General features: G+C 45.4%; 1 protein-coding gene across 1 annotated transcript; it reads left to right on the forward strand.

Annotated features, from left to right (window-relative positions):
- The first annotated feature begins 11,708 nt into the window (after positions 1-11,708).
- Positions 11,709-236,367, forward strand: DCHS2 (dachsous cadherin-related 2). Its single transcript, XM_074993969.1, has 20 exons — positions 11,709-13,526; positions 81,923-82,114; positions 101,936-102,167; positions 134,204-134,440; positions 135,836-136,852; positions 138,263-138,450; positions 139,885-139,984; positions 142,402-142,559; positions 143,914-144,754; positions 154,278-154,517; positions 163,357-163,491; positions 163,745-163,954; positions 187,210-188,067; positions 200,593-200,703; positions 203,260-203,471; positions 205,005-205,156; positions 209,253-209,383; positions 216,493-216,779; positions 219,862-220,000; positions 233,245-236,367. The coding sequence occupies exons 1-20, from the start codon at positions 11,709-11,711 to the stop codon at positions 235,845-235,847; spliced, it is 9,861 nt and encodes a 3,286-aa protein (XP_074850070.1). The 3' UTR covers positions 235,848-236,367.
- The last annotated feature ends 51,991 nt before the right edge of the window (positions 236,368-288,358 follow it).

Consider the following 288,358-nt stretch of genomic DNA (forward strand, 5'->3'; position numbering starts at 1 on the left):
GCCCTCTCCTGCTCCCCAAGGGATGTTGCCTTGGGGGGTTGTCTGGTGGGGAGCAGTAGCAGTGGTTGGCTTTTCTGCGCTCCCTGCAGTGGCAGGAGCTGCAGGAAAGCAGAGTGAACTTAGCAGGTGCACTCACTCCGCTTCCCCACGGCTCCTGCAGAGAATGCAGGGGGCTGGAGTGCTGGTACTACCCCACACCAGATGTCCCTCCCCTGGTATCCCTCAAGGTTGTATCCCTTGGGGATTGCATGTCATCCGGGGAAGAGAGTGGAGCAGTGGCAGGATTTGAGGAATGGACTTGGACATGCCCCCCCAGCCTGCCAGTACTCCCAGGTGCAATTGCTCCAGGCGCTGGTTGCCAGAGGGTCAGGAGTTTGAGAGGCTCTAGAGCCTGGCAAGCTCCAAGCAGCAGAGGAGTGAAGTGTAATCGACCTTTTTGTCAGTTTGACTGCTATTCACTGAACAGCAACCATAAAACTGAGAAAAATATCAACTTTACTTTTCAAGTCACGAGCATCACATTTTGGTATCAATTAGTGTTTCTGAAAGGCTATATTTGGAGATCTCTGCTTTGCCAAGACATTTTAGGTAAATTTGCTTTTGTTCCAATTCTAAATGAAAGCAAATATGAGAACACTGAAAACCTCTGGCAAAGCAAAATCCTCCTATTTTGTTGAAAGCTATTCAAAAACCAGAGGTTTAGTACCTTGCTCTGCAACAGACTTTCTGCTGATCATGGACAAATCACTTAACTTCTGTATACCCATTCTCTTTCTGTAAAATGGTGATAAATCTCCCCCAGTTTCACGTGGGTGTTGTGAGGATAAATTCAAGCAGGTGCTCAAACATGTCAGTGACAGACATTATTAAAAAAAAAACTTTTTCTCACAAATTAGTTAGAAGAAACTGAAAGAGGTTGAAGTATATTTGGAAAGATGAAATATTCAAATTCCATAGCAATATTTACACATATGGACTAAATGAAAACCAGATAAGTTTAGGTCAGCTCATGCTTCCAGGGGTCACACATGGCTCAAATTCGTACATTAAATCTATTGATTAGCATGTTCACAATACAAAACTGACTATCCAAAAACTCTTAGATACCCATTACATCAGTTTTATATAGGGCCCTACCAAATTCACATTACATTTTGGTCAATTTCATTACTTCAGGTCTTTAAATGTGAAATGTTGTTTTAATTGTAGGGGTCCTGACTCAGAAAGGGATTGGTGGGGAGGCTGCAAGGTTATTGTGTGTGGCTGAGTGTGGGGGTGGTTGCAGAACTGTTTCCCTTACTTTCACCTAGCCATGAAAGCAGGACAGCTAGAGAACGGTGGCTGCTGGCCAGGTTACGAGTTCCAAAGGCAGAGCTTGCTACCTACAGCAGTGCAGAAGTAAGCATGGCATGGCATAGAACTGCTACCCTTACTTGCAGAGCTGGGGTCTCCATGAGTAGCTGCCACTTTCTGGACACTCAACGTTGAAGACAGCAGTGAAGAAGTATAAGGATGGCATGGTATGGTATTGCCACCATTCTGCTGTACTGCTGACAGGTTGCTGCCTTCAGAGCAGGGTGCTTGGCTAACAGTAAATGCTCTCTGACCATTCAGCTTTGGAGGCCATGCAAAAGTAAAGGGTGGCAATACCATGACACCCCCCCAGAACTCTCTTTTGGGACAGGACTTCCAATTTGAGAACTCTGGTCCCTCTCTGTGAAGCTTGCATAATATAGGGTAACACACATAAAAGATCAGAGTTTCACAGTGGGAGACTAGATTCCATGATCCATCACACATTTCTCACATCCATGAATTCTATTGGGCACTAGTTATACAGAAAAGTTAAATAGTAGCTTACTCTGACTGTCAAAAAAATGAACCCCTGTACAAAACATGTAACACATGCATCCCCTCTTTCCATTTATGGGGGATTGCGTCCCATCAAACCTGACCCTCCATGGCGACCCACAGACACACACACCTTAGCATGCCCTGAAAGCGAACAGAGCAGTGTTGCTGCACGTTGGAGAGCTGGAGAGCCAGTTTATTTTTATTTTTTGTCTTCAAAAAGCTGTTTGAGTAAAATGGATAGACCTTTCGGAAACATAACAGTGATGGTATCATTTAGTGCATGGCAATCTAAGCTTACATGGTCAAGTTACTTGTGAAATTTTTGCCTTGAAAAAAAAAACATGCATAGACTTAGCAACTCCAAGTGACTTGCTTTCGATTCTTTTTTCAAAAATAGTGGAAGGCCTTAATTCACATATGGATTACTGCATATTTTAGTTGTAAAAGCAAAGTCTCTTTTGATTTATAGCTACTTTAAATAATTACTTAGCTTAAAATAGCAATGGAAGGAGCTGCCACAGTGGCTCAGCACATTGATACATTTTTGTATGTCAATCTTCTACTTTCAGTGCGATAAGCTTGAGACCCCAGTACAGACTTAAACTGAGGAAGTGATAGCAGCAAGTTTCCAGATCACAAACATATTGGCTGTGTCTACACTAGAATTCCTCTTTTGAAAGAGGCATGCAAATGATGGAAATCAAAAAATGCAAATGATGCACAGATTTACATATCTGGAAGCTCCTTTGCATATCCTTCTTCTGAAAGAGCTTCTTTGAAAAGAAGAAAAGCTGTGCAGACACGGCTCTTGTGAAAGTAAGCCTCATCTTTGAACGAACCCTTCTTTCTTAAAAAAGAAAAAAAAAAAGGAAAGAGGGTTCTTTCAAAAGAGCTGCATCTACACGACTTTTCTTGTTTTGAAAGAATATGTAAATGAAGTACCAGCCATGTAAATCTGTGCCTCATTTGCATTTTCAATTTCCCTCCTGTGCATGCCTCTTTTGAAAGAGAAATGCTAATATAGCTGTAACCCTTGTGTGAGCTGTTCTTTGGTGATGAGGTCAGTTACCCCAAGAAATTGGATTTTCCCATATTTTGAAGCCAGTATTTAAAGATTGACAGCTCTGCAGTAGAGTGTTTGGGAGCCCCTAACTTGTTTTTAGCGGCAGACAGACTTTGAGCTGTGAGGCCAGCAGACTGAGAGACCTTGAAGCCCAGACTGGAGCTGGGTCGCTGTAGCCAGACAAAGTCTCCCCCTTACAAGCCAGCTTGCTCGCTGCCCCCCCGCCCCACTGAGAAGCACACAGGGCACGAAAAACAGCTGCTGAGAGCACAGTCTTTGATGCCCCTCATTGAGGCCCAGATGTGCTAGCTCATCGTGACCCTGAGAAACAGAAAGTACAGATAAAAGGCTAACAGGCCAAACTGTCAACAAGAGACGGGGGGAACCTCAGGAAATCACTCCAGCTGACATTGATGGATATGATGACCACACAGCCATCCCAGAAGAGGAAGTCTCCGCCCCCGCAAAAAGAATGTCCTGTACTCCTAAATTGCTTATCTCCTGTCTTACAAGTGCAAATTAAGTAAGAATTGCCCTTGTAACAAACTGGCATCACAAAAGACAGACCAGTACGATCTGGCACCTTAGATAAGAAAGAGAATACGTAACCTAAAAGGGGCATAAAGGTGGGCCCAGCAGAACTCTAACTTTGAGTGCATTTCCACCAACTACCTGCTGGTCAGGTCAGGTGATTGCCTCCCGAGGTCCGCAGCTGGGGACACCCAACCTCGTATTCGTCTTTCCGCGGAACTGAGTGACCGATCCGGCTTGGCTACACTGGTATTGAGAGACGCAGAGAGGGTAAGATATACCCATGCAAGGTCTCCTTCCTTTTGCGCACAGCTAAAGAATTAGAGCTCTGTAACTAGATGTCATTGTATCAAGATATCATTGTTTTAGATGGTAACAGATATCTTTATACTGGATTGTAACGTAACCTGTTAACACCTGTACTTTGCTAGCACATAAGAAGTAGACAATAGCCTTTTGTAACCACGCGCTTATAACTGTAGCTTAATAAACTTGTAACCAGTTAAGATCTAAGCCTGACTGCTGTTACCCTTTTTGTCACTGCAACACAGCTGGCACAATAAAAAGAACTTTAACCATTTGGTTACCACAGCCTGGCCATAGGTGAGAGTGCTAGGAGCTCCCTGCTCTAACAGTAAAAAATTGGGTTGTTTAGGACCCAGGGGAATACCTCACTGCACATTACCCGGCCACCGGCTAACAGTCGCTGGGGGTTGCTTGGCTCACAGGCTTGGCCAGGAATGGGTCAGCTCCAACAGCCTTGGACCATGAAAGCTTTAGGGCCCCCCGTCTAGAGCAGTCCACAAGACAAGGTTGTCCTGGCATTGAAGATTGTGACAGAGACCCTGAGAGGTCTGTTAATTGAGGAGCCTAACAGAACACAGAGCCTGCGAGACTCTGACATGATTCCTACCACATAGCAACTGAAGGTCAATTTAAATTTTCAATTTGGTGTTCCCAAAATGAAATTTCCAGGTATCTCTAGTATGCTCAAATTTCAATAATTTTGTTTTCTCTTCCATGTGGAACGAAAGCAAACTGGAAAACATCAACATTTCTTTTAAACCAAACTTCCCAGTTCTGGAAAGTTCTGCATTCAAATAGAAACAATCAGTTAGTTTTTGTCTGCTCTCACTAAAACACTGCTTTATGTAGCATGCCTAAAACAGAGTTATTTAGAAGTATACCACTGTACCTCAGGTTCTACTGTCCTATGGATATGTACGGCTCTCTTTGGTCTTGAAGTTACCTAACTGATTTCAGAAAAGGCATAAGGATGAAGAAAGCTTATCAACTTTTGGGCAAGATTCAGTCATAAGCAATATTCAGAATTCCTTTAGAAATCAATAGGAGTTGCATATGTTTCAGATGGCAGAATTTTGCCCTAGTCTGTTTTTTATCCTGTACCTTCTCACCTCTCCTCTCTCTCATGCATACACAGAAATACAACAGAGTTCTAACATATCGAGATGAGTCAAAACAACTTGCACAATCTGTTATTTAGCATAACAGTCTAGGTAGTCATGTATGATCAATCTTAATGGAGAAAAGGATGAGTAAGGCTGTGCTACTAGGACTAACTCAGAAGAGCTAGTTTCTTAACAGACTTTTTGGTGTCCAAGTCAAACTTCATCAGAGCCACTGTACTTTGATTCCCACAACTATAGCTAGGTGGCACAAGAGAACTTTGTGTAAGACAGAAATTATGCAGTCTAAACTTATTTTGTGGTCATTGTTTGATGACAAAATAAACATAATATATAAAACAGTGAACTTATCTGAGAAAAATCTAAAAGGCGTTGTTTTAAACCACCATTAATGTAATGAGTATAATAATCCAGGAGGGAGAATAGGAAATAATTCTCAAATGTCTGTCTGTGATAAAGTGATAAAAGGAACCTAAGAATTATGTTAGTGGTTTTGAACATGGTACAGTCTCTGCCTTTTATGCGGTACATATCAGAGTGCTATACTGTAGTAGCAAAAGCTATAGTTAAAGTTGAAAAGGGAATACTGTTAACTAGGCTAAATTATTATGTAATACTCAACATGATCAAGAGGCTCACCATATGAATGATCATACTCAGAAATGACTTCAATGGGACCATTTGTAGGGTAAGAACATATTCAGTGTAAGTAAGGTTAATAGAATCTGGCTCTAAATATATCTGAGCACCACTCAATTCTTTTAACACTTTCTTCTGTTTTAGTTTTCCAGAAGCATATTTTACAAAAAGAAATCAGACAGTATGTTTATGAATTAGAAACAAACATCCTGATGTTCTTTGGAGAGGAAGGAACATATTGTGCAGAACTATGAACATAGATTGAAAATACTTGAGTGATGTATTCTCTTTAATTGTGGTTGGGCTTTTACTTCCTTTAGTTAATCAAGGAGTTAGGAGGACACTAATAATTGTAACAAAGACAGCTAGGACAAACAAAGTTAAGTGAAAAAAAAAAAAAAAAAACAGGAGTCTGGCTTTACCATAAAGACTAACAATTTTATTATGGCACAAGCTTTCGTGAGTTGCAACTGTCTTTATTAGAAATCTTTCCCTTCATGCATCTGAAAGTGAGCGGTACATAATAAAATTGTTAGTGTTTAAGGGGGATGGATAGGTCAGTGATTTGAGCATTGGCCTGCTAAACCCAGGGTTGTGAGCCCAGCCCTTGAGGGGGCCATTTAGAGATCTGGGGCAAATAAAAAGGTGGGGCTGGTACTTGATGACCTCCTGAGGTCCCTTGCAGCTATATAAGATATGTAAGGGCCCACAAGACTCACCACTATTTTTGCTGAAAAGGACTACCTCTGAAAGTTGAGTGAGTCAGCTGACAGCAGTAATTCACATAATAGTGGGAGAAACTGTAGAACAAAAAGAGCATTAGTCTACAGAAAACATATAAAACTGCGGGAGTGCTTCCACACATGCTGCCCGAGTTCAATACTGCACATTCACTGGCAGGACAGAGTTACAAACCTGAAAGTCCTGGACAGAGCAGGAACCATGAGCATCGAAGCCATGATTCTGAAAGCCCAGCTTCACCGGACAGGGCACATCCTATGAATGGAAGAGTCAAGAATCCCTGAGCAACTCCTCTACGGTGAACTCTCCCAGGGGAAAAGGAATCAAGGTAGGCCTCGCAAGAGGTATAAAGACTGCATGAAGGCTCATGCTGGTTTAAAACCAGATCAGCTAGAGCAGCATGCAAAAGACCGAACAGGCTGGCATGCTCTCATACAACACGCATATGACAACTTTGAAGAGCAGCAATGCGTACACCTCATTGATGCTCATGAGAGGAAGCAAGCAACAGCAGCAGCCGCACCAACAGAGGCAGCACAACTCCCTTGCCCGCACTGTGAACACCCACGCTGTTCAAAGCTTGGACTCCTCAGCCACATGCAAGTCCACAGCCGATGAGCCTGTGCGAGCTCAAGACGTCATTGTCAGACACAACGGACTACCTGCAAGTTAGTGAGAAATCAGCAACAGTGACTAAATATATCATGTAAGGTTTTAAAACTTTCTACTAATGGTGCCGGTGGGGGAGGGGAATAAGTGATCACGAACATGGAAAAAAACAGTGAGGAAGTAAGAGCCTAAGTGGGGATGGAAAGCATCAGAAGAAGAAGAGACAGAGGAAGGCAAGGACAAGGGAAGAGACACTGGCCAAAGAAGGGGAGAACTACTTTGAGGAAAAAAACTGCACACAGAGCACATAGGACATTTCTGCTGTAATTAGCATAAATAATTATGGAAACAATGCTGCTACAGGAAAATTTGCTATCATCCTGCTGGATTTTGTTTCTCGCATAGGCAAGTTTACTGGATACGTACAGTGAGGAAACACCCAGTTTGCTGCAAACTCCATGGACACTTACACATGCATCAGTACTGACAGCTACAGAAGTCGGCAGAAATTAGCTAGAAGTGCTTAATAGATCCAAATATTATATACACATATACAGTCATTCAATGTGTTTCCTCACCCAAATGCTGTGCATTCAGGTACTTCCACACACATTGTACCTCAGTACAGACTAGCCCCATGTCAGCACTGACTGTGCTTGAAAAACAGCAGGTTTTGTTTAAACCTTCCTCAACAACTGCCTTGCTGGAACATGATTCATATGTTTCCTTAGTAACTGCATGGACTGAATAGGACATGGCATCTCTTTTTTTCACCCCGAATGTGCTGTGATTCAATAGGATCCAGGCATTTTCGTATTGAACATCTGTGACTTGGGAAAGAGCCATGTGTTTTCTCAATGAATATTAGTGGAACTGGCAAGCCTTTGAATGTTTCCTTCTTGCTTCCATGCCTGGAATTATCACTATATATACACACTGAGATATATCAATGTGTTTTGCTGCATCCAGCAAGATGAATTGCTTTTACTCAACTCCACCTTCTCTCTAGAAAAGACACATGCCATGTTATAAAAATATGGAGACAGGAGTAAATTCACAAATATTTTGTTATCCCCTTATTAGATAATCCCTCCTGGATATTTATCTATACAGAGAGAGAAAGTCAGAAATGAAATATCTACCACAGCTGGATATGTGGAACTGTAACAACACAGGAAAAAAATAATGCTTCCCTAAAGCTGCTATTTTAAATGATGTTACAGCAACACTAGCCATTCCTAAGGGTATTGCCATCCCAGAAGTGATATTTAGGAATGGTGTAAAACAATGGTAGTTCTTACCATGCTTGAAAAAGGGACAAGCAGCAAAAGAAGTCATTTTGCAGGCCTAGCAAACATAACTGTATTCTTTTATATCATATAACTTATCTACAATATATCCTCCTGCCACTTTCTTTTACTCACCCTGTTCCTGTTTATCTCAAATTTTCCTCTTCTGAAATGCCAGAAATGGTGAGATTCACCACAAAGAAGTACTAATATGAAGATACAGATGCTTGGAAATGTTTAAGCATAGTCCTTAGATTTCACAGAATAATAGCTACCACAGTACTTAGTATGTATAAGGTGCTGTTACGTTCTCTGTATAGTAAAATGAAACATTCATTAATTGATCCTCATGAGATGCCCAGTTAGGTAAACACATGAAGAATGCAGAAACTCACAGGGTGCAATTCTGGCCCCACTGAAACAAAGGGAAATCTTGCTAGTGACTTGAATAGAGCTAGAACTCTACCCAAAGACAGTTTATATTATTTTCTCAAATGTATTAGGTATAGGATTAAAATTCAGTTTCTGGCTGCTAACCCTATGCTTAGTCTAGACTTCACTGCTATAAAACCCCAAATCCCAGGGTTTCAGAGTAAATCACTTCTCCAATATTATATTCCTGAAATAAAGATGTAGAACTTTCTGGGGACTAACATGGCTCATTTTAACCAGGAAAATGAGAAGCTATTTTAGCAATAATCAATGCTGACAATTATTTTGTGACATAAAGCAATCAAAATAGCTATTTCCAAGACCAGCAGGACTTTAAAAGTTGTGGCAAAAGATAATGTGACAGGAAAAAAAAAAAAAGACTCTGCTGGATATTAAGTTTCACTTAACTTGGAAGTTATTTCTGGTAAATGCTTCCCTGCAGTGCTTTTCACTATTTACTGAGCTAAAAATGGTGGGACAAAGACCTAGCATTCACTTAATGGAAAATCTGGACCAGAATATTCAAGAGAACAAAAACTTGCTGAATGTAATAAAACATGTCTATTCTTGCAGATTTTTGCTTAATTTAAATTCTCTCTCCTGATGAAACATACTTCTGCATTTAAAAGCAGCCTGTGCTTTATCTATTACTTTCACTTGAAATGTCTTTCTCCCTCGCACTCCAAAACTCAATCTTTGCAAAAAAAAATCTCATTTGAGTTTGCTTTAGATCACTGAAGCATGACAAAATATTATAAAACTACACAACAGCAGGGCTGATCATAGCAGGATTCACAAAAATGTAGTGTTTTATGTGTATGACTAGAAAACCAAGGAAATATATCACTCTTCTAAAATGCCTGTCCCTTGGGCTTTTAAGGTGTCACTATAACTTCTTACCTAGGGAATGCATTTTCCTTTCATGTAGCTTGCTCTGATTTTTGGTGAATATATTATTACACCACATCTACCTCAATATGCAATTGCCAAACCTTTGTGTGGCTTCCTCTTCTAGGAATTTCATAAATAAATTAGTACAATTATGTTTACATGAATCACTTAAAAGGACGCTAAAATCCTAGCTATAGGGACTATAGCTGCAATTTTATCTAGCTAAGGCCGTTGTACAATTATTTAGTAAAATATGCAAAGTGCTTTGGTTTTCATTTGGCTGAAAGGCTCTATAAAAATGCTAGCTCATAATTTTTAATCAAACGGCATAGTCTAGAGAAGCATTTCTCAAACATGGCCACAACCAACCATTAGGGACTTTTCTTGCAGCCACATCCACCTGGGATATTACTGGGTGGTGGGGGGTTGGAGGCTAAGCAGTGGCCCCTTCCCTGTACTGGTGCTCTGGGAAGCACAGCCTTGGCGTTGGTTGCTGGGGCCACCAACAGGAGTTGGGCCTTTGACCCTTCTGTCCAGCCCTTTTCCAGGAGACACCTGGGGCCTAATGCTAGAGAAGCAGGCAGCTGGTGAATAACCTACCTTCCTGGGGCTGGTGAGACTCAGGCTTTTGGCTTCAGCCCTCGGATGGTGGAGTGGCAGACTCTTGCCATGGGGCTTCAGTTGCCAGCCTTGAGCTCTGAGTGTGTGGCACTGGGCCCCAGACTTCAACCATGCAGATTTGGGCTGTCCCCCAACTACAGGGCATCTAGCTACAGGACCCAGCTGCCTCCCTTGACTATCCCCAACCTTTTGCTCCATCCTGGGCTTAAAATGTCCTCCGATTTCCTGTGGCTGAGTAAGTCTGATCTGAAAAATGATATGGTTTGTTTGTTAACATCACTTTTCACTAGAGACTTATTAGATAGCAATAAATTGCAGTGATATGGATATGCATGTCTGAATATTTTCACATAATTGTTTTTTTGTAAAGTTAATAAAATACTTTATGGAAAAATGTGGGACCAGCCACCACCAAGAGTTGTTGATCACATTCTGAGGCCACCAAATAATGTGTCCTGAGAACCCCTGGTCTAGAGTGTTACAGTCTGCAAGCAACTTCATTGCATTGTCATTATTAAGGCACGAAACAGGAACTTCTCACAGATAGAATGCAGAAAACTGACACTGAACTATTAAAGTGGTGGGAAACAAGCTTCCTGCAGAGCTACCAGGTCAGGGCACAAGTGGAAGAGCTGACTTTCTTTCCCCCTAAATTTCAAGTACAGGTACTGTTGTGACATTGATGAAAATGAGAGCCCAAAGTCAGCTCTTCCACATGTGCCCTGATCTGGTAGCTCTGCAAAAAGCTTGTTTCCCATCACTTTATTTAATAGTTGCACAAAGAAAATGAGTGTGGTTTCACATAGCTGAGTGTATTTACTAATTGTATCCTTCATATTAACTTCACAAGCCCTTCTTTTAGCATAATTTGTCTAACCAATTATCAGTGATTATTCCCATTATCTGATCTACAAAATTACTCAGTCTAAACATGGATGAACCCGCTATTTCTTTCATGGATTCCAAATCACTACTTCAGGTGGATCACTTGCTCTAGGGCCTGCCTGTCTCCTCTGACGCTAGATTCAGGTTAGTGGGATCTGCTTGGCCTGCTATTTTTCCTAGCATTTTGCTTTCCAGCCACAGTAGAAAGGGACACCTCCCTGCTGCAGTGCTTGCTCCAGTATCCGTAGGAGCAAAGTCTGAGAGCAGAGTCACATGGGGGAGGTTGGGAGGGGGTGTATTCGCAGCTCTCCTACTCTTGAGACGTTGTGGATAGTAAACAGAGCACGAGTCTCTGCAGCTGCAGCTGCACCAGCCGGGGAGCTGGCCTCTCCCGCCTTCCCCGCACCAAGTTTGGCGGGGGCGGGGTGTATGGTTTAGAGGTTTTCCTACTGCTCTGGCCAAAGGAATAATGCACCTGACTCCGGCGGTCGGACCAGCGGGGCGGGGCACGGATCTGAAAGGCACAAAGGAGGCCAGAGCGAAGAGGCAGCAGCCAGCGGGGAGGAGGCGGCGGCGGCTCTGAGCGCCCAGGCTGCGGCAGTGCGTACGCGGCGAGGCGATCCCCACGCGCGGCTGAGCCGCAGGACTGCGAGCCCCGCGGGATGCCGCACTAGGAGGAGCTGCGGCGGCGATCCCCGTGGGGCTGCGAGGAGGTGGCTGCGGAGCATGGGGCAGTGGCCGGGCTGCCCGGGGGCGAACAGCGGGCGGGAGCCGGGGAGCCGGAGCCTGGGGGCGGCCGGGGCGCTGGCGCTCCTGCTGCCGCTGTGGCTGTGCGCGGCGGGGGGCTGCTCAGCCCAGCTGTACAACCTGAGCCTGACGGTGGCTGAGGGGCTCCCGGCAGATACGCTGGTGGGGGACATCCGGGCGGGGCTGCCCGCGGGCGAGGGGGATCCGGGCGGTTTCTTCCTCTCGGAGGGCAGCGGCGAGTCGGCGTTGCTGGCGGATTTCCACGTGCAGCCCGAGACCGGCCTCATCCGCACCGCGCGGCCGCTGGACCGGGAGCGGCGGGCGCGCTACAGCTTCGCGGCGGCCACGCTGCGCGGGGCTGTGGTGCAGGTGGAGATCGCGGTGAGCGACGTGAACGACCATCCGCCGCGCTTTCCGCGGGACTCGTTGCGCATCGACGTGTCCGAGCTCAGCCCGCCCGGCACCGCCTTCCGCCTGCCGGCCGCCCGGGACCCCGACGCCGGCCGCTTCGGCACGCAGGGCTACACGCTGTTGGCCGCGGGGCCGGAGGAGGCCGAGCCGCTCTTCGAGCTGCGCTACGGCTCCCCCACCGAACCGCCCGACCTGGTGCTGCTGCGGCGGCTGGACCGCGAGCGGGCGGACTCGCACCCGCTGGTGCTGGAGGCCTGGGACGGGGGCAGCCCGCGGCGGAGCGGCCGCCTGCGGCTGGAGGTCCGCGTACTGGACGAGAACGACAACGCGCCCGCCTTCAGCCAGCGCGAGTACCGCGCGCGGGTGCGGGAGGACGCGCCGCCGGGCACGGCCGTCTGTCGCCTGCTGGCCACCGACCCCGACCTGGGCGCCAACGGCGAGGTGCGCTACCGCATCGACCGCCGCCAGAGCGACGCCGCCGCCTACTTCGCGGTGGAGGAGCGCAGCGGCCTGCTGCGCGTCAACCGCCCGCTGGACCGCGAGGCGCGCGCCCGCCACCGCCTGGTGGTGCAGGCGCGCGACGGCGGCGCCGAGCCCGAGGTGGGCAGCGCGCTGGTCTCCATCGCCGTGGTGGACGTCAACGACAACCGCCCGGCCATCCGCCTGCTCTACCTCACCGAGGCCGGCGGCGCCCGCCTCTCGGAGGCCGCACGTCCCGGCGACTACGTGGCCCGCATCTCCGTCTCTGACCCGGACGAGGCCGAGGTGGGCCCCAGCCTGAGCCTCCAAGGCGGGGACGGCGCCTTCGCTCTGCGGCCGGGCGGCGCCGCCGGCCTCTACTTCCTGTGCCTGGAGGCGCCGCTGGACCGCGAGCGCCGCGATCTGTACGAGCTGCGCCTGTCGGCCACCGACGGCGGCTCCCCGCCGCTCTCCGCCCACGAGACGCTGCTGCTGCGCGTCACCGACATCAACGACCAGGCGCCCGCCTTCGCGCAGCCCCGCTACCGCGCCGCCGTCTCCGAGGCCGCCGCCCCCGGCACGGCCGTGCTGCGCCTCAGCGCCTCGGACGCCGACGAGCCCGGCTCGCCCAACGCGCAGGTGCGCTACGCGCTGGAGGCGGCTGCGGGGCAGCCCGCGGGGCCCGAGCTCTTCCGCATCGACCCGCGGAGCGGCCTGGTCAGCACGCGCCGCCGCCTGGACCGCGAGCGCGAGGCGGCGCTGGAGCTGCGGGTGGTGGCGCGGGACTTGGGCGAGCCGCCGCTCTCCGCCTCCTGCCTGCTCAGCGTCCGCGTGGAGGACGCCAACGATAACGAGCCGCGCTTCGAGCGGCAGCTGTACAACGCCAGCCTGGCCGAGCACACGGCGCCTGGGCGCTGTCCGCTGCAGGTAAGCGGCCGATCCCGCCCCGCCCCGCCGCGCCCCGCCGCGCCGCGCCGCGCCGCTCCTCCAGCACGTGCTGCCGAGGCGCTTGGCTTCCGTCTCCCGCTGTAGCAGCCTGTCCCCGTCGTCTGGCCCGCAGCCCCCTGGGTGGGAGGGATGGGAGGTGCCGAAAGCCGCCTTGGCAGAGGCTAGAGCCTGCGCATGGGCGGCTGTGTCCTGGCTCGCGCTCGCCGGCTGGGATGCAAGTTGTCTGCGCAGAGCCCTGCCGATCTGAAGCGAGCAGCCTTATAGCTGCAGGTTGCGCAGCTGCGGGCGGCTCAGTTTTGCGGATTCGGATACAAATCTTGGGTCTAGAGACCTGCAAATCTACAGCTGTGGGCGGGTATCTGGAGCCCTGGCTCACCTGTGCAAATGCCGGTACAAGTTTTGTTTCTGTGCATTGGACTAACTGATGTATAAAACATCACTTCTTGTAATCACTAGGCCCACTCCTGAAGACTATCTGAACTCCTATACTATCAACTGTAGTCACTTCTAAATTGCAGTACGTTCCCCCTCCCCCCACTTCTTGCTTCAAAGCCCTGCAGGTACACTTACTGCAAGGCATAACAATTCTCTTTCTAAAACAACAAGAAGTCCTGTGGCACTCTGTCGACCAACAGATAAGCTTTAGTGGGCTGAAGCAGGTCTTTGGCCATGAAAGCTTATGCTCCAAAATATCTGTTAGTCTATAAGGTGCTGCGGGACTTCTTGTTGTTTTTGAAGATACAGACTAACACAGCTACCTCTTTCATAATTCTCTCATTGCTTAGTTGTAAGAAGGAAGCCAAAGCAATAGTTTTTGCAAAGCTTGTCACATTTTCAGACATTGTGGGCTGTATTGGAGATTTTGGGGGGAATCAAAGAAAGTCACACACCCCTTTCAAAACCCTTCCTATTTCTCTCCAGAAAACTCCTATAGATTATTAAGCAGAAAACACAGAAAAGGGACATCTGCAGCATGATACACTCCCTTTGCCAAGTACGCTCATCCCTTCTTAATGAGTACTTAAGAGTATTCACTTAGCCGAGGAACACGTATACTTACCTTTGTTCACTAGACAAGCGAACTACTATGCTAATATGAGACTTTCCCCCTTCTTGCGGCTCCAACCTGCCACAGCCTGACCCCCTCCTTGCTGGCTCCATGGACCCAACCAGCTGTAGCCTGAACCTGCTGGCCTGCAGCTCCCCTGGTCCCCTAACACTCCCCCCACAAGCAAGTACGTTAAGGACTTAGTTACTGCTGGTGCAGCCTGAAGGAGTCATCGGTACCTCCAGCTGTGCACATCAAAGTGGATCCTGTGCGTGGCGGGGCGGCTGTGTGCTGCGAAGCAGCTCCTGCCGTGCGGTGGGGTGCCTGCAGCCATGCAGTCAGACACCTCCAGCCACACTCCGCAGCTACCCCCACACCCTCCAGCTCAGCCCGCCCGACCTGCTCTGAACACTCCCCTGGCTCTCAGCATGCCCTGGCCTTGCCCAGCCCACTCCCAACACTCCCCCAGCCTGCAGCTCCCTGTGCACCCCTCGGCCCAGTTCCTGAACCCCCTGGCCTTCCACACACCCCCCCCACAGGTACCACTAGTGCAGCCCGGAGGAAAGAGGAGCCACCACTAGGTTTTAACCTTATCTCCTGCTCATGGCCCCAAACTGCCCCCAGCCTTTAACCTTCTCCAACACCACCCCTCCCCACCCAAGATTCACTTACCTTTCAAAAGCAGCGCCACATGTTGCCATTCCCTCCCTGAGTTAGGAACACTAGGAACAAATCAGAAACTTTAACGTGTATTTAATGGTAATTTAGTGTCCCTCTTACGAGTTTTTGCCTACGAGCAGGAAGTTGGGAACCAATTGTGTTCATAGCGAGTTATGAGTGTACTACAGAAAATATGCTGTGGAGTTGGAAAGGTGTGCCTAGCCATGTGTATATGGAGTGTCTTTTATCATCAGTCCTGCATTGATTCCCTAGCAGAGTTAACGCTGACGATCAGTATTAACTTCACTGTGTCTGCTTTTCCCCTGTTCCCCCCTCTCCCAGAGCAGAGAGGTTTCTGGAGGAAAGCAATATCTCTAGAGATTCAAGACAGCTCAATTCTATTGAAATTAGTCTAGTGTGGAGCCAAGGAAGGGCATAAGGATCTCTTGAGGTTGTACAGAAGACTGTGGGTGTTGGTGTGTGCGCAGTACCCTTTAACTGTTCCATATGAGTGAGGCATGGTCCTCAGCAGAATGTTAGTTTTTGTGCTCCTCATGGTTTCTCTGTGGAAAAAACTTTTCTGTCTCAGATTGTTCTAAACATCCCACAGACCCAGGGGGTACTTATTGGTCTTTCTCCTCAATAGTATCCTCTGTGTTTTGTATTACGCTTTGTCACATATGGTATAGTAGAGCAGAACCAGTTCTTAGCACATTCATGGCTTCAGCATGCTTTGTGTAGATCTGGTTCTGCTGCTACGAGGTGAACAAACTGAAAGGGACTAGGGGGACAAGTTGTTTGTGCACAGATCTATGCAGAGTTGATTTTGTCTGTCAAGCAAGCTCTTCAGAGTGGTTGCTTTAGAAATTAACATTATACTTGTTTTATAAGTCTCCCTACTCAAGATTGACTTCCTTGGAGGTCTTTTGGTGAGGTAGTTGTATTATGGAGAATACTGTAACATACAGTTATCTAGTTTTCCAATTATCAGAGGGGTAGCCATGTTAGTCTGGATCTGTAGCAGCAACGAAGGGTCCTGTGGCACCTTATAGACTAACAGAAAAGTTTAGAGCATGAGCTTTCGTGAGTTAACTCACTTCTTCAGATGCTGGTCCTGGAAATCTGCAAGGCCAGGTATAAATAGGCCAGAGCAAGGCTGGGGATAACGAGGTTAGCTCAGTCAGGCAGGCTGAGTTGTATTGTCATCAGTAGATCTGGAGGTGTGAACTCCAAGAGAGGGGAAGCTGCTTTTGTATTTAGCCAGCCATTCACAGTCTTTGTTTAATCCTGAGCTGAGGGTATTGAATTTGCAGATGAATTGTAGCTCAGCATTTTCTCTTTGGAGTCTGTTCTTGAAATTTCTTTGCTGCAGGATAGCTACTTTTAAATCTGCTACTGTGTGTCCTGGGAGATTGAAGTGCTCTCCTATGGGTTTTTGTATATTGCCATTTCTGATGTCTGATTTGTGTGCATTTATTCTTTTATGTAGAGACTGTCCAGTTTGTCCGATGTATATGGCAGAGGGGCATTGCTGGCACATGATGGCATAAATTACATTGGTAGATGTGCAGCTGAATGAGCCCACGATGGTGTGGCTGATCCGGTTAGGTCCTGTAATGATGTTGCTGGTGTGTATATGTGGGCAGAGCTGGCAACGAAGTTTGTTGCATGGATGGGTCCCTGAGATAGAGTGACTGTGGTGCGGTGTATAGTTGCTTGTTAGGATTTGTTTTAGGTTGGCAGGTTGTCTGTGAGCAATGATAGGTCTGCCTCCCAAGGCCTGTGAAAGTGTGGGATCATTGTCCAGGATGGGTTGTAGATCCCTGATGTTTTCCAATGTGGATGCAGTAAAACAGATTCAAACGTCAAGGCCTGACCCTGAAAATGTTTATGCAGGTGAATAATGCTCTCATGGTTTTGGGTGGGCTGCTGGACAACAGCAAACCTAAACCCTCAAAAAATCTACAATAAACTGCTTATGGGGAGCTTAATCTTAACTGGGGCTATAGCAGGTAAAGAAAGTGGGGAGGAAGGCTCACAGTGTGTAAACTTTTCATGAGCTTCATCTATTTAGCCAGGGCTTAGTCATACCATATTTCTGCTAGTGGAATCCTTTTGCACCAAAGCACTGTGGTTTTTTTCCTAGTGTTTGGTCTCTTTACCATGAAGATGTGCTTTCAATTAAATCCTAGTTGCAGCATATGGATCACAGTTTTTCATGTGTGCTTTTTCTCTGCAAAGTCATGAAGTATTTAGTTTCCAGTCTTTGTGGCGTTAATTGTGTTCATTTTAATATGAATTACAATCTTTGCAAAACAAAAAAAACAAAAAGAACAAACTCTAAGGGAATGTATTTGTCTTCAGTAGTGCCCACAGTGTGGTAAGCACCACAATTAATTGGTGCATTTTGTTTTATAGATGGTAAATGCTTTGAATAGCAAGGACAATTGGTTGTCATTCAACATGTGATTGACTGGAAGCTATATTTATCCTTTGGTGCTCTTCATTTCACCTCTTCTGTAGTCATGCTGTTTGGTGTCTAATCTTCTGTGATACCACCAAATCATTTTTACATCACCTGCACCATTCTGAGCTTCTATTCTATGATAAAATTTCAGTTAAATGTTGTGGTTATTATGGTGGATTGTTTGAAGTGGCCTTATAAAGATTTAATTTGTATCTCTTGGCACTTAAAACCTTTCAAATTGGGGCTAGATAATAAACACAGAACGCCTATGAGCTGATTCTAATAGTAGTTATTACTGAATGATGGATTCTGGAACTTTGCTGTAGGGAAAGAAACAGATAGCATGCCTCTGAGGGAACTGAAATGAAGGGAAAGAGGAATATTTAGCATTGTAATTTGAGCACAAAAGTTTATCTGATAATGAAAAGAATCAGGTCACTGAACCTTTACCATGGTGATTACTGTAATATATTTTTAAAAAAGGTATTTTACTTGTGTGTCAAACAGTTACTCCTCCAAAAGAGAGGCAGAGAGGGATTTAGCAAGGCTGTTACTTTCAGACTATCCATGTGACCACTGTTTTTGGGAGTTTTGACATATTAAAATTGATGTGCTTAAAATACAGTTAGCGTTTTAAATGGTTAGCTTATTTGAAATTTTAAGAGTGTTGCAATCAGCTCTTTATGGAAAATAGTAACCTTTTAAAACCAAAATTTTTCTTGCACTCACATGCTCTCCTGGTTACAGGTCATATGATATGTTCCCTGCTGGCTTCATGCTTTGAGAAGCTAAAGAGACAAGCTGGCAAAACAATTTGAGGAGTTTATATGCTGGTAGTGAAGAAATAGTGAGACAGTTTGCCACATTAGGTTGTGAGCAGTAATATCAGTGAGGATTGCAGCCAGCAGTCCATGGTGCTGAAGGCAAGAATTTTTTTTTTTAAGTTGATGTGGCCTCAATCTACAGTGGGAACTGTTTATTATCAACATAGAAGATTGGTTTAGCTGTGCGGGTACATATAAACTAGAGAGTTTTGTAGACAAAACTGGGGTTTTGTCAACAAACTCGGGAGCATCTACACAAAAAAGGTGGTTTGTCTAGAGAAAATGTCGACAAAAAAGTCATGTAGATGCTAGGGGGAACCCTTTTGTCAACAGAGTGGGTCAAAGGATTGATCCGCTTTTATGTGTAGACATGATCTGTCAACAGAAGTTCTGTCCGAGCATCTCTTCTGACAGTAACTTCTGTAGACAGAGGCTTGTAGTGTAGACATAATCTGTGTGTTTGTTTCCATTTCCAAAGAAGTGTGGAGAACAAAAGTAATATAATATACATACACTATTTTTTTAAAAAGGCAATTTAAATGTATTAGTGGAGAATGTGGAATTTCCATCACATTTCACATAGTACTCACTGATGGAGGACTAAACCTGTTAGTTAGAGTTACACAAAAAGGTAAGGGTGGTCCACAACATCAAGATGCAGGAGAAATGCCTAAGTGGAATTCAGACAATTTCAGCTGCTAGAAATAGGGGAGGTGCTGGGATTTCTGTGTGAGATAGGTAAAGTATAGAAGTCTCTTACTTTCTCCACACTAAACTGATGACTGGCAATGAAAAACTCTGTTTCAGATCTTTCCAGTAATCACTCTACTTTGCTATAAATCTAGTCAGTCAGTAAATGCCGGACGTTTTCTTCAGTTGTGTTCCAGATGACAAGACGTGGTCAGGAGTTATTGCCAGACAAGAAATTTTACTTCTATGTTGATTGCTATTTGGGTTTACTTCATTTCTAGTTTTTTCCTGTTAGAAATGATGTCTTATAGGCTGGTTGTTTGGATGCTACTGGATCACTCTGCACATAATCTGTATTTGCCTAATTTCAACTGGCTTTACAAATATCCATAGCTTGATTGAACCAGCATTTAACAGCAGCCTGCCCCTCCCCTGTAGAAACAATGTGTGCTTTCATTGCCTAAGACCATGGGAAAATGTCAATGCCTGTGCTTTAAGTGCAATCTCAGCAGCAATGAGAAATCTGAAATTATCATACAAATTCATTTTATACAGACAGGTTGTTTTGCAAATTCAGCTAATTTAGTAGTTACTTCATTTCTTTGTTTGACATGGCTTCTGACACAATGTTGTGTTCAGCAAACACTCAGGTAGGCTAAGTAGATGAAAGTCAGCTAGTAACTGAGTAAACGCAAAGATCAATGTGATCTATCCTCATAGTATCCATGCTACTCAATGAGAGACAAGATATTTTCTGGCAAATAAACTGAATTTATATGCAGAAGCTCAGATAAGAAGTTAGTAATTCAAAGAAGCTGACACCATAATGACTGAATCACTGAGAAAAACTAGCAGTTTGGAATAATTTAGAATCGCCACGTGATATCTACATAAACAAATAGGAAGAATCTTAGGGTGTGGGCAAGGGCAGCCAAATGGAGTTGTATTGAAGCAGTTGTCAAACTGTGGGTTGAGACCCCAAAGTGGATTACTTGGCCAGGACTGGTTGAGACTTGCTGGGGCTAAAGCTGAAACCTGAGCCCGAATCCTAGGCCAAAGCTGTAACCAGAGGCATTCAATCTGGGTTGTGTAACTCAGGTTACATGCCCCCTACCTGGGGCTGAAGCTTTTATGGGTTGAAGTTAGAGGCTCTGGCTATGTATGGTTCCCTGCAACTTCCCTCTTCCTGGGCTGAAGAGGATCTCATAGAAGTGCCTGTATACCTCTAAGTAGTGGTGAGGATTCTTCCCTGTCCATGCTTATGTTTCACTCCAGAGCCAACTTGGTTACTTAGGCTGTAGGTTGGATTTGTCCTGTAATGATTTTTGTTGAATAGCTTTAGACTGTATGCTGTTACACAATTATGCCATAAATACTCAATGTATGGGTAATTTACAAAGTACTCTGTTACAGTTCTGTGGGCTTCAGTATCATCACTCATGACAAACTGGCTCTTTTCTAAGCTGTTCTGTTGATCGAAGTATAGTGCATGGGGGGGTGACTTGAAATGTTATCTGTAAATTTTCTTGCTAATGTAGGTTTAAATCAGTCTCAACTTTATTTTGAATTGTTTTTAAATGATTGTGAATGCTTGTGGTGTTTTAGAGAGGTAAGTGTCGGGATTTGTCTCCTTCATACGCAACAGGCTGAAACCAAGCCTGTACATTTTAATTTAATTTAATTCTGTGTAAGTACTCTTCTGCATATTTGACATTAGGATCCATTTTGGGTGCATTAAGAACATAATATATTTTGTATCCCAAAATGTACATGGTAACTGTTGCTTGAATTATTTTGATGGAAAACTTTTTTCCTGACAGGATATTGCAAAGAGAATTTTTGAACATGCAGCAAGATCACTGATCAGAGCCTGACAAAAAATTTGTTGGGGCAAACTCTTCAAGGGAGAGTGAGTGTATGTTCTTTGAATGTTTACAGGGCTATATAAATGTTTTAGTTGTAGTGTGAAAATATATAATTTAACTATTGTGTTAGAGTTAATAATTAATATCAATAAGTGCTCTGAAAATGCAACAGTCTATGCAAATATTTGTATTTATTATTTTGATGTAGTAACAGTGGCTTCAAATAGGCAATGGTGTAGTTGTCAGAGACAGGTTTGAAATATCTGATCTTCTGGGAGTTTATAGGTCAATTAAATGGTACCTATTGTCCTCTGAAGTAGAGTAGTTGCTCACTATGAATTTTACTGTGCGCCATGCTGTCTGGAGTAGCTCATGACTCAAAGTGCCTGTCTCAAGGCAGACTGTCAAAACAGGGCAGACACCCCAAACAAGTGTTGTGTTTTTCTATAATTAGATTCCACCAAGCCAGTGACAAATGTGCAGTCTTGGATCACTATACCATTCTTAACCTAGAGTCACAGACAGTCCCCTTAGATGCTCCAGTCTAGCTTGCCCCACAGACCACATGGTTACTTACACCCAAAAAAAATCACATCACATTTAAGTTGCTTCCAGTTGCAAGAGTTCAGTCATTTACTCCAGATCAATTGGTGCAGTATGTCTTATAGCAAAGAGAATACTGGTGGCCAATTCTGTAGTAAACTATTACCTGACAAACAGAAGTGAGAATTATTGAGAGGTTAAAGCTGGGAAAATCACAGTTTGTGATTCCAAATAGTGTTTCGTCCCAGTTTTCCAAAAATCTTTTTATGGTATCCAGATTGTGTCTGGGAATCTGTGCCTTGCATTTGCTGCAATTCTCTGTAAGAATCCAAACAGTCCTTACAGATTCAAGGAAAAACTTTGAATCTACTTATCACTTCTTCTCACAGATATTGCGGAGGGCAATGCTGTTAAGCAATGAGTGTGCACTTGGGGAAACTGAGGCACGTCACCAAATTTAAATTTTTCTTGATTTTTTTGCCCCCGAGACACCTAACCACACCCTTAGAGATGCTGGTAAAGTGTCTCACTGGATTTTACCCCGCAACCCAGCGCGGTGTACACGGTGGTCGCTCACAATGGGGTTTACAGGGTTGCGGTAGGGTCCGCAGAAAAATGGTGCTGAACACTGTCTGTCCTGAAAGAACGAATGAGTCCCTTTAAAGGTGCAACCACAAGAGGAATTTATTAAGGGGAGAGGAATTACACATGAGGATAAACCTAAATTGACAGATTATAGGTTTTCCCTTTCCTCTACTAGTTTTTTAGCACAGAGTTTGTCTATTTATAACACCAGCCCTTGAATTATGTAAAGCTGCAATGAGCAGCACCCTTAAAATGTCCCACTACTTACAGCGAATCCCAGGAATCCCATGACGTCTTTGCTGAGTGCTGCAAGGGGAAAGTAGTTAAAGCACAATATTACACAATCCTCTTTTATAGAGGTGCAAGTTAACAGCAAAGAATAAGAAACAACCTGCTGCAGGGAGTTATTCCCTCACAGACAGGGGGGAGAGACACGAAGCTCTCAACCCTAATTCCAGAATCACCTCTTACGATGATCTGGGCGCTCAACCTCCCTCTCGAACAGGGGGGAGCAGATGGAATGGGACCACCTCCTACGACAGTTCCCGAGGTTTGGGGTCACCTCTTACGATGACTCCCCAGATTGGACTGCCAGTTAAACAGCTAGCCCAAGGTAAGAAACACCTTTCACAGTAGTTTCCAAATACAATATCCGTCCCTATTATGGGCCAGTCAAATTAATCCTTGCCTCTTACTGGCAAAGTAAATTATGCTTTTAGAAAACTCTGAGGGTTGAAGATATCTCAGTCTGGCTATAAGTAGTGCCCCCTGTGCTTTACATGGGCTAGTAGAAACAACGGGTTACACAGTTTGGATTGTGTTAGCAGAACTGGGGCAGTCCCAGCCTACCACCTATAATGCGTTGCTGCTATTGGTTAGCACATCCAGCAGCAAGCAAAGATACAACAACACGTGTAAAATACACACATTAACCGGGTCATTACAAGTACATTTAATTGTTACCTCTCCTTCCTTAGCTCTGTTTCCAGGCGCTGGGCCTGCAATCGCTTCTTTCAGGAGCTAGGAAAGTATGGCTGCACAGGTGCGTTTTTACAGCGCCACGCTAGGCCTGACAGGAAAGAGGATTAAAGAAAAGAACTAGGAGGAAAGGAACCAACTTGGGGTACAAAAACCTCCTGTAACAAATTTGCAAATAAGCAAGCAAATTTGTAGTGATTTCAGAACGGCCTTAGTTCTCCCCACCGGCCACGGCAATGGTCGAGGAGGAGAAGGGCAGGACCGCTCCTGCGGTTTGTCCCTGTCACAGGGTGCATGCTCGTTAGGCGGCGTCACCTGCCAGAACAAACCCTCCAGGAAAAACTGGAGCCTTCAAAGTGGTGGCAATCAGGAGCTCTTGTTTGTCCCTCGATGACTATGGGTGCAAAGTCCAAGTTCCTGAAGGTGTCCTCTTTGGGTCTTCGACATCCCTCGGCGGCTAGGGTACGATGACTGACACAAAGCTTGTCACCTTCTTTTCTTCTTTCTTCTTCAGCTCTTTAGTGATTTTCAGCTCAGTCCAGGTCCAGTCCCCAGAAGGAGTGAGAGCAAGGGCCTCAAGCTCCTAACTTTATAGGGCCTGTGAGGACCTGTTTGAAGTCCATGTTGCATTTTGGTTGCCATAGCAACCGAGGAAAGCTATATGTTACATATTTAGTAGGTATCCAAAACTAACCAACTGACTATTAGGATTTCAAACTGTAACTTATACATATTAACTGTCCCTCATAAATATTTACACCAATTGTCATTTTCTAACTGTCGTTGTTTACTTCATTCTAGACACTTCTATATGGTGTTTCTCAAAGGGGAATTTTTACAGTAGATTTTTGTAGAGTACTCCTATGGGCCTGATAGAGAATAAAGTCATGAATTAAACAACATAGATGTTAAAATGCTCAGTTCCTAAGGCTTTTGGTTAAGATGTGGGGAGAAACACACAGACACCACAGCCTATGGCCAGTGACATATCAAGCACCTCAGGTGAGTCTATTTCAACAACAGAAAACAAGCTGACATGGTCACTAATTAAGTGATTGAGAGTGAGGAATATACTGATCATCAGACACAATTACCACTTTCTTTGAATTGGTAGTTTTCTGTTCAGAGTTCTTCATTTACATTTCCCAAGGCTTCTTTCTCATTGTTGGATTACTTAGTTTAGGCCTGTACACAGGAATTTTCTTGTAAATAAGGAGTACCCCTCCCACAGCGCTCCGTGCCTTCCAGCTGGCCCTAACCTCTGCCCCTCTCCAGCCACTACCAGTCTGACCCTTCCTTGGCCAAATGTCCTCCCGTTCCACCCTCACTCAGACTGAACCACTCCGTAAGACCCCCAACATCCCACACTCCTGGACCAAGGAGTCCTGAAGATTTTCCTACCCTCTGCTCAGCCTGGGAAGGGGAGAATTACCTGGGACAGGGGCCAGGTGACAGAGGCAGCAGCAGCCTCAGGGAACATGGAGCTTTGCTCTGGCCTTCTGAATCCTGCTTCTCCACAAGTGGGTGGGGGGCCTCCACCTGCCCAGCAGGGCTCAGCAGGCCCGGAGGCAACATCAGAGCACCCCATGGTGAGTGTTGGAGGTGGGGTAGAGGCCATGGGGAGGCAAATGCACCTCTCCAAAGGGCCGCCCTGCCCCTTCCCCACTCTGCCCACCCTGTTTCCTGGTAAACCTTCGCCAGGCTGGTCGGGGAGGTGCTAGGAATCAGGGTGAGGGTAGTGTGTGGAAGGGGCAGGGTGTCCCATTGTGGAGGTACATTTGCACCCATTTCATCCTCACTTTATATGGACCTGTAGTTACAAAGGTATACACAGTTTGTGTTCTCTACTGCATTATAATGGGATATAGACATGAGTAATATCACACTAGTTTTCCTGAAGTTTAATCACCAAATATACCCATGGGCGATGCATGGGGCAGGGTGCACCTGGGGCTGCACTCCCCCTCTGCATTCCAGAGCCAAAATCGTGTTGACAGCAGTGCCTTTAAATGGATCAGAGTGCCTGAACTTGTTCCCCTGAAGGATCAGACTGTAGTTTATAGTGTAGCTGTACGTTGCAAAAACATGCAGTATAAAAGGAAATGCAAGTGTTTTTATATGAAAGATGTAACGAGTAATATATAAAAATAGCTTGCATCATAGAATCATAGGACGGGAAGGGATCATCAGAGGTTATCATGTCAAGTCCCCTGTACTCCTAGCAGGATCAAGAGCTATCTAGACCAGGGGTAGGGAACCTTTGGAGCATGGTCCATATCCAGCCCCCTGGTTAATTTCATCTGGCCCATGGCAAGTCTCTGTACCATAGGCTAGAAGCCCTGACCCTCAGCACTCTCCAGCTGGGCTGGACCTGCAAGAGCACCAGCTTGCAGCAATCCAGGGAACTCTTCATGCTGCACTTGCCAGGTGGTGCTGCCCATTGGCTCGGGACCACAGAGCTGACTTTCCCTACTCCCGAGGGCTATAAGATCATGCTGGCTGCTTCCAAATCCATGCTGAAGGTAAGCATCCTAGCACCCGCCTCCTTGTGCCCCCCAGCCCCATCACTCATTGCTGAGTCCCCTCCTGCACCCAAACTCCCTCCCAGACCCTGCATCCTTACCCCCAACCCAGCCCTCAGCCACTGTGTGGTAATTTGTTCTTTTTTTTTGCATATTAAACATAAATAGATGATGAAGTAATAGAGATGCTCTTTCTGATATAAAATGTACCTCTTTCTAGCAGCCATTATTATAAAGGGAAGATTTCTGAAAGACTTGCGTTTTAATATTTTATTTACTTGTTTTTTTTCCCCCAAAATAAGGGGGTTTAGAACTTGTGAAAGGTGCCAGATTGCTGGTTTCAGTGCTGTAAGGAGCTAATTTTGTGTGGTGTTGTTCACAGGGCGTTTGGAGGTGGTGCTGTTGGCAGCGTATCTGTGTAGTGCTGTGTGTACATGATCAGGGTGTGTAAATGGTGCTGTGAGCAGGGGTAGGGAGGGTGGGGTGGGTGGTGCTGTTTGTAGAAGTATGTTATGTGGTGGCAATGAGTTTGGGAACGGGGTGTGTAGGTGGCATTGTGTGCAGGGACAGGGAGTGTGGGTGGTGCTGTGCACTGGGGCAGGGTAAGGTTTCCATATATAGAAATATATGCTGTTGGCTGGGGATGACTGTGGGCACTCTGCTAATCGGTTAAGTGGTACCTAAGTATTGTCCCTTCTGACCTTCGTTTCTACACCCAGCACCCTTCCTACGGCCATGGTGCTGCTCTGCCTGACCCTCTATTTTTTTTCCATTCATGGGTGGAATATATTTTGTCATATGTGGATGCACACCACGAATTGCATAGGCACTCGTTTTAATCAGCTGGGTGGTATCTGAGGCGGTGTCTACTCTACAAGATAAAATTGAATTTCAAGGCGGTAGCTTAATATTAAAACATGGCAGTCTTCACACATAATACTGTTAACTCAATTTATTGAGCCATATTACAGGACAGGCATAGAGTCAAATTTGAGTTTAAAATCTCAAATCAAGGCTAGTGTGGAAGCGCCATGTCCTTAATTCAAATTTGTTAGCCTCCAGAAGCGTCCAGCGTGTATCCCACAAAGCTACGCGGTGACCCTCCAAGTATGGCCGCTTCATTGTGCACTGCTGTCAGGTGTGCAGGAAGAAGGGCAAAGTAAGCCTGCAAAGTTTAGATTGAATTTGAATTGAAATTTGAATTGAAATTTAGTAGCCCAGCCCTGCAAATATAAAGGGCGTACATTGTGGAAAAAATCTCTGTCTGTCACATTGCACCTCATTGGTAGCCATTGCACTGCATCAGTAGCAATTTTTGGTAGCCCTGTATTGCAATCGAGAGCGCTCATGGGAATGATCTGACTAGCATTTCCCAGGCTTGCAAGAGAGCCCCAGCTTGGACCCACCAGGAGATTCTGGATCTCATTGCCATCTGGGGAGACCAATTGGTGGCGAGGAGACTCCAGGTGGCCAAGAGAAACTCAGTCTGTGATCAGATGGCGTGCAAGATGACCACCCAGGTTACTCCTAGGACTCTATGCAATGCTATGAAAAGGTTAAAGAACTCCGGCAGGCCTATAAAAAGTCCAGGAAGCCAACCAGCAGTCAGGGATGGCTCCACAGACCTGCTGCTATTATCAACAGATGCACATGTTTATGGGGAGCAACCTCACCATCAAGCCTGGACTGAATTATGACACTTGTGAGGCCCTGGTATGGCGTTTGGGATGAGCCCAGAGGAGCAGGGTGGCCCACAGGAAGAGGGCAATGCAGAGGAAGAAAGGAGCAACGAGTAGGGGACAGAAAAACGTTCTGCCAGACAACCCGGAGCTCTTCAGCATCGACCTGGAACGGTTCCCCTCCATGCCAGGCCCTGCACACTAGTCCCTGAGCCCCCTGAAGCAAGCGGTTTAGGTGAGTATTTATTCTGCATGCTAGAAGTGGGTAGGTACAGCTTTGTGAGCTGTGGTTCTGTGCCCCTCAGAACAGCATGTTAATGTTACTTGGGATGGAGTCCTTCTCCTTTTTGGAAATCTCCTCAAAGGCCTCATCCAGGCACTTTTTGCTGGAGTCCAGGGCTCTTGTGTAGGGTTTAATCAGGCAGGGAAGCAGAGGGTAAGCAGAGTTGCCCAGTATAACAATGGGCATCTCCACATCGCCAATCTTGATTTTCCAATCGGGGGAAAAATCCCATCCAGGAGTTTTTGGTACAGTCCCAAATTTTGGAATATGCGTGCATCACGAACCTACCCTGACCAGCCAACGTTGATGTCAGTGAAATGACCTTTGTGATCTACCAACCCCTGCATCACTCTGGAGAAGTACCTCTTTGGATTAATATACTCAGAGGCCAGGTGGGCTGGGGCCTTGATGGGGATGTGTGTATGCCATCTATTGCCCCACCCCAGTTAGGAAAGCTCTGGGCAGCAAAGCCATCCACTATGGCCTGTACATCTCCCAGGGTCACAGTCTTCCTGTGGAGATGCTGACATTGCATGGGCCACCTCCATCACCACGGACCCACTGTAGATCTGCTCACCCCAAACTGACTTGTCACTGACTGGCAGCTGTTGGGCATTACAGACTTCCACAGTGATTGCCACTCACTTCTGAACCATTAAAGCAGGCCTCATTTTGTGTTGCTGCGCTTCAGAGCAGGTGCCAGCACATCACATAGTTCCATAAAGGTGGACTAGTGCATATGAAGGTTCTGCACCTACTGCTGGTCATCCCAGTACTCCAAAATGATGTGCTCCCCCCCAGGGTGTGCTGTTTTAACAAGTCCAAACCACCGCTCCACTGTCAGCAATGCAGTCAGGGCAGCCAGCAGCTCTGAGTTCTTGGACCACAGTTGGGAGATTTGCTCTTCCAAACCATCCTCCTAGCACCCCATATTTATAAGTGTTTGGCCCAGGGGTTGCTACTCCCTGAGATCAATAGTAATAATGAATTTGTAAGTATATATGATAGTACTAAGTTAACAGCAATAAAAGGTCTTTAAGAGACACCAAACAATAAACTTTTAATAATAAGAGTAATACTATGCCTAATACTTAACAATAACAACAATAATCCACAATAATATCAGTAACTGTGAATAGAAACAAAGAGAGAGTCAATATTGGAAGGATACAGCAGCTGGAGCGGCCTTTCTTTTGTAGCCTCGGCTCACAGCTGCTTAGTTGATGAGTTGTCCAGTCCGGTAAAGAAGTCTCTTTGGAGCAAGGGCCGGCACTGGCCTGGTTGGCCCCTGCTGGGGAGTGGTGTCAGGTGATGTGGTATACCGCCGTCACTGCTGGGCTTCGCCGCGATGTTATGGGTGCAAGCGGCAGGTGACACCTGGTGCAACGATCTAGGTCCCCTCAGTGCCGCTTGTCTGTCTGGTGGCATGCTTTGCCTCAGGATGATGCGAAGTGATTTTTCAGCTGCTTCACCCTGAGGGGCTACCAAAAAGGACTGGTCCAAGTCATAAGACAAGGCCTTCCCAAAGGGCCCCGTCTGTGGTGAGCAGCCTTCTTTTATATACTCAACTCATCAATTATTCATGAGTCTGGGGGCTGGGTGCAGGCCTGACAGAGAACTACCCCTGACAGGTGCGGAGACTTTGGATTTTTCTGGAAGTCTTTTCCTGCCGAAAGTTACCCCCTCAGATTAAATGGACGGCTATGTATTGATTTTAAGTTAAAATCACTTTCTGAAGAAATTTCTGAGGTAAAACTTTGTGCTTTGTTGCTGTATCAAGCATGACCTGTCACCAAGGAGACCTTGCAATACACCAGAGGCTGGGGGCGTCTCGAAACCCTGCCCGGGGCTTCTCTGACAGGATTTCTTGACAAGTGTCTGCTTCCACAGACAAAATTTATGCCAGAATTCACTAGCTCTTAAGATTTCTGTTGTATATGAATGAAGCCAGTTGGTAGAGATCAGGACAGTCTTAAACCTATGTGCTGGGAATCAGAGTCTGTACTGTGATCTCTGTTTTAAGCATGCAACTGTTAATAATGCAAGTTCTCCTTCCACAAGACAAACATGCATACCAAATTCAGGCCTGAAATATGTTTCCTGCATTGACCTTTTGAGGCTCTTACAGGGTGTTTTTTTCTCTCCCTCCTATGGAGAGAATTGGATTGTTATACTTGTGTCTGTTCCACTTCCGCTGACTGTACCTACATCTGCTGCTCGGAAAGTGGGTGAGAGGAAGGGCAGTTTTTGAACTAAAGTCTGACTAAACATGCTTGAAACAACTTGTGTATGCTTTATTTTTTAACTATAATCAACAAACATATGGTTTAGGATAGTGCTTTTTTTTTCTAGTATCCTGCGTTTCTATGCATACAGGAGATTCCCCGTGTGCTTGGCCCAGGAAAGTTGGTTTTGCCCCATCAGCTGCCCTGAGACCAACATGACGGCACTCCCCGAGTATATCAGGTCTATAAAGGCAGTGGTCTCTGTGCCATTCGTCATGACAGTTCATGTGTACCTATGGGGGCCATCGCTATGCCTACCAGATTTATCAGGCTGTAGCAGCCCCACTGACCCCCGAGGTCACACTACATTGGCTCCTCCCTACTGGGGCATTGTGCTGCTGTATGACCTATCTCTCCACATGCATAGCACCAATACCCCTGGTGGGAGTCCCTCTATCCTTCGGACTGTTGGGTCTTAGCCCCGACCTTCCCTCCCCTGCTCCCTAAGTCACTTCATTGCCTCAGGCTGCTCTTCCATTTCCTTTCTCCCATGCCAAGCCCTGCCTGAGGGCTCAGGGATGGGGCCCTTGGAACTGGGCTACCCTTGCAATGGGGTTGTGAGAGACCCTTAGCCATTAACTGTTTCTCTACTAGAGCCGCAGTGTTGTCATATGAAGTGGGGCCATTCTGGCTGGCCCCCCCTTGTAGGTCAGGTGACAGCCCTCTCATATGCCAGTCAAGGACAATCACTTCTTCAGTCTTCTCTGGGTCATGGAAGTCAGGCTGCAGCCATTTCCAGGCTAGATGGATCAGGTCGAGTAGTTGGGTCCCTGGTACTCTGCTCTCCCTCTACCTCCACTCTTTGAACTTTTGGGCTAAGATGGTGGCTGTTACTCCAGACCTGGCAAGGATCTTGGCCTTCAGCTGAGGGTATTCGGTGGCAGCCTCTTTGGGCATGCTAAAATAGGCCTTCTCTGCCTCCCCAGATGGGAATGGGGCGAGGATGCTGGGTCAATGGGCTTGCGGCCAGCCATCCGGAATGGCTGACCTCTCAAAGGTTGGGAGGTATGCCTGTACATCATCTTCCTCTGTCATCTTCTGGAGGTAACTGCTTGCCATCAGGAACATGTCCCCTTTTGATCCTGGCCCTGGGCAGCCAGAGCCTGCAACTGCATTATTACTCCAGCAGGGTGGCTCTGTCTTGGGCAGTCTGGCTTATCAGCAGCTTGTTAGTTTCTTGGTGGACTCTGGTAGCCTCCTGCTGCAGTGCAGTGCCCTGGATGAGCACTTTTACTACATCCTCCGTTTTGTCTTCCCTCCTTCTCACAGAGGTGGCTTAATCTGAACTAGGTGGGTCCTTTGTGAGGGGTCTCACAGCAGGGGAAGATCCCACCCCTGGCACCACTTGTAGCAGGGTCAGTGTAACTCCTGGGCTCCAGTCGTCTTCAGGCCATGGTCCTACAGCATGGAGCCCTGTTGCCCCTGCTGGGTATCTGGGCTTTGGTTCCAAGTTCCACAATGCAGCAGGTAAGAGCGAGCACCTGGCTCGAACAGGCTCAGTCCTCAGTCCCCACAGCTTTTGGCTGAGCTCTCAAGTTACCTGTGGGAGCAGCTTCCCACCTCTGCTGTCTCTAGGGATGAATATTTGACATCTGAACCACTCTCTTTACTCCGTTTTTGCTTGCTTGAATCTCCAAGCTCCTTACTTACCTTCTACACTCTGTCCCCTGTCCTTGCTGGGGAAGGGTTTTTAAAGGCAGCCTTAAGTGGGACCTGTAGACCCTAATGAACATAGGGCAGCTTCCTCCCCAGCTGCTCCCAAGCAGCCTGATTGCCAGGGGTGTGTTGAGCTGCTTTCCCGCTTGTGAGTTGCTCCCTTGGTCTCACCTGTCACAGTTCTAATAAAGCTAATAAAACTCTACAACTTATATATCACATGGTTCATGCCTGAAATTCAGGTTTTCTTACTCAAACTATAGTATGCTAAGTACTTTTTAGAGTGAAAATAGTGTAATTCTTGTTACAGGGAGATGCAGAAATGAGTTTCTTACATTTTTTTGAAAATGTTCATCTTTAAAGTGTTGCAGAATTATTTTTCTTGGCACAGGTTTCTAAAGGGGACATCCATGTACCTAAGCTTGACTTTGACAGAAAATTAATTTTAATATCTAATATTTTCTGTGTGAGTTTTATGTACGGTCTTCACAGGAAGAAGGGCTTTGATTTAAGAACTTCTGAAATGTTTAACTTTTCTCCTTAAAGAATATTCAGTTGTCAACAAATGGAGGAAAACAAACTCTTTGGGACACGGACTCTCTTCTTTCTCGATGTTTGTACAATATCTAGCACAGTGTCATCCTGATCTGTGATTGGGTTTTTTTAAATGCTTAAAAAAATTGAAAAACTTTTTTTATCTCAAGAGCATGCTTCTGGACATGGCACTTAGATTTAAAACTGCAGGACTGCTTGGAAGGGAACTGGAAAAGTGTCAGCCCTTATATGCCAAGTTGTCACTTGCTCAGTTTTACTAGGGTTGCTGGTTTTGACAGGGTGGCTCCAGTATTGTCTGTGTAGTGGATTAAATCAATGTTGGTTCATGCTTATGATGACCAAGAAACGGAATATAATTTGATTTTATATTCTTGTTTCTCATACATGTGGTCTTCTAAAGCACATTGAGTTTGCACAGGATAGATTATGTTCTTAAATGCACTGGTGTGACTGAAATAACTTAATTGAGACGCTCATACTAACTTAGCCAAAATTTCCATTGGTTTGGATTACATTGGACATGGTCATATTAAAAAAAACAACAATCCTTTCGGCACGTGTAAGAAAATAGGTAGAATATAACAACTGTGTTAATTGGTAGATAAATGTGAATACACATACATAAAAACCGTAACACATTTCATCATATTTAAAGAGGTGGATGAGCTTGAGACCCAGCAGCCAATGGTGCTGTGCCCCGCATCCCCCACTTAGGAAATTTCACACCCCCCACTTTGTACACCCCTGATCTAGCTCATTCATGAAGCAATACACTCATCCCTCACTGTACGAGCACAATTGCTTCCCAAATTTCTGCTCGTAGGCGAAAACTCATGAGGGTGACACTAAATTCTGATTAAAATACATGTAAAAGTCTCCAGTTCATTCCAAGAGGTTGTACCTTGACATAAACCAGTTGAGTTTAGGTACTTTTCTGATGTATTTGAATAGTTTGGCATCAGAAACAGGATGTAGAGTATGTATGTAGAGAACAGATTCCCAGCCTATGGGTTGGGGTCCAAACCTGGATCCCGTTAGATTTGTTGAAGGTCACCAGCTGGGCAGTTCACAGCTGCAGGTGGCTGTTAAAGAAGCCATTTGCAGTTTTTTAGCACCTCTGCTTCAGGCAGATATCTATCAATAGAGAGAGCTGCCATCTCCAGCATCTATTTCTCAGTAGGGATAGCAATTATCTTATGCCTAGGTGCTGAAACCTTAACACTTGAGTTAATTACTGAGAGTAGGAGGGCTGGGGGAGCCGCCTAGCCTAGCAGCCTTGGTGAATAAGCTGCAGGGGGCAGGAGGAGGAGTGTCCAAGGCTGGGGCTGTTTAAAGATGCAGTGGTCTAAGACTGGGGGAAGTTTGGGGCTGCTGGAGTGTTATAAGACTGGGGGCAGTATGGGGCTGCCGGGAGAGTCTAAGGCTGGGGCTGCTGTGGGGGGTGTAGGGAGAAAATTCCTCAGGCAGGCCATGATTTGTGCTAGAGACTTCCTATTTGATTTTTAAAGTCTGGAGTTGGTCTATAAAATAGAAACCCAGCTAGCATGAGTGGAAAAATAACTCGCTGGGCCCCCTTCTCCCTTATCTCCCTCACAATACTCAGAGAAGGGCAGGAAGGGCCTTGAGGCCTGAAGGGAGGAATAGCTACTTCAGCAACCACATTCCAAGAAAAGGCCCTGCATGTGGAAACCAAATGAGTGCTGTATGCTGTTAATGACTTCTAATGATTTGTGCTTTAAATCTTCTAGATAACCCACACAGGCAGTTTGGGGCTGCTGGTGAGTGTAAACCTGGAGCAGTGTGGGGCTGCAAGTGGGGTCTAAGGCTGAGGGCAGTTTGGGGCTGCTGAGGAGCTCTAAGGCTGGGGACAATTTGGGACCTTGGGGATGGGGTGTTAAAACCTGGCGGAGGGTGAGGTGTGTGGGGCGGGTGGGAAGGACTAATACAGTAAACCCTGGAGTTAACCAGGGGTTGTTCCTGCAACCTCTGTGTAACTTGAATTTTCCTACAAGGGAAGGGGAGCCAGGAACCACCAGAGCTGGTCAGTTTCCTGGCTCCTAGAGTGGCGGGAGCTGGGAACCAGGGGCAGGCTGGTTCCAGTCTCCCCATGGCTTGTGGAACCTGGAAACTGATCAGCTCATGGCTGGTCAGTTTCACGTTCCTGCGGCTGTAGGGGAGGGAACCAGGCTAAGAGCCTTCTCCCTCTCTTCCTCCAGCTGCAGGGCTGTCAGATAGCTGCGTGTCTGAGGGAAGGGAGGGAGAAGGCTCCAGCCACGGGGCTGCAGATCTCCCCACCCGCCCCCAGCCAGGGACCCCAAGGCTGGAGCGCAGCCAGCCGTGGGGCTGAGGGTCTTCCCGCCCCCTGGCCAGGGACCTGGTGGCTAGCTCATATAAGCGGGGGAAGTTCACTCGTTTAGTGAACAAAGGTGGGTATGCGTGTCCCTTGTTTCAGTGAGTACTCATAAGTAAAGTACTCGTTAAACGAGGGATGAGTGTATCATAAGGCACTGAAGGTGAATGGGGCCTCTGAAGGCGGTTCTGAAAATACCACACTCAGGTCTACAGCGTGTGTATGTGCATGTGTGCGTAGGAGCATTCATAAGTACAGAGAACAAAAGGGCCAATAGAAATGTGATACAAATGTGACCTACTTTTCCGAAGTGTGGAAACGCTTTCTTATTAATGTCATATGTGAAACAGCATGCTGGTTCCGTCATTAGCAATTTTTGTATAATTGAATCTGAAAACCAAATCATCTAAAGTAAATACTTTGGTGGCTTGTGATTAATCTTGGTTTTACATTGATATAATTTGAAAAGTAGTTTAGAGGAAAATGTTCTTGCTAGCTTAGGAAAAAACTCCAAAATCTTTATGCAAAAATATACGCGGTCATTGTTTTTGTTTGTTGCCCTTTGTTACCATTAAAGGAGAACTCCATTTTTTCCTATAGCAATATTTTTTGTTTGTTCCAGTTGTCTTTGATGTCTTTAGCAATAGTTTTGGCAGCATGATAGTCTCATAATGATTTTACGTTGCTGATAGCTTACTTTGAACATTCTTTTATTTTAAAAATAAAAAATAAAATATTTTGCATTTGCTTTCATAATTAAAAAGTAAAGATTTAAACTTGTGGTATTAACTAATGATTTTTTTCCCTCAAATGGAGTTTTAAAAAATTAAGGCATTTCAAACACAGCAGTAGAAAAGATTGAGGACGTTTTAAGTTGGAAAAAAGTCCTTGAAGTACTTTTTGCAGTATCTTTTATCTTTTTTTGTATTCTAATAATTTTTCTGACCCAGAGACTTTGCTGACTAGTTTGTGTGTGACGACATTGCATTTATGGGATTGCTGTTATGATGTGCAAGTAACACAGCCTCAGAAATTATTTCATTAGAATGCTGTATTTGAATCCTAAAAAAGTAAAAAGGTCTTTGCATGTACTGTGAAATTATTTATTTTTGTAGGTCTGATCTTATTGATAGTCAAAACATGTCATTTGTTGCTTTGTGATCTTGAATATGTATAGTATTTTTAACTCCTCAGAATGCACGCCATGTTTTATGCCTATAGCCATATGTTAATACAGGCTACATCTCCTTGGTCTGACATGGTCAGGACCCGTATGGACCCAAACAAAATAATTTGTCAGACCAGGGAAGATTCTGTGCCACTGGCCCCCAAGCTTCTCTCTTCCCTCCCTGCTCCCCCCCACTGGGCTGCTTCCCTGCCTGCTGCTGGGCCAGGGCCTTGACCTCCACTGCTTCCAGGTTGCTGCTCTGACCCCTCCCGCCCCCAAGGCTGCCCAGGGACATTGCCTGTGGCCCTCCAGGGCTACCAGAGGAAGCTGGCTCTAGCCCTGCATAGCTGACGGGGGATACCAGTCCCAGCCCTGTGTGGCTGTCCTCTCATGGGGTTGCTGGGGAGATGTGGACTCCCCGACGGCTGTCTCGCCCACATGTGGAGCTGTAGAGGACACCAGGTGCAGCCCCCTGCAGTACTGCAGAAGACGTGGGGTGCACTCTCCTGCTGGAAAAGGGATGTTGTCAGACCAGAGAGTGCTGGTTTTACGAGTTCCAACCTGTAATGAGTGTGTTTTTCTAGAGTGGAAGGAAATTAGAAATAACTGCTGTGATTGACAAGTGCAATGATCCAAGCCTGAGTTAAGCTAGGATTCGGGGTTCAAGCCCTGCTTCATTCCAGTATAGATGGAATGCCAGTGGACACCTATGAAAATTTTCTTCAAAAAATTGTCAGACCAAACAAAATCCTCCAGACCCCATAAAACAAAAACCAGCAACATACAGAGCAAAAACAAAATGAAGTAATTAAATCAGTTATCACAGCAGTGAAGAAGTAGCATTGCATCTGGTTTTAATAACAGAAAATATATACCATCAGTGTATGATATCAAAAAAGTGTCAGATGCTTGTGGCACACCTGTGAGTTGTTCAGGGTATACCAGTGTTCTACAGAATGTAGTTTAAGAAACAGTGCTCTACACAGTCAAGCTTTCCAACCTGAAATCCTATGTTGAGGCTCAGGGTTCAATAATTCCTAACTGTCGATTACAAAAGAGTATAGATGTTGAAACCCTAGTTTAAAAAACTCACTATCTGCTCACTCAAATTTCACTCACCCTGAGCTTACATTGAAGTGTAGATGTACACTCAGGCTCAGATCATCCACCCACAGGACATCCAGGATCCGTGGGTCGGAGCCAGAGATTAGTGTGATTTGTGTTTTGATAAATTGGGGTTAGGTTTAAGGCTGTGTTTGAACCTGTGTTACGTTACAATGTTAATGGTCTCATGAAGTGCCTTTAAGAGTCGCGTGGTGCTAGGGTCACGCTGAGGATCGTTGATATAGAAGCTTTGCAGTCTGTCTTTTATCGAAATCTATGTAGCTGCTAAAAAGTACATTAAAATGTTGCTAGAGGATGGAAGAACTTGGTGCTGGAGGAAAAAAAGGCAACAAAAAGCCTACCGCTGACTTTTAGTATAAAAGTTCCATCACTATTAAAGTCTTATCTTCTTAGCTTAGAGATCTGCTATTGGTCTTTCTCTTGTTTTACAGGCGTGCATGTGAAGCTGTCCCTATATTTTATATAGTGTCCTGGCTTATGTGTATCTTTTTGTTGTAGTAGATGGAATTAAGTATTCTTAACTGTGTGTCATGAAACCAAGAGACTTGTTTTGTCTTACATAGGCTGCATGTGCACTATAGCAATCCTTCAAAAAAAAAAAAAAAAGGTGTTCTAGAAGCTCTGTTCCAGAAAACCTTCCTTTGAAAGATCATAACCACTCATAAAAAGCCGATTGAAAGAGCAATCCACTTTTGAAAGAGAGCAGCCACGCAGCTCCAGCTGCTCTTTAGAAAGAATGGGGCTTGAAATGCCACAGATGGTGTGGCATCCCCAGCAGGCCCTTCCGGGAGCTCCAGCTATGTGCTCCCTTAAAGGGCCCTTCCAAAACACCCGTTCCCTGCACATGCTGCCAACGCATGCCTCAGTGCACAAAGCACAGCAGAGCCCATCAGTGGTCCTGAAGCTCTTAGCTCTTGGCTGTGGACTGACAGGAGACTCAGACCCACATGCTCGCCCTGGCTGGGCCACTGGCCACTATCGTTGGAGCTGCCCCTCTACTCCCTCTGGTGGCTGGGACCTGGCGCTGGGGCCCCCGACCCACCATGGCCCTGGTCGCGCCCTCCACTGGGCCATCTGGCACCACTGGAGCTACCTAGCTGGTCCTAGCAAGTGGGATGATGTGCAGTGGCTGCAGAAGATCCGCAGGTGGAAGGAAATGTTCCTGGAGCCCCTTAGCTGGCTTGCCCCAGCTCTCCAATGCTAGGATGTACATGTGCAGCCTGCCCTGACCCTGGAGAAGTGTGTGGCAATTGCCATTAGGAAGCTGGCTACCTCAGACAGCTACTGTTCCATGGGGAACTAGGTTGGGGTGGGCAAGTTGATTTTCAGGGTTGTCCTTCTCTAGGTAAGGCACACTTGGCTCACAGGTCTGGCAAGATGAGGTGGGAGGGAGCTGCTGTCCAAGGGCACCCTTAGGGGCTGGGTGTGGGTGTGCAAGCAGGCAGGCTGAGGAGGCGTAGTCCTGGGAGACTGTGCTGCCCAATCTTCACACAGGCCTGCTGCCTGAGGGGTGGCCCACTGGGAGGGATTTGGGGGGGGTGGGAGGGAACCAAAATTCCGCAGGGGGAGCTTATGCTCAGGGACATCACCATGCCACTGTGCGTGGTGCAGGACACAGCATACCTCCAGAAGCCCTGTCCCATGAAACTGTACACAGGCCACGCAGACCCTACCTAGTCCATGCCCGCTACCCTGTTAAGTGTGCTGACAGCTGCACAAAGGTACAGTTAAGGTGCCTCCCCGCATGCCTAGATGTCGGGGTGGACAGCATCCCCAAGTTGGTGGGCTGTGCTGTGCCCACCATAACCCTGTGGAAACCAGAATCGTGGTACAACCAGCCCTCCGTGATCCCTGACTGTCAGGCCCCCTGCGAAGAGCCGTGGATCCAGGAGGCCCTCCAGGAGGGTTTCGTTCACAAGTCCCAGTGGTCCTCCTTCAGACAACCCTGAAGGCTTCTCCAGCCTGCTGTCCCTGAGTGTACCCCTCATGACCATTTCCACCCACCCACTCCTCCCACCACCTCACCAATAACAAGGGACATGGGGATGTTGGAAAAAATAAACCATGTTATCAAACAAACAAATCCAAACTTTAGCAACAAGAAAAATAACATCTGAACTATTTACAGATGAGAACTATGTACATGGGGGGGTTCTGAGACAGTGAGTAGGGACACCTGAACTTGGAGTGGGGGCCTGGGACGCAGTGAGGGGACTAAGACCCCTGGTGGCCAGAGGAGCCCCTCCTGCCCCATGTCCAGGGTCCACTTCAGGGCTGGGAGGGGGCCAGGAGCATGGGGAGGTAGGGGTGTGGGGTGGGCTCAGGAGGCTTGAGGTTGGCAGAGGTGGCTTGGTGGTGCCCAATGTGTCCAGGAGCCAAGATCCTGTAAAGTAGTGGGGGGTGGTCAGCAGGAGCGGAGCAATGAGGTCAGCAGGAAGAGTTGCTGGGAAGCTGGGCCAGCTGCACCTGAGAGACCTGTAGGGGTCCCACCAGCTTGGCCCAGGCCTCCCACTGCCATATGATTTTCGTGTAAGAGATAGGGAGCTGTGATTTTTGGAGAAGAAATACTTGAATTCTGTGTATGAAGATACTGAATGTTACTGTGCGCAGTATGATGATAAACTCTTAGATGTCTGTGTGTTCCAGTTCAATCAGCTCTATTTTTATGATAGAGAGTGACGTTTAAAGGAATTCTTTAGTCTGTGCAGAAATCTTGTAAACCAGAAAAAATGAAATGTACAAAATAGAGAAGGCAGGTAGAGATAGACAGCCACAAACAAAACACCAGCGTTAGCCTGAGACAAGAGTATTATCTAGGTCTTTGACTTCTCTGGTCAAGTCTGAGAATGCTAATTTTGATATGAGGCTTTTACTAGTTTTTGTGAGTACCAATCAACCTTATCTGGTATGAATGCCAAATTGAGAGGGCGGGAGGGCAAGAACAAGAACTAATAATACAGTGTGGAAAATAAATGCATCAAAAATAACTCGAGAAGGTATCAGATATAGCTTTTAAAATAAAAACCAACCTAGAACAATTAACTCCATTGTAATCAGAGTTAGTGAAGGAAATGTGTTGTGTTTTGGAATTCCTTAAAAAATCAAAAATAAGCATTGTGCCCAAATGTGGGACTTCAGGAGCCTGTGGGAGGTGATGGCCACTATCCTTCTTTGAAATAAAACATAGTCTCATAGAACTGGAAGGGACCTTCAGAGGTCATCGAGTCCAGTCCCCTGCACTCACAGCAGGACCAACTACTGTCCCTAACAGATTTTTTAAAATCTGTTTGCCCCAGATCCCTAAATGGCCCCTCAAAGATTGAATTCACAATCCTAGGCTTAACAGTTCAATGCTCAACCCACTGAGTGATTCCTCTTCCCCCTACCCCCGAGGGAGGGGAAAGGTGGACTCCTGCTATTTAGTAATTTTACATGAAGTCACACCCCAATATGTTGTGATTCCCTATAATATGCTAAATGGGAGAAAGAAAGGAAAAAGCTCTTTGTTCAAGCTGAACGATTGTTTCCGAAGGAGAGGGTTAAAATAGAATTCTACAAACTGCCAAAGAGTAACAGGTGATCAGCTTCCAGAACAAAAAATTCAGTTTTATCCTTACGTGAGTAATGTAACACAGGCAAAATGGAGGGAAGAGTTAGCTGGAAAACATGTTGTAAAGGATCTGCATATTTAATAAGTTGAGACCATATGCATTCGGCATCAGAAACAGGCTTCTAAAACTTGAGCTAAAGGAAAATCTTCTTTTTAGCTGTGAGGTAGCAGACTGTTTAGTTGTGGTGGCCACTCATTAGGGAGAGTCGTGATCACATTAATTAGGCTACATGCTTGCTGAATTAAGCAAGCTCATGCAGAGAGCATGGGGTCCACAAGACTCTTGGTGCTCTTTTGTAACAAACACTGACCACCTACAGACACTGTGGATGGTAAAAGGGATTGAACATAGGAACTCCTTCAGTGTCAAAGACGTTGTTTGGCTACTTGAGCTCAGAATAAACTGCTTAAGCTGTGAAGAGTAAAAGGCTGTTTTAGCTGGGGATGGGGATGGAGGGAAAGAGCTACAAGAATAAGATACGATCACACAGCATGAGGCCAGTTTGCTACACTTTTGCCTGCCATTGTGTGGCAGGACAAATTTAAGAACAAATCCTGTCATCATGCCAGATCCTAAGCTATAAATCAGCCTAGCTGTACTGTAGTGAAGTCAAAATACGCTTAGGACACTCTTTCTCCTTTATGTATGTGCTTTTCATTAACACGCACAGAATAGACTTGTGAGTTAAGTTAGACACGAGAACTCCTTCTGCTCTTGAAGAGAAACAAATACGGGATTTAACCAAAAATTGGAAATGTGGTTTTATGCACTAATTATTTGGATACTGTTGTCTGAAACCGGAACTTTAGCAACAAATTTTCATGAGTATAATTTATCCCACATGTTTGCTGGAATAATGCATATAAGCCTTCTGAAATGGGTAATCACTTTGGAGCTGTCTGCCGATTGTGCGTAGGTTTTACTAGAATTTTAGCTAACTCAGATTTAAATATTGTATAACAGTCTAGTCCTCAGGGAAATCGTGTAAACATCTTATATCTTCAGACAAATTTAGTATTTCATTTATCTACATATGGTTCATTGGTAATATGGGTAATCCTTGTTTAGTAAGCAAGCCAAAATAATTCTATAAATTACAAACATAAACAATATATACATTTCCTAAGTTTCAAGTGCTTGATTTTGTGTTGTTAATTTTTAATGTAGGCGTTTTCAAGTAATTTCCTAATTTAAAGAACAACTAAACTGACAAACGACAGAAATGCAGTCAAATACAATTATATTGATTCTAATTTGGGTCATTAGCAGGGTTCATAACTTTAGATCCACAGTGCAGACTCCTACTACTTCAATTAATGAAGTAACTGACAACAGCACTGGGCTCTTATCTCACAGCCCAGGATCCTACCCCTCATTACTGTTCCTATCTAGCACTCAGAGATTGGTGGCTGGCTTTCCTCACCACACATTTCTCTCTTCCCCACACAAAGAAAGGAGGGTGAGAGTTGAGAGCCTGGGATTCTCAACACGATCTTTGACCTCAGGCAAACCCTCCATTTCCTGAGATGTTAGCAGCCGGGGAATGCTCTCATTTGCCCCCTCTAGCCCTTCCTGGTCTGCCTTAAATCTTTGTGTTTGGGGCTAGGGACCACAGTCACATATCTGGCTGTCCCCTCCTCCAGTATGTTCTTCCACCTTTCCAGGTCATCTCCTTGCTGTTCAGCTTGTAGCAAAGTGCAGCTGCATTTTAGCCAAGAGTGGTGGCAGCAGTTGGCTCGGACGCTGGGGACTGCCTGGACAGCTGGGCTCACCGGGAATGAGCATGCTGTGATTTGCGAGCTGGGGTCTGACATGGAGTCAAAGTGGATTACTCCGTTGGAGGTTGAATCAGGAGCAGCTTCCCTAGCAGAGTTGCAACCAGCTGCTTCCTGGTCCTTGGTGCCCTAACTGGTGACTGCCCCCTGTGCCTTGAGCAGCCCTGCCAGCCCAATACCTAACCACTGCCATCCTCTATGCAAGGAACTGGGGCAGGTCCCCAACTCTGCTGCTTTGGCGAGCAGCCTAGCTTGACTATGTCTGTAGCAGTCTCTTCCAGAGTTACGGTCTGTAGATGTTCATTTCTTGGCTGGTGCCACAGTGCCTGGACTGCCAGGAGCAACAATTGCAAGGAAAGTCCTCATAAGTCTTTGCAGGCCTGGTTTCCAACAAACTCCAGCATATCCGGAACAGACAGAAATTTTTGGAGAATATTGCTGCCAATTTTAATGAAATCTTTGCTGAGTATATTCAATCTGAGATCTTTAGCGGGTTTATACATTAGTGAAATTTGTGTGTATTTTCGCAGGAATGGCAACAGTTGCATCCATGTTACACAGGTGGTCATCATGCCAAATTTGTACTCACAGAACCTCATCTACTCCTGAAATAAACTTCCTAGCTTCTGACTGAGTTACTGAAGTGCTCAAATAATGTTTTTAAAGACTTCAAGTTATGGCAAATTCACGATTTGCCCTAATTTAGAAATGTAAGAGAGCCATGCTGCAGAGGAAAGTAAAAAAAAAAACAAAACAACCATAGTCTTTTCCACTGTTCCCTGTGAGCTGCCCAGTAGAGAGTCAGGTGCTATCCAACTAGTTACCAGAGCACCCACAGACAAAAGCATGTGTTTTTATGGTGCACATTTGCACATCTTGATGTATATAACAAAATTTATTGTGTCTTTGGATGGAAACAATTAGAGGGAACACTGGTCTGTGCTAATCTGACACAGGGAAATACAACCCCAAATACAGTGATCAGTTAGAACAGGATTGGTCCATGAACCAAACGTGATTGAACAGGGTTAGCTGCTGGTGGGCCACCAGTGCTTTATTTACTTGTCTGTAGATATGTCTGCATTCAGTTCCCGGCCACCTGTGGGAGCTGCAGGAAGCGGCACCAACTGGGACATCATTTCCTGCAGCTCCCATTGACTGGGAGTGGCGATCTGCAACTAGTGAGAGTGGCAAGCTGCTGCACCTGTGTACTCGCAGGTAAATAATGTGCTGGTGTCTTGTTAGGGTCTAACCCTGGTGAACTGCAGCTGGCTGGTGGAACAGTTGGTGCACGTTACTTGTGACCAGGGAGGTTGCAAACAGGAGGGAGTTTAGAGAGGGGAGGTTAGACGGTGTCGTTTCTTTCTGACATATTACTTATATTGCAAGCCTTTAAATAAAAACCCCATTTATATTCAGATTATTCTATAGAGAAAATGCAGGCAGAAGCCCAGCAGCAGAGTGGGGGCTATCCTGTTTATTGCATAGAGTGTAACATGTATGATTACCTGCCCTGTGGGTGGCTGGTGTATGTGTGTGCTCTCCGCAAGCAGCTCCTGACCCTCAGAGACTGAGTTTGGGCTTTGGAGGCCAGGGTGGCTGAACTAGAGGAGCTCAGGGAGGCAGAGAGGCTTTCCAGGACACTGTAGTACTGTCCCACCTCCAGTCTGAGAGCCCCAGTGCTCTTAAAGAGGATGAAAGGCTCAGGGGAAGAGAGCAGCCATTGGAAGCTCAGGCAAACCATCCCATAGTTGGAACCCTCCTTCCAAAGGATGTTACAGTATCCTCTCGCACTGAGGATACCTCTCGGGGGGTGGGCTGGGGGGGAGTGCCAGTTGTTAGGAAAAGGCAGGTGCTAGTAATGGGTGATTCAGTTGTTAGAAACATAGATAGCTGGGTATGTGATGACCGGGAGAACCGTATGGTGACTTGCCTTCCTGGTGTGAAGATTGCGGATCTCTCGAGGCATCTAGATAGACTAATGCATAGTGCTGAGGAGGAGCCGGTGTTCATGGTACATGTTGGTACCAACAGCATAGGAAAGGGTAGAAGAGATGTCCTGGAGGCCAAATTTAGGTTGCTAGGAAAGAGACTGAAATCCAGGACCTCTAAGGTGGCAGTCTCAGAAATGCTTCCTGTTCCACACGCAGGGCCAGGTAGGCAAGCAGAACTTCAGAGTCTCAATGCGTGGATGAGACGATGGTGTAGGGAGGAGGGGTTTAGATTTCTTAGGAACTGGGGACACTTTTGGGAGAGGGGAAGCCTCTACAGGAAGGATGGGCTCCACCTAAATCAAAGGGGATCCAGACTGCTGGCACTAAACATTAAAAAGGTCATAGAGCAGTTTTTAAACTAAGAGATGGGAGAAAGCCGATTGGTGCAGAGGAGCATGTGAATTGGACAGAAACTCTCTCTTAGAGGAGAATCCATTGATAGAAATACTCTAGGCTTTAGTAAAAAAGAGAGGGGAGATATCAAACAATGGGCTAGATCTGACAAGCAATCATGTATAAAAGAATCTAATACATCTGGGATGGGCAGACAAAGAGGCAAATCTTTAAAATGCTTCTAAACAAATGCTAGAAGTCTGACTAATAAGATGGGTGAACTAGAGTACCTTGTATTAAAGGAGGAAATTGATATAATAGGCATCACGGAAACCTGGTGGAATGAACACAAAGTATGGGGCACAATCATACCAGGATATAAGATATATCGGAAGGATAGAATGGGCCGTGTGGGTGGCAGAGTGGCATTGTATGTGACAGATAATGTAGAATCAAGTGAAATAAGAATTTAAATGAATCAAAATGTTCCCTAGAATCCCTATGGATAGTAATTCCAAGCTCTACTAAGAATATAGCAGTAGGGATATATTATTGACCTCCTGATCAGGACAGTGATAGGGATGTTGAAATGCTAAGGGAGATTAGAGAAGCTGCCAAAATAAACCATTCAATAATAATGGAGGATTTCAGTTATCCCCATATTGACTTGTTACATGTCACTTCAGGATTAGATGCAGAAATAAGATTTCTCGATGCCGTTAATGACTGCTTCTTGGAGCAGCTGATACGGGAACCCACAAAGGGAGGGGCAATTCTCGCTTCAGTACTGAGTGGAGTGCAGGATCTGCTCCATGAAGTCACTATTACAGGACCGCTTGGGAACAGGGATCGTAATGTAATAACATTTAATATTCCTGTGGTGGGAAGACCATCTCAGCAGTCTAACACTCCGGCATTTAATTTGAAAAGGGGGAATTCCGCAAAAATGAGGTTAGTTAAACAGAAATTAAAAGCCGCAGTGACTAGAACAAAAACCCTACAAGATGCATGGAAGCTTCTCAAAGACACTATAATAGAGGCCCAACTTAAATGTATACGCCAAATTAAAAAATATACTAAGAGACCGAAAAAAGAGCCACCATGAGTTACCACCCATGTAAACCAAGCAGTGAGGGATAAAAAGGCATCTTTCAAAAAGTGGAAGGCAAATCCTAGTGAGGTAAATAGCAAGGACCATACACACTACCAAATTAAGTGTAAAACTGTAATAAGGAAAGCCAAAAAAGATTTTGAGGAACAGCTAACCAAAAGCTCAAAAAGTAGTAACAAAATGTTTTTTAAACACATTAGAAGCGGGAAGCCTGCTAAAAAACCAGTGGGTCCCCTAAACTATACAAATACAAAAGGAGCAATCAAGGATGATAAAGCCATTGCAGAGAGACTAAATTATTTCTTTGCTTCAGTTTTTACGGCTGAGGATATTGGAGAGATTCCCAAACCTGCACCGTTTTTTGTGGGAAATGAAACTGAGGAACTATCCTGGATTGAAGTGTCATTAGAGGAGGTTTTGGAACAAATAGATAAACTTAATGTTAACAAGTCACCGGGACTGGATGGCATTCATCCAAGGGTTCTGAAAAAACTCAAATGTGAAATTGCAGAACTATTAACACTGGTTTGTAACCTGTACTTTCGATCAGCTTCCCTACCTAATATGACACCAATATTTAAAAAGGGCTCTAGAGGTGACGCTGGCAATTACAGACCAGTACGTTTAATGTCAGTTCCGGGCAAATTAGTTAAAACAATCGTAAAGAATAAAATTGTCAGGTATGTAGAAGAACGTAATTTGATGGGCAAAAGTCAGCATGGTTTCTGCAGAGGGAAATTGTGTCTTAATAATCTATTAGAGTTCTTTGAAGGGGTTAACAAACATGCAGATGGGAGACCAGTGAATATAGTATACTTAGATTTCCAGAAAGCGTTTGACATGGTACCTCATCAAAGGGTCTTATGTAAATTAAGTTGTCATGGGATAAGAGGGAAGGTACTTTCATGAACTGAGAACTGGTTAAAAGACAGGAAACAAAGGGTTGGCATAAATGGTAAATTTTCTGAATGGAGAGGGGTGACTAGTGGTGTCTCCCAAGGGTCAGTCCTAGGACCAATCCTGTTCAATTTATTCAGAAATGATCTGGAGAAAGGGGTGAGCCGTGAGGTGGCAAAGTTTACATATGACACTAAACTGTTCAAGATAGTTAAGACAAAGGCAGACTGTGAAGAATTTCAAAAAGATCTCATCAAACTGAGTGACTGGGCAACAAAATGGCAAATGAAATTTAATGTGGATAAGTGTAAGGTAATATACATTGGAAAAAATAACCCCAACTATACTTACAATATATTGGGGGCTAATTTAGCTATAACTGCTCAGGAAGAGATCTTGAGGTTGTCGTGGGTAGTTCCTTGAAAACATCCACGCAGTGTGCAGAGGTGGTCAAAAAGGCAAACAGGATGTTAGGTATTATTGAAAAAGGGATAGAAAATAAGACAAGGAGTATCTTACTGCCCCTATATAAATCTATGGTATACCCACATCTTGAATACTGTGTACAGATGTGGTCTTCTCACCTAAAAAAAGATATCCTGGCACTAGAAAAGGTTCAGAAAAGGCAACTAAAATGATTAGAGGCTTGGAGCAGGTACCATATGAGGAAAGGCCAAAAAAATTGGGATTTTTCAGTTTAGAAAAGAGGAGACTGAGGGGGGACATGATAGCAGTATATAAAATTATGACAGGTGTGGAGAGTGTGAATAAGAAGAAGTTATTTACTTGTGCCCATAATACAAGAACTAGAGGACATCAAATTAAATTAGTGGGTAGCAGGTTTAAAACTAATAGAACAAAGTTCTTCTTCACTCAGCGCATAGTTACCTGTGGAACTCCTTGCCAGAGGAGACTGTGAAGGCTAGGACTGTAACAGAATTTAAGAAAGGGCTAGATAAATTCATGGAGGTTAGGTCCATAGAAGGCTATTAGCCAAGGGTAGGAATGGTATCCCTGGCCTCTGATTGTCAGAAGCTGGAGAATGGATGGCCGGAGACAAATCTCTTGATCATTGTCTTCAGTTTTCCCCCCCTCTCCCTCAGGGGCAGCCAGCACTGGCCGCTGTTGGCAGATAGGCTACTGGGCTGGATGGACCTTTGGTCTGACCTAGTATGGCCATTACGTTCTTACGTTTGAGAAAATATCAGAGTGATATTTGTTCATGCACAATGTGAGGGACAGCTGTTTGTGGTACTGGGGCTAAGTCTCTCACACAAAAAAAGCTATGCTAGATGATGTTTGGTGGCCTTTGCTTACAGAAGCTTAGAAGAGATGATCTGGTGAGTCTTTCTGGCTTGAAACTGACTGACTAAAATTCTTTGTCATGCTCTGATTATTCAGCCTTGGCATTTCACCTCTGTGAAGATGTGCATTTGGGATCCCAGGGGTTCCTGCTGAGGTCACTCAATTAGGATGAACTGTAAAGAATGAATAGTTACAGAGAGGTAGACATGCTAGTTTTGTCAGAAATGAGGCAGTCACGCCCACAAAGCTGGTGGCTGTTCCAATAATTGGATTTGATAAGATACCAAGCCAACATAAAGCTGTTTTTATAATACCTTACTGCTTATCCAGAAGCAGCTCAGCCTCAGGCCTCCAGCCAGACACCCAAGTCTAATGTGAAGAGGATCACTGAAGATCTTGTTCATTGTGTAAGAAAGTGCTAGCAGTTTCAAACGATTGGACAGATTACCCCCCAGACTGAGTAGTTTACATCTTGAATATTTGGATGCATGCTTACAGCCCATTCTTGTTAATTTAACTAAAATGTATTTAGAAGAGAGTGTATTCGTTAAATATTAGTAGATATACAAGTATCAGAGAGCTAGCTGTGTTAGTCTGTATCTGCAAGAGCAACAAGAAGTCCTGTGGCACCTTATTGACTGACAGGTATTTTGGAGCATAAGATTTCATGGGTAAAGACCTGCTTCGTCAGATGTAAGAAAGTGGGTCTTTACTGAAGAAAGCTTATGCTCCAAAATGTCTGTTAATCTATAATGTGCCACAGGACTTCTTCTTGTTCTGGTATATATACAGACATGAGTAAAGTTCTGAGACCAGATTCATAGTGGAAATGGCTTTCAGAGGGGTAGACGTGTGACTGTTTCAGCAAACCTGCAAGGAGTCTAGTGGCACTATAGACATGAACAAATTTATTAGGCTGTTAGGACATAAGCTTTCATGAGATACAGCTCACTTGCTGAGATTGTGAAGAGGAAGCAAAACAGCAGAAATGTAGCAGTTTATAGACTAACAAAAATGATTTATTTGGTGACGAGCTTTCGTGGGACACTCACTTCATCAGATGAATGTCATTTCCAATACAGATTGTATTTATTGAAGTTGGTGAGATTGATCAGATGAAGTGGGTCTGTCCCACGAAAGCTCATCACCAAATAAATCATTTTGTTAGTCTTTCGAGTGCCACGTTTCTGCTGCTTTTTTTTTTTGCAGTACAGACTAACATGGCTACCTCTCAGTTACTAGGAAACAAAAACAGAAAATGAAGGGATAAAGAGACGGGAGTGTGAAGTCAGTGTTTATTAAATCAAAATGGAAGTGGTTCATCTCCAACAGTGATAAGAAGCTGGCAGAATTTGAATGGGAAAATACCCATTGTAATGTGAGTACCATTGCAGTTATCTATTTACACCTTGGTTCATGGTGTCATATTTGCATATGAACTCTAGTTCAGCAATTTCGTGTTGCGGTCTGTTTTTGAAGTATTTTGCCAGAGAATGGCAACTCAGCAACAAAAGTTATGTTCCTCACTGTGGTCTTCCTTCTGAACTGCAAATTCTACATTTTGAATTTGGATATGATAAGCTTATCATAAGGGTGTTTTCCAACATTCCATGTGGTATCTTTCCAATAATTCCTGGTCTTTGCTCGGTTTGAGGAGGAAGAGGTACATTTCTGGCTGCATATCCAATGCAAGAGACATCTTTCCGTTCCAGGGAAGAGTTTACTTATGGATTGTTGCCTGTTTGCCTGGTTGTGCTTCAGAAAGAATATTGTTATGGTTGGTATTTCTTTTGTTATTCACAGCCCTGTTACCTGTGCTGGCTTCATTCCCTCATCAGCATCCTTAGTGTACTGGAAGGAGCTTGACTTGATGGTTTTACATTGCGTTATTTCAACATTAAGTTTGTGGCAGTGAGTGACCTGGGGAAGAGAGAGACACTGAAGTTGTGGAAATGGAATGAATGTGTGAAAATCTTCAGGAGCTTTTTCTTCTCCCTGTGAATTATGGCAACACTTTCCAGGCACTTGCTTTAAAATAAGTAGTCACTTCAGAATCGAACTGCCATGCCAAGATATCAACAATCCTAAAGGGTACAGCCTCTATCCTACTTACTGTAATGGAACATAACACTTAGTAAATTAATTCTGTAGCACAGTTCATTTTTGCATAAGAGAATATTACTGTATTCATTCTTGTTCCCTAGACATTTCACCTGTTCTGTATTAACATGCCTCAGGCCTTCATTTTCCATTAGGGTTATTGGATTACAGATCGCCATTTCATGTGTCATTCCTTTATTTCGCTAATTTATTATGTATAATAGAAAAGTGGAGAGTTCAGAAACCATGATATCCAGAAGCCCAAAACTGTATGCTGAAATTAAATGACATGAGTGACATTTGGAGGCATATTGAGTGTCTAATTAATCATAAATCTACGCGTTCTATTATGTTTCTGTGGGAGGAGTACTGTATAATGTATGCTTCTACTAGGGAGCTTTCAGTTAATGTTTGTGAGGTGCTTTGAGAATGGAAAGTATCACCTACTTATTTAAATAATAGTTAAAGAATAAAACTGATTGTCTCATATTCAAATATGCATTGATGTACATGCATACTCCAGCAGGTACTCTATGTAGATATATTCATATGCCAGCCAGCATCATTAAGGAATGTGCCTAAAGCCGTAAATGGGGCAAGTGGAAGAGGTCACTGTTAGTGCTGAGGTTAAAATTCAGGAGTTCTGGCTCACATTACAAGAGTTCATCTGCCTGTCTTTCACACTCTTTAGTACAGTTAACCCTCGAAATGCATGATTTTGAGTTGCGCTTAATTCGCATTAACTTGACTTAGGTACAACTCAAACTCCTACTCCCCCTGGCCTCAATTCAAACTGTACACAGCTCTGGTTCACCACGCCCGCATCTCGGTTCACCACCCCTTGAGTGGCTTTGATTCACCCCCACGACCCTTGTTCAGAACCCCTCCCCCCCCCGTGCATGGTTCTGACTCAGCTCCACCCCCCCGTACCTCCCCCCCTACAGCCCTAACCCACCTCAGGCTTAACCCTCTCCAACTGCCTCCCCCAACTCCAGGAACTACCGTTCAAAGAAAGCTGCGGGTGCTACTGCTGCTTCCCTGGCTGCTGAATGTGCTTTCCGCTGGGGAAAAAGCTGCCCCCCAGACTTTCGTGAAATTCGAGTTATGTGAGGGTATATGGGAGTGCAGCCCTCACATAACTCAAGGAACTATTGTGTTTCACTTTACATTTCACACTATTTTCATTTGTTCAACATGTGATACGCTTCCAATTTGCAAATTACAGAAGTGAAATTCCTTGAATTTCTTAATGATTTCTTCCTGAACTGCACCATATATTATAAGGCATTCTGTCTCTTTCAAAAGCAACTCATATGATAGCATATTGTCTGAGGGGTAGCCATGTTAGGCTATGGCTATGCTAGCCTGGAACATGCTTGAAATAAACCTCTCAAGGGTCACACTTGATCCCTCTACTCCTCGTGAGATACGAGGAGTAAGGGAGGTCGACGGGAGAAACTTTCCCATTGATCTTCGTTAGGATGGATAAGTAAGCTGAGCTAGAATTGCGTATCTGTAGACAGCTTAGTTTGCCTAGTGTAAACTTAGCCTTTGGCTATATCTACACTATGAGATAATATCAATTTTAAGTCATTTAGCCTGATTTTTTCCAAGTGCCTGTCTTCACTGTAAATTCCATTAGCTTCATTTATGGTGCACTAAAATCGACATAATATCGATATAATATCTTAGTAACATGTTGGGTGTAGCATTCAGTTCAAATTTAAAATTCCGAGTGATGGGTAATGAGGAAGCACCATGTCTTTTAAATCGAATTCATTAGCTTTCAGACATGTCCTCTTTGTACCCCGCAATGCCTCACAGTTCTCTGCTCTGGCCTCTTTCATCTCCACTGCTTTCAGGTGCAGAGGGATTAGGCAACAGGAAGACTATTTCAGTTTGGCTCCTGGAAGCCCATGGCTGTAGAGTCATGAGAGGCTGAAAAATCTTTCTTTTTGTTTGCCAGTAGCATGGCTGTGGGGTCTGTGGTTCTGTGTATATCTCTGCTAGCAGCCTTTTTTTTTTCTGCGCTGCCTGATGCCACTCCCTGCATCCTGCACCATGTGGCAGCTAAGCTGCGGGTGAGGGTCATGCTCTTCTGATAGGACGAGAAACTTCTTTTCAGCCATTTACATGTTGTCCCATCCCCCACATCCTGTCCCTTCCTTCTCCGAGAGGGGCCACCCATTCTGGAACTTTCCCTTGCACGCATCCTGTGGCAGCTAGTCTGTAGGTGGGGGTTGTGCTTGGATGAGAAACTTCTTTTCAGCCACTTACATTTTGTCCTGACCCCACCACATCCTATCTCCTTTCCCTCCCCCTGGAGGTAACGCGCAGTCTGGAACTGCCCTACACCCAGATGCATCACGTGGCTTGACCCCAAACCAATAAAAAAATGTGCTGCACAAGATGCCAGCCAACTTGCGCACGGTGAGGGTCCTGTAGCCGGCCAGAGGAAGTCGCTCTGGTCAGTTGTGATTTTTGGGCAACAGAAGAAAATACTTTCTTACTAGCATGGATGTCCTCTCAGAGGAAATTTTTGAATGGGCTTTAGCCAAAGGCCAAGGGGCTGGCTATAGTCAGGGGTCTTTTAGCCACCCTGAGTGGTAACCGTTTCAGTGATTCACTGAAGTTTCAGTGTAGCACCCATGTTTACTTCAACATTTTCTTTTAAAGGTCTTCCTTTTTTCAGGAGGTCTCCGTCCAGATGCAGGTCCAAACCTAGATCCAAGCCTAGGCACACTGTTAATAGGGGCAGGTGGTGGCTTTCCCTGGGTGGTCACGATTTTTGGGGCTGGCTGTAGCCAGGGGGTCTTTTAGCCATCCCGAACTGGCACTGTGCCTACTTAAACAAATTCTTTTTCTGAGGGTCATCTTTCCCAAGAGGTCTAAATCCAGATCCAGTCCTGCAAAGATCCAGTGTTTTTAATCCTGTTTTCAAAAACCTGTTGGGTGGGAAACCCAAAATCTTTTTTCTAAGTGTAACCCTTCTATTAATGCCAGATGCCTGCCAGAAGGGCTGGGTTCAACTCCTGTGGGGTTTTCCTGTCATGGATACAACCAACCGGCTCGAGCCCCCACCCAGTGGCCTGGGACAATTTCACCCCTGTGCTGGGTGCCTGTAAGGCGGTTCTCCCCCCCTCACAAGCACAGAGTCTGAGATAGAAATAGCTTGTTTAATGACCATAACCTACCCCAAGGTTACAGTGACAGATGCAGTATATCTAAGCAAAGAAGAGACAAACCCCTTTACCAGGATACCATCCCCATATGCAGTAGAACCAAGTCTCTTGCTGGGGCTCTTGGCCCTTTACCCCACACATAGTTACAGGCTGTACCTTCTGCGGTGCAGTCCCGAACCCAGAGCCCACAGATACATCACCAGGGCAGTACTAGCTGTCCACTTGTCTGCAGCCTCTCCTTGCTGCGACTGGCCGGTAGCCGTCATCCGCCGCCGCTCCTACTGGCCGGTAGCCGTCGTCCGCCATTCCTCCTGCCGGCCGCCCGCCGTCGTCCGCCGCCACTCCTACCGGCCACCCGCCATTGTCCGCCGTTTCTCCTACCGGCCGCCCACCGTCGTCCGCCGCTCCTCCTCCCAGCCGCCGTTGTCCGCCACTTCTCCTACTGGCTGCCCACCGGTCCGCCACCGCTCCTACTGGCCACCTGCCATCCGCCGCTGCTCCCAACCCCACTGCTTGGGATCGCCCTGAGGCAGAACCCTGTGATTTCAGCTCTTGATATCTCTAGTGGGGGGTTTCACAAACACCCTAGTATCTAGCTCTATCTTTCAACAGGTGGGGACAGTTAGTCAAGCCAGTCTTATAGCTATATGGCCAAAGCACAGGCAGGGCCAAGGCACTCAGCAAGCTGGCTCAATGAATACCCCTCCCCTCCTCCTTTACAATGCTTGAAACCAGGGAGCCCTGTGTAATCAATGTCTTATGCAGCTATGGCAACTACCCTGTCCCCCACAACAACCCAGAGCATGGGTGAGGTCGCACAACTCCTACACTAAGTGTCAGCTTAAATTGTGATTTTACAACTACATGTTTACAATAGACCAAATCTCATGGCTTACTTGCTACCCATTAGGCTTTGCCTGAAAGGTATCACACATGCGCACCTTTTGCATTCTCATGCAGATGACCTCTGGGAGACTCATTCCTCCCAGCCTCAGTATCACACATGCAGCCCTTTGCATTCTCATGCACATGACCTCAGGGAGACACATTCCTCTCAGCCTTCAGCAGCACTGCGTTCCTGCTGCCACACTCCCTACATCAGCATTCCTAAGCACTTTAGTACCCCTCCCTTGCCCTCAATTATAGAAAAACACTTCTCTTATGTGGGCAAGCCAGAACCTGTCTGGAAAAAGGGGCATTTGTTTCTCGTGGCAAGGGAAAGGGGAATGAAATGTGGGAAGATGTCATCATATACCCACATCTACTTGGAGGGCATTTTTTGTTTTTCCTGCTGCACCAGTGAAAATAGCCAGAATGCTATGGGGCTCAGGGAATTGTGGGCTAGGTTCCCACAATACCGTGCTGCAACAGTCCACTTTGGCAACTTGTTAGTGGCAGCAGTAAGTTGATTTTGTGGGGAGCCTGTGGGAAGGTGAGGATGCTCAAAATCAAGCTGATAAAACTCAGCATTAAGAAATCAATTTTAATACCTTTGATTTGAGCTCATAGTACAGAAGCATTAGTCTGTAGCTTCACAAATAACATGCAGTCATGTAGCACTATACAGACTAACAAATTCATTAGGTTATGAGCTTTCATGGGCAAGATCCACTTCATCTTGCCCCCAAAAGCTCATAACCTTATAAATGTATTTGTCTCTAAGGGGCTACGTGACTGCTTGTTATTTGTAGTAGCATATAGTGTCACTCTTTTTTTGTTCCACACAAAACTGTCTATGTTGTAAACTATAAGTACGATATGCCAATAGAAGACTGGAACAAGCAATAACATTCCCAAATGAATTGAAAAGTTTCATTTACATGCAATTTCTTCTATTTTCCATATAAAAACATTGGATTTTAATATTCATTAGCTCAATATTTCTAGGTTAGAATATTCAATAGGTTAAACTAAAAACTGAAGTGATGACTTAATTTCTTTAAAAAAGAGAGTGCTCTAATGAAAAGTATGCTTTTAATAATGCAGCTGGCTTTGGTAGCTGCTTGGAAAAAAGCTTTTATGATTTTTGTCAGCAGCATTTGCAGTTTCATGCTTGCAAGTCAGGATCACTTATAGTATGTTATGACAAATGCAGAACATTAATCATGATATGATGTATTTTGGTATATTGCAAGGCTTTTCCTGTTCTAATTAAGTCCCCCAAAGCTTTTATTTTTTTGTAACACTTCCCCAAAAGCACTCATGCACTATCTCTTGCTCTCAATTTCAAACAAGAGGGTGGTGCAGATTCAGTTTACCATTTTAACTTAAAGAAACATTAAATTCAAGACCCTAGTATTTGGCATAATGGATGGTTTGAATACAAGAGGCAGACCCCACAGAGAATGGGTAGATGATGTAGTAGATTGGTGCGGAGCTAGTCTACAGAAACTAAGCCACTCTGCACTGGATAGGGAAAGATGGAAGGAAAGAGTGAGAGAGGCATCAGACACCAATGGGCGCTGAGCCCACGGTTATTGCTGATGATGATTATTGCATTTAACTTTCATGCTTTTCCTGTAGTGCCTTTCCTGTCATTGCTGATTGCTACAATAATTGTGGAAAAATGTGTTAAAATACTTACACAGTTTTTTTCTTCTTCCTCATCAGCTATCCACTTTGTGCACCCAAAACATCATTGACTTTATTGGAAATGGTTGGAGAACATCTGCTGATATAGCTATCATTTGTAGTGGACATAGATGTTCTGTGCCAACAGGACAGTTCTTTCCTGTTGGCATAGAACATCTTTATTAAAAAGCAACATAGAGGTAGCTGTGTTAGTCTGTATTCTAAACAAAACAAAACAAAACAGCAGTTGTGTAGCACTTTAAAAACTAACAGAATGATTTATTAGGTGATGAGCTTTTGTGGGACACACACAATTCCAGTCTATTCATGTGAGGAATAAGGAATTTTTGAAGTGTAGAGCTTATTTCACAGTGCCAACATCTTTACAGCCAGTCTGCTTTTTGAAAGCAGCAGTTTTGAAGCACGACTGGCCACTATTATTCTAATGTGGCACTGAATATGCATGTAAGTGCCTTGTTAGGCTGTTCCAAAGTGCCTCATTCACATGCCCCTTTCAAAAGGACGGGGCACATGTAGACATGGCCCCACTGTGTGGACGGTGGCAAAAATCAATTTTAGATGAGTTGATTCTACCTATGCAATTCTCATAGCTGAATGTACATATCTAAAATAGATTTTACCTCCTAGTGTAGACCTGGCTTCAGGGTGTCACTAACACATACGAATCTGGAATTTGCATTCTTAGGCTATGTCTACACTAGAGCAGTCTGTCAACAGCTGTTTCTGTCGGAAGATATCTTCCGATAAAACTTCTGTCAACAGATTGCGGCCAGACTGCCAGGTGGATCGAAAGAGCGACGCTTTGTTGACAGAGTGGCCAGACTGAACTCGCTCGTATAGACATAGCCAAAGAATTGCTGGTCAACTCTCTGTTGTTTGCATTGCAGCAGTTATATGGACAGAAAGACCAATGTAGCAGTTCAAAACACTGAAAAGCCAAGTGATTGAGACTGAAATGTATACAAAATCAGAAGTATTTGGAAGAGTCCAATAGTGCATCAGGTTCGATATTCTGTCTCTGGCAGCTGCCAGTGTCAGATGCTTTTGAAAAAGGTATCCACCAACACACTGGATCAATAGAACAATGAGAAGTCCTGTGACACCTTCTAAACCAACTGACTTATAGGAGTGTAAGCTTTCGTGGGCAAAGACCCACTTCATCAGAAAACTTATGCTCTAATAAATCAGTTAGTTTACAGGATGTCACAGGATTTCTCATTGTTTAGGGGAAACATACTGACACAGCTACCCCTCTGATATTAGCTGACCAATCGTATAAGTTGGGGAGAACTTCCTTACAAATTTCAGCAAAAGACCAGTACATAAGCTCAAGTATAAAGATTGTGACCTCTTTTAATTGTATCTTAGTTTAATGCATCATAGTATAAATGTCACTTCTGTTTATGTAGATGCTTACATAAACAGCAAGCATTACGAGCAAGCCCATTGACTTCAGCAGGCTGTTCATGGAGTGCAGTAGTCCCTCAGGATACACAAGGGTTGCATTCCATGCAACTCTCACGTATCCCAAATTTTGATTAAGGTCGGGGGGGGGGTGCTTGGGCAGTGGGTTGGGGCCAAGGGGTTAAGCGTGGGGTGGGTTAGGGCTGCAGAGGGGGCAGGAGGGTGAAGTTGAGCTGGGGTGTGCGGTGGGTTGGAGCCAGATCTGCGGAGGTTGGAGCCAAGTCTGTGGGGGTGGTGGTTAGGGTTTGAAAAACCAGTGAGGAGATTTATTTTATCTCACAGTAGCTGTCAGATTTTTCAGGTGTCTGTATTTCTGGAAACAGTCAGGACCAGCTGTTCAGGCTGACTATTATCTCGCAGATGCAATTACTCAGCAGTTGCACAAGTACAAATTTTCCAGTCACATAATTTATAATGTTAGAAAAAGCAAGGTCAGCATTTTATTACAAAATTGAATTTGCTGTCTTCTGAATCTCAGCAGCTGTAGTGTGTGCAAATACCTTCATCTGATGAGCTCTGAAACAAACAGGTCAGGTTCTGCAGTGAAAAAGAAACCATCCACCCTCTTTTGTTGGGGAGCAGGATACTGTGCCTTCACTGTGCAATAAGGGCTTCAAGGACAATGAGAAATATAACAGCTGCTCTTCAGTTTCTAGGAATAGGTTTCACTTGCCTCTTTGAAGCTTGCATTCAGTTGCCGTGGATACCAAGTTGTTTGATCACATGACAAAATTATCTTGTTTTCTTCTCTAGTCTCGGTGTTTTTTTTCTGCACTATACTTGTGTGTTGACTTAGGTGGCTGTTGCTGCTCAACACAGCCTTTGCAGAAGTAGTAACTGCGGCTCTTACAAAGGAGCTGTTTGTACAAGCAGTTTTGATACCTAATCTATGTGACAAAAGTGAATGTGGAATTTTTGAAAAAATAGAGGCAGAATTTGAAACAAGAAACAATAAAGAGTATTTTTTGTTCCTCTGACATTATAAACATGGCAGATGCCATTCTAGTAATGATGGAGTTCTGCATGCATTATCTGTTTGGACAAAAGCAGTCAGTGTTGGCAAATTCTGGGGGTAGTGTTACTGACCTGTTTCTTCTCTGGATTAACAAGTGTTTATGTAATTTGACAGGCAGAGCTTTGGTGCCACTTTCCTGTTCAGACCATTGTGTTATAGGCCTGGTACTACCAGATGATATACACAAAGAAGCTATTAAAGAGTAAAATGAGCCACTATTGTGTAACATTAATGTTTAGAGAAGAGCATATTAAATCTAATTTACAGGACTAGTCAGTGTGCCAGTTTTTATGTGGTGATTTAGGAAAAGAATCTCTCTTTTTCCTAAGCAGGTTGAAAATCAGAATATATTTCTATGACAAATGTTTTTGGGGTTTTATTTTTTTGCTTAGCTAGTGAAAATCGTGACATTAAGAAGATGCATTTATTGCTTTTCTGTATATTAAAGTAATAATCTTAAAATATTGTACCCCCTAAAATATGTAAGGTATTTCAAAACTCTTCCTGCAGTTACACTTGTGTAGTTCTATTAAATCTATGGGATTGCTTGAGCAAAACACTCATGACCTAAACAAATTTTAGTTTTTAAGATTAAGGTGCCACAGGACTGCTTGTTGTTCGTGAAGTTACAGACTAACATGGCTACCCCTCTGAGACTTGAGATTATATAGTTTAATTATGGGAGTTTTCCCATGTAATTTATCAGCTCTTGTCCTTCCACTCAGGAATACTCTACTTCCTCTGAGCCCCCTCCCCATCCTTTGGTGCTAAATTGCAGTGATTTTTCATCTTTCTCTGGCTTCCTCTAGAACATGTCACTGCTGCAGAAAGTGCCTGTGAGGGAGGGGTTGACTGTAGTAGTGCATGTAGGCCATATAGCCCAGTGGTTCCCAAAATTTTCGCCATCATGCCCCCTTTTGATTTTTGAGAAACCCTCACGCCCTCCCCACCTCTTCTTTACCATCATCCAACCCTCTTTTTTCAGGATTGATAGTAAGTACCAAAATCTCAACTGACAGTTGTAAAAAGAAAGTAAGTCCTGTAATAATCTTTAGGAGTTTGAGAGAAGGATCTTGCACTCTCTGAATGTTAAAGATGAGGCTCTTACACAGTGCTTCTTTTCATAGTTTCTCATTGCCTAAGTGTACTCACAGGTATGTTTCACTCTCCCTTCTTTCAGGAGGAAATGGAGTTTTCTGAGTGCAAGTTGTTGGATTTTCTTCAGGTTTTTGCTGTTATTGTTGAAAGAGTAGCTCTGGGAAATAAATTTTACATTTTGTTTTGTTAACGCTGAGGTTTGTGATCCTCTATGTTGGGAAGTGTTGCAGGCACTTTAGAGGATAGGATGAGAATTCAAAATAACCTGGATTATTTAGAGAATTGGTTTGAAATCAAGTTGAAAGCAATAAATTGAAATACAAAATACTAAATCTAGGAAGGGAAAATCAAATGTGCAATCACAAGTTGGGGAATAACTAGCTTAGGCTACGTCTACACTAGCCCCAAACTTCGAAATGGCCACGCAAATGGCCATTTCGAAGTTTACTAATGAAGCGCTGAAATGCATATTCAGCGCTTCATTAGCATGCGGGCGGCTGCGGCACTTCGAAATTGACGCGCCTCGCCGCCGCGCATCTCGTCCTGACGGGGCTCCTTTTCGAAAGGACCCCGCCTACTTCGAAGTCCCCTGATTCGGGAATAAGGAGACTTCGAAGTAGGCGGGGTCCTTTCGAAAAGGAGCCCTGTCGGGATGAGACGCACGGCGGCGAGGCGCGTCAATTTCGAAGTGCCACGGCCGCCTGCATGCTAATGAAGCGCTGAATATGCATGTCAGTGCTTCATTAGTAAACTTCGAAATGGCCATTTGCGTGGCCATTTTGAAGTTTGGGCTAGTGTAGACACGGCCTTAGTGTCAGTACTGCTGAATAGGATAGGAGCCTGATAACAGGGACCTGATAGTAGCCTTCAAATTTGTTAAGGACTGAAGGTAAAACAAGTAGTAATGGTTTAATTGTAGCAAGGCAGGTTTAGGTTAGATATTTCGAAAACCTTCCAAACTGTAAGGGTACTTAAATTCTGGAATAGATTTCTACACAAAGATGTGGAATCCCTATCATTTGTGGTTTTTAAGAACAGATTATACAAATACCTCTGAGGGATGGTCTGCACTGACTTGGTCCTGCCTCAGCGATTTTGGCTGTGCTTGATACTTACTGGGGATCTTTCCAGCACTACATTTATGTGATTCTACCGTGACCTCTTGGGGGAGGCAGGAAAACTCCAGATTAATGGTCAAGTATTGAAGCAGTGCAGTCTCTTGTATGCACAATTTGAGATTGAGAGTTTGCGTTCTAGGGAAGTTTCTTAGTTAATTGGAACATCCCAACAGGGGGGCTTTGAAGACAAGGAGTAAAATCTGGAATTTGATATGTTGTTCAGTGGAGAGCCAGAGGAGAGATTGGAATTTCCATCCCTAGAGTCTTTTAAATCCAGCTTGACAAAGTCCTAGCTAGGATGGTTTAGTTGGGATAGATCCTGCTTCAGACAGGGGGCTGGACTCAATGATCTCCTGAGGTCTCTTTTAGCCATAGGATTCTCTGATTCTTTGTTATGGCATAGGTGGAGAGTGTGCAGGAGGAATCTCCTTGAAATGATTTGAAGAGGGAACAGCACAACTTAAAAATTATTAAAAACTAGGTGTGTCTCTCTTCATCCATCTATATATTCTGTGGTGATTACTGAGTTGTGACACTAAGCTCCACTGAATATTATCACCATCTGCTCCTTTGTATCCCATTGGAGGTCTTAGTTACTAGTGTGTATATATGTGTACGCATTTTTGATATTCAGAAGAACAAAGGACCACGGGGCATGGATACTGAATTATCCTCTTGCCTCTAGAATTGTTCTTTTCACATTCATTGTGGAGGCACATTAACAGAAACTTGTGTGAAAGATAAAGACAGGACTTTGTTTTCATTGTGATCCAGTTGGTACCGTGTATGGGAACAAAATTTATTCTGAGAAAATATCTGCTTTAGAGGTTTGCCATAAAAATTAATAAAGCCTCATTGCATTTGTGTATATTAAAAGATTTAGGTATGGTTGTTCATATGATATAGACTGGCCATACAAAAAATGACTGTCAGGTGACTTTTAAAGTATGACCAGAACTGTGTAATTGAGAACATCTTAACTCAGTAGACATAAAATAATTAATAGCTATTTTACTCAAGAATTAAGTCCTGAGAAAGAAGGAAAGTAGATATACTTACCTGTGCCCCATCCAAAGTAAATAAAGACCAAGACTTCAACGGTAGCTGGGACTTACGGATTTCTGATGCTAACAGTAAAAAAAAAAAAAAAGGCTTATATCAAGTATACACTAGCTTAACGTTAATTCACCATTTGTAATTTTACATCTAAATTTTAGCTTTATTTACGGGTTTAAGCATGTTAATATGAGACAGCTGCTAAAGCTTTGTGTGGAGACAGTCCACATGATGAACCTTCTTTCATGTGATTAGCAGGATTTACTGCTATTCATGCTTTAAACTGCTGTAATGAAATGCTGTTTTGACACAGAACATGGGTCTGACAAACTGATACTTAATTAGAATTCATCCAGAAGAATCAGTGTTCTTGTTTCAGTTCCACTATCTCACGATTCAGAACTGTAATTGATTAACATCTAACATCTATCAGAGATGGCTTTTCCTTTCCAGACTCCCTCCCTCAGAAGGAGATAGTTTTTGAATATGAGCAACATAGCATATGGATGAAATCAAGGAGTATTAGTCTTTGTAAGGGCAAAAAGTGTTCATTTTATTTAATGTACCTGCTTCAGTCCCAGGTACTGGATGAATTCACACTGCTAACTTCACATTTTATCACTTACATTATTGTTAGGTCCTAATCATATTTTCTATATTACGTGCAGTATGAATGTCAAAAAAGGCATTAAAGCTGCTTTGCCTTTAGATTGTTAAAGCTCATTATCACCGTGCACTAATTTCCCTGTCTGCGTCTAGTATACAATAAAACCCCGAATTACATGTAGGTTGCATTCCTGGGCAACCACGCGTAAGTCAAATTTCACACAAGTTGAGGTCTGCACAGGGATGGTGACAGGGGAGGGGCCAACAGCTAACCCAGGGAGTGGGGCGCCTGCTGTCTTCAGGTCCCCCCAGGACAGGGCCATGAGTGTCCTAGGGGCTTGTCAGCCGTGGCGAAGACGGTGGTAGCTCTGTGTGCCTGCTGGCTGGTGCAGCGATGCTGCTTGTGGCACTCACCCTGCTGCCGGATTGATTGGTCCCCACAGCTTGGGGGAGATGGGAAACTGACTAGCTCTGCTGCACGGGTCAGTTTCCTGGCTCCTGCCAGTGCTGGGGAGCGAGGAACCAGGCAGCAGCTGGGCCATTCCATTTTAGGCTCCCAGCAGCTGCGCCTGCTGGTTCTGGACTCCCCTCGGCTTATGGGAGCTGGGAAACTGACCAGTGCTGCTGCACCTGGCTCCAGGCTCCTCGCAGCTCATGGGAGCCAGGAGACAGGCACAGCCAGGACTGGGGGGTGAAAGTGGCAGGGTGAGTGCCGCGAGCAGTGCTGCCACACTGGGTGGGGGGCTTATGGAGCCGTCACCATCTTTGCTGCCTCTGCCAAGCACCTGAAGTTTTCAGATGGGCAGCAGTGAGCAGGGGGAGGGGGATGTGGGGGAGCAGCAGGGCCTGGCAGAAGGGGTGGCTGAGGTGCTCTGTGGGCGGTGGGTGTGCAGCAGGGCAGTAATTGTTGATTTCAACTAGTGTTATTCCAAGGAATGCACAAGTTGAAATCATGTAAGTTGGGGGTCTACTGTACTATAAAACTGTAGCATTCTTTGCTAAGTGAGAAGGCTATTAGCAAGTTACATATGCTGCCATAGCATATGCCTCATGTTTCCTATTAAGGTGCAAAGTACATTTTATATTTACTACAGTAAATAAGGAATCTTAAAAGGCCATTTATTTCTTGTACATTTTAACTGGGGAGCTCTTCTGTATGCTGGGGATTGAACTTGCTTCTATTAGGTTTATAAGCAGCACTGAACATGTGTAAAGGGAGAGAGAATGAGTTTTTATATGAAGTGCTACATTTCTCCTGTTTTTTTTTTATAAATATCCTAGTTATCACTGATCATCTTACCAAATTAAGATACTGTTAGTGATCAGACGGAGCTTCAGACAGAATGATAGAGAGGAACATCTGAAAAGAATGCTATGAAATAGTTTTCTCTTCATGCTGGCTTAGAGAGAAGATTTTTCTTTTGTTTGGAAATCCTCTATCTTGAACAGGTGTTGGCAGTGGGGTTAGATTCAAATTGTATTTGAGCACAGACTTATTCAACTCAGATCTTTCTCCGAGGTTTGCATTTGATATTAGTGAACACTGCATATCTTGGGGAATTGACTGCGATATAGATTTTCCTTGACGTCATGATCAGACTATTAAAAGACTGAATCCTACATACTGCAGGGTAGTGGAAATTCATAGCAGTGTTATGACAAATTCTGTTGTTTAAGTCAAGGCTGTTCTATTGTTTTTTCTGTCTGGGGGGCCATTTTATACCATTTTGATAGTGGATTGTTATATCTTTCTTGACCTCTCCCTCAGCATTGCTTGTTTCAGATCCTTTCTCATTGTATTACTCTTCAGTTGGGTTTCATATTTACTTCAGACAGTTGCCATACGTTTTCTTTCTTTTCAATTCCCTCTTTGGTTTTGGTTTTTGTCCCTCCTTCTTTTTTCTATGCATTGTGTACATCTAAATATATTGATGTGATCGTACATTTAAAAAATGCTATCTTGAACTTCTTTCTGGGTCTGTCCATGTTCCCCTGGTATCAAACTGTGGAACTGCCTTCAGTAATCATGACTGTTGGGAAATGCATGAGTATTGTCACATAGCGATGGTTCTGGCCTCCTACTCTATTTAAGGGAGCCATTCCCCTAAATCCACCTTTCCTTTACCACCAGTGCAGAAAGCAAATGGGACTTGATGTGTCCCTTCAAACTAGCTCCTTCTCTTGCTTTTTTCTTCAAAATAGTTCTTTTAATCCTAACCAGTAAACCACAAGCTCTTCCTAGGCACTGCACTTTGGCCACTTCGCAAAACATTTGTTGTGAGTATATAACAATAGTTGCAAAAACAGTCTATTCATATGGTCATATTTTAATCAGAAAAAACGTTACTGGTGGACTATATCAGCAGGTCATTCCATGGCCCATACTTTGCAAACTCAGTCTTCCGTAAGTGGGGCTTTCCTCAGCTAAACCTATTCATCAAGGCTGTGACCACACTAGCTCCTTCCTTTTGGAAGAGCATGGTAAGGAGGGATTTGGGAAGATGCTAATGAAGAGCTGACATGACTATGCAGTACCTCATTAGCATAATGGCAGTCAAGCGTGATTCAGAAATGCTGTTTTTGAAACACGTTGCCCGTGTAGCCACAAGCCTTTCAAAAGGACCCCTCTGATTTCGAAACCCCCTTCTTCCCAAAACCAAATGGGAAGAAGGGGCTTTTGAAATTGGGGGGGTGTCCTTTCAAAAGGCCCCTGTCTACACTGGTGGCGTACGTTTCAAAAATGGCACTTTCGAATAGCATGTAACCACCATTATGCTAATGAGGTGCTGCATATTCACAGCAGCGCCTCATTAGCATCTGCTGAAATCCCTTATTACTATGCCCCTTCCGAAAGGAGGGAGCTAGTGTGGCCACAATCCATATGTTGCATCAGGAAATGCCAGCAGTTTTGCTTCTTCCTGAATCACGAGTCAGGTTCTATGACAGACATTACTCCTCCCAAGGGAAGCCATCTCTTATATGTGCGTCCACCTATCCCTCTCATTCACAGGATGCTTCTTAAGATATGGATGGAACAATCCTTCTTCCTCGAGTGTCCCCGTGGGTGCTCCACGTTAGGTGTCAGGCTCGCCCCGGTGCCGCAGATTGGATCTTTCCAGCAGTTTCTGCCAGACCGCGCATGTGCCGGCGCGTGCCGCTCCCCTGCACGCTCCCGGCCACATGCGCGATCTGGTCCCCGCCACTTCCTTCTTAACCGCCATCGGCTGCAGATGGAATCTGCTCAGGCTGCGGCCAGAGTCAGCGTATTTAGAGTTTTTTTCAGAGTTTTAGAGTTTCTTTTCAGAGTTCTTAGTTAAATTGTTTGTTTCTTTATTGCATATATATATATATATATATATCTGTATGTATATATAAAAGTAGGAAGTCTTAGAAACGAGAGGAGGAGCGGAGGCACCCCGGGGATGTGAAGGCCAGTAGGCTTCCTGCTGCGGCAGGTTGGAGTCCGTGAGAGGGGAACAGGCACAGAGAAGGTGCTAAGTACCCTATTAACAGCTCAAAGACTCACCACAATGTCCTCTTCAGGATTCAAGAAGTGTGAGTCCTGCTGCGAAGCTATGCCGGCCTCTGATGGGCACAGTCAATGTATCAGATGCCTGGGGGAATCACACGTCATCCAGAAATGCTCCTTCTGTGCAAAGCTCATGGCCAGAGCCAGAAAGGACAGAGAAATGCGGCTGAAAATGCTGCTGTTTGATAAGGCCCTCCAGCCAGACGTGCCGGAGAGGCCTCAACCGGAGGGACCCACAGGGCTCCATAAAAGGAAGGCGGTGTCTCTCACCCCCTCAGTGCAAAAACGGAGGAAGCTCTCTCCAGCCCGATCCCTGCCGGCGGTCACAGCAAGCGGGACAGGCGTAGCTCATAGCCCCCAGCCTCACTCACAAGCGAGCGGCAGCGCGGCAGCGCACGTGGCACAGGCTGAGCCTCTGATTACTAAACAGCTGGCCCGCGCATTCAGAGCGGCGGCCAGGCAAGCGCCGGAACCGGCAGCACCGCCGCAAGCGGCACAGACCCCGGCGGCACCAACGGTGCAGGGCCAACAAGCACGTAGCCTGCAGGCACCGGAGGAGACCACCTGCGCGACACCGACAGCGGGGCCGAGATCCCCGGCACGGGGAGGGGCAGAGCCAGCCCCGCAGGGGAGAGGAAAGGCAGCAGCGAAAACCTGGCACCGCAGCCCTTCTCTGGACAGGGCTGCAGGGCTGCTCTCAACAAGTCCTCCCCTTGTGCTGCGTACACCAACCAGGAGACATGGGTCTCCCCCAGCCTACCCAGAGCCTCCTTCCCCGTTCCTCCAACCAGCCTCACCATGGCTCAGGCCACCCTCGCCTTTTCTGGGATTTGACCCTCTGGAGTACTACCATAAACCAGTTTCACCATTGTCTCAATCGTCCAGATGATCTCGCTCCCCCAGACATCGGGGGTATAACCTCGAGAGTGGTCCAGGTCTCCATCCCAGGAACCATGCCCGTGCTGCCATGGTCGTTCTTATCACGCTGGGCATAGACACCACAGGCACACACCCAGGGGCAGGTCCCCCTCAACCGCCCAGTACCCCCGCGGGCACTCACGGACGGGGACGGAAACACAGCTGTCTCAAGGGGAGCTGATTCTGGAACCCCGAGATTTTCCCTCGCAAGCCTCTAGTGAGAGGGTGTACCACCGGCAGCAGGTCCCTGAGAGTTCAAGGGAGATCTACCCTAGTGGTTCCTCCTTGTCCTCTCCCGACGAGGCTACGGCCCCCGGGGATGTTGCCCCCCCGATGACCTCAAACAGTTTCAGGAGCTGTTTAAAAGGTGGCTTTCACGCAAGGCATCCAAACAGCAGAGGTGCAGGAGAAGCACCACAAGCTCCTCAAAAACCTGAGGCCTCCGGCCTCGTCTAAAATCGCTGTCCCGCTCGACGAAGCAATCATGGAGTCTGCTACTACCATATGGCAGACCCCGGCTTCCGCTCCACCTATAAACAAGAGGGCGAATAAGAAATACTTCGTCCCGGCGAAGGGCATGGAGTTTCTGTTTAGTCACCCACAACCAAATTCTCTGGTGGTAGAATCGTCTCAGCAGAGATCGAAGACTTCCCAGTACAAAGCGGGGGGCACAGACAGAGATGCCAAGAAGCTAGAGCTATTTGGCAGAAAGGTATACTCCTCCTCCACCCTGCTGCTGAGAGTGACTAATTATGCAGCACATCTAGCGAACCACAATTTCAACAATTACTCCAGGCTTACTTCTCTCATGGACTCACTTCCAGAAGATAAGAAGCCGGTGCTGAAGGCCATCGTGCAAGAGGGCTATGCAGCTTCAAGGACGGGAGTCCAGATCGCCCTGGACGTAGCGGACACGGTGGCACGCTCAATGGTTACGGCAGTGGTGATGCGCAGGGAATCCTGGCTCCAGACATCGGGCATCCCGAGGGATCTGCAGGCAAAAATTGTCAATCTCCCTTTCGACACGCAGAAGTTGTTTGCAGAGTCAACTGCTTCGATCCTTCATTCCAGTAAAGACTCAAGAGCCACACTCAGAACCCTGGGTATTTATATCCCTCCATACAGAAAGAAAATGTATTACCCTCAACAACGGCGATACCCGTACCAGCCTCAGCGTGCTCAGTACCAACGGGGCTACGACCAAGGGCGGCATCAACAGCAACAACAGTATAGAGCTCCCAGGCGACGTTCCCAACAAGGCCGTGCATCCTCGGGGCAGGCCCAAAGGCAACAAGTTTGACGGACAGATCGAGGGCTGCACTATTACTACCATTGTGCAATGTCATCCACAATTAATGTTCCATCATCGCCTCCGACCATTCCACTCACAATGGCAAAAGATCACCACAGACAAGTGGGTACTAGAGATCATAGCCACGGGTTACGTGATCCCCTTTCAGTCGCTCCCACTGCCAAGACCTCCGCCCAGGCCTCATCTCAGGGATGCCTCCCATGAGGTGAAACTCAAGCATGAGGTGGACCATCTGATGCTTATAGGGGCGGTCAAAAGAGTGCTGGAGCGACTTCAAGGGAAAGGGTTTTATTCACGATACTTCCTCACAGAGAAGAAAACAGGAGGCTGGAGGCCCATCTTAGATCTTCGAGGCTTCAACCGGTACTTGTGCAAACAACACTTTCGGATGATCACAGTCGCCTCTATAGTCACGGCACTGGACAATGGAGATTGGTTTACAGCCCTCGACTTACAAGATGCGTATTTTCATATAACGATCCACCCGGCTCAGAGACGTTTTCTCCCGTTTATGGTCGGCAAAGAACATTTCCAATACAAGGTTCTGCCGTTCGGCCTCTCCTCGGCCCCCAGAGTCTTTACCAAGACCCTGGCAGTGGTGTCAGCCTACCTGCACAGACAGGGGGTATTTATATTCCCATATCCGGACGACTGCCTATTGAAAGGGGCCTCGAAAGAGGAGGTACTACGCATGATACGCGTAACAGCAAACACATTTTCTTCGCTGGGCCTGGTCATCAACCTTGCGAAATCAAAGATCGACCCCACACAGGACATAGAGTTCATAGGGGCACGCATAAATTCTATCACAGCAAGAGTTTATCTACCTGACGCTCGCTTTCGCGCTATCGGTTCCCTGGTACAAATCATTACATACAGCCCCACGGTGCGGGTTTTAACGTGCTTGCAGCTGCTCGGCCACATGGCAGCGGCAATGTTCGTGGTACAGAACGCCAGATTGCATATGCGCAACCTACAACATTGGTTGGCGAGCGTTTACAAGCCGGCATCCCATACCGTCCGCAGGGTGGTGTCACCCACAACAGAGGTGCGCATATCCCTGCAATGGTGGGTAAACCCTAAGAACATGCTAACAGGGGTACCCTTTCACCAACCACAAATCTCTATTTTTCTCACCACTGACGCCTCCCACATAGGGTGGGGAGCACATATTGGCGAAAAGGTGACGCAAGGACTGTGGTCCCCTACGGAACAGTAACTGCATATAAATATTCTGGAGCTCAGAGCGGTGTTCAATGCCTGCAAACGCTTTCAAGACCACATACAAGGCAAAGTAGTCGGGATCAATACAGACAATATCTCCACCATGTTTTATATAAATCGACAAGGCGGAGCTCGATCCCGTGCCTTATGTGCGGAAGCAGTCCGGCTGTGGAACTGGTGCATCGGCAACAATATAACGTTGAGAGCCTCGTACTTACCAGGCGCTCCCAACGTGAAGGCAGACCAGCTGAGCAGGCACTACGCACTCACACATGAGTAGCAGATCCGCTCCGATCTGCTACGACCGATTTTTCAGGCATGGGGGTTTCCCCCGATAGACCTGTTTGCCACTCAGCACAACAAGAAGTGCCCCCAGTACTGCTCCAGGGCAGGACTGGGGTGGGGGTCCTTGGGGGACGCGTTTGCGATTTCGTGGAAGTGCCCACTGCTTTACACGTTCCCCCCCAGGGTGCTCATCCACAAGGTCCTGCAGAAAGCCAGGAGGGAGAGAGCCCGCATGATCCTAGTGGTCCCCACATGGGATCGACAGCAATGGTTCCCCTTGCTTCTCCGCATGTCGGATCGTCCACCACTTCCCCTTCCGGTAGCGCCGGACCTGCTCACGCAGGCCCAGGGGTCCATAGTGCATCCTCACCCCCGAGGCTTGTGCCTACAAGCATGGTTAATCCATGGCTCAGCTCCCTAGAAAGTACATGTACGGAGGGAGTTGAACAACTCCTGGAAAGTAGCCGAAGGATCTCCACCAGGAAGACCTACAAACAGAAATGGAGTTGATTCACTGCATGGTGTTCTACCAAGCAGTTAGCTCCCCTTGAAGTGCCTATACCTGTCATACTAGAATACTTACTGGACCTCAAGAGAGGCGGGCTCTCCCTCTCCTCGTTGAAGGTCCATCTCACCGCTATATCGGCTTTTCGGCATGAAGAGGAAGGGCCCACGGTGTTTGCCCATCCTATTGTTACCAGGTTCCTGAATGGGCTGGTAAAACTGTACCCCCCTCGGAAACCGCTTCCACCATCGTGGAGCTTGGACCTCGTGCTCAGCGCGCTAACGGAACCACCCTTTGAACCCTTAGCCACGGTTTCCCTCCGTCTCCTTATGATAAAGACAACCTTCCTTCTTGCAATCACGTCAGCTCGCAGGGTCAGTGAGCTCGCAGCAGTTATGGCAACGCCGCCCTGCACAGTATTCTCAAAGGAGGCGGTAACCTTACGGCTGCACCCAGCCTTTGTTCCGAAAGTTTCTTCAGAGTTCCATCTTAACGAACCTATAGTTTTACCCTCGTTTTACCTGAAGCCTCATAGGTCCAACAAGGAGGTACGCCTGCACCTCCTGGACGTGAGGAGGGCGTTGGCCTTCTACATAGACAGAACTAAGTCCTTCCGGAAAACGGACAGACTCTTAGTCTCTCTCGCTCCCAGATCAAAAGGAGAAGGTCTCTCTTCACAAAGAATCTCAAAGCACATTGTGTCCTGCATAAAGATGTGCTATGAACTTCGAAAGACTCTTTTACTGGCCCCGCCTAGGGCTCATTCCACCCGGGCGGTGGCGGCATCAACAGCCTTTTTCAAGGGCATCGCGCTAAAAGACATTTGCCAAGCGGCGACCTGGTCATCCTATGACACCTTTGCCAAGCATTGTGCCCTACACCGGGTATTCCAAGAGGATACCCGCCTCTCGACAGCGGTCCTTTCGGGGGCAAGCTGCACATTACCCAGCAGTAACCCAAGAAAGGAGATGGGTAATCGGGTTGTCACCTATCGTGGAGCACCCACGGGGACACTTGAGGAAGAAAGAGAAGTTACTCACCGTAGTAACGATGGTTCTTCGAGATGTGTCCCCGTGGGTGCTCCACCACCCGCCCATCCTCCCCGCTTCGTATCTCTGTTTGGTGTTTTTCAGGAGCATCCGAGGCGGTTGGTCACGTAACTGTTGGGGACCGGATCACGCACATGACCGAGGGTGTGCAAGGGAGTGGCGTGCATCGGCGCATGCGCGATCCTATAGAAACTGCTAGAAGAATTCCGATCTGCAGCACCGGGCGAGCCCGACACCTATTGTGGAGCACCCACGGGGACACATCTCGAAGAACTATCGTTACTACAGGTGAGTAACTTCTCTTTTTGATGTGCTCTGCAGTTCATACACTCAGTCTGCATTGCAGAGCTCTGTATACGTAGCTATAATTGTAAGTTAAAATATGCAATCTTTGTGTTCTGATTACTAAGTAAGGCTTAATCTTTCACTCATTTACTACAGGCATAACTTTAAAATGTCCCAAAAGAACATCACTCATTCCAGTACCACATTTATTTACATTCTTCCAAAACTTGTTTTTTTTTTATTGCTTTTGTTGTTCAAAATAATTTACACCAAAAATAAAATCACAAAACCCAGGATAACCCCTGGTCTTCCTACCCCAATCCTCCCTCCTTCTTGTCCACAGCTCTAGCCAGCCTTGCGACTGAGTCTGTTTGCACCTCCATAAGCCTCTCTGCCCTCCTCTTACCCCCACAGACCAGAGCAAAGCCCCACCCCATGGACTGACTTCCTCCCCACTTTGCAGGGAATGGAGGGTGCAGGTGCTCAGGCTGCTTAGGGTGTTGTTTCTTAAACTATGGTCTGTAGAACACTGGTGTTCCTTGAACGACTTGCAGGTGTGCTGCAAGTGGCTGACACTCTTTTGATACTATACACTGATCGTATATATCTTCTGTTATTAAAAGTAGATAGTGTTACTTCTTCATTGCCAGATTAAATTACTTCATTTTGTTTTTGCTATATATGTTTCTGCATTTGGGTGTTTTTTGTTTTTTCCTTGGCCTGACAACAATTTTCCCAGGTGTTCCACATAAAGATATTGTTTGGTGTTCTGTAGTCTCAAAGTTTAAGAAAAACTGGCTTAAGGCACCAGTAACGTTAAGGCCACCTCTGATATTAACAGTACAATGGGAAGGAGAAGTTTAGCAGGCATCTTTTCAGTCCTATAACTTTTTTGTACTGTAATTTTTATAGAAAATCCTGATTCCTGAATTTATATTTTTTAGTCTTATGCATTTTTTAATTCAATATATCCAGAGTGCATCCAGCTAAGTAATAAGAACACTTTCAGCCTAATCTCTGTAATTTTGTTTGTCCTGGAATCCAATATCACATTCAGACTATCTCTAAGAACAGATGTGGGTGATAAAACAACAGCCTCATTTGCCCTTCACATCTGAGGACTATAAGTCTTTTCAGTATTATCACCTCTAATACTGTGAACATCTAACACTCTTGATCAGTCCACTGTGAAAATTCTTTCTGCTACCTTCATTTCCTCTTGTTTTGCTATAATTCACTCCCTTTGTTCCTGCTATAATTCACTCTTTTTCCCTGCTTCCTGACTTGTAAATTACTATAATCTGCAATGATAGCAGTCTCATCACACTTTTGTAAATTATTGTCTTTTGGATCACCGCTATAATGTATTTATGCTTCAAAAAGTGTGATGTCTTGTCTTTCCTCGCCTGTATTTAAGTATTAGCATGTCCTCATTAGCTTTCTGCCTCAGATAGTAGTACAAAATCTCTCCCTCATACTTCATCTGTGGTTTCCAGCTAACTTGTTTCTTTTTTTAATGCCAGTTTCTCAATTTTTCATCCATCTTTTTTCTTCTGAGTAGCAGTGCCTCATAATAAGGAGCAGCAGTCCCCTTAACAAATTATAGAATGGTGGTGAACACAATAAAGGGGGCTTGTATAAAAATTTGTTGGCTGTAAAATAGAACGAGTCAGAAAGGGAATGAACAAGGAGAAACAGTGGATAATAAGGACTTTCTTAACCATGCAACTACCATCATTGAAATCAGTAGTACTCAGGTGACTAAGGTCAAACCTAATTAGGTCCTCAGATTTCTGTTGCTTGTTTTGAAGCATTTTTATTCAAATACATTATTTGTTATTCCTTTGTATGTATCATGAAAACTCAAAGGACAGCATAGTGTACAGGAAGAAGAACAAGTTGTTGACTATAATGGGCTTCTACCCATCATTAATCTTCTATAGTCAATTGCGGGCTCACATTCTTCTAGCATCTGGAACTTTAACTATCTTCTGGCACAACAACATAGAGCTACATCTTCATGTAGTCTCCAATAGTAGATTGTAGGCATAAAAATGGTGTACTATGTTTTAAACATGCCCCAAACTATTGATAATAGAGACATACTATAGCAGCATATGACTCTGATTTAAAAATTGATAGAAATAGCAAATTAAATGGCAGTTAATATACCAAATTTTCTGTGTTAAGGGCATAAAATATTAAATGGTTAAATCAATAAGTATTATTTATCATTATATTGTAGTTAACCTTTAAAACTGATTGGCAGCAGACCCTGACCCCTGGCAGTGTGGGGCTGTGAGGTGGTCCCAGACACTGACCACACATCCTGTTCCCCATAGTGTTAATGATTAAATGGTTATCCAAAATAATTTTAATAGTGTAAATGGGTACGTTAAGGTGATATTTAATCCCTGTTCCAGACTTGCTTAATTCATAACTGTAAATCATGGTTGATGCCAAATCCTTGTTCTATTGAAGTAATCTTTTACTTAAACAGAATGAGACTTTGGTCCTTGGTCAAAAATTGCATCATGTTCTGTACTACAGCTGTAGCATGTAAACTTCAAGGAAGCCAAATAAGCATGAATAGTTCTATAACTGCAAGGTCCCTGGCAAATTTTTATTAATTAATTTCATAAGGTCGGTAACAGACACTCTTGTGTGGGGCCTTTCATTGCTATCACCAGCTGACCAGCAGAAATGGTGAATAAGAATATTTAAAGCAAGTCTAAATGATGAAAGGTTCCTCCTCAAGAGCAGACCTAATACTAAACAATCCAGGGATCTTTCAAAGGGTTCAGAGATGTACCTGAAAAAAATTGGAGAGTAGAAAAGTAGAACCTTTGTTAATTAACATACACTCCTTCTTAAGTCTTGTCTAAGTTGAGGATTTTGATGGAAGTGACTTGCCTCATCTGTTCTTGTTAGTTTTTATCTGCATTCCACTTCCTCCAGTTCTTTCCTTTTCAGCCTCCCATATGTTTAAGCTGCTTGGAGTACTAATGACTTTAGAGGATAAAGATTACAATATGTGAGTGCACAGATAGCAGAGGGGTAAATACAGCTAAATAAGACATGTGATAATAGGTAGTCATGGAAATAAATAATTGAAATAAAAGCAGATCTCTCTCCTTTTCTTTCTGCATGTCACATGTATGTACATGAATACATACATGTACATGAACACACTGGCACTCATGCTAAAAGAAGGAACAGAGGGTTTAGTAATCTGCAAAAGGCAGGTTCTCCTTCTATTTCAACCAAATTCAGTCCCAATTCACCATTCTGATACCACATTATTCTTTGGAAGGAAAAGATGGGCTTGTGGTTAATGCATTGACTTGAGGCTCCAGAGGACTTCGTTCAATTTCAAGATCATCTTTCATTTAATGTTATGTATGTCATAAAATGATTCAGCTAGATGCTAAGAAATTTATAACTACCTAGTAAGATTAAACCAATAAAAATGAAGTTGTAATGAACCTAACTTTTCAATTTATAAAAATAATTATTAAATTCATCCACTGGTTGTCTCAAGAGCCAGATTAATAGTGCGTCAATATGTGGTTGAATGCTAAAGTTTCATAGTTTTTGACATAGTTTTAGTGTAGAAATATTTATGAAATGGAAGAAGGAGAATCTGGGCAACTGTACATAAGTCAGCTTCACTTCAGTCCCTGGAAAAATCATGGGTCAGGTTCTCAAGGAGTCAATTTTAAAGCAGTTGGAGAAGAGGAAAGTGATCAGGAACAATCAACATGGATTCAGCAAGGGGAAATCATGCCTGACCAACCTGATTACTTTCTATGATGACTCTGTGGATATGGGGAAAGGTGGGAAATAGCTGGCTCTGTGGATATGAGGAAAGGTGGTGGATGTGCTGTACCTTGACTTCAGCAAAACTTTTGGTATGGTCTCCTACAGTACTCTTGCCAGCAAGTTAAAGGAGTAGTGTTTGGATGAACAGACTGTAAGGTGAACAGAAAGCTGACTACATTATTGGGTTTACTTGGTAGTGTTCAACTGCTCAGTGGATAGTTGGCAGCTGGTATCAAGTGGCATGCTCTCGAGGTCTGCGGCTGGTTTTGTTCAACATCTTAATGATCTGAGTGATGGGATAGATTGTACTCTCAGCAAGTCTTTGGATGACGTGGCTTGGGAGGAGGTGTGGGCGAGGTGCTGGAGGGTAGGGAAAGGTTGAGAGTGACTTAGACAATTTGGAGTCTTGAGCCAAAAGAAATCTGATGAGGTTCAATAAGGAGAAGTGCAAGAATCCCATGCACTGCTACAGGCTGCAGATTGACTAGCTGGGCAGTAGTTCTGCAGAAAAGAACCTTGGGATTACAATAGAGAAGAAGTTGGGTATGAGTCAGCATTGCAGCATTGTAGCCAAGAAGGCTAACTTCATACTGGGTTGCATTAGTAGGAGCATTGACAGCAGATTGAGGGAAGTGACTATTCCCCTTTATTTGTCACTCATGAGGCCACATTTGCAGTGTTGTTCCTGTCCCCCCTGCACTACAGAAGGAATGTGGACAACTTGGAGAGAGTCCAGTGAAAAATTATGAGGGGTTGGGGCACATGACTTATGGGAAGAGGTTGAGGGAACTAGGCCTGTATAGTCTTCAGAAGAGCAGAACAAGGTGGGATTTGTTAGCAGCCTTCACCTATGTGAAGGGGGTGAGGTTCCAGAGAGGATGCAGCTAGGCTGTTCTTAGTGATGGCAAATAATAGAATGAGAAGCAGCAGTCTCAAATTGCGGGGTGGGGGTGGGAAGGTGTCTAGGTTTGTTATTAGGAAAAATTATTTCATGAGGGTGGTGAAAACTGGCTTGGGTTGGCTAGGGAGGTAGTGGAATCTCCACCCTGGTAGATTTTTAAGGCCAGGCTTGCCAAAGCCTTAGCTGTAATGATTTAGGTCTCAGAGCTTGTACTGGCAGTGTACCATCTGTTCTATGTAACCCATCACATTTTTGACTTGACATGTAGTGAAGTTCTAATATTAAGATTTTTGACATCATAAAACTTTCTGAAGCAAGAGACAGTTCAAGTATACCATTACAGTACCTCAGTGTTTGGACATCGCTACAATATTTTACATAAAGCAACATATAGCTGACAGAATCGTTATTACTGACGGATATCAATAACAGCAGAAGAAATGGGAAAAAATTAGCACAGTATATTCTTATACCTTTTTCTCCTGAAGTTTCCTCAGGTATGAAACACTTTTAAGTTTCTCTTCATCAATACTTTGTAAAGTTTTGTAGTATAACATGCTTTACTGTAGTTTACTTAGCTGTCCATTAAGAGTATAGTTCTAGTTAGAGAGAGTTAGAAAGTGGGAGAGATAATTTAGTGACACAGGCAACAGAATGTGCTGAAGTAGTAAACAAAGCATAATAACATGGAATTTCCCTAGGGTCTAATTACAAAATGTAATGATGTGCATCATCCACCACCAGACTGGTTCCTGCTCCTAGTCATTTTGGAAGTTAGCTTGAGGCCAACACCCCCATCTGTACCTTGTCACACTTTCTCTGCCATCCACCTGCAATCACTCCTGCAGCATCAGGAGATGTCATGACCTCTTCATGGCTGGACTTTATAGGTCTTATGGTCCCCCCCCACCATCTAGAGGTGTTTAACTTTCAGTGACTTGCCCTGCCACTTCCACTGGGACAAATGGAGGGAACCTCAGCTGCCACTCTGCTCCAGGTCCTCGCCTAAGAATCCTCCTGCTGCATCTGTCTCCAGTCTTGATACCTTTCCCTATACCACTTCCCTGTAGCACAGCATCCTGCTCAGTCTCAGCAGCTTGTCTAGAGCACCTTCTGCTCTCCCTGGGATCCTTTCTGCACTGGTCTGTCCAAGGTGCCATCTGGTTGCAACCTTCTCCAATAACAGACTTCCCTCCTCAGGTTCCAGGAAGCTGCTGAGTTTGCTCTGCAATAAGACTCTTTTTATATAGTCCTGCTGGGCCTTGATTGTGTGCTTCTCACTGACGTTTTCCTATTAACTGCTTTTTTTGCAGCCCCCATAAGGCTCCGTTAACACTTTACTTGCAAGTGTGGGGCAGTCACCTCAGCAGAAGTACACATTCAGATGAATGAAATTCGTAATTCCCCTTGCTGTACTATGATCAGGTGACTTCAATATAAATAGGGTGACCATCTGTCCTGTATTAGGTGGGATGGTCCTGTATTTGGGATGCTAAAAAGGTGTCCTTACTTATTTTTTAACAGGGACTCATTATCCCATATCTGCCGTGCCCCCATGCTGACCTTTTCCACCAGCAGCTGTGCAGGTACAGCTGCTGGTGGGTGTCACTTCACTTAGCTTTGGGGAGGCAGGGGGAGCATGGGCGGCTGCCACGTCCCTGCTGCTTCCCCAGGGCTCAGAGAGCACTGGGAGCTGCCACTTCCCTGGGACTCAGGGAGTGCTAGGGGCTGCAGCTTCCCCAGGGCTCCCATGGAGTGCTGGCAGCTGCAGCTTCCCCGGGGCTCTGCAGGAGGGCTGGTGCCTGCTGCTTTCCCTGGGCTCCCGGGAAATGCCGGCAGCTGCTGTCTCCTTCCCGGCTCCCCGGGGCTTGGTGGAGCTGCCCCTCCCGTACATCTCCCTGTCCCGTATCTAGGACATGGAGATATGGTCACCTTAAATATAAAGTTATGCTTGGGCTGCTGTGGTGATAATGGTGGTAGTTGTGTTGGGGGGGAAGAGGCATTGCAATAATGAGATGGAAGAGCTGTGTATTTGGTTCATTGTCCATTACCCTAATCAACTTGAAACATTTTAAGTGATATGTTGTTGCATTTTGTCAGCAGGGTGCTAAATATTAAGTGGTGTGTAATAAAATCAGTGTTATTAATGCGCTTAAATCCACTAGGTGTTGGAGAGTGTTAACAAAAATACTGGACTCTATAGGAGAGAAATAAAAGATGTAGATTCTGTTGAGGAAAACACATGGAAAAGTTGGGCCTCTGCCTTGAGTAAATAATATATCTGTCTGCCAAATCTTTCACTCAAACAGACATTTATATAATCTTTCTAATTTGAGAGTTGCAAATATTTTAAAATAAAAAGCAGTCAAGTAGCACTTTAAAGACTAGCAAAATAATTTATTAGGTGAGCTTTCGTGGGACAGACTTGACTGCTTTTTGTTTTGATAGTATATAGACTACCACGGTTCCCTCTCTGTTGTTGTTCAAATATTTTAAAATGTTTGAGATGCTGGCATGTGCCTGCCATCCAGCTCTTCTTCTGAGAATAAGTACACAGCTGAACTCCAAATTAAAGAAGGTAAATCCGTTGTTGTGATGTGTATAGCTTCTGGGCCACAAGCTACTTGCTTGATCGATATAGAATTAAATACATTCCTCTTCAGAGGCTACCACAAAGCCTATGCATCGCTTAAGCTGTGTCTAGACTCTGGGGAGCTGTCAGCAAAAGATACACAAATTGTGTACCTTAGTTTTCTTATCTTTTGCCAATAGTTCTGTTGGGAGAGTCTTTTCCGACCTTTGGCCCATCCACAAAGGGACCAAATGTCAGGAAAACCCCCTCTGCCAAGACATCCTTTCTTCCTCATGGAACAAGGTGTACAAGGATGTTGGCAGAATGCTCCCAAATGGCAGATCTCTTCCGAGACTTCTGCAGTCTGGGAGCGTGCTCTGTTGACAAAACTTCTGTCCACAGACGTTTTGTTGACAGAAGCCTGCAGCCTTAGACATAGCCTGAGGGGTGGCCATCTAGACATGGGTAAATTTCATGCATAGTTCATAAGACTTTGAGTGATGTAGGCAGAATTTCCACTCTATACAAAAGTATCCCAAAATCTTACAAGCTTCATCTCAGTCAAAACAATTTACTACTTGGTTTTAGAGGGGTTTATCTCTAAAGGAGGTAGTTCTGTGAGATATTAATCTACACAGTTTGGTTTCAGATTTACAGGAGAGTGGTTTTAAGTAATGAAGGCAGAGTGTTGCTATCCCGGTAATATCTACTTACTGTAATGTGAAATAAAACACATGATTCTAGTTACCTTCTACTTAGCATTCCATCCTAACCATCTGCAAAACAGCATGAATGAATGAATTTTGCCTCTGCAAAAATTTTTCTAGTGAATGTGCCGTCTGGAACTCCTTTTATTATGCAGGCTGAGGCTACATCTACCCTATAATATACATTCGTATTTATTAAGATCGATTTTTGTAATGCTAGAATTTGTAAGTTCAAATTTGACCATGCTCACCTCACATGTGCTCCTCACAAAGTCAACTCATTGCTACTACACTCAAGTTGGCAAACGTCAACTATTGCACGAGTGCCTTGTGAGACCCTATCCCACAGTGCCTTCATCCCGTTAGCATTCTGGGTATGCTTGTTAGTCTTTGACATCATCTTCCCACACTGCATTGTCCTCGTTCCCCTCCCATGTTAAGCAAATGTCCATTTTTCCAGTTGGAAGGAAAGAAAAGTAGGGCATTCACATGGATGATAAACAAAGTTTACAGAAATGTCTTTCTTCTGTAGCTGAATTTTCAGAAAAGAGAGTTGCTGATGGGAGAGTCTTTGGCTTTCTGGTGCACTACATGGCTTCTGTTCAATGGCTGTATTCTCAACTGGCCATCCACTGAGTGTCCCACCTCCCATCATTGCATGTGATCCTTGAAAATAATTAGGGGCCCAGACTGTATTCTAAAGTTAGAAGAAAGAAGATAGAAAAGTCTAGGAGAAAAGAATGTTTGACTTTCCACTTCACTACACAGACATTGCAAACACAGGGGATGGCAGTGAAATATCATACACTGAACTCATAATGCAAATAGGAATCTCAACTAGTCTCCCCCCCATGTTCCTGAGTGGGTCAAAGCATGAAAACAGATAGCAGATATTAGCAAAAAGATCTTATAACCAAATATAAAACCACCAGGTGGCTGCAATGGACAGCAAGCCTCCCAAAATATTTTTGGTAGGGTGTGGAGGGGTGCTGTGGTGTGAGGCTGTAGCGCTGCTTGGAATGCTGAAGTAGCTGACTTAGTCCCCTTGAATATCTTAGTTGCCAGGGGGAGACTTCACCTCCAGCAGCAGCAAGTCCCAGTGGTCCCACACTAATAGGCATGGGGGTGGGGTTCAGTGGGGGACCAGTTGAGGTGGCATTCCCCAAGTAGCTTAGCCGCTGGGGGAGAATTCCACCCTCCTTGTTAGCAAGCCCCCATATGTCTTAGCCACCAGGGGACACTTCGCCCTGGTGGCAGCAAGCCCCCGAATATCTTTGTGCTCATTTAGGGCTCCAAGTGTGGGAATCTATGACATGGTGCTGCCTGGCAGCATGGTCAGCACCAAATGGCAGGCACATCCTTTTATTGGGTTGGGGGCTACCCATGTGATGTGGCAGAGTGTGGGAAAGACCCCAACCGTGTGGTACCTGTGGGGGCGGGAAGGAAGTTTGCACACAAATGTAAACCACTGAGAAGTTTCTCAGCATCTTATGCAAAGATGAGCCCCACAACAGCCTTGTTGCCACGTGGAGTGGTGGGCCAATAGCTGGTGCCTGGCAGCTGAAAGGAAAAAAAAAAAAAGGTGTAGAGACAGAACCGCAAACTCTCTGGAGTTTGTAATGCTAGATGTACTCACAGATCTAATAGCAACGAAAGACAGACATTTCTCGGGCTCTCCTGCAAACATGAGCGCACAGCCAAAGGCTTGCAGCTCCTGCTTTGAAATTCACAGTCTTACTGTTACTGGAGAGTGGCAGCCAGAGCAGATCACTGAGGGGCATTGTGGGTTACATACAGGACACCTCTGGAGGCTAATACATTCAATTTTAAGACATGGCGCTTCCACACTGGCATTTAACCAAACTGCTGAAGTCAAGCTTGATGCTGTACCTGTCAGGCCACTGCTATGTTGTAATCTCAATATTAGTGGTCCCTAAATCGAGCTAATGGTATTTACAGTGAAGACAGTCACGTGGTAATATCGAGCTAACTGCCTTGAATTTGAATTTATCTCATAGTGTAGACACAGCCAGAGATAGATATGTTTAGTTCGATTAGTAGGGCTCTTGCCTTTGAACTAGGTGGTCATGGATTAAAACCTACTCCTTGCGCTTCCATCAAGCACTGCATACAAGATGTTAAACTGAACTCTAAGAATTCATAGGCACATTTGTGAAGGTCCTCTAGGTAGACCCCAAACCAGCACTGCACCTCTCAGTACTACAGTTCTATAGGAAATCAATTATTGGATTTAATGCCTTGTCTTGGTGGTTGTTTTAATCATGTACAACTGAGTTGTTCAACAAGATCGAAGAACTTCTTGAAGAAATAGGCTTATGCTTTTTAAAAGCCGTATTGGTTAGCCTTGGTTTAGCCTGTGTGGTTAAAATACAGCAAGCTAATGTGGTTACATAGATGGTAATTGGTGTTTTGTCTAGGCTTTTCAATTGTAGTTAGCCACTTGATTGAGTTGACACAAATGAAGAACACATTCTTTTTGCTTGTCTTTTTGCCTAATAGATTTTCTATTTGCTTATGCAAGTACCTGCTATAAAACTTTTGTGAAAAGTGCATTGGGATCCCTTAAGTGTTCGAGCTACTACATTCAATAAATAATCTTTTAAAAAGCAATAATAAAGACTTGGGCATCAAATATCCATACAAATTGAAATATTATGTAATAATAGTTTATCTAATTTCATTTTATTTTTATTTTTTCCCTGCAGGTCAAGGCAACAGATGCAGATGTGGGCCAGTTTGGTCATATTGAATATTTTCTTTATGATGGATTCCATAACTATGAAAAATCTAAAGCATTTCAGATAGATCCACATACAGGACGCATTTGTGTGTGTCAAGACATTGACAGGGAAGAGGATCCAACCACTTATGATCTCTTAGTGAAAGCTACAGATGGGGTAAGTTTCATCGTGGAATATTACTAGATATGTAAGCATGGTTCGTATTTTAGCACAAATATATAGTTTTAACAAGGGAATCAAATTTTGAATATGTTTATGTGGAAGCTGAGAGAACTAGCCTACCATCTGTGCAGACTGCGCTGCACGCTAACCTTAATAACATCAGCTGCAGTCTTCACTGGCTGGGATACATGTAATTTATGCCACAAGAACTTCTGCTGAAGTCTGTGCTCTGTGGCCAACTCAAGAGCTGTCCAGAGAGGAAATCCAAAGTGCTCATACAGTGATAGGTCAAGCAGTGTCTCAAGAAACTCAGCATTCTCATTGACAATGTGAGCTCACAATTTGGAGAAGCAGTGTCCAGGGGATGGCATCATCACACGGCCCAGACTGAGGCCCACAAGTAAGCGAGGAAGCACAGTATGCTCCAACAGTCACCTGGCGAGTGGACCTGTAGCCACTGTGGGAAGGTCTGCCATTCACACATTGGACTTTCCATCCTCACTACAATCACGCTTCATTGACTGACTGACTGACTGCGTCATGTTTACTATCATCTATCAAGATGTTGGATGGCCATGAATAAAGGTTGCAGAAATTTTAATTGGAACTAATGTATTTCCCCTAAAGGAAATAAAGACATTCTTGAACTAAATCAAAGAATAATATAAAGTTATTAAAGTTTACCTGTAAATCATATTTTAGCTTGCTTCCAATGAGTAAAAATAGTGCTGCTGAGTAGTTTATGAAAATACATATATATGAATGCATTATCAAGTTGAGATACATTAATAACGCATACTTGATTCAGATGAGAGCATGGGAAATGTTAAGTTTCTTAAATTTCCCTTTCATTTGGCTCAGAAGGTTAGGTTCTGCCAAACTCTGATCTTGAAAAAAAAATAGTAAAAGAAGCTTGATTGTAGATGTTATATATGTGTTTTGATCAGATTAATAGCCCAATGATAAAGTTTAAATCAGAATAATGAGAAAACTGTAGGCATTTCAAAACTATAGACTGTTTCATTTTTGGATAAGTCTGGGGATTTATTTTTTTCAAGGACCTTGTCAAAAATAGTCACTACTTTGATGTTTTTCAGTTTTTGTCTGCCCTATTTGGTACGTCTGAAGTCTGTTTTGTTTTTGTTTTTTTGTTTCCGTCATTCTGAGCACTTTATTGACTTGACTTTGAACTCTGGGAGATTAGTGCTTTTAAGAATCAGATCCTAGGTTCCCCATGTGGGCAACTAAAATCAATGTCCACTTTTCAAACTTGGTGCTATAGTGAATATCAGAGTTGGTGCTGCGTCACCTTCTGTTTCCATTGCAGAGTTATTGGAGCATGCACCTCTTCTTGGTCTTCATTGCAAACCAAAAAAGGTGTATGTATATGTTAATTTATGGTAGCTAACCTGTATAAGATAACTCTTGTTAAAATAGCAATGAAGACTTGGTTAACCGATGGTTTCATCTAGACTAGCAACTTTACCTAGGCCTGGGCATGTTTACATGGCAACTGGGAGGTATAATTCCCAGTACAGATAGACTGGTGCTAGTTCTTCTCAAGCTAGCTAGCTAACTTAATATAACAGTGTGGATAGTGGAGCACTGATAGTGGCTCAGATTAGGTGCAAGAGCCCAGGCCTTTTAAGCCCACTGGCTCTCAGCTTAGATGGCTAGTGTAAACTGCTCTCTGTGCCGTGGCATCAACATTGATCTAGTTAATCTACTCTGTCTGCTCTGGGAATCAGACCTTTCAGCTGCAGTGTTAGACATAAAGTGTCCCTTAAAGTGTTTAGGAAGCCTGGCATTGAGCTGCAGCAGCTAATGCGAATTAAAAGCCAAGCTGCTGTGTCTTCGCTGTAGTTTTAACCTGAGTTAACAGCCTGAATTAAGAGCAAGCATAGCCTTAGTGCTTATTTTCAATGCTTGATAAGGACTGTGAGTGATGGATGTTATCTGTGAAAGCGGAATTTGGCAAAAGATGAGAGAAATAAATGGAAAAAGATGGGAGAAGAGTGTAGGGTCATTGGTAGTGACGAAGGAAGGAAGAAATTGAGAAGGTTAAATAGACAACGGGGGGTGTGAATTTTCTAGGTGGTATACATCTTAATTTACAAATTAAATGAGGTGGTAGAACTATAAGTTTCTTTCACCCTTTTTGTTTCTTCTTGGGGGTAATTTCTGAGCCAGTCTGCCTTTATTTATATAAAAATGCCTTTTTAGAAGAAGGAATGGGAAAAGCAGCACTGCTGAACAGACAAATGTAAAACTGTCTTATAAAGGAAGCTGAGTAAAACTTTTCAGCTCATTTTTTCTCTAATAAACGTAGATTTGGATTGATCAATGTCATGAATTCAGCAAATTGTTTCAGTTAATACAAACATTCAGAAATACCAAAACTGGATTTTTTCAAGGTAGATTAACAATGAGATTGAAGTCTCCTTACAGAGTTGAAGATGATGAGGTATAGGTAGTCCGTCGTGTCTGACGATGACATCTTGAGCTTGCACAGGCTCATTGGTTGTGGGCTCGCATGTGGCTGAGGAGTCCAAGCTTCGAACGGTATGGGCATTCACAATGCAGGCAAGAGAATTGTCCTGGCGCTGTTGGTGCGGCTGCTGCTGTTGCTTTCTTCCTCTCATGAGCATCAATGAGGCGTATGCGTTGCTGCTCTCAAAGTTGTCATACACATGTCGTATGAGAGCATGCCAGCCTGTTCAGTCTTTGCATGCTGCTCTAGCTGATCTGGTTTTAAACCAGCATGAGCAATGTTGGCCTTCACACGGTCTTTATACCTCTTGCGAGGCCTACCTTGATTCCTTTTGCCCTGGGAGAGTTCACCGTAGAGGAGTTGCTTAGGGATTCTTGACTCCTCCATTCGTATGATGTGCCCTGTCCAGCAAAGCTGGGCTTTCAGAATCATGGCTTCGATGCTCGTGGTTCCTGCTCTGTCCAAGACTTCCAGGTTCATAACTCTGTCCTGCCATTGAATGTGCAGTGTTGACCTCAGGCTGCGTGTGTGGAAGCGCTCCAGCAGTTTTATATGTTTTCTGTACAAGGTCCAGGTTACACAGCCATACAGGAGACTGGTCAGGACTACAGCCGTGTACACTTTCAGTTTAGCAGACTGTCGGATATTGTGCTGATTCAACACTCACGCTGTCAGACGTCCTAGTGCCTGGTAGTGCCTTTCTTACAGCCTGGTGGTTAGGGCACTCCTTTGGGAATCTGAATTCTTGCCCATATGCAAAGGAAGGATTTGAATCCATGAATTCCCAAAGTACCACACTATTGGCTGTTTTGGGATGATCGTCCCTCTCAACACCTTCTACTTAGAGAAAGTTGAGAATGGCTCTGTAGTGCAGAAGTTGGAGCACTCACCTAAGGCGAGGGATGCCAAGTCCAAGTTTCTGTGCCAGTGAATAAATATTAGAAAGATCCTGTCTTCCCTGAACTCATTGCCATATGTCCTGGTGGTAAGAGAGCTCACCTAAAAAGTGGGTGAGGACTTTGGTTCAAGTCCTTCTCCATAGTGGGGATTGAATCTGGGGGTCTCACATCTGAAGGCATCCCCAGTGGTGGGTAAAAAGGAACCTAGCTCTTTGTTTCCTTCAATTAAAGCAAAGGTTTTAAAAATACCTGAACTTAAAATAAAATATTTCATTTTGTGTCAAATGACCCAAAACAATATTTTTTTGAATTGCTGAATATTTTGAAACCTGTTTTCATTTGTCCTGAACTGATTCTTTTTTAAAATCAGAACTGCCAATTAATCAAAAAAAATCATTTATTCAACCAGCTCTACTTATGGGACCGTAACTTTCTGTCATGAAAGCTAGTGACTAGCGGCCCTGAGAGGCACTGTGGGCCTCAGAGCAAGGTGGAAAGCAGCTCGACTCTCTGCCCCCAGAAGTGGTGGTACCAAAGGCAGAAGCAGCAGGGCTTGGGGCAATCAGTCCTGGCCCCCTCCCCCACTCCTTCTGCACCATGGCATTTCAGAAGGGCCCAGGGCAATTGCCAGGCCTGGGAGGTGGGGGGCAGTTGCCCCATTTCCCCCCGCCCCCGCCCGTCAGCAGGCCTGTTAGTGACAAAACTGTCATGTATATCAGTGGGGACAAAATTCCAATCACTATTTCTTTTGTACAACAGCAAAAATATCCATCATAAGATGAATGCAATAGCTCCTTTTAGGCTGATGAATCATTGAAGTTACATATGAAGTTACATATTTAAATGTGTCCACAGAAAAGTTGTCATACATGTGAAGTGAACCCCATTTTGAGAGCTGTTACTCATTTTAGTCCTCATGTTGCCTATATGTTTGGAATTCCCCCCTTTATTATTGAAAATGACTTATATCACAACTGTTGTTTGCACGTAAGGTATAGAAAGCCATTTACAAGGAATGAATTCCATAGCACCTACAGGAATAAGTTTTGTGTTCTTCATTTTGGGTTTTAGTCTCACATGATGCTCCATACATGGATCTTGGCAGCTTGAGTGCTGCATGGGCAACAGCATAGATTCTCTCATACTTAACGTGTACCATGCATCCTTTTGTATATATTTACAGGAAAACTGTCCCAATAAACCATAACTCTAAATACTTGTGGTATGTAGCCACAAGTTCCTAGGACAGCTTCATCAGGGATAGTGCTTTAATAAGTAACTGTCACCTGGAAATGTTATGGACAGCAGATACCGGCATCACTTAAACGTACAGCATGTTTTCCCCTCTATGGCTGGTCGATTTTTGGCAGGTTTTGGCCTTGCCTGCCTTCCCTTTTCTTTTATGGTGGCTTTTTGCTTGATGGGTGCAAATCAAAAAGCAGCATCTGTCCTTCAGATAGCACAGCTTTGTGATTGTGGCTGGGCCCTGTGTGGGAGGGAAGTAGAATGAAGGAGGAAAGCCCATCAACCTACAATCTCTCACATATACCTGCATAATGTTCCATCTCAGTTTGACTCTACATAGTTAAAACAAGTGACTGGAAGTACTCTAGTATGTTGTGTGATGTGAACAACTTAATATTTGGATAGCCTTAATTCTGTGCATTTCCTTTATTTTTTTTCTGTGCCTAAAATGCAGTGTACAAATTGTAATTCTCTTTACAACTGTAAACCTCCATTTTTGAGGTGTTTTCAAGTAACTAGTGTGCTAAACGCATCTTGAACTGCTACAAGGGTATAATGATGTTCATTTTCAAATAACAGAAAAACAGGTGAAGGCATTTCCCTCAGGAAATCTTCAGATGTAGATTCAAACCAGGCATGGGAAATGTTAACCTCAATGATGAGTTTTGTGGAAAGAGAATAGGAAAAACAGGAATTTTAATGAATAGTCTAACACAGCTCATAGGTATCCAAGAAAGGGAGATAAAATGACCTTTATTCCTTGTTAAAGATGTGAGAATAAGGTCTGATATGTTTTAATATACTTTTCTTTTTTTTTGGTTTTCCTTTGCTTATCTTTTTAAAATAAGAATGCAGTGCAATAAGAAATTCAATGTTTTTTCCCCCAGGGTGTTTGGAGATGTATCCGGAATACTTTTACCCAGGGTGGTACAACCAACAATACATGATGTTGTGCTAATTAAGATATATATATCCTTATTGCTAATTAAGATACGCAGTCCCACCCTTTTGTGTGCTCACTTGCATTATTTGCATGCTGTCCAACAGCTCGGTGTTCTGTTTATCCAAACAGACAGTGGTCCATACACCTGCTATAGGAAACCTATCAGAGTACTATAAAATGTAATTTTAGGGGTACTGAGACAGAATTCCTCTCTGCTTGCACTACTATGCGTCTATCAATGTAGTGTGTAGGCACAAGTTACATGACTGAGAATCTTATGACTTCTGTGTAAAGTCTGTGATTACTCTTTTAACGTACATTAACGTTAAAATGTTTATTGACATTAAGAATCAAATTCTTTCCACTTTGTTTCATTCCAATTTAATTTTTATTTTTTTCTTCCTATTTAATTTGAAAAGCATGTTCCTTTGAAAGATTGAAAAGACTAGCCCCTTTGCCTGTGTTTTTAAAAACAGTCTCCAAATCAAATCTGTGCTGAAGAAATTGTCTTTGCAAAGTCAAGGGCCAAACAGTTTAAGCACAGTGATTTAAAGAAATCGCTTCTAATTACACATGCAAGCGCATCTACCGAATACGAAAGTGCAGTTACATAGCTGATTATAATGAAAATTGAGTTATATGGTCAGAGATAATTATCCCTCTAGTCCACTCAGAATGGTCTATCTTTTATTTTATTAAGATGAAATTGTAAGTTCTTTACTATTAAGCAAAATCTTTTGAAAATTAAAAGTAAATGTAGGACTTTTTTTTCTGCCGGAATGCACCAGGATGGCATTCCATCACCCTTTTTCCCCCTCAGCTGGGGTTCCCACAGCTGGCACTACTGGCAGGGCTCTGCGCTCCTAACAGCTCCCAGCTGTGGGGTTGGAGGGTCCTCTCCCATCCCCAGCCGGCGATCCTGTGGGTGAGGCTGCTGGCAGGACTTGAGTTCCAGCACCCTTTTTTCTGGAAAAGAAGCACTGAGTAAATGCAGTTGACTTAAATCTTAAGGAAAAAGGTAAATGAGCATCATGCATCGAGCATGTTCTGATCTTATTCTCAGGGGACACTTGATATATAACATTATAAAGAACAATGTTGAATGTTTCTACTATCTGTTTATTTGGGAACTTTAGCTATATGTGGTGTTTAATTGTATACAGTGATGTCCAAGGTTTATTCTTTACTTGAGAGCACATTTGACATTTTCTGGGATGAGAGTAGACCCTGGAGAATTTTTAAATCAGATCAATTTTAATAATCTGTGGTTTATCCCTCCACTGCTTGCTCAGGCCAAATTGCCATTCTTGAAATGGCTGTTTCAATGGGAGCTTTATCTCAGAAAGTAGTAGAGAATTAAGCCTCAAATCACAAAATTCATAAGATACTGGTAAATATTTTAAAACATATAGGCTGAGTCTACACTAGCCAGTTTTTTTGGAAATTCTGGCCCTTTTTCGAAATACGTGCTCTTTTGAACTGAAATCAAAAGAATGCAGCTCTTCTTCCAGAAGCCCTCTTCCACTTCTGGATCAGGAAGAATGCCTTTTGAAAGCTTCTTTCACAAGAAAGTGGCTGTGTCTACACGGACACAAATCTTCGAAGATTACTAATGAGGCGCTGAATTGAATATTAACATTGGAACGCTTCTGGTTGTTTCGAAGATTTGTGCCTGTGTAGACACAGCCAGTGTGTGTAGATGCTCCGCGGACCCTTTTTCAGAAGAACAGTCCTCATTGTGCGGGACTTTTTGATCCCTGGCCTATTCTTTTGAAAGAGTGGGTGCTGTGTGGATGCTCTGTATTGAAAGAGCAGATCACTTTTTTGATCCACTTTTTTGTGTGTAGATGCACTCTTTCAGGGATCTTCTGGAAAATCTTTTTTTTGAAAGGTCTCTGTAGTGTAGACCCAGCCTTGATGTTTACCTGATAAGCAAAAATGGAGCTAGATGGAGTGAATTATATGTAACAACTAGATATAAAATTAGAAAGAAGTCATTTATCTAATTAAATGCAATGATGTCTTCCAAACTGTTACAGACCACTGTATAACGAGTATTATATATAAATTGTCAAGTGATTAAAAATTATTTGTGATTATTGCATGATTAATTGTGGTGTTAAACAATAATCTGATATTTATATTAATAGTTCTTCTTCGAGTGTCCCCGTGGGTGCTCCACAATAGGTGACGGGCTTGCCCGGCGCCGCAGATCGGATCTTCCAAGCAGTTTCTGCCGGACTGCGCATGTGCCGGCGCGCGCCGCTCCCTTGCGCGCTCCTGGCCATGTGCGCGATCCGGACCCCGCCAGTTCCTCTTAACCGCCGTCGGCTGCAGATGGAATCCGACTAGGCTAAGGCCAAATAGCGTATTCAACGACTTTATCTGTTTTTTCTTTGAAGTTTTTCAGTTACTTAGGCTACTATAAGTTAGCCGGTTGTTATTTTGTAAAAAAAAAAAAACAAAAAAAACCAACATCAAACAAGCTACGAGAGGGACAGCTCAGCCCAGTCCCAGTAACAAGCGCCGGAGGCCAGGAGCTACGGCCATCAGCCCTCCTGCTGAGGCAGGCCATCGGACGGGGGAAAACAGCACAAAGAAGGTGCTAAGTACCCACTTAAAAACTCAAAGACTCACCAACAACGTCCTCTTCAGGCTTTAAAAAATGTGAGTCCTGCCGAGAGGCGATGCCAGTGTCCGATGGGCACAGTCTATGCATAAGGTGCCTGGGGGAGCCCCATGTGGCACACAAATGCGCCTTCTGCGCTAAATTAACAACCAGAGCACGGAGGGACAGGGAGATGCGGATCAAAATGCTGCTTCTTGACAAGGCCCTCCAGCCAGACATGCCGGAGCGGCTGCAGCAGGAGGGACCCTCCGGGGCCCATAAAAAGAAAGCTGCCTCCCTCACTCCATCAGCGCAAAAACGGAGGAAAGTCTCCCCAGCCCGATCCCTGCCGGCAGCAACAGCGAGCGGGACGGGAGGAGCAAGCAGCCCCCAGCCGCAGCAACAGCTGATCGGCGGCGGCACGGAGAGCCACGTGCAAACGGCTCAGCCTCCGATAATCAGCCAGCCGCCCCGCACCGCAGGCAGGGCGGCGGCTAAGCAAACGCCGGTACCGGCGGCACCGCAGACAGCGGCACCGACCCCCAGGGAACCGGCGGTGCAGGGCGCGCAGGCACGTAGCCTGCAGGCGCAGAAGGACACCGCACGTGCGGCACCGCCTTCGAGCGTGCCTAGCACGGTGCCGACGGGGCCGGGATCCCCCGCCCATCAGGGGGCGGAGTTACCTCCTCCAGGGAGGGGGAAGGCTGCTCACAAGAGGAGGCACTGCAGCCCCTCTCCGGACAGGGCTGTGGAGCTGCTTTCTCACAGCCCTCCGCTTATGTTGCAGACTCCAACCAGAAGGCAGGGGTCCCCCCTAGCCTACCCGGAGCCGCCTTCTCCATTTTTACAGCCAGCCTCACCATGGCTGGCACCTCCTTCACCCTTCCTGGGATTTGAACCGCTGGACTATTATGCTAAATCGCTCTCTCCAGTGTCTCGACGATCTCCCTCCCCCAGACGCAGAGGGTACGCACCAAGGGAATGGTCGAGGTCACCTTCCCAGGAACAGTGCCTATACTGCCATGGTCGTCCCTACCACGCGGGGCACGGACACCATCGGCAATCTACTAGGGAAAGATCCCCACACACTACCTCGTACCCCCGAGGGCAATCGCGATCGGGGACAGAGACTCAAGCATCTCAGGGGGGACTGGTCATGGAACCCCGAGATTTTCCCTCGCAAACCTCCAACGAGAGGGTGTACCAGCACCAGCAGGAACCGGAAGGGTCCAGAGAGACGTACCCCAGCGGTTCCTCACTCTCCTCCCCGGACGAGGCCACGGCCCTGGGGGACGTCCATCCTACGGACGATCTCAAACAGTTTCAGGAGCTGTTTAAGAGGGTGGCCTTCACGCAAGGCATCCAGACAGCAGAGGTGCAAGAGAAACACCATAAGCTCCTCAAAAATTTGAGACCTCCGGCCTCCTCCAGAGTAGCAATACCGCTTCATGAAGCGATCTTAAAGTCCGCCACTACCATATGGCAGACCCCTGCAACTATTCCGCCGGTCCAAAAGAGAGCGGATAAGAAATACTTCGTGCCGGCGAAAGGCAGGGAGTTCCTGTTTAGCCACCCACAGCCAAACTCCTTGGTGGTGGAGTCCTCACAACAAACATCAAAAACATCTCAATTTAAAACAGGGGGAACGGACGAAGATGCCAAGAAGCTAGAGCTGTTCGGCAGAAAGGTCTACTCCTCCTCTACTTTAACGTTGCGAATGGCAAATTACGCAGCGCACTTGGCGAACCATAATTTTGACAACTATTCTAGGTTAACCTCCCTCATGGACTCGCTTCCAGAGGACAAAAAGCCGGTCCTCAAGGCCATAGTGCAAGAAGGCTACGCGGCTGCGAGGATGGGAGTTCAGATTGCTTTGGACGTTGCGGACACAGCAGCACGTTCCACAGCAACTGCAGTGGTGATGCGACGGGAGTCCTGGCTCCAGACCTCGGGTATACCGAGAGATCTGCAGGCAAAGATAGTTGACCTTCCCTTTGACTCGCAGAAGCTGTTGGCTGAATCAACTGACTCGGTCCTTCATTCCAGTAAAGATTCAAGAGCCACACTCAGGACCTTGGGGATTTACACCCCTCCATACACAAAGAAAAGGTACTACCCTCAGCAGAGGCGGTACCAGTACCAGCAACAGCGCCCCCAGTATCACAGGGGTTACGAGCAAGGGCGGCATCAGCAGCACCAGCAGTACAGAACTCCCAGGCGACGCTCACAACAGGGCCGTGTGTCCTCGGGGCGGGGCCACAGGCCACAAGTTTGACATACAGATCCAGGGCTGCGCCATCACTACCATCGCACAAGGTCATCCGAAGCGGCTATTTCACCATCGTCTCCGACCATTCTACGACCAGTGGCAAAGGATCACCACAGACAAATGGGTGCTGGAGATCATAGCCACGGGGTACGCCATCCCCTTCCAGTCGCTCCCACCATCGCGACCTCCGCCCAAGCCCCACCTCCAGGAGGCCTCCCATGTAGCCAGGCTCAGGCAGGAGGTGGCCCATCTCGTGCTCATAGGGGCGGTGGAAAGGGTGCCGGAGCAACTGCAAGGAAAAGGGTTTTACTCCCGGTATTTCCTAACGGAGAAAAAGACAGGAGGCTGGAGGCCCATCTTAGACCTTCGCGGCCTCAACAGGTATCTGCGCAAACAACGTTTTTGGATGATCACGATTGCCTCCATCCTTACAGCACTGGACGATGGAGATTGGTTCGCAGCCCTCGATTTGCAAGATGCGTACTTCCACATAACCATCCATCCGGCTCACCGGCGATTTCTCCGTTTCATGGTAGGCAACGAACACTTCCAATACAAAGTCCTACCGTTTGGCCTCTCCTCGGCCCCCAGAGTCTTCACCAAGACCTTGGCAGTGGTGTCAGCCTACCTGCACAGACAGGGGGTATTTATTTTCCCGTATCTGGACGACTGCCTGCTCAAAGGGGCCTCGAAGGGGGAGGTTCTCCGCATGATACGCGTCACAGCAGACACGTTCTCCTCACTTGGCCTGGTTATTAATCTGTCGAAATCAAAAATAGACCCCACACAGGACATAGAGTTCATAGGGGCTCGCATAAACTCGATCACGGCCAGAGTATACCTACCAGAGGCTCGCTTTCGAGCCATCGGTTCCCTCGTGCAAGTCATCACCTTCAGCCCTACGGTGCCGGTCTTGACGTGCTTGCAGCTGCTGGGCCACATGGCAGCGGCGACGTTTGTGGTACAAAACGCCAGGTTGCACATGCGCAGCATGCAGCACTGGCTGGCCAGTGTATACAAACCGGCAGTACACACCGTTCACAGGGCGGTGTCGCCCACACCCGGGGTGCGCAAATCCCTGCAATGGTGGGTAAACCCCAGGAACCTGCTAACAGGGGTACCCTTCCATCAGCCGCAAATCTCGGTTTTCCTCACCACAGATGCCTCCCTCATAGGTTGGGGAGCGCACATGGGCGAAGAGGTGACTCACGGACTGTGGTCACCCACGGAACAGTCACTACACATCAATGTACTGGAGCACAGAGCAGTGTTCAACGCCTGCAAACACTTTCGAGACCACATACAAGGCAAAGTCGTCGGGATCAGTACAGACAATACCTCCACCATGTTTTATATAAACAGGCAAGGAGGAGCTCGATCCCGTGCCTTATGCGCGGAAGCAATCCGCTTATGGAACTGGTGCATCGCCCACGATATACTCTTGAAAGCCTCATACTTGCCGGGTGCGCACAACGTGAAGGCAGACCAGCTGAGCAGGCGTTTTGCGCTCACACACGAGTGGCAGATCCGTCCCGATCTGCTACGGCTGATTTTCCACGCATGGGGGTTTCCCCAAATAGATCTGTTTGCCACTCAGCACAACAAGCAGTGCCCACGGTTCTGCTCCAGAGCAGGACTGGGCTGGGGGTCCCTGGGGGACGCGTTCGCGATCCAGTGGGGGGGCCCCCTGCTTTACGCGTTTCCTCCCACAGTGCTGATCCACAAAGTTTTGCAAAAAGCCAGGAGGGAAAGGGCCCGGATGATCCTGATAGTCCCAACGTGGGATCGCCAACAATGGTTCCCCCTACTCCTGCGCATGTCGGACCGTCCACCGATGCCTCTTCCGGTGGCGCCGGATCTGCTCACGCATGCCCAGGGGTCCATAGTGCATCTGCACCCCCAAAGCCTGCGACTGCAAGCGTGGCTAATCCATGGCTCAGCTCCCTAGAGCGCACATGCACAGTGGAAGTACAGCAAGTCCTAGAAAGTAGCAGGAGGACTTCCACTAGGAAGGCCTACAAACAAAAATGGACTCGCTTTACGGCCTGGTGTTCTACCAAACAACTGGCCCCCCTTTTGGTGCCTATACCTACCATTCTACAGTATTTACTGGACCTCAAGAGGGGAGGACTCTCGCTATCCTTGTTAAAGGTCCACCTCGCCGCCATCCCGGCGTTCAGACATGAGGAGGAAGGGCACACGGTGTTCGCCCACCCTATGGTTACCAGGTTCCTCAAAGGGTTGGTAAACCTATACCCCCCTCGGAAACCGATTCCACCTTCGTGGAACTTGGACCTGGTGCTTACCACACTCATGGGACCACCGTTCGAGCCCTTGGCCACGGTCCCCCTCCGCCTCCTTACAATAAAGACGACCTTTCTTCTTGCAATTACGTCAGCTCGTAGGGTGAGCGAGCTCGCGGCAGTCATGGCAACGCCACCCTGCACTGTTTTTTCCAAGGAGGCGGTAACCATACGGCTGCATCCAGCCTTTGTTCCCAAAGTTTCCTCCGAGTTTCACATCAACGAACCTATTGTTCTACCCTCGTTTTATCCAAAACCTCATGACTCCAACGAAGAGGCGCGCCTACACCTCCTGGACGTGAGGAGGGCGCTAGCCTTCTACGTAGACAGGACCAAGTCCTTCCGGAAAACGGATAGGCTCCTAGTCTCCCTCGCTCCCAAATCGAAAGGAGAAGGCCTCTCATCGCAGAGAATCTCGAAGCACATTGTATCCTGCATAAAAATGTGCTACGAGCTCAAAAAGACTCCTTTATCGGCCACTCCCAGGGCTCATTCCACCAGGGCGGTGGCAGCATCAACAGCCTTTTTCAAGGGCGTTGCGTTAAAAGACATTTGCAGAGCGGCGACCTGGTCATCCTACGACACCTTCGCCAAACATTACGCCCTTTACAGGGTATTCCAAGAGGATACCCGTGTCTCCGCAGCGGTCCTCTCGGGGACAAGCTGCACATAATCCGATTACCCACCTCCTATCTTGGGTTACTGCTGGGTAGTCACCTATTGTGGAGCACCCACGGGGACACTCGAAGAAGAAAGAGAAGTTACTCACCGTAGTAACGGTGGTTCTTCGAGATGTGTCCCCGTGGGTGCTCCACTTCCCGCCCATCCTCCCCGCTTCGGATCTCTGTTAGTGTTTTGCAGGGGCACCCGAGGTGGTTGGTCGAGGAGCTGGCGGGGACCGGATCGCGCACATGGCCAGGAGCGCGCAAGGGAGCGGCGCGTGCCAGCGCATGCGCGGTCCGGCAGAAACTGCTTGGAAGATCCGATCTGCGGCGCCGGGCAAGCCCGTCACCTATTGTGGAGCACCCACGGGGACACATCTCGAAGAACCACCGTTACTACGGTGAGTAACTTCTCTTTTCAGATGTTTTCTACATTTTCAAATAGTCACTTCAATTGCAACACATATGCTTTGCTCATTTTATATTATTTTTATGACCTATATTCGCACTATAAAAACAAAAGAAAAATTATTTCTCCATTCCCTTCTTACAGGTACTGTAGTGCAGTCTCTTCAGCATGAAAGCTAAATTTACAAATGTAGAATTAGATGCAAAAATAACTGCATTTAGAAACAAAACACTGTAGTGCTTACAAGTCCACTCAGTCCTTCTCCTTGTTCAGACAAAAAAGTATGTTCACATTTGCAGGCAGCAGTGCTTAGAGCCCTGCAAATCTGCAGCTGTCCACTTTATATCCATGGGTGTCTGCATCCACAAATACAGATGCAGATATCCATGGATGTGGATGTGAATACATATTTATATCTAGAAGTGTGCAAATCTGTGGCTGTCTGCTTTTACGTCTGTGTATGAGGATAGCTGATTTTCATTTTTTAATTGTTCGGGTTCTGCAGTAGAATATTGCTCTTCTAAGAGGTCAGAAAGCATGCCCCACACCCCATCACTCTCAGATTAGACAGGGCTTCAGATTCTTAAACATTTTGTCAAGTGGTAAACTTCTTTGCCAGATCAATTTTTCAGATTTTTCTTTATCAGATTAGTAATGAAAGCGTTCTTAAAACAAAAAACATGTGCTGGGTCATCATCCAAGACTGCTGTAACATGAACTATATGGCAGAATGAGGGCAAAACAGAGCAGGAGACATATAATTCTCACCCAAGTAGTTCAATCACAAATTTCATTAACACGTTTTTTAAGGAGCATCATCAGCATTGAAGCCTGTCCTCTGGAATGGTGGCTGAAGCATGATGGGGAATAAAAATAGCTTATCTAGCTCATAAATTCCTTCCACTGCTGACTACGAAAGTACCATAACATCTATTCTTGCTTTCAGGTGGCATTTTAAGTAAGAAGTTGGAAGTGTTATCTTCCATAAATATAAATAAAATTCAGCGAGGTAGCTGTGTTAGTCTGTATCTTCAACAACAAGAAGTCCTGTGGCACCTTATAGACTAAGAGATATTTTGGAGAATAAGTTTGCGTGGGCAGAGACCTGCTTCACCCTGACTGACTAGACCGTGTCAGCTCTGGCTCTCCCTTGTACTGAGCCCCCCCTTTTAAAATCCTCCTCTGACCACCCCACATGCATCTGATGAAGTGGGTCTTTGCACACGAAAGCTTGTGCTCCAAAATATCTGTTAGTCTATAAGGTGCCACAGGATTTCTTGTTATAAATAAACTTGTTTCTCTTAGCGATTGGCTGAACAAAAAGTAGGATTATGTGGACTAATAGGTGCTAAAGTTTTACATTGTCAGTTTTTGAGTGCAGTTATGCAACCAACAAAATCTGCATTTGTAAATTTAAATAAACTTACTAAACACCTTTAAATCAAATGCACTACAATGCTTGAGGTGAATTGAAAAATACTCTTTATTTTATCATTTTACAGAGCAAGCATTTGTAATAAGAGTAATATAAAGTGGACACTTGCACACTTTGTACTCGCTGGTGTAACTGATATCAGTATATTTGAAAATTTAGACAAAAATCAATGTCAATTGATTTTTCTATTCTGTTGTTTAACAGTGTAATTGAAATTGTGATTGGGCTTTTAAAATCACAATTAATTTTATTTAATCATGTGAATTAACTGTGATAAATTGATCACCCTAATTATATATAAGGGAAATGCTTATGAAAGGCCCTTAAAATCACACTGACTGTGTGTTATTGGTCCGTTTTAAATCCAACACCAAAATCTGTTGGATCAATTCAGTATTTCTAACTTCCCAATGTTCCTTGGTATTTAGATGGATTCTGATGAAAGTGTGATGCTGCTGCTGAAACTCTAAATGGCTTTCCAAATATGGGTTGTGTATGGAGAGAGACTTACACTTAGCATCTCTTTTTTTTTCTTGTTTTTAGCACTTATGTGTAACTACTACCAATAATCTTTTCTTTTGTTTTTAATTAAAGAACTTACTGCAATATGGAAAAGGCCCAGTTCAGCACTCCTTTGGCAAGCAAAATTCCCCTTGAACCCAAAGCTTTTGAAATGAGTGGCTTATTCTGTTCTTCCCTTGCACTTCTATAACATTACAACTTAAAAACTGCATAAATATATTTCAAAGAAAATAAAACCTATGTTCAAGAGGTTTTTAAGTCCTGGCTTGATTCATCCCTAGAGGTTTTTAAGTCCGGGCTTGACATAGTCATGGTTGGCATGATTTAGTTGGGGTTGATCCTGCTTTAGGCAGAGGGGTTGGCTATATGCCGTCCTGAGGTCCCTTCTAGCAATAGAATTCTATGATTCAAGTCTTGAGAACCTATATATAACCTTTCAGTTTGGAACAAATTTTAGTGGAATGCTATATCCCAGCAAGTTGGAGGCTGTAATTGAATTCCTGTCATCATAGATATTAAGCAGTAGAATTTCTTCCATCAAGGAAGTAGTAGTATTTGTTAATGAAAAAGGTTTAAGAGATTTATTGTTAGTTGCATGCTTTTACACAAATTGGATGTTGCTAGGGAATAGAAGAGTCTCCAATTATGGTAGTTTCAGCTCAGTAGTGGTATAACGTGTTCATTGTTTGCTCAACATGTCACAGAATTTTCGAATCACAGTGATGTGACTTGTACTAAACTCCATTGCTATTCCATTTTCTTTTAACAATGGGCATGTTTAAATCAGTGTTCATTTACTGGATAATCAAATGGCATGCTTGTCTCTGAACAGATAAAGGATTCATGTGGTTAAAAATAGTAGTCCTTTGTTCCCAGTTCCTAGAGATCTTTCAAAAAAAAATTACCACTGGCAAGGTAACCTAAAAGAAATTCTTCTCCATCATAACAAGAAGGATTGCATGTCATCTATTATACTGGGTGATGACTAGAGTAGCAGAACATCTCGTCAGTTGTGTGTAATGAATATGCTTCACTGTCAGGGAAAAGAGGCACTGGTTCTTCAACAGCAAAGACAGAGAGGAGTGAGGTAGACCAGCTGTTATACTCCATCTCATGACCCAACCATCTAAAAATATTTCACAGTGGACCTCTGCAACCCCATAAAAAGTTTTTAGTCTAACTCCTTAAAACGAACTCCGACTGGAGAGTCATAGAATTCTAAGGCTGGAAGGGACCTCAGGAGGTCATCTAGTCCAGCTACCTGCCTAAAGCAGGGCCAACCCCAACTAAATCATCCCAGCCAGGACCATGTAAAGCCAGGACTTAAAAACCTCTACGAATGGAGAGTCCACCACCTCTCCTGGTAATGCATTCTAGTACTTTATTACCCTCCTGCGGAAATAGTTTTTCCTAATAGCCAACCTAAACTTCTCCCTCTCTAACTTCAGACCATTGCTCCTTATTCTGCCAACTGTCACCATTGAGAACAGTCTCTCTCCATCCTTTTTAGATCCCCCCTTCAGGAAGTTGAAGACTGCTATCAAATTGCCCTTCACTCTTCTCTTCTGCAAAATAAATAAACCCAAATCTCTCAGCCTCTGCTCATAGGTCATGTGCTCCAGCCCCTTAATCGAGTTTGTTTAGATGTTTTTTAATTCCTTAGCTGTCAAGACTTCCGAATGAGTCAGATAGTTTAAAACTAATCCTTATAATTGTTTGCTGTTTTAAAGTCCTCCTGCTTTTGTTCTCTTTTTCATATTTTACACCCCTCCCCCACAAAAGCCCCACAGCACTAAATGGATGGGGATGAGTTTCATTTTCAACTTCCTCTCTGCCTGTGTACTAAAGTCTTCATACTTTGCTTGTGGACTCAGGATTGGGTCTGCTGTAACAATACTGTAAATAAGTAATTTTATTACTTTACCTGATATTCTTTATTTTCCTCATGCTTTTAAACTATTTTTGCTCAGAATAGTGTCATGACATTGGCTGTGCCAGGCCATAGACAAAATACAAGTATATGAAACAATATGGGAAAGTGAAAGCCCCAGGGGAAAAAAATTACCGAGATAATGCTGTTGATGGATTTATTTATTGTATTTCAGCAACTCAGTACAACCTATGGAGTCAGCAGACCAAAGACTGAATGCAGTTTTTTGAGATTTCTACTGCACTGTAGTGAAAATTCCAGATGCAGATCTGAGCCTGAGTAACTTGAGTGAACTTTTTTGGACAATTTCTGAAATTCAATTTTTTTTCTCAATAAATGATGCACACAATTGTGCATGCAGAAATAAAAATCTAAATTGCACCCGTATTTACTGTGTGTGGTCTCTATAATTACTTACTTAACTTACATGTTCACACTTTTGTCCATTCTCCTTTGAAAATCAAATTCTGTATATATGGAATGTCTTCTTCCATCGAGGTTGTAATTTATGGTGAAGTGCAGGTACAGAAATCTGTGTCTCCCAGCATTCCACTGACACAAATTGCTTTCCTATAAAATTGTGTTACAGAATCTCAGTTTTGGTGAAGTGATGTTTATACCATTTATGAAGAGAGATCCTTGGAAATGTGAACCTAAGTTGATACAGCACTGTATCTATAGGAAGTCTAAAAGAATAGTGCAGTGGGGTGAGTGAGTGTGCATCTCAGTTAGGGTTCTATGACATCCCTGATTCTGTAATCACACAATTCATTTTTTTCAAAGATGGCACAAAATTCAATATTTTTACTATGTAATTTACCTTATTGCTATTTTTCCATAATTCTGCGTTGCTCAGATAGGCCTGTAGCTGCTTTCTGTTTCCTTCCCCACAATGTTGAGTTAATAACCAGGACGTGTGAGAAGCAGAAGTGTAAGCCAAGTGGGGAACAGCATAGCAGCCCAATTTGAGGAGCTGTGGAGATGAGTTAGGAATGACAGCCATGAGGCTCACCTGCTCCTACTCTTTCGAGGCACTCAGGAAGGAAGGAGGGTCAAGGTCTCTAGTGTGGAGTCAGGCTTCTGGGAAAACATAGTGGAAAAATACGCTCAATTAATCATGCATTTATTTTACACCAGTTAATGTTTTCAGCTATGAGCAGCAGTTGTGTGTGTTAATGTGGGCAATGAGAATGGATAGTATTGCACGTCAATAAACTAAATTAATGTTGCCATGTAATTTAGGGACTGGAACACAGAGATTGCTGCTGCAGAATTTGATCCCATTATGCCTCAGAGTATCCAAGGCCCTGTGTGTGTATGTACATATGTATAGGATGGATTGTCAGAACTGCCTGAAAGTGTGTTGTCCTCTAGCAGTTACAGGTTGAACCTCTCTAACCTGGTACCCTGAGGACCTGACCAGTGCTGGATGAGAGAATTTGCCAGACTGCAGGAGGTCAATATTGTCTTGCACATTACCAACAATTCCACTGCTTACTGGGCTCTTGGAAGACATGTATGGGTAAATTTACCTCTAAATAACAGCACAGAACATCAAGAGCCAGTAAACGGACTTTATGGGACTGCAGGAAGCTTGGCCACACTCATGATAAGTGGTCATCCGACATACTAAAATCATTCTGGATTATGGATTTTGCTGGGTGAGACAGTTCCAGATTATATAGTTCAGCCTGTAGTGTTTTGAGAAAATGGGCCCTAATTCTAATACAGCTAGTGGAAGATCTCTTTTTGTTCAAGTGCAAGAGATGTGTTCTTGAAGAGAAAGGGCCTGATCCATATCTCTGAAATTGCACAAAGCATCATCAGCGATGATTGTGAAATCCTATGTGCTTGGATGTACAAGGGAGAATAGCCCCTTAGTGTACTGCACTAGCTGACACAATGGAGCTTCATTGAAAATACTATTTACCCCCCAAATTCAATTTTCTGGCTTTTATTGGTGCCCTTTGCTTTTAGCAAATGTTTTTACTGTTCAGTTTCATTGTAGATTGTTTTTTTATTCCAGCAATGCTTTGAGGCATGGACTTGTTTAAATGTAGTTGACTGAGTTTTATTTTTTTTTCTGCTTTATTCAACAGGGCGGGCTAAGTGCCCAAGCTTTTGTTCGGATTGAGATAGAGGACATTAATGATAATCAACCTGTTTTCAACCCAGCCACCTATGAGACAACCATCAGTAGTCAAACGAACCCAGGAACAGAGATCATCAATGTCATTGCCACAGACAGGGATTCAGGGGCATACGGAGTTGTGACATATGAGCTGGTTCCAGGAGAATTTTCTTCCCTTTTTACAGTGGATACTTCTTCAGGTACAATATGCACGTAAGACACAGAAGTTATAAGACACCCCTTGTCACATTTTTATTTGACATTTAGTTTCCTTGTTTAGAATCAGATAAGAAGAATAACAGTTAGATCCTGTGGCATAAGTGCAAAATAGTTTTAGGTTTTTTGTTTTGTTTTCATGTTGTTTGTTTTGTTTTATTTTTGTGAGAAAATGTTAAGTGACCTTTGCGTCTACTGCAATAAATAGAGCTCCAGAATGTGCATTACGTGAAGTGGAATGACAATCAGCTGATCTCATTTCTCTAGCATTTCAAATTGGAAACTAGAGCATTTTGGCCGTGCACCAGATGTGCAGTAATTACTTTGTAAGGTATCCTAATACTTAAGATACTAAACATTTTTTACTGAGGGACAGTTAGTTTCTCTCCTACCCCATGAAAAAGAAGCTGCCTTCTCCCTCCATGACTTCTGTCAAATGAGACCTTTCCTTGTAGCCTTTCCAAAGTGTGCCACAACATTTCCCAGCATGCTGACAGCCTCATGCTACATACCAGTTTCTCTGACTTCTGGTTCCACATCTCTGCTTGACTCAGCTGTTGGCTTCATCGGTGTTCTTTCCTGCTCCTTACTTCCAGACCTGACTATCTCCCTCATTCTTGCTTGAGTGAAAGGTCTGGAACCCACATGTGGTGGCCTTGAGGGAAGCCAAGGCAAGAGTGCATTCTAGATAGGGTAAAAGCAAGTTGGGATTAACTATTCCTAAGTGCCTTTAATATACCTTGCCTTCACAGAGCTCACTCTTTTTATCGCTGCCGGGACAGCAGACCCTGATGATTTTTGTAACTCTGGCAAACTCTCCCATGCCTAATGGATTAAACACTAGGGTGTCTAACCAATGCCCAAAGTATACTGATCATTTAATATGTGCTTTTAATACTTGGGAACTAAACCAGAAGTACAGTTCAACTTGAAATCTAGTATACATATCCAACCAGAAATATATCCTGACTGTCAGTATTCTTTCCTGATAGACTGCCATTTAAGATTAGTTAACTTAGAGATAGGGGTTTATTTCGTAAGTTTTAATAATGTGTTGTGAGGTGTGTGTATTAGATGTTTGGCATGGAAATCATCATAAGGAAATACTCTGTTCTTCCAAAATGGTGTCGATTTGCATCTTCTGACATAACACCTAAAATATTCCGATGAACAGAAGAAACTAGTCTTTTTAGGATGTTGGCTCATTTATCGTGGGTATTTCATAATTTACTTTAATTATAGACCAGAACTGCTTGTCAAATGAGTCCCTCCAGGGTATAAAGTATGCCAAAATGTATATAGGATCTCTGCAATCATTTAACTGATTGTTTCAGAACTGCATCAGTTGTCTTGGCAGAGAGAGCCCCAGTAGGTTACTCAAGAAGAAATGGCTTTGCAATATTCCTTTCTTTAATGACTTCTTTTCCCTCGAATTGTGGTTCTTTATCCTGATTTTTCCAGTTTGGGTGTTTTGTATAAAGTAAATATCTCCTTTAATCATGAGAAACACTTACAATATCAGTAGCTTGTGGAATGATCATGGCATTTTATCAGAGACCAAATTATGAAATAACCTGATGTCAATATTACTCGTACTTACAAATGAAAAGCCATTTGTGTTGAAGAGACTATTTCCAATCATATAGCACTTTTAATCTAATTGCATTTAATCAGACCTTATGGATAATTCATGATATCTGGCTGTGTTTTATTTTAACCTATTAATATTAATGCTGACTTGCCCTTTTTTGTAAAGGGTACGCTTTTTCCCTTTTCCTTTCTTTCATGTCTACCTGAAGCAGTGTGTGCAATTACTGGCAGATTGAAACTGTTTCTAAATGGTTGGTGATATGTAAGTGACAATAGCCCTGGTGACTGTGAAGATACTTCCCAGATGATCCTCCTGGGTTAAGTAGCTATGAAATTTATAAGTATTAAGAACCTGAAGAAAATTCCATGTCTTGCTATGTGACAGCACAAAAACTTGAGCTCCCCTTCTTCCTTGTTTTCTAAGCGGCAGGGAAGTGACCAGTTGCATTTAGGATTTTCCTTTTCTATAAGAATCTTCTGCTTCCGATGTTGGGGGTATTCACTGAGAACTCTTGAGTGTTTCTGCTGCTCTTCTCTCAAGGGGTTGGAAGGAGACTTGCTTCAGCTGTCAAGCGGCCTGCAGTGATGCAGTTTCATGGGGCAACGATGTGCAGAAGCTGTCAGAAATAGAACTTGGATAGCAAGAATGGGAAGGGGAGCAAACGTCTATTATCTCTTCTCTCCCATGAGCTATTCAGGACTGTCATTTTTGTAGACTTCACTTTGGACTTTCCTTGAAGCCACCGTCCATGGCTTGTAAATTTTACAATATTGTCGGTTTTTGACATGACAAGTCTCATCTTGTTTGCTTTTGTCACTAGCAAAGAAGGGATTTTATTTTCTATATTCTAGCATTGCTTATTTTTATATTGCAAAGAAGGGATTAGGGAGATGACAGTGTTGTATGGGAATGGCAGTGGAGGTTTGGGTCAGGATATATTTTACCAATCAATTTCTTAATATATATTTGATAACTGTAATTGTTGAAGATGTGTTCAGGGGTTAGGCAAGGTAGTTAGTTACCTCAGTCTTTTTGACTTATTTTGTAAGTCCTTATGTAGATTGTCTTCCTTTAATACGTATATGGGACAGACAATGACATTTTCAGTTGTAGAAAAAGACATTACCAAACCACATTTTTAGTAGCTGAGTATTATAGTAATATAATAAAACTCATGAACCAGATGAAGCTGTTCTTTCAGCCAAATGAGATTTTTATTTTACAGTGCCCAGGATGTGTTTGTGTGTTATTGTAGCTCAGCTCAGGGACAATCTCAAATAGCTGTATGTACGATTGATTGCACTTGCCAAAAAAATAAAATTTCCTTTCTGCTTGCTGAATAAAAAAATAAATGGATAAGGGAATTTTAAAAAGCTCTGCTTGCTGAGTATCTCTTCCTGCCAACTTTGGCTTTTCTAAGGAAACTATATGACTGTACTGTCAAAAATGCAAGTTTTGCAGTAAGCAATCTTTGTTCACAGTACAAGTAATCTTCATGATCTGTTGGTCATAGCAATTGATCAGTACCAGTATCAGGTTGGATCTGTTGAAGCCAATAGGAAAATTCCATTTATTTCAGTGGGCCCTAATTCATTATGTGGCTTCTAGAGCAGTTGGAAAAAAGATTTTCACTGGACTGACAGACATAGGCAGTGCAAGAACTAGTGGAATTTTAAAAGACAGGATCAGTGGCATTTATGGGCTTTTTTATATTTTAAATTCTTCATCATTAGGAATATTTTAGTGTAAATTACATTTCTTGTGCTTCTCTGTATGTAGATATTAGAATTAGCCATTTTTCATTTAGCTAATGACAGATTGTTCCCAAAATAAATCATTTGGAAGATTGTCAGGAGAAGAGTACGCTGAAGAGCTATTCAGGCTAGGAAGTTGTCTAAGCTGTATTTATCTATTTTCTCAGCAGTCCCTACCTCCATCAGTTGGTTAACAGGTTAAATCTACTGCTTAACTAGTTAACCAGTTAAATGGGATTTTACATCCCATATAGACTGTACCCTTAGACTCTCCAGCCCATCTTGCCTCTGAGGCAAACTGGGCTTAGTGGTAATGGTCACAAACAAAAAATTGCACCACATCAGGTTGCTCCCACTTTCAGGAGACTAGCCATTTAGTTCAGATCAATTGGTATTCCAGATCTTACACTAAGGACTTTACTGACACCAAATACTATAGTAAACTATAGGTTTATTACCTAAGAAAAGAAATGAGAAGTGTTGAGAGCTTAAAGCAGGTAAAATATATGAATACGTGAATCAGAGTTTGTAGATCCAAAATGATAGCAGAGATGCAGTACTCTGCCAGCTTCAGTCTTATTTAGAGTAACACTGAGGAATATTTCAGTTATTCCACAATGTTAGGCTATGTCTACACTGCAAGAGAAGTTCAACTTTATTAATATTGATTTTGTCATTCTGGAATTAATAAGTTTGAATTTGAGCATCCTCACTTCCCACACACTCCTCAAAGTCAACTCATTGCTGTCACGCTCAAATTGGCAAACATAAACTGTTGCAGTAATGCATTGTGGAAGTCTGTCCCACAGTTTCCTCATCCCTGTAGCATTCTCGGTATGCTTGCTGGTCTTTTATATCATCTTCCCATGTTGCATTTTCCTCATTTGCCTCGCGTGCTAGGCAAACATCCATTTTTCTCATTGAAAGGAAGGAAAAGTAGGGCATCCACACAGATGGCAAAAAAGTTTACAGAAATGTCTTTCTTCTGTAGCTGAATTCTCAACTGGCCATCCCCCTCCTGTGATTGTATCCAATCCCTGAAAATAGTACAGGGACCTGTACTTTATTCTCAAAGTTAGAAGAAAGAGAATAGAAGAGTCTAGGAAAAAAGATTTTTGCCTTTTCTGAAAATAATACAGGGACCCTGAAAAACTTGAAGAAAGAGAAAATAAAGTTTTTCGTAAAAGATTGTTGCTGAGTAGAGTCTTTTCGCTTTCTGGTACGTGGCGCCTGTGGGGAAGGAAAGGGGGTTCTCTCACAAATGTAAACCACTTAGATGAAGTTTCTCAGTGTCTTATGCGAACACAGCCCCCACAACATAATATAAACATTTTGCAGGGGAAAATGTGTGTAAAAGTAAAGAAAAATGGAAACGGTACCATTGACATCTCTTTTGAGCACTGCTAACACAAATGAATTGGCCGGAATCTCTACTAACACATTTAACTCTTGTTCACACACAAATGAATTAGTCTATAGCTTTGGCCTGAGTTGGTCGGTCAGTGTCACAGATGCATATTATATTTAGAGGCATGGCTGAACAAGTAATTACATTTTGTGGGCCTTAAGCTGCAATTGACATCATGACAATAAACCTAGGCAACAGCAATTCCAAAAAGCTGACATTAACTCCTCAATTTATCATCTTGTCACTACAGCAGCATTATTTATTGGATAGCTGATGGAACACACAAATTGTTTCTCATGGTTTTTTTTTTTAATTACTATTTTATTTTTTCCCAAGGACTAGAGTTCATCTTGTAAAAAGTCCTTCCTGAGAGATGCAGAAAGACCTAGGATTACTCTGTCAGTTTTTTCAAGACACTCGTGATTTGAGGAGATTATCTTAAGTCTGCAAAATACATTCTGAGCATTATTTTGATTCAGTGTGACATTATTTTGAATTGCAGAACTTGGTCTAGCCCAGACTTTTCACACAGTGCTCTTTCTTTGTTCTGAAACATGCACCTTCATTGACTACCATGAAATGCCTGATACGAATCATAGAAAGACAAAGTAGTGAGGTAATATATTTTATCAGGCCACCAGGTGAGTGGCAGAACAAGGAGCAATGGTCTGAAGTTATAGAGGGAGAGGTGTAGGTTGCATATTAGGAAAAAACTGTTTCACCAGGAGAGTGGTGAAGCATGGGAATACGTTACAGAGAGAGGTCCCTCTGGGGGATACCACCACCGTACCCCTCTGCCTTGTGGCAGATGCAGCATACTCCCTCCAGCCCTGGCTTATGCGGCCCTATACAGGCCACCTCTCTGACAGCCAGGAGCGCTACAACACCCGCCTCAATCATGCCCGACAAGTGGTCGAGCGAGCCTTCGGGAGCGTGAAAGGCCGCTGGCATTGCCTCCTGGTACACCTATATGTGAGACTCCCAAACGTCCCCCAGGTTGTGGGGGCCTGCTGCACACTCCACAACCTGGTGGAAAGCAAGGGGGAGGCCTTTGTGCAAGGCTGGGCACAGGAGGCTGCAACAGCCTACCGCTGCTCCAAGCTGCCAGGCCCACCAGGACGGGGTCTGGGTCCGGGAGGCCCTAAGGGAGTACTTTCACCAGGGGGCCCAGTGAGCGACCCCCACCATCCATCCCTGCACCCCGCCCCAGCACCCACACCTCACCCTCACCAAAAGCACATGGGACACAGGTTTTTGGGAAAGATAAAACTGTCATTATTTACAAGACAAACAAAAATGTCACCTCTTTTTGGCAAATAATAATATTAGCAAAAAGAACAGATTAATGAAAATAACAACTATGTACAAGTGGGGACATCTCTACAAACTATAATGGGGGGTCATCTATAAATAATTATATACAAGGGTGGGGACAACTATTTACAGGGAGGAGATGTGGGCAGGCCACCCATCAGCCCATCAGTCTGGGGCGGGGGTGGAAGGGCGTGACCCCTGTCGCGTCCGGCTGGCCGGTCCCCCTCTCAGCCGGGGTCCCCGGTGAGGCTGGCTGGGGGCTGGGAGCACAGGGAGGTATGGCCGAGGTGGGTCCATGGCCCCGGGTGGCTCCTGCTCTGAGGAGCTGGTGGGTGGGGCAGCGGGTGGGACAACAGCGGGCGGGACATCAGCGGGCGGGCGGCAGGGAGGGCAGGATGGAGGACATCGGGGGGAGGCAGACGGGCTACCAGCTCCTCAAGGGTATCGGCCACCCGGTTAAAGGTGGCCATGAACTTGCGCCAGGCCTCCCAGCGCCAGGCGGCCTCCCGCTCCTCAAATTGGAGCCTCCGCTGCATGAGGTCCACCTGGCGCTGGAGGGTGGCAGCCACCTCTGGGTTGTGCGTGGTGGTGCGGCGGTGTCGTCCCCGGGAGTGGACCCAGACTGGGGCAGGCGGTGTCCCCGACAGCTGGTGCTCCAGTGGTCTGGGAGGGCTGTCGGGGACGATGGATGGTGCGGCTGCAGAAATAGGGGGAAAGGGAGGCTGTGAGTACCCAGCCTTGACCCGTGGCCCATCCCCCCCAAGGGCCTGTGTCCCCGCCCCATCCATCCCCCATTGGTGTGTGCAGTGATCCTGTGGGTGGTCCCCTCCAGTGGTCCTCCCCTCCCACTGGGGGTGGGGCACGGCACTGTCTGTGGGTGGAGGTGCTGTTGGGCACTGGTGGCTGTGGCACCGTCCCTGTGCTGTGGATTGCCCAGGCCATGTCAGGCTGGGGTGTTGCGGGGATGTGGGGGGCCCCCGGTCAAGTGGTGCCCCCGTCCCATGCTCAGGGGGTCTGTGCCCTGTGGGGTACGTACCTGATGGTGCACTGTCAGGCTCCGGAGATGCCCATGAGGCAGACACCCGGCTGGAGCTGCGGGACGGCACGTCCAGCACCAGCTCCCCCTCATCGCTGGACCACTCCATGGCTGGGGTGGAGAGTCCCGGCTGTAGGCGTGGGGGGGCAGGCCTGGTCTCCGGTCCTGACCCTGTCTCTGAGGCCAGCTGGGGCTCGTCGGCTGTGGTGTCAAGGGTGGCTGGGGGGGAGGAGGTGCCCTGGGGCCCAGGATAGCCCTGAGCTCCTGGTAACAAGGGCAAGCGGCGGGGGCAGCCCCAGACTGGCTGGCCAAGTCCCGGGCCCGAGCGTCACCGTGCTGCAACTTCTTGACCTTCCTCCTGACATGGTCAGGAGTGCGGGCAGGGTGACCCCGGGCAGCCAGGCCCTCGGCCAGCTGGGCGAACGCCTCCATGTTCTGCCGCTTGCTCCCCATGACATGCAGCACCTCCTCCTTCCCCCAGAGCCCCAGCAGGTCTCAGAGCTCAGGGTCTGTCCAGGAGGGGCCCCGCTTCCTACCGGCCGGCTGGAGGCCTTGGAGCCCTGGGATGGCCCGGAGGGGGAGCTCTGGGGGTGCTCTTGTGGCTGTCTGGCTGCCACGATGTCCCTCTGGCAGTGCAGGGACACCACATGGCAGGGCTGCTGCGTGCACGCTGCCAGCTTCCTTCTACGGGGTTTCTGGGTCCCTGCGGCTTTAAGAGCCGCTGAGTGCAGAGACCATAGAGCCCCGCAGGGGCTGGACAGAGCGTCTCAACCCCTCAGCTGATTGCCGCCATGGAGGACTCAGCTATTTCGAAGTAGTGGGACGCGGATCGCCTACACACACCCTACTTCGACATTGAATGTTGAAGTAGGGCGCTATTCCCATCTTCTGATGGGAATAGCAATTTCGATGTCGAAATAGCACCCAGCGCGTGTAGACATGACGGGTGCTATTTCAACGTTGTGCCAGCTACTTAGAAGTAGCCGGCTAGTGTAGACGTAGCCAAGTAGTAGTATTAACGTGAAATGCACTCATTTGTGTGGGGAAATGTTGTTGTTTTCAATTCCAGGTGAAAAATTGAAATTTAGTGGCTGCATTTTGCCTGAGTCCATATACTTGTACTTCACTTCCTCATTCTCTTCTTCAGTTTATATTCCTTGCTTTTGGCCATCTACTTCATGATGCACAATGTATTCCTATCTCATAGGGCTGGAAGGGACTTTCAGAGGTCATTGAGTCCAGTCTGCTGTAGGAGCTATCACCATCCCTGATAAATGTATTTATTTTTAATCTATTTGCCCCAGATCCCTAAATGGCCCCATCAGAGATTGAACTCTTAACCCAGGGTTTAGCAGGCCAGTACTCAAACCACTGAGCCACCTCCTGATTGAGCCCCAGGGTGAATCGTGTGAGTATCATTGTGGTAGGTGTAGTGCAGTCGAAAAGCTAGTTCATAAAAAAGTGTAAAGGCATAGAACACTTGAACCACCATTTCTGTGGAATTGCTGCAGTATATTAAACAGATACAGGTTAAGGTCAAACTGACTCAAAATGAAACATTAAGATTTGGTTCCACACACCAGAATAAAATGTTTCAACTGGAGTGTGTCAGAAAGTTTTCTTTCAATAAAAATGGTGAAGTGAAATATTTTGACATTTTAATTGATTTGTATGGTAAAAATTTGGTATCTTAGTTTTTTCATCCCAATTTGAAATGAAAATAAATGTTGAAATATCAAAAGCTGCTGTGGCACAGAAATTCTGGGGTTCACTTTACCCTAATTATTAAGTAGTATTTAATACATTCCAGATTGTAGACGACATCAAGGTGAAACTGGGGTGTTTACTTCTTTTAAAGAAAATAATGTTATTTATGACTGCCAATGATGTTTTCATACTATAATTTATTATAGGAAAGATTAGTTTGCTTAATTTTTAAACGATTCCTTGCATTTTTGTATGGTATGCAATAAAATAAAATTGCTACACACATGAAGGGGTTTGCTTGAGTAAAGACAGATTTAACATTATGAATGATTTATTTTGGAATATTCAGAGGCCACAGTTGTGGGGAGATTGTTTTTGTTTTTACTGCAAACCTTTAAATGTCTCTTTCCCCTATTTTGCATAAGTAATTGATAGCATATTGCATAACACTGAAAATCCAGGGACTGCGTATGACAGTAAGTTTGCATGTTAGGTTTTCACCTCAGAAAACCTAAGTCTGTGTTAAGTCAGGGAGGAAGAATGGGTGGATGGCCTCCACCTAGTCATTATTGATATGTATCTTCATCACAAGGCTGTCGCAGAACTTAATACAATTGAGTTTGATTATCAGCAAGGACCACAGGATTAGATCATAGGAGTAGTGTTTAGAGAATTTAGAATAGTAGAGTTTGTAGAATGTCATGAAAAAATTTACATTGTGCCAGCCCTTGTAGATGGTTCTATTTCTTTTCAAGATCACTAAGATGCAATGGAATCAACCAAATAGAGAATAAAAAATTAATAAAGCCATGTGTTGAATAAGCTGTGGTGTGATGATAGGGAGATATGTGCATTTATAATGCATTGTACTGCAACATGCTGCATATTGCTTTACAAAACATCTTGTAATTCAGTGGATGCTACATCTATGAATTACAGGATTTTACCAAATGGCAGATGTAGCAGCCATTCCACTGCTTCAGCTGGGTAGTCTACAACAAGCTGCTTACGTGGCCTGACTCAACAAAAAGGAAAAAATGGATCAGACAATGCTTGTACAAAAATGTAATAGATAGATAGTACATAGGCAACTAGAATATAATCCAACTACTACCTAACCAGCCAGCAAGGTCTGCTTTCTCCTCTCTTCCAGTCTGGCAATATTGGACTGATCCTCCTAGTCAAAATTCCCCTTAGCTATAGTGCTTCAAAGCCAATTTTGTAGTCTCAGAGAGCCTTGAAGAGTGTTTTTCAGTTTTTTGCATTTGGCTGACTGGCATCTTTCAGAGATGAGGGATCCCCAGCTTTGTGTCTCAGCTCTGGGAAAGGAGGGAATGCTAACTCTTTCTGACTTAAAGCAGCAGGTCACACAAAAGAATAAGTAGCCTTTGGAAAACCTTCCACTACATTGGACTCTCGTAAAGGAGCATAGGGGGGCAGCAGAGCAGGATGATGTGGAACGCTGTATAGTGCCTTCTTTGAAGGGGATGAACAAAGAATTCCATAATTATGTTTCATTGTCTTCAGGGACCATCTCTTTGTTGCATACCTTGAACAAAATGCTGTGTCTGGAGCATGCTGGAATTTTTTGTCAGCTTTAATGCTGGGAGCTATTTTAGCATCTGTAAGTCTGACAGCTCAGGAAGGCAGTTTTTGCTGAAAGGATTGTTGGTTAAGCAGAAATGATTTCGGAGAACTTCAATAAGTTAAGCAACTAAAAAGCACTGTTTGAATTCTAATATCTTGCTGCGCAGAAGCAAGGTTTTGGCAGTTCAGGATCCATGGACTGTTTTCTTGCAACAGAACTACACAGGAGTGCAACATTTCCATGTAGGAGATTGGCTGTTCATCATCAGCCTGGATTCCAGCACGCTCATCCCGTGCTTTGAGTGCTTTTGGTTGCCTATTGAAGCCTTGTTTAGAAGTGCTGTTCCCTGTTTTTTTCCCTATTCAGAGAACAACCGGAACGACTTCTGTGTTACATTGAAGGGAACAGAAGTATATCTTCAGGAGACTGCATGTTGTGTTTCTCCTGCTATGTGTTGCAATACTCTGCTTCACAAAATGGCAGCTGTACTTTCTGAAATGGTCAGACTTCTTTAAAAATGCAAAGGTACAGTACAGCGAAAACAGTAATACAGCAGTCAGTTACATATTTATTTATTTATTTGTACTACTGTAGCATCTAGGAAACCAGATCAGAAGTAGAGCCCCATTGAGCTAGTACAGGGGTTAGCAACACCTGGCACTGATGCCAAGAGTGGCAGGCAAGCCAAATTTCATTGGTATGCGAGGTGGAAACTCAGCCCTGCCCCTCCTTCATCATGCAGCCAGGGACTTGCTCAAAGCCATGTCCCCTGTGGATCAACAAAAGACTAGCTAATGGTACAAACCACCACCTAAAAGGTAAAGCTCTGCATTTAAATTTATTTATTAATTAAGCTGTTGTAAGCAGAACTATTACTGACTTTAAAAAGTATCTCCAGTACTTGGACTGTACATAGAGGTCCAAAGGTCAAATTTTGGTATTCCACCTCAGAAAGGTTGGTGACCCCATGCTAGTACATTGTGCTAGTACTGTATATACATATAACACAAAGTGCCTGCCTCAGAGAACTTAGTCTAATTATGCAGTAAGAGACATCCAGTGGACACTGACAAAGAAGGTCTGATTTGACACTTATCAACATGATAAGCAGCTGTTTCAGCACTCCAGCTACGTAACTCCTGATAGGTATTTTTATAGGAATAATAACAAAGGAGAGTTTTATGAAGCTATATAGTACACAAGAAGGAAAGTAATTGTCATTTCTTCTTTGAGTGGTCCCCATGGGTGCTCCACAGTAGGTGTCGGGCTCGCCCCGGCGCCGCAGATCAGAAATTTCCAGCAATCTCCATCGAGTCGCGCATGCGCCAATGCGCGCTGGTCCTTCGCGCACTTATGGTCACATGCACGATCCGGTCCCCGCCAGTTCCTTCTCAACCGCCAATGGCTGCAGACAGAATCCACTCCGGCTCCAACGCCTGAGACAGATAAACTCTGTTTTATTTATTGTTAATAGTTGTAAGTTGTTGCCTAGTTATTATAGTAGTTTATGTTAGAGTGTATATAGTTTAAAAAGGAAAAGAGAGTAAGAAAAAGGATGGAGGTGGCCGCCTCCGGCGGGTCCGCTATCTGAAGGCCTCGAAAGTTATCTGTTAACTGTTATCTGCTACCGGACTGATTAACTGCTAAGTGCCCTGTTAGCACTTAAAGACTTTAAAGCTCAAACAATGTCCTCGCTGGGTTTTAAGAAATGTGGCTCATGCCGGGAGGCCATGCCTGCCTCAGATGGATATAGCAAATGTATTCGGTGCCTGGGGAAGCCCGTGTCCCCCAGAAATGCCCTCATTGCTCTAAGCTTACAGCTAGAGCGCGAAAGGACAGGGAAATGAGACTCAAAATGTTTCTGTTCGACAAGGCCCTCCAGCCTGGGACATCGGAGAAGCCTCATAAGGAGGGCTCTTTGGGCTCGCACAAGAGGAAGGCGGCTTCTCTGACCTCCTCTGTGCAGGAGAAGAAAAAGCTTTCACCAGCTCGATCCCTGCCAGTTACTTCTGCGAGCGGGACGAGCGGAGCATGGGGCCTGAGCCCTCTGGCCTCTCATAGCGGGAAGGCTGCGGCACATGTGCCCATGCAGGGGCCTCCAGCTGTTAAGGAGGGGGCACCGAGGGCTCTGCAGGCGCCGGAAATGGCGGCACTGGCTTCCACGGCACCGGCTTCCACGGCACCGAGCCTTGCGGCACTGATGGCACCGGAGCGAGGGCACCTGGCACGGGGCCCAATGGTGCCGGAGCAGACTACCCGTGCGGCACCATGGGCAGCGGAACCGAGCACGGCACTGACTATGGTGTTGAGCTCCCCGGCGCCGATGGGAACACCTGCGGTGCCCGAACGGGGGAAAGCGAAGACCAAGACCCGGCACCGCAGTCCTTCCCCAGAGATCGTTGTGCTGCCATTATCACATCGCTCTCCCCCAGAGATTCATCGGGCAGCAACTCCAACAGCCTGCCGCAGACTTCCATCTCCATTCCTTCAGCCGCCATCCTCCGGGCTTAGACACTTTTCACCAACCTCCAGCAGGGATCCCTATGAATACTATCACAGAGGATCCCCACCTTTGTCAGCGTCATCTCGATGGTCACGTCCTTCTACACATCACGTCTACACTTTCAGGTCATGGTCCAGGTCCCCATCACCGGGCCCTTGCCCCTGTTGTTATGGCCGCCCTTACCACATGGGACATCGGCACAGGGGATCTGGATCTCGGGGTAGATCCCCGTCAACGCCTCATCGACATCACAGCACACAGTCTCACCCTGGGGGAACATCACAATTTTCCCAGTCAGAGAGTGGTTCAAAGGATCTGGAACCCCATCCGGAAACCTCAAAAGAACAAATATGTGAACAGAGTCAGGAACCCGAGGATTTAGAGGATATGTATCACAGCGATGCCTCCTCATCCTCCCCAGATGAAGCAGTTGTTCCTGGAGATATCTCTCCCCCAGATGACCTAAAACAGTTCAAGAGTTGTTCAAAAGGGTTGCTCAAACACAGGACATTCAAATGGCAGAGGTGCAGGAGAAACACCATAAGCTCCTCAAAAATCTGAGACCCCCGGCTTCATCCAAGATCGCCATCCCATTAGATGAAGTGATTATGGAGTCAGCCACCAACATATGGCAGACTCCGGCCTCCATCCCTCCTACAAACAAGAGGGTGGATAAGAAGTATTTTGTCCCTGCCAAGGGCATGGAATTTCTGTTCAGTCACCCACAGCCGAATTCACTAGTGGTTGAATCCTCGCAGCACAGAGCCAAAACGTCCCAATACAGGTCAGGGGGCTCAGACAAGGACACAAAGAAATTAGACCTACTTGGCAGAAAGGTTTACTCATCATCTACCTTACTGCTGCGAATGGTGAATTACGCTGCTCACTTGTCAAACCATAATTTCGACAATTATTTGAGACTCACCTCCCTCATGGATTTTCTTCCAGAGGACAAGAAGCCGGTCCTCAAAGTGATCGTCCAGGAGGGCTACGCATCTTAACGAGCAGGAGTTCAGATTACCTTGGACGTAGCGGACACAGCAGCTCATGCCACAGCCACTGCGGTAGTAATGCATAGGGAATCGTGGCTCCAGACGTCCGGGATTCCCAGGGATCTGCAAGTAAAAATCGCAGATCTTCCTTTTGATAGGCAGAAGTTATTTGCAGACTCAACTGACTTGGTCCTACACTCCAGCAAGGACTCGAGAGCTACACTTATGACCCTGGGTATATACACCCCGCCGTACAGGAGGAAGAAGCATAACATACAGGCGTTATGCTTATCAACCACAGCGTACTCAATATCAATGGGGGTATGACCAAGGGCACCAACAACAGCCACAGCAGTACAGGGCCCATAGACATCGCCCCCAGCAGGGCCACGCCCCCTCTGGGCAAACCATGAGACAGCAGGTTTGACGGGTATGTCGGGGACTGCAAAACCAAGACCGTCTCTCAGTGCCAGTCTCAACACGTTTTACCATCAGCTCAAACCATTCTACTCTCAATGGCAAAGCATCACCGTGGACAGATGGGTATTGGAGATTATAGCCACGGGGTACACAATCCCTTTTCAATCATTGCCACCACCGAAACCTCCCACCAGGTCCTTTTTCAAGGATCCCTCTCACCACACGAAGTTAAAACAAGAAGTGGACCACCTCATGTTCATAGGGGCGGTGGTTAGAGTACCGGAACAATTCCAGGGGAAAGGCTTCTACTCCCGGTACTTCCTGACAGAGAAGAAGACAGGAGGTTGGAGGCCAATCCTGGATTTATGGGCCCTCAATCGGTATTTGCACAAGCAGCGTTTCAAAATAACTACAATTGCTTCCATAATCACGGCACTGGACGATGGAGACTGGTTTGCAGCCCTCGACTTACAGGATGCGTATTTTCATATAGCAATTCATCTGGTGCACAGACGTTTTCTCCGATTCACAGTAGGCAGAGAACATTTCCAGTACAGAGTTCTTCCATTCGGTCTCTCTTCGGCACCCAGAGTTTTTACCAAAACCCTGGCGGTAGTATCAGCGTATCTACATAGACAAGGCGTCTTCATTTTTCCATACCTAGACGACTGCCTGCTGAAAGGAACCTCCAAAGCGGAGGTCTTATGAATAATACACATCACCACAAACACATTTGCCTCGCTGGGCCTCATCATCAACCTCTCGAAGACAAAGACCAAGCCCACGCAAAATATAGAATTTATAGGGGCGCGAATAGACTCTGCTACATCAAGGGTATACCTGCCCGATGCCCGTTTTCGCGCCATCAAATCCCTGGTACAAGTAATAACGTACAGTCCCGCTGTCGCAATCCTAACATGTCTACAGCTGTTGGGGCACATGGCGACCACCACGTTTATGGTACAAAACGCCAAACTGCATATGCGACGCCTGCAGCATTGGTTGGCGAGCATTTACAAACCAATAGCCCATACCGTTCACAGGATAGTATCACCCACAATGGAGGTGCGAAGGTCACTGGCATGGTGGGCAGACCCCAAGAACCTACTAGTAGGGGTGCCTTTCCGCCAACCACAAATTACCGTTTTTCTCACAACAGGTGCATCCCATACGGGATGGGGAGCGCACATCGGCAACGGAGTCACTCAAGGGTGTGGTCCCCTGTGGAAAAGACACTGCATATAAGCATACTAGAGCTCAGAGCAGTGTTCAATGCGTGCAGGCATTTTCGGAATTACCTGCACAGAAAAGTAGTCGGGATAAATACCGACAGCACCTCCACCATGTTTTATATAAACTGACAAGGAGGGGCCAGATCTCGTGTGGGTTTGTTCCACGAAAGCACATCACTGAAAAAATCATTTTGTTAGTTTTCAAAATGTTGCTGTTTTGTTTGGTTGGAGTACAGACTAACATGGCTACCTCTATGTTACTGGTCTTCCCCAGCCAAACCACAGCATTGGGGTTACTGTCCCCCTGCAGAGCAACACAGATGGTAACCAGTTGAGCTTTGGGAGGGCTAAGCACCTAGGAAACCAAGCCCCAAGTGGAACCAAAATACCACGTTCTTCTTCTGGTGATTGCTCACGTGCATTCCAGTTTGGGTGTGTGCTGGCACATGCCCAGTTGCTAGAAGCTTTTTGCCCTAGCTGGTAGCCCAAGGATCGGTGCAGCGCCCCCTGGAGTGGTGCCCATATGGCCGCCCATATATGCACTGCCTGCCCCGCCCCCTGCTCAGTTCCTTTTCGCTGCACGGTCGGTTGCTGGAGCTCCCTCATTGTTGAGCGTTCACTGGTGGCCTTTATTGTTAAATTAGTTGTTAGTGAAAACAGCTGTAAATAGTTTAGATAGTTGTCTTTCATTTGTAAATAGTTTCACTTAGCGAGCCAAAGGGGGACTTTAACCCCTCTTGGCGCTAGGGGATGCCTGGCTCCTAGGGGTTTAAAATCTGCTCAAAATGTGGCAAATGAATGCCCAAAAGCAACCCGCCTAGGGCTTGCCTGAGCTGCCTTGGTGAGGCCCACCTCTGGGAGCGCTGCTCTATTTGCCAGGCCATCAAGCCTAGGACTCTGAAAGACAGAGCTCAACAGCTGAAGGTACTACTAGTGGAATCAGCCTTGTGCCCGGACATTTCCCCGGCGGGAGCTCAGAAGGCCGCATCGTTGGTGCAGAGTGCTCCGGCACCATCGGTGCCGTCTGAAAGCTCCTGGTGGCGAGAGCAGGACTCGGCGCCTAGCACCTCCCAGCTCCATAAGAGCCAGTCCCCGGTGCCTCGCAAGAAGAGGAGGCGTGACCAGGGTCGATCCCATGAGAGTAGGAGGCGACGGCAAGCATTGGGAGAGTCTTCTAGATCGCACAGTGACCAGGGTCATCAAGTGCAGGCGTCAACTTCAGCGTGAAGCAGGAACCCGCGCTCTGCCAGACTGTCCTCGACACTGGAGGCCTTTAGTGCAGCGCAAGGCCTCCTGCAGATCACATGATGCTGCTGCAGATGCCACACTGGGAGCCTTCATCACCTTAGGTACAGACATCTGAACAGTCTCTAGGGGCCCCGGCATGGTTCCTGACACCAGTGAGGCCACTGCAAGCAGTCGCCTCCCTCAGTGCCCCGCATCAGATGGTGCAGGAGCCAATATGTGCCATGGGACCTTTGGCACTGCCGTGGTCATTGGCGTCAGAGTCGGACAATTTTTACTCCATCCCAGCTTGGAGTGGGAGTACAAGATCATCCCAACACAGTGGACGTTGACACTGGCCCCAGCGCCCCTCTGAGGGGGAGGGCAGTTCCCCTGAAGGTGCCCCACAATGGCCTTTCTGGACCTCATGGGCGATCCATGAGGCACAGGGGCAGGCTGTGGAACTCCTGGCTAGGGAACCCGGCACTCCCCAGGTGCCGAGATCAGCACCGACTGCTTCATTGGGAGTGCCCCCAAGAGAGCAGGTGGAGTCATCGGCACCAGCACTGGTGCAGTTGGCACCGACCCAAACATGGGCACCACCCCTGCAGGCACCGGGACCTGTGGTGCAGTGGGCACCAGCACTGACAGAACTGGTGTTGTCCCAGGTGCCAAGTGGCCCCCTTGTCACGGCACCTCACTATATGCCAGTAGGGGGCCCTTCACCCCAGGTACCGAGCACGGCACCATGAACCATGGAGGTACCTGAACCCTCAGCACCGATGGGCTTGGAGGGCGCGATGCCCTTGTCCTCGTCCTCCCCACATGAGGCATTGGCTGGATCCTCTGCATCCCCGGTAATGGACGATGGAGGAGCGTACCAGCAGTTATTGAGAAGGGTGGCCCAGAGTCTGGAGGTGGAGGTAGAAGAGGACAGGGATGAAATAGACCTTCTTACAAGCATTCTCTCAACATCTGGACCTACCAGGGTGGCATTGCCCATTATATAGACAATTGCCAACACAGCAAAGACAGTGTGGCAGACCCCAACCTCAGCCTTACCCACGGCTAGAAAGAACGAGCGCTGGTGTTTCCTCCCAGCCCAGGGCAACGAAGATCTGTTCACTCACCCTCCCCCTGACTTCCTGGTCATGGATGCTGTGAACAACAGGCAGAGGCAGGGGGCCCAGGGGCCCTCCCCTAAAAACAAAGAGGCCAAATGGTTGGGCCTGTTGTTAGCCAATGGCCTGGTGAGATATCACATATGCCTTCACTTCATCCGAGTCTTTAACTGCTAGGACAGACAGTGCCTTCGCAGCAGGCAGCCAGGGTGGCTGACGGATGCCCCAAGGATTCTCACCCGAGTGTTTAGCTGCTAGGACACACAGTCCCTTTGAAGCAGGCAGCCAGGGTGGCTGATGGATGCCCCAAGGATTCTCACCTGAGTTTTTAACTGCTAGGACACGCAGTCCCTTTGCAGTGGGCAGCCAGGGTGGCTGACAGGTGCCCCAAGAGTCTGTCCCATGGAGGCGACACGACTCAACGTCTGGCCCTCAGTGCACCTCACCAGTGACCATGCTAATACAGCCAAGACCGGCCGGGGTTCTTTGTTTATGTTCAGTTTAGTACACTAACAGGACGAGTCAGGCTGAAACTTAAGCAGTTACTATTTATTAGACAAGAAAACTTAACTCTTACAGTTACAAGGCTATTGCTTCACTTCTTTGGTTACAAGTAACTTACATATAACAAAGTAATTTAGCTTATAGAGTTATTGTTGAGTGCTTGCAAAAGAAACACATAGCAGGTATAATTCTCACCTCTGCATTACCTGACTTCATGAAAATGATGGAAAGGGTCAAACCGCAGGTTCGGGCCCCCCTGCCAACATGGCACCTTAATTTGGTATTGTCTAGGCTTATGGCTCCTCCATTTGAACCCATTGCCACTTGTTCTGTGTTATTCCTTAGCTACAAGGCAGCATTCTTGGTGACCATTACCTCAGCCAGAAGGGCGTCAGAGCTCAGGGCCCTGACAGTGGACCCACTTTATACGGTGGTCCACAAAGATAAGGTCAGGCTGAGACCCCACCCAGCATTTTCGTCTGAGGTGGTCTCCCCCTTCCACATTAACCAAGACATCACCTTACCAGTGTTCTATCCAAAGTTCCATGCCTCCCCTAGGGAGCAGAGCTTGTACACTTCGGACGTCCAGAGGACGCTGGCCTTCTATATGGACAGGACCAAACTCTTCCGGAAGTCACAGCAGTTGTTTGTTGCAGTGGCAGACAGGATGAAGGGGCACCCAGTCTCCTCTCAGTGGATCTCCTGCTCTCAGTGGATCTCCTGGATAGTGGCCTGTATCAGAGAGTACTATAAACTGGCGGGGGTTCCCCCTCCCCCGATCAGGGCTCACTCCACCAGAGCACAGGTGTCCTCTGTGGCCTACTTGGCCAGGGTCCTTATCCAGGACATCTGCAGGGCAACCACTTGGTCCTCCATTCACACGTTCTCATCGCACTACGCATTAACGCAGCACAAATGGGAAGGTGCTACAGTGGGTAGGGCTCTCCTACGCTCCTTCCAGGGCTCCGACCCCCCCTCCTAGGCATTGGCTTGCATTCACTCAACTTGGAATGCACATGAGCAATCACTCGAAGAAGAAGAGACAGTTACCTGTTCTGTAACTGGTGTTCTTCGAGATGTGTAGCTCGTGTCCATTCCAAAACCCTCCTGCCTTTGCCTCTGTTGGAGTAGCCGGCAAGAAGGAGCTGAGCGGGGGTCAGGGCGGGCGGTGCATATATGGGCGGCCATACAGGCGCCACTCCAGGGGGCACCGCACCGACCCTAGGGCTACTGGCTAGGGCAAAAAGCTTCTGGCAACTAGGCATGCACTGGCGCACACCCAAATTGGAATGGACATGAGCAACACATCTCAAAGAACACCAGTTATAGAACAGATAACTGTCTTTTAATCCATCTTGCTTTGTGTAAAGAGTTTTACACAGAGAAGACTCATAATGAGGTCCACCCCCTTTATCAATGAAAGAGACTTGCACAGTAGTTGCTCCCCTCATCTCTCAATTAACAATTATTTATACTGGGATTGATAATTTTTTTTTGCTCTTTCCGTGAAGTGAAGAAGAAAAGAAAGGTTTTATGAATAGCTGCAAGCTCAAATAAGAAAAGCATTACCTCATGATTTTATAATAGTCATGGGGGTCTTGAACCCTCAGGATGGGAGTGATGATAATCACAATGATAGAACCATGGGAAAACATGGGTTTGGTACTTGAATGAGAATGGAGAGATGCTAGAGAAATCCTGTACTTTATACAGTCTTGTCATCAGAGGTATACTCTTTCCTCACCATGAAATTCACAAGCTAACGTGGTGCTCACTAAATGGTATGTATTGTAATCAGATCGACCACTTGATGATCAATGGAACATGGAGATGCTCATTATTAGATGTCAAGGTGAAAAAGAGGGGCTGATGTCATCAGTGATCACCACCTTGTGACAGCATTCGTAGTCTGCGTCTACGCTATTGAAAGGGGCATGTTAATGAGGCAGTTTGAAAGATGCTAATGAGGCGCTGACATGAATATGCAGCACCGCATTAGCATGATGGTGTCTGCCTGCAATTCAGAAGTGCTGCTTTCAGAACGCATGCTGCCTGCGTAGACTGGGGCCTTTTGAAAGAACAACCCTGACTTCGAAAGTCCCAGAAGAAGAAATTAGCATGGAGATAATAAGATCCTTGAAAAAGGGTAAAGCTCCAGGGTACAACAACTTCAATGCTGAATTGTTCAAGACAGACCCAGAACTTGCAGCCGCTATTCTCCAACCATTCTTTACAGCAATATGGGAAGGGAACCAGGTGCCAGAGGATTGGATGAATGGAATTATTGTTAAGATGCCAAGAAAGGAGCACTAAATGACTGTAACAACTGGCATTGAGTTTCTGTCCTCTCAATGCCAAGCAAGATCCTCACTAAAATAATTTTTCAGCAGATCTCAAATGCTGTTGACAAATCACTGAGGAAAGAACAAGCAGGCTTTCACAAAGGAAGGGGGTGTGTAGATTTTGTACTTCATAACGTCATTGGTTCTCCCATCCAATGCCTTGCTCATTGTTCATCAGCTTTATTGATTTTGAAAAAGCCCGTGGCAGCATTCATAGGAATAGTCTTTGGCCCATTTTGGGAGCATGTGGAATACCACAACAAATAGTACAGCTCATCAAGAGTTTCTTATAACAATTTCACATGCAGCACCGGAAACAATGATCCGTGCTTTAAAGTTAATAATGGAGCAAGGCAAGGACGCGTCATGTCTCTGATGCTTTTTAACTTAGTCATAGACTGGGTTATGTGACGTACAATAGAAGATGAGCCAGGAGGCATCAGATGGTCTGTTTTCTCCATACTAGAGGACCTTGATTTTGCTGATGGCCTCGTGCTGCTCTCCTGTATGCATTGTCATATGCAAGAGAAGACAAATCGCCTCTGCACCTTCGGAAAACAATTCGAACTAAGAGTTAACCAGAGCAAGACAGAAGTCATAACCCTAACCACTGTTGTTAAGAATAAAATTAGGATTTAAATTGTTGCAAATGAAAACAATCAGATCAAAGTAAGTGACTAAGTTAAAAGAAACAAAATCACCAAAATTATTATTAATTAATTATTAATCCACAAAGAAGCTTGCTATATTCAAATTCTTATCCTCGCAGCTGTTCTTGTCACAAGTAAATAAGTTTCAAGTCAGAGCTGATCTTTAGTCTGACCTGGATCTACAGCTTCTTCAGAGATCTTTGTATTCTCTTAGGCAAGGTCCACACTAAAGGTTTTTCCCCGCAAAACTGGGCTTTCGTCAGGAAAAACCTGTGGAGCTCCCCCACACGTGTGCTTTGTTGGCAGTTTGTTGACAAAACCTGGCACATCTGCCAGCAGTGTTATTTTTCCTGTCCGTTCAGATAACAGCTGTGTAGAAGCTCTGGGGCCTTTTTGTCAACAGACAGGGCTTCCAGTTCACCGGGCAGTCTTGTTTGTAGAGCTTCTGTTCGGCCATTCGGTCAGGAGAGGGATGGGAACTCTGGCTGCTCTCTGTCGACAGAGTGACTTGCTCTTTTGATCCACTTTTATGTGTTGATGCAATCTGTCAACAGCAGTTTTGTGGGGAAATCCCATCTGACAGTCACTTTTGTCGACAGATGTTTCTCATGTAGACGTAGCCCGAAGGTGGAACAGGTGGTTTTAAAAGCCAGTTGAAGACAAAAGGCTGACTGCTTCCCATTGCTTAAGTAGACTTCCCGCCTCTGAGGGCAGGAACCCTTTGTTTGACACCCACCATCCCCATGGAAATAGAAAATACCAGGTTCAAGATGGATTCCTGTACCAGGTGGTTTGGTCACGTGGCCTTCTTGGACCAACCAGTTTTTGCTTATAGAACAAACACAGCCATTTAAATGTTGTTGGTTTGAGTACTGAGTCATCCTATTTCCTGAGCACCAGTATTGGCCCTCCTTAGCACATTTAGAATTATAAAAAGATCCATGCTTCATATTTCTAGCTTCACATACAAGAATGATACATGCACAAAAATAGGATGTACCGATTCAGCAGATTGTAACTGTAAAATTGATATGTTGCATGGTCTGTTTTGCGTAAAACATCTTTGAGTTATCAGTATACATAAGCTAATTTTCATAAAGTGTGAGGGAGAGCACCATGATAATTGTGAAATACTGAAGTATGAAAATTTTGTATAAGAGATGACAATACTTTTGTGAAACAGAAATTTAAATGCTAATGTTTAGTTTTCCTAACTAAGTAGTAGTAACAGTTTGTGGAGGAGAGATTTTTGATGGACTTCAGAGAGTGTTTAGTGAATAGTTGTCGAAAGGAGGAGTGTCAGGCCTAATGGATGGAACAATTACAGTCATGCCTAGTGGTCAGTACTGAGGCAACAACGGCAAGCACTTCTGGTCCAGTGGTCAGGGTCGGGCGTCAACAGCAGGTTCAGAATAAAGCAAGATGGAACTGGGAACCAGCCAGGAACAAGAACAGGGCTAGAGCACATCTGGTAGCAAGGTTGCAGTAGGTGCAGGGGTGGAGCAGACTAATGCCTATGAAATGTGTCACCCCTCTGGCAAGGAACATTGTCACACTATGAAGTCATGGGAGGCAGGCTGAGCTGCTGTTTCTTCAGTGAAGCTTATACATCTTCTCTGAGACACACCATGCAAGCTCCTGGCTTATGGATTGGCTGGAACCTGGCATAGAAATAACTTATCATTGCGTGTGCCTTAATCAGTGATGTTGAAGGATGTCTCATAACAATCACTCGTCTCACAATAGACGCAAAACCCAAATTCAGAAAGCTAACGGAAGAATAAGCTGATACGCAGACAAATATTTTAAAGTTCTAGTTCTTTGGCATCCAGTTGTGTCTGGCCACTGTAAATAAACTGGAAGGTAGGAAACATACAAGGAAGCATCCCTCACTGGCTCCACCTAGCCCAGGGGTTGGCAACCAAAATAGTAAGACGACTCATTTTTTTAGTAAACAACTCAGTAATTCAAGAGCCATGGTGCGTGTGACTATGAGATGATCCTTAATAAATAACGTCAAACCATACTTTTTGTAGCCCCATTTTAAGAACAGCTCTTACACAATTTGTAATAGTAACAGAGAGAAAACCATGCTAGTCTATATACTATCAAAACAAAAAAGCAGTCAAGTAGCACTTTAAAGACTAACAAAATAATTTATTAGGTGAGCTTTCGTGGGACAGACCCACTTCTTCAGACCACAGCCATAACAGAACAGACTCAATATTTAAGGCATAGAGAATCAATGGCTATGGTCTGAAGAAGTGGGTCTGTCCCACGAAAGCTCACCTAATAAATTATTTTGTTAGTCTTTAAAGTGCTACTTGACTGCTTTTTTGTTTTAACAATTTGTAATATGGTACATGTTTACTGCAGGGTGTTCACAAAATCTTTACATATTCTATTTCCCCACACTTTACATTTGTGTGTTTGTACTACAATCTTCCTGACTTTCACTTCTGAACCTTCTCTCTCTCTGGAGGACACTAGATGTCATCTGATTCCACCAGTCAAATAAGAATAAGCATATAAAGACAACTATGTAATGTCAAACAAATACACTGCATTCATATAAATGAAATGAGACATTTAGTTATTTTTAGCATCTTAAGTATGCTCATAAAATGTTTTCAACTTATCACTATTTTCAAAAATACACACTACTACTGTGAGTTCATATCAGTGAAGTGGGACATTTAACTATTTTCAGCACCCTAAGAATATTGATAAAGTTTTCAGCTTACTGCTGTTCTAGTGTGATTTCTGCTGCTGAGTTATTTTGGAAGTTGTTCAATGTTTGGAAAGTAGGCTGTTGTTTTCATTTTCAAGCGGGACTGTAGGCTTTCATCATTCATTTGGCTTCTCAGTTTGTTTTTTGTAACATTCATATCTGAAAATACTTGCTCGCGAAGCTGTACAGGATACCAAATGCATCTCTTTTCATGTTAATGTGTAGGCATCTGGTGAAGAATTCGAAACTTCAAACAATTTGGTCTTGTCTTTTTAAGATCAAGCATTTCCGTCTGTCTGTTTTGAAGTGCTAGGGTAGATTTCTAACTTTCTAGAGCTTTGATTTCAGGCCCCGAGCCTCTGAATTTAGAATTCCGCATGTCCTTATCCTCCAAATCAGCCAATGCCCGTTCCACATCTCTTGGTCAACTCCTGTGAATGTTGAAAAGTTGAGTACAGAGGTATCAGCTTCAAGGGGTTTCAGCACAAATTACAAAGTTGCCTTTTCCTCTGTAAATTCCTGAAACTTCCCCACAAAGGCTTTTTGCATTTTCAGTATCATGCTTTTAGGTCCACAATGTTAAGCTCAAACTTTGTTGCCTCTTTGAATTGTTTTAGTTATGGGAAATGAACCAGCAAACCTGTTCCAATGTCTCTCATAAATAATGTTAGTTTTCACCCAAGTGATAGGAGCTCTTCTGACGGCAATAGAGCTGTGTTTCCTTTTTCTTGTACCTTTTTGTTAAGGCCATTTAAATGTTAGGTGATGTCCACCATGAGGCAAAATTTCTGTAGCTACAGAGGATCTGTCAGCTGTGCATATTCACAGCCCTTTTCCTGTATGAACACATTTACTTGTTCTAGATAGGCTATAAAATGTGCACGCACATTTCTCCTGGAAAGCCTCCCTACCTTGTTGTTCTGGAGAAGATCGGAATATTGGCAGTTGACCTTTTCAAGAAGTGCACAGAACTGCTCCTGGTCCAAGTCTTTTCCTAGAAAAAAAGCCCTGGAAAATCATATTTAGCTTCCAGGTTTATCATTTCTTCTGTATTCAAAGTGGATATTTTAGTGAGGCTATCTTCTTGATGGCAACCGTAACACTACACTGCAAAATACGTGTTGTGAAGTACTAGTTTAATAACTAACGGTCAGGAAATAACAGCTTTCTTGGGGGAATTTACAATTTGGTTTACATTCTATTTGCTATAACAGACACAGGTCTAGCTTGAAAGAATGAAGTTTATAAAGCTTGGCACTCAGGCCCTTTGGCCACTGCCAGAACTATTTCAGCACACATTTGAAAGATGTATGTATCTGCTGCTGCTGTTGTGCCAGGAAATCTCTTATATACCAACCTTCAATTAACATTTTCCTTCCTACACCTATATGACTATATGGAGAAAGCATCCTACAGCCCCTTCTGTCTGCATTCTTATGCTAAAATTTCATTTAACTTCTACAAAAGAAAAAACAAAAACCAACAAATACACATACAGAAAATATCTAGATGTATAAAAGTTTAGGCATTGGCATAATAGGTGATTAATTTATAGACCTCTGTATCAAAATGCTTGTTTGCTATGACATTCAAAAATATGAAGTGGGATACAGAAAATGTCATTCAGATTTGACTAGCGTGGCACTCTGCATACCAAAGGGGCCAGTACTTGGATTAAAAGGAGGCTAAACCCCTCAATAATACACACAGCCTAGCCAGCAGGCAGATTAGTCCTTTTAGCTTCCAGGGTTATTAATGAGCCAGATACTATTCATTAATGCATTACTCAGTGGTTTGAGCATTGGCCTTGTAAACCCAGGGTAGTGAGCTCAGTCCTTGAGATGGCAATTTAGGGGGCTGGGGCAAATAGATTAAAAAAAAAATCTGTCAGGGATGGTGCTTAGTCCTGCTGAGAGCACAAGGCATGGACCTCAATGACCTCTCAAGTGCCCTTCCAGTTCTATGATTTATGTATACCTCCATATCTCTCTACCAAGTACAATGCTTCCAGTGCGTACACCTGCCAAACAAGAAAAGAGAAGAGATAATACTGTACATTCACACACATTTGTATTATAAGTGATACAGTGCTGTACCTTATATATAGGTCAACACACATTTTAAAAAAGAAAACTGAAATTAAACGTCAAGTAAAGTTGGCATAATTGAAGTGGGGTTGGAATGGCCTTAAAAAAGAGCAATATTGAAAACAAAATCAGAATTTCAAACTGAATGAACTCAAACCTTCGCATTTATACTGAGTTTGGATGGGCTCCCTTTATATCTCATTTGCAATGAGAAATTTGCCAATAACAAAAAAATGCAACCTCAAGAAGCATATTCTCAAAAAAACCCACCGCTTTTGCTGAACAGGATTTAGTTGGAAGTGCCAGGAAAAAAGCCATGGAGGAGCTGTTAGGCAAAGCAGAGCAAAGTAACACCACTGTTCGCTAAATGGGTGAAATCACCAAGTAGCATAACTGTATCTAGTTTAGTGGCAACTGAAGAGATCATGAAACAATGAAAGCCCATTCATGGATGCTGGATACATAAAATAGTGCTTCATCAAAGTATCAGAGCTGCTGTAACACAGGTGTCACCAAGCAGCAGATTAAGGACAAAATGTCAGGGATGGTGAGGGTGAGTGAACATTCTAGGAAAAAGGGTGCTGGAACTCAAGCCCCAAGCTGTGTCGCCTCCCTCCCGGCGGCCCCGACCCATCACCAGGCTTTAACCCCACGCAGCCCCAAACTGCCTCCAGGATTAACCCCCCTGCATCTTCAGCTCCCTCCTCTAAATGAATGCCCTCCCCCTCCCCCAGAATCAGGCACCCTCAGAGCCAGGCATCCTCAGCTCCCCCAACAGAATGCCCCCCCCTTCCCCACAGCCAGGATCTCCCAGCCCTCCCCCAAGAGAATTCTAGCAAGTTACTTACATGCCACTGCAGGGGCCTCTCCAACTCAAGCTGCACCAGGCCATTAGAGCCATGCCAGGCTGGGCCTCCAGGACCATCGTGGGCCACAGCCACCAAGGCAGCAGGAGCCATGCTGGAACCAAAGGACCACACGGCTCCCAGCTAGAGCCACACATGTGCAGAGCTGGGGGGAGTGGGTACTCCACATGTGCGGCTCTACTGAGCCACGTTTTGTCACCCCCTGCTGCCCCGTTTGCCACTGCATATGGCAGTGAATGGGGAGCAGAGCCCAGCCACCTTTCAAAATGGCAGTACTATGAAAAAAGGTGCTGGAAGCATTTCAGCAGGAAAAAAGCCCTGTGGTTTTCAAAAAAGTATAAAAGAAGCAAAAATAGGCAATGACTCATATGAATTGAAGTGGGAGAAAGGACCATCCTCCTCCTCCTCATGTTCTTGGTGCTAGACACAGAATTTCATCTTCTAAATTCAACTTTGTTTTATTTTTTTGATCAAGGAGCCTTCTCCTGTTTGCTTATTCTGCACATTTTACTTATCTAATTTCTCAAACATAGTAACTGATCTGTCAAGCTGTACTTAAGCCCCACTGCTGATAGGTGAAAACATACTCTGAATATGTCATTGGAAGATGAGCATTGACCTACATAGTTTCGAGTAATGGGTTCAGCTGCCAGATTTGAGGGTGAATTTGGGTAATGAGCTTTCCATACCATTTCTGCCATCTGCCTGTTGTCTGAGTTGGCTGTCAGTTTTTATCAAAGAATTCTCTTCAGGAATACCGCGTTGGTTAAAATCACCATGACAGTCAAATTCACATGAAAGATTGCTGCTAAATAGTCACTGAGCTTGTGCCTCTCATTCTTATTTGCTTGTTCTGAACTTACTATTAATTCTGGGAGAAAAGAGAAAAACATAACAAGCTAATTAAATGATCAGTTATAATTATAAACAAACTAAAATATTTGTTCTGTAAGATTACCTCAATTTCTGTTTCTTTTTCAGTGGATGACTAGAGACAAATATTTAGCTACTGATCACTGGAAGTATAAGTTGTAATAATTGTTGGCCAGAGACCAAGATTTTATATGGGAATTGGTTTGATAGTGTTTCTCCTTTTTTTTCTAAATTTTATTTTAAGATAAGAATTTTTTCAAGAAAAAGAGGTTGCTAATTACAAAAAAAATTGCAGTTTGCAGCTGTAGGTAATGATCAAATGACTCTCAGTGAGAAAAGCCCTCCTGCCATCCTCTGCAGCTGTGCCAGTCTCACCCAGGCTGTGGCTGTGGTGGGAATGAGAAAGGTGGAAAACAGGGTTTGCACACTTAATATCCCTCACCAGATGAGCACGTGGGCAAAGCCATGACTTTTGATTCCCCACTCCCTCTCAGTGCATCAGAAAGGAAGGAATCTGTGGTTTATGTTAAAAGGCTGTAGCAAAATTCTTCCTCCCAGAGTACCGGGGGCTCCCTGGACCATGCCATGCCATGCCTTGGTCTTGGCTGATTTTAATGCACCATTCTAGTCTGAGATTTTGCACCTGATTACTTGAAAAGCCTAAGGAGAATTAGGTTTCTCATTGAAAGCAGCCAGCAAGAGAAATAAGTAGAAATTCATTTAAAAATCCCACCAAATGTGCTTTTCAGTGGATGGCCTGCTTTGGAAACCTACCTCCATGACATTATCATGGAAGATCTGGTGTCCAAAAGTAATGAAACACAAAATCATGGTGCAGAATAAGACCAAAAGACATCTTGAGCAAAGTCATTATGTAGGGCCCTATTCTCACATCTTTTCTCCTGAAATTCCACGGAAACTGGTGAGGCTATCTGTGGAGTAAGGTGCTGCTCAACAGGAGTAAGAGCTGCAGTATCAGGATCCATAATGATTGCTCTATAATTTGTCACCAGAATGTCCTTTTCCTAAGGGTTAAATTCCACTTGTCCCTTAGGCGGGTTCATACTGCGGGGGAAGACACATGAAACCATATGTGCATATACATACACCATGGCCTGTTAGAATTCGTGCCAGCACTGAAGGTAGCACAGAGACTTCTTGCTAATTAGTTTCCTTTGGCAAAGAGAGAGAGAGGATGTAGAGGGCCAGAGAGCAGGGAAAGCCATAATTTTACCCTCCTTCAAAGACAAACATCATAGTCATGCTGCATCTCTTAAATGGGCATAGCACTTTGCACTTCATCCAGGCACAAGGGGATGTGGACAAAGTAAGCTATATTCTGTTTCACCAAACTGTGCACTTAACAACACAGAACAGAACCATATAACTATATACTAATGGGGAAAGAGGGCAAACTATTTGCATTGGGGCAGGGCACATGGGTGCACCTTCCAGAGGGGGTAGGCCTTATTGCAGGGTAGGGGTTGAGGGCCTCGAGCCACGCCATCTACAGGATCCCCTGTCAAACCCTGGCTTGGGGTTCCCAGCAGGGCTGGGATGGCGAGGGGGCGGGTGGTAGGGCTGGAGGGCCACATCAGCAGGGGACTTGTCCTCAGCAGGGGCCTCTTCGGATGGGCTATGTGGGGGGCCAGCAGAACGGGCAGTGGGGCGGGGGTCAGGTGGGTCAGGAGCTCCCTGAAGGTGCCTGCCATGTCCCTCAGGGTTCCCATCAGCTCCCCACAGGCCACCTGCTGTGAGGTTGCCTTGGCCTCCTGCAGGCGTAGGTGCCACTCAGCAACCTCGGCCTGCTCTCTGCCCCTGGCCCTTCTGGAGCAGGGAAGCCTTGGTGCCAGTAGCGGTGCTGCCTGTTCTCCATCCCTTGCTGCCGGTGGGCTGTCTGGAACCATGGAAGTTTTGAGGCCCTCCTGGGCCCTCTGATGTCATAGCTGCAGGAATGGAAAAGAAAAGAGGGACAGGCCATGAGTCCCAAATCCCCAGCCCTGTGGGCCACATCCTCCATCCCTCTGTGGGCAGCAGGTCCCTGTCTGACAGAAGGGTAGCCCTGGGAGATCACGGAGGCAAAGGGGGTCTCTGGCCCCGTGGGGGTGACCCCCTAGCGAGCTCTGGCTCCACCCACCCCATCCTCCCAAGAGTGGGCCACCATGCTATCTGTGGGAGTGCGTGCTGAATGCCACTAGCCACCATTTTCGTGTCCCAAGGGCCACATCCATCTGGGCTGTGGCTGTCCAGGGTCCGCTGGGGGCGTGCAGGGCCCTTTGGTGGTTGTGGAGCCCCCACCCAGTTATATGGGGTGTGTGCCTCATTGGGTACTCACCAGAGGGTCCAGTCCACCACTGAGATCAGGGGATGCCCAGCTGGCAGAGGCGCATCTGGAAGAGCGGGAGGGGAGATAGATGATCAGGTGTCTGTCATTGCTCGAATACTCTGGAGCTGGCTCTTGGCCTGGTGCGGTGGGGCTGGCTGCAGGTCCTGGCTTCTCGTCGTCCCTGGGTGGGGCTTCTAGGCAGCACTGTCCAGGCCAGCAGGTGGGGAGGTGCTGTTGCTGGGCCATGGTGCTTGGAGAGTTTCTGGGGGGTCTTTCTGGGCTATGCAGGGGAAGCATGTATAGTGGCAGCTGCCAGCATCCTCTCAGCTTCCTGCAACCAAGTTTTTGGCTCCATGCGGCTTTAAGGGCTGCTTGGCGCATGGACCATAGAGGCCGCAGTCACTGGCCAGCATATCTCCACATCCCAGCTGTCCGGTGCCATGGTGGACCTGCTCTTTCAAAAGAGAGGGTCGTGGAGTATCCACACATGTTTTCAAAGGTGGGGGGCTTCCCCTATTTCAAGTTAGGAAGACCGAATTTGAAAGCTGAGGTGCATGTCTTCGGTTTTGTTTTCAAAGAGAGCACTGTTTGTGTAGACGCACTGCACTCTCTTTCGTAAAAAGGCCTGAAATTTTGAAAGTACTCACTAGTATGGATGCGGCTACTCAGTTCTGACATTTACATGCAGAAATACAACTTTTTAGCTGCCAAGTCTCCAAATTTCACCTAACATTTGCGAGTCAAGTGGTGCTCTTTCTGCGCTATGTTTATCACTAAGAATAGTTTCTACAGTCTGAATTTGTCTTCAGTTATAGTTGTTCACACCAATTTAAGAGAATAGGTTTGTGAGACTGGTGATTGAACTGTATAACTGGAACTTAAATTGTTTTGATCAGTTGTAAACCAGAACAGAATTCAGAACACTGACCTGTCTGTGCCTGTGTTAAATCTTCTGAGCTAACAGGAGTAAAAGGTAGGAAAATTTCTTAGCTAAATGATGAAAATACATTTGTTTTGAGAAATGTTTCTCCCAAAGTCATCTTGCTGTGGACAAGGCATTGTGTTGCCCTTGCACAAAGCACTTACTTCTTTTGGTTTAAGGAGAATAGTAAATTGGTAACATTTTGCCAAATCTAGAGATCTCATAAATTGTTAGTTAAAGATGCTCTTCCCTTAATTTGTGATCACCTGGTGAGTGATCGCTGTCATGATGTCAAGCGTAGAGCCTATGTGTTTTGCGTCTTTAGCTTAAGTGCTATGTGACTGCTTTTTTTTTTTAATCAGTTTGAGGGTGTTTCTTGGGAAGTTTAGTGAGCAGAATGCCGTTGTTGCAATTCTAAAGAGGAATTAACGTTCTTGTTAGTAACGTGGAATTAATTTCGGAGTTAGTAAAGTTGTTTTCCTTACTTCACTTCTAGAGTCATTACTGTTGTTATTGATCATGCTTTGGTCTCCTTGATACTTTTGTAAGTTCACAGTTACACCACTGAAATAACTAAAGTTGTTCTGGATTTATGCCAGTTTAAACTGAGAGCATAATTTGGCATAGTTACTTCAAATGCAACTACATCATTATTTGTGAAATCATAATAATGGAATACATATCACTTACTCTGCATCCTCCTGTACTTAAATTCCACCCTTTTCCCATTTTGGGGGTGCTCTCTAAGTCAGTTTTACATTTCGCTAAAATTTGGAGTAGTATTCCATGAACTCAGTGTCCTCATTATTAGTTTTTTCTGTACTTTCAGGAATTATTTACTTGCGATCAACTCTTAGTCAGTTGGATCTTATCATGGTGTTCTTGACTGTTTCTGCACTGGATGGAGGAGGCCTTACCTCTGTTGTTAATGCAACTGTCACAGTAAACATCCTCCAGACCACTGTGGCGCCAGCTGTGTTTGAGAGGTCACAATATACCTTTTCTGTTCTGGAAGATGTCCCTGGAGGCAGCCCTGTTGGAACTGTAAAAGCAAGGGAGCCTTTAAGTAAGTCGTTAACTTAGATTACATTCAGACATGTTACAATATATTCTAATTGCAACTGGTACAGAAACATATGCAAATAATCTCTCTTTTTTAACTCCATTGTTTTTAATGAGTCAAATCTGCTTGTAGGCTGGTGGTCCAAGTCACCCACTTGTGGAAAATAATCATCCACATCCAGATCAGTTCCTAACTGTTAACTCAGTGATCTACGTGTGGTCCGACACATGAAAAAGAAAACGTTGGGTGAGAAGACAGAGTAATAACTCCTGTTTTTAGTATAGTCTGGACCCTTTAGAATCTTAATAGCCAGGGACTCCACATAGCATAGGTAACTTTGCAGAGCCTCTTTTCTCCCAACTCTCTCTTGGAGGCTCCCTCCAAGAGTTGAAACCTTAATTTATATTGCTTGCTGGTAATCAGCAGACCCAGTCACCTGATGCCGGCCCGCTGAGTCAGATGATTCCTAGCACTTGCCTGCTGGGTGTGTCTCCAGAACAAGACTAGCCAGGCTTTAAAAATGATAGTTTATCATTGCAGTTGTATGTATACCAGTTTATCCGTAAGTTTAAAACTGAATCCCCTTTGTATAAGTATGCCCTTTAGAACACAGATTCCCCAACTGTGCTCCATGGAGCCCTTCTTGGTGGCAAGTCACATAATGAAATGCGCAAAAAGTCAGCCAAATACATTAAATATTTGTATTATTATATTTCTTGGTAAGTAATTGCAACGTGGATGTTATGTTTCCAATGGGTGGAAAGGAGGTCTGTGAGTACATGAATCCACTGTCTTTTTCCCTAAGGAAGGAAGTGCATTTGCCCCAAGTGTCTTGCCATGATTATAGTAATGTCCAGGGAGTGGCTCTTCTAGTGTTCTGTGGTGTGAAGAAGGGTGGGAAAGAATATTATGCTGCAGTAGAATGTGAATGTAGTAAAAGTGCATTTAGAGAAATACTTAATGAAATGAAACTCTTTATGTGTTGTCATGTATTTCAGTTCTGGCTGTAGTGAATCTCAGTGAGAAATTATACTATTAAATATGATATAATTATCAAAGGTTTTCTACTATATTTTATAAAATGAGAAAGCACAACATTTTTCTGTAAAGGTTTATCATACCAGGTAAATGAAAATCAGGCATCTCATAAATGGACAAAATATGGACAATCTGATGCAGCCTGTATAGCTTTCATTTTAGGGAAGGTCTCCAGGGACATGAACCAGGAAACATTAAGAGATCAGGAAAGAAAAACATCTGTAAAGGGGGTTACATTTGTTCAGCTGATTCTAACACCTGCAGCATGATCTTCACAGATGTTCTACAGCATATTGTATTAGGCACTCTGATAATCAGTTGCACATTTTTTACTTTGGTTGTTTTTGTTCCCACTTGTAGATTCTTTAGAAGCAATCTCCTACAAAATTTCCTCTGGTGATCCTTATGGAAGATTCTTTATTGACCCTCAGTTTGGTATCATTGTCACCAAAAAGCAGCTGGACCATGAAACTCAGCCTCTTGTTGTGCTTACTGTTCAGTCACAGTTCAGCAGCTCCCCTGTCTATAGTAGCACCCAGGTCAATATATCTGTGATTGACGTCAATGACAACCCTCCAGTATTTCTTACAGAGTCTGATAAGATAACTATATCACATAGCACACCTCCTGGCACAGCTCTTTATATTGCTCATGCAGAAGATAAAGACAGTGGGCTAAATGGGGTAATTAAATATACAGTTGCAAACAGGCAGTTAGATGCATTTACTATTGATCCAAGCCTTGGAGTGGTATATCTCACCAGGTCTCTGTTCACAGATAAGCAATATGAATATGCTCTTCACGTAACAGCTGAAGATCACGGAACTCCTCCACTGAGTTCTCTGTTAATGCTGACAGTGATTATTGAAGAGCAAAAGATGGACAAAACCTTAACTTTTGAAAATTTGGTATATCAAGTGGAAATCAGTGAGACTTCTTCACTGGATGCCAAAATTCTGCAAGTACAAGCCCACCCGCAAGTTTCACAGCATGCTACCTCACAGTTAGTGTACTCCCTGGAGCCTAACACGGATTCTGTTGCATTTGGGATTGACCCTCTCACTGGCTGGATTTACCTCCGGAAACATCTGAACTATGAAGTAACACAAATCTACAATTTTAGAGCCTTTGTCAGCATCCCAGAGGATAGATCAGGGCAAAATGCAAGTACATCAGTAATTATTAATGTTCTGGATGAAAATGACAATTCCCCGGTGTTCATGAATGATCTTTATTTTTTTGAAATTGAGGAAAGTCCAGTTCCCCAAGGTGTGGTTGGCACCATCACAGCAGTTGACAGAGACTCAGGAAGAAATGGACAGGTTTCCTATTTCCTCTTGTCAGATGGAAAATATTTCAAGATTAATTCCAACACAGGTAGTATGTTATGAATTTTAATTTCCCCATTATTTCTTTCAGGAAAAGTCTAACTGCAATGGAATTAATGTAATGTGTGAAGTCCAAGAACTATCCTCACCCTTCTTTCTCTGCAGGCTATATGCATAATTAATATGCATATTTGAAAACATCAAAAAGCTGGTGTGGAGTAACCAATGAATAATAGGATAACCTAAAGGATTTGTTTTTTCACTCTCTGCTAAGTCATGTTTTTTTGTGTTTTTTTTTTATTCACTCATGACTTTATATTGATTTTAGAAATTTCAGGGAATATTAAATAATAGTGTCAGTAAATTCGTATGAAAAATTCCTAATTATCTAGTGGTCTAGTAAGGTTCAAAAGAAATAATCAGTGATAAAAATAAAAAAGACTGAAAGGGGTAATGACATTTTCAATTGAGAACATTTATTAAAATCTTGAATAGTTATATATTAAAACTGAATTGTTACAAAGTTGTCCTAGAAAAGTTGCTTACTGTAAAAATGAATCCCAGAATGCTCTCAGTGATAGTAATTGTCTCCAGTATGTTTTAACAGTATAGAATAAAGTATTGAAATCATTCAAAAGGGGAGGTTTTAGGAAACAAGGGTACTGTGAATACACTGACTAGCAAAAGATTACTTATCAACACAGATCTGCAGCCTGGTCTCTGACCAGGTAAAATGCTGTATACACAGGGTTTGAAGGGCCCTTCTACTTTGGGAAAGTGGCATCTCAAAATAAAACTACTGTTTCAAAGTAAAGTCTTGTATTATAAGCTTATAAAAATTTAAAGGTAAATAGAGGGAGACGTAGTAGAGAACAATTTTATAATCTGTTTAATAAAATCATCTCTCTGAAAAATGGGGGGATACTCAGAATTCTCAGATAAATGTGAATGCAGTTGAGCAGCAGCCTGGAAGCCCTTATTAAATTTGTCCACTGGGTTTTCCAGCCTCAGAGTATGGTGAAGATCAGATTTCCTGGTCATCAGAGAGAATCTGTGTTGAATGTTTCCTGACCATGAAGCATGGAAAAGATAAGTCCATCAGTTAAAGTAATCACTTTAGATTCTCTAACCTGGAATACAAAGAACACAGGGCCAGATTTCTCCTTTAAAACAGCCAGCATGCACAGCTGGCTGATGTTTCATTGTATGAGTTTGTGGGATCCCAAGTGTGGTAAAGAGTGCAATATGACCTTAGGGTATATAAATAAACTTTGATTAACTCAACGTTTCTGTGGAATGACATTTAATAAACTGGGATAGCACTCTCTGTAGCAGGTATATCAAATGACACAAGGATTTAGTTTATACAATCCAGTGTATATTTATATAAATTTTCATCTGTTATGATTTTACGAATACAATCTCAGTGCCTTTCTCCTTCATTTTCTTTCACCAACAGGTGAAATTATAAACTGGGTCGCATTAGACCATGAGCAGCAAACTCACCACCATTTGATCATCTTTGTGACTGACCATGGTGCCCCACAGCATAATGCCACAACAACTGCATATATCTTAGTTGCTGACCTCAATGATAATCAGCCTTACTTTCCTCAGATTTCATCTGGAAAAGAAGTAACTATCAAGGTTTGTTGTAACTGTCTCAATTACTCTAATCTGGTCAGTCATAATACAGGATTTGTTTTGAGCACCATCTTGTGGCAAAAAACTTGTATCAAGACTTCCTTCCAAAGCTTCTTCCACAAATTGCAGTTTTGTGTTTAGTGAAACACGTGCTCTGAATGCTGCATGGATATTTTTAATTCAGGTGTATTTTCTCAGTAAGGCAAGTCTTTTATTCCATTTGAAAGTTACATCACCTGTTTCCCATAGCATGACCTAAATGATCGGCATATTCAGATTCACTTAACAGCCTGATGTTTTAAGGTCAGTATGGGTTGAACCTCTCTAGACTGGCACTCTTTTTTTTGTCTGGCAACGTCTGTGGTCTGGCATGATTTTAGTTAGCTGGATATCCACTTATCATGGGTGACCAAATTTCCTGTGGTCCCATAAAGTTTGCTTACAGACCTTGTTCTTTATGTTCTGCAATGTTATTTAGCTGTAATTTACTAAATGTCTTCAAACAGCCCAATATGGAGTAGGTGTGTTGGTAATGCTGCTAGACAATAGTGACCTCCTGTGGTCTGGTATATTCTCTCATTTGGCACCACTCAGGTCCCGAGGTTGAAGGACTAGAGAGGTTCAACCTGTATCAAATAAATAACTTGTTAAAATACTTGTTAAATTATTGCTAGTGGTTTTTATTACAGTATTAAATAGAATGAGGCATTAAGGATTTGGCCTCATGTATTATGGGCAATGTGAATGTATGAACAGTTAGATTTGAACTGTTTCTGGAATATTAGCAGCTGAACATTATACTGGCATTTTCTTTAAATTTGCGTCTCATAGTTTCCTTTTGACCTCATAAGGAGGAGACGTTAATGGTTTCTATAACAAATAGACTTAACGATAAATGAACTTTATTGGGAGTTTTGCTAGAATTTTTATTAATTTAGCACTGCTTCTTAAATGTATGTGCTGAAACTCATCTGGAACTCTCTCATCCAGCAACATCAGTAATCCAGCATGATGTTAGTCAGCCAGAGGACAACTTATCATGGATGTGGCCAAGTTTCCTGTGGTTTCATAAAATTTGTTTATAGCCACCAATCCTGGCTCTCAGTGTTCTTAGCTGTTATTTAGCTGTAATTCATCCCTAAATGTCTTCTAAGAGCCCAGTAAGCAGTGGAAGTGTTGGTAATGTGCTAGACAATATTGACCTTACATGGTCTGGAAAATTCTCTCATTCAGCACCTTTTAGGTCCCGAGGGTGCTGAACGAGAGAGGTACAGACTGTAGCTTATTTTGCACAGACTGTAGCCATTTTTAGAATAGGACGTTCTCCTAGTATATAATCACTAAATGTAACTGTTCTGTGGTGTGTGAATTCAATTGACTCATCAGTGTCCTTTATAACATGTAAAGTACTCTTGTGAACACATTATTTGATGGCAGGTATTGGAAGGGCAGCCAGAAGGTACACTTGTCACCACTCTGTTTGCAAAGGACCTTGATTCTGGAAACAATGGTGTAGTGTTATATTCCATATCATCAGGTAAGAAATTATAACTGTTGTGCCCAATAAAAAATGTATTAAAATTGAAAATGTAGGACGAAAGAAGCCACTTAACATATCAGGTGTGATTTCTGTTTACACTGAGGCTCATTCACACAGCTCTGACAGTGAAAATGGTCTTTGAAGTGAGACTTTGTTTTACAGCCACTTTTGTGGTCCCTTTCCACTGCCATAGCAGAGGCCTCCATGTGCATAGTAATCAGAATACCCTCTGACAAATATGTCATACCAAATTATTTGAAGAGTCATGTGCATTTAGCTTTTGTCCCATTACCCTCTGCTTCTTCACAGGGATTTACTTGCTGTAATGGCAAATCACAGAATCATTAGTTAAAAAGAGCAGCTTGCTCCAAGATTAGGACCATGATAATCCAATAACATACAATATGGAGTTTGTCTTTATGAGCAACTATTTAACATCACAGTGGAAAAATGATCTCCCCTTTCCCATGACCAACTGAAAATCTTCCTGCTATAGGAAAAGTTCATGACAGTCTGAGACAGGGATCAAAAGATAATCTGAGTGAACAATGAGTCTTATGTTTTTTTAGTTCAGTTTTTACTCTTTGTTTGACATTATGTTTGCTTGATACCGTTTGGCAACATAAAAAACCCACAGAACTGCTACACATAGGAGGTGGAATAGGCCATAGGAAATTGATGACAAAGCTCTCCTAGGTTTCAGCAGGAGAAAGATTGAGCCATTAGTACTGATCAGAGACACAGATGTGTTCTTCTCTCTTTTTGATACATAACATAAGGAAAGACCATTGAAACAATGAGAAAAACATGGCAGCTCCCTTGGCTATACCACATCATTTGTTAAAGAGTGCAGAACATGTTAAGAACAAAACCATTTCTGAAAAACTGTCAGTAAGGAGTTCAGATCAGAATGCGATAATGTTATTTTAATACTCTTTTTCACAGGAGTTATAGAGCCAATCTTTCATGCATAATATTTTAAATCTGTAATAATTGACACACAAAGCATATCACTTGATTGAAAGTACCTCTGGTCAGGAGACATGGGGTGAGAGTGCGAAGAGAGCAGAGGAGCCTTCCAGCTGCACTCTGGCAGCAGGCTCCTCTGTTCTCTCCATCTCTGTCCCTCCCTCTGCAGCAGTGGAGCAGCTGCTTGGGGTGGGCTGAGTCCAAAGCCTGCATGCTTCCCGCACGAGCTCTGCAGCGAGCTACCTGCTCTGAAAGGGGAAAGCAGGCAACCGGGGCCCACTCTGGAGCAGGCCGCAGCTCCCTCTGTGTACCAACCCTTTCCATGCTGGGGGGCTCTGCCTTAGAGGGCTTTGCAGAGCCCCGGGTGGAGGGGGGCGGGAGAAGATGGCAGCTGCAAACCTGCTTCCTTCTGCCCAGGCCCATGGCCATTCTGCGTCCTTGTGCAGTGTCTCAGAATAGAACTGAGCACAGAGCCAAGAAGAAAAGTACAGGGAGCTGGTACTGGGGTTTGTGTACAGAACGTGAGCAATGAAGTGCTTCAATGAATATGCAGCACTTAATTTGGCAAATTCTCCCCCAAGGCAACTTCCAAGTGTGAAACTTCAAAGTGCTGGCATGCCATGTATCCACAGGCACCTTGAAGTGCCTATGCTACTTCGAAGTGCCTTTACTCCTCAAAATTGGCTACACAGCATGCCGGCACTTCAAAGTTTGACACTTCTGAGTTGCGGCGGCAGAGAATTTACCTAATGAAATGGTGCATATGCATAGCAGCACTTCATTAGTAATCTCCTGTTGCCCTCATTACCATACCCCACTTCGAAGTTGGGGGAAGTGCAGACATAGCCCTAGCGTACATGCATAATTTATATTTCTTATTCAAAACAAATATGGAGCTGGCTCATTATGTTTATGCTGCCCTAGGCAAAGATCAGATTTAGAGAATCACAGCTTTGTTCCTGCTTCCTCCTTGCTCCCTGGAGGAAGTCAGTCAACCCTGTACCTCTCACAGTTTACATCTCCCTCCATGGTAATTCATCTGCTAAAGCTCCACCCATGCTCTGCTCTACCCTCTCTGCTTTCCCTCTTGTATAAGAAACAGCCTCCTGGGACCTTATCTCCTTGTGCACAGACCAATAAGATAGGTAGCCCAGCCGTAGAGATAAACAAGTGTCTTGTCCCTCATAATCCCCTGGATTGGTATCTTGCAATTAAGATCACATTTAGCAGATCGTACTAGGTCTGAGCTTGATCCTCAGGGATGTAGAGCACCCGCAATGCCCATGGAAGTAAAAGGACTTGTAAATTCTCTTACCTCGAGGTGGTGCTCCGTATTATTTATTAAAAAGCTCAGTAATGTGTGATTATGGGATGCCTGCATTTGGTGAAGAGCATTTTCAATATTTATACTAATGGTAATTCATTCCACCCCGCCTCCTCCACAGAAGAGAGTTTAGGTCACTTCCAGATTGATGCAAACAACGGTGAATTGAGAACAACTGAAGCTCTTTCATACAGTTGGAAACCTAACTATAGAATACTGGTCACTGCCAGTGACAAAGGAATGCCTGCTCTTCAAGGACATGCAGTTGTTAACGTTCAGGTACCAGTTTTTTAAAACTCCCTTTAGAAAACTGATACTGTATTTTCCCTATCTTTAAAATAATTCTTTTAGAAGCTGAAAGGAAGATGCTGAAACTAGAATGTATGTGTTTTTATAAAATGAGTGTTATGTTCTCATCAGAATTCTTATTATTCTAGATATTGCTCTTTTGAACCAGGAAGTCAACTCATTTTGCCTAATTTTGATACTACTGCAATATTATGGGTTCAGAAGTTTGACATGCAATTATACAACATTCATGTCCTATTAAGAAGAGAGCATGAACATAGAACAGAGGAAAAATAGCCAATAAAAAGTTAAAAATGGAGCAGAGAGTAGGGAAAATGTAAAGCAAATGCAGAAAGACTGAAAATAGAGAAATTCTGAAGACAAAATACATAAAATAGGTGCAATTTCCATAATATACGATGCCTCTTCTTTGCTTGCAGGCCTATATGGAGCTGTCAAAGAGAACAGCTCTGCCATGCATGAGGAGTTTTAAATCTATCTTCATTTCCTCTCTATAGCCATCCACCTGCTGTTCATCAGAACCACAGTGGATCTGTTTTGTCGTGGGCTTTCTCCAAACCCCTACAGGTTGAATGTCACAGAAACTATTGTTCATATATCATCAGTAGGGAAGTCAATTTTGGTGCTTTTAAAGACTACAATCTACATTTCTTAGTCATGGAGATGATGCAGCTCAAATATTGAGGCATTTCTCTCACTCGTAGATCATTTTAGTGGTAGGAGGTGAAGGAATTTCTGGTCATTTCTGGTCAATTTAACCAGTCAGCAATAGAATAAATTGCCCATTTATATTTGGCAATCTAAACTGTGGATGATGATTTTCGTGGCAGCTCTAAGTCCCTGCCACAGGAAGGATGGCAGATCAAGAGTAAAAATGGCCGAGAAACACTTTTGCCATCCCATTAGAATTTGTGACTTTAAAATATATTCCCATTTAGCTCTATGGAGTAGTGGGGTTGAACTCTCTTTGTGGAACTCATGAGATTCAGAGGAGGAAGCTTACCTCTTGTTCCCTATCCTGCTCCAACCTGGAGTGCAGTGGTGTTCAGAAGGCTCAGTCTGAGTAGGGACTTGCTGGAGGATTTTCTAAGGCTGATTTTTAACTTCTGTTAAATTGCAGGGGAGGAAGAGGAATTAAACCTTTTCTCTGTGTTACAAGTGTACAATTATAAGGCCTGTTCTGTCCTTGATGCCCATTAATGCTAATGGGAATGAGCAAGCTACGAACGACTAGACCTCATTAATTAGTAAAGAAAAAGTATGTTGCAAAAATGCAATAGATGCAATGGGAAAAAATATTGTTGTCTTTGTGCTTCTGTTTCAGGTAGTCCCATTTCCTGAAGGGAGAGCTGTCTTTTCTCAAGATGTCAGGCACTTTGTCATTCCTGAAAATATTAAGCCTGCACAAATATTGAGCTCGGTGAAGCTTCCTGGTCACCATCTGCAAACCAACAGAAAGTTGCATTTTAGTATCTCAGAAGAAGTGGATGATGATCATTTTGAAATAGATAGTTCAACAGGGGATCTATTTCTTTCCAAGGCACTTGACTATGAGACAACATCTCACTTTCTTCTGAGAGTTATTATGAAGGATTATAATAAGAATCCTCCACAGAACTATACTGTTTTTCTCAATATTGATGTTGAAGATCAAAATGACCATTCTCCTTATTTTCGGGATAATTTCATAGTGATTGGCATAGAGGAGAATTTACCCGTTGGCAGTCTGGTCTACACGTTCAATGCAAAAGATGGAGATGGCAGTTTTCTCAACAGCAAAGTACAGTATTCCATAGCAGCAAGTGACTCTGGTGAAAATCTGTTTCTCATCCACCCTTCATATGGCACCTTGATCACCGCAGTTCCTATAGATAGAGAGGTCACTAACTCTGTTGTCCTGACAGTGTCTGCCTCAGATCAGGCAGCAAACTTAACAGAGCGCAGACTTGGTTCACTAACTGCAAAAATTGTCATTTTGGACATTAATGACAACAGCCCCAGTTTTGTGTCTTCTTCTCTTTCCCATGTCATGGAGAATGCAGAGGTAGGCTCTTTAGTGCATCACATAATTGCAAAGGATCCAGATGAAGGAAGAAATGGACAAGTTATATATCACATTCTTTCCGGAAATAAGAATGAAGCCTTTCTGCTAGATAAAACCACAGGTATTGTATATTCTAGATTCTTAGGCTGTGCTCATCACCATAATATCTGCCTACCTTCCAGGAGTGCATTAACCCGTGTGACTAACATCTGTCACAGTTTTGTTTTTTCAGCCACTCCCAAGCACAATATGTGTGTTCATTGGAGTGTATTGCATTAGAAGTGTTATGTAGAGAGAGAGAAAGAGAGAGTGCTTTATATTAGAGAAGACAAGATAAAAAAGTACACTTTGTACATAGAGAGAGGCAGATGGTGAGGTTTGTGATGGTTCTTCATTCCTGGGGAAGTTCACTCCCCATCCTCAGGCTGGCCCCCAGGAAAGTTCTGTTTCCTGCACAGGATCTGTCACTTGTCAGTTACAAACATGAATCTAGTTTTTACCTTTTCATAAGGGATGTTCAGTTGTACATCTTTTTCAGGAAATAAATGCTACCACTTATTTGTGGTTTTAGTCTCATTGCCAGTCCTGTCTGCGATTGCAGGCCCATGTATGTAAACTGTTTATCTGTGGGATTCCCTTAGTTTTGTGATAGATTTCTGGAACAGCATATTTTTCCCCCTCACACTGCTTATGGGCTCATAAATATATTTTAAAATGATGGAAAGAAAAGCTCCCTCACGCGTGTAAATAAAACTTCAAAATTCTGGTATGAAAGAAGGGGGAGCAAAAAGGGCTGTATATACTGCAAACTCTCTGGCATTGACATATGGATTTGGAGGAGCTGATATTCTGTACCTTTTATCAAACACCTATCAGGCTCTTTAGACAAAGGAAAGTAAAATAAAAGTTCCTTTCAGGCAGTGGTGAACAGTAATTTTTGATGGGGGACCACTTCAAGAATTTGGTAAGTGGTCACAGGCTTCACACCTCTATCATGTTAATGGAGAGGCATGAATTCTGGGATGCAGATTGGGTGCAGAAGGGAGATCAAAACAGTAGAGTGGGGTGAAGGAGCTGTGTGTGCTCTGAGAGGGAGTTGGGGTGAAGGAAGGAGTTGTGTCATGGATCAGGGAATTAGAGTGCAGTAGTAGGGGCAGAGTCTGTGAGGGGGTGTTGCGTGCAAGAGAGGGTTCTGACCTGGAAGAGGGGTCTGGGAGGGTTGTGACCTGGGGCAGGGATTAGAGTGTGAGAAGTGGGTGTTGGAGTCTGGGAGGAGGTATGGATGCATCAGAGATTTCTGAACTGGAGAGGTGTAGGGGGGATACGTGGCGGCGGGGGGGTTGGTTGAGTTGTGACCTAGAGCAGGAGGGGGTTGTGATCTGGGGCAAGAGATTGGGGGGAAGGAGAGGGCACAGGGTCTGTAGGGGGTATAGGTGCAGGAAGGGGTGCAGAGGGTTTGAGCTGTGACCTTGGGCAGGGAATTGGAATTGGGAAGAGGTGGGTGCCAGGTGCAGGCTTTGACCGGCAGGCACATGCTGTATGTGATAGCTCCTGGGTAGAGACCCAGCAGGATACTGAGGTGGGCTCCGTGGTTGCTGTGCCCATGCATACTGCTGAAAGTGGACTGCTGCGGGAGCCATGTGTGTCTCTGTGTTCTGAGCACCCCTTGGTGAGGTACTCCCTACACTGCCTGCACCTCAAGCACAACCTAGGGAGATTCCGTTGGTTAGTTTCCTGCCAATGGGAGCTGTGAGATTGCGCTGGGGGTGGGGATAGCATGCAGAGTGTCTTGGCACACAGCTGGCCATTTTGAGTGGTGTGTCCTCCTACTTGGAAATGAGAATGTAATAAAGAGAGACAACATGCTTCCCAGACTTTGCTCTAAGATCATCTCAGAGCTTAGAACTGCTACACATTCATTTAAATTACGGCTATGGGCTTACTTAAAATTGTAGGAAAAGGGAAAGAGGGACAAATTCAGGAAAATAAATATTCCAGGAAAGCCTAGGGTTTGTAAATCATATAGAAATAGTGTGTTTCATCACTTGTTTATTTACTTTTTCCCCTGAGAGAGAGAATATTAGTTGATGAATACTTTAATATGTGAAAGGTGTATCTGTGTCACAAGTCAAATGTTTCCTATAAATAGACTATCAGAACTTCAGAGGAGTTCAGGGTTGGGAAGGCTGCTGCTTATGAATTCAAGATAAATATTAAAAAGCTATTTTACCAAAACTTGGCTTTCAAACTCTCCATTTCAATTAAAATGAGAAAAAAGAAGCAAAATATGAATGAACATGTGAAAATAAAGTAAAAATACACAAGTCTGAAGAAACAACAGTATGAGTGTGTATTAATACCATTTAGCAGTTTGGTGTCCTTGAAGGGTTTTGGAATACAGTGACCACTTTAGTATTATTTAGAGCCACATTTTGTTGATGAATTTAAAAATCTGACAAAGGGCCAATAAACCAAAAGATAACCAAAATGCCAATTTACAGCATACTGGGATGCTTATAAGGAGATAACATTATAAAATGGCAACATTTTATTAAGTGGTTCAGATCCCTCTTGGAGACATAGCTACATCATGTTACTTTAGTGACATAATAAATTTATGCTGTGGTACTTACTCAGTAGAGAACACAGACAAGAGATAGTGAGCTGGATTCTGTTCCTTCTTGTACACCAACACAGTTGTTTGCTAAGGGTTTGCCTACATGAATTTTAGATCATGGCAAGCTGGGGTGTGAATCTACCCGGGCTGCCATGGTCTGATTGTGTGAATCTTGTTGATGTGCTTCAACCATTTGCTAAAATACTTCGGTCTAATTCTTTTTGAAAGAGGATGAGATGAAAGCTCATTAACACACATCAGCAGAGTGCAGATGGACAGAGCATGGTAGGTAAGGGTTGGGAAGATTTCCTGCATCAGCTGGCTGCCAACTAATTGTATAGACAAATCATCAGTTCTTCTTCAGATGTTTCTTCATGTGCTTTTCAACCAGATTTTCCCTTAGCAACTAGATGTAGGGTTGGCCTGGGTGGTCCCTGAAGTGGTGTCTTCATGGTGTCCAATACAGAACCCTGCTAACTCACTCCAGTTCTCTCTTGCCACCAGTGACAGCTGAAATGTCCCTGCGTTTGCCCTCGCAAGTGCACTGGCAGTTAACTACCTTTATCACCCTTAATAATAGTTAATAATTACAGTTTTAATTATTAGTAATGTAGGTAGTTAGTTGTTAGATGTGGCTCTTTGCAAGCATTGCTTTCCCCTCCCTTGAGCTCTGAGCCTGTGGGAAGTGCATGCCCAAAAGCAATGTGCATACTCTGTGTTTGCAGTAGCTTGGGAAGAGCCATCAAAGAAATTGCTGCTCAGCATCTGAAGGCCATTCTGATTCAAGAGGCTCTTCAGTTTCATTTAGAACATGGGTCTTCATACTTGGCACCAAGCACCTTTCCTTCAGTGCGAAGTGCCCCAGTTCTGGTGACTGTCCTGGCATAAGGTATTCCAGTGCCATGTGGCCACATGGCCTGGGATCCCCAGGTGATGTGCAGGCATTGGTCCCGATCCCCAATGTCTTAGAAAAAGAGGCAGGATAAGACACCGGGAGTCCAGAAGTGTGAGACCAGAGTAGGGCCACACTGTTTCAGGCCCACCACTGCAGGACCGTGTGGCCACGCCTTAGATGTTCATAGGGCTTTAGTGTTTTACATAGACAGAACAAATCCATTCAGGAAATCTCCCAAACTGTTCTTAGTGGTGGACAATAGGATGAAAGCTCTCATCGTGGTTAGTGTCCTGTATCTGGGAATGCTACAGCCTGGCAAGGGTATCCCCATTGCCTCTCACAGCACATTTCACCAGGGCTCAGGCTTCATCCACAGCTTTTCAGGGTCAGATCCCCACACAGGCGATCTGTAGAGTCTCCTACAGACTGTCTGTCCATCCACACCTTTGCCACACGCTGTGCGATTACCAGTCAAGCTCGAGACAGCACAGCTTTTAGTTGTGCAGTGCTCCCATCAGTGCAGAATTTTGATCCCTCCTCCTAACTAAGGCTTGAGTCACCTGAGTCGAATGCACATGAACGAACACTGGAAGAAGGAAAAATGGTTACTCACCTTCTCATAATGTGTTGCTCATGTGCATTCCAGTAACCACCCTCCTCCTCTGTCTGGGTAGCCGACAAGAGGGAACTGGGGAAGGGGCACTTCAGCAGGGTTCTATATTTGATGCCATCAAAGTACCACTCTGGGATACCCATGATGATCTTACAGCTAGCTGCCAAGGGAAAAGTTTTCTAACTACCATGAGTGTGTGGTGCACAAGCCTCCTTAGAATGCACAAGATCAACACATCTTGAAGAACATGATTTTTTCCAATCAATTACACCAATGCAACTACATTGGAAGCCCCACAAGGTATGTCTACAAAAGGACAAAAGACTGTGACTGGTCAGGGTCAGCTGACTCAGGCTAGTGAGGCTTGGGCTGCAGGACTAAAAATCACTGTGTAGACGTGTGGGCTTGGGTTGGAGCATGGGTGGAAGGTGCCAGGGCTTGAACTTTCACACAAGCCTGAATATCTGCACCATGATTTTTCAGCCTTGGAGTCTTAAATTCATGGGCTGGAGTGAGCTAACCTGGCCAGCCATGGGTATTTTTATCTCTGTGTATACATACCCATAGTGACTAAACTTCATCAATGAAGTGTGTACAATATTAAGAAACCAGTAGTGCCACATGTATGTCACTCTTTTCATGGTAATAAGTATCAGAGGGGTAACTGTGTTAGTCTGTATCTGCAAAAACAATGAGAAATCCTGTGGCACCTTATAGACTAACAGATACAGGCTACGTCTACACGTGTATGCTACATGTATTTCGATGAATAACGTCTACACGTCCTCCAGGGCTGGTGCTGTCGACGTTCGGCAGCACCACATCAAAGTAGGTGCTGCAGGGGAGCGTCTACATGCCAAAGCGGCACACATTGAAATAAGTGTGCCAGGAACAGCTGCAGACAGGGTCACAGGGCGGACTAGCACTTCCGGGGCAACAGCTAGCCGCTCCCTTAAAGGGCTCCTCCCAGACAAACTCAGCCTGCACAGCATGCGGTTTGCAGAGCCATAGGCACGCACACCGCGGCGAAGCAGTTATGGACCCCCAGCAGCAGCAGCAGCAGCAGCCAGAGGTCCACCTAGCTGCCCCTGCAGGAGCAGTGCTCGCCCTGCTCAATGCCATGCAGGAGGCAGCTGACCACCTTTTATTCGTGGAAGCGGAGCTGCCCCCAGGGGAAGAGGAAGCAACCCCAGACCCTGCTGCCCCCCGCTGCACACGCTGCCGGCTGTGGAGCTACCCCACGAGCACCAACTGGTGGGAGCGGCTGGTGCTTGGCGAGTGGGACGACGACTGCTGGCTCCAGAACTTTCGTATGAGCCGGCAGACATTTCTGGAGCTCTGCCAGTGGCTCACCCCTGCACTGAGGCACCAGGACACCGCCATGCGGCGTGCCCTCAGCGTGGAGAAACGGTTCGGCATCGCTGTCTGGAAGCTGGCCACTCCAGACAGCTACCGATCCGTGGGGCAGCAATTTGGCGTCAGCAAGGCCACCGTCGGTGCTGTCCTCATGGAGGTAAGAGGACCCACGGGGAGGGGGAGGCAGCCCTGGGAGGGGATGGGAGGGGAGCCGTGGGAGGGGAAGGCCAGACACACCCTGCACACCTCTCATTGGTGCTCTCCCATGTCCTTCCCCTGCAGGTCGTCTGCGCCATCAACGCCCTGCTCCTCCACAGGCTCATGTGGCTTGGGGACCTGGATGCCACCATCGCGGGGTTTGCCACCCTGGGGTTCCCAAATTGCTTTGGGGTCTGGATGGGACCCATATCCCCATCCGAGCTCCGGAGCACAGCGGAGGATGCTTCCTGAACAGGAAGGGCTACCATTCAGTGGTCCTCCAGGCCTTGGTGGACAGCCGGGGCCGCTTCCTGGACATTTATGTTGGCTGGCCTGGCAGCACCCACGACGCCTGGGTGTTCCAGAATACGGGCCTGTGCCGCTGGCTGGAGGCGGGGACCTACATCCCCCAGCGGGAGATCCCTGTGGGGGAGACCACGATGCCCCTCTGTCTTGTCGCAGACGCGGCGTACCCTCTCCGGCCCTGGCTCATGCACCTTTACACGGGCCATCTCCCAGCCAGCCAGGAGCGCTTCAACACGCGCCTGAACCGTGCGCGCCAGGTGGTTGAGCACACATTTGGCCGCCTCAAAGGGTGCTGGAGGTGTCACCTCACCTGCCTCGATGCGGGCCCCACCAACATCCCCCAGATTGTGGGCGCGTGCAGCACCCTCCACAGCCTGGTGGAGAGCAAAGGGGAGGCATTCTTTCAGGGCTGGGCTGTGGAGGCTGGCAGGGCTGACGTGCAGCCACCCACTGCCCTCAGTCGCCAGGTGGACCTTGAGGGGCTCCGGGTCCGGGAGGCCCTGCGGACCCATTTCGACCAGGCCGCGGGGTGAATGCTGGCAAGCCCCCCACTGCACACCCCCCATCCTCCACAACACTCTCTGCCCCTGCGCCCATACCACAGAGCACCGAAGAGCACACCCCCCCGACTTTTCTTGCAAATGAAAATAGACCTGTTGTTCGTGAAACCACAAAACGGTGAATTCTTATTATTATATTATTACTACAAATATAAGTGTTGTATATTATATGATAACCAAAAAACGGGAACACAAGGAAGGGGAGAACTATTTACATGGGGGGGCACGTATCATAAAATAACAGGCGTCTAATACAAACTATATACAACATAAATAAAGGGGATATGTACAAAGTGGGGGTTGGCGGGCGCGACCCTCACCTCAGCCTCAGCCTCAGCCTCAGCCCTGGCCGGGGCTGGCTGGGGGCCGGGCGAACCGGCAGATACGGCTGGCAGGTGTCAGCAGGCCCCAGGTCCCCCTCGGCAGAAGGCCCCTCGGTGGCGGACGGCGGGTGGAGCAGGCAGAGCGGCGGCCGGTGTGGCATGGGGGGCCAGGTAGTCCGCGATGCGCTCAAACGTGCGCATAAAGGCCCCCCATGCCTCCTGGCGCCAGGCCAGTGCCCGTTCCTGCAGATGGAGGCGCCGCTCGTCCACCCGCAGGCACTGCTCTGAGACCTCCAGCTGCCGCCGGAGGATCGCCGGCAGCTGGGGGTCCGTCGCCATCCCGTGGTGGTGCTGGGTCCACCGTCGTCCCTGCCCTGGGGTTGGTCGGTGCTCCGTCGAGGGGATGGCCTGCAGTGTGGCCCCGGTGGGCTCTCTGGGACCACTGACACCTCTCCAGCGCTCTCCAGTCCCTCCGATGGTGCAGCTGCGGAACACGGGGGAGAAGAAGAGTGGAGACAGCCGTTAGTGTGGGCCCTGAGCCGTGGCCCTTGTCCCCCCACCCCTCTGCTGCTGGTTCCCCATCCCCGTCCCCGGGAGATGCTGCTGCTGCTGATGGGTGTCCCACCCCCTCCCCCCGGGGGACCCTAGGTTCCGCTCCCCCCATCCCCAGGGATGGGGCATGGCACTGTCATGCTGGGGGGGCAGGGGCTGATGCACTCTTCTGAGGGACATGCTACTGCTGTCCTTGGGGCCATGGTCATCTGGGCATGTGGAGGGCCCTGGTCATGTCTGTTGCCCCCTCCCCTCAACCCCGGGGGTGTGCACCAGGGGGGTACATACCTGATGGTCCGCTCCCACGGTCGGGGGACACCCTGTGGGCGGACACCCTGCTGGAGCTCTGGGACGGGATGGCGATCCGGAGCCCCCGTCGCTGGAGGAGGATTCCCCCTCCTCCGGCATCCCAGGGGTGGGCTCCTGGGGGGGGCCCTGGGGTATGGGGCTTGCCTCCAGGGCGGACTCCGCCTCCGGGGTCTGCTGGGGCTCGTCAGCTGAGGTGTCAAGAGTGGCCGGCGGGGAGGAGGTGTGCCGGAGGCCCAGGATTTCCCTTGAGCTCCTTGTAAAAGGGGCAAGTGACGGGGGCGGCCCCAGATCGGCTGGCCGCATCCCGGGCCCTGGCGTAACCCTGCCGCAGCTCCTTGACCTTACTCCTGACGTGGTCAGGAGTGTGGGCAGGGTGACCCCGGGCGTCCAGGCCCTCGGCCAGCTGAGCGAACGCATCCGCGTTCCGCCTCTTGCTCCCCATTACCTGGAGCACCTCCTCCTCACTCCAGAGCCCCAGAAGGTCCCATATCTCGGCCTCCATCCAGGAGGGGCCCCGCTGCCTCTTCCCCAGCTGGCTGCCTGTCTGGGAGCCCTGGCTCCCCTTGGGGGGGATGCCCTGGGGGCACTTGGGGGGCTGGCGGGCAGCCATCGCAGCGGGGGGGGAGTCTCTGGGCTGCAGGGAGGCGTGCAGGCAGGCCGCGTGGCTGTGCTGCCGCCTGCATGCTTTCTCAGCTTCCTGCACAGGAAGGCAGGGGGCAGGGAGCTTTAAGGGGCTGCTGCACGCAACGACCATAGAGCTCAGGGGCTGGAGAGAGCGTCTCTCAATCCCTCAGCTGATGGCCGCCATGGCGGACCCCTCTATTTCGATGTTGCAGGACACAGATTGGCTACACGTGCCCTACTTCGACGTTCAGCGTCAAAGTAGGGTGCTATTCCCATCTCCTCATGAGGATAGCGACTTCGACGTCTCGCCGCCTTACGTCGATGTCAACTTTGAAATAGCGCTCGCCACGTGTAGACGTGGCGGGCGCTATTTCGAAGTTGGTGCAGCTACTTCGAAGTAGCCGGCACGTGTAGACGGGGCTATATTGGATAGTAATAGAGAGAAAGCCGTACTAGTCTATATACTATCAAAACAAAAAAGCAGTAAAGTAGCACTTTAAAGGCTAACAAAATAATTTATTAGGTGATGAGCTATCGTGGGACAGACCCACTTCTTGAGACCATAGCCATACCAGAACAGACTCAATATTTCTCAATCTCTGTGCCTTAAATATTGAGTCTCTTCTGGTATGGCTATGGTCTGAAGAAGTGGGGTCTGTTCCATGAAAGCTCACCTAATAAATTATTTTGTTAGTCTTTAAAGTGCTACTTTACTGCTTTTTTGTTTAAATATATTGGAGCATAGCTTTCTTGGACAAAAACCCACTTCTTCAGATGCATTCATCTGGCAAAGTGGGTCTTTGCCTTCACCGGATGAAGTGGATTTTGGCCTACAAAATCTTATTTTCCAAAATATCTGTTAGTCTGTAAGGTGCCAGAGGACTTCTCATTTTTATTTATATCACTGAAGATGTAATTTGTCTTGTAGAATCTTTGTGGTGTGGTGTAGATACAAGGAAGAATAAAGCTTGTCTCATATGGCTCCCAGGGCTGTCAAAAGGGGGATGTGATATGCCAGTTGATTTACAGTTGTGATTTACAGTTGATAGGAAGGATCAGCCTATTTGTATACTGAACATATTTGATATGGAAATCAATGCCATAATTACAGTTATATATTTTCAGTGTTCACAGCGCATTAAGAGATCACCTAAATATTTGTACTCTTTGAGCTTCTCTTGGACTGCAGAGGTTCAATGAATAGTGACTATTTTGATAGTGTAACTTACTGTACTAAGGGAAGTGTTGTAATGAAGCAATGTCCTTTTGACCTTCCTTTCCCTTATAACAGGATTGCTAACAACAGCCTTTCCTTTGGACCACGAGAGTCAAGACTATTACAATTTGACTATCATGGCTCTTGATGATGGCACTCCGGCACTTTCTGCAACGCAGATTCTGACTGTGAGCATTGTTGATGTAAATGATGAGAGGCCTGTATTTGAAAAGCAATTGTATGAAGCCGCAGTCTCTGAAAACCAAGAGCCCGGAGAGTTTGTCATTGAGGTGAATGCTGTAGACCGAGATTCAGGTAATTTCAGTCGTTTTAATTATTACTTTCATAGTGGACGTAATGTTTTTGATTTTGACTTCTAATATCTGTACGTGTATTCATCACCTTGCATGGATCCAAGATTATAGCAAGGTTTGAGTTTAAAATCTGGCTCTTCGTTCAGATTCTGAAGTATAGGGGGTGTTCTGAGTTGGTGTTTCAGTCCGGCCCATCACTGTTTATTGTGTGTAGTGTAAAACTGGTGGTCGGATGAGTTTGTAGAAATGGGGAGTGCTGTGTAGTGTTTCCCTTCAATGAAAGTTGTGCAGATAGCTAAACCATGAGGGGTACATATGTGGTGCAATAAAAGACCTGTGGAATGGCCAAAGCTGGTGCAGATCAGTTGATTTGCTACTGGTCTGTAAGGCTAAAAATTGCAATGTAGATGTTCAGGCCTGAGCTGCAGCTAACTTCTGAAACTCCATTAGGGGTGGGATGGTCTCAGAGCCAGATCCTAGTCCAGGCCTAAACAACTCAAATACAGTTTTTAGCCAGGGGTACCCAAGTCAAGTGAGTTGGGCTCTGAGTCTCAGAGCCCTGCGTTTTTTATTGTAGTGCAGACTTACTCTGTATAGTCGACCCCCAACTTATGTGCAGGTTGCATTCCTGCACAACCCCACTTAAGTTAAATTTGCGTCACTTGGGGGAGGCAGGAAACTGTCAAGTGCAGCAGCGCAGGATAGTTTCCTGTCTCCTGTGAGCAGCGTGGAACTGGGAGCCAGGCTCCAGCTCTCCTCCACTCACAGGAGTGTGGAAACTGTCCAGTGCTTTTGGACGCACGTGGTGTTCGACAACGGTAGTGTGAAGGGCATCGTCTCCAGATTGCCTCTGGGCCTTCCTGGTATGGGACCGTCCTGGTGCTTGAGGGGGTGGTGCCCAGTCCCCATCATCTACCTATGGTGTGCCATCTGGCATGACTGATGGGGTGGGGCTCTCTCGGCCCTTTGATGGCACGGTTGTAGGGATGGAAAGGGAGAGACGGACAGCATGTCAGCCCTGCACTGGTGTCCCATGGGTTGCGCCCCACACCCTGTGCAGGCAGCAGCCCCTCATCGAATGACAGGGCGGCCATGGGGGCTCATGGGTGCTGACAGGGTCCCCAGCCTTTGGTACTAGCCCTGTGTGAGATCCGACTCTGCACACCCGCTTTCCCGTGTGAGTGGCTCACGGTGCTCTCCATGGGAGCAGGTGCTGAGTGTCACCAGCTATCGTCACGACGTGCTGGGAGCCACCGCCAGCTGGGCTGTGTCTGGCCCAGGTCCACTGGGCATGCAGGTGGCCCACTGGTGTCTATCGGGCTTCCACCCAGAAAGCTGGGGTGTGCACCCTGCCAGGTACTTACCAGAGGGTCTCTCACTGAGGTCTGGTGATGCCCGGCTGGCTGAATGTGAAGGAAGGTGGATTACCAGGTCCCTCTCATCACCGGACTGCTTTGTGGGCAGCTCAGTGTTGGGCAGGTTGGTGCAGCTTTGGGGTCCAGCCTCCTCCACAGCCCCAAGGTGCGGCTCATCTGCCGCAGTGTCCAGGATGGCATGCAGGGGAGGGGGAGCTGTCCCTGGGCCCAGGAGGGTTCAGAGCTCCTGGGAGAAGGGGCTGGATGCACGCCCAGGCATAGCCCTGCTGCAACTCCATTACCTTACTCCTCGCTTGGTCAGGGTTGCAGGCATGGTGTCCCCGGGTGGCCAGCCTGGTGGTGAGGTGGGAGAAGGCAGCTGTATTGCAGCGCTTGTCCCTTGTCTCCCGGAGGACCTCCTCCTCCACTCAAAGGCCCAGGAGGTCCCTGATCTCTGGCTCCGTCCAGGAGATGGCCCATTTTTCTGGGGCCTGTGTGGGCCCCTGCAAGCCCTGTGAGGGCTCTGGCAGGGGGTGTGGCTACTGGGGCAGCTGGCTGCTGGCCATCCCTGATTCTCAGCATTCTGGGGGTAGCCATGATGGTGTGCTCCAAGCAGCTCATGTTTTTGCTGCTAGCATGCTCTCAGCTTCCTGCCACAGGGTGTCTTGGTCCCTGTGTCTTTAAAGGCAGCTGGACACAGGGAGCTTAGAGCCCCAACGCTGCCAGTCAGGACATCTCGGCGTGTCAGCTGTCTGGTGCCATGGATGACTCCTCTTTTGAAAGAGCAGCCCCTGCACCGTCTACACATGTGTTCTTTCGAAAGGGGCTACTCTTCCTGCCCTGGGATTGGAGGCGCGCTTTCGAAAGCAGTGGCACGTTCTTTTGATTTCCTTTCGAAAGGGTGCATTTTGTGTGGATGCTCCCTGTTCGCTTTTGAAAATTTCCCGTTTTCGATTTTCCTTTTGAAAGACCATGCTAATATAGGCACAGCTATTGTGTTTAAAAGCTAATTGAGTAGATAGAGGTATTTTCATAGCACTGAACTGATCTAATATGCATTAATCGCTTCTGACCACCAAGGGGCACTGTCACCCAAGATGTTTCTTGTAATAGCTCAGAAAAAGAATCTTGACATAGAAGCCAGCTGCAAATTTATAACATAATGAAAAATTGAGGACATGAAGTCTTTGTATATATTTTTAAAGTTAATAGCTATAATTCTTTTTCAGAGACATACAAAATGGATGAGGAAGAGGGATTCCTCATGTTCACTTCCTCTGTACTCCATACTTTCTTCCTCCAAATACGTTTTACAGTAATGTGTAAAGCTGTGTTATGTAAAAAAAATTGTTAAAAAGCTGGTTAACAAAACCACCCTTTGCACTCAGCAGGATTTACAGTTCTACTAATGTGCTTGCAAACTTCATGAAAGGCAGGTCTGAGGGAGACAGACTATGTAGGATGAACTATTCATCTGAACGTGTGCCCTATGTGCGCGCTGTTGGGCACCAGCTGTAAGTAGGAGACCACTGAAGGGATGAAGGAGGCAAGTAACCTTGTGGGTCCATGCCTGATGTGAATCTATATGTCTCAAAGCCAGAATAATAGCTGAGTGGTATCTGTGTCCACCATCTTACCCCATGCCCCCACAGGATTATTTTTATTTACTTTTTTTAATCACCAACAGCATGTTCAACACTGTATCAGTATGGAAGTGAAGGAAATACCTGATGTGAAAAATGTATAATCTAAAAGAGGAATATCAAAGAGCATGGGAAATTTGCTTGAAAACCTCACCCACCCAATCCCCATGATTATTTTTTAATCCTTGTGGGCAGTGCACCAGTGAAAGTTGTGGGAGCATTTAGAATAGGGAGGTGGTAGCAGAGGGATGGGAAAATGAGATGGAGATGACATCCCAAGCATAAGTGGTGGCATGGAACAGTAGCCAGCAGCAGGCTGTCTGCATAGACACATTGGTCTGGAGCCATATGATGTGGCTGAAGGTTCCTTCGTCCAGCTCTGTTATTTTTGAACACATTTTCCAGTACCTGCGGTCCTTCCATTAAGGCTTTTTCCTCACATGATCAGAACTTGGTCCAGTGTTATGTGTATGCTGCAGCACAATTCAAACCCAAAACCAAAGCTGGGGAAAAATACATTAGATAGATAGATCTAGAATTGATTGTGAACCTGATGGGGAAGGCAGTCAATGATTCCCCCCCCCCCCCCCGAATTTGAAATACTAAAATAAATGTAAAATAAGTTTGTCCCTATATATGTGTGTGCACACACACACACACACACACACACACACACAGGCTGTCACCTTTCTTTTTGAATTGCTTCAGGTGGCTATAGCTATGTTTCACACCACAGTTACTTGTTTGCCCTGTGGCTTATTTTCCTCCTTTCACTGCTTCTTTTTTTATCTCATATGTTCCCTGACTGGCCACATGGAGGAGTCCTGTTTACAGCCAAATGCAGCTTCTAGCTTTCTCTTTCTCCCTACATTTAGCTGTTTGGAATGGGAATCTCACACACATCCAGACAAACATCATCTTCCTCTTCAAGTGCAAAAGGATGGAAATCATATCCAAGGGTAGTCTTTAAAGTGCTACAGGACTGCTTTTTTGTTTTCTTTCTCCCTAGTTCTTTCAGTTTGTAGCATGTCTCCCTATAGAAGAGGGAAAGCATGAAACTGGAAATTAGTTTGTATTTAACTGAGGATTGGTTATGAGAGAATGTGCATTAGTGGCTAAGACTACTTTCACATAATTTGACATCCATTGAACATCCTGCTCCACCAAAACTGACAGGATTAGACATTTAACCCTTAGCAAGCAGTCCTGGCATTTCTGCTGGCACCCCAGACTGCCTCCTGTTCTCTCAGAAGGAAAACCTTTTGCATTGTATGGGGGCCTGTGTTCCTGTAGACTCTCCACTTCCCTGAAGGTGTTCTAACTCTTGTCTCCTTCTTCTGAGTCCTTGCATCTAGTGAGCAGATTTGTGCAGTTTGTCTTGAGCATGCTTCCTGTAAATTCCTCAAGCTGTATCCCCAAAAGTGTCTGAAGATACATGGTTCTTGCAGGTCCAGTAAGAGTGTATGCTGGGAAAAAAAAATCCACAGATCTAACTTCTCAGAATTGAGAGCTACAAGAACTGCAGAATTTTTCAGCTTGATAAGGTGCTTGGTTGAGGGAACCCCCTTTGTGGGAAAAATCTTGGATTTCAAACCAGCTCTGGGAATGTCTAATATGTTCTGTCGTTAAGCTTATGCTTACCATTGTCTGCATACAAGATTCAGGAAAACAAAATCAGAGTATCAGTCTCAATATCATAAATCTGGACAAGACTTTTGTTCAGCTTTTGATATGCAGGAAGGGTTGCCTCAAGTATAGGAAAACAGTATTTAAGCTAGAAAGCAGTGCCATGTCCTGAGACTAGTCCCATTCAGAAGTCTGTTTCCAAAGTATGCTGAATGTTATGATGTCCTTATACTTCTTCCTACCACATCTATGCATATGTGTTTGCCTGGTCATGAGGTCACTGGAAGAGCTTTCACAACAGATGCCATTGCAGAATGTTTCATATACAAGGTTCTTTGTTGTAGTTGCAGGTGTTGAAGTTAGTGATGTAGCCCCACTTGATCATTGTGTCTCTAGACTAGCCAAGTAACAGTGTGGAGTTGCACTTTATAGTACTAGCAACTTCCCAGTGTGTATCAGGAGGAGCAGTATCTGTGAGGGTACAGTACAAGGTTTAACTTCTTTTCATTAAAGGGTTTTACCCATGCTGCACAGACATACAGTAAACCCGTGAGACTCTGGTTAAGACTAATGCTGCACCTGACAGGAGCGGCAGCTGTGAGTCAGGCTCCCATCCCTGACAGGAGCAGGGAAACCACTCCTGTCAGGGCTCTCCCTGCTCCTGTCAGGAATAGCAGCCTGACTCTTGGCTGCCCCAAAAGGAAACCATTCCTGTCAGGGACGCAGCCGAGAATCAAGCTGCCACACCTGATGGGAGCAGTTTCCCCATCCCCAGAGTGGTGGCAGAGCTCAGAACCAGACAGCAGCCTGGCTCCTGGCTCCCCTCCACTTGCAGAGCTGGGAAACTGACCAGGGCAGCAGCTCTAGTCAGTTTTCTGCCTCTAAGGAGTGGAGAGGAGCCAGGAGCCAGGAGCCACCTGGTCAGTTTCCTGGGTCCCGCAAGCGGTAAGCTGTGGGGAGATGGGAACTAGGCTGCCCCCTGGTACAGCCTGGTTCCCAGCTCCCCTTGACTTGCATGAGAATTCAAGTTACGCAGGGGTTGCAGAAATGCAGCCCCCACATAACTCAAGGGTTTACTGTATTAAGCAAAGGATTAACAAAATGCCAGTATGTTGATTGCATTATGTATGAATCTGTACCCTCCTTTCAGTGTAAGCAGCTTGCTGAAAGCATTGTTTTGAATAGTACCCTCATCATTAGTTTTCTCCATATCAGTTGTAAAGTAGAGTATGTGGTCAAGAGTAACAGCAAGGTATATGGGATTTATGCAAAGAGTTAGTATGTAGTAATTTATGAGTGAATAGTCCTGCTTCTTTCATTTCATATTAATTGTAAGATTCAGGAACATTTTGCACATTAGAAACTCTGCAGAAGAGCACCTACAGAAACTTCCCACCTCCTGTAGAGTTTGAATTCTGCCACAGAAAAGATACTCTGTAGCCAAGAGTTAGAGTAAGAGGGGGCAGGTGGGAGATCATGTCCATCCTCCTGGCTTTTCCCTGGCTGGTAAAATGCAAACTCCTCAGATGCAAGCTTCTGACGGATGGAAAAGTGTTTCCTCTTTGTGGGTTTGTAGGGCTCCAAGCCTTTTCTACCAGTGGTTGGACCAAAGTTCCAGTCAAACTACCAGAATAATAATTCCAAATTTCTGTTTAAAAAAAAAAGGAATCTTTCAGAAAGTTATGAGCACTGAAAAAGAGGTGTTGGACTGGAAACACATAAGCTTCCTTAGCAAGAACAGTCAGTAGAGTACCGCCAGAGGTGGGCACAGTTCAAATATGTCACTTGTTCAGCCAGGTGTGTGACATTGTAATGTACTAAATGAATGATCACTGTTTCCCTCTCCTGGATAGAGTATCTGACATACTTAAGTGTTTATCATCCACTAATGGGCTTGTGATCCAGTGGCTGCCGGCCTGAAAGGAGAATATTATAAACACTCCCACATTGGCAATTAATCAAGAATGTCTTCTAGCTCGAAGGATAGAAGCTTGTGGTTTTGATTTTAAAGGTTGGAAACTATATTTCCAATAGTGCATTTATGTGGTTAGATGACTGTTATGGTAGCTATGTGTCTGTGTAACATTGGCTACAAATAATGACCATTATGAAGAATCAGTCCATAAAGGTATTAATTCAAAACCCTTTAGTTTCAAAAGGACAGAGGACACAGGCTTTTACCGTAAGTTCTTGACATCTCTATTCCCAGTTCTGCAGTTGTCTACTTTTGCCAATTATGATGTATATACTTCCACGTGTATCTAATAATTGCTGCATGCAGTTGACTTGCATCAGCTAGTGTTGTCATTTTTCAAACAGCTACATTTTAGTGATGTTTTTATATTTAGGTAAGATAGGCTTTGCATGAGGAGGGCCTGATCTACACTAAGGAACAAAGTCAATCCCAGATAGCAATTCTAGCTACACCATTAGCATAGCTAGAATCAACGTATCAGAATTGACTTTCTCCCCTAGTGTAGATCAGGGCTCTTAGGGCTTGCGCTGATGTCCCTTGGTCAACATGGTACCGTGGAGTACCAGGGTCGACTGCTGAGCCCAGAGAGATTGATTTTTGTCTCTGTGCAGCAAACTCAAACTGTGGAAGATCGATCATGGCATTTTGAATGCCCAGTAAGTATAGACATACTCAAAAAGCTATAATGGGGTGCTGATCTTTAATTTTGCGTGAGGTTACTTCAGGATTATATTCTCCATTGCATGTTATACTCTTATCTAGAAAGAAGTAAAAGCATTAATTATGTGTCTTCTTTCTCTTATACCACTTCCCTTGTATTTTTTAAAAACATGTCACCCCTTTAAATTAATAAGAACCAAGTCTATTATAAGTTAAGTGCTTCATCAAAAGATTAATTCATCTTTATGAAGTTATCTATTTCACCAAGGTCTTATCTGGCTTTTAAACTTGTAGGGCCTTTTTTCTCCTTTTACACTGGTTTTGCATGGATAAACTTCATGTCTAATGGAGTTTATCCTGATTTCCATTGGTGTATGCAAGAATAGGTTCAAGGCCAGTGTGGCTGAGCCCAAATAGTTGAGTTTCAACATTTGCTAAGAACGCCACCCTTTTACAAGTGCACTAACTGTACCTGTACTGTTAAAAGTCTGGTTGTTAGTTTAAAAAAACCACAGAGGAATGGTTGAATGGAACTTGTGAAAAGCTGAAAACATACTTGCACAATAGTACAAGATGACTTCTTTTTGCCCTTTGTGTGTAATATAGGATTAATCTCATTAAAGTTAGGTTTGAATAAATTACTCTATACTCAGTGATGAAAATGACATTATACTTTCCTCATGAAAGCATTGAAACCACAAGAAAAATTGAAGAAATTATTTTGAATCCTAAGAGGATAAGAATGTGGAATCAGGTTTCTCAGTTTACACAGGAGGCAGACAGCTTTGAAAAGAAAATGAAAAATGTCTACATTTGCTAATCTCCTTATTCTTAAAAGGCACCAAGGTGTGGTAGATATCCCATATTGTATACTAAGTGATGTGTCTACATGTATAACCAGGAATTACACAGGACAAAGTTCAAGTGAGCTTCTTAAGTAGCACTGTTTGAAGGAATAATTAGAAAATGGTATGGAGTTCATACTTGTAGAAACTTATATTCAATGAAAGTTTTAAACAATGCGTTTTGAGAATCCCAGAAGGGATTTCAAAACCAAGTATTTCATCCAGGACATTTCTCTCTGGCAGGATCAACTTAAGTAAAGATACAGATGTCTGTCTCCTGAACTCAGTATGGGCACCTGAACAAGTTCCTTTAGGCACACTTCTCAAATGCACGTGAGAAGTGAATTAAAAGCAATTTAAAAAACAAATACTTTATTGAGCTGCACAAAATAGGATATTCCAAGACTCAGTTAATGCATGATCTTGTTATTCTTGTCCTTCTTTGTCTTTAACTCCAATCCTTCTCTACTACATTACCTATATTAGTCTTGTCACACCAAAATCTGGATTATAGTTTCATCAGGCCATGGAATATGTTTCAATTGATTTTGTGAAATGTCTAGTTCATTTTGTAGAAGTTTTCTGTAAAAACAATGCTATTCAGTTAATTTATCCATAACACTTTCCCCGAATGGAAGATGACAGGTAAAAAAAGGTATCATAAAGCAATATCCAGAGAGTGGGTTTTGCAACTGAAACTTTTCCTATTTTATTGGATTTTCCTTTTTGTTTTAAGGAATAAACTCCCTGCTTCAGTATGAAATCTTGCCAGGAAATGGGTATGAGATTTTCCAGATAAATTCAGATACTGGAGAAGTGATGACAACTGCCTCACTCGACAGGGAGACCCAAGAGATTCTCAGTATAAAAGGTAACTGTATGAGATGTTTGAGGTAGTGTAAAGTGGGATGTGGAAAGTGTGGGTTCACTTATCATTGGTGTGATGTTTTCTTAATGTCATTTGAGGTGTAGAATGATGTTCAGGAGCAGAAAGCAGATGTGTTAACACATGTACTCATGTTCTGTATAGCACATGGACTCTAAAATTTTGATATTATTGATGAAGATTCATCATTACCCTGACATCACTAATATAAGCTTGGTTTCTATGTGTTACATCTCAGTACTGGTTAGAGACAGAGGAACCCCTTCTTTATCCAGCACAGCGACAGTTATCTGCAAAGTACTAGATGAAAATGATCATACCCCTGAGTTTCTTCTTCCTGTTCCTGAGATTCAAATTGCAGAGAATCAAGAGCCTGCAATAGTGCACACTATACTAGCTGTAGACATGGATGCCAGCAATAATGGAACTTTACGATATCAGATAATTGGTAAGTATGGTCTTCATTCTATATATGACTAATATAAAAATTGTAAGAAAATGAGTTTAAACAGGTGTTTCAGGTTTAAACTAGCTTTGATCTCATCCAGCTAGATCCCAGACTCCCTTTAAAGCGGGGGGAACCTTCCATGTTCTCCAATGATACAACTTCCAACCCTCCCACTCAGCCTCACCATTGGATTGGGAGAGTACAAAAGAGGGAAAAAATGAATCTAAGGCTGGAGTGGTGAATTTGGGAAAAAAGATTAAAAGACCTGAATAGAGCTTGCTGACAGAGAGAGAGAAAGAGAGAGCACGAGAAGTATTTGGAAGTGTATGAAGCATGTAATCACCAAGGAAGAGGAGATATTTTTCCTGGTTATTATAATAGAATGACATTTGCAGTGTTGCAAAAGCTCTCTTGGATTAAGATAATGACTTATGGGAAGAGATGACAGATCAAATGTTTGGGATATTTAAAACTCAACTGGCAAAGCACTACGAGAATATACAGCAAGAAAATATCCTGCACTTACAGAGGAGGGACTCAATCAATGGTTTTCAGAAAATTGCACCCCATTTTGTCCTCTCCATGGGTTGTTAAAGGCCTGCCAATATTAATGTTATAACTCTTATGCAAGTCCCACATTTGAGAAATGCTGGATTCTTCTTGGATTAGATACAGCCATGTATTCCACTTAGGTGCACATGTGCCCAGTGTGGTGGAGCCAGAGAATTTTCCCAGTGGTGCCTGGGGAAGGGCAGTGTTTGTGTCTCAGTCTTACTTCTGCCCTGTCTATATTAAGGGCTGCCTTTCCAACCCCTGTCAATTTCTTCTTACAGACTGCGTCTGAAGTTAGGGCTCTTTTCGGTCTTAACCTCACAACTGCACACTATTTTAGTGTCTTGTTCTTTCTAGTTAGTAGTACCCAAGCTTTAGATTTAGTGTTTGTCATATTTAGTTAAATACCCCTTTGATGCCATCACCAGGATTTAAATGTTTTTCTGTCATGGGGTGGAATGATCTCAATAGCAATGTTTGCTGTGCTTAAATAAGGCCGAAGTCAAGGAGGCATTTGATCTATAAATTGTTTATGCAAAAGAGTAGGTGGCTAGGCAACTTCACATGAAGCAGCACCTGCTCAAACAAGCCATGTGGCAGGCTTGGCCATCAAGGCTTAAATGAGATCAGAGGTTTCACAGAGTGCTGCTGTTCCATGCTGTGTAGTCAGCATCTCTCTCAGTGGAGGAGCAGATCCTTGTGGAGAGTGAGGAGGAAAAGGTTACATAAGAGTAATCAAGACTGCTCCATTTCTCTTGGGGACTCTTCTGCTTACCCCAGATAGAGCATAAACCTTCAAGAGGTAAATGCCAGCATGTGCACTGTCTCTAAATGCTTCCCTGAGTACCATGTAGGGAAGTCAAGACACTGTATTGACAACTGCAGGTCTGACAGATATGAACCCACCTGTGCCTTAACATCCCAACCTCTCCTTTCTTCCTGGACTTTGCCATGACTACGTCATATATAACCCATTTGGCTGAATGCACCATTTGGACTAGGTAGCACTGCACATCGATATTCCTCTTCCACAGTCTGTGCCAGTAGGGCAAGTACAGACCGCAAACAAGGGACCTCTTTGGCACTTGGAAAATTCTTGGCATGGTTGCATTCAGCATGGCAGATATGACCTTGATGACTTTCACAGTTCTCTGCCCCTGACTTTAGGGGTTCTTACATTTCCAGCAGCGTGTTTGTGCCAGCAATACAACTTCCATCATCGGTATTAGTTTCTGCCTCATTTAGAGTGGTGGATGACTCAAACTAGCAAATAATTTCCTCAGAAATGGCTCCAGCTTTATCCACAGAAACTTGAGGATCCTCAGTGTTTGTAATTGGAATCTTCTTCTTCAAGTGATTGCTCATGTGCATTCCAAACTGGTTTTGTGCTGGCACATGCCCAGTTGCTGGAAGCTTTTTGCCCTAGCTGGTTGCCATTGGTTCGGAGTGGCACCCCCTGGACTGATGCTGATATGTTGACCAATATATGCACTGCCCAACCTGCTCCCCACTCAGTTCCTTCTCGCTGGGCTGTTAGTTGAAGGAGCTCCCCTTTTCTCTTTTCCATTTGTCGCTGGTAGCCATGTAGATAGTGTAAACAGTGATGTAAATAGCTCTAGTTAAGTGTAGTAGTTAGTGGCTGTTGTTTTTTTAAGCACCAGGGTAGGTTCCCCGGCCCCTCTCAGCCCCTTGGCGCTGGGGGGATGCCTGCTTCTCCAGGGTTCAAAAACGGTGGGAAGCATATGCCCAAGTCTGATCCCCATGCAGACTGCCTTGCTTGTCTTGGGGAAGCAACGAAGGGTCCTGTGGCACCTTATAGACTAACAGAAAAGTTTAGAGCATGAGCTTTCGTGAGTTAACTCACTTCTTCAGATGCTTTTCTGTTAGTCTATAAGGTGCCACAGGACTCTTCATTGCTGCTACAGATCCAGACTAACACGGCTACCCCTCTGATACTTGTCTTGGGGAAGGCACTTTTATCTTCAGGGGCTTGCTGCAGGCCCGGCCCAGCTGGTAGCATTGGCGCAGGCATCAGGCCCCCAGTTGTCATTAAAACCTGTGGCACTACCTTGGCCCTTGGCCTCAGATTTCTCGGGGTTCAAATCTGACTCTTACTATTCCAGCTCGTGCAGGAATCGGAGTCATCGTTCGGTCTTCTCCTGTAGCCATCATAGTCACCACTCCAAGAATGCCAGAAGCTCCTCCATGGTTCAGAGGGGCACCTAGTGGCCATTTTGGACCCTGTGGGTGTACCCCAAAGCCCAGGAGCAGTTGATGGAGCTGACAAGTCGCTTTTAGTGCTGTCTTTCCTGGGGGCCCCTTAAGTGCTGAGGTTGGTGCCATTGACATGGCTTGGCAAACCACCACAGGAGGAACACCAGGACCAGACTGAGACTACAGGAGCTCTGTCACCAGCAACATCTGGCTCCATCGTCCCAGTGCAGACATATGTACTGACTTTGACAGTATGTCCACCCTAGGCCTTGGTGCTGGGCCCCACAGAACCGATTTATTCAGCACTGACTGGTCTGGTGCCAGGCCAGGCACCTTTAAATCAGGTTTTAACTCAGGTACTGTAGCACCTCAGCTGGTGCTGGGTGTGGGTCATCAGGAACCGCAAGTTTTACAGAGACCCCAACTGGTGCCCCTGGGACCTCCTGCTTTGCCTCCACTACAAGACATCATGGGGATCTCCTCCTCCTCCTCACTTGATGAGGGAGTGGTGGAGTCATCAGCATCCCTGCTGTTAGAGGATGGCAGGGCATTTCAGCAGCTCCTGCACAGAGTGGCTCAGGGACTTGGGGTGCAGGCTGAGGAGGTACAGAATGACACAGATCCTGTCACAGATATTTTGTCCTCCTTGGCACCCACAAGAATGGTGTCGTCTATCATTAAAACAACTGCCAACACTGCTAAAACAGTGTGGAAGACCCCGGCCTCAGCATTGCCAATGGCCAGGAAAAACGAATGCTGATACTTTGTGCCCTCTCAGAGCAATGAACATCTGTTTACACGCCCTCTGCCTGATTCCCTGGTGGTTGATGGCGCAAACCGTAGGGAGAGACAGGGTTTACATAGTCCGTCCCCAAATAATACGGATACTAAACAGATGGACCTGTATGGCAGAAAGGTTTATTTGATGGGTGGTTTACCATTATGAATTGCTAACCAGCAGTCTGTGGTTAGTATAACGTGGCCACCTCTCTTTCAAAGTTTTCAGATTTAGTCCCTACGGACTCTAAACCTGAATTCACAGCCATGGGGAGGAGAATAAACTGATTTCCAGAGCAGCCCTCCAGGTGGCATTGATGCCGCAGATGCTGCCACAAGAGTCATGGCCTCGGGAATAGCCATGCATAAGGGAGCATGGTTGTAGGTGTCTGGCCTCCCTTATGAGGTCCAACAGACAATTCAAGACCTGCTGTTCAAGGGACCCACTCCCATTTCAGAGAAGACTGATAAATGGCTGCTCTAAAAGACTCAAGGGCTATGCTGCATTCTCTGGGTTTGCGTACGCCACTAGACATTTCCCCCAACAGCAGCAGGATCATAATAGGTGGAGAAGCCAAAGTGGCAGAATGTGCCTTAATCAGTAGGGTCAAGGGCAAAGCCACCCTAAGCCTCCGCTGGGCTCTAAATAAGCATTTTGATGAGTAGGTTGAGAGCACCACATTGATTCCCAGCCTATCTCCCATACATCCTCTGTTTTGTTTCCACCTATACCTGTTCTACCCTGCCTCGTGCTGTATAACTTGGGACCAGTGGGTGCTGCACGCAGTAGAAAGGGGATGTGCTGTCCAACTTACCTTCTACCCCACCCCCCATATCCCTTCCCTGTCTCTTTTCAGGGACCCCTCTCATGAGAGTCTGCTCAGGCAGAAGATTCAGTCCCTCCTTCAGTGGGGAGCTATAGAGGTGGTCCCTCAACAGTTTTGGGGACAGGGCTTCTAGTCCATTTATTTCCTAATCTCAAATTCAAAAGGAGGGTTGAGGCTCATCATGGACAATCGAGACCTGAACCAGTTCGTAAAAAAGATTAAGATTTCGCATGTTGACCCTAGGTCTCATTATTCCTTTGCTGGAGCCAGGGATTGGTTTGCTGCTCTTGACTTACAAGATGCCTACTTTCACATAACGACTTATCCTCCTCACAGGAGGTTTCTACGGTTTGTAGTGTCTGGCGCACACAGTTCTCCCATTTGGTCTGTCTGCTGCCCCCTGGGGCTTCACCAAATGCATGGCAGTGGTGACAGCCTTCCTGTGAAGGCACAGGGTCAACTGTTCCCATACCTGGACTGGCTGGTCAAAGGGAACTCTTGGGCTCAGTTGCAACAGCATCTACAGTTCATACGTCAAACGTTCAACAGTCTCAGTTTCTTGGTCAGCAAGACTAACTCCATTCTGGTCCCAAAACAAAGAATGGAGTTCATGGGAGCCCTCTAGGACTTGGGCAGAACAAGGGCCGTCCTGCCAGATAGCAGGTTTCAAACTATGGGAGGTATTATATGTGATATCATCAGATTCCCCACCACAATGGCCACGTGCTGCATGAGGCTGTAGGGTCACATGGTGGGCTGTACATTTGTAGTCCAGTTTGCCAGACTTTGAATGGGTCCGTTTCAGCTGTAGCTGGCCTTGGTTTACTGACCTGTCAGGAATAGCGTAGATATGGTAGTAACGGTTCCACCTGAGGTCCTGTCCACCCTCACTTTGTGGCTCAATGCTCAGATGGTATGTGCAGGAGAGCCCTTCAGGCTTCCCCAGCCCTCACTCTCTCTAGTGGTGTACGCGTCAGATCTGGGCTGGAGGGCTCATCTGGGTAGCACCAAAGCCAAGTCCTATGCAGCTGGGAGGACCGCAGACTCCTTATAAATGTCAGTGAGCTTGGGGCCATCCACCTGGTGTGCGAGGTCTTCCAGGATAGTGTGACAGGGCATTGCGTGGCCATGAGTATGGACAACATGGTGGCAATGTACTATATCAACAAACGGGGGTGCATGCTCCTCTCTCCTGTGTCATGAGGCGTTCAAGTCATGGGAGTTTTGCATTCAGCATCAGATCCTTTTGTAGGGCCATGACCTTCCATACCAGGAGTCCACAATTTGTTAGCAGACCATCTCAGCAGGTCCTTTATGGATCATGAGTGGTCACTACACCCAGGCATGCTCTAACCAATTTTCCAAAGGTGGAGACATCCTTAAGCGGACCTGTTCGCCTTGCACCTCAATGCTAAATGCCGGACATTTTGTTCTTACCGGAATCGGAGTTTAGGATCCTGGGCAGACGCTTTAGGTATTCCCTCATCAGGCCCGTTGTTACATGCTTTCCCTCCAACTCTGCTCGTCCACAAGATCCTACTCAAAATTCGGTGAGATGGGCATTGGTCATCCTAGTGGCCCCAGCATGGGCTTGGCAGCACTGGTACTCAGTCCTCCTTGAAATGTCGGTCTGCAAACCAATAGCACTCCTGTTACAGCAGTATCTGATGACACAGGAAGATGGGCGACTACAGCACCCCAACATTCTTTCCCTACAACTCGCAGTGTGGAAGCTCCATGGTTGAGAGCTGTGGAGTGCTCATGCTCAGACCCTGCAAAAGAAGCATTGTTAAACAGTAGAAAACCTTCAACGAAGGCAGACTGTTTTATCCAAGTGGAAGAGATTTTCGATTTGGGTTTCTCAGTTAGGGCTCCTCCCTCTGTAGGCCTTGATACCTTTGAGTCTGAACTGTTTGTGGTATTTAAGCCAGAAAGGGCTGTCTTTATCCTCCATTAAGGTGCATTTGGCAGCCATTCAGCCTTTCACCCTGGTCCTGGGGTATCCTCAATGTTCTCATACCCTGCTGTGGAAAGGTTTATGAGAGGCCTCGAAAGGGTTAAACTGCAGGTGCAGACCACTTTAGCTGCGTGAGATCTTAATCTGGTGTTGTCAAAGCTTACAGGGGCCCCCTTCAAACCCCTTGCTTCTTGTTCCCTGCTGTTTCTAAGTTACAAAGCAGCTTTTTGGTGGCCATTATGTTGGCCAGGAGCGTGTCTGAGTTGAGGGCACTGATGGTGGACTCACTCTGTATGGTTTTCCACAAGGACAAGGTTATACTGAGACCCCATCCAGCTTTCTTGACGAAGGTGGTTTCCTTTTTCCATGTCAAACAGTATATCTCTGCTGATTTTTTTTACCCAAAACCTAATACCTCTCCAAGGCAATGGAGTTTACACACCTTAGGTGTTTGAAAGGCTTTGACCTTCTACATGGACAGGACCAAACCTTTTAAAAGGACACAGCAGCTGTTTGTGGCAGTGAATGACAGGATGAAGGGCCTCCCAGTCTCCTCTCAGCGGATCTCCTCCTGGATAGTGACCTTCATTAAAGAATGATATAAGCTGGTGGGGGTTCCCCCTCCCCTGATCAGGGCTCACTCTACGAGAGCATATACATCTTCTGCAGTGTTTTTAACCCATGTTCCTATCCAGATTATCTGCAGGACAGCCACCTGGTTCTCAATTCAGTGCCCATTATACATTGACGTAGCACATGAGGGAGAACGCTGCAGTGGGCAGGGCTGTCTTACAGTCCTTCCAGGGCTCAGACCCTGCCTCCTAGACATTTGACTTGTATTCACCCCGTTTGGAATGCACGTGAACAGTCACTTAAAGAAGGAAAGACAGTTACCTATTCCATAACTGGTGTTCTTTGGGTTATGTTGCTCATGTCCATTCTGAAACCCACCCGCCTTCCCCGTGGTTGGAGTAGCCAACAAGAAGGAACTGAGCAGAGGGCAGGTCAGGCGATACCTATATTGGTCGCCATTTCAGTGCCACTCCAGGGGGCGCCACTCTGACCTGGTGGCTACCACCTAGGGCAAAAGCTTCCAGCAACTGGGCATGTGCGAGCACACAACCAGTTTGGAATGCATGTGAGCAACACCTCTTGAAGAGCACCGGTTATGGAACTGGTAATTGTCTTTTTCTTTTCATGCTCTGTTTCACTTGATCAATATCAGGGACCTTTTATGGAGCAGTATGTGCACGAGGATTGGCACTTGTCTCACTGTCAGGACAAAGGCCTCTAGCCCAATTATTACATGCTATCAGTACTCTATTCTTATGTCTAATGTCCTCCCTGGAATCTGTGAGATGTACCTTGTACCTGAGAGAGCTGGGCAGATTGCTGGTGGCAACGGCTGACTCTGCAGCATTTGTCACCAACAGCCTGTCCCTGTGCGGAACACAGGGAGCTGCTTCTTTCAGCTCTACCAGTCCAGGAATGGGAACCAGCATTCGTGCAGTTAATTAACTCTTCTTTATTGCTGGATGATTTAGCGGTGCCTATCTCTTCCTTTCTTCCAATACTTGAAGATTTCAAGGATTCTCAGGACATTTTGTGGCATATTTCTGCTTCCCTGGACAACCAGGAAGAATTCTTGGATTTTGTGTGGCCTTCTGCTCCTGTGAAAAGTAGGCCTTTCTGTCAGTGTTAGGCTCCTAAAACCTGCAAAAGTTCTGTGAAGCTGTCCTTCTTCAATACCACTCACTCCATGGTGAAATGCTATTTTGGTCCTTGTGCAGGGATCTGAGGCCTTTACTCCCACCTGGCCCCACGTTCCCTAGTCATAACTGTAACCCTTCTGCCAGAAGGAGTCGGTAGCAACAGGGGCTGGGTTCAACATCCAGGGATTCCTTTTCATCCATCTCACGTAGAACCAGCTCGAGCCCTCACCCAGTAGCCTGGGAAATCCACACACTCCTGGGCGCCTTAGAGAGGCAATGTTTCCCCACTCGCAAGCACAGAGTCTGAGTGTAGTAAAGAAGCTTGTAATGAAAGAGGCAGAAAAGTCATATGGCATAAGCTTGAGAAAATAGCACACCCAGAGTTCATAACCAACCCTCAAATAACTGCCCCAGCTCAAATGGATTGAGCAGTGTCATTTGCCTCTCAGGCTCACCAGTCCAATACTGTAAAGAGCCAATCCACACACCCAAACTTTCTCCAATGCCCCACTTACACCTCTGTCCAGTCCGTGCAGGCCCTAACGCATCATCCTGATGCGTTTCTTCATTGAACCTGAGGCAGTGCCACCTTTGTGCTGGTCTGGCATTTCGCTTTCCCCTGCCAGCTGCCCCACCAGCTGCCCACCTGCTGGCTGCCCATTACTTCTCCTACCAGCCGCCCACTGTTTGTGTCTGCCAGCCGCCCACTGCTTCTCCTTCTGGCCACCTGCTGCTTCTCCTACCAGACGGTTGTGCCTGCTGGCCACCCACTGCTCCTCCTAACAGCTGCCCGCTTCTCCTCCTGCCAGCCATCTGCCAGTTGCACCTGCCAGCTGCCTGCTCCTTCTCCTGCTGGCAGCCCGCAGGTTGTGCCTTCCAGCTGCTTCTCTCACCAGCTGCCTGTCTGCTGTCTTGTGGGTTTTGCTGCAGGCAAAACCCTGGTGATTTCAGCTCTGAGGGATTTCATTTCATAGTGGCATTCAGCTCTGGGCCTTGCCACAGTGTCTCAATATCTACCAAGATGGATTTTCACAGAATAACTATAGACCCATCTTTAGATATACCTTTGAATGGTGTGTGTATGGGTGTGGAGGGATAGAACTAGTCAAACCAGTCTTACAGCTGTATAGCCAAAAGGCTTCCAGACAGCTGGTTCAACCACTGTCCCTCCCCCGTTTCCCCTCACAGTGCTTAGGTGGAGGGAGCCGTGTGCAATCTATATCCTACACAGCAGTGATGATTCCCTGTACCCCCACAACAACTTCAAGCGTTTGTGAGACTCCACAATGCTTACACTGGGTGATAGCACAAATTATGACTTTACAACAACGTATTGTTTACAGTAGATGAAACCTCATTGCTTCACCTGCTTCCCTTTGTTTACAAGGCATTAGAGATGCACACGTTTGCATTTTCATGCAAATGATCTCTAAAGGACACATTCCCTAACTCCTTCAGCAGTATTGAGCGCCTGCTGGCACATTCCTTACCTAACCACAGTGCATGACAGAGTCAAGCAGGGCAGGTTTGAGTCCCCTCCAAAGGACAAGTACTTGAAAAGGATGGGCAGGAAGATTTGTATTTCCTCCTTCCTGCAAATACAGATGACAAAGAGCAAGCATCATTGTACAAGTACATCTTTGTAAACTGGATAGCATGTCTAAGTTTCTGAAGCAGCTGCCAGAAATTTCCAGAGAGGCCTCCAGGGGTTTTTCACTGACAACTGGTGAGTGCCCAAGACTTCATGGTAGCCCATGCAGGATTTAGGAGATGATTTGTCCAGACTTGTGGTGAGCAAAAAAACTGTCATACTGTTTGTAGAGTTTGGGCATTGCTCCTGATGTGCAACAGGCCATTGGGGATTTGTCCTTTGATGGCAGAGTGTTAATTATGACAATATGAATGGAACCCTGCCCTCCTTCAAGGATTCTAGGGCCACCCTATGGTCCTTGGGGCTGTATACTTCCCTACAGCAAAGTCTGTAAAAGTGGCTAAAAGCTGCAACAATGCCATCTCCAACGTACTTTCTGGGCAGCTTTTTCCTTTACTGAGACTGTGGTATTATACCAGAAAGGGGCATAGATCCCAGAACAGACAACAGTCAGGTCCAGGGTTTGGTCAGTGGAAACATCCTCCCACAACACCTCCCAAGTGTTCATTTTGACTCTTTTATACTGAATACTGGAGTGGTCATAAGTTCCTTTACCCAACATCCATTCAGGGAGAGGCTAGCTCACTCTATTCCAACTGAGAGGTGGTCATAAGCACTATCAGATTGGGGTTTGCTAATGAGATTCTCTCCATTCCTCCTCACCCTCCCTTCCTGTCTCCTCTCAAGAGGTACTGCTAATCAAGCAGATCTACTCCTTACTTGTGTAGGGGGCTGTGGAGGAATTTCCTCCAGAACATTGGGATCGGGATAATGATACCCAAATCTGAGCGATATTTAAGGCCTGTTCCTGAACTCATGAACAAAAGCAAATATATTAGAAACAACAGGTTCCATACAGTCATCGAATCAGTTGTCCTCTCTGTTGATTCAGAGCAACCCATTTTCCTCTCTTTACTTTCTTTCCTACATGTAGAAGGCAATTCTACTGAGCTATAGAAAATTTCTCTGATTCATGATGGCATATAGAGAAGTTACTCACCGTAGTAACGGTGGTTCTTTGAGATGTGTCCCCGTGGGTGCTCCACAATAGGTGTCAGGCTCGCTCGGCGCCGCAGATCAGAAATCCTCCAGCAATTTCTCCTGGATCGCGCATGCGCCGGCACGCACCGCCCCCCCGTGCGCCCCCGGCCACGTGCGCGATCCTGTCCCCGCCAGTTCCTTGACCAACTGCCTCGGATGCTCCTGCAAAGCACTAGACAGAGATCCGAAGCGGGGAGGATGGGCGGGTGGTGGAGCACCCATGGGGACACATCTTGAAGAACCACCGTTACTATGGTGAGTAACTTCTCTTTCTTCTTCGAGTGTCCCCGTGGGTGCTCCACAATAGGTGACTACCCAGCAGTAACCCAAGTAAGGAGGTGGGTAATCGGTTTATGTGCAGCTTGCCCCTGAGAGGGCTGCTGTCGACAGACGGGTATCCTCTTGGAATACCCGAGGCAGGGCATAATGCTTGGTGAAGGTGTCATATGATGACCAGGTCGCCGCTCTACAGATGTCTTTTAAAGCGGTGCCCTTGAATAAGGCTGTTGACGCCACCACCACCCTGGTGGAGTGAGCCCTGGGCGGGGTCAGCAAAGGAGCATTTTGAAGCTCGTAACACATTTTTATACAGGACGCAATGTGCTTAGAGATCCTCTGTGAAGAGAGACCTTCTCCTTTTGACCTGGGAGAGAGAGAGACTAGGAGCCTGTCCATTTTCTGGAAGGACTTAGTTCTGTCTATGTAGAAGGCCAACGCCCTCCTCACATCCAGGAGATGCAGGCGTGCCTCCTTGCCGGAGCTGTGAGTCTTCGGGTAAAACGAGGGTAAAACTATTGGATCGTTGAGATTGGACTCCGAAGAGACTTTTGAAACAAAGGCTGGGTGCAGCCTTAAGGTTACCGCCTCCTTTGAGAATACTGTGCAGTGCGGCGTTGCCATCACTGCCACGAGCTCACTCACCCTGCGTGCTGACGTAGTTGCAAGGAGGAAGGTTGGTTTTTTTGTTTTTTTTTTTAATCGTAGGGAGGTGTATGGGAACTGTGGCTAATGGTTCAAAGGTGGACCCGATAGCATGCTGAGCACCAAGTCCAAATTTCACTATGGTGGAAGTGGTTTCCAAGGGGAGTACAGGTTTACCAGCCCCTTCAAGAAGCTGGTAACGATAGGATGGGCGAATACCGTGGGCCTTTCCTCTGTATGCCGAAAGGCTGATATAGCAGTGAGGTGGACCTTTAGCGAGGATAGAGAAAGCCCGCCTCTCTTGAGGTCCAATAAGTATTCTAGTATTACAGGTATAGGAATGTCAAGGGGAGCTAACTGCTTGGCGGAACACCAGGCTGTGAATCGAGTCCGTTTCTGCTTGTAAGTCGTCCTGGTGGAGGTCCTTTGGCTACATTCCAGGACTTGTTGTACTCCCTCTGTACACGTGCTCTTTAAAGAGCTGAGCTATGGATTAGCCATGCTTGTAGGTGCAGACCCTGAGGGTGCGGGTGCACTAAGGACCCCTGAGCCTGCGTGAGTAAGTCCGGCGCCACCAGTAGAGGGAGCGGTGGGCGGTCCAACATGCGCAAAAGCAAGGGAAGCCATTGCTGCCGATCCCAAGCGGGGCTATGAGTATCATGCGAGCTCTCTCCCTTCTGGCTTTGTGCAAGACCTTGTGGCAAACAGATCGATCTGGGGAAACCCCCATGTACGAAAAATGCACCGTAGCAGATCGGAGCGGATCTGCCATTCGTGCGTGATTGCGAAGCGCCTGCTCAGCTGATCTGCTTTCACGTTGTGAGCACCCGGCAAGTACGAGGCTTTCAACGTTATGTTGTTGGCGATGCACCAATTCTACAATTGGACTGCTTCCGCACATAGGGCACGGGATCGTGCTCCTCCTTGTCGATTGATGTAAAACATAGTGGAGGTATTGTTGGTATTGAATCCCGACTACTTTGCCATGTAGGTAATCTCGAAAATGTTTGCAGGCGTTGAACACTGCTCTGAGCTCCAGCATGGTTATGTGCAGTGTCTGTTCCGCAGGGGACCATAGCCCTTGCGTTACCTTGTCGCCGATGTGCGCTCCCCATCCTATGTGGGCGGCGTCGGTAGTAAGAAAAAATAGAAATTTGTGGTTGGTGAAAAAGGCACACCCACTAGCAGATTCTCGGGGTTTTCCCACCATGCCATGGATCTGCGCATCTCTGTTGTGGGCGACACCACCCTGTGGACAGTGTGGGATGCCGGTTTGTAAATGCTCGCCAGCCAATGCTGCAGGCTTCACATGTGCAACCTGGCATTCTGTACCACAAACATCGCTGCCGCCATGTGGCCCAGCAGCTGTAAGCACGTTAAGACTGGCACTGTGGGGCTGTATGTGATGACTTGCACCAGTGAACTGATGGCGTGGAAGCGGGCGTCGGGTAGGTACACCCTTGCTGTAATAGATTTTATGCGTGCCCCTATGAACTCTATATGTTGTGTGGGTTTGGACTTTGACTTTGCGAGGTTGATGACTAAGCCCAGCAAAGAAAAATGCGTCTGCTGTGACGCGTATCATGCGTGAGACCTCTGCCTTCGAGGCCCCTTTTAGCAGGCAGTCGCCCAGATATGGGAAAAATAAACACCCCCTGTCTGTGCAGGTCGGCTGACACCACTGCCAGGGTTTTGGTAAAGACTCTGGGGGCTGAGGAGAGGCCAAACGGAAGAACCCTGTGCTGGAAGCGCTCCTGGCCGACCGTGAAGCGGAGGAAGCGCCTGTGTGCCGGGTGGATTGTTATATGAAAGTAAGCATCTTGTAAGTCGAGGACTGCAACCCAGTCTCCATCGTCCAGTGCCGTGAGTATCAAGGCAACTGTGATCATCCGAAAACATTGCTTGCGCAAGTAACGGTTGAGGCCCTGAAGATCTAAGATGGGCTTCCAATCTCCTGTTTTCTTCTCTGGTAGGGAGTAGCGTGAATAAAAACATTCCCCTGGAATTATTCCGGCACTCTTTCCACCTCCCCTATGAACATAAGGTGATTCACATTCTGCTTGAGTCTCGCCTCATGGCAACATCCCTGAGGTGTGAGGCCTGGTGGGAGGCTTCGTCGGTGGAAGCGACTGGAAGGGGATCGCATAACCCGTGGCTATGATCTCCAGCACCCATTTGTCTGTGGTGATCTTTTGCCATTGGGAGTGGAACGGTCCGAGCTGATGATGGAACGTGAGATGAGAGTGGCATTGAGCGAGGGTATTAATAGTGCAGCCCCCGACATACCCGTCAAACTTGTTGCCTTTGGGCCTGACCCGAGGGTGTATGGCTTTGTTGAGAATGTCACCTAGGAGTTCTGTACTGTTGCTGCTGTTGATAGCGCCCTTGGCTGTAGCCCCATTGATATTGAGCATGCTGTGGTTGTAAGCGTAGCGTCTTTGCTGAGGATAAAATTTTTCCCTCCTTTATGGGGGAGTATAAATGCCCAAGGTTCTAAGTGTAGCACTCGATTCCTTACTGGAGTGAGGGACCGAGTCGGTTGAGTCTGCAAACAGCTTTTATATATCAAAGGGAAGGTCCATGATCTTCGCCTGTAGGTCCCTTGGGATACCCGACGTCTGGGGCCAGGATTCTCTATGCATGACCACTGCTGTAGCCGTTGAACGTGCCGCCATGTCCGCCACGTCCAGGGCAATCTGGACTTCCGTCCGCGATGCTGCGTAGCCCTCTTGAATAATCTCCTTTGACACCAGCATTTTGTTTTCCAGAAGTGACTCCATGAGAGGAGTAAGCCTGGAGTAATTATCAAAATTATGATTTGCTAGGTGTGCCCATAATTTGCCATTCTCAATAGCAGGGTAGAAGGAGTATACCTTCCTGCCAAACAGCTCTAGCTTCTTAGCATCTTTGTCCGATCCCCCCGATTTGTACTGAGAAGCCTTTGACCTCTGCTGGGACGACTCGACCACCAAAGAATTTGGTTGTGGGTGACTGAAGAGGAACTCCATGCCCTTTGCCGGGACGAAGTACTTTTTATCCGCTCTCTTGTTCGTAGGCGGAACAGAGGCCGGAGTCTGCCATATAGTAATGGCTGACTCCAGAATGGCTTCGTCCAGTGGAATAGCAATTTTGGACGAAGCTGGGGGTCTCAAATTTTCCAGGAGGTTGTGATGTTTCTCCTGCACCTCTGCCGTTTGAATGTCTTGTGTGAAAGCCACCCTTTTAAGCAGCTCCTGAAACTGTTTAAGGTCATCCGGGGGAGAGACATCCCCGGGGGCCATGGCCTCATCTGGGGAGGATGAGGAGGAACCACTAGGGTAAACCTCGCTCGAACCCTCGGGCTCCTGCGGTCGATGATACACTTGCTCACTGGAGGATTGTGAAGGAAAGTCTCGGCGTTCTAAAATTAACTCCCCTTGAGACAACTGTGTTTCCGTCCCCGATCGGGAGTGCCCACGGGCGTATTGAGTGGCCGGGGGGGACCTGCCCCTGAGTGTAGGCCTGTGGTGTCTGTGTCCAGCATGATAGGACGACCATGGCAGCATGGGCAAGGGTCCGGGGATGGAGACCTAGACCACTCACGGGGTGTGTACCCCCGATGTCTGGGCGAGCGAGACCTCTGCGATGACACAGATAGAGGTGAAACTGGCTTGTGATAGTACTCCAGGGGATCCAATCACAGAAATGGTGAAGGTGGCCCAAGCCATGGTGACATTGGTTGGAGGAATGGAGAAGGAGGTTCCGGATGGGCCAGTGGAGACACAGGCCTTCGGTGCGGCATGTGTATCACAGGGGGAGGGCTTGGTGCTAACAGCAGCGCAGCCCTGTCCGGAGATGGACTGCGGTGCCGGGCTTTTGATTTTGCCTTGCCCCTCCCCTGTGGGGCCGGCACCGCCCCCTTCCGTGCCGGGGATCTTGGCCCCGCTGTCAGCGCTGCGCTCGGCACCATCAGCTGCGGTGCTGCGCGGGTATCCTCCTCCGGTGCCTGCAGGCTCTGTGCCTGGCGCCCCTGCACCGTTGGTGCCGCGGGGGCCGGTGCCACCTGTGGCAGTGCCGCCGGGTCCAGCGCTTGCCTCGCTGACGTTCTAGGTGCCGCGCATGCCGGCTGTTGTATAAGTGGAGGCTAAGCCTCTGCCATGTGCACTGCCACGCTGCCGCTTACCTGAGTATGCGGCTGGGGGCTGTGTGGTCCGCTCGTCCTGCTCGCTGCAAACGCCAGCAAGGATCGAGCCAGGGAGAGTTTCCTCCGTTTCTGCACCTAGGGGGTCAGAGAAAACTGCCCTCCTCTTATGCAACCCAGAGGGCCCTTCTGGGTGAGGCTTCTCCAGCAAGTCTGGCTGGAGAGCCTTATCAACAAGAGCATTTTATGCCTCATCGCTCTGTCCTTCCTGGCCCTGGCTGTGAGCTTAGCACAGTGAGAACACTTCTGGGTAGCCTGTGATTCCCTCAGGCATCGGATGCATTCGCTATGCCCCACGGAGGCTGGCATAGCTTCACGGCATGACTCACGCTTTTTAAAACCTGAAGAGGCCATTGCAGTGAGTCCTTTACTGTTAATAGGGTACTTAGCACTTAATCCGTGCCTTTCCACCCCAAATAGGGATCACCGGCCTGCGGGACAGTGGGCAACCTAAATGGCCTTCACGTCCGCTCTTCTCTTCTCCGCTCCTCTTTTTTTTTTTGATATTCTCTTTGTCTTTGCTTTCTCTCTCTCTCTTTTTTTTTTTTTAATAACCAAAAACAACGAATGACACATAGAAAAAAACCACTATTTAATCTGACTCTGGCCTTAGCCTGAGTAGATTCCGTCTGCAGCCGATGGCGGTTGAGAAGGAACTGGCGGGGACCGGATCGTGCATGCGGCCAGGGGCGCGCGGGGAGGCAGCGCGCCGGCGCATGCGCAATCCAGGAGAAACTACTGGAGGATTTCCGATCTGTGGCGCCGGGCGAGCCCAACACCTATTGTGGAGCACCCACGGGGACACCGAAGAAGAATGACATTTTCAGTACTAATTCCTTTGGTCTGTCTTCAATCTTTCCATACTCCTCACTTGAGTTTTTACTAAATGTCAGGTTGTAGTGATGGTATCCCTCAGGAAAAAGGTAATCCAATCCATGTCTTCTCATGTCTGGATGATGGACTACTAAAGGCGTGCCCAGCTACCAAGTACTTGCTCACATACGCATAATGTCATGCTTACTTGGTCATCTGGGTATTAACCAAAACACCAAAAAGTCAACATTGGCTCCTACTCAGAAAATTTAGTTCACTGGAGCCCTACTAGACCACATGAGTTTGAATACTTTGTCAAACAGCTCTTTCCCTATAGTTCTCTGCTTTTGTTTTTCTGCAGTCTCAGCCTTCCACAACAGCTCACATGTGCCTTCAGCAACAGCTCACATGAGATTGTTAGGCCACATGTCTGCCTGTGCACAGGTAGTTCAGTTTTCAAGATTGAATATTTGTCCTCTTCAGCTGTGGCTCAGAATTGTTTATCATCCAGCCCTTCATCACCTGGATAGGTTAATGCTGGACAGCCTTGTATACATTGATATTTCAGGGGATTATATGTCAAGGCATTCCCTTTGCCTGACCTTTACCAATCAGGATTATTGTCACTGACATCTCCTAGTAAATTGGAGAGCATATTAGAGTAGAATGCCGTGACAATACAAAATGTGTATGTACATCTGATCCACAAAAAATGTCCACAGATATCTCTGGGTATAAAGCAGACACACTCATACTGATAGGGCTCTTCATCTGGGGTCACTAGAGGTTGAGGCTGTTTGGTCAGAGCAGGAGGCTTCAGTCCATATCAACGTCCTGGATCTTTGGAACATTTACAATGCCTATCTTGCTTTTCTAGGCTGCATCAAGGGTTCAGTAGTTCAGATGTTTACAAACAGATCAGCACAATGTGTTATGTGAACAGTCAAGGGGGGAGTGCACACCAGAGTGTTCTGCCAAGAGCCAATCAGGCTGTCGCAGTTGTGCACATTCCAATAGCCAGTCACTTGCCCGCGGTCTGGAATCAGCTCACAGACAATCTCAGCAGGAATTTTTCTCTTAATCACAAGGGGTGTGAAGCCAAATGTTCTGTGAGTCATCTTAGTAATTTGAGGTTTCCTGACAATGATCTGTTCAATATATGGGAAAACAGGGAATGTCATCTTCCCTGCTATCCAAAGGTTCTCAGTCCAGGCTTCTTGATCAATATCTTTCACCTGAACTGGCAATCAGCTGCTCTGTGCACTTTTTCTCCAATCACAATAATTCATCCTTAAGCTGAAAAGTAACAGAGAGGTAGCTGTGTTGCTCTGTATTCTAACAAAACAAACCAGCAATCATGGAACACTTCAAAGACTAACAAAAGAAATAATTAGTTGATTATGATATTTTCAGATCTGAAGAAGCAGCTCTGCTCCATGAAAGCTCATCACCTAATAAATTATTTTGTTAGTCTTTAAAGTGCTACTTGACTGCTGGTTTGTTTTCTTAAGGTGAAAGTGAATTGGGCCAAAATCATCCTCATTACTCTGGCATGGCTAAGGCAGATCTGATTTTTGGACCTTCTTTCATTGTCAGCTCAGTCTTCCAAATCTGAGCTCTCCAACCCTAGCAGTTCACACAGAATCATAGTCATACTTTGTATCCCATCCTCAGCTCCTTACATCTTACAGCTTGATTGCTCCCTGGATGAATGAGGAGGATGAGCCTTTTATTCAACAGGTCATAATCAGTAGTAGATAACTTTACCACGATGTCCTCTTCTGCAAAATAGAAGTGTTTTTCGGTTTGGTCCGTGGCCCGTGGATTTCAGCCCATGCTGACGTCTGTCTAGTTATCAGGGTTTGTGCTTAGTTCATTGGAAGTGCATCTAATGGTGATTTAAGTCATTTCAGAAAATCACAGAATTCTAGGCTGGAAGGAACCTCTGGAGGTCATCTGGTCTTGCCCCTTGCCTAAAGCACGATCAACCACAGCTAAATTATCCCAGCCATGACTATGTGAAGCCAGGACTTAAAAACCTCTAGGGATGGAAATTCCACTACCTGTCTCAGTAACGCATTCCAGTGCTTCACCACCCTCCTGCTAAAATAGTTTTTCCTAATATCCAACCTACGCCTCTTCTTCTGTGACTTCAGACCATTGCTGCTTGTTCTGCCATCTGTCACCATGAGAACAGTCTTTCTCCATCATCTTTAGAGCCACTTTCAGGAAGTTGAAGGCTGCTATCAAATTGCCCCTCAGTCTTCTCTTCTGCAAAGTAAGTAAACCCAAATCTCTCAGCCTTTCCTCATAGGTCGTGTGCTCCAGCCCCTTAATAATTTTTGTTGCCCTCCCATTGAAGGCTCTTTAGCGCATCCACATCCTTTCTATACTGGGGGGCCGAGAACTGGACGTAGTACTCCAGTTGTGGGCTCACCAGTGCTGAGTAGGGGGGAATAATAACTTCTCTAGATCTGCTGGAAATGCTTCTCCTAATGCACCCCAATGTGCTGTTAACCTTCTTGGCTACAAGCGTACATTTGTGACTCATATCCAGCCTCTCATTCACTGTAATCCCCAGGTCTTTTTCTCCTGCGCTGCTACTTAGCCAGCCTGTAACTGTGCTTGGGATTCTTCTGACCCAAGTGCATGCCTCTGCACTTCTCCTTGCTGAATCTCATCAAATTTCTTTTGGCCCAATCCTCCAATTTGTCTAGGGCACTCTGGACCCTATTCCTACCCTCCAGTGTATTTACCTGACCCGCTAGCTGAGTGTCATTTGCACATTTGCTGAGGGTGCAATCCATCCCCTCATCTTGGTCATTAATAATGAGGTTGAACAGTACTGGCCCTAGAATTAGTCCTTGAGCACTGCAGTTGAAATCGGCCGCCAACCAGATATTGCACCATTGACCACTACCCATTGTTCCTGTCCATCAAGCCAGCTTTCTATCCGTCATACAGTCCATGTATCCAATCCATACTTCCTTAACTTGTGGCAGACTGTATCAAAAGCTTTGCTAAGTCAAGGTATGTAACATCCCTTGACTTCCCCATGTCCACAGAGCCTGTTATCTCATCATAGAAGTTAATCAGATTGGTCAGGCATGACTTGCCCTTGGTGAGTCCATGTTGACTGCTCTTGATCACTTTCCCCTCTTCCAAGTGCTCCAAAATGGATTCCTTCAGGATCCCCTCCATGATTTTTCCAGGAACTAAGGTAAGGCTGACCAGTCCCTGGGTTGTCCTTCGTTCCTTTTTTAATCATGGACACTACATTTGCCTTTTTTCCAATCATCTGGGACCTCTCTCGATCTCCACAAGTTTTCAAAGATAATAGCCAAAGGCTCTGCCAATTCCCTCACTACCCTTGGATGTATTAAATCTAGATGCATGGATTTGTGTGCATCTGGCTTTTCTAAAGAGTTGTTAACCCATTCTTTTCTCCACTGAGGGCTTCCCACCTACTTCAAATACTGCATTGCCTAGTGCTGTAGTCAGGCAGCTGACCTTGTCCGTGAAGACTGAGGTCAAAAAAGCACTGAGTACTTCAGCCTTTCCCACATCATCTGTCACCAGGTACCTCCCTCATCCAATAATACTGCCAGTTCTCCTGAACTCCTTTTCCTTTCATATTAGCTTCCCTAGGGATCTGCCCATCAGTTCTCTTAGGGAGTCAAAGTCTGCTCTTCTGAAATTAAGGGTCTTTATTTTAGTGCTCGCCTGTTTTCCTTTTATTAGAATTCTGAAATCTACCATCTCATGATCTCTGCAGCCCAGGTTACCACCCGCTTCTGTTTCTCCTACTATTTCTTCCCTGTGTGTAAGCAGCAGGTCAAGCTACACACGGGCCCTGGTTGGTTCCTTCAGCCCTTGTATCAGGAAGTTATTCCCAGCATTCTCCAAAAGCTTCCTCGTTTATCTGTGCTGCTGTATTGGTCTCCCAACAAATGTCTGGGTGATAAAAGTGTCCCATGAGAACCAAGGCCTGTGATTTGGAAGCTTCTCTTAGTTGTCTGAAGAAATCCTCGTCTGCCTTATCTACCCAATCTGCTGGCCTATGGCAGACACCATACACAACATTGCCTCTGTTGCTTCTGCTTCTAAGCTTAACCCAAAGATACTCAACTGGCGTTTCATCCTCCATATACTGGAGCTCGGAGCAATCATATTGCTTTCCCACATAAATAGCAACTCCTCCTCCTTTTCTCCCCTGCCTGTCCTTCCGGAACAGTTTATACCCTTCCATGACAGTGTTCCAGTTGTGTGAGTCATCCCACTAAGTCTCCATTAGTCCAGTAACCTCATACTACTTTGACTGTGCCAGTGCCTCTAATTCTTTCTCTTTGTTTCCCAGGCTTCTTGCATTTGTGTACAAACACCTTAGATAATTAGGCTATTGGTCTACTTTTTCCTTTCAAGTGAGTGGTCCTCCTTTGTTGTACCTTCTTCCTTCCCCACTTATCTGAGAGCTTGTATCACCATTCCTCAACAAACCTAGATTCCATCATTTCTGGGAGACGTGTGTTTTCCAGTGCCATGGTGGTGAGATTCTTGAAATGAGTCCTTTTCTCCATTTACCAGTGGAACCCTAACTTGGTCATAGTGGCTCAGATGGGACTTACAGTCAAGACTCTCAGTTCTTGCCCCTTTCTTCTCAAATGTCAAAAACTGATGTTCCTCATGGCAGTAACTTCTACAAGAAGAGTGAGTTTCAGGGTTTGATGTCAGAGCCTCTTTATACAGTTAGCTAGGAGCAAAGTGATATTGTGGACACTTCCAAAATTTGAGTCTAAAGTGTTCTCTCCATTTCATTTAAATCAGGTAATATATTTACCTGAGGTTTATTCTTTCCTAAGCCACGTTCATCTCCAGAGGAGCAGTGTCTTCATACGTTGAATATCAGACAATGTCAGACCTTTTATTTGAACCGGACTACATCTTAAATGTTTGTGCCACATCCAGCCCATGTGAAGGGACAGGCAGTCTCCCCACAGACAGTTTCTAAGTAGATAACTTACAAACCTGCATATGAAACAGCTTTGGCTATGTATACCATGGGTATGAGCTCATTTTATGACACTTCAGGAGTTTTTTTCAGTAATATTTCAATATTGTATATTTGCAGGTTTTCTGTGTGGTCTTTGATATGTATATTTGTGAACCGTTATGCTACTCCCATGGCATCCATATCTGATGCAGACTTTGGTAAGGCAGTCCTGTGGTCCTTTTATGTTGAACCCCATCTCCTGTGATTTCTGATCCTGTAAGTCACCTAAGTGGTATACATAGCTCCATCTATTCAAAGAAGAGAGGGCATGGTGACTGTTCTTCAAGATGTGATGCTAACGTATATTCCATAATCCATCCGCTTGGTATTGAAGTTTAGGCTCTGAGCAGTAGGTGTAAAGAAGCTGAGTGAGGTCAGGGAAGAACCTTCTCACGTTAGCCAGGCAAAGGGTTATGGCCCCAAAATGTGAGCATCACCCCTTCTATGGGTACTGATAGGCAAAATTCTCTGGCTCTGGTACTTTGGGTACACGCATCTCAGTAGTATGCATGCCTCTATCACATCAAAAAAAACCAGAGTGATTTTAAGTAACTGTTTCATTTTAGATTAACTAATGCCTTTTCAGTCTTTTTATAATTCTCTTTTTATACACACCTCATATCAAATAAGTGACCCAATCTAATTCTTCTTTCACTTTTTAAAGACCTGTGGACAGATACCCACTTCACATTCCAAATGGTGGAAGTTTCTTTCACCCACCAAAAAGCCTTCAGCCAGTTTTCCATGTTAGTTGCCAAGTCGTCCCCAAGTGCACCATGCCAAGAAACTCCAACACAACCCTTGTCCTAACTCTTAAAAATCCTCCTGAACTGCTCTCATCTCAAAAATGGCAAGAGGCTGTTTGCTTTGATTTATGGTCCTCAGTAGTATTTGAAACATAAATTGATGTCAGTATGGTTAAATGTTGATTATTCCTGCTTTTTTTCCCTCTATGTAGAATGGGCTACAGAGTCAACTTTGATATATATATGCTTTTAATTTGAAAATTATCTTGATCCATTACAACATAGTTATTCCAGTCACTTCAATGATTGTAATTCTTTCTAAAATTGATTGCTTCAGATATTTAATAGTAGCTTTAAAGATGAAAAAATAGAAAAGACCTCATTACAATTCACTTCTAAGGGACAGCTTTGTAGACGAGAGCAAGGGGGCAAATAACCACATTTGTTGTCAGCAGTGCTTTATGGGTTTCTGGAATTTGTAGCCAAGGTTGGGAAGAGTTCACTTTGTGCAGCAGCATAGTTGCACTAGATTTTATAAGGTGTGTTGATTTGGGAAAAAAGACATGCATCTGGCACAATAGCTGCTCTGTGAAAGGATGTGACATTCTGGATTTACTGTCACTGCCACCCACTGATTTAAATGAAGTGCAGGTTTTAATTTTTACAAAAGGAAGAAAATATGCCAAAGGCACACGAGTGTACCAGCTGTACTAGCAATAGGATCATGTTATTACAATTAACACAATGGTACTAGCAAAGAGTTTTTCCAAATGGGAATTGTTTATGATAGCTTTATTTTTAATATATTTTAAAGGTGGAAATATTGGAGAATACTTCACACTAAATGACACGTCGGGAGAACTCTTGGCCGTTCGCAGCTTAGACAGGGAGGATGTCCTGAACTTTACCCTCATCGTTGAATGTCATGACCTGGGCAGCCCACCAAGAAGATCCAAAACACAGCTACGGATTACAGTCCTAGATGAAAACGACAACAGCCCTATTTTTGCAAAGAGGAGCTATCAGACCTCTGTAAGAGAAGACCTTGAAGAAGGATCTGTAGTCCTTGAGCTCTTTGCTTCAGATGAAGATGATGGACTGAATGGTGAAATTGTGTATTCACTGATTGATGACACTCTTGGAGCATTTACTGTTAACAGTACAACTGGCACTATTGTTACTACAAAAGCACTAGACCGGGAAACCAAATCTCAATATGCATTTAGAGCTGTGGCAAGTGACTGTAGCATCCAAGGCCCAAGAAGCACTACAGTTAATATTTTTGTGTACATTGACGATGTCAATGACAATAGTCCGGTTTTTCTACAGAGCCCTTTCAGAGTTTATGTGCCTCCTCAAACATCTGTAAGTCAGATAGTAGCCACTGTGAGAGCTGAGGATATGGATCTTGGGCTAAATGGTGTTCTGGGTTTTAGTTTTGCAGGGCCTGAAACTATGTTTCATATTGACATCAAGACAGGAGAGATTTATCTGCAAGAGCCATTTCCTTCCGAAGATTTCAGTACCCATCTGCTGGTATTGGCTTCAGATCAAGGTGTGCCAGCTAGGACAGCCACAGCTCTATTGGCCGTTTCTACAAAGGAACAAGAAGAGGTGATGTCATTCAGTCAGAATTTGTATGATGTAACAATACCTGAAAACAGTGAAGCAGGTGGGTATCAAACCCTTCAACTCGTGGCTGATGGTCGCAAAAGTCTTAACCTCTTGGGTATTATTGAAGATGAAGCACGTAGAGAGCCTTTTCACAACATGCACTGTTAGGGTAAAAGTGGAACTGGCTCATAGGCAAACAGTATGTTAAAGGGAAAAAATTTCTCCCTTGCCAGTGCACCATGGCCCAATGGGACACATAATGTGCTGTCTCAGAGGTGTAATTGGGCTTCTGGCCCCTGCATGCATGCATCAAAGTGCCAGTCCTGGTAGGTAGGATGCTCCTTTTTCAAAGAGAAGAAGGGGATCCTACACTGGGTGTTCTTCACTTACCTGGACAACCCTTGAGCAGCTAAGCTCTGTAAGGGCAGAGTGGCTGTGCATCTCCTTGGAATAAAGGCAAACTTTGTCTGTGTGTGTGCTTGTGCAGGTGTGTGTACCCAAATGAGACTGATTACATAATATATAACTAATAGTTCACTTAAAAGCAGGGAAAGCTCAGATAGAGTGGAACTCCACAAATGTCTGTTGCAATGCATGATTTTTAGCTTTAGAAAAATCTCTAGTGTACTGTAACTGCATTCAGAGATTTTCCAACACTTTCCTCACATTTTAAACTTGCTAAAAGAATGTGTAGAAGTAGGTGGGAAATAAACAGATGCTTCAGTGCATTCTTATTTAACAAGATATTGTGAAATTGGTAGATTTATGCAAGGGGCAAGTAGTATATAGAAGCCTGTATTGTTGAAGTCCCCTACAAAGGCCAGATCACTTCAGCAACAGATATGCTTTTGTGATCCTTCATGTGCCTAATTACAGACTCTTTGATGGGATAGGTTAGGCAACCTAGCCCGAAATTATGGAAGTTCCCCAAGGAATTTTGGTACGAGAATACTAACTATTGCAAACATAAATAGGAGTAAAGTTAAGTTGCTTTGATTAAAGTAAGTTTATGGAAACTTTTGGGTAAACCAGAAGAGTCCAGCCAGAAAGTTTACTGTATAGAAAGAAAAATGTATGGGATAGAAGAGCCAATTCTTTCATGCATTCTTTTATGATATGTTCTTACCAAGTAGGAGTTCTGTTTCTGTAATAAATATTGTAATATTTTATGTGATTTAAATAAATACAAAAGCATAGTAACTTAATTTTACTTGTAGGGAAACGTTATAGCTATAATTAAACTCTCTAAAGGGGGTGGGTAGTATCTTTTGATGGGGGGGCATTCATAAGTGGTCAAGGGTTACACTTTCTTTGGAGGGGCTGTGTGATGGAGCTTTGGTACATAAGGGAGCTCGGGGTAGGAGACTGGGGTGCAGGAGAGTGTGTGAGGTCTGAGAGGGTTCTGACTTGGGGAAGGAGATTGGATGCAAGATGGAGTGCAGGGTCTGGGAGGGAATTGACCTGGGAGTGGTGCCCTGAGGCAGGAGGGAGTGGTGCACTGGGGCAGAGATTTAGGGTGTGGGAGGAGGGGGAGTGCCAAATGCAGGGTGTGTAGGAGGCACTTACCTTAGACATGTACCAGTCTGCAACCCAGTGGGACCCGCAGGCAGACTTCTGCCTTCTGCAGTCTCAGGCTGCTCAAAGCAGCCAACTATTCGGCCATATGCCTCTGCACCACACACCCATGGGAGTGGGGCGACTTCGCTTTCTTCCTCTACCCCCAGCACAATCCATTAGTTTCCAGACAATGGGAGCAGCAAGGATTGTGCTGGGGGCAAGGGCAGTGTGCAAGGTCTCTCCTTTCCCCCCAGCAAGTGGTGCACAGCCCCTAGAGGCAAAGGGCCCCAGCACTAGGCTGCTTTGAACAGCCTGGGTCAGTGGCAGGCAGGGAGCCTTCCTGAGGTACCTAGTCAGCTGCAGGACAGATCCAAAGGGTTGGTGGGATGGATCTTTTCTGTCCCTTCTCTAAAAGGTTGAGTTTTCAAGTTGCAGTTCTGATTCTGGAACCCTTACTCCTTATGTAAATAATACTCTCCCACCCACGCCCAGGGAAATATGTACACTATGAAATTCAATATTAGTGTAATCAGAATTGACGTTTTCCCCATAATCTTAGTCTTATAATCTTTTGAACCAGGCAGTGTCAGAACTTCACGGTAGCCAGACAAGAATCAAAGCAATATAAACAAAGAAGGCCAAAAGCTAATGTCCTTGCTCATTATTTATGTAGACAAACATCTTAGTTAAGAACCTCAGGACTTCAACTGAAGTATTTGGCCCCAAATTTTGTGGCCTTGATATTATTCCCCAAATATAGTCTTGCACAATATTAAATATTAAATATTTTATATAGTGCATCACAACAGGAAATTTTAGAAGTCAGCCAATAAAAAATCAAGTCAATGAACCCTTTACTTAAAGTGGAAGAAACCTTTTCATTGTTCGGTCTGGGTGTCAGATTCACCAACAGAGCATAGTCACAGCTGCTGTTTCTGCAGGATTTTCATTTATTTGAATTTTTATTACATATAAGGTATCTGAAAGTTACCTTTTTATTCTCTGCAGTCAAAGAATTTTCTAGACATTATCCACTCAAGAAATCAATCAAACAGAAAGGCAAGGGCAGGGCAAAATTAGAGTCAAAAGGGACATCCCTGTTGCAAGTTTACTGATTACAGAAGAGGGGGAAAAGAGAAAAAAATGGGAATATATTCTGGCTTCATGAATAAATAGAGGTGCCCCAGTGATATGGACTGTAGCAGGGGCCAGGGGTGTGGGTGAGAAAGAGAAAAAGATGGGGCAGAAAATGGCCCAGGAGTTTCTGTTTTGCCTCCTGTTCTTTAGAAAAAGCACAATACTATACAAACTGTCACATTCCAGTGTATTTCTGGTACCTGGCTGTTTAATGTAGGTTGAAATGTTCCAACATAATATTAGGATGCTTCTTATTTAACAGGCAGTGCACAGACATTCTAAATTAAGGCTCTTGCTGCAATCTTGCTTTATGCTTGACTGCTGTGGAAGTTCCAGGCAGAGTTGGATATTGTGTCCTTTATTTGAGGCAGTACCTGTGCACAATGAACAGAGTTCAGTAAGTTTGATAGAGGCTCTGAGATAGGTAGGGACTGATTTTTTTTATTGAGCTTTGCCTTATTAGGGACTTCAAGATTTGGACTCATCAGTTTAAGATATGAAAAAGCACTGTCCAAAATGAAAATGAACTGTATGAAAACTGCAATACAGGTTGAAATGCTCTTGTCCAGGAACATCCTTCCTCTGACAGGACCATGGATGTTGCTAGACCAGAGAGTGACAGCTGTGCTGTGCCGAAGTGAAGCCCTGCTGGCAGCCTGCTCTAGGGAGCCAGGCTGGGGAGCCCCGCCATGCGGACAACATCCATGGTTGTCATCCTGGACCTCAGATGTTGCTGGACCAGAGAGGTTCAGCCTGTACAGAAATGACAGCCTGTACAGACATTTCTTTCCTCTACATCAAAAGGTATAAACAGTTTTAAAAGGATTTAATAAACGTAGTCTTGGCTGAACATTTGTAGATCCAGAGCAGGATTTTACTGACCCAGTAACTTTTAAAAACAAGGTATCAAATGGTAACACCAAGGCAATGTTTTTTTCGTGGCATTTTTTTTCTTTTCTCTTTCCAAAAATCAGTAATAGGATGTTTTGAGCATGAAATGTAGGGACTTGTCTTCAGACTCTGATGTTTTTCTTCTTATTCAGTCAAGCTTGCCATAAACAGTGGTAAATGCTGGCTGCTGAATTGAATAACAATTGTACTGGTGTGAAAATGGGACCAGCTCTCCATATTATCCAAAAAGGGCCTGTGCTTAATTTCTGCATACAACAGTGCACTTCTCAGTTGCACATTTTACCTTACACACGTGCAAATCATATTTCTGTTTTGTAATTGGCCCTACACATATCCTAAGTAAAACAAAAAAGCAGTAAAGTAGCACTTTAAAGACTAACAAGATAATTTATTAGGTGAGCTCACCAATTTTAATGGAGTGGGCCATTCTGTTAATGACTTAAGAGTTTGTGTCTTATTGGCTATGTCTACACGTGAAGCCAACATCGAAATAGCTTATTTCGATGTAGCAACATTGAAATAGGCTATTTCGATGAGTAACGTCTACACGTCCTCCAGGGCTGGCAACATCGATGTTCAACTTCGACGTTGCGCGGCACCACATCGAAATAGGCGGTGCGAGGGAACGTCTACACGCCAAAGTAGCACATATCGAAATAAGGGTGCCAGGCACAGCTGCAGACAGGGTCACAGGGCGGACTCAACAGCAAGCCGCTCCCTTAAAGGGCCCCTCCCAGACACAGTTGCACTAAACAACACAAGATACACAGAGCCTACAACTGGTTGCAGACCCTGTGCCTGCAGCATGGATCCCCAGCCTCCGCAGTAGCAGCCAGAAGCCCTGGGCTAAGGGCTGCTGCCCACGGTGACCATAGAGCCCCGCAGGGGCTGGAGAGAGAGCATCTCTCAACCCCTCAGCTGATGGCCGCCATGGCGGACCCCGCTATTTCGAAGTTGTGGGACACGCAACGACTACACGGTCCCTACTTTGACGTTGAACGTCGAAGTAGGGCGCTATTCCTATTCCCTCATGGGCTTAGCGACTTCAACGTCTCACCGCCTAACGTCGAAGTTAACTTCTAAATAGCGCCCGGCGCGTGTAGCCGTGATGGGCGCTATTTCGAAGTTAGTGCCACTACTTCGAAGTAGCGTGCATGTGTAGACACGGCTATTGAAGAAGAATTTTCACACTACTTTGGAAGGAGAAGCTGCTGAACTCTCTCTTATATTGAAATTCAACACATTAACACGTGGTTGGAACCGGAATGCGAATTTTCTAGGTCATTATAAGGACTCTTTTGCATACTTGGCTTAAGCTAATTCTTGACTCCCCATCCCCACCCCACCCCTCTAGTCTCTGATTTGCTCACCTGGATAATTTTTTTTCTGATTTGTCAACCTTGATTACTATTTTTCGTTCTCTATGCCTTAAATATTGAGTCTGTTCTCATATGGCTATGGTCTGAAGAAGTGGGTCTGTCCCACGAAAGCTCACCTAATAAATTATTTTGTTAGTCTTTAAAATGCTACTTTCTTCTTCGAGTGTCCCCGTGGGTGCTCCACAATAGGTGTCGGGCTCGCCCGGCGCCGCAGATCGGATCTTCCAAGCAGTTTCTGCCGGACCGCGCATGCGCCGGTGCGCGCCACTCCCCCGCACGCTCCCGGCCACGTGCGCGATCCGGTCCCCGCCAGTTCCTCTTAACCGCCGTCGGCTGCAGACGGAATCCGAACTAGGCTAAGGCCAAGTAGCGTACTCAATGACTTTAACTGTTTTTCTTTAAAGTTTTTTTCAAGTACTTAGGCTACTGCAAGTTAGCCGGTTGTTATTTTTCAAAAAAAAAAAAAAACAAAAAAACAACAAACAAATTACATGCGGGACAGCTTCAATCCAGTCCCAGTAACAAGCGCCGGAGGCCAGGAGCATAGGGCCATCAGCCCTCCTGCTGCGGCAGGCCATCAGAAGGGGAAAACAGCACAGAGAAGGTGCTAAGTACCCGTTTTAACAACTGAAAGACTCAACAACAATGTCCTCTTCAGGATTTAAAAAATGTGAGTCCTGCCGAGAGGCGATGCCAGCGTCTGATGGGCACAGTCTATGCATAAGGTGCCTTGGGGAGTCCCATGTTGCACAGAAATGCTCCTTCTGTGCTAAATTAACAGCCAGAGCAAGGAGAGACATGGAGATGCGGCTTAAAATGCTGCTTTTCGACAAGGCCCTCCAGCCAGACGTGCCAGAGCGGCCGCAGCAGGAGGGACCCTCCGGGGCCCATAAAAGGAAAGCTGCCTCCCTCACCCCATCAGCGCAAAAACGGAGGAAAGTCTCCCCAGCCCGATCCCTGCCGGCAGCAACAGCGAGCGGGACGGGAGGAGCGAGCAGCCCCCAGCCGCAGCAACAGCTGATCGGCGGCGGCACGGAGAGCCACGTGGAAGCGGCTCAGCCTCCGATAATCAGCCAGCCACCCCGCACCGCAGGCAGGGCGGCGGCTAAACGAGCGCTGGTACCGGCGGCACCGCAAGCAGCGGCACCGACCCCCGGGGAACTGGCGGTGCAGAGAGCGCAGGCACGCAGCCTGCAGGCACCGGAGGACACCGCACATGCGGCACCACCCTCGAGCGTGCCGAGCACGGTGCGGACGGGGCCGGGATCCCCTGTACGTCAGGAGGCGGAGTTACCTCCTCAAGGGAGGGGGAAGGCTGCACACAAGAGGAGGCATTGCAGCCCCTCTCCGCACAGGGCTGTGGAGTTGCTTTCTCACAGCCCTCCGCTTATGTTGCAGACTCCAACCAGAAGGCAGGGGTCCCCCCAGCCTACCCGGAGCCCCCTTCTCCATTTTTGCAACCAGCCTCACCCTGGCTGGGACCACCTTCACCCTTCCTGGGGTTTGAACCGCTGGACTATTATGCAAAATCGCTCTCTCCAGTGTCTCGACGATCTCCCTCCCCCAGACGCACAGGGTATGCACCAAGGGAGTGGTCTAGGTCACCTTCCCAAGAACAGTGCCTATACTGCCATGGTCGCCCCTACCACGCGGGGCATAGACACCATCGGCAATCTACTAGGGAAAGATCCCCACAGACGATCTCGTACCCCCGAGGGCAATCGCGACCGGGGACAGAGACTCAAGCATCTCAGGGGGGACTGGTTATGGAACCCCGAGATTTTCCCTCGCAAACCTCTGGTGAGAGGGTGTACCATCACCAGCAGGAACCGGAAGGGTCCAGAGAGACGTACCCCAGCAGTTCCTCGCTCTCCTCTCCGGACGAGGCTACGGCCCCGGGGGACGTCCATCCTCCGGACGATCTCAAACAGTTTCAAGAGCTGTTTAAGAGGGTGGCCTTCACGCAAGGCATCCAGACAGCAGAGGTGCAAGAGAAACACCATAAGCTCCTCAAAAATTTGAGACCTCCGGCCTCCTCCAGAGTAGCAATACTGCTTGATGAAGCGATCTTAGAGTCCGCCACTACGATATGGCAGACCCCTGCGACTATTCCGCCTGTCCAAAAGAGAGCGGATAAGAAATACTTCGTGCCGGCGAAGGGCATGGAGTTCCTGTTCAGCCACCCACAGCCAAATTCCTTGGTGGTGGAGTCGTCGCAACAAAGATCAAAGACATCTCAATTCAGGACAGGGGGAACAGACAAAGATGCCAAGAAGCTAGAGCTGTTCGGCAGAAAGGTCTACTCCTCCTCCACCTTAACGTTGCGAATGGCAAATTACGCAGCGCACTTAGCGAACCATAATTTCGACAACTATTCCAGGTTAATCTCCCTCATGGACTCGCTTCCAGAGGACAAAAAGCCGGTGCTCAAGGCCATCGTGCAAGAAGGCTACGCGGCCTCGAGGACGGGAGTTCAGATCGCCCTGGACGTTGCGGACACAGCAGCACGTTCCACAGCAACGGCAGTGGTGATGCGAAGGGAGTCCTGGCTCCAGACTTCGGGTATACCGAGGGATCTGCAGGCAAAGATAGTTGACCTTCCCTTCGACTCGCAGAAGCTGTTTGCTGAATCAACTGACTCGGTCCTTCATTCCAGTAAAGATTCAAGAGCCACACTCAGGACCCTGGGGATTTACACCCCTCCTTACACAAAGAAAAGGTACTACCCTCAACAAAGACGGTACCAGTACCAGCAACAGCACCCCCAGTACCACAGGGGTTACGAGCAAGGGCGACATCAACAGCACCAGCAGTACAGAACTCCCAGGCGACGTTCACAACAGAGCCGTGCGTCCTCGGGGCGGGGCCAAAGGCCACAAGTTTGACATACAGATCCGGGGCTGCGCCATCACTACCATCGCACAAGGTCATCCGAAGCGACTATTCCACCATTGCCTCCGACCATTCTACGACCAGTGGCAAAGGATCACCACAGACAAATGGGTGCTGGAGATCATAGCCACGGGGTACGCCATCCCCTTCTAGTCGCTCCCACCGTCACGACCTCCGCCCAAGCCCCACCTCCAGGAGGCCTCCCATGTAGCGAGGCTCAGGCAGGAGGTGGACCATCTCATGCTCATAGGGGCAGTGGAAAGAGTGCCGGAGCAACTGCAAGGGAAAGGGTTCTACTCCAGGTACTTCCTTACGGAGAAAAAGACAGGAGGCTGGAGGCCCATCTTAGACCTTCGCGGCCTCAACCGGTACCTGCGCAAGCAACGTTTTCGGATGATCACAATCACCTCCATCCTTACAGCACTGGACGATGGAGACTGGTTCGCAGCCCTCGATTTACAAGACGCGTACTTCCACATAACTATCCATCCGGCTCACCGGCGATTGCTCCATTTCATGGTAGGCAACGAACACTTCCAATACAAGGTCCTACCGTTTGGCCTCTCCTCGGCCCCCAGAGTCTGCACCAAGACCTTGGCAGTGGTGTCAGCCTACCTGCACAGACAGGGGGTATTTATTTTCCCGTATCTGGACGACTGCCTGCTCAAAGGGGCCTCGAAGGGGGAGGTTCTGCTCATGATACGCGTCACAGCAAACATGTTCTCTTCACTCGGCCTGGTTATCAATCTGGCAAAATCAAAAATAGACCCCACACAGGACATAGAGTTCATAGGGGCTCGCATAAACTCGGTTACAGCGAGAGTATATCTACCAGAGGCTCGCTTTCGGGCCATCGGCTACCTCGTGCAGGTCATCACCTTCAGCCCTACGGTGCCGGTCTTGACGTGCTTACAGCTGCTGGGCCACATGGCAGCGGCGACGTTCGTAGTACAGAACGCCAGGTTACACATGCGCAGCATGCAGCACTGGCTGGCGAGCGTATACAAACTGGCAGTACACACCGTTCACAGGGTGGTGTCGCCCACATCGGGGGTGCGCAAATCCCTGCAATGGTGGGTAAACCCCAGGAACTTGCTAACGGGTACCCTTCCACCAGCCGCAGATATCGGTTTTTCTCACTACAGATGCCTCCCTCATAGGGTGGGGAGCTCACATGGGCGAAGAGGTGACTCAGGGACTGTGGTCACCCACGGAACAGTCACTACACATAAATATACTGGAGCTCAGAGCAGTGTTCAATGCCTGCAGACACTTTCGAGACCATATACAAGGCAAAGTCGTCGGGATCAGTACAGACAATACCTCCACCATGTTTTATATAAACAGGCAAGGAGGAGCTCGATCCCGTGCCTTATGCGCGGAAGCAATCCGCTTATGGAACTGGTGCATCGCCAACAATATACTCTTGAAAGCCTCATACTTGCCAGGTGCGCACAATGTGAAGGCAGACCAGCTGAGCAGGTGTTTTGCACTCACACACGAGTGGCAGATCCGTCCCGATCTGATACGGCCGATCTTCCACGCATGGGGTTTTCCCCAGATAGACCTGTTTGCCACTCCGCACAACAAGAAGTGCCCACGATTCTGCTCCAGGGCAGGACTGGGATGGGGGTCCCTGGGGGACGCGTTCGCGATCCCATGGAGGGGCCCCCTGCTTTATGCGTTTCCTTCCACAGTGCTGATCCACAAAGTCTTGCAGAAAGCCAGGAGGGAAAGGGCCCGGATGATCCTGGTAGTCCCAACGTGGGATTGACAACAATGGTTCCCCATACTCCTGCGCATGTCGGACCGTCCACCGATGCCTCTTCCGGTGGCGCCGGATCTGCTCACGCAAGCCCAGGGGTCCATAGTGCACCCGCACCCCCAAAGCCTGCGACTGCAAGCGTGGTTAATCCATGGCTCGGCTCCCTAGAGAGCACATGCACAGTGGAAGTACAGCAAGTCCTAGAAAGTAGCAGGAGGACTTCCACCAGGAAGACCTACAAGCAGAAATGGACTCGCTTCATGGCTTGGTGTTCTACCAAACAGCTGGCCCCCCTTTTGGTGCCTATACCTACAATACTAGAGTATTTACTGGACCTCAAGAGAGGAGGACTCTCGCTATCCTCGTTGAAGGTCCACCTTGCCGCCATCTCGGCGTTCAGACACGAGGAGGAAGGGCACATGGTGTTCGCCCACCCTATGGTTACCAGGTTCCTCAAAGGGTTGGTAAACCTATACCCCCCTCGGAAACCGATTCCACCTTCGTGGAACTTGGACCTGGTGCTTACCACGCTAATGGGACCACCGTTCGAGCCCTTGGCCACGGTCCCCCTCCGCCTCCTTACAATAAAGACGACCTTTCTTCTTGCAATTACGTCAGCTCGTAGGGTGAGCGAGCTCGCGGCAGTCATGGCAACGCCACCCTGCACTGTTTTTTCCAAGGAGGCGGTAACCATACGGCTGCATCCAGCCTTTGTTCCCAAAGTTTCTTCCGAGTTTCACATTAACGAACCTATTGTTCTACCCTCGTTTTATCCAAAGCCTCATAACTCCAACGAAGAGGCACGCCTACACCTCCTGGACGTGAGGAGGGCGCTAGCCTTCTACGTAGACAGGACCAAGTCCTTCCGGAAAACGGATAGACTCCTAGTCTCCCTCGCTCCCAAGTCGAAAGGAGAAGGTCTCTCCTCGCAGAGAATCTCAAAGCACATTGTATCCTGCATAAAAATGTGCTACGAGCTCAAAAAGACTCCTTTATCGGCCACTCCCAGGGCTCATTCCACTAGGGCGGTGGCGGCATCAACAGCCTTTTTCAAGGGCGTTGCGTTAAAAGACATTTGCAGAGCGGCGACCTGGTCATCCTACGACACCTTCGCCAAACATTACGCCCTTCACAGGGTATTCCAAGAGGATACCCGTCTCTCTACAGCGATCCTCTCGGGGACAAGCTGCACATAATCCGATTACCCACGTCCTATCTTGGGTTACTGCTGGGTAGTCACCTATTGTGGAGCACCCACGGGGACACTCGAAGACGAAAGAGAAGTTACTCACCGTAGTAACGGTGGTTCTTCGAGATGTGTCCCCGTGGGTGCTCCACTACCCGCCCATCCTCCCCACTTCGGATCTCTGTTAGTGTTTTGCAGGGGCACCCGAGGCGGTTGGTCGAGGAACTGGCGGGGACCGGATCGCGCACATGGCCAGGAGCGCGCAAGGGAGCGGCGCGCGCCGGCGCATGCGTGGTCCGGCAGAAACTGCTTGGAAGATCCGATCTGCGGCGCCGGGCAAGCCCGACACCTATTGTGGAGCACCCACGGGGACACATCTCGAAGAACCACCGTTACTACGGTGAGTAACTTCTCTTTACTGCTTTTTTGTTTTGATAGTATATAGACTAACACAGCTTTTTCTCTTGTTACTAATCTATATCCTAAGTACTGCAGAAGTTTCATGTCATCGCATACATATTTCCCACACAAGTATCTTTGGTTTCTGCTACCAGGCTTGAGAGTAAATAACTAACCAGTTCAGATAATAATTCCATTGCATGTGAAATTTATTATTAAAGGTAAATCATAGTACTTTGATGGCACAGTCCCATCCCAAATCTAAGACATTTAAGTTAACAGCATGTCTCCTGTAACATCATAAACTAATGTAAGCTCATAATACCATTTCGAAGAGGCCAAGTTATAAAGTAACCAGATTCCATCACAGTTGGTTAAAATCAATTGTCCTATGATACATGACTTCATAACTGGCTTGAAAAGAACAACCATTTGGAAATCGTGACATATGTTTTTTAACTTTGTCTCAGTATATGTTAAGAATGATACTTCTGATCAGGATAACAATTAGTTTTACATTTGTTTTCTGTTCCTACTGAAAACATTTTTATTTCACGGCTTTTATGTGCTGTATCAGATCAGTACTGTTTTCATCAAATTTAAGATTCTTCATGAACAATAGAATGCTCATATTTCCTTTTATACTAACAATTTACAGTATATCTGTGTGCAATATGTTATGGCACTAAAAGCTGTTGTGATTTGTATTCAGATTATGTCTACTTAAGACTGATTTATTCATTTAGAGTTAAAGCATCCACAATTATAAATCTCTGAGTCACAATATGTAAGTGAACAAAAAATAAATAATCCTTTCTCAGTTGCTCATGCTTAGCAACCACATAAAAGCACCTCTTCCCTCTCTCCTGCCCCAAAGTGTTTTTGACAGGAGTGTAAAATGACTAAATGTGGAGAAACTTCAGTAGGAAAGATCTATGCGAAGCCTTGAATGCAGCCTGAGATAGATTCCTACAGACAGCATGGGGGAAATAAAATCTAGCTATCAATCCAGTGAAGGTGTGACTTTGTAATAGGGAGTGAGGATCAACAATTGTTGATTGTTAGGGCATGCTGCAAAGTCCATAATTTTGCCTAAGCAACAAAATATGTTGGGTCACAATGCAGGTGATTGTTGATCATGCTAATGCAGTTGGTGGGAAACTTTCTTTCCATCAGGTTGTAATGTGGGTGGAGTTGTGCTGAGTGTTGGTTGCTGGCTTTGTTTTAGTTATATGCTATGTTAAATAATGCAAAACGTGGCAGGTAGACAGCTTTGCATGCGTTGTTATTAATCACAGTAAATCTGTAAGTAATTAAATTGACATTTCAAAATTGATTCTGTTATTGTTTTCATAGGCACTTCACTTTTGACTGTAGAAGCTTATGATCATAATTTAATGGGAAAACACATAAAATACAAGATATTCAGTGACAGTGAAGACATTTTCTCCATTCACCCCATAACAGGTAAATTAATGTATTTAAATTTGTTTTAGAAACATGTATTTGGATAACCATTACAGTTAGGATTGCTTTTGTGCCTAAACTGTCTCATTAGTTGGTGTTACCAAAAAACTAAATAAAATAAGTAATAGGCAGTATTTTCTAACAAACTTGTCACAAAAACCTCTTTAAAATACTTCTGTTCTTCTTTGAATAGATGCAGTCGTGCATTTCACTTAGAGGTGTTTGTGTGCCCAGTGCATCAAAGTCAGAGAATTAGGCTAGGAATGGCCATAGGGGGTGGTAATCATGTCTCATGGTCACAGCCCCTTCTCTGGCTGTATGAGGCAGTGCCACCTTGACCTGCCTCAGTTCTTTCTTACATCCCATGGCAAGAATCTCCTTGATCATGGGGAGTAGCACTCCTCACCACATTGTAAGGTGAGATCATCAGGCAGATCATTCTTCCCTGTGTGGAGCCTGTTGAGTTGCCTCTTCTGGGTCCACCTGTCTATGAGTAGGAGTCAGCCTTGGTACAGTTACCCAACTGTTTTTCATTCCTAGATGATTGGGCACTGCTTGGCTCTTGTTTTTCAGTATCTAAGGTTCTTCTCTGAGTGCATGTAAGAAGGAATTGAGGGGGCACAGGTTTGTCTTGGTCGTATATATTGGCACTATGTGCATGTGGCACCAGAACTACCTTCAGCAATACCATGGAGGGAAAAATTTCCAGCAACTGTACTCAGAGTGCACATGCACCTACAATGGAGTAGACATGTGCAGCACATCTTGAAGAACAACAGTTGTTGAAATGTTAGCAACCATTGTATTTAAAGACCTGTTAGGATTTTTGCAGCATGCTTCCCTTGGCATTCAGAAAAAGTTCCTGGAGAACAGCCATAAATTGTTAGATTATTTTGCAGCCTCGTGCTTCTGGAAGAGCCTTTTCTGTCAACAACGTGCTCCTAGAGACTGCAAAGGTTCTTTTGAACATACCAGCTGCAGTACTGTGAAGGGTATGGAAAAGCCACTTTATCCTAATGTAGAAATTTGAGAGATTTTACTCCCATTTGGCACAAAATTCTCTGGTCTTAATCTCAGTGAATAACAACGCTCAGTAGGTCACATTTAATTCCACTGCAGAGGAAAAGGATTCAGAAAGGATGGATTTAATAGTCAGGAATATTATACCTCCTCCTCAAAGAATCATAGTTATGTAAGTGCTGGTTACTCTGGTCACTTACTTGTAAAATCTGCCAAATCAGGAACCAATTATCATGGCCTAAGCAGAATTTCCATCATTCCCTTAAACAAATGGATGCTACAACATTTTAATAAAAGTTAATGCAGGTGTTTTCTCCAAGAAACCATATATGGATCTGTTCCAAAGACTATTTATTTCAGTGGATAAAGTTCCCTTGAATTCAGCAACCATTGTATCAGATCCTGAGAGAGAAAAATGAATGTCCAAGTTGACAGAAAGACAAGGTGGGAAAGGGTAGTGCGTTTTATTGGACCAACCTCTGCTGGTGACGGAGACATGTTTTCAAGCTTTTTTGTATGTCTATGAAACGAACTACTGCTCAAAGTTTCCTGTTTGATGTTACACAGCTATTTTTGTTAGACCTATGATAAACAAAGCAAGCGGCTGAGATTATATTAAGCACGTGTGAACTCTTTAGAAAGTTTTCATCTTATTTATCATGGAATGACTATATTGCAGCAAACAGTGGGATAAGGCAAAAATGGGGAAAAAGGTTTCTATATTTTTTTAACATGCAAAAAGAGTAATATGTTAAAATTACCAAATGCAGTATGCATTTAATTTTGATTTAAGAACTTTTCTGTTTTAAATAATACCCATTGACTATTAAGATCTTATTTCCTTATCACTAACTGCGTACAAGTATCTTTAATTTAGTTAAACCTCAAGCACGTGTTTAATCATCAGTTATTGTGTCAACATTCAACTTTCCACTTTTAGTGTATATTAAATAAACATTTTGGAAATTTTTGCAATGCATTATTAAAAATGAACTTTCATAATAAGAAATATAGAGCTAGTGGTGTAACCCAAGCAAATTAGGTGACTATAGTCACCGAGAAATCTCAGTGTTTTCCACCTACATTGCCTTTCGAAAAGGTTTTATTTTCAAGTGACCACCCTGAAATGAAATGGATGTTCAGCACCTTTGAAAATCAGGCCATTTCCATAGCCTAACTACTTAGAAGACTACCATTAATCACCCTTGTTTGAAATATATGTAGATATATATATAGGGGATTTGTATAAATACAGTCAGTAAAAAGTTCCCTGTTTTCAATGGTTACAGTTCCTTTATAATTTCATGAACTGTTTAATAAAAGAAGCCCACATCTGTGAGGTTATCTCAGATCTACATTTGTGTTATAGTGTCCTCATTTAGTCAAAGAAATATTTTCCTTTCCATGCTTTTGTTGGATATATTGAACAGCTGTTGTTTTATTTAATGCACAGGCTGTTTCCTCACTTTCAACAGTTTATTTTTCTTAAATATGTGTGTAATCTGTCCTTTGAATTATTTTTGGAAAATAAAACAGGTGAACTCACAGTGAAAGAGCCAAAATTTCTTGACCATGAAGTCAAGAGTAAAGCACATCTCACAGTTTTGGCTGAAAATGGCTTGAATTCAGCATTTTGTGGAGTGACAGTTTGGATAGAAGATGTGAATGATAATACACCTAAATTTGAGCAAAGCTCTTACAAAACATCAGTGTGGGAAGGCCAAATCTACAATACATATGTCATGCAGGTAATGGGAAATACATACTTACAAGCCTGTTTCTGCAGCTGAAATTAAGAATAGCCAAACTAAGGCACCAGTCTACCAGAGTATTTACTGGGCTTTCTCCCTGTGCAGGATGCATACATCTTCTTGAATGTTGCTACATCCTTGCCTGAAAACCTAAAATATATCATTATTTTGCCTGCATTGTAGCTCAAAGTCCAGTTCAGTTTTTAACAAATTAAGCCAATGTCCTCTAGCTTCTGACTGATTGTGGGAACAGAAACTAAATTCAGTTTATCTTGCTGTCTCCCTGTGTTTCTAACAAAAAGCAATTTTTGCTTTTGAAGGGCAATCAGAGAATGATTATTCAAGGCTTGTTCATGGTTTCAGAGTAGATAGATTCTTGCTTCCAGCAGTGTACTTAGGGTTTGCTACTTTAAATTGAAGCCATTTAGCTCCATTCAGGAGTAAAATCCTCTTGTCAGATCTAAGCATGTGATTTTAAGTGTGTTGGTGAAAGAGTAGGTCATCTTGTTGTAGGTGTGAAAATGCTCCTTCCTCTGAACATGTCTGTTCTCAAAAACTATTTCCAGCTGTTCATACAATGTATCCATGGTGGAGGAAAAGAGGGACATCATTTGGCCTAGAAAAGAACAATTTTGTCCATGAACCCTCTCCAATTTCTCCCCTTACTAGTTAGATGAGATTGAAGGTCATGCTAGGAAGTTAAAATGTTCCACCCCTGCAAATAAATAAATAAATATAATGCAACAACTGTCCTGGATGTGAAGCCACTAGGAAGATGGATAAACATACAAGTATTTATTGAAATATGTCTACTAATGGGGAAAAATCACATAGCAATCAAAGTATCTGGAATAATCTGTTTCCTGTGAGTTTAGCAACAATGTATCTGTCTTATGCTCAACAGTAGGAAAAGGAACTAGTGGAGACTCTTCAGGGAGGCTACAGAAATGTTGTCTATCTTGAGAATACTGAACTGGTGCCAAACATTGGTCACTCAGCTAGTTTTATGTTCTATTTCTGCTCCTTTTGCATTATTCTTAATTTCTTTAAACGGTAATTCATAGTGGCCTACAGAATAGTATCATAACCATTAATAATTATTATGTCATTTGTTTGTAATAGCATTTAAGGTCTCCTGACAAGGGCTCAGGACTACCTTGTGCTTATAACTATACACACATAACATATTGGCAGTGTCCTAATAGCAGCATAGAAATAATCATATGCACAACAAGAAATCAACCCAACCACTTTGTGCTTTATTGTTTGAAATTCCAATTCTGAAGCAGAATGTTTTAATCCAAGAAAATGGAGTTGTTTTGTTTTGTAAAAATATTTCCATTCTTAGAGGCTTTGGTAACTTTCCCTGGGCTCGTATACAAAATTTGGGGCCTAAATCATTTGGATGCCCTTTTAATCTGTGTGGCCAAAATGGACCTATATAGAGAGAAATAGAAATATGTGATGTAACAGTTCGCTTTTTGAAACCGCTGTTTGAAATCTCAGATTAAGCATGGATTTTCTTTCCAGATTTTTGCAACCGACCTTGACAGTGGGTTAAATGGAGAAATTGAGTATTCCATTTTATCTGGTAATGAAAACAAATCATTCCTGATTGATTCAACATGGGGGATTTTAGCAACTAATGCAATCCTGAATCGTGAAGACATTTCATCATACAGGTTGTGTACAGCGTCTGCATAACATATATATTGTTGCTAATTGTGTTTAAGTGAAGTTGATATTGTTCATGCTGTCTGACTTAGAGATCCTGCTGCTGTGGTATTGGGTCATTTACTGCGTTAACTCAATAGCAATAGTGAATGCCATCATGGAGTCTGGTACTTCTGTTTTTTGGAGGAAAAACATAACCTTGTTATATCAGGTACAGCACACGCTGACACCAAAGTACAATAGATCTTTCAAGATACACTGTTCATAGTGACATATAACCATGTGCACAGGGTCAGGAATTGAATGTCAAAGTAGCTAATTCAGAATTACTTTTTTCTGCTGTTCAGCCCTGTGCACATTCTTTTTTTAAAGGAAGCCATTTTTAACACAAAAGAAGAAGAGGTTTAAGAGCCATTGATGGTACTTTCTTTTATAGAATGGCAGATGTGGTTTCAGTGGTCACTGAGCTCATTTTTTGTGTCCTTTCTAATTTTCAATCTAGCTATAAATATAAAGGTTAACAAGAAAACATTCTACCATTGCATTAAAAGGAAGAGGAAGACCAAGGATGGATTAGGGCCATTACTGAATGAAGAGTGCAAAACAATAACAGATAATGGGGAAATATCAGGGGTGCTTAATAACTTCTTTGTTTTGGTTTTCACCGTGAATGTTGATGGTGATTGAATGCCTAACCGACGGAATGCCAGTGAAAATGGGGTAGGTAGGAAAGAACATGTTAAAAATTGCATAGGCTATGTCTGCACTTACCAGGAATGTTGATGGCTGCTACACAATTTTAGGTATATCAGTTGCATACCTAAAATTGATTTTGCAGCCATCAAAATTGGTCCCTTTCCTCACTGCACAATGTCAATGGGAGTGCTCAGCCTGCTGACATTCCTTAATCCTAGTGGCTCTCAAGGAGTTCCAGGGTTGACATTGACTCCAGAATGTGCCATTTTGCACATGCACAAAACTGTGCCCTAGAGGATCGAACCTCAGCATTAAAGCCCATTCTGAAGTTCTTTCAGACAAATTCCCACTTAATAGTAATTTTTCGTTCACATGGACAATAGGAGTGCTCTCTTACAGCAGTAAAAAGTTTTGATTGAGTTCCACTTAATTAGCAAGAATTGTACGGTCAGTTTCTCTGTGAAAACCCAGTTAAATTAGAATGAACAAAAGAGCACACATCTAATCCCAAAAATAGCAATGTGTTCAGTGCTACAGTTAAGATTGAATTAGTTCTTAATTCTGTTTGTTACCCATGTTGTATCCTTATGGAATAATAGAATTTCATCCATAAACATTTTTGTACTTAGTTTTGGTGTGCTTCTCCCACACCTCTCAGATTCATAATCAAGTGAACTCAACTTTTACATTGCAAATCATGCCATAATTAGAATTACAAAATAAACAGAGCATGAAAGGGAATATATGTCGATGGTTAGCATAGCAAACTAGTTGTCTAAGAAATTAAATTACTGTATATTATTGTACCAGTGGAACTAGAACTTTTTTTTTCTATCTGGCTGTAGCACCAGCTAGTGCATACACAACTTCTCTTTTCCTACTGTGACTCCAATTTTTAATTATACAGCCAGAACTCTTACGAGACATAATAGATTTAGAAAACTACATCAAATATATTACCAGACTGACTTTTTAAAAATATCAGTATAATTCTGTTAATGGTCTACTATAGGAATTATTTTGTACAAACATAATGCCCAGAATATTTCCTTTAATTTATTTTTCATTTTTTTCCTGTGCCAAGAGCATGTCATTACTTCTAACATATCCGCAATAGTACAATAAATTTTGTTGGCTGAAATTATACTTTACAAATAAATCTTCTATGGAAAGTCACAGTTAATGAAATATTCACAACGCTAGCATAATGATTCCTAACTCTTTAATTGTGAATTGTCTTGAATTGTGAATTTGCTTTTGTTTACTATTCAAATCAGAGCCATAAGGTTATTTTAATGTACATTCTGTTTGATGTTTATTTATATGTAATTTCATCCTCAGTGAGTTGTGGTTTCTTATTTTTGCTAAAAAGAATCGTAAGAGCACCAGAAACTATTTGAAAAAAAGTTTTTCTGTCTACTTTCAAAATGACCCATTGATTTTTTTTTAAAAATTGAAGAGAGTTGTTTATTTCAACTGAATCAAACATTTTCATGCTCAGAATTTTTAAGCCCTTTAAAATAGGGGGTTACAATAAAAGTGTTGACAGAATCTTAATTTTAATGTCTTGATTAGGATGATTTTAATGAGCTTTTTTCACTGAAAACTTAGAAAATTATTTTTAGTAAAACATTAAATGTGTATCTTGATAATACCAACTGTGAATGGAAGTCTGTAATTCAAATTTTGTGTTCTTCTGGTATCACAAACAGCAAGGGAATTCAGACTAAAGCATATATAGTTCAGGACAGCAGTAGAATCCACAGCTTCAGTTGCAGCTTTAATGCTCAATCTTGTCATATGAATATTACAAAAGTCACTATTCATTTGTCTCTTTCATCTGAAAGTGCTTGTAAGAGGAAAGAGCAGTTTAACTCTTCAAACTCTACAGGGAAGAGAGAAAAAGTGCTGTTTGCCATTTGAAAGTTTGTTATATAAAGCATATTTCATATTGCTAATCCTGCAGTTTATATGCCTTTATTTAGGCTGACTGGCTTCTCAGTGACTCTTTGAACAGATCTTTTCTTTTAAAGGAGCTGTTGAACAATACATGGAGCTAAATTAGATTCAACCTTACATTCCCTTTCTGAGGTTTCTTTTTAATCCATCAGTGCTTATAATAAGCACAATTGTTTCTCAGAATTATTTTCTAATCTACATGGTGTTAAGAGCAAATTTCTTTTTATGATTTTTTTCTTTGATTGGCTCACTGCTTTCTTCATTATATTGTCCATGGACACTAGAAAAATCCCCAACAGCTCCCTATGCAGATGTTTAATGGAGATGCTTGCTTTATATGCTGATGGGGAAATCCTGCCTCAACACGTCAATAGGAAATTGATCATTGACTTAAATGGGACCAGGATTTCACCCTGAGTTTTTAGTGTGGGTGAAGAGCATATTGGCTAGCCCAAGAGCAGGCAAGCCTTCTGATCCAGTCTGTGGCCTACCCAGCCAGGACCCTGAGGCAGACTCTGCCTGGTGCAGCCTGAAGCTGCTAAAAGTGGCTGGTGGCTCTCTCTAAGCACTGCACACACCCTGGGGGGAGGAGGGGTAGATTTTTTTTATGCTGCTTCCATCCCAGCCTAACCATTGCAGCTCCCATAGGATGGAATTCCAAGCTGCAATGATTGGGCTGGGAGCAGGGACACCATGCAAAGTCTCCTCCTCCCCACCCTGCAAAAGGCACACATCGCAGAGAGAAACATGGAGGGAGGCTCTGGTCAATTTGAGCAGCCTTAGACTGCAGCAGGCAGGGAGGTCCCACTGGGCTGCTGGCCAGGAACCACCTAGGTAAGTGTATCCTGATCAGAACCTGCCTGTGGCACGCAATCCCTCCCTCCTGCAATTCACAAGTCACTCCCTGACCTTGCACTCCATCATATACCTTTCCCTCAGGCCAGAATCCTCTCCTGTACCCACATACACTCCCTGACCCTGCACCCAAATCCCCTGTCCCAGGTCACAACCCCCTCCTTTATCCAAACTTCCTCTCTCTCTCAGACCTCATGCCCTCTCCTGAACCTGAATCTCCTTCCCTGAGCTCCTGTTTTTGCCTGGCCTCTATCCCAGACCCTGCAATCCCTACCTAGAAAAGTGCTCCCTTGATCACTTACCAAATCTTGGAGTGACCCTTCCATCAAAAATTATTGCCCACCCCCATTCTGGCCAGTACTACAGCAGTTGTTACATTGCTCTTTGGGTTCAGTATGTCTTTATCACCCAAGACCGTAAAATTTCAGACACCCATTTATATAATGAAAATTAAAATGAATCTTAAGCAACAGCAAGAAGAAAGATAAGACATGTTAGCTAATCTCATTTTTGTTTTGTACATTTGAGATCACTGTTGTGTGGCTCTATGATTTCTGGCTGAATGTGACAACTGTGACTTCCTTTCATTACTAGGTTGGTTGTACAAGCTGCTGATAGAGGAACTCCCAGGCTTTCTGCTACAAGTTTAGTAATGGTACAAGTAGTCGACATTAATGACAATAGCCCAATTATCCAACCACTGGGCAAAGTGGAGGTCTCTGAAAGTAAGTTTCAAGGTGCAGAAAAGTATTATTGAGTGAAGAGAATGATAATACCTTCTTTTGGTTTTGTAACAAAATGTTATAGTGGAAGAAACCTCAAAACTCATGGCAATATTAGCTCAGGAATATTGAAGCAAATATGATCTGCTTTTGTTTTCAAAGGCAAGATTCTTAATCTTTGGCCATTATATTTAGGAAAAGTTTGGTGCCAAAATACAGTAAATGTTTAAAAAAAAATACAACTGTGTTATTCTCTCTGCGGACTTCAGGCTGAGATTCTACAGATGTCTTAAATTTATCTTTTTTAAATAGAAAATACTGTTAAAGTCAACACTGTGATAAAAATCTTTGGAATTTTATCATTTTGAGGGAAACATTTCTTTGGATAATATCAGCCCTTTCTTTAGAAAGATTCAGCAGCATGATGAGGTCTTGAGTTCTAACCCCACCTCAGCCTATGACTTGTTGTATGACCATGGACATGGGTGACTGGTGCCTGTGAGGGGAGGGTGTAAGGAGGGCCACCCAGAGGAACGAGGAGGGAGCTTGAAGGAGTGCACCATTTAGCAATCAGAATTTTGGCAGGAGCATGCGGGGTGGGAGGGGAGCAGCGCACCTCCTGAGTGTTACCACAAGTCATCTATGGCTGTGGACTGCCACAGGCCAAGCTGTTAAACCTGTGGTGTGTCACATTGGACACTCTAATCTGTACTTAAACACATAAATGAGTATCTTGATTTTCATGTCCCCTGTTGATGGAGCGCATCATAGTTGTATTTTCATGTGGGTGAACATGAGGCTACTTTTATTTTTTTATGTGAATTGAGCACCCGTATTTGAGAATGTTGGCCTTAACTATCTAGTCCTCATTTTCTAGAAGTTTAGAAGGGGCCCTTGAATCCTCAGGATCAAGTATCCTGTACCAACTCTTGCTGAAGATCTCATGTCCACTGACCATTTCCTCACCCAAGGGAGCTGGAGAACAGCCTGCCCTGATTCCACAGAGATGAAAGAATTCTTATCCCTTGCCCATATGTTCTTACAAAAGTTGCACCAGGGCTTACCTACACTTGAAATGCTACCATGGTGTGGCTTTGCCTCTGTAGCACTTATGTGTAGCCAAAAGAGGGGTTCACCAGTCAGTGTAGCTAACGCACCTCCCGCAGAAGAGGTAACTAGGTCAACAGAATAGTTACAGAGAGGTAGCCATGTAAGCCTGTATCTTCACAAAACAAAAAAGCAGTCATGTAGCATTTTAAAGACTAACAAGCTAATTTATTAGGTGATGAGCTTTTGTAGGGTAGAACCACTTCTTTATGTCTGGAAATAGTGCTGAAAATGAATTGGCACAATGAATATATAACAGAGAGAGAGAAAACAAACCAAAACAGCGTGAAATAAAAACTGACAAATGAGCTGGGAGGTGGGGCGTGAAGGGTGGAGAGAAGGGAAGGAAAATTAGGCTGTGTCTACACAGGAGCCCACTGTCAAAAGGCCAAAATCAAAAGCCAGGCTTTCGAAAGCGTGCGACCACGTGCCAAAGGTGGACGGCAGGTCCAACCCTCTCTTTCGAAAATCTGCCCTGTTAAAGGGAGCATCCACACGGCTACGAGTGCTCTTTTGAAAGAACGGAGCCAGAGATGCCATGGATGAGGTTGCATGGCTGCCAAGCCCTTCTAGGGTCCATAACCAGCTGCTTCCTTAAAGGGCCCCCCCCAGCATCCCCACATGAGACAAGCTGAGGCCTGCCGACCTGCCAGAAACAATGCAGATCCCAGTGCAGCAGCACCGTGGCTGACAAGACCCTGCTCCTGGCCCTGGATGCAGACATTGTAGACACCGTGGCCCACCGTATGCATGGTTGACATGGCCACCCCCCTCCTCCTTGGGAGACAGAGCGGCCCACCAGGGATGTGGACCTCCCCAGCCTGCACCCCTGCGCCTGTGGAACCATCCCAGCAGTTCAGACTGCTAGGAGTGGCCGGTACTGGGGCAATGAGATGATGCCACATGGCTGCAGAACTCCTTTGTGAGCTGGGACTCCTTCTATGAGCTGTGCTGCTGGCTGGCCCCCACACTGAGGCACCAGGACACCACCATGTGGCCCGCACTCCTTCTTAAGCAGCATGTTGCAATAGCAGTCTGGAAACTGGACACCCCCGACTCCTACCACTCAGTGGGGCACCAGTTCAGGGTGGGCAAGGCCACCATCGGAGCAGTCCTGATGGAGGTAAGCCAGGCCCGGGGCACAACACCCACCACGGGGAGAGGAGAGAGGGCTCCTAGGCTTGTGGACCCTCCTGCATCATGTCATCCATGTTGGGGACCTGGACACAGTCATCGGGGTTTCACATCTCTGGGATTCCCAAACTGCTTCTGCACACATCCCAATCTGCACTCCTCCGCAAAGCACTGGCCACTATATTAGCTGATAGGGATACCACTTGGTAGTTCTCCTGGCCCTGGTGGATCACAAAGTTGGTTCATGGACATCTATGTGGGCTGGGCAGGCTGAACCCACGATGCTGGGATCTTCCGCAATTCCGGCCTGTGCTGACGTATGGAGCCCAGCACCTTTGTCCCCCAGCGGAAGCTGCCGGTCATGGATGCGGCATACCCCCTACTGCCATGGTTTATGCGGTCCTATACGGCCACCTTGACCCCAAGAGGAAGTCCTTCAACACACGCCTCAACCAGGTTCAGTACGTGGTCAAGCAGGCCGTTGGGCAGCTGATGGTGTCAGTGCTGCCTCATGTGCCTCGAGGTTGGGATGCTTAATATCCCATAGGTGATGGGCACCTGCCGCATCCTCCACAACATTGTTGAGGTCAAAGGGGACACCTATGTCCAGGGGTGGGCAGCCCAGGCTGCCTCAGGGTTTGAGCAGCTGGCCACCACCACCAGTTAGTGGGCAAACTGTGATAGGGTCTGGATCAGGGAGGCTCTCTGGGTGAGCCTCACTCCTGGGCCGCACTGATCTGCCCCCAACACCTATAGATCACTCTTCCCTCACATCTGCCCCCACACCGCATGCCCCATCACCAGGCACCCACACCTCTCCGCTACAAGGCACAGGCACCGGTGTGCAATAAATCATTCATAACCTTGAACCACCACTCAGTGCACGTGCAAACATGCAACTATTTACAATGAGGGGTGGGGGCCAACTGTGTACATCATGGGGCAGGGAGGGACCTAAACTGATAGGGTGTGGGGTAGGGATCTGAACTGTGAGGGTCACTTGGGGATGGGGGTTGCAGGCTGAGAGCTCGGTCGGCCCCAGGATCCCCTCCCTCCTTGGGTGCAGGGTCTGCGGCGGGGCTGGGACAGGGCAGGGAGCACCAGTGGGTAGGGGCGTTGGGGGATGTCAGCAGGAGCCTCAATGGGGGGCTGGAGGCTTCTTGGGGAATGGGGGGCAGGAAGGCAGCACGGTGGGCTAGGAGCCATGCCATATGGCCCATGTGCTCCTGGAGGGTCCCATGAATGCCCTCCAGGTGGGACCTCAGGCAGTCCCAGGCCTCCCTCCGCCAGGCCATGTTGGCCTTCTCCAGCCAGAGGTGCTGCACTGCCAGATCAGCCTGGCAGGGGCTGATGATGTCATCCCCTGTGTGCTGCTCTGGCTGCAGGTGGAGTGTGGTGGTGCCACTGGAGGCACCTGTCCCCTGTTTGCTGCCTCTGGGGATGGGGTACAGGGGTGCTCTCTGGAACCACAATATCCATGAACTGTGTAGGCCCTCAGTTGCTGGAGCTGGAAGGCGACAAGGATGGCATGCCAGTTCCTGATTGAGACCCCAAACCCCCCACTCCCTTGGGACCCCATGCCCACCAGCCCCTGGGGCCCAGGCAGGATGGGTGTGGCATCTGTGCGGTGTCGGGGCACACAGGGGTTCTCCCCCATGTGGGCTTGTCCCCGTATGCAGCCTGGCCCTGCCTATGCCCCACTGTGCATCTGGTGCCTGGAGCTGTCCACGAATCCAGGTGCTGGCTGATACGTGCAGGCACCGTGAGTGTGCCATGGGCCACAGCTGCCCAGGGTGTCTGGACCCAGACCAGTGGGCCTGAGCATGGCCCACTGACAGCTGTGTTGCCCCCACCCTGCCGCCTGGGGTGCATGCCCCACCATGGACTTAGCAAGGGGTCCCTTGATAACCTCCAGTGTTGCTTGGCTTCCCAAGAACCAGCTGGACCACCACGAGGGATGTACATTATGAGGTCGCCTTCCTCACTCAATCAGTGTTGGGTGGTCTCCGCCCCCTGGCTCAAGCTGGCTGGTCCTGACTCCTCAAGGGCCTCTGTCTCAGGCTGATCTGCAGATGTATTGAGGACCACTGGGGGGTGGGGAGATGTCCTGGGTCCCCAAGATGGAGCGGAGCTCCCAGTAGTAGGGGCAGGAACCTGCCCCTGAGCACCCAGACCCATCCTAGACCCAGGCATAGCCCTGCTGAAGTTCCTTCACTTTGCTCTGGACTTGATCCACGGTCCGCTGCGGGTGGCCACAGCTGGTTGGTCCCTGGACCAGGCGGGCAAAGGCTGCAGTGTTCCCCTGCTTAACCCCCATCTCTCAGAGAACCCCCTCCTCTTTCCAGACTTTGAGGAGGTTTCAGAGCTCAGGCTACGTCCAGGAGGGGGCCTTTATTTTTTCTGCAGGGCTGGGTCCTGGGAGGGCTCTGAGGGAGGGCCCTGGGGCTCCAGAGGCTGCCGGGCACTGGCCATTTGGTCTGTGCAGTCATTTGGGGCAGCTGAGAGGGTGTGCTGTGCGCAGCTCGTGCTGTTGCAGCTCACCTGCTCTCAACTTTCTGCCATAGGATTCCTGGGTCCTGTGGCTTTAAAAGCAGCTGGACACGTGGATCAGAGAGCCCTGCTACTTCAGGGGAGGGCGTCTCTGCACTCCAGCTGAGTGCTGCCATGGAGGACTCCTCTTTTTCAAAAGAGCAGGCTGTGGAGCGGCTACATGTACATTCTTTCAAAAACATTTTTCAGAAGGGGGTGCTCTTCCCACTACAGGATCGGCTTCCGGCTTTCAACGTCTGAGCCGCGTTTCTCCGATTTCTGCTCGAAGGAGTGCATTGCACATGTAGACACTCCCTGTGTTCTTTTGAAAGAGGGCCTCTCTTCAATATCACGTGCACGTGTAGACACACCCTAAGTGTCTATTAAGTGACTTGCCTGAGATCACTAAAAATGTCAAACATGGGAAACTGTCTTTGGACTGCATAAGGTAATTGCTATCTCTATTAAGACCAAGTACCAAAGTGTTGAATTTGAGAATAAATTCCAGGTCAGATGTCTCCCTGTTTAATCCCGTGTTAGTCTTTTTGTTGTAGGACAGATTCTCAGGTCTTTAATACTGGGGCCTACTCCACTGAAATGCACACTGACAGGTTTATGTGTATTCTGATTCCTAATCTCTGATTTGTGTCCATTCATGTATTGGTGAAGTGATTGTCCAGTCTGTCCAATATAACAGCAGAGGGGCATTGTGGGCAGACAATGGCATATGTAAGATTAGTGGATGTACAGGAAAATGAGCCCCTGATCTTGTAACTGATGTGGTTAGGTCCAGTGATGGTATCTCCAGTGTAAATATGTGGACAAAGTCAGCAACAGGATTTCTTACAAGGGAAAGTTCCAGGATTAGTATTTCTGTAATATGGTATGTAGTTGCAAGTGACAATTTTCCTGAGGTTGTGTCTGTAGCACAGCATAGGCCTCTCACCCAGAACTTCTCAGAGTGTAGCATCATGTTCCAGTATAGGTTGTAGGTTTTTGATAATGCATTGGAGGTGTTTGAGTTGCAGCTATAGGTGATGACAAGTGGTGGTCTGTTATTCTTGGGCTTATCTCGACGCAGCTGGTTTCTGGGTATTCGTCTGGCTCTGTCAATCTGTTGTTTTTTTTTAACTTCTCCTAGTGGGTAATTAAGTTTTACAAATGTCTGGTAGAGATCTTGAAGTTTTTGGTCTCTGTCAGTAGGATGGGAGCAGATGCAGATAAAGTTGTATCTTAGGTCTCGACTAGAAACAATGGATCCCATGATGTGTCCCAGATGGAAGGTGAAGGCTATAGGTAAGAGTAGTGGTCAGTGGGTTTCTGGTAGGGAATATTGCACTTGTTTGTGTATTCACTTACTTCCACAGGCATCAGAGAGAGTTTACATTGGCAGCATTTCTGTCACTGATGAGAGCAGTGCCTTGAGGGGACAATCGCACAGTGCAGATCTCTCCATCTTGACAATAGGTCTTGGGGAGAAGGGTTGATTATAGGGCATTCTGGATCCCTGCCCAGCTCTTTCTCTCTAAACACTGATCAGTTGCAATAGTTCAACAAGCTCAGATCTTTTTCTGTGTGGAGCAGCCATCATTGCCTGGCCGGATGATAAGTGAGCACTAACTAAGAAAATGGGAAGGGGAGTTTCAAAAGATTTGGAGCTTTTACAGTGGAAGGGGCAGATGTCTGTTTACCCAGTGTCGGAGAAGCAGAGGTGCTATCCAGAGTAGTCACCTAGGCATTGTGAAATATCCTCTATAGGTTAAAAGTTCTACAAAGTGAGAATGTGTCTTCCCTTGCAAATCACTGCAAAGCCATCACCAGTAAGAGCTGTATGTCACTCATGGAGGCAGTTTTCTTTTTGCAGTAAAACTTCAGCATTTCACTGTAAAGAGTCATTGGCAAATGTAGACGCTCCTGCGTTTTTTCTTCAAAAACAGGCGTTCTTCTGCTTTAAATGGCAAATGTTGACATGCCCTTAAATTTTTAATGTAAACTCAGCTTCAGGCTTTCCTCTCAATAAATCAATATTCCCTATTTGAGCAATTCCTAGGAAATTTTAAGTACACAACTATAGAATTTTCTGTTTCCCTTGAAAGTGTAATCTTTGTGACATACAATAGGGCTGAAAGTCTAAATTAAAAGTTATATTTTTCTGGTATGAAGCAAGATTATGGCACCTCTTGATATTTGTTTTATATAGCATGCCCAGATCTTGCTTATTTTAAGATGTACTGTCAAAATATTGCAAAAATACTGTAAAATGTCATGTTTTAGAATTTATGCTACATGCAAGCCCAGTGTTCTTCAACTAACTGGATTTATTTTGAACATCACTGTTTCAGGTGCCCCACTTGGATTCCAAGTGACCCAAGTTTCTGCAAGTGATGTGGACTTAAATCCAGTTCTTCTCTACAGCTTTACAGACACTAGTAACCTGGGAATGAAATTTGCTATTAACCAGCACACTGGACTGATCACACTGGTGAAACCATTAGATTTTGAAGAAACTGCTCGGTATAAGTTGTGGATTAGAGTTTCAGACTCTGTGCATCAAACAGAAGCAGAACTCTCCATTCATATTTTGGATGTCAATGATAACCCACCAGTATTTACTCAGGATTCCTATCAGGTAAGAAGATGGCAGATAGAGACACTGTATATACACATGTCCCTGAAAGGTGTATGTAAGCACTTAGGAGAGGGAGATTTTCTGTTTATCTACCAAGCTTTTCATAGCATTGGAATGGGCAGTACTTCCAGTACACCACTATCTGACCTAAAGGGGCTAAACTCATTGCTGAGACTTCCAGAAGAGTGCAAGTTTGTCAGTTGTTTTTATGGTGTAAACAGCCACAGTAAACATGATTAAGTCCACTACAAGCAGCTATCAAGCACCAAGCAACTGGTAATAACTGTCTTGTGCTGGATGTGAACAGGGATCTAGAGAGAGAGATCCCTCTTTTCCAGTCACTTAAGCCCTCGCTATCTCCCTTTCATCTTGTGTGTTTGCAGCATGGTTTAAGCAAGCATTGTGCAGAGTTTTAACTGAAATGAATGAGCGTTCTTCAGCTACCCAGATATATACTGAGTGACGTTCTGGTCCAAAGATTGTGATTTTAGACCTGTTCCTTAAATAGTAAAATTGCACACCTTCATTGCACTCCATATCTCATTACCTACTGATTGCACTGAAATGTTTATCCCATGTATTCTTAGGTATCAATGTTTATTTTATATATTCTGTTACCTGCATATAATCTGTGTATTCAACTGATGTTAACTGGTTGCCCAACATCTGAAGTCATGTGAGGGGTAGCTGCTGTCTCATATTAACATTAGGACATCGATTGAAAAGGCACAAGGAAATTTTGATCATAAAAATCGTGCTTCTGGGCATCAAAAATGGTAAAACACAACACGAAAATTCCTTTCTTTCCCAAATTGTATGAAGAAAGCAAACAGTTTTCAAAAACTAAATGTTAATAATCTATTGATTATTAAGGGCTGAGGCACACAGGTTTTAGAGGCTATAGCAATCTTTTAAAGGAACTGGGACGATATATAGTTAATGGAATCTTTCAAAATAGGCATCAACATGATATTCCATAAACTAAAAACATATCCACATGGAAATGAAGGAGGAAAACTAAATTACACTGTAATATTCTGAGACACCTTACTTCCGTTAGTGTTTTCATGCAGTGTAAAAAAAACATTTTATATTCCGAAACTATTTTGGAAGACATAATGATGAGAACAAAATCTCAAATGGATAGTTTTATTAAAAATATATAGTTCACTCTGTTCTCAGAACAGGATGACCATATTTCCCTATGCTGAACACAAGACACAAGGGAAAATTACCCATACTCAAGTGAGTTCAACTGCAATAAATAAGAACTACGTAGTACAAACATTCCAATTAACATTAAGTTGACCGAGCCCCTCTTAAAAAGAAACACTGAATAGCCAGAGTTTTTAGTTACCTTCTTATTTTACGGTTTGCGTGGCGAGAAGTGATACACGTACATTCCCAAGCATCTCTCTCTGTCACACACACAAGGATGAGGATAGCCAACTGACCTGACCCAACTCTCCCTGCCAAGTGCTCTCAACCCTCCATGCCTGGCAGAGCCCTCGGGACAAACCCATCTCTCCTTGTACCTGGCACTGCATCTTCTTGAAACCACATGTGCGAGACGCACATGATCACAGGTCCATCCTTTCTTAGATTTCTGTGAGGGTTCACACCAGAACATGGCAAGTGGCAGCCTTTCAGCACTGTACAGGAGGGAAGGGACAGGAGCTGCTTCCAGTCACAGGGAGTAAGGAGCGGGGATGACTTGGCCCATATCTTTGCAGAGATTATTTTGTCCCTCCTTCTGTCCACCCCATGGTTTGGAGTGGCTTGTCCCGTCCTGCCAATATAAAGGCAGTTGACAACTCCAAGCTGCTGATGGCTGCTGACATAACTCAGCTGTCTCCTGTCCCCCAACTATGAACAGGAACTGGAAGAAGTTAATCCCTAAAGGATGCCTGGTGCACCAAAGCCCAGGAAGCCTGACAGCAGTGTCCTCAGCGAACCTGGGGAGGGTGACCAGGGAACAGAGCAGCTCCACACTGCTTGGGAGTAGGGCCTAGCACAAGGCAGCATGTGAAGAGGGTGCTAAGTGGTCCTGCCTTTGGAAGCTGCTGTGAAGTCAGCAGGGTTGGAGTGCAAATGGGTTGGAAATTAGTTTCTCCCCACCACTCCAGAGCTTAGCTTAGGGAGGCAGAAGCTTCCCTGTGCCAGTGTTGTGTGGGGGTTTAGCACATGCAGGGCTTGGGTCCACCTGGTAAGCATCCCAGGCCAGTGTCTTGAGCTTTCCGTGGCTACCAGCCAGAGGCAGTGGGAGAAGGAAGGAGCCTGCCAGCCAGGCCGCTGGTGAGTTGAATTGAAAGATCTGACCAGGGGCAGGTTCTCAGCACAATGCTGAAAGCAGGCTGCATCCTGCTGGGGTGGAGGGAATATGGAAGAGCACAAGGGCTGAGGTGGTGCAGGGGCACAAGAAAAAGAAGATGGTGAAGTGGGGAGGATGTAAAGGGCCAATGGTTGGGCAATCGAGGCAACGTGTAATCAGCCACCACAGCACGCAGCCAGTGCTGGTTGGAAATGGGTCAGGGGAGAGTAGGACTGGCTGGCTAAAAGGAAGCTTGCAACAGGGATTGCACACATGGACCAGCAGGGGAAGTGGTTGGCCCCGTACACTGCAGTTTTGCCTGACCATCTGCCTTGCAAATCTATCCCCATCACCAGCCACTCCCTCCTCTCACTCACTGATGATGGGTAGGTGGCTGGCAAAAAAGGATCTGGCCAACAGTAGTACCCTCCAGTACTGACAGGAAGGCCGGAGGGGGGACAAAACATACAGGACAATGTGCCCATTTTTAAGAAAAAGTAGGGACACCTGCAGGAGGGTTTAAATACGGGACTGTTCCTTTAAAAATGGGACATCTGGTCACCCTAACTCTGAATCTTGGAGTGGCCGTCTCTTGCTTAGTATCTCAGGTCTGTTATGTTTTCTGAGTTTAAGGAAATCAGCAGGTGAAACATTTGCCAAAGCTTGGAACTATATTTCTTTTTTATATTGAAATCAACAAAAATGTAACTTGCTGTGTCAAAGCCATTTTGTCTTACTCTTATCAAACATTTCCTTTTGGTTTCACTTTAGGTGACAGTGCCTGAGCTCACTCCTGTAGGTACTTCTGTCCTAACTGTCTCTGCTGTAGACAGAGACTCAGAGCATAATGGAATGATTTCTTACAGAATCCTGTCTTCATACGAGGGATTTTCAATTGATCGCAAAAATGGTGAGTCTTTTGCAAAGTTTACTATGAAGTAAGGTCATACAGTTTAAGCTGAAAATTCACTTTCCATTTCCAAATATTATTGGTGATCATGCAGTTCTGGATGCTTATGGCACCTACAGTTCTCTCTTTATCCAGAGGTAGATTGGCTGAAGGAGTCACAGTGCATACTCAAAAGTCTACCTTAGCCATGGCAGAGGGGAAATCAGGTGACTGCTTGTGAGAGCTGAGAAACAGATTGCACCTGGAAGTATAGCACTCAGTTTATCCAAATAGCTACTGTGAACCGCAGCCAGAATATACGGGAGGCAAAGGAGTTAGAAGCAGTGGTGTTGAACGCTAAAGAACTGATAGCTCGAAAGACTGAAGTCTTTTGTTTATCCTCAAACAAGGTAAAAAGCTACTGGCTGCAGCATCCCTTTGACTTAAAATGAAAGTTACCATAATTCTTGAATTAAGTGTCAGCTGATTTGATGTGCATTCATTATAAATACTTTTCTAAGGGCCATCGTAACTCTGAAATGTGAGAGGTGTAAAGTGTCTGTGCTCAAGTAAGTTTCTGAGGACTGGAACAGCTAATACTGTATCTGACTTGTAGTAATTTTGGACAGACTTTAAAACTAAGGTTTTTAATGGGAGAAAAGCCTCTCTGAAGCATTCCATTCTCTTTAGAAACCAGAATCTAAATCTACTGTCTGTTGTGTGTGTCTGTCTGTTCTGAAAAATTGTTGCCTCTGCATATTTTAAATAGATTTTTTGGGATGAGATTGTATACTGCGAAAACAGCATGGGGCATTTATTCAATTTGAGTGCATTCATGTCACTTATTTTACTTGGTGCCCTTCAAAGTGGCTCTGCATGTTTCCACTCAGTACTGCAGGTACTCCAAGTAGTGTCAGGTAGAGTGCTGTCATCTCTCCTAACCTGCTCCTCAATGTCACCAATAATCTAAGGGCAAGGCTATATAAGGTTGGAGCACCACAGTTTTTTTCTAATTTCATATTTGGAGGGATGTGAAGCTCTCTGTTTCCCAGGATTGGAGGCCCCTCTTTCCAAAGATATTTAGTGTTAGATGGTTTTAACTGTTAGCGATTCAGAATTTTCTTCTCAGTCCCAAAACATGACTGAATCACAGATGCAGTAGAAGCCAGGTGTTATGAGTTGAACTCCATGTCCAGCTGTCTTTCCTAGCATCTGACAACCTTACGGGGTGTCTCAAGTGCCTGAGAGAAAACCAATTGCTTTTTAATTGTTTGAGCTATCAGTCCTTTCTCTCAGAGGATCCAACTCTGTCAGTGCTACAGACAAGGACAGGAAGACATTTTTTCAGTTCCTCCAGCTCAAGAAAGACATCAAGGCTAAGCACCTTCAGATACCTCCAAATCTCATATTCAAGGTCTAAGATGCTGGCCCCAGCAGTCCCAAATGACTGAAGGATTCCAAGAAGCTACCCCAGGATTTTTTCAGTTATCTCCCACATAGATGGAAAGGTGATGTTTCATCTTTTAAGCTACTGACAGTCCACAGCTCCTCAGGTCTAACTTCTCCAGATGCATAAACAAGACAAATGGTGATATCTGCAATACTGTTGGAGCAGGAAGAATGAGAGGCAGAGTCTCTCTCTTCTACCAGGAGAATTTAGAAACAAACTTACAAACATGACTTATAAATGGATGAACACTCGGAGATGGTTTCAGCCACCTCATCTTCTGAGCCCTCAGTGAACAGTTACACAATAGCCGTGTCTACACGTGCACGCTACTTCGAAGTAGCGGCACTAACTTTGAAATAGCGCCCGTCACGGCTACACGTGTTGGGCGCTATTTTGATGTTAACATCGACGTTAGGCGGCGAGACGTTGAAGCTGCTATCCTCATCAGGAGATAGGAATAGCGCCCTACTTCGACATTCAACGTCGAAGTAGGGACCGTGTAGTCGTTGCGCATCCCGCAACGTCGAAATTGCGGGGTCCTCCATGGCAGCCATCAGCTGAGGGGTTGAGACACGTTCTCTCCAGCCCCTCAGCTCAATGGTGGCCGCGTGGAGCGGCCCCTTAAAGGTCCCCTCCCCCTCCCTTCCTGTGCAGGAAGCTGAGGGAACGTGCAGGCAGCAGCTCAGACACGCGGACAGCCTGCACGTCCCTCAGCAGCCACAGGACCCTCAATGGCCGCCCGGCAGCGCCCCTAGGGGACCCCCCCCAAGGGGAGCCAGGGCAGCCAGCCCAGCCAGAAGGGCAGCCAGGCTGGCAAGCGGCAGCGGGGCCCCTCCTGGACAGAGGCCGAGCTGCAGGACCTGCTGGGGCTCTGGAGCGAGGAGGAGGTGCTCCAGGTAATGGGGAGCAAGAGGCGGAACGCAGATGCGTTCGCTCGGCTGGCCAACGGCCTGGCTGCCCGGGGTCACCCTGCCCGCACTCCTGATCATGTCAGGAGTAAGGTGAAGGAGCAGCGGCAGGGTTATGCCTGGGCCCGGGATGCGGCCGGGCGATCTGGGGCCGCCCCCGTCACTTGCCCCTTTTACAGGGAGCTCAGGGACATCCTGGGCCCCGGCACACCTCCTCCCCTCCGGCCACCCTTGATACTTCGGCCGACGAGCCCCAGCAGGCCCTGCAGCCAGAGTCCGCCCCGGAGGTAAGCCCCGCACCCCGGGCGCCCCCCCTGGAGCCCACCCCCGGGCCATCACGGCAGGAGGAGGGGGGCTCCTCCTCCGCAGAATCCGGGCTGCAGATCCTCCTCCTGCCATCCCGGAGCAGCAGCCGGGCCTCTGCCCCCCGGGGATCTCCAGACCGTGGGAGTGGACCGACAGGTATGTACCCCCCTCTGGTGTACACCCCTGGGCTTGAGGGATGGAGGTAATAGATATGTGTCCAGGGCCCCTGACATGCTCGCATGGCCATGGCCCCAAGGACAGCAGGGCCATGTCCCTCACAGCAGTGCATCAGCCCCTGCCCCCCCCCCACCCCGCACCACAGTGCCATGCCCCATCCCCAGGGCAGGGGGGAGCGGAACCTCGAGGGGCCCCCGGGAGGAGGGGGTGGGACACACCGCAGCAGCAGCAACAGCAGCAGCAGCCGCATGTGATGGAGTGGGGGGAGTGCAAAAGGGAGACTCAGGCTAGATATGAGCAACAAGAGCCGAATAGCTCCCAGGGGCAAAGGATGATCGTGGGGCTACAGCTGGCAGGTGACACCTCTGCCCTGAACAAAGAGGAGGGAGGAGCCGAGCTGGCTTTGAATCCGGGGGGGGCGCGCAGGGGCCGCAGGTAGAGGCTAGGGGAAGGGAGAGCTGGAAGGCAGCCAGCCTGATGAGGGGGAAAGCTGCATCCCAGAGGGGCCCCCGTTGGGGTCTTCTCCCCAGGACGGGTTGGAAGGACTGTCTCTTCCGACAGCTGGTGCTGTCACTCCTGGGAGAAACTGGGCATCTGTGGCCTTAGAAACCTTTCCTGTCAGATCCTGCGGAGTGAAGTGAGAGTCGCTCCCACCAGGGGACGGAGTGCAGTGCAGGGGGACCCCTGAACCCCATCCATAACAGCAGCATCTCCCGGGGACGGGGATGGGGAACCTGCAGCACAGGGCTGGGGGGACAAAGGCCACGGCTCGGGGCCCACACTAACGCCTGTCATCATTCTTCTTCCCCCCCTCCTCTCCTGTGTCCCGCAGCTGCACCATCGGAAGGGCCGGAAGAGAGCGCTGGCGAGGCATCAGTGGTCCCAGAGACCCCTCCGGGGTCATCGCTCCAGGCAAGCCCCTTGGCCGAGGACTGACCGGCCCCACGGCGGGCTAGACGGCGGACCCCGCGCCACCACCAGCCGACGGCGACGGACCCCCAGTTGCTGGCCATCCATCGTCGGCAGCTGGAGGTGGCGGAGCAGCGCCTGTGGGTGGAGCAGCGCCACCTCGGACTGCAGGAGCGGGCGCTGGCCTGGCGCCAAGAGGCATGGGGGGCCTACATGGAGACTTTCAACTGCCTGGTGGACTACCTGGCCCCCCATGCCGCGCCGGCCGCCGCAGCACCTGTCCTGCCTGCTCCACCCGCCGCACCACCAGCTGCTCCACACATCGCCGTCCCATCCACCGTCGCCCCGCCACCCACCACTGAGGGCCGGATCGCCGAGGGACCCCTGGAGCCAGCTGAGACTCGCCGGGCATATCTTCTGGTCCGCCCTGCCCCCAGCCAGCCCCGGACAGGGCTGCGGCCGTGGCGGGGCTCCCGGCCGCCCACGCCCAGTGCCAGACTTGAGGGGCGAGGGGCCCGGGACGTGGCCCCCCCCCGCTTGTATATAGTTGTGACTTATTAATTTGTGCCCCCCGTTTGTCCCGTCCCCCCCCATGTAAATAGTTCTCCCCTTTATCATCCCTGGTTTTCTTTTTATTAGTGAACAAACTTTTTTATTACTGTTGTTTTATTTGTACACATTACTTTTGTTACACACATGTTGTATATAGTTTGTTCTTGTTTTATTTATAGTTAAGAAAAAAAAGTTCTAAAAGAAAAAGCAGTTTAAGTTCAGCCACAAGTGCGTGCTGTAATTTGTCCAGGAAAAGTTGTGGGGGGGGCGGTTGGGTGCTCCATGATGTGGGCGTTGGGGCAGGGAGTGTTGTGGAGGAAGGGGTGGGCAGTGGGGGGCCTGGCAGAGTTCACCCCGCGGCCTCTTCATCGAAGTGGGCCCGCAGGGCCTCCCGGACCCGGGTCCCTTTGGGGTCCACCTGCCGACTGGGGGCAGCGGGTGGCTGCACGTCGGCCCTGCCGGCCTCCACAGCCCAGCCCTGGAAAAAGGCCTCCCCCTTGCTCTCAACCAAATTGTGCAGGGCGCAGCAGGCACCCACAATCAGGGGGATGTTGTTGGGGCTCGCATCCAGGCGGGTCAGGAGACATCTCCAGCATCCTTTCAGGCGGCCAAATGAGCGCTCCACCACCTGGCGCGCGTGGTTCAGGCGCTGATTGAAGCGCTCCTGGCTAGCGGAGAGATGGCCCGTGTACGGGTGCATGAGCCAGGGCCGGAGGGGGTATGCCGCATCTGCGATGACGCAGAGGGGCATGGTGGTGTCCCCCAGAGGGATCTCCCGCTGGGGGATGTAGGTCCCCACCTCCAGCCGGCGGCACAGGCCCGAGTTCCGGAAAACCTGGGCGTCGTGCATGCTGCCAGGCCAGCCCACATAAATGTCCTGGAAACGGCCCCGGCTGTCCACCAAGGCCTGGAGGACCACAGAATGGTAGCCCTTGCGATTGATGTAGCGTCCTCCACTGTGATGCGGGGCGCGGATGCGGATGTGAGTCCCATCCAGACCCCCGAAGCAATTGGGGAAGCCCACGGTGGCAAAGCCCGCGATGGTGGCATCTGGGTCCCCCAGCCTCACGAGCCTGTGCAGGAGCATGGCGTTGATGGCACGCACAACCTGCAGGGAAAGCACATGGGAGAGCACCAATGAGGGGAGAGCAGGGTGTGCGTGGCCCTGCCCTGCCCTGCCCTCCCCTGCTCTGCCCGGGCCCCCCTCCTCTGCCGTGCCCTCCCCCCCTCTGCCCTGCCCTCCCCCCGTGGGTCCTCTTACCTCCATGAGGACAGCCCCGACGGTGGCCTTGCCGACACCAAACTGCTGTCCCACGGATCGGTAGCTGTCTGGAGTGGCCGGCTTCCAGACAGCGATGCCGACCCGTTTCTCCACAGGGAGGGCACGCTGCATGGCAGTGTCCTGGTGCCTGAGTGCGGGGGTGAGCCACTGGCACAGCTCCATTAATGTCTGCCAGCTCATCTTGAAGTTCCTGAGCCAGCAGTCGTCGTCCCACTCCTGAAGCACCAGCCGCTCCCACCAGTCGGTGCTGGTGGGGTAGCTCCACAGCCGCCGGTGTGTGAGGCGGAGGGGAGGGCGGGGTGCTGCAGGATTGGGGTTTGAGCCCTGCTGCCCTGGGGGCAGCTCCTCCTCCAGTGTAGCAAGGAGGTGCTCAGCTGCCTCCCGCATGGCATGGATCAGGGCGAGCCCTGCTCCTGCTGGGAGGGCTGGGTGGACCTCTGGCTGCTGCTGCTGCTGCTGCTGCTGCTGCTGCCGCTGGGGGTCCATGCCTGCGTCGCCCGGGGTCTGTGTGCCTTTGGCTCCTCAGACCGCGTGCTGTGCAGGCTGTGTGTGTCTGGGAGGGGCCCTTTAAGGGAGCGGCTAGCTGTTGCCCCAGAAGCGCTAGTCCGCCCTGTGACCCTGTGTGCAGCTGTGCCTGGCATCCCTATTTCAATGTGTGCTACTTTGGCGTGTAGACGTTCCCTCGCAGCACCTATTTCGATGTGGTGCTGCGCAACGTCAAAGTTGAACATCGACGTTGCCAGCCCTGGAGGACGTGTAGACGTTATTGCTACATCGAAATAAGCTATTTCGATGTAGGCTTCATGTGTAGATGTAGCCAATGTGATGGTATATGGTATTCAATCTGACTCTGGTGTAGTGCCAGTGGAAGAGACTTCTCACCCAGCATTCGATATTCTTGGTGATTCTTTTAGGAGTAGAATACCCCTACCCATTTTGGTTAATATGCCACACCCATCTAAATCCCTGTGGCATGTTCATGCTTTTTGTCAGCCTGGCTCCAAAAAAAAAAAAAAAAAAAGCTGATTCATTGAATCAAATGCCCTCTGAAATTTCCCAGCTTTTATACCTTTCTGATAGAATGAACACATTGGTGGTGGCTGCTGCCTGTAACAGGGCAAGATCTAGGCAACCTCAGCCACCCAAGATGATGTGGGGCAAAGGTTGACTCCTGAAGAGAGAGGTGTTCTCTCATTGCTCCATGGTGTTAGGGTGGTGAAGTATCAGGAGCTCATGGCTCAATACCCATTTAATTGCTAGAGAAGATGATTTTGTTACAAGACTTACTTGATGACAGAAGAAGGTTGACAAATGCCATTTTAATGGAGGTTCAAATGTAACTAAGCACTCTGCCAGGTTCTTTTGATGCTTTGGCCTCTGCTGACAAATCATTGGCATCTGCTGTGACTATCAGGAAGAAAGTTTTGCTTCTTTCCTCCTATCTAGTGCTAGACACTAGAGTTAAGCTGGACAAACTCCCTTTTCAAATGAAGACAAAAAAGCAGTCCAGTAGCACTTTAAAGACTAACAAAATAATTTATTAGGTGATGAGCTTTTGTGGGACTGACCTGCTTCTTCAGATCGTAGCCATACCGGATCTGACTCAATATTTAAGGCACAGAGAACCAAAAATAGTAATCAAGGTTGACAAATCAGAAAAATATTATCAAGGTGAGCAAATCGGAGAGCAGAGGGCAGAAGGGGTGGGGAGGGGGAGTCAAAAATTAGATAAAGCCAAGTGTGCATAAGATTCCTTATAATGACCTAGAAAATTCCCATCCTGGTTCAAACCATGTGTTAATATGTCAAATTTGAATATAAAAGACAGCTCAGCAGCCTCGTAAATGAAGTGTCTTTTCAGTGAGGCAAATTACTGGAAAAAATAAAGGATGTAAAATCATAGAATCCTAGAGATGGAAGAGACCTCAGGAGGTCATCTAGTTCAGCTTCCTGACTAAAGCAGGACCAACCCTATGTAAATCATCCCAGCCAGGACTCTGTCAAGCCGGAACTTAAAACCTTCTAGGGATGGAGATTCCACCTCCTCTCTAGGTAAAGCATTCCAGTGCTTCACCACCCTCCTGGTGAAATAGTTTTTTTCTAATATCCAACCCACACCTCTCCCTCTGTAACTTCAGACCATTGCTCCTCGTTCTGCCATTTGTCGCTACTCTGAATAGCCTCTCTCCATCGTCTTTAGAGCCCCCCTTCAGAAAGTTGCAGGCTATTATCAAATCACCCCTCACTCTTCTCTTCTGCAAACTAAATAAGCCCAAGGCCCTCATAGGTCATGTGCTTCCAGCCCCCTAATAATTTTCGTTGCCCTCTGCTGAACCCGCTCCAATGCATCCACATCCTTTCTATACTGGGGGGTCCCAGAACTGGACACAGTACTCCAGATGAGGCCTCACCAGTGCTGAATAGAAGGGAATAATAACTTTTCTAGATCTGCTGGAAATGTTTCTCCTAATGCACCCCACTATGCTGTTAGCTTTCTTGGCTACAAGGGCACACTATTGACTCATATCCAGCTTCTCATCCACCGTAATCCCCAGGTCTTTTTCTGCTGTAATGCTACTAGCCAGTTGGCACCCAGCCTGTAACAGTGCCTGGGATTCTTACATCCCAAGTGTGGGACAGAATCATAGGGCTGGAAGGGACCTCAGGAAGTCATCTAGTTCAGCCCCCTGCTTCAAGCAGGATCAACCCCTACTGAGTCACCCCAGCCAGGACCTTGTCAAGTCAGGACTTAAAAACCTCGAGGGATGGAGAATCCACCACCTCTCTAGGCAACGCATTCCAATGCTTCACCAGGAAGGTGGTGAAGTAGTTTTTCCTAATATCTAACCTACACCTCTCTCTCTTCAACTTCAGACCATTAGTCCTTGTTCTGCCATCTGACACCACTGAGAACAGTTTCTCACCCTCCTCTTTAGAGCTCCCCTTCAGTAAGTTGAAGACTGCTATTAAATCACCCCCAAGTCTTCTCTTCTGTAAACTAAGCAAGCCCAAATCCCTCAACCTATCCTGATAGGTCTTGTGCTCCAGCCCCTTAATGATTTTTGTTGCCCTCCACTGAACCTGCTCCAGCAAATCCACATCCTTTTTATACTTGGGGGCCCAAAACTGGACACAGTATTCCAGATGTGGCCTCACCAGTGCCGAATAGAGGGGAATAACTACTTCTCTAGATCTTCTCGAAATGCTCCTCCTAATGCACCCTAGTATGCCGTTAGCCTTCTTGGCTACAAGGGCACACTGTTTACTCATATCCAGCCTTTCATCCACCATAACCCCTAGGTCCCTTTCCATTGTACTGCTGCTGAGCCAGTTGGTCCCCAGCCTATAACAATGCTTGGGATTCTTCCGCTCCAGGGACTCTGCACTTGTCTTTGTTGAACCTTATCAGATTTCTTTTGGTCCAATCCTCCAGTTTATCTAGGTCACTCTGGACCCTATCCCTACATTCCAACATATCTACCTCTAGCTTAGTGTCATCTACAAATTTGCTGAGGGAGCATTCCATCCCCTCCTCCAGGTCATTAACAAAGATGGCCCTCGAATTGATCCTTGGGTCACCCCACTTGGAACTGACCGCCAACCAGACACTGAGCCATTGATCTTAGCTGTTGGGCCTGACCATCAAGCCAGCTTTCTGTCCATCTTACAGCCCATGTCTCCAATCCATACTTCCTTAAATTATGGGCAAGTGTGTTGTGGGGGACTGTATCAAAAGCTTTGCTGTAGTCAAGGTGTATCACATTCCATTGACCTCCCCATGTCCACAGAGCCAGTTACCTCATCATAGAAGCTAATCAGATTGGTCAGGCATGATTTGCCTTTGGTGAGTCCATGTTGACTTCTCTTAATCACTTTTCCCCTCTTCCAAGTGCTTCAAAATGGATTTCTTGAGTATCCCCTCCATGATTTTTCCAGGGACTGAGGTAAGGCTGACCAGTTTATAGTTCCCTGGATTGTCCTTGTTTCCTTTTTAAAACATGGGCACTGCATTTGCTTTTTTCCAATCATATGGGACCTCTCCTGATCTCCACAAGATTTCAAAGACAATAGCCAAAGGCTCTGCAATGACATCTGCCGATTCCCTCCGCGCCTTTGGATGCATTAAATATGGACCCCTGGATTTGTGTGCATCTAGCTTTTCTAAATATTGCTTAGCCTCTTCTTTCCCCACTGAGATGCCTATCTTCTTCCCATACTGCATTGCCTAGAGCCGTAGTCTGGGAGCTGACCTTCTCCATGAAGACTGAGGCAAAGAAAGCATTGAGTGCCTCAGCCTTTCTAATGTCTGTCACAAGGTTACTTCCCTCATCCAGTGATGGCCCCACACACTCCCTGATCACCCTCTTATTTTAATATGCCTGTAGAAACCCTTCTTTTTGCCCTTTTCATTACTTGTCAGCTGCAATTCCAACTGTGCTTTCACTTTTCTGATTACTCTCCTGCATTCTGCAGCCATATGTTTGTACTCCTCCTTAGTCATCTGTCCAAGTTTCCATTTCTTATATGCATCCTTGAACAGCCCTCTCTCTGGGTTTGATTCCCTGTGCTGATGCGAGGCCTTCTACTCCTTTCGGGTACCAGAGGGAGTTCTGTCCCCAGCTGAGCACTTGGGTGGCCATCTAGGAAGGATTCAAATTGATCCTAGTTGATCAGCAGAGTTTCCAGTGAACCCAGAGCCAGCAGCATATGTTTCTACTGGTGGTGCATATCCACACATGCCTCAGTGCGCATAACAACATTTATTCTACACATGGATGGAAAAAAGTAGAGGGAACTGTGCCAGCAACCGTGCTGTGCAGTTTTCTAGAGTCCACGTATAACAAGACCTTTCTGATCCATGTTTTAATCTAAGCAATCCCCTTCTTTGTCATTGTGTTTGTTGTGAAACAGCATGGTTCGGTTTTGACAAACTATCGAAACTGGGGAACTAGTTATTCAAATGCAATGAACCCCTTCTTGGGAGATGGCTAGCCCACTCTATCAATGCATGGAGGTAGAGTGTATTGGACTGCTGGGTCCTAGGATTGTGGAAAGGGGCTATGCCATATAATTCGAACAACTGTGCCCCCAATTCTCCTTATCCTTTCCTCTTTAGGGACCTTATTCACAAGGCTCTTCTTCATGCAGAATTAGTAAAATTGCTTCTGATAGGAGCAGTCTCCCAATACCTGAGAGATCAGGTAGTATTATTAGATCAGGTATTACCTGAGGGCTCAGGGATTTTAGTCCTCCTGCTTCCTGGTGCAGAATAAGGGTGATGTGTGTTGCCCAACATTAGAGGTAGAAGACTTGAACAAATACATTTGGAAATCTTATTTCTGTATGCTGATTTTGGCTCTATAATCTCCTTTGCTTTTGGTCCTGAATCGTTTTATGACATTTGATCCAAAGGAGCTACATTTTCATACATCAGTTCATCACACTCATTGTAGGTACCTCCTTTTCTTGGCAACAGGGCAGTTTCCAGTATCAGACACTCCCACTTAGCTTCTCCACTATGCCCAGAGTTGTTGCAAAGTGCTTCTTTGTGGTAGCGTTTCATCTAAGGAATCAAGGTAGTTTTGTTTACCCGTGTTGGTGATTGCCTAATCTCAAAATAAGCTACGCAATTTGTCCTATGCAAACTGCATAGCTTATTTCAAGTATAGTTCAAAGTAGGTTATTTCAGCATTTGGTGCTGTTTAAACAGCCCCAACTGTCAGAATAAAGCACTATTTTGAAACACCCCTTACTCCTCCTGCAATGAAGCGTTGCCAAAACGCATGCCCGTTATTTCAGAAAAGCTTTTTTGAAGTAATGGATGCGTGTCGAGTAGATGTAGTCTGAAAGAGTAATTTATCATAGATCTTGTGGACCTCATGAAGCTACTACTTTCAGTTGAGTAGTCTGTAACCTAACCTCTTGGCTAGGGCAGACAGAACACACAGTCAAAGGGCTTGTAGCTTTCAGGTGGAACAAACCACGAACAGGTCACAGGCCTTCCTGCATCAGTGGAGTAGATCACCACTAGAGTACTGGGTTTGCTGACTCATGTGGTAACAGATCAACCTGGCTAATGTGTGGTTCACCTTGATTTTTTTTCTTACTACAATCCACTGGTGTTGCTCCATAGTTTGCAGGTCTTCAGTTTCTTGGGGATAGGTGACAGATGGCAGTTCAAGCAGCTCCTCTTTATTTTTGGTCTCCTCCTCCAGGGCTACACACTGAATAGTCCTGCAGCAGACTAGAGACATCTGCCTCCTTCACAGGCTCCAGCTCAACTGAGCTAAAGGGCCCAATTCTTTTGCTTTCTGTCCCAACTCTCTGCTTCTGGTGTGTGGTAGATAGGGCAGAGAGAATATTGTGGACCCTGAATCTCAGGAACAAAGAGAGGCCTCTCTGCCTCACTACACATTATAATAGAGGCCCAAATAAAACAGATATTTCAAATAAAACAAATAGTAAGAAGGTCCAAAAAACTGCCACCAGGACTCAACAACAGACTTAAAATTGATGTTTAAAAGACAAAAAAAAAAAAAAAGGCATCCTTTAAAGGATCATGAACTCTGGCGAGTCAAGTGTAAAAGCGTAATTAGGCAGACCGCAAAACATTTGAAGAACAACCTACAAAAGACATAAAAACAAACAGTAAACATTTTGAAATACGCATCAAAAAGAGGAACCCTGCCAAACAATGATCAGGTTGCTAAAGAAACAATCAGGGAAGACAAGGCTGTTGCAGAGAAGTGAAATGAATTCCTGCACTGATCTTCTCTTCAGCACGAGAGGAAAATCCCCACGAGTGTCAATCTTTTCAGGAGACATATCTGAGGAACTGACTCAAGGTAAGGTGTTGATAGAGGTGGTTTGGGAACAAATTGATAAATTAAATAGTATTAAGTGACTAGGTCCAGATGGTAATAACCCACAAGTTCTGAAGGATTTCAAATATGAAACTGCAGAATGACTTAAATGTGGTGTGTAATCTATCACTTAAATCAGAAGTACCAGATAACTGGAGAATAACTAAAGTAATGCCAATTTTGAGAAGTGATCCTGGAAATGATAGGCCACTAAACCTAATTTCAGAAACAGGCATGTGGATTGAACCTGGAGTAACAAACAGAATTACAAGAAGTATAGACAAATATGTTTTGTTGGAGAATAGTCAACATGGCTTTGGGAACAGGAAGTCATGCCTAGCCAGTCTATTAGGATTCTTTGACGTAATTTTAATAGAGTCCTTAAATTATATCAGTAGGCTCTTTGTTTGGATTAATTCAGACTGTCTCCATTTTACCTTTAGCTGTCAGCATTTATTGTTAGAAGTATACAGTATTGTAACATTTTATTAACTTTCATTTTCCTTTGACAATTGAGCTCAAAATTAGGGTCTGTTTGTATGTCCTGTTATCACAGCAGTGCTTGTCTTTGCAACCTTAACAGGATTATTGTGTGTGTGTGTGTGTGTGTGTATTATAGATATAATAGACAAGATTCTTGTGTGTGTGTGTTACAGATATAATAGAATGTGTGTATGTATAACCTGTATCTATCTGGAAACTGCACATACACAGGAACACCATAGCTTTTTATCAGAATGATTTTCAAAGTTGGCTATCTGTGTTTAAGCTCCGAAATCCATATAGGTCCCTAATTTATTGTGGTTTTGTTTTTTCAGGGTCAATATTTACTGCCAAACCAGTGACACAGCTGGGCAAGAGTTCAGTTATTCAGCTTCTTATAGAAGCCAGAGATAATGGAGACCCTGCTTTGACTGCTGTTACTTCAGTGGAGATTCAGATACAGGATGTAAATAACTATGCCCCCCAGTTCACAATGGCACTATACAATGTGAGTGTGAGTGAAGATGCCACAGTTGGAGGGACTGTCCTCACATTTTCAGCCATTGATTATGACTGGATACATGCAAATACGTACGTCGAATACTCTATTATTAGCACCAATACTAATAACTTATTCCGTGTGGAAACAAGTGTCATTAAGTCAACATCATTTTACAAGCAGGTTGGCAACCTTGTTTTGAGTAGTCCATTGGACAGGGAAACTGCTTCATCTCACCACGTGATTGTTCTTGCATCTGACCATGGAACACCTCCCCTGAATTCCAGTGCTACTGTATTGATAACTGTACTAGACATCAATGATAATCCACCAGTATTTGGCAATCAAGATTATCGCATTCATGTCAGAGAAAGTATTCCAATAGATAGTCATATCACTGTAGTTTCAGCAACTGACTGTGATGAAGGAGCCAATGCAGAGGTCACTTACGCTATAATATCTGGAAATGACATGGGGCATTTTAAATTAGATGAGAAAACTGGCTCTGTGGATTTGGTCAGAATTTTGGATTATGAGGAAACAATGAAATTCACTTTGACTATTCAAGCTTCTGATGGAGGAGTCGATGTGAGAAATGTGGCATTTTCTGTTGTTTTTGTCAGTGTCCTGGATGACAATGATCATGCTCCACTTTTTTTGTTTCCCAGCATAAACTGTGCTATCCATGAAAATCTACCTGCCTTTTCTTTTTTGTGCTCAGTTTATGCACTGGATTTTGATACAGGTCCCTATGGACACCTTACATACTCAATCCAGTCATCCTGTTTGTCTGATCGTGGATCTCCTCAAGATCATGACATGTTTTTCATAGATAGTTTGACAGGAGATATACAGACAAAACAAATGCTTGATTATGAAACTCAGAATAAGTACTGTTTCGTAGCCCAAGCAAAAGACAAAGGGGACTCAGTAGCCACGTTAAGAGTTCAAGTAGATGTTGAAGGAACAGATGAATTTGATCCTGTTTTTACTGAAAATCAATATTTTTTTGATCTTCCTGAGAAAAATGAAGCAGGTGAGCTGGTTGGCAAAGTGGCAGCATCTGATAGTGATGGTGGATTGGATGGAATTATTCACTACTCCCTGCTAAAACCTTCTCCATTATTTTCTGTAAATCAAATCAATGGAAATATTTACTTAACTAGAACTCTTCACAGAAAGAAGAGCTACACCAAAAGGAAAGATGAGACCCTTGCATTGTTAGTGACAGCTCACAGCCCCAAACTAGACTCCAAATCCACTACGTGCACTGTTCTAGTAAATATTTCCAACTTTCCTGAGAATTATTCCATAGCAACTGCAAATATCCTGTCTGTTAGCCTGACTATCTCTTTTGTAGTGTTCCTACTGCTTGCCATCAGCCTTATTGCACTTATTCTGAGATACAAACGAAAAGAGATGATAAATTTCTGTGCGAAAAAAGAATCATCATCAGATGATATGAGCTTGACCAATGAAGATAGTATTCCAAAAGACTGCCAGAAGTTCCAGAGCACTGAGAGTAGTACACTTCAAATGGGCTCCATAACAGAGTGGTTGAATTTGGTAGGCATCAGAGAAAAAGCAGATATTGGTAATCCCAGCAGGCAATCAGATTCTAGTGGTCATGGCTCAGTGGAAGGGGAAATGGCAGAAGATGAGGAAATCAAAAGGATCAATGAGCATCCATGTGGAAAGGGTTCACCTTTAAGTGTGCAAGGCTCACAAGTGCCAGACTTGGGAATTCCAAGAGACTCTGACCAGTTATCCTGTCAGTCTGGGGAAACTGATGTGTTGTCTACCACTCAAAATGTACAGAGCTTCCACACCTTCAAAAAGGAAGGAGGAGAGGGCTGTGACCCAACCTGTACTCATAACAATATGTTGTCAGAAACTCTTCAAGAAGTTGGGATAAAAAAGAGAGCGATAGTGACAGATGTCACAAGAGAATACATCGTCATCTCTGATGGCCCAGATTGCCAGTGTGGATCACTTGCAACCCTTGTAGCATCTGATGAGGATCTTAGAGGAAGCTATACCTGGGATTACTTGCTTTCCTGGGAACCCAGATTTCAGCCTCTGTCCTCTGTGTTTAATGATATTGCAGAACTGAAAGATGAAAACTTACAAATTCATAGCTTTCCTAATCAGAAGAAATCTTTCATTTTCCCTCCTCCCTTGATAACATCAGTTGCTCAGCCTGGAATAAGGACAGTGCCCCCACAAATGCCAACTATAATACCCAGACGGGCATTTAAAAAATACCCTCAGTCTCCCCTTATTCCTAATCTTAGATACCCTTCGCCAGCCCTGATGCCTGAGTTTTCTCCTTCTCTGTCTCTGCTTACCATGCAGACTCCAGTGATGTCAGATGCTAGTCTGATGGGAACATACCAAATTGGCCCAATTCATGCAACTGAGAAAGAAGTTCAAATGTAGGTGATTAACCTCAGCTAACATGTTTAAGGAACATTTGTCTTAAAACATACATGTTCATTGTTTAATGAGCAAAACAGCATGTCAGGGCTTATCAGTATTCATTTTGTAGTTATATGGCTTACAAAAGATAATTTAGCCTTAAACTTCTTAACTATCTTCAGAGTGCAAAATACACTCTAAACCTGTGATGGTTGCCCCTTGCTTACCTTTTTTCTATCTACCATAAGTAATGTAATATACATCACATATCCAGCTATCTGCTCTCTGGCTTACTGAAATGACGTGCTATAGTGTGTATCATTAAGGATTTAAATAACTCTTCATTGTGATTATATCACTGAGGATTTCAGTTTAAAATGATGATTGTTGGTGATGGTTTACCTTCAGTGCCTCTCTTCCTTCCTTTAGCTATTCTTGTGGGAGCGGGAAAAGCGCCTGTGGATTTTTTTTTTTTGTGTAGAGCAATCTAGTTGGCATGTAGCTGATGTTGCAGCTCCAATCTCAGAATCGAGGAAGTATAAAGGTTGGTAAAGTCATCTGTGCCTCCCCCATTCATCAGTTGGACTGTGCTGAATACATCTCAGGGCGAGCAGAGAATTTGGCCCTGTATATGTTATATATATCATACATATAACAGTTGGGGGAAGATGTGCACACAGACATATGCGTATGCGTATGTTTATGTATTGTATCCAACTGATAAAAAACAAATGCATGTACTTCTACCATAATTTAAAGTCAGAGTTGGTATTTGGGAAACAGGACTGGGTTAAATTTGGGAACTATACCTTACAAAGAGCGAGGGTAGCTATCCTTTTGGACTCGGTAGGTATATGTATAATGGCTTCTAAGCAGCTTTGCCCATTATCACATGTTCGGAACATTTCTGGATATAAACTGACGTTGCTCTTAAGTTATCTGTAACAGCATACTGTTCCTAAGAGTATGCAGGCAACAATCGTTTCCAAGAAAAAAAAACCAGAATGAAAAGACTCAGAAATGGAGTCAGCCAGAAGCCTGTGCCAAGAAGGGGAAAGCAAAGTAAAGTAGTCACTCTCAATTAATATATGAATAGGGAATTATAAGTTTATGGGCATAGGGCCATGACGAAGAATGAATTTGGGGTCGTTATATTGGCCACCTCAGGGTTACATAAGTTTCCTTGGACCTTTTTCCAAAGAAGGCAGAGTGTATTTTTTCCATTTTGTCTTTTTACGGGATGCATGTCTGCATTTTGAAATTTCAAAGTTAATTTATGAACTTTCGCACTAGTTTTGGGTTCTTCTGGATACTGTAGTTATTCTTAGCATTCAAATGGGCAGTATTAATTTATAAACTGTGTGCTGGTGGGAAATGTATGTACATAAAAGTAACCAAAATGTAAAGCCATGCTAACAACATGTGCAATTGTGTAGTTAAAAATGCATTTTTAAATAATTTTATATAATTTTTTCTACTACTAATGGTAAAAAATTAACCACATGAAATACATCTCATCTGTTAACATAATGTCTGCTAACCTATAAGGTTTTGATTTGTACTACATGTTGATAGAATGAAATATACCAATTGTGCTTTGTAGTTAGGTACAGTTGGAGTTTCAGGAGGTATTAATGGTGCACAGTGCTAAATTATGTGTCTGTTCAATGTTTTCAGCATCAGTGCTCATGATCAGGTGAGAGCTTGGTGCTCTGAAGAGGAGCAACGAACAATTTTATACGCATTATGATAGCAGGGATCATCTTCAATCATAGCTTATCAGTAGAAGAATAAATATTTTACACAGCGCTGTTATGTTTACTTTTTAATAAAGTGAAACCTAAGGGGATTGTTGTTGAATACAGTACTGGAGCATGCAGGTGATCATATTTTTTCCCCAATATCGCTTCGTAAAACTGGAGTGTCATTATCTTTGGAAATGTCTGAAATATATAACAATCATCCAGAAAGAGTAATTGTAGAGCTCTATGATAGCCACCTTGGCCCCACAGCAATGCACAAACTGGGAGAAGAAAGCATTTTTCCACTAAGGCACCTGGAGGGTCTCATACCTTGAGATTGCTTAGATTTCACCTACAGCATCAAACCCTATAGCAAGCTTCCACAAGTTGATCAGTGTAGTGATGATGGAAAGTAGAGAGAGAAACAGGAGGAGTTCCTTTGGTAATCTTTAGTGCAGTGGCTCAGGTAGTCATGTCGGATATTGGAGATCTTGTTTCAAGTTCCCTCTCCTGAGAGAGGAGGTCTCCCACTTCTCAAAGTGCTCTAACGCTGAGCTATAGGAAATTCTTATGTGTGGCTCCTTCAGTCTGCCTCATTAAAGCTGTTTGCTGGGGAATAAATACAAGTTTTAAAAAGTAACTGGAGGCACGTTGCAGCTTAGAATCTCAGGCAGAGGGAGGTACTTCCCAGCAGCACAGACTTTGGCGCTTGTGTCCAAGAGAGCAGTTAAACATTAGCATAAGGGGTCTCCTAGCATGCTGGCCTTTGTGAATTCTATTCCAAGGCACCTTTCTTTCATAAAGCTAGCCAAGACACCTATCTCAGGCTTTATGAATTCCATTGAATTTCTAGACACCTAAAAGTGAAATGGGGTGATCTTGAGCATCACACCACACCTAAGTGTCCTTGTGGATTTAGCCCCAAATGTTCAGCTAATTTAGTTGTGAATCTGGAGACTCTCCCAGGTGCCACATCTCAGTGCTACATCCAAAGCATTATTTCTGTTTCTCCTTTTATGCTCAGGAATTGTGTTTTTCTCGTTGTTGCATATGCAGTTAAAAAGGCTGTGCATGTGTTCCATCACAGTTATTTGACAACATAGTAAATGATTCAGGACACACATTCTTTATAGCTGATGAATCTGGAATGGATACTGTATAACCCCATCTAATACAGATGATACCCCAAAACAGGCTGTTATACACACTTATATTGACAATATGTATATGGCAAATATGAGTTGACATTACATTAACCATTGGTGCATCCCACAATCATCTACAATTCTTATGGGACCCCATATGAATACCAATCTTTGCTCTTTGGGTGCGAAGGGCACTTGGACAAAGTTCCCTTGAGCAGTTTTAATTAGCTCATTTTTCAAATGTTTCTCATGAAAGAGGTTTGTAATGAGTAAGGGTTTGGGGGCTGGGCCATATCAACTTGTTTTGGAAGTCCATGCTCAGCTTTTCCATGGTCCACCTGAAAAGTAAGCCAACCATGTGCTCTTTTTGTGCTCTTCCCTGCATCTTCAAGAATAGCTTTTTTTTAAATCTCCTTTGAAAGGATTGAATATGACTTGCCTCCTATTTGTCAAATGCATGCTGTATTCCAAAGGGTAGAACTAGCCCATAAAATTTGGTTTTGCATTAAAGTTCTCCAGAAAACAAATCTTCATAAATTTACTAATTCTGTATTGGAGAATAACACTAAGCTTACGTATTGCTGTCTCATGTGTGGCTGACCATAAAAATGTGAATATTCAAGGCAAGTATCTGCAAGAAATTGTAAGCTCTTTTAACCTTATTCTTTTTCCTTAAGTAAACAATATAATTTGTATAATATATCACAAGGTCAATATTAACTTTCCTCAAACAGTCAAACACTGCAGATCTGCATACCAATTTTAGAACTTCAGAGGAGGCTCAGACTTTGTTAGTGGAAAATCATATTAAGCTCAAACTGCGTAAACTATAAAATAAAAGACAGTTGTCTCTTCTGGAATTTTGGGCGCCTGCCATTCTGTATTTGCTTGTTGGCAGCCATAAAAACATAGGTGTTAATCAGTACCAAATGGATATCAAAATGCCATATACAGGTAGCAATCATTGAATTGGCATTGGAGCAAATTCCTATGCAAAGAAAAAACTTCTTATCTTTAGGAAATCAATCATTTAGAAGATATAAATATATACAAACACACAATAAAACACTGGCTATCTACATGCTTATATATTTAGTCTGTTACATATCTTGTTGAAGGCGGCCATTGTTCCTAATATATTTTATCTGATTTCTAATAAAGACATACTTTGGTTGCTAAAAATAAACCCCAACTTTAGTGTGTGATCAGTTCCTACGTGATGTTTATAATTTACATTTTCTTTCCCACCTATTCTCTTGTTTTTTATATGTGTACTATCCTGAATTGTAGTGACGTTTGTTTTATTAGTCTTTACACTCACAGGTAACACGTATAGGCACACGTGTGAATACTGTGCTTTAATGAGATTATAAAGAAAATACTGCAGTCAAATTTAATTCAGTCAAAACTCTCATTAAATTGTGAGATATAGGACCAGGCTATTGACAAATGAGAAAATATGGCTTTATATTGCTTATTGCCAACCATTATACTAGCAGGGAGAAAAAAAAAACCTCATGTGGGAAGAGAGAGGTCCAAAGTTCCCTAGAAAGTTTTAAGTGTGCTGACTTCTTGTGTTTGACTGTTCATGAGACTACTCTGGTAAGACATCCAGCTTTCTTTAGAGTACCCCAAATATAATGAGTACAGTCCTTTGCAGGGCTGAAATGACATCGTTATAATGGGTGAGTTTGCATTGTTTTGGTAGATGAGGAAGAAAGTTGTGGAATTAATAGTACAGCTGGTGAAGGCACTGCTGTTTCATAGCTTTAGGTCTATGGTTTTATATTGGCTTGTTTCACAAGTGAAATGAGGTTCGTGGTAACCTTCCTGCTCTTTAGTGACCTAGATTACAAAAACTGAATGTTGGGGGAATATGTGACATGATTCTCATTTTTTGATACAGAGATGCCCAGGTCTGGAATAACAAAATGTAGATGTAAAGCCAGGTTGTGTTGTACTTTTAGGAGTTCCAAAGATCACTGCAGGTGCCAGTCTGGTCAGATACTGTGTGTTCAGGCTGATATTTTCAAAGCTGGCACGTATTTGGATATAATGAAAATAAAATTAGAATGTGGCATACAGATCCCTAGGGTGACTTTGAAAATCCCACACTAAATTTGAAAAATACATTGGAAAAAAGTAGTTCGCCAGCTAGGATGCATTGTAGAAAGGAAAATCTTCATCTCATATTTTGGCCCCCTTATGAAACCTTTAATTATTTTAGTCTCACATTTTATATTGCTATTGGATCTAGTATTCATAACTACAGACATTTCAAATGCTTCCCTTAACCTCTCTTTAAAATGTAGGCTATGTACTGAAATGCAGCAGTAACATTTACAACTACGTACCCAAACCTGAAGGAGTGAAATTATTCTTTATTCTTGCTGCCTATGTTGAAAAGGGAGAGCTGATAGTCTGGAGTTTGTTTTGCTGCCATGCCAGTACTTGAGTGAATCCGAAATTGTGGTATCACTAAACCAGATGCTTTCATGCCTGAAAGTGAAGGTGCCATGATAAAGAGCTGCAGGGATTTATCAGCCCATTCAAAACTGCAATTAAAAATGTCACTGTAATTCCAGCAACTCTGATTCAGTGATTATTAAGAGGAAAACCAAGGGCAACAATACCACCAAATGTTTTAAAATCATGCTTCAGATTATGTGTCAGTGTCTCCATTAGCTCTTGAAATTGAACCTTATACGTAGTATTGTTTGTAACTTAGATTATTTAGATAAAATTGCATGTGCTTGTGAAGATGTTGGCATCTGAACAGATGTCAGTGATCTTGGGAAACTGAACTTGTAGATTGTGAGTCTGGGCAACTAATAGTTATCTAAAGAGCAATATTTGAGAAATAATGGGGCTGGATTTTGCCCTCTCAGTGTAAATCTGGGGACTGCTCCTGACATGAATGAAAAGTTATTTGGCTTTACATTGCTGTGAGTGAGCGCAGAATCTGGTCCCACTGCATTTTGTTAAATTTGCAAATGTTGAGACTAAAAGAGGGTCTAAAATAGCTTCGCTGATGCCATTTCCAAGAGAGTTTAATAACAAGCAAAGACAGAATGGGGTTGATACTGTCTGCATTTTACTACTCAGCAACTCTTGTTTCATGCTATGCACAACAGGGAACTGACTGGTTTTCTCCTGCTTCTTCCATATGAGAAGCTCCAGGGTTCATTTAATTTGAAAAGTCCTAAAAACTTAGGCTCTCATCCCACCCTGTGGACTTCCATTACTTAACAGGGCTTGGATCGGTATGGGACTGCACCTGGAAGGACTGAGCAACATGCTAATTGCTGGAAATGTAGCAAGTATCATTGGCAGCAGAGAACTGGTTCCCTGAGGTGCAAGGGATATAAACCAGCAGGGGAGGAGCTGAGAAAGAAGAGAAAGCAAGAACCTGGAATAGAGAGTGGAACAAGAGTAGAGTTTTCCCTTATAATTCATAATGATGGACACAAGCTTTGACCTAGGTACTTATTTTGGACTACAGTTTAGAGACGTCTCCTGAGCTTTAAAGGGCCAGCACACTTTAACTGTTTTATTCTACATTTATTAAATAAACTAAATTCACCAGCAACTGATCTTACCAGCCTGCCACAGAGGAAATCATGACTTTAAAATCAGAATTTTTTCCATACACCTACATCCTTTTCTGGAGATCGCATACTGGATGGGGCTAGTCTTCAGAATGATTATAGTGGGCACTGAAAAACAAACAAAACTACCATCACTGGGAAATGTTCTGGAAGAATGGTTTAAACCATGTTCAAAATTCATACAGCACTAGACTAGTTTCAGAGGGTAGCCATGTTAAGCTGTTTCAGCAGAATTGAGGAGTCCTGTGGCATCTTAGAGATTAATAAATGTATTTAGGCATAAGTTGGTTCCTACCGAATTGGTGGCCCATTTGGTCAATTTCACAGCCATAGGAATTTAAAAATCACAAATGTCATGATTTCAGCGGTTTTAAATATGAAATTTCACAGTCTTACAGTTGTAGGGGTGTTAAAGAAACAAGGTGTGGTTGTGAGGTTGTTATTGTATGGTGGTTGTGGTTCTGTGCTATTGCTGGTGGTGCTGCCTTCAGAGCTAGGCAGCCAGAGAGTGGCAGCTGCTGGCTGGGAACCCAGCGCCAAAGGCAGAGCCACTGCCACCAGCAGCCCGGAAGTAAGGATGGCCTGGTATGGTATTGAAGCCCTTACTTCTGCGCTACTGCCACGCATACTGGGCCTTTGGCCAGCAGTTTTTAGCTTGTTAGCTGTGCAGGCAGCAGCATGGATGTAAGGGTGGTGTGGTGTGGTGGTGTATTGACACCCAAACTTCTGCACTGCTGTTGATTGGATGTTGCTTTCAGAGTAGGGTGCCTTGCTAACAGTCTCCACTGCTGGCCAGCAAGCACTCTAGGCAGTACAGAAGTAATTGTGGCAATACACTGACACACCTTAAAATAACCTTAAGATCCCCAGTAGCCCTCTTTTGAGTAAGGTCCCCAGTTCGAGGAATGCTCGTGTCCTCCTGCGACATCTGAAAAAAAAAGCACACAAAAGACCAGATTTCAGGGTCTTCAGTGTGTTTATAGACATGAATTTGGTAGAGCCGTAGGTTTTTGTGGGCTGCAACACATTTCTTCAGGTGCATGCAGTGGAAAGTTCAGTTTGGCAAGGACATATACACATGCAAAGATGGGTGTGTTACATTACTCTGTAGAGGACTTGTGCTACTGAGGTTAGTTTTGGTTGGTTGTGGCATATTCCCAACAGTGGGTGACAAGGTATGAATACCAAAAGAGGAAAAATTGTTTTTGTAGTGAGCTACCCATTCTCAGTCTCTATTCAAATCCAGTATGACAGTGTCAAGTTTGCATATGAATTCCAGATCCGCAATTTCACAATGAAGCCTGGTTTTGATTATTTTTTCCCTGAAATATGGCAACTTTCAAGTCTGATTACTAAGGCCTTGTCTATACTAGCACACACACACGTTGATCTACACTGCAGCATAGATCCACTGTGTAGGAGAGACAAGGCCTGAGTGTCCAGAGCCAAATGAGTACCCAGAAATTACTTACAAGACAGGCACGACAGGAAAGTAACAGAACGCAACTGGCCACCTAACCAGCTAAAGCCTCTCCAGCACATCATGAAGGATCTACAACCTTCCTTGAAGACACTAACAACTCTGTCCACATATCTACTCAAATGCTACCTTCATAGGACTTAACCAAATTGGCCAAACCATCAGGGGGTCATTCAGCAGCACATCCACTAATGTGATATCTACCACCATGTGCCAGTAGTGTCCCTCAGCCACGTACGATGACCAAGCAATGTCTCTGTGCAAAAGAATAAATGGACACAAATGGGACATCAAGAATAGTAAATTAAAATATCAGTAGGAGAGTGCTTCAATCTCCCTGGACACTCAATAACAGGCTTGAAAGTTGACATACTTCAGCAAAAAAACACTTCAAAAACAGACTGCAGTGTGAAACTGCAGATCTGAATTTGTAACCAAACTTGGCACAACCAAACTGGGTCTGAAAAGAAACTGGAAGTGGCTAGATCACCACAAAGCTATTTTTCCCTCTTCGAGTATTCACACCTTCTCCTCAAGGCTTTGTATATGCTACAAAATCACTTTCAGGTTGCTTACTTCAATATACAACTTCAAAGAAAGCAACTTCGAAGTTGATCATCTACACACAACAAGCGGCCCTCCCTTACTTTGAAGTAGGGCCCCTGTATTTTGAAGGGAAGCATCTACACAGCAACAGCCCTACTTTGAAGTAAGAGGCCAGTATATGATGCATGCAGGGGTTACATGGCTGACAAGCACTTCTGGGCTTGAAGCCAGCCACTCCCTTGAACAGCCCCTCCCAACACCCCTCACCCTGCCTGTGCTCAAGGCTGCCAGGCGGCATACAGCAGGGCAGACTGTGTGCTCAGGAGCAAACCAGGAGAACATGCCTGGCCAGACGCTCCCCCGGGAAGATCTCTGAACCACTTTGGGCAGCCTGCTGGCCATGCTGTTTGCTGTCATCTTCAAGCAGCATAGCTGGGCCGCCCTGCTGCCCCTGCCCTAGCCCCCCTGTGATCTGGCGCCAGTGGGTCTTTGCTATCAGCACCCAATGGTGAGACCACCTAGTGCTGGGGAACTGGGATGACGAGCAGTGGCTGAGGAACTTTCGAATGACCCGGCAGACTTCTGCCACTAGCTCAGCCCAGTCCTCCAGCACCTGGGCGCAGCCTGCACTCCCAGTGCAGAAGAGGGTGGCAATTGCACTATGGAGGCCAGCCACTCCAGACAGCCACCAGTCCGTAGGACACCAATTTATGGTGGGCAAGGCTACCATCAGAGCAGTGCTGCTAGAGGTAAGCCTGGCTCACACCACAGACCCAACCTGGGGAGGGGGCTACTGGGCAAGGGGAGGGCCCTGATGGGAATGGGGGAAGGGGAAAGGGGCCACCTGGTCTGGCGTTCATGGATATGTCGTCTTTCCACCCCTGCAGGTCATCCAAGCCATCAACACTGTGCTCCTGAGACGTGTCACCACCATCGGGGACCTGAACACCACCCTCACCAGGTTTATGGAGCTGGAGTTCCTGAATTGTTTCGGCATGCTGGATGGAACACACGTGGCGATCCGGGCTCCAGACCACAGCGCGGGGACATCTACATTAACAGGAAGGGGTACCACTCCATGGTACTCCAGGCCCTGCTGGATCCAAGGGGCCACTTCCTGGACATTTGTGTGAGGTGGCTGGGCAGGAACCATGATGCCAGGGTGTTCCAGAATTTGTAGCTGGGACACCGGAGGCAGGAGGGCATGTATGTCCCCCCCCATGGAATCTCCCGCTCAGGGACATCACAGTGCCCCTCTGTATCGTGGCTGATGCCGTGTACCTACTGCACCCATGGCTCATGCAGCCCTATACGGGATGCACCACCCCGGCCCAGGACAACTTCAACAGGCACCTAAACCATGCCGGGGGCACCACTGAGTGGGTTTTTGGGAGGCTAAAGGGGAGATTACACAGCCTCCTCACAAGGCAGGACGTCCCTGTGGTGATTGCTGCCTGCTGTGAGGGCAAATGGGAGCCCTTTAACCAGGGCTGGGCTGTCGACCTGGCGGCCAGGTATGAGCAGCTGCCTGCTGTCCTGTGTCCCCAGGCCCAGGGGGATGGGATGGGGATCTGGGAGACCTTGTGCAAGGCCTTCGCTCAGGGCCTGCCCTGGCCCTACCAGCCTCCCTCTGCACCTCATGCTCACCCACCACACACATACCCTCCTGCTCCCCCACCACCACTCCCCACCATGCACTAGGTACTTGGGGTTGAGGGGAACATTGAACTTTACTGTTGGGGTAATAAACATATTTTGCAACAAACAGACCGAGTCGAACTATGTACATATACTCCTGGGCTGTCCCCGACCACTTCTGTCTTCACAGGTCTGCCGTTGGGGTGCCGCTCCAGCCCATCAGATAGGGGTGCAGCCACAGGGGACTGGGAAGCTACCACTTCACCCGAGCCCACATTGCACGGTGGCCAAGGCTGGGCTGCACAAAGATGGCAGTGGCAGGATGAGGACAGGCAGTTATGCGAGAGATGACTGGCATGCTCCAGGACTGGCTAGCAATGGAGCAGGAGTTGTGCATGCTGTATGGATGGGAGGCGGGGGTCGGGATGGGGGACTGAACCTGGAGGGTGGCTGGAATGGGGGAGCGCTCAGTTGCCCACCAGCATGGAGGGCCAGGAGCTGTGGCAGTCATGGGTGCCTCTACTGCCCCAGGCCTGGGGACCCCTGTGGGGCTTGGAGAGGGCTAGGACTGTGGGGAGGTAAGGGTGGGGTGGTGGTGCCGCAGGCTCAGCTTCCCCAGCATGTGCAGGGGGCACTATTTGGACTGCAGCAACTGCACCCACCACCGCCAGGAGCCACGAGCCCAATTCAATGCCCATGGCCAGGGACAGGTCTGCCAGGTGGTGGGGGGTCTATGGTGGGGCGGTTATGGGGGGCAGCTGCAGGCCGGGCTGGCAAGGGGGTGGGGAGGCTGGGTGAGGCAGGTGGCCTTTCACCTTTCCCAGTCCATCACCAGCCAGTTCAGGAGCACGCCAGTCATCTCTCACATGACCGTACTGTTGGCAGCCACCTCCTCTTCCGGCCAGCGCCATCTTCGTGTGGCATGGCCACAGCTGCAGGGGATGCAGGCTGAGGCAATGGGGCAGCCTCCTGGCCCCCTGCAGCACTATCCTATGGGCTGGAGAGGCTCCTCAATGGCAGACCTGTGGAGACAGAATGGGTCAAGGGGACCACCCATGAGCACTGTGTTCGATCCCAGGGTCAGGGCCCCCGTTCTGCTCGCCTCACCCCTCTCCCCTGCCATCCGATGGCCTGGGGCCCCATCAGATCCCAGGTGCTGAGGGATTCCTGCCCCCTCTTCCCCAGGTATGTGGACTGAGGGGCTGTTCCCCGGGAGGGGCAGTCCCCAGGCTCTGTGATATCCTGATCACTCTGTACCTACTGGCTGCAATCTCCAGGAGTTCAGGCGAGGCTTGAATGGAAAAGGCCCAGCTGTTCATCCCAGAGGGGAGGGTGATGACAAGGGTCCTGATGCTGGAGGCCTCATCATCATCCTTGGTCTTGGTGAGCTGTTCCCTGTGCAATGGTCTGGTGGCACCAGAGAGTCCGCCTCGTTGGTGTCTGCCGGGGGGGTGGTGGTGGTGTCCACCAGGTGGCATGGGGCAGACACATCTGTTAGCCCCAGGAGCCTATGCAGCTCCCTGTAGTGGGGGCATTGGGCAGGCCGTACCCCAGACCGCCTCGCAGCATCCCAGGCTTTGCTGTAGGCCTGCCTCACCTCCTTCACTTGCGTCTGGACGCTGTGCCCAGCGCAGCTGGGGCAGCCTCAGGTAGTGAGGCCCCAGGCCAGCCTGTCATAGGCCTCCACATTTCACTTGAAGGCACCGATTTACTGAAGGACCTCCTCCTCCCTCCTCAGAGCAAGCGGTTCTTCAGCCCCCTCCCCCTGCTCCAGAAAGGTCCCCGTTGGTACGTGCCTTGCGAGTCCTCAGAGGTGTTGTTGGGCCCTCTGGGGGCGGGGGGGGGGGGGTCCTCCCATGCTGCCATGGTGGCCAGGGGGTGCGGATGCTGGCTGGAGACTCGAGCAGGGGCAGTCCAACTGGGAACACGTGCTGCCCCTTCTTGTGGCATGTTCTCAGCTTCTTGTCATCCAGCTGGCAGAGACCATAGAGCCCTGCCTGAGCTGGACAGAGGGTCTCCATGCTCCAGGGGGGCTGCTGCCATGGCAGCCCCCTTACTTTGAAGTAAGGCACTATTCTATTCCCGGGAATGGGATAAGAACTTCAAAGTTAGTTACCTTCAAAGTAAGGAAAAGTGTGTGTAGATGCTCTGCAGCTACTTCTGTGAAGTGAACTTCGAAGTAACATCCTAGTGTAGATGCAGCCCAAGTGTTGAGAATGGGCCACACCCACCCTAACTGAATTGGGCTTTCTAGCACTGATCCTCCCCATAGTAATGTAACACACTCCTCTTTGCAATCTGAAGTTTCCTCTCCGTGCATCTGATGAAATGAGTTCCAGCCCACAAAAACATAAGCCTAGATACATTTGTTAGTCTCTTAAGTGCCACTGGAGCCCTTGTTTATTTCATATTGTCAAGTGGCCTGACAGATCCTGACTGACTAACCACATAGCTCACAGAATCGAGCAATCTGCTGAATATTCACTGGCAGTAGAATAGCAAAACCTAGGGTCCCTATCTGTAACTACACTGCTAAATGCCATGTGTTGTAACATGTTCAGAAGCAGGTCTGAATTTCCTAATTATACTCCAGATCTTTTCCACCTTTAGTTGAAGTGTTTGTATGCACAGTTGTCATCCCTCATGTACTTCTTGTAACTTAATCCTAACATTTGAAAATTGGTGATTCTGATCCCTAATTTCTTAAGGTGTGAAGTGAAAGGATGAATGTGTCCCATTAAAAGAATACCGTACATTCATCAGAATAATTAGATATAAATAGAAGTTTACAAATTCAAAGCCTCCTGATTCCAGTTCTATTTACCACTTTCTGCATGTGTTTTAATGAGCTATTTTGTCACTCTAAATAAATTAAACTAAGCTGATATGCTAATATTCAAATAAGCAAGTATGGGTACTATTAAGTTACAGTAGACACAAAATTATTGTCCAAGGAGGTTCATCTTAACGGCTCATTTTACATTCAGTGGGTGAGAGGTTTTTTTTCCCTCCACTTGCTTGACATATTTAGCATTTAAACAATCAAGTTTTAGGGCTATAGTTGGACAATACTTTTGGAAACCTAAAATTACTCAGAGAGCAATTCTGAGGCCTCTTTCTCATTTACACCAAGGATTCTTATTTTAGTACATCCTTGTTAAGGCCTCTTTACATTCTTACAGTGCTATAGTGTCACTGACCTCATGATAAATTATCAACTTCTTAATTGGAAAGTTGGGCACTGTGTCAATTCCCTTTTTAAAATATCTTATACCATGATCAGTGAATCCATAATTCTCTAGCTCATAACTAGGAAAGAACTGATCCTAGGTATGGGTAATACCTCAATATGTTTTCATAGGACATCTGTTCCTTTTTTGCAGTATATGCAAACATCTCTTTGAGAAGAGTCATTTGTACTGGTTTCTTCCCCTCAAGGACTCTGCAAATTCTTGACTTTGAGTGAGGTTTGTTTACATGTGTATAATCACTGCCTCAGGAGAGCTTAGACACCCTTGTTTTAAATTTTGTCTGCACAATCTTTTATAGCCAATAGTCATGTAATATTACATTTTACAGGGAATTTTTAAAAGGATGACTCATCAGTGAATTCTCTCATGATCTGTCATTTTTAATTTAATATTATAGAAATGTATCACAGATTAATCCAAAATTTTGTTTAGCTTATGATTTGAAGCAAACAATGTATGCAGATTTCTCTTATAAAACTCTAAATGTAGAGTGCTATATAGCCCATTTATTTAAGCTTCTGTGTAGTGACCTAGAAAGTGCACATATTTTGAGCCTGACTCCAATCCAAGAAACTCCAGGATTCAAGTTCTGCCAGCATCAAACCTTGTTTGGTTTCTTATTGTTTCCTTCCTCCTCTTATTGTTTTATGTTATCCTTGTCCACACTGGTGTTAGCCTCCCACACAAACCTCTTTGGTATCTTCTTCCATGTTGTCTTTTATATGTGAAGTAATCCATACGACCATTTTTTCCTTCACATTTCATCTCAAGAACCATCTCAGGTGTAACACTGATAAAAAATCAGCCAATTTAGGATGGCCAGATGGAGATACACATGAGACTAGGTGACGCTTTATCTAAAATAATTTAATATAGGTTTGTAGGTGAGGTCCCCCTTCTGTCCTTAACTAGAGAAGCTATTAATGCTCCCTACACATAAAAATTGTGTATAGCTGTGTGCTGGATACAGGAGGAATTCTGCAAGGCCCTCCCCCAGTATTAGGGGAGGAGTGACTAAAATGGGGCCAAATTATTTTGGGGGAAACACTAAGAAGAAAACAGGATGGGAGTGAGGTCATAGGGATGTAAGCAAGCAAGTGAAGAGATACACACATCTCCTAGAACTGGAAGGGACCTCGGGAGGTCATCTAGTCCAGCCCCCTGCCCTCTTGGCAGGACCGAACACTGTCCCTGACATATATTTGCCCCAGTCCTTAAATGGCCTCCTCAAGGATTGAGCTGACAACCCTGGGTTTAGCAGGCCACTGCTCAAACCATGAACGCTGAGCAGAGAAAACTAGATAATGCCCACTGTTCCTTAAAAGTGTCTAGAGAGACAGCGGATGTGGCTCAGAGGAGCTCTTTTTAAATACTTGATAGAAGGGAAAAGCAGAAATAGGCTCAGCAATCACAGAGCATCTCCCATCCAGCATCCTCATCCTGGTTGTACTGATGACCAGTTTGGTCAGTTCCAGGAAGAGATGGAGGAGGAGGGTGTGCATAGGTCAGAAGATATGGGAAAAGAGAAGCCAGAGTGTTAGGAGAAGGCTCTGGGGGAACCAGAAAAGGGCCCACAACCGGGCATGCTCCAGGTTGTGCTGCAGAAGAAGCAGGTATCAGTGAATGGGTGAACTATGCCTGTGCTCACAGATCCATCAAGGACACCAGTGGGCTGCAGAGCCAAGGTGGAATACTTGCTAGTCCAAGAGGGCTTCTCACCTTCAACTGGTAGTAGGAGGTCTGCCACTGTGTGTCTGGGTGGACTCCAGCATGAAGAAGTGAAAAATATGGAACACAAGCATGTACACATATGTATTTGGGATGGTTTGCAAATGTGTTGTACAGCTAGATCAGGTTACAGGGCGGAGCCAGGACACTGCTATATACAATTTTTAATATTTATATTGGTTTATTATGGAGGAGAGTTAATTGCTTCTATAATAAATGTAGGAAGGTGGACAAACCCCTACAGAAATATTTTAATTATTTCAGATAAAGTGCCAACTAACCTCAGCTATATGACTAATGCAATTTTAGTATGCAAAGAAATCAGTTAATTAGCACCCCCTTATTTCTGTCATGAGTGTGACCCTATGAATGTTATTGCTTGTATATTGGTGTTGAAAGAAACCTATTGAAACCCCCAAAGGACAACACTGAAAATAATTGTCCAATGCAAAGGATATTTGACCTCTATTGGGTAAAGATACATTACTGGTATGAACTGAATTGGGGGCAACAAATAAATCTATATAATTTTTAAATGAAAGAGAAAAATGTAAACAAAAATATGTTTAAACAATAATGGTAACATTCAGTAGTTTTATCTTCTGTGGCAAGGGCCCCTCTTACCCAGAGCCCAATTCAGGTTAGTCTCTTACCCCTTTTCCCCCAGGGCTAGGGCTTGCAATAGGTCTCTGAGGCAGGGAGCCCAGCCACTGCTCCAGGGGCTCCCTCCTTCGCTGTCCTGGCTCCAAGGCTGGTCTGCCTTGTTCTCAGTATAAGCTCTTCAAGTCTGTCTTTCCTACACCTTTCCTCCAGTCCTTCCTCTCTCTCCCACTTCCTTCCCCCCCCGCCCCATGGAGCATTTTTAACGGCCTCTTATCAAGCCAGTTGTGGACTCAGCTGGTTCAGCCAAACTGGGGCTGACCCAGCTGCTCGTAATTGTTCTACTTGTATTTAGTAGTTCCTTCTGCCTGTTTGGGCTGCCTTTCTCCCCCTCTGAAAGAGCCTGCTGGCCTGGCCCTGCCACACTTCTAAAATTCATAGCATAGTTCCCAGTGGCCAGTAATTCTATACTGTTAATTTCAAAGACTGTGTACTATAGTTTGTATAGATACATGACCTCTACCTAAGAATTCCTTCCCCAAGGCATCAAAAAGGTTAACTAAATAGCTTCTTAAATTTTCTGACTCCATTCAGGAGAAGGAAAACTGTGTGGAAATAGGGCATAATCAGGGCCCTCTGAATTCAATGGGACATTTTTTCACAGACTTCAATAGGCTTTGGGTCCTGTTCTTAATGAGGCATATATTAATTCATAAAAGATTGAATACTCCCAATGACATACCTCTTAGACTATCTCATATTATGTTAAATTCTAAAATTGATGTTTCTTCTTCCTCATATTTCAACTTGTGAACCATTAGCTTGTGAGGTTTATTATCCCATTCTTACAGCTGAACTTTATGCAAACTAGATTAGCCTCTTGTATAATGAAAAGATTGCATTTGTCTCTTAATTACAGTTACTTGATCTCTTCATCTTGGTCTTTAGTCCTTGGTTATTTTGTTTCCATTTCCTTCATTTCCTTTTCTGTCTCTTCTAATTTGTCATTCACCTCCCTCTTCAGCTGATGTAACAGAGGTAACCTCTTACTCAGATCTTTAAAAGAGTCCCATACTCTCAAAGCAGAAGAGACTGAGCTCTGATTACTTTGTTTTCTAACCATATTTACTGAGAAGCTCAGAAATCCTGAATTAGTTACTCATTCCTTGACGTTGTTGTGCCAGTCTATGAGATGAGTATACATTTGGTTATACACTCTTTATCTAATATAGCTACATTTTGGTGGGACCAGTACTGGATACAAGAATTAAGGTAAAGATTCAACTTCGACTATAACTTAAACCACCCAACTTTTCCATTTGCCAGTAACTTACTCAAATATATTTTTTAAAAATTAAGATTTTAGCATGATACATTCCATGTTGTGTCCACTTGCAGAAGCCAATTTATTTTGGATAGTTTCAGAATTGGCCCTTCAAACACTGCTGATTTCCACGTTTATAAAATGTATGTGCACTTGTCCCAATAGATATGTCCTAAGCTAAAATATTGTTGTGTGCCTCAGAAGTGAATAAAGTGATCTTCTCACTATTTGGCTTGCCTGCAGCTCTCAGTATGCTACATTATGTAAACAACAAACTGAATTTGACAGAATTTGCCAGTTTGGAAGGTGAGCATTGAAAGGGTTTGTTTGCTTTTACACAGTTCAAGCTTATTCAGAAAGAATAGTATAAAAGTTTGCAAACACTGACCACAAATTAATGCATCTGATATATAGGGTTTAATGGAGGAAATATTAAAATCTATATTTGGAAGGAGCCTGGGCAAACTTAAAACATTGGCCCATATCATGCCATCAATCTTTATGCATTGTTGCCATTTACTCCACTCTCTGAATAATACTGAAATGGGCGATAAAAGAAGGAAAAAAACCCAAAAACAAACATTAACAGTTTCATTATGAGCCTGGCAGTGTGGGGAAGTTGTGGGGCCTATGAGCCCCCTTACTCCCATGATCAAATGAGTCTACCACTATCAGCAGAGATGACACAGGATGACAGCAGCTATTGTCACGCAGGTAGGTGGAAAGTAGAGAGGGGTAGGACTGAGGAGACATGGCTCCTCCCATACAGATCAGCACATTGACTAGCACCTGTGCAGAGGTCCGATGCACATTACTTTTACCCTTGATCAAAGGGGAAGCAAGAATCAGACCTGGCATTCAGAAAAGGCTTGATTCTGGTCCATCTCTTGAGTAGTAGTCCTCCTGACTCCGACTTGGGTATAGTAACTTTTCATACCCAACAGTTTCACCCCATAGAAGCAAATATCTCATGAGCGGCCCAGGATGAAAATGAAAGATCCCACAGGAGAGAAGTTCATGGCCTTTTCATGGGACTGGAACTCCTCTTTATAACCTGAAAGATCATGAGATTGTAGGTTTAACATATAGCAGTTATCTCAGTATCTCCCAACTTGTGACTTAGGACAGGAGCATGGGAGGTAAAAATCTACATTTGGGAAAAAGAGGAGGAGGAGAAGGAAACATTTCTCTGACAGTTTCAAGAACAACAAGTCTTGTGGCACCTTCATCAGGTGCATCTGATGAAGTGGGTCTTTGCCCATGAAAGCTTATGCTCCAAAATATCTGTTGGAAAATACGGTGCCACAAGACTTCTTGTTGTTCTCGAAGCTACAGACTAACATGGCTACCTCTCTGATATTTCTCTGTCAGGGCTCTTCCTGCCTCCCACAACACAATTGTCTGAAACTACTCCGAAGTTTGGAACTTTAGAAAAAATCCCAGTGGGAAAAGATTGAATAGAGTTCAGGTGAAAATCAAAAGAACACAGAGGGACCATATTTTAGCTTTGCTCAACGAATAAAAATGACTCTTCTATGCACATCCGAACTGACAGTGTTAAAGACACCAGAGTTTTAAATAAGAAACAAGCCCCACCCTGAAATTAGCACCAGTGGGCAGAGTTTCCAGAAATGAACGGTCCTCCATTTTGGCTACTTTCAGTCAAACACCCAGGTGCTGGTGCCGAGAAGTGGCCAAAAAGAGAAGAGTGCTGGTATAAAGCACGTACTTTCTTCCCAGCTATTTGGTCTTAAACTGTAAAGGCAAATAAGCAAATATGTCCTGAAATTCTGTGGGGCAGTAATTCTCTCCACACTCACGGGCAAAATGGCAACTGTAGGTTGTCTCGTGCATTTAGCACTCAAACTGCTGCCATGTTTATGCAGGTCAACAATCAGTCAAGTTCAAATTGTCTAGAAAGCTGAATGTTTTCAAATGCTGATATAGATCACAGTCTAGACTTGAATTAGGGTCATAGGGCTTGTATGTAGGTACTAATATTTTCCATTTTGAGGCAAGATTCACCTAACCTTTCCATCCCCTTAAATGGTTTGGGGAAGACACTACAGGGCGTGGTTTACAATGATATCCTGTCTTTGGGAGCCCTTCCCAGGAGGATTCCCAAGGTGTGGTTAGCAAGCTTCCAATCTTTTTTTTTTTAAACATTCCAGTAGCATTCAGAGCTACCAAGCAGAATCAGAGTCTCTTGGTTCTCTTTGCTGTACGCACACAGAGGCATCCTACCCAAAACCCTCTGGCCCACGCAGCTTTCAGTCCAATGCCCTGCTTCTGCAATGGGCTCAAGATGCTATCAGAACCTCACTGACTCCCTGAGATACAGTCTGAATCCTCACCTCTATCCAGGGTAGGCAGCAAAGATAAGGGCTGCCTCTCGTTCAGGTTGGTGAAGTTAGTCGTCTGTCTAAAGTTCGATTGATTTCTGTTCTGCTTTAGCATTCCAGTGGCTGTTCTTGTGGAGGTGGTACTTACTGTGTGAGAAAATCTGACTCATAGAGGTAAACTCATGTAATTTTTTTGTTCTCCTCTCGCCAAGAAATTCATGCTTTCAGGGGTCTTCATGGAACTTGCTTATCAACTTTAACGGAGATGCTCTAGTGGCTCCAGATAAGAATCAAGGTAAAACTACTGCCAAGAGAGCAGGCATAGTTTGAAATGTAAGCAAAAGCAAGATTTAAATATGAAACAGTGTCATATTTAAATTTAAAAAACTTGACTAGATGGAGCTTAGAGAATTTTCAAAGTGTTCCCTGTTAGCTTTAACCAAAGGAAAAATAAAACCCTAGCATTTTTCTCTCTTCATTTTTTCATAATAGACACACTGAGTTCTGTTCTCATGTTTTGTTCTGCCAATTCCTTGGTTTTCAACATTTCAACACTCTGGTGGAATCTTTATTCAGCTTGTCCCAGAATGAGGGTCAGATTCTGCTCTCAGCTTGTATCACTGTAAATCTGAAGTGATTTCCTCAGTGAGTGGACAAAGCAGGATCTGGCCCAAAGCATGAAATATGGTGTGATGTTAACACCTTGTGAAACAAACTGGGTGGCAAAATTATAAAAAAAGGAGGTCAGCTGAAGATAACACCAGAGAAAACAGTAAGTATGCCAATTCCTCTCTTGAAAATGTTCTGGGTTTCAGATGGCTTGGCACAATTGATTGTTTTCCTCAGTGAAATCCTTAAATAATCACTTACATGTTTTAGCAAAGTTCCTTCATTTATAGCTTTGGATCATAATTCCCAGGCAGGTGCAGTTACAGACCACCCTTTACTTAGGGCAAATTGTAGAGTTACAATCCAGCACTTTGGACGATTGAGCTCAACCCATCTAAGTGATAAAAGCTCAGAAGATAAAACCAATGAGAGTGTGTGCTACTTCTTAGAATCTTATGTAATTGCTGTAAAAGAATTCGAAACATGATTGAAAATTTTTATGGGAAGGGAAAAAACCCAAAGCTCTATATTAGTAGAGTTAGAAGCTCATAAAACAGAAGGTGACTTAAGGCCTTCAAAAGTCAAAGAAGAATTATTTTATATTTCAAATGGGTTTCAAAATTGGCTCTGTCATGTTATCTCCTGAGTCTCAGTTCTTATTTGGATTCAGTTAGAAATACTCCTGAAGAAAATACACCTACCCAGTCCAGTGCTGCCTAAATGAACCAATGCTAAATTTTGTCACCCAAAGTTAAAGTATTGCCATTTGGGAAAGAAGATCAGTGTTGTACCAGAAGAAACCCATTATTTTTTCAATCTGGAATAATGCTAAAATTAATTTTGAAGGTGTGTCCATTTATTGAGAGGAATGGGAACAGCTCTTTTTAATATGCATTGTATATTTATTTATATAAACAGTCATATACAAAGCTGTACATTTAAGAAGAAAGCACGAATCACAGAACCAATGGTTTAGAAGGGATCACAAGGATCATCTAGTCCAATCACCTGCCAAAATACAAGATTTGTTGAGTCTAAACTGTCCAACTATTCTGCCTCCTTTTGAAAACCTCCAGTGAGGGAGCTTCCATAACCTTTCTAGGGAGACTGTTCTTACAGTTAGAGTTTTCCCTGATGATTTAGTCTAAATATTCTAAGCTGTAGTGTGAGCCCATTGCCTCTTGACCTCCCTTCCATGGTAAGAGAGAACAATTTTTCTCTATCTTTTTTATGGTAGCCACTCAAGTATTTAAAGACCAGTTAGACTGTGGTCTTGTGTGCATGCAAGATCTGGCCCACCAAAAAATCTTCAAATCACAAGCTGTAGACATTCATAAGCAGATGCCTGAGGTACATCCTTCATATCAAATAGCAAGACTTGGTCACAAACCAGGAGCTTTGGAACAGAGCAGGACAAGAGCTACTTGACATTCAAATCAAGAACAAAAAATGGGGATGGCTCAGCAACACTCTCAGAAAGCCATCATCCAGCATTGTCCTTCAAGCTCTCATGTGGAACCCTCAAGGAAAACACAATAGAGGAAGACTTCAGACAAAGGTGGGGAAGATCTACTGACAACTGGGGTACTCCTGGGGTCTGCTAGAAGTTTTGTCCCAAGATGGAGTAAAGTGGAGGAGACTTGTAGATGACCTGTGCTCCACCCTGAATACATGGTTTTAAACAAAATAATAAAGTAAGTGGTGCCCCCCTTAATCACTTCTTTTCCAACTAAACAGACACAGTTGCACCAACCTTTGCTTGGACAGTTTGCATTCCATCCCTTTGATCATTTTTGTTGTTTACTTCTGGACCCTTTCTAGTTTTGCTACATCCTTTCTGTATCTTAGTAGCCAAAATGGGGGACGCTACTCTTGATGAGGTCTGAATACCACAGATTTGCACAGTATACTTTTGTTAATGCAATCTAAAATTGCACTTGCTTTCTTTTTTGCCACAGCATGCACTGTTGACTCATGTTGAGGTTGTGATTCACAACTCCCTGCTGCTTCTCAGAAATGCTGCTGTCAAGCCAATTACCCTCCTCTCCCCTTCTGTATTGGTGCATTTGGTTTTTCTTCCCTAAGTGTAGCATCTTCCATTTATCCTTGTTGAATTTCAGGCCAATTCCCCACTTTCTTGAGAACCCTCTGAATTTTACTTCCATCCTCCAAAGTGTTTGGAATGCCCCTTAGCTTTGTGCTGTATACAAATTTGATCTGCATGCACTCTATTGCTACACCCAGGTCATTAATAAAGATGACCAGACCCAGAACAGATTCTTGGGGAACCCACTTGGACCTCCTTCTAATCTGACATACTTCCATTAATAGATATTCTTTGTCTGCAGTTGAACCAATTATGTATCCACTTAATGGTAGTTCTGCCAAGCCTGCATTTCTCCAGCTTACTTACCAAAATGTCACGAGACTGTGTCAAAAGCCTTGCTAAAGAGTGAATCTATAATATCCACTGCACTCCCCCCAGGCAGATAAAACAAAGACGGAAAGAAATCAAGTCATGTCAAAGAAGGAAGTCAAACTGGTTTGGCATGATTTGTTCTTGGTAAATCCATGCAGGCTACTAGTGATTCCCCTTCAGCTATTCACAAATGGAATGTTTTATACATTGCTCTAGCACATGGGGTCTGCAACCTTTCCGAAGTGGAGTGCCAAAATTTGACTTTTTGACCTTTATGTACTGTCCAAGTGCCAGTGATACTTTTGAAAGTCACTAATAGTCCTACTTATAACAACTTTATTAATAAATAGATATAGAGTTCTACGGTTTAGGTGGTGGTTGGTAGCATTTGTTAATGCACAGGAGGCATGGCTTTGAGCAAGCTCCTGGCTGCATGAGAGAAGAGGGGCAGGACAGAGCTCCTGCCTCACATGGCTATGAAAATTGACTTGCAAGCCACTCTTGGCATGCATGCTGGGGGTTGCTGACCCCTGCTCTAGTACAGGGGTGAGCAAACTTTTTTATGTTGGGCCTCGCTTTTCATCCCTGCAGTTAGCTGAGCCCCCGCAACCTGTCTAATGTAATCCAAACTGATGGAAATTTCAGTTATATTCATATGGAAAAATACCTTGCCAGCATGTGTAAGAAAATAAGTACGAGAAACCCTCAAAATGCACAATTTCAAGTTGTGCTTAACCCGCATCAACTCGAGTTCAGCGCAACACAAAACCCCACTTCCCCCGGCCCTGGCTCAACCCCACTGGCCCCAGTTCAACTCCCCCACAGCCCATCATCCCCTGTTGCACAGCCCTGTTTCCAGCTTGGCTGCAGCCCGACTGTAGCTCCACCCCTACCCCCTGTGGCCTGGCTCCAGCTCAACTGCCCCTCCTGCCCCCCTCCAGCCCTAACCCATTCCAGGCTTAACCCTCCTGCCTCCCTCCCATGGCCCAACCCACCTCCAGGCTTAACCCTTTCCAACTGCCCCCACCCCCAGGACTTACCTTTCAAAAGGAGCTCCAGGTGTTCGTGCTGCTTCCCCAGCTGCAGAATGTTCATTCTGTCAGGGAAAAAGCCACCCCCTGAATGCAACCCTCGAATAACTCAAGGAACTACTGTATGTAGAATGTAAAAACTATTAATCAGTTTATAAATGTGAATGCACACTAACAAGTTTCAACATTTTTAAAGAGATGGATGAGCTTGAGACCCAGCAGCTGATTCTGCTGCACCCCCATTATGAAATTTCATGCCCCCTGTGGGGGGCCCTCCCCCACTTGGAGCACCCCTGCTGTAGTAGATTCTCAGGTATCAAAGTCAGGGTGGCTCATCTATGGTTCCCCACCTCCTTCCTTTTCCCCTTTGTAAAGAGGTGTACTATGCTAACCCTTCTCCCATTTTCCAGGACCTCTTCTTTCATCCGTGAGTTTAAAAACCTTATTGCCAGTGGAGCCAAGATTTCTTCAGAAATTTTTTAGCATCTTGGGATGAATGGCGGCAGGTTCCACTGACTTTAATTCATTCAGATTAATCAGAAGATCCCTGACACATTCTTAACTTATCCTGATCTGCATTCCTTCTCCTTCATTGTCTTTGGTAAATTTGCTACTTGTCTTTTCACATGTTATTGTTTGTGAAGCAAAGTAGGCATTGAGCAGGTCTTCTTTTAGAAACTCTCCTTCTGCACTGAGCAGCATCCCCACAGCATCTTTTTTATCTTTTTTGTCTGACTTATTTGTAGATCTCCTTGTTGTCTCTAGCATTTCTTGCCAACTGTAACTCGTTTTTTGTCTTGGCTTTCCTGATTTTGTTCCTACACTTTCATGTTATTCCCATGTACACTCCTTTGGTGACCTGCTCATTCTTCCTTTTACTTGTATGTAGCTCTTGGTTTTTAGATAGCTGAAAAGCTCCTTGTGCAGCCATCTTGGCTTCCTATGGGTCCTATCTTGCCCCTGCACTGGAATAGCTTTAGGAACCACCAGACCCCTTTGACTCCTTTTCTTCCTAATTTGTCTTTCCATGGGATGCTGCCTACTGTTTCTCTCAGTTGATTGAAACCTGCCTTTCTGAAGTCCAGTGTTCTTGTTTGCTGTTTTCATGTCCTCCTTTCCTTACGATCATTAATTCTATCAGCTCATGATTACTCCCTTCCATGGGGTCACATGAAAATCAGCTTTTAATGGGATCCAGTTGGTATATTTGACTATGGTAGTGCTTCTCAGGTTACCATTCTAAAAATCTCTTGTCCAATGACGTGCAGACTATTCTAGGGTGAAACATACACAGAAACTCTACTCTGTTTTTTTCAGATAGGATGTGCAAATGAATCAAATGCCAAATGCAGTGATAGGAGAATTTAGGAAAATAGAGTGTAATGATGCAGGCTGGAACTTAGTCAGAACATCTGGTTAACAGCTCTGTTATTGCAAGAGAACCACGGGAAAATGACGGTATGTATGATCCTGCTCTCATTGACTTGATCTTGAGTGGACTGAGTTGTGGGAGAGTGAGCCCCAAAGGCTAGATCCACAAAGGGATTTATGTGCCTAAATGCCGCTTTAGGCGCATAAGTCCAAAAATTAGAATTTCAAAACAGCTGCTTAGCTGCCACCTCTCTGCCTGACTTGGGACAGAGATTTGAACTCAGCTCATCTGGGAGCTAGGGGACCCGAGTTCAAGTCATTGCTTCATGTTCAGCAGGGTGGGAGTTAAATATCTGTCTCACCTGCATTCTGGATGAGTGCTCTAACCACTGGGATATAGAGTATTTTAGGGTGAGTCTCTCTCAATCACTCCTGCTGAAGCTGTTGCACTTGTACAAAATAGTTATTCATTGGACCAGTGAGACAGAATGACTCAATAGCCTAGTGGCTAACAAAGTCACTGACCTGTCCATGTTCCAGTATTTGATTCGCTGGCTGTATAAGCTTGTTAAAGTAAATTTAGTAAATAATCAGGAGGACAGATTGCTTTTAAGGAGGAATCTGGATCACAGGGCTAAGTGTGTGCAATCAAACCATATGTGTTTCAAGGCAGCCAAATGTAAGACAATATATCTAGGCACAAAGATTGTAGGTCATACATAGAAGATGGGGGACCTGCTAGATACCAATGATGCTGGAAAAGATTTAAGGTTCAGAGTGGATGACCAGGTGGATGTGAATTCCCAGTGCAACGCTGGGTCCAGCTGGGTCCAGCTGAAAGGCTGCTGCAATCATTGCAAGTATAAACCTAGTACTCTTGAGTAGGAGAGGGTGCGAGTATTTCACATCTTTATTTGGCCCTAGTGCAACCACTGCCAGAATACAGGATCCAATTCTGGTGTCCATAATTCAAGAAGGAAATTGAAAACCTGAAGAGGGGTCAGAGAAGAGCCACGAGAAGAACTGCAAAAGTCTTATGGTTATACTCGCAAGAAGCTAAACCTATTTAGTTCAACAAAGAGAAGATTAAAGGTAACTTAATCAATGTAGAGTACTTATATGGGGAAGAAATATTTGATTTTGATTTATCGGTCAAAGCTATAATAATCCAACGCTTGGGAACTGAAGCAAGGCGAATTTGGATTAGAAATAAGGCAGTTTGAAAGACTGAGGTTAATTAACCATTGGAATAATTTACCAAGGGTTGGGACAGAGGCTCAGTCTCTCTAGAAGAGATGTTTTAACTCAAACAGGAATTATTTTGTGAAAGTCTGTTGGCCGGTGTCATGCAGAAGGTCAGATTATATGATCACAGCTGGTCCTTTCTGGCCTTATCATTGGGTTTCCGTGTTAAACCCACTGAGATGAACAGAGTAATTCACATCATTCTTAGAGCAATTGTTTGTATCACTGCAGGCTCAAGGAGAGATATTGCAAGGTTACATATTTTAAAGGCTGTCTCTGCAACTAGGAAAAAACCCATAATAACAGAGGGGCTATGTCTATATTTTAAGAAACTCTCAGTATTAGGTAATTTGTGAAGTAGTACTCAGTATCTGTTAGAGGTTCATTGATAGCTTGGCAAAAAAATGAATAGAAATGAGTATGTTTCAATATGGCAATCTAATCAATATCATTTTAGCTACTAAAGTACAAAGATTCTATTAATTGATGATATTTCACATGTTTGCATACTATATGTAGGAGTTTATTTTATGATGCATATATCTGCATGGCATTAGTGTGAATTAATATGTGTCTGTCTCACTTGAGACTCTTTCATTCCCCCAGCATACAACTTCTCTTCAATCCAAAGCTTAACATCTGCCTTTTTGCTGTCTGCATAAGTATTCATAAATCATGGGAAAAACAGCACAATTGTTGCTTAAGATCTAGTTTTCTTTATTTGATGTAAGGTTGCCAATTTGCCACCTGGTCCTTTTTAAAAAAAAATTATAACTGGCTTAGACCCATTTTTTAATGAAATTTCTTTCAAACTAAACAGGCATCTTTTTATTTTATTTCTCCCTGGATATTTGTAAAGTTTCCAAAAATACTCCCAGCTCACCCAAGTTATGACCAAAGTTAATGTAGCCAGATTTTCTTTGACTGCACTAGTGTATGTGGGGGCGGTGTACCAATGAAAGGGTGCAAGTATCTAGTGCCCATCAGTAGAAACACTTATGCTTCATAGCAAGTGGCTTCAAAACTAATAGTGATCCTAACAAGCGGGAATTACATTACTCGATTTAATTAAATATAACTATATGGCTTATGTTTTTGTCTTATGTTTATTAATACCAAATGGCACAAAACTTATGTAAGAATTCCTTTCACTGAACTACATAATTTGTTTAAATAATGGGTTGGTTTCATAAAAGCATACCCTGAGTAGCATTGCTCATGTGAAAGGTCCTGTTGATCACAACAGGATTATCTACATGAGCAAAGTTACTGACATGTAGGAGTTTGCAACATCAAGCCTTGATCCTGTTTCTCTCAAGATGCTATTCATACAGTCACCTGGTCCTGCAAACTTTTCCTGCTGTGTGTCTCTTTAGATCTGTGGCGAACAACTGGAATGTTCATTACTAAAAGTGGAGTTAGGGATTCATGCTAACAATAATGCTTAGGTTTGAATCCACAACTAAACTGCAGCAAGTAGAGCCAATAATATCTTTTACTATTATAATGGTCCTTTGACAACAAGATAAGCAAAATAATCAGTCCATCACACCAGACCATGATGAGACCCTATCAGAGAACGGAGTCTACTCATGAATGCTTTATCTCCATAAGGATGTACTAATTTGTATGAAGGTCCAGAGAAGCTGTAAGCTGTTGTAAGCTGATGAAGAGTCCAGAGGGTCTTTGCTATAATGATAAATTGAAGTGTTTAAGACCAAAGTTTTCTAAAATGTGGTTAAAGTTAGTTAGGCACCTTGTCGGTATTTAAGTAGTTAAAGCAAAGAGGTCTGATTCTCAAATGTTCAGAGCAGCTGACTTCAATGGGAGCTGTAATGTATGTGCAGTTTTGTTTTGGGTTCGATTCAGTTATCCTGGAGTTTGACTATTCAAGTGTATGACTATTTGATAGGCTACAAATACAAGATGCTGCTGCCCACCTTCTCTGTGGTTTAGGCCATCATGAGCTCCTTGGACCTGTGCTCAAGTCCGTCCCCTGGCTCCAGGTCAGAGCTTCCAATTTATGTGTGAGGCTTTGTTTCTGATCCTCAAAGCAATTAGTAGATTGGTTACATTAAAAACTTATTTTCAGAGTGGAACAGTGAAGATCACAGAACTCAGGATGAACCATGGAGACCTCAGTCCAGGGAATCTGCCCATGTATCAAACTTCCAGAGGAAACTAAGGGAATACTGAGAGTGACTGTCTTAAGAATGACACGCATAAGGTTGGCACACCTGCCAAAAAATAAACAAAGTCTTCCAAACAGCCCTCCTTTTGCCCCTTCTCCCTCAAATCTACCCAAGCAGAGGCTTTATCCCAAAGAGGGAGCTATGGCAGGGATTCCATGAAGTCCCCAGTGGACTTCACTATTGCCCATGGAACAGGCTCAAATGGGCAATGGGAAACAGTAAAAAAAAAAAAACAAACCCCAACCCTGGACAGGTAGACTAAGCAGTCTGCATAGAGTTTCTTAAAATGTGTAAAGAAAATGTAAACGAGGCTTTGAAAAGAAACACATTGTTCCACAAGCAAAAATGTCACAAATATATTGTTCCTTATTACACACAAATGGAAGGGAGATGTTGCTCTAATGTGTGGCCAGTCAATCTTAAAGTGCCTAGATTAAGGAAGTGGGACAAAGAGAATATGTGCACCTTCCTCCCGCTGGGAATCTCTGTATTGGTTGCCCCCCTACCCCCGCCCCGAACTGGTTGTGTGCTCTGCAATTAGATTTCACCAACCAAATTTCAACTGTGAATGTCTCAAGCACTACAACTCTCATAACATGGACTCACAGTCAGTCTTCTTGGGCACTTGGATTTATCTTGCCACCCACGGAAGCCTGACTGGGACAGATGGCCACTTACACAAAAAATCACAATAATATTCAAGTTCATCCTAAAGGACCACTCACTTATCCCAAGACAATTGCACCTCAGATCTCAAACCAAAGACAACACCAATATCCAACCATATAATAAACTAACCACAGCTGTATTAACTAGGAGAAAGAAATGAGAATGATTTACAAGGTTAAAGTAAGTAACATACATAGACAAATGAGGTAGTTTTAGGTTTCAAAAAGTAACAGACGCTGCTGTAATATTCAAGTTTTATATATCCTTTTTGGCTAACCCAAGCTAAGCAGCTTGAGAGCCCTTGCTTATGCTTTGAAATATTGGCCTTGCCAAATTCCAAACAGCATAGTATTCATTTTTCTTCCCAGTGATTTTTATCCCCTTCCCCCCAGAGCTGTAGCTGATGGCATGAGGGCCTGTATATGTCTCAATTTTCTCAGTATATGGCTTGTCTGATGTCTATAGGTCGTCTTTGGTTGCGCAGGGATGACATCTCTTGTGTTAGAGTGGTTCATGCTTAGTAAATATTCTCTTCCAACAGGGGGTTTTACAATTTTAGAGCAAACACTTTTATAGTTTCAAAGCAAACTTTGAAATATTACCTTACAACTCAGGATATAAATACAATAACTGGGAATAATTCATGAAATAACTCACAAGTAGTCATAAAATGTAAGAGCTGAACATGTTCATACAGCTCTAGTATCTATTTTAAACTATACTAATACAGAAGCAAGCCAGATTATTTTCCAGCTGTGCATCTGTCGGTGTTCAATGGGGCCTGTAGGCCCTGTCATGAGCTGGCTCCTGGTTTGCCAGCATCACAATGTGTCTATTGTCTTCATAATTTTCTTCCTCTGAGTGGTGAAATGCCTCAATTTAAATCAATCAGGAGGAAGCATCCTGGTCTTCTGTGCAAATCAGAATGTTCTCATTCTTACTTCTCAGAGCAATGATCCACACTGTACTACTCACTGGTCTTGGAAGGAATCTGAATCCCTGGAAATAACAGCAAAAAAAACAGATTTTGGTCTAGGGATCTAGGAATATTACACCTGCCAGTAGAAATTGCTGTAGCTAGAATTGTGTATCTACAATCGACTTTAAAGTCTAGTGTAGACCTCACTTCAGCTTAATGCAACCTGTGTCAGTTTGTTGCTACCCTTGTCAGTTTACCCCTCTCAGTTTACTTCTTATGGAACATTTTTTATCATCCTTTTCTTTTCTCACTCTCATTCTACCAGTGTAATTTCTGTCTTGGACCAGACAGTACTTCACCCTCTGTCCTTATTTAGTATTTATTATTTGAATTGCAGTAGTGTCTGGCTGTACCAGCCAAGACATGGCCCAGAGGGGACCAGGCAGTGGGCAGGGTCCAAAGTAGCACACGGACAGCAGATCCCCACCAATAGGAGGTAGATTTGTAAGTCAATTGAGCATGGAGTTCTGAAAGTGCAGGGCCCAAGGCAACCACCTTGCTCACCATGTCCTAAGGTCAGGCCTGACAGCACAGGTGCAAGGAAAGCATCCTGACCTGATGAAGTTATAGGCTACGCCTTCATTATGAGATTAATATCAATTTTAAGACATTTAGCCCAATTTTACCAAATGCCAGTCTTCACTGTAAATTCCATTAGCTCAATTTATGGAGCACTAAAATTGACTTAATATCAATATCCTAATATCATAGCAACCTGATGGGTGTAGCATTCAGGTCAAATCTAAAATTCTGAATGAAGGCTAGTGTGGAAGGTCCATGTCTTTAAATCGAATCCATTGGCCTCCAGAGATATCCCATGTGTGTCCCACAATGCCCCACAGGTCTCTGCTGTGGCCTCTTCCATCTCCACTGCTCTCAGGTGCACAGGAATTCGGCAACATTTCAATTTGGCACTTGGAAGCCCATGGCTATAGGGTCATGCTTGTATGAGAGGCTGAAAAACTTGTTTCTTTCTTTGCTACTAGCGCGGCTGGGGGATATGGAGTTCTGTGTGTACTTCTGCTAGCTGCCTGTTTTTTTTGCGCTGCCTGGCACCAGCCACCCCCCTCCAGCACCACATAGAGCTAGGCTGTGGGTGGGGATCGTGCTTGTATGCTAAGATGAAAAACTTCTTTTCAGCCTTTTACATTTTGTCTTGTCCCCCACATCCCCCCCCCTTTCCCTCCTCTGGGGCGCCACGCAGTCTGGAACTTTCTCTCGCCCTCATCACGTGGTTTAACCCCGAACCAATAAAAGGACCTGCTGAACATGCTGCCAGGCAGTTTGTGCGTGGTGAGGGTCCTGGAGCTACCTGTGGGAAGTCTCCCTAGGCACCTATGATATTCAGGGGCTGGCAGCTATTCGTGGGGCCTTGCAGCCGCCTAGGGGAAGTCTCCCTGGGTGGCTAAGATTTTTGGGGGCTGGCAGCCACCCAGGGAAAGTCTCCATTGACAGATATTTAGGCACAGGCAGCTATTAGGGGGAAGTCTCCCTCAGCGCCTAATGTTCGGAGGTTGGCTTAAGAGCATCCAGCACCTGCAGGCAGGGGCTGCAACCAGACTTGCCCTCCAATAGATCCTCATTACAGGATTTAAACTGTACTCAGTCCAATGTGGCAGCCATTTCTCTGGCACCCTCTCTGTAATTAACCCCTCGTTCCCCATTACCCATAGGCACAGGAAGGGCCATGGAAAGTTGACAGGACGGACATTGTATAGCACCTGTGGGTACTCAGATGTACATTTCTAGCTTATAGATTGGGTGCAAGTGTGCAAATTATTGCTCTGAGGGTCTTCTTTGCTGGGAGGTCTAAATACAGAGCCAAGAATTTCCTCTGGGCCCACTGGGCACGTGGTGGGTCCTGCCACAGGATTTCCTGGGCTCCCAGCAGCTTTAAGAAGGACCAGAGGCAGGCACCAGAGAGCCCTGATTACTGTGGACAGGGTGTTCCCTGGGGCACCTGGAGGCCTTTTCGGTCACCAGAAGAAAAAACTTTGTCACTAGAGTGACTGTCCTTTGAGACCAAATTTTTGTATGGGCTTGATCCAAAGGCCATTGAAGACAATGTAGTAGCTCTACAATTACCACAGTTCTCCAAGTAAGGCTTGCAGCGACCTATGGAGCCATAACTGATCTGACGATCCACTGCATTTTCAGTGTTTTGCCCGTGCCTGCTATTAACGTATACATTTCCAGATTTCTCAGTGGGAGCAAGGATGAAAATTCCTGTTCTGAGGATCTCCTTTGCCAGGGGTTGTAAGTCCAGATCCAAGCCTGGGCCCACTGCTAATAGGGGCAGGTGGTGGCTCCTGCCCTGGAGTGTTGGTGAGCAACTAAAGCAGCCATAACTGATGCAATGATCCATTGCGTTTTCCGTGTAATGCTCTTGTCTACTTACACATATATTTCAGGTGCAAATTCTTGTTCTGAGGATCTTCTTTGCCAGGAGGTTTAAATCCAGATCCAGGTGGTGGATCCTGCCCCAGAGTCTTGGCGAGCATCTGGGGCTTGCATGTAGCCCTGCTGGAGCTCCTTCTTCTTCTCCTGGACTTTCTCCATGTTGCAGTGGGTGGTAGCCTGGTTCCACCAAGGTGATGGCCATCTGGTGTCAGCTTGAGCATTATGGCTTCACCTTGGGGTCTTGGAGTAGCTCCTCCTCACCCCACAGGTCCAGAAGGGTCTGCGCCTTGGGCCCAGTCCAAGTGAACCGCCTCTTGGTGCTCTGGGCCGGCTCCTGGGACCCCTCCAGCTGATTCCTTGAGGGCCCAGGTAGTCTCGGGCTCCCTCCTCATGTGCCATGTAGAATACTGTCAGGAAAGGAGTGGGTGCAAAAGTGTTTGCATAGCAGCTTGTAGATCTGCTGTTCATGTGTACTCAGAAAGTTGTCATTAGAGTGGCCTGCCTTTCAGACAAAATTTTTGATCTGAAGATCTTCTTTGCCAGGAGGTCTAAGTCTAGAATCCAAGCCTTTCTCCTCGGCCCATGGTGGCTTTTGGCCCTGCTGATGTTTGGAGTCCCCTTGGTTTATGTGACCCTTCCCCCCAGTTCACATCAAGCATGTACTCCAGTGCTTTTGCAACCCGTTTTGAAAAGCTGTCAGTTGGGAAGCTCAAAATCTTTTTTATTATATTTCTTAACCACTTTACCACTTCTCCCCTCCCCTCACTTATAAAAAGCACATCTTTTGTAGAGTCAAGCCAGATTCTACCTGGAAAAAGAGACATTTGGTTAACATGGTAGGGGAATAAGGGAAATGAAATGTAGGAAGATATCATCAGATACCCACAGCCACTTGCAGGGCATTTTTTTCCCATGCTGCACCAGTGAAAATACCCAGAATGCTACAGGGCTCAGGTAACTGTGGGATAGGTTCCCACAATACACTGCTGCAACAGTCAATTTTGGAGACTTGTGTGTGACAGCAACACGTTGATTTTGTGGGGATCCTGTGGGAGGTGAGGGTGCTCAAAATCAAATTTATAAAACCTACCATTAAAAAATCTATTTTAATAAAGTTAATTTTCGCTCATAATGTAGAGGCAGCCACAGTCAAAGAATTATATTGATTTTAGTGCTCCATAAATTGGCTAATGGTATTTATAGTAAAGACAGTCACTTGGTAAAATTGAGCTAAATGCCTTAAATTCAATTTTATCTCGTAGTGTAGATGCAGCCCCTGTCTACATTAAAAACAAGGCTGGCAAGGAAAACAAAAGCTAAATTATTTGTCTGAAGTCGCACAGCAGCACATTCGCAGAACCAGGAATAGTACCCAGGTATCCCACTCCAGTGTCCTATTCATTGGTCCATTCAAATTGACAACACTCCCTCATTTAATTTTTCTTCTTTCCTTGGCTCCTGCTTCTCTTAACTATGTGGTAAAACTAATATAGCATGATATTTCTTTTTTCTGCCTTTTAAAATACCCTGAGAGCTTTCATTGTGCAGTTTTTATACTTGAAAAGGTTCCAAAGAAGACAAGGTGCCAATAAACTGTAACTTCTTAATGTCTGATGGCACAGTGCAGCTTAGTCTGTAACTTTCAGACATCTTCAGATCTAGGGCCTGGATGCACATCTTCAGAGAGAACTCATTATTTAAACTAAACTGATGCAGATGGCTCTTAGAAGTATTTATTTTTAAATAAAACTTGAGTAGCACGTATGATAGACAAGCGCTTGTAGCCCATTTTCCTTACATCAATCACTCTCCAGAGCTGAAACATAGAAAACAAACACTAAACATGAAAAAATGAATCCAATCTCTCTCATATTTTCCACAGACATTGTTATTTAACAATAAGAAAGGTGGAATCTGTGCCATCCATCAGACCAGCACGTAGCAAAATCAGTTGTCTTTTTTTTTTTTTTTTTTTTTTGTTAAGTTAGCTACTCCCTGTTAGTGAGACACTTCAGGAAAGTCACAAGTATGAAGAAAAATAAATTTTTAGTGTAACTGAGAATAAACTGAATTTTGAGACAACAAAAACATTTTATTCACTAAATTAAAACAGAATGCAAGAGCCTGTTTCTAATTCAAGTCCATGAAATTGAAGCAATGTTTTCATCTTTATTTTTCATGCTCATTGTCCCTATTAAAATTATCTACATCAATTGCTAAATATTTGCACTAGTTGTTTACTGTTAAGTTTGTATATGACTTCAAATTAAACAAGAACATTGAAACACTATTATATAAAGCTGCTCTGACAAGGTCTCTTTCTTGCTGAACACTAAGGCTGTGTCTAGACTAGCCCCGAACGTCGAAGGGGGCATGGTAATTAGGGTGTCGGGAGATTACCAATAAAGTGCTGCAGTGCATATGCAGCACTTCATTATTCAAAATCTCTCCCGCAGCAACTTCCAAGTGTGAAACTTCCAAGTGCTGGCTTGCGTGTAGCTGCAGCTAACCCGCGGGTACTTCAAAGTGCCCGTGCTCCTTCAAAGTCCCTTGACTCCTCAAAATTTTGCTCCTCCAAAGCGCAAGCCAGCACTTTAAAGTTTCACACTTGGAAGTTGCCGCGGGAGAGATTTTGACTAATAAAGTGCTGCATATGCACTGCAGCCCTTTATTGGTAATCTCCTTACACCCTAATTACCATGCCCACTTCGACGTTCGGAGCTAGTCTAGACCCAGCCTAAAAGTTCCTCAAGTATATTTTCCTTTATATTGAGAAAATGTTTCATTTCAAGCTTCCTTTTGGTCACAAGTTATTATCCTAGTAATGGAGATGAGTTTTGATGTTTTTTTAAGCTATATAAAAAGCTGCAAACCCCCCTCTTAAAATCTACTTTATGTGATTTGTTATGAAAATTAACTTGCTAAAAGAAAGAATCTATCTTGCATGGACTATGCAGGTGTCTGATAGATATTGATATAAACCTCCTTAGTTAAATTATTCCCAGGGTATAGAAATATTTGTGGCCAAGATTTACAAACAATAATTATTTCATATGGCTTAATTTTGGGGAGGCTAATCTGGCACCTTTTAAAGAGGGTTGGTGCTCATCCATTTCTTAAAATCAGGCCCTGTTAAATCTTAGGAAGTTGGACACCCCAAAATTGAGATACTCAATCATCTTGTAAAATCTTGACCATTTTTCCTTATGGTACATGGTACTGTTCTCTATAGTCTGCAAAGTTAGAGAGGAATCAGATCTGTTAGTCATGGAATCCGTCTCCCTGTTGATAGATTGTTTCCTATTGTCTAGGCATCAACACAGAAGTAACAGCTAAATGGTATACTTATCCCTGTTGAAGTCTGTGACTTCTTGGGTGCTTTATGTTAAGCAGTTACTTAAGTGCTTTGCTGGATGGAAGCCAGAGCTCTTTGTTCAATGTATAGAAAATGTTTTGTGACATGAAGTTTCTACCCCTTCCCTTAAAGTTCCTCCCTCCATGCACTAATAGATCTCACTGGCAGGGAGTTCTCCTTTTGTGTTTCTTTTCTCAGTTTCTGTTACAACTCATTGTGCCTACTGAAAAAAGCCTCTTTCTCTTTGCTGGCTTTGCTAGTCAAGCAGTTGTAGACTGTTATCAAGACCCCCCCCCCGCCCGGGCCTGATCTTGCAAAGGTGTTAAGTACCCTTGATGCCCAGGTCTAGTCATTTAATCAAGGTATTTTTCATAGCAATTCCTCCAGTTTCATGCTGCCTTATATTACTCTCCACTTTGAGGAACGATGTTCCTGTTGGGTTATGGGCCAGTATGTGTGAGACCAAAATGTCATCAGCTCTGGCTACCGTTACTCCATTTTACACTAGAGCCCACCCCAGAGTTACATTGAGATGTATTTTATTAAATGGAACTACCTTTCAAGTACACACCCGCACACACTCATACCCTCCTGCACTCTCACACTTACACAGACGAGGAAGTAGCATAAGGACAGTGGAGGAAGCTAGGCATAATGGGTCCATTGTGTGTGGTGGCAATCATGAATCCAGAGTGGTGAGCTGATATTAGCTGTGTCTACACGTGCACGCTACTTCGAAGTAGCGGCACTAACTTCGAAATAGCGCCCGTCGCGGCTACATGCGTTGGGCGCTATTTCGAAGTTAACTTCGACGTTAGGCGGTGAGACGTCGAAGTCACTAACCTCATGAGGGGATCAGAATAGCGCCCTACTTCGACGTTCAACGTCGAAGTAGGGACCGTGTAGACGATCCGTGTCCCGCAACGTCGAAATTGCCGGGTCCTCCATGGCGGCCATCAGCTGGGGGGTTGAGAGATGCTCTCTCTCCAGCCCCTGCGGGGCTCTATGGTCACCGTGGGCAGCAGCCCTTAGCCCAGGGCTTCTGGCTGCTGCTGCCGCAGCTGGGGATCCATGCTGCATGCACAGGGTCTGCAACCAGTTGTCGGCTCTGTGGATCTTGTGCTGTTTAGTGCAACTGTGTCTGGGAGGGGCCCTTTAAGGGAGCGGCTTGCTGTTGAGTCCGCCCTGTGACCCTGTCTGCAGCTGTGCCTGGCACCCTTATTTCGATGTGTGCTACTTTGGCGTGTAGACGTACCCTCGCAGCGCCTATTTCGATGTGGTGCCGCGCAACGTCGAAGTTGAACATCGACGTTGCCAGCCCTGGAGGACGTGTAGACGTTATTCATCGAAATAGCCTATTTCGATGTTGCTACATCGAAATAAGCTATTTCGATGTTGGCTTCACGTGTAGACGTAGCCTGTATCTCACAAACGCACACACGCAGTCAGCTTACTCTCTTTGTCAGCTGTAGTACTTGGGAGCAGTCAGTGCCATCCATCCTGGGGAGAGTGGACAAGCCTGGGGCCTCCTCCTGTCTCTCCAGCCAGCCAAGACTAGCTTCTACTGAGTGGTGATGGCAAGAATGCCTATAGCTTTGCACCCATCTTTTTATACGTTTCAGTCCATAGCAATTGTCCTGTCCTACGGCCCCTAGACACTGTGTTGGGTGGTAGTCGTGTTAGTCTGTATCTGCAAAAAACACCAAAAAGTCCCTTGGCAATGGTCTGAAGAAGTGGGTCTGTCCCAGGAAAGCTCACCGCCTAATACATTATTTTGTTAGTCTCTACAGTGCTACTGGACTGCCTTTTTGTTTCGATAGCCTGTTAGTCTGTAAGGTGCCACAGGACGACTTGTTGTTTTTTTTTTTATAACCACAAGTCATCAGCTAACAGCAGATGGGACTTTGATCTTCTCTTGATGGGGCCTCTCTCTCTTTCTTGGGTGTGTCTTTTGCAGGGCTCAGCTCCTATTATTGTTTGGCTATAAAGGTGGTGCCGGCACCTGGTTGTCCAGGCATGCTGGCTTTGGGGTTTGATTCCATTGCACCTACGCACACATTCATGCTTCTAAATGAAATTGCAGACACAGCTAACTTTCTAACAGCCAGGATTTCTTACAGACTTATGATATCTATAAACAATTGCTTACTAACATATAATACTTAATATAGACCTAGCAGTTGCTACAAAACAAAGCTCCTGATACCAAAATATAGCTATATAGAACAAAGTTAAATCTATAAAACAAAGCTACTGTTACAAAGCTTCCAAAAAGTTATAGGTCTTAAAACCAGCAATGACTGAAAAGTTACAGAACTTACATCTGGATTGTACTGGACTGAGCAGAGGCTCTTTACAGCAGTTACTGCAAGCGACAGTAAGTTTTACCATTACTTTACAAGACGAGAGTTTTTGTCGTGCTGCTTGCCCATGGGCTGAGATTTAGTATAATTGACCAGTCATTTCAGTTTGCCCAATAAATCATTCAAGCAAATGACCTAAGGTTAGGAATCCAACGTGTACTGATTCAATTAACAGTAACAAATCTCAAGGCTGAGAAAGTAAACAGCAAGTGTCAGATCCTGCAAGGTGCTAGGTACCTCTGGGAACCCAGGGACACTATGAAATAGGAATCAAGCTTACACAATGCCTTACAGGGCAGCTCCTCAATGTGGACACTAACAGCATGGCTGTTCAGTTTAGCTGTCTGCAGCAGATGCAAAGGGCCGTTACTGAATTGTGGCCGTTGCTATTGTAACTGCTGATGGGCTGAAATGAATCTGGGACCTCCCCCCAGTGCATAGAGCATGAGCTTCTACCATTTGTGCTGAAAGCTAGCTGCCTATTAGTTAAGCCCTTAGAAGAGACTCATTCTTTCTCTCTGTAAGTAAGTGGTGCTACATGGGACAGGGAATCACACCCTCTAAGGCTATGTCTACGCTAGAGAGTTTTGTCGACAAACTTGCAGAGCATCTACACACAAAATGCACCAAAACATTCAACAAAAAAGCCATGTAGATGCTCCAGGGTAGGGTGGGAGTGGGGGGTTTGTCCACAGAGCAGATCAAAAGATTTTATGTGTAGATGTGATCTGTCGACAGAAGGTGTGTCAGAACATCTCTTTCGTCAGTAACTTCTGTAGACATGTTTCTAGTGTAGACATAGCCTATGTGTGTGGGTTATACTATTTTTATTGTTTCATGTGGCTAAAATATAAAGTAGCATTGGGATTTCTGTTCTGGTATCTCACTTCTCACTGCACACACAAGAACAGCAAGATGGAGCAAGAGAATTGTAAATCAAAGATACACCTGTGCCTTTTCTTACATTTCATATTATCCCAGGAATAAGACTTAAATTGAAAGTGCTCTTCCTGGAAAAAGCTATCCTAGACTTATAGAACTTCACTTTCTCTTTATTATTGATTTTCCTAAGAATAAGCATGTCAAACGTTTACTGCTTGTGACAGAAATTTGGAGCAAAACCTTATAATGGCTAAGGTCAATGGTAAGAGAATCTTTTAGGTTTCCAGAAAAATTTATTTACTGATATATCAAATTTTTCAACTTGCAGGCCAACAATCCTCTTCCTCTATGGCTGCGCCTAGATCCAGTCTGGCTGCCAACAGCATGATGCAAATGAAGGCCCATGAAATTGCAAATAGCCACTCATTTGCATATTTGCATGACAAATAAGGGATAAAGGGCTGGCAACAGATGGAGTTTTGCCGGCACAGCCTCATCTACACTGCTTGTTTTCTGCCAGGAATATGCAAGTGAGCCATGTAATTTGTGTGTGTGTGTGTGTGTGTGTGTGTGTGTGTGTGTGTGTGTGTAGTTGAGAGTTTTCACTTATTCGGGAGTGAATGTTTGCCATATGATATAGCCAGTGCCTGTGCACCATGGCCCAAAGAATAATATGTCACAAGCGCAAGAGGGAATAACACAGAGTTAAGCATTTTAGAAAAGTTTGCGGAATTTGGGATTTATAATTTAAAAGTCTCTACTTAAATAATTTTAACATAGTAGCAAAGATGCAGATTGAATATATCATCAAAATGAGAACTTTTGAGTCTTTGACAGCATGGCAGTATCCCCAAATGTTTCACAGCTGAGATCTCTTCTGGCCATGCTCGTTCTAAATTTGCCTGGGTTGCAAAAAGAGGCATTGAAATTGGACTGAGAGTCTCCAAAAAAAAAACCTGAAGCAGCACAAGTAAAAATCAGTCATTCCAGTGAATGGTGTATTTTAATTCTGAGCTTTGTGTTGGACTTATTGACCTGTTTGCAACTAGACAGAATGTAAAATGTCACCAGTTTTGCTCTCTGTATAGCCACAGCCTACGCTTGATCAGACACCTTCCTTCCTTGAACAAAGCATCTGTGTTATACCTTTTTCCTCATTTCATTCATGCACAAAGTACTACTGAAGGTCAGGATGGACAAACTGAGGATTATTCTTAAGTCCCAACCTAACTACATCAGCACTGGTTTGCCTCACTGTTAAACTCGTCAGTCGCAAATCCAGTTCCTTGCCCTGCTCCCACCCCTGATCTCTTAGGACCATGGTCAAATGTGTCACCCAAATCTCAATGCTGTCCCGCTGAAAGCATGGAAGCTCCTTGGCTAAATCGACGGCCACTTCAGAGCAAGTCCACCAGGTCTTGCTAGGCTGCAGGAAAAACATCCATCCAAAAAACCCCATGTACCTCACCAAGTGGAAGTGTTTTCCGTTTTGTCGTCACAACCAGGCTTCTTTCCTGTTCGGTGAGTGCTTCAGATGGTGCTGGAGTATCTGCTTCATCTGACACAGCAAGGTCTAGCCATTTCATTGATTCAAGTAAATGTCAATGTTTCAGCAATTTCAATATCCCAACCCTGGTGGGTGGTTTATCAGTTTTCTTGCATGTAAAGGTCATTAATTTCCTCAAGGGCTTAGAAAAATTGTATCCACAGATTCAGGGACCCATTCCCCTGTGGGAGTGAAGTTTGGTCCTGTCAAAGCTCACAGGCCATCCCTTTGAGCCTTTGGCATTATGCCCCTGTTGTACCTTTCCTGGAAGGTGCCTTCTCTGGTGGCAATTATTTTGGCCTGGAGCATATCAGAGATCAGGGCCCTTACATCAGAACCCCTGCACACAGTCTTGTTTAAACATAAGGGACAGTTCTGTCATCATACTGCACTTCTCCCAAAGGTAATTACAGCCATCGGGCTGTTTACCTGACAGTTTTCTTCCTGAAACTGCACTTGAATAGGGAGGAACAGTCCCTTTTAGACCTGTCCTAGCATATTCCACACAGAAAGCCAAAACCCTTCCAGAGCTCCAAGCAGCTCTTTGTGGTGATAGCAGGCAAAATGAAAGGCCTCTCCATTTCAGCTGGGAGGCTTTGATCCTGGATTATACTGTGCATTCACACGTTATTAGCAGGTGCGTATCCCTCCACCCAACATTCTGACCGCCCACTACATGAAGGCACTAGCTTCCTCAGTGGCATTTCTGGCCTAGGAACTGATCCAGGACATTTGTGGAGCAGCAAACTAGTCCTTGGTGCATACATTTTCTTCCCGCTATGTCATCACACAGCAAGCTAATGATGATGCTGTTTTTTTTGTCAAGTTGTGGTGCAATCCCCATATGCAGGAACTTTGAGCCAACCTGCTATGGCAGGGATTCTCAACATTGTTTTCTTTCTGAGCCTCTCCAGCATCCTATAAAATTCACCCATTCCACAGCAACTGTATTTATGCACAGAAAAACCATAGCCTGGATTACAGGGTTGCAAGGGTGGGCCACAAATCTAAGATGCTCAGCCTTCATGCTCTGGTCCTCTTTGGAAGACCCCTGAAACCTGCTCATGACCCCCTGGTCTGTGGGGAGGGGCTCAGACCTCTAAGTGCTGTCCTATTGTATAGCTTGGGAACCACCTAAGATGGAATGGATACGTGCAAGCACTCGAAGAAAAGAAAATGGTTACAGCCCTTTCTGTATCTGTTGTTCTCTAAGATGTGTTACACATGTCCATGCCACAACCCACCCTCCTACCACATTACTGATGCTGGCTTGAGAAGGTGCTGGGCTGCCCAGACCACCTATGCTGCTCCACCAGAGAGCGCTCGAGCCAACTTGACAGGTGCCATTGAGGGGAAAACATTTTCCATGCTGATCACGGTGTATGCACACATCTAACATGGGATGGACATATGCAATGCATCTCGAAGAACAGTTTCCCGAAGGTGAATAACCATTTTTCCCCTTAAAATGAAAGTAAATTATTCCATCTGAAGACTCATCCTAGTTGGGATAATGAAAGGCCCTCCACCTCCTCTCGAATGAAACATGAGCCTTCTAATTAAAATATGATGGTCTTATACACAAGTTGATATAACAGATGATTGTTAGCTCATAAGTATAATAAAACTGAATAGCAACAAATCATCGACCCTTCCTGAAAAAGAATGTTCACTGTTTTTTGGATGACATTTGATATTCTGATATACAGGTGATGATCTGTCATTTCTTTGTGAGCCTTCCATTCAAATATTAGCATAGGATTCCACTTAATGTCTTCAAGAAGGGAGCTTTGCTTACAAAAGGGATACAAACTCTGCAAGACCCAGGCTATAAACTCAGTTATTCAGCAAACACTTGCATTTTTCTTTAGTGAAGTCCAATTTTGTGTCAGTCGGCTTAGATACTGAGTATTTCAAGTAAATGATAGATGCTGAGTGAATAATCAGATCTATATACAAATCAGGTTTGTGAGACCTATCTGTGTTTAAACAAGCCTTGTGTTATGTTGTGATAGAGGAAAATGGGCCCCTGATATGCTTGATATGAACACTTCAGTGCAATTAGCAAATATTTGAGCATGGAAACTCACCTTTGAATAAGAAAAGAACAATTGAGCACAGGAACCCAACTTTGACTAACAAAATAAATGAATCTAAGTTGCAATCTCATGGAGGGCTAATGCATGGCTGTGTTCATTTACAGATAAAATGCTCCAATTACACTGTCAAAGGTAACCTACATAATAAAATAATGCTGAGGAAAAGTAAACTTCCCAGGCAGTATGTGAGGAACACAGACACATAAAAGACCAAGACGGAGCTCCTAGGCAGCCAGCACAATTGCTGGAGTTGTTTGCCAAGGAGCTAGACACGGCTAATGGAAAAAATTAGCCTCAGTACATTGGCATCTGGAACCTGTGACTGCCATCCAAAAACAAAGGGACTGGTGCAGTGGAATTGGGTATCTGCACTCCAGCAGCCTACCACAAGTCAGCTGTGGCTTTGTCATTTAAAAAAAAAATTACGTGTTTTTAATTTATTAAAAAAAGTCATGCTTTGAATGCACAAGAAAATCTGAGGTTGGAGGGCAGGCAGGAGAGAAAGCAGTTTTTTCCTGATAAAAGGACGAAGGCCCTTCACATATATAGAAATAAGCCTTTTTGTGTTTCTAAGTATTTGTTTCTGCATTAACTCTGTGCCCATTTCACAAAGAATTATACACTCCATTTGCTTGAGATTCCAATGTATATTACTTGGAAAAAAAAGCAATTTCTGAGCACAGACCATGTTTTTACAATTATATAGTTTTTTTGTCAGATGTAAGTGATCACCCCCTTTTGCATTCCCTAAGGTGGGGCCAGAACTCAAACAATGGGGGTGGAGCTGCCAATAAAGATAAATTACCAACTCTAATGCTGAAAATGTGCTTATTCATAAAGGAAATTTACAAGAGCAAAGCAATGTTATCTTAGGCTTTTCAGAGAACTCTCATGAGTTGATCTTCCTTTGATACACAGTGTTTCAGCACTAGTGACACAGCGTACGGCTATGAATGCAGCATCTTCCAAAGATCCTATTTTGCTAAGTTTATAGTTCTCCCACCCACCCACAATAAATAAATAAATAAATTCTCAGGTGCGTTCTGAGCTCATACGTGAATATTCTTTAAATCTTTGAACACTTAAGCATTTTTGTATTACCCAGGCAAGGAGAAACATACATTTTTTGCAGGTGATTGGCTGAAAGATGGTTTGGATTTAGAACATTGGATTAAGTAAGTAGGTCATACTCAGTGAAGAAGATATGAATTGGTAGATTAAATCTTCTTCTGCACTAAAGAAGTTATTGAATAACAATAGCATAATGCGTGCCCATAACATAATTTTTCTCTTATTCATATTTCACGGGATCTTCAGGTATGCTGTGGGTATCGGCTTGTATCACCCAAAGCAGATTCAAAATCAATGGGACTCAGCATAATGACATTGAGGCCAATGCAGTTAATCCCATGCTTCAAGTTACGCAAGCGCTTCCGTGCGTTATTGCGTGGCGCATGCGCACTGTAATACAAAGGCACGAAAGGGATTAGTTAAGGATCTTGTGCAAATGTCATTTGACGCAGATTTTCTGGACTTCTTTTTGGCCCTCGGTTTTATTTCTCCTTTTGGATATCAAACAAGACTGCACTTTCTGTAAACAGGATGACAAATCCCAGATCAGCAGTGTGCTGTGGTGGACTCTCTATAGATCATAAACAAGTAATTATGCCTGGTATAATGTATGCCAAACAATAAGCAGGTATGGAGGAAAAGAAAACAAATTTCTTATACAGAAGACTAACATTTATCTTAAGAGCAGTTAGTCATTGCTTAACAATGCCTATAGCATTAAAACAAAGAGTGATGAGAATGGGATGACTATATTAAAACATGTCTTGAAAGGAATAAACTCAAACTGATGTTTTTTATAATGATAATGATGAAGACCCTGTTTCAGGAAAACACTTAAGTTCTTTCCTGAACAGGGATAGACATAAGCACACAAATACATGCTTAAAGTTATGCACAGTAAGTGCTTTCTGAAGTCAAAGCGATAATTACGGCATATTATATCAACTATGAATTATGTTATATGTGCCAGAGAAACCCTTCTTCTGTTCACAAAGTAATTGTGCAAATCTGTCATAAGACATTAACATATCCACAGCTAAGGTTGCAAATCATACTTTTTGTCACAAACATCATTTTCTTCTCTCTTTGCCTTCAGTCCGTCAGCATCCTTACAAGGTCATTTCAGCTTCAAATTTTGCCTCTCAGATCTATGGCTAGAAGACAAAGTTTTTGCCCAAATTTGAGGTGATCTGGACAGATGATTATAAAATGCTTATCACCGATAAAGTACAGGTTAAATAATTGTGTTATGATATTTATTTCAAGTTTTTTCTGGTCATATAATAAGAATGACCTGTGTTTTTACGCAGGATGGGGTGAAGTTTATTAAAAAGAACTTGGTACACCACACTAATTCTGTGATGGGGTAAGAAATATTCAAGTAGTTATTCAACAGAAAATTAGAAGTGTCAGAAGGGACTATCAGGTGACACTTTTAAAAGGCGCCATTGGGCTGCTAGCGTCCTATGTTTTTGTTTTAAAAAACGTAAATCTCTAGCCCTTTTACATGTCAACAGACTTTTTTTTTCTTTTACAATGGAAAATGATTGATAAAAAGTTTTGTGTTTGTTTCTTTTACAAAAATATTTAGGAAAAATGCTCTCTCCTACCTGACAATCTTTAGTTCCTTTATCTAACCTCAGTTTTGCTGCTTTGTGGTCGAGACCTGTTGTGGTAGACCTTAATAGTTTCACAGAAAACATGGGCTCAACGCAGACTTTATTTGTGGCCACATATGCGGGGCTGCACCTAGTTCTGTGGGCTTCAGAAGACTGGTGAGAAGGCAAAACTGGAATGGGGGAAAATGGAGCATATGAGGCTGAAAGGAGGTGGGAAACTGACTCACAAAATCCACTTGAAGAACAAGGAATCATTCAGAATTCCTGATTCCACACGGTTCCCTATTCCATCCTTTTCCCTGACTCTTGGTATCCTGCGTAGATCCAGGACATCAGGTTGCTAATGGCTGTTGGGCATTACAATGTTCTTGTAAGTATTTTACACACTGGAGTTACTGATATGTAACCTAAACAGAATTTACCTTTGACAAAGAATTGACAACTAGTATAAAGGTGGGGAAATTTGTTTTCAGTGAAGAAAAGACACCGTATCTTCAATATATAACAAGAAATCAGACATAGCATATTTAAAATTACATGTGGAAACCACCCCGCTAGCAAAACAAATCATGGAAAACAGATATTAATGAGAATCCAGGCATTCTTCTTTAAAACTACTGACTGTATGGCAAATCATTCAGCAAAAGCCTCTTTCTAAGTTTACTTTTGTCTGCTGGCAAAGACACAGTAAATGGGAATTGTCATAAACAAATTAAAAACAATCTATTTACTTAATAGTTCAGCCACTTTAAAACATGTCAGATGCCTCAGTACAGGCTACTTTAAATGAGTCATGTTTCTCCATCTGGGTATTGAAGAATGCACTTCTCCATCACCAAAAAATTATTCCCATCAATAGTAAGATGGTACATAAGTACTAAACTCAGAGGTGGGTTAGGTTACGAGTACAATTAATCATCCAAGGAAAATTTGTCAGATTTGTTTTCCCAAAACCCACAGTCTTAAAATAAATCCCAAAGCAATGGATTAGTTTCTACTTCTGTTTCTATCAGATGTTTCTAATTTTTATCATTGGGGTTGGATTAAGACACAGACTTTTGACACCTGTGTCTAGGATCCCAGTTTCTTGTCATACCTTTGGTCGAATGTTAGCTTGCATTTTAAAAATGCGTTTCTAGCCTTTGTGATGGTCAAGAAAAGTTTTACAATGTGACCAGTGTGTATTCAATGCAGAGAGTACACACCTGAGTATAGGGCCAGCCTGGAGCAGTAGTTTTGAAAAAGAGGAAACTTTCCCATTCCTGTTGTTTCCAAGACCCACTGCACTGGGTCTGCTCCATCAAGATCACCCAGATAGAATCCTGCATGCGGTAGAACACTACCATAGCTGGGCTAGATCATCCACCTTCACAGATACATCTTGGCTTCTAGGGTAAGTACTGGTAGTGTCCCCTTACAGCAGTCTCTCCCTTTCTTGGTAGGGGGTCAGGGAAAGAGTACCCAGGGGGAAAGGGAAGAGGTCTCATGTTGCACCTCTATCTGTCTCAGAGAGAAGGATGTTCCCCTGCCACTACCACTCCAACTGGAGACAGGATTATGGCAAGATGGTGGGGCCCCAGGGGATACCAAAATTGTTATGTGATCCATTCTCCATTTATTGATGTAAACATGTGTTTCCCCTAATCCTTTTAATACAATTAGAATTGGCCCAGATGGGGCTGGCTGCTCTATGAATCAGTCACTCTACCTCTGGAATAGCAGCCAGGCATGATTGCAGGCCTGTGCTCCAAAGAGTACAGGGACTGCTCCTTCCATGCACTTCTCTGGGAAAAAGACACTGTGCTCTGGAGGAAGTCAGGTGAGGCCCTGGTCCCACTCCTGGCTCTAGCTGTCCCATGGAGCATGACCTGTGCAGAAGGAGTAGCAAGCAATGCTTCCTGGAGATGCGTAGTGGGGGCCTGCCTACCCATCAGGCCAGGCAGCTCTAAGAGGAAGTCTCTGAGACAGACTTCTTTTAGGAGCTTCTTCTGAGCTAGAGTACTTCCAGCCTAGCCACTAGCTCAGTGTTGTCATCATACAGCCACGCTACCTACTCCTACTACCACCTGCCCCCACCTCCAATAGTGGTGTATTTGCGCTTCAAAAAATTTCAGTATAGCCATCTTGTAGGAAATGTCTTTTAGCCACTGGCACAGTGTCTGACTTACAATCCCCTGTGGGTTTTTGAATGAACTCCATGTAACAGATGGAGGATAGATTTCACCCTTTTGTACCTCTGCCCTTAAGTCTTCATGGTTTCAATAACTGTACAAGTTTGTCATTAATTCCTCAGACCTACACGGCTCGTCTTGAGTGATTTTTCTGTTTTATGTTATAAAGGATGTCTCAGTCCGCAAATGTAAGGGCCCAGTCTCCATCTTTCTCATGTTGAACGGTGTCGGCCAACAAAAGGTCATGGAACATGTGGAGCAAATAATTCCTACTCAAAATAAAAGTTACAGAATCAGGTATGTAACAAATAAAGACATTAATGTATAAGATGGATGAAACAGACTAAGGCTTTTTGTTACTATTTTCAACACAGGTTATTTGTAACTCATTTATCATGTGGGGAAGGAAAAAGTTCTGAGCTATCTAGAAAAACTAGATGTGCACAAGTCCATGGGTCTGGATTTAATGCACCCCAGGGTACTGAGGAAAGTGGCAGAGGTCATTGCTGAACCTTTGGCCATTATCCTTGAAGACTCTTGGAGATCAGGGGAGACACCGGATGACTGGAAGAAGGCAAACATAGTGCCCATCTTTAAAAAGGGAAAGAAGGACAATCCAGGGAACTATAGATGCGTCAGCCTTACCTGAATCCCTGGGAAAATAATGGAGGGAATCCTCAAGGAATCCAGTATGGAGCACTTGGAAGAAGGGAAAGTGATCAAAAGTAGCCAACATGGATTCACCAGGGACAAGTCCTGCCTGACTAATCTGATTAGCTTCTATGATGAGGTAACTAGCTCTGTGGACATGGGGAAGTCAGTGGATGTGATATACCTTGACTTCAAAAAGGCTTTTGATACGGTCTCCCACAACATTCTTGTCCATAAGTTAAGGAAATATGGATTGAATCCTTGGACTATAAGATGGATAGAAAGCTGGATTGATGGTCGGGCCCAATGGGTAGTGGTCAATGGCTCAATATCTGGATGGTGGTCTGTTTCGAGTGGAGTTTGGCAAGGCTCGGTTCTGGGGCCGGTGTTATTCAACATCTTTATTAATGACCTGGATGAGGCACTGGATTGCACCCTCAGCAAGTTTGCGGATGACACAAAACTAGGGGGAGAGGTAGATTCATTGGAGGGTAGAGAGAGAATCCAGAGGGACCTAGATAAATTGGAGGACTGGGCCAAAAGAAATCTGATGCGGTTCAATAAGGAGAAGTGTAGAGTCCTGCACCTGGAGTGGAAGAATCCCAAGCATTGTTACAGGCTGGGGACCAACTGGCTCAGCAGCAGTATGATGGAAAGGGACCTAGGGGTTATGGGCTACGTCTACACGTGCATGCTACATCGAAATAGCTTATTTCGATGTAGCGACATCGAAATAGGCTATTTCGATGAATAACATCTACACGTCCTCCAGGGCTGGCAACGTCAACGTTCAACGTTGATGTTGGGCAGCACCACATCGAAATAGGTGCTGTGAGGGAACGTCTACATGCCAAAGTAGCACACATCAAAATAAGGGTGCCAGGAACAGCTGCAGACAGGGTCACAGGGTGGACTAGCGCTTCCGGGGCAACAGCTAGCCACTCCCTTAAAGGGCCCCTCCCAGACACAAGCAGCCTGCACAGCACGCGGTCTGCAGAGCCATAGGCACGCACACCTCGAGCGACGCAGTCATGGGACCCCCAGCAGCAGCAGCAGCAGCAGTCAGAGGTCCACCCAGCTGCCCCTGTAGGAGCAGTGCTCGCCCTGCTCCATGCCATGCAGGAGGCAGCTGAGCACATCCTTGCCACAGAGGAGGAGCTGCCCGCAGGGGAGGAGGACGCAACCCCCAACCCTGCAGCCCCCCCCCCCCGCCTCGTACGCCGCCGGCTGTGGAGCTACTCCACCAGCACCGATTGGTGGGAGCGGCTGGTGCTCGGAGAGTGGGACGACGACTGCTGGCTCCACAATTTTCGCATGAGCCGGCAGACATTTCTGGAGCTATGCCAGTGGCTCACCCCCGCACTGAGGCACCAGGACACCGCCATGCGGCGTGCCCTCAGCGTGGAGAAACGGGTTGGCATCGCTGTCTGGAAGCTGGCCACTCCAGACAGCTACTGATCTGTGAGGCAGCAGTTTGGCGTTGGCAAGGCCACCGTCGGGGTTGTCCTCATGGAGGTAAGAGGACCCACGGGGGGAGGGGGAGGCAGCCCTGGCAGGGGAGGGGAGCCCTGGTAGGAGAGGGAAGGGGAGGGGAGGGGGGCCCTGGCAGGGGAGGGCCACACACACCCTGCACACCCCTCATTGGTGCTCTCCCATGTGCTTCCCCAGCAGGTCGTCCGCGCCATCAATGCCCTGCTCCTCCACAGGCTCATGAGGCTTGGGGACCCGGATGCTGCCATCGTGGGCTTTGCCAGCCTGGGCTTCCCCAATTGCTTCGGGGCTCTGGATGGGACCCACATCCCCATCCGCGCCCCGGAGCACAGTGGAGGATGCTACTTAAACAGGAAGGGCTACCATTCTGTGGTCCTCCAGGCCTTGGTGGACAGCCAGGGCCGTTTCCAGGACATTTATGTGGGCTGGCCTGGCAGCACCCATGACGCCCGGGTATTCCGGAACTCAGGCCTGTGCCGCCGGCTGGAGGCGGGGACATACATCCCCCAGCGGGAGATCCCTGTGGGGGACACCACCATGCCCCTCTGTGTCACCGCAGATGCGGCTTACCCGCTCCGGCCCTGGCTCATGCACCCTTACACGGGCCATCTGTCAGCCAGCCAGGAGTGCTTCAACCTGCGCCTGAACCACGAGCGCCAGGTGGTAGAGCGCACATTTGGGTGCCTCAAAGGGCGCTGGAGGTGTCTCCTCACCCGCCTTGATGCGGACCCCACCAACATCCCCCAGATTGTGGGCGCATGCAGCGCCCTCCACAACCTGGTGGAGAGCAAGGGGGAGGCCTTCTTTCAGGGCTGGGCTGTGGAGGTTGGCAGGGCCGACATGCAGCCACCCGCTGCCCCCAGTCGCCAGGTGGACCCCGAAGGGACCCGGGTCTGGGAGGCCCTGCGGGCCCAGTTCGACGAGGTTGCGGGGTGAACGCTGGCAGGCCCTCCACTGCACCCCCCATCCTCCACAACACTCCCTGCCCCTACGCCCACACCACAGAGCACCCAAGAGCACACTCCCCACTTTTCTTGTAAATAAAAGCAGACATTTGTTCATCAAATCAAATATCTGTAGAACTCTTATTATTATTATCAAGACTAACTATTTACAGGTAAATCAAAATTATATATATGTATTATAAATAAGATGAGATGAAAGGGGAAGACAAGGAAGGGGAGAACTATACACGTGGGGGGGCAAGGATCAGCATAACAACAGGGGTCTAATATAAAAACTATTTACAAAATAACATTAAACTGTGGGGAATATATACAAAGTGGTGGGGGGGGCCACGTCCTGGGCCCCACACCCCCTAATGTCCAGCGCTTGGGGTGGGCGGTCATGACCCATGCCTCAACCTCAGCCCTGGCCAGGGCTGGCTGGGGGCCGGGTGGACCAGTAGGTATGGCCGGCGGGTGTCAGCTGGCCCCAGGTCCCCCTCGGCGGAAGGGCCCTCGGTGGCGGGTGGCGGTGCGACGGCGGACGGCGCAGTGGGTGGCGCAATGGGTGGAGCAGCGGATGGAGCAGGCAGGGCGGGCGCAGCGGTGGCTGGTGCGGCATGGGGGGCCAGGTAGTCAGTGATACAGTCAAATGTCCACATAAAGGCCCCCCATGACTCCTGGCACCAGGCCAGGGCCCGCTCCTGCAGCTGGAGGCGGCACTCCTCCACCCGCAGCCGTTGCTCAGCGACCTCCAGCTGCCGACAATGGATGGCCAGCAGCTGGGGGTCCGTCGCCGTCGGGTGGTGGTGCTGGGTCCACCGTTGTCCCTGCCGTGGGGCTGGTTGGTCCTCCGCCGAGGGGCTGGCCTGGAGTGATGGCCCTGGTGGGCTGTCCGGGACCACTGACACCTCGCCGGCGCTCTCCGGTCCTTCCAATGGTGCAGCTGCGGAACCACAGGTGTGGGGGAAGAAGAGTGGAGACAGCCGTTAGTGTGGGCCCCGAGCCGTGGGCCTTGTCCCCCCACCCCTCTGCTGCTGGTTCCCCATCCCCATCCCCAGGAGATGCTGCTGCTGCTGCTGATGGGTGTCCCACCCCCCCCCCCCCGGGGGACCCTAGAGGTTCCGCTCCCCCCAGCCCCAGGGATGGGGCATGGCACTGTCGTGCTGGGGGGCAGGGGCTGATGCACTCTTCTGAGGGACATGCCACTGCTGTCCTTGGGGCCATGGTCATCTGGGCATGTGGAGGGCCCTGGTCATATCTGTTACCCCCGCCCCTCAACCCCGGGGGTGTGCACCGGGAGGGTACATACCTGATGGTCCACTCCCATGGTTGGGAAACACCCGGTGGGCGGACGCCCTACTGGAGCTCCGGGAGAGGATGGCAATCCGCAGGCCGGCATCGCTGGAGGAGGATTCCCCCTCCTCCTCCTCTTCCTCTGGTGGCCCTTGGGTGGGCTCCTGGGGGGGCTCCCGGGGTGCTGGGCTTGCCTCCAGGGCAGACTCTGCCTCCGGGGCCTGCTGGGGCTCGTCGGCCAAGGTATCAAGCATGGCCGGAGGGGAGGAGGTGTGTCGGGGGCCCAGGATGTCCCTGAGCTCCCTGTAAAAGGGGCAAGTGACGGCGGCGGCCCCAGATCGGCCGGCCGCATCCCAGGCCTGGGTGTAACCCTGCCGCAGCTCCTTCACTTTACTCCGAACATGATCCGGAGTGCGGGCAGGGTGACCCCGGGTGGCCAGTCCCGTGGCTAGCTGAGCGAACGCATCCGTGTTCCACCTCTTGCTCCCCATAACCTGGAACACCTCCTCCTCACTCCAGAGCCCCAGCAGGTCCCAAAGCTCGGCCCCCATCCAGGAGGGGCCCTGCTGCCACTTCCCCGCCTGGTTTCTGGGCTGGGAGCCCTGGCTCCCCTTGGGGGGGGTCCCCTGGGGGCGCTTTGGGGGCTGGGGGGCGGCCATCGCAGCGGGTGGGGGTGTGTGGGCGTGGAGGAGTGTGCAGGCTGGCCATGTGGCTGTGCTGCCGCC

The sequence above is a fragment of the Carettochelys insculpta genome, chromosome 4, assembly GCF_033958435.1.
Source record: "Carettochelys insculpta isolate YL-2023 chromosome 4, ASM3395843v1, whole genome shotgun sequence".
In the NCBI taxonomy this organism is placed as follows: domain Eukaryota; kingdom Metazoa; phylum Chordata; order Testudines; family Carettochelyidae; genus Carettochelys; species Carettochelys insculpta.

Coding starts and splice junctions, on each gene's coding strand:
- DCHS2 (XM_074993969.1), top strand. CDS start 11,709: ATGGGGCAGTGGCCGGGCTGCCCGGGGGCGAACAGCGGGCGGGAGCCG. Junction 200,704..203,259: donor CTCCATTCACCCCATAACAG/GTAAATTAATGT, acceptor AAAATAAAACAG/GTGAACTCACAGTGAAAGAG. Junction 209,384..216,492: donor CAAAGTGGAGGTCTCTGAAA/GTAAGTTTCAAG, acceptor TCACTGTTTCAG/GTGCCCCACTTGGATTCCAA.